Here is a 288358-nt window from a genome sequence, read left to right as displayed (position 1 = left end):
TGCCGGGGTCATGCTGGACTTCTTCCAGTTTATAGTGATTACCAGGTGCTGAGCTGTGAGAAGAGTGCAATCTAGGGCTTCTTCCAGTAGACGCTTGGTGGGGGTGGTAAGGAGCCAGTCGTCTCGGTATGGAAATGCCTGGAATCCTTGAAGTCGCAGGTGAGCGATAACCACTGCCATGCATTTGATGAACACCCTGGGGGCTGTAGAGAGAGCAAAGGGGAGTGCTTGAAATTGGTAGTGACTGGCTCCTATGTGGAAGCAGAGGTATCTTCTTGCGTGCTTGCCCACTTTTATATGGTAATACGCATCTTGAAGATCTAAAGAACACATTCAATCATTTTCTTCCAGAAAAGGAAGGATAGACTGAACCGTGACCATCCGGAATTTCTCTGTTTTTACAAATTTGTTTAGTGAGCTGAGATCCAGAATCGGTCTCCAGTCTCCTGTCTTTTTTGGGCACTAAAAAGAACCTTGAGTAAAAACCAAATCCTACTTGGTCTGGGGGGATCATTTGGATGACTCTTTTTTTGTAGCAGCTTTTGGATTTTGTGTGCTGTTGCTTCCCTTTGACTGGGTGGAACATCGGGTACGACTTTGGGTGAAGAGAGACACAGATGGAAGGGGATGCGGTAGCCTCTGGATATTATTGATTGTACCCAAGAATTGGTGGTTATGGTTCGCCAGGCAGTGGGGTACAAGGAAAAACAACCCTCGACTGCTTCCAGAGGTGAGCAGTCGGGCAACGCTTCAGGAGCGCTGGTAGGGTTGGCCAGAGAAAGAATCTCTGGAACCCCAGTTTCGCGGACCTCCCCTGCCCCAAAAGGGGCATCTTCTATTAGAGTTTCCCCCTCTGGCCCTAGGGAAGGACTCGGCACATGCATCACGGAAACCCCCTGTGATTTTCTGTGCCAAATCTTCCCACTCTTCTGATTTCCGGAGTAGAATCGTTGAGGGAGTGGAGTGTTGGACACCAATGGCAGACAAAGTCTTACCATGTTGTTCGCACCTTGCCAGTGTATCTTTAACCTTAGGGCCAAACAATGAAGCGGCCTCAATAGAGGTGTTCATGAAGGAAGTCTTAAAGGAGTCAGCAAAGCCACAAAGGCAAATCCAGGCATGACATCTCGTGACTATGTCTGCACCTGCTGCTCTAGCCACTCCTTCTGTTGCATGTGAAATGAGGCTCCTGGAAGAATTGGATATCGATTCTAGGGTCACTATCTGAGAAGCTACATTGTCACTAACCTAATCAGAAACAGCTCCTGCCAGGGTTTAAGAGAGTTGGTTGATAAGGTCCCTCTGGAGCTTCATAAACTGTGCCAAGTAGTTCAAGGACCTTACAGTGAAGGTCGATGAAGCAAACACATGGTTCCCGAGTCTGTCTATTGCTCAGGACTCCTTGTTGGGTGGATAGAGAGTCTGGCTCTCTTCTTCCAAGTCTTTTTTGGTTGCAGCCGCCACCACCATGGCATCTACTGGAAGATCTTGGGACCAATGGGGATGCTCAGCTGAGGGAGATAAAATCCTGTCAGGCCTCCGAAGTATAGCTTCCAAGGTGTCAGGAGCCTTCCATGCACACTGGACGATGAGATGGACAAGATCATCGGCCGGTGGGGTAACCGAGGAGGTAGGGGGCTGGGCACGAAAGGCCTGCAAGAATACGGATTCCTCTGAGGAAGGATTGGAGGACTTCCAGTCACCCCTCTGTCTTAGGATAAACTCAAAAAGGCAAGGATACCTGATGGTCAATGAAAGTCGGAGAAACTGTTTTTAGCGTACAAAACCTTTATTACACGCTTTCGTCAGTAAGACTTCATCAGAAAAAATTCATACAACCAGAAAACACCATTATATACCCCACAGTTAATTAACAAACAATTATTTAATGAAGAAAAATTTCCCAATCCATTAACCCATTACTTACTAATAAAAAAATATATATATATATATATATATATATATATATATATATATATTTATTTATTTATATATATATATATATATATATATATATATATATATATATACATACACCTAAGCAATCTCAAAGTAAACACATTTAGCAAATAAAAACAGTTAAAAACAATTAAGTCACTATTGTTTAATACATCTTAAATAATTTTATATCATTTGATAACCTTCAATTTCCTGTTTTTAAGAAAACATTTAATATTAATACTATCATTGAGACCAGGTTTTTGATCCACTTCTAGTTTCACTTGCCACAATGTCTCCCATTGCTCTAGTACATTTTTGTAATCACCTCCCCTCAAGTCACCTTGCACAACCTCTAATATTGAAAATCATTTTTTTTTTTAAATGAACACATTCGACCGAGTGTTTATATAACGCACTTCTTTCATTTTTGGTTCTAATATAATAAATGTGTTTTCTCATACGTTCAAAAAGTGTTCTGGTAGTCATTCCCACATAATAAGCGTCACACCCACTACACATACCAATATAAACAATACCTCTAGATTTACAAGTACAATACCGTGGAATTTCAAAAGTTCGTTGCAAGTGAGGGATCATAATATATGGTCCTTCAAAAATAAACCTACTCATATTGCAGTTTCCACACTTAAACATACCTTTCTTATGAACATTTTGTAATAAACTGACATTTCTTTTGGTGTCATCTCTTTCCAACAACTTTTTGATATTGTAAGTGTTACAATAAACAAAGCCTGGCTTGATCCCTGTAACTTCCAAAAGGTCTTTGTTCCCTTCCAAAATTCTCCAGTTGTTGTAAAGTATATCCCTAATAAGTGGACAATCAGTAGTCATTTCCATACTGAACATGGCCGAATGTTTGGCCCGTGTATCACTCAGTAAGAACTTATTTACTAAAGGTTTTTTAAGAATTGGTGGATAAATTTCATTTCTTTTAATAAAGATCTCTTCCTTCGTGGGCAATAAGTAGCCAGCTTCATAACCTCTAGCTAGAAATAAATCAGTGATGAATTAAATTGAATATTAACATCACTAACTTATAGAAAGACCAAAAGTAGGAGTGCTATTCGGCATCCCTAAAACACATAAAAATGTTACCAACCCCCCTTTTAGACCGATAGTGTCTTCTCCAAAAGCTATTACTGATGGCATTTCCCTGGCTATTGACGTAGTTTTGAAGCCAATAGTAGCAAAGATAAAGTCTTATTTGAAAGATTCCTGGGACTTTTTAGATAAAATAAGGAGCTTCTTCCAGGGTTTTGAACTTAATACAGACAAGCATTTAATGGTGACAATAGATGTAGTTTCGTTATTTACAAGTATTCCCCATTTAGAAGGGGTAGAAGCTGTAAGAATGTTTTTATGTAAAAACACAGCTCTCGGCCAGACCAAAATAAATTTATTATGTGAACTAATTGAGCTGATATTGGATAATAACTTTTTCTTGTTTAACAAATGTTATTATAAACAAGTAAAGGGAGTAGCGATGGGATCTCTGGCTGCCTCAGCTTATCCTAATATAGTAAAGGCCTTTTGGGAAACCACCAAATTGGTATATTTATATAATAAATACAAAATTTTATATAAAATTATCTAAGCTGTATTAAACAATAGTGACTTAATTGTTTTTAACTGTTTTTATTTACTAAATGTGTTTACTTTGTGATTGTTTAGGTATATATATATTTTTTATAAGTAAGTGATGGGTTAATGGATTGGGGAATTTTACTTAATTGAGTAATTGTTTGTTAATTAACTGTGGGCTACATAATGGTGTTTTCTGTATGAAATTTTTCTGATGAAGTCTTACTGACGAAAGCATGTATTAAAGATTTTGTACGCTAAAAACAGTTCCTCCGACTTTCATTAACCATCAGGTATCCATGCCTTTTTGAATTTGTGGTTGTTTTGGCTGGACACACTCTTTTTCCATTTCTGTCTTGGGATCTCCAGGATGTCACCAAAGAACACCTCATCAGAGGGTGACCATGGGGACCCTTCCTCGTCATCAAAGTCTGTAACTTTGGTCAAAGACTTCTCAGTGGAGTCCATGTGCTTCCTCTTGCATGAAGCCTTGCAAGGGACTTCCTCAGTGGGGAGCTCTGGGGAAGATTGCAAAGAAGGAATCTCCTGAGGGGGAGAAACCTGAGGCCCCAGGGTCCGAAAGTTGTGGCTTGCAACAGTTGCAGCACAGTGGGGGGCAAGAACTCCGACACGGAGGTTTTGCCAGCAGAAGCAAGTGCCCTCTCCATGGCCTGGAAGGCTGGACCACCCAAAGAGGGACGAGAGCCCGAACCCGAGCATGACAACCTCAGAACTGGGGTCACACCCCGCTCTGACGAACCAGCCCCCAGACCAGGAGTCTCAAGAGGACTGTGGAGAGTAAGGGGAGATAGATTCCTAGAGGGTGCCATAGAAAAAATTGGCGTGGAACTAGGAATGCCTACCCCCATGGCACAGTCACTGCCCTGAGAAGGGCCCGGTGCCCAGTGCACCGAGGGCTACAAGGACAACTCCAGCTCCAAAGTGAGGTCCACTGTTGGTGTCGAAGGAATGGAAGCTGCTGTCGGAGGAAGAGGCTTCAATGCTTCCCTGAAAGTCGAAGAAGGAGTGTAAGTTGGAGTCTGTGGAGAAGTATGGTCACCTGCAAGAAGAAACACAGCTTAAGATGGTTGAGAGAGTCTCCTGGCCACAAGCAACTGGTCAACAAGCCGCAACACATCCTGTTCTGAGAGGCTCCTGGTCAACCTCATAGAGAGACCTGATGGAGATTCTGGCCTGTCTAAAAAGGGGCTATACTGGCTTTCTGCAAACGGATCCAGGGAAGGAGAGTACTTGGTCCTTGCTAGTTCGTATGGTGCAGAACCTGGAAATGAGGGTGTCTGCACCGAGGAGAATGGTGTTGAGGTTATCTGCACTGACAAAGGCAGCACCATAGGAGTCGAGGGTGTCTACACCATAAAGGGCGGTATGGCAAATGTCTGCACCGATAAATACGGTGCTATCCAGGAAGGTGTCTGCACCGGTAACGACAGTGCCAAAAAGGACTGCACCAAACAGCATGTCAGTGCTGAAGGTGCCTGCACCATAGAGGACAGTATCCTGGAGATTGACAGCATTGGCAAGGATGGAGCCGAAGGAGTCTGCACCAACGGTGCCGAAAGAGACTGTATCTGTAGAGATGGTGCCAATAAAGGCTGCGATGAAACTGTCAGAGCTGTAAGTGTACCAGGAACTCCAGTGCCAGTAGCAATGAAGAGGACATAGCTGGAGTAAGAAAGGAAGAGAAGAAGGATTACCAATGATGGTAATGGAGAAATACCATAAAGATAAGAAAAAGGTAAGCAAAGGAAAATTACTATAGGGAGAGAGTCTCAAATTTGTGATAGGGTAGGAGGATAGAAGAAAGTAACTAATAGAAAACTTTCTAAACACAAAAAATAGAAAAACTTAAAAAAATTGTTCACTTAGCTGAGAGAGAATGGCCTGACAAGGCTGTACAGCAATGTGGCAAACGAGATCCGAGATAACAAGGAGCAGAGCATTGTGGGTAGGATCTTGGCTCGAGAGTTTTTGGCTGACACAAGCTTGGTATGAGGCCGGCTCGGTTCCGAGGACGGAACTGATAACCCATCAGTAAGGAATGAATGAAGATTAACAACATCAGATGAATTATTTTAGTAGAATGACTACTATATAGTGAAATAACTGTGTTGTGAAACCATTGTAATGTGTGCCTTTTCTGTAGTTTGGAAAGTACCGCTGACAGTTGTTTTTTTCTTTTCCTATAAAGTGATCCTGGTAGGGGTAAATGGGTTTTACTTTGGTTCAAATTACACATGTTCCTTATGTGGTGTTAGTTGTATTCTGCATTTAGCTTTTGTCTATTATTTACAGTCATTGTCACACTGCTTTTCTCACTTTTAAGCAATTCTTGCAACTTCCACTTTTTTTATCAAGTTGAACTCTGCTTTCAGAAATAATGGGTGGAACTTTCAAGCTGGATGTTTACTTAACATTGACGACATGATTTATTTAAACCTGTTGTATGCATTTTAAATATAGCACAGCATTTTATTAAGTAAATATTCAGAAAACATTCCTGCTTTAGATTTCTTTAGGAAAGCTTCTGATAACAAATACAGTGGTTTACAACATTTTCAGTTTGAATATGGCTGCTACATTTTTGTGGCTTGCTCAGAATTTACCCCAAGAACATTGGCTGATGCTGATAATGGGTTAGAATGTACACTGCAGGAAAAACTCCTTTCTCCGCTTTTGAATGTGTTGGATGAAGTCTAAGGAAGTGAGACCTGTTGATCAGTAAGTCCAGTGCAATCGCTTCCTAGAAATCCTTTATGGAGTTCTATAGAAGGCAGCAGAAAAAAAGAGTTTAGCTGCATCTGATGACTATCTTTTGAGCCTAGGCAGCCATAGTTTGCAATACCTGATGTAAGCAGTGTAGTAGCCACCCGTACTAATCTACGGAAGGATCTTCTCTTCCAGAACCAAGGCACCATTCTTTATCTAGCATTAGAATTCCCCATCCCTTCACCTCCAAAGTATTAAAAAAAAACATTTTTAAGAACAATAATTTTACAATCTTCAAAATAATTCAAAAACATCTACAATTTATGGTTAAGAATAGCTACAACTTATATGAGAATGATATAATATTTCGAGAAATTTTAGTCAGTTTGCAGAGAAATTGAAGGTTAGTATAATACAATACAAATATAACATAGATTTAATATAACAAATATAATACAAAAGGAATTGCAATATGGAGTGAAGGAAAAAACAGGGTTATGGCATATTTAGAAAGCGTGTAGGGGAGAGAAATTGAATGAAGTAAGGAAATGAGTGAAGAAGGGAGAGTAAGGATGTGTAAGGTATGAATAGGTATTTGTTGATATATAACAATATAATTTATCCTTGGTTGGAGCAATCACAGAGCCAAATTTTGGCTAGGAAGTCTTTCAGAATGGTTTTAAGGACTGAAGAGATGGCACTGACCTGACAGTTAGAAATAAGGAGTTCCAGGCCTTAGCAACATGGTATGAGTGCAGACCACACCCAGCAGATTCAATAGGTTTGTGGACATAGAGGAGCTTTTGGTCACTGGATCATAATGACCGATTGGGAACATAGTTGTGTACAATAGTATATGCACCATGAAAGTACTGTTAATGCCACATATCTTCACATTGTGTTATCTGACGCACTTAGGCAACTTCCTTATTTACAATTAGCTGGGACAATTTATTTTTCATTCTCCTTCAGGATTTGGTCAGACCTATTTATATTTGTAAAAGTTTGTTAGCCTTAGTGGCTTTATGGTTTCTGAACCGGGTATGTTATGTACAGGTCTGAGGCTTCATAATTTTACACATTACTGTTGATATAAAACTTTAACCTTGTTTGGATGCTTCACTAAGGGTTTTTAATAGCCACGTGTTTACTGTGAAGATAGATATTTCATAACTGCTCTTTCCTGGTCCTTCTTCAAACTAGTTACCATCATTAGAGAAAGAAAAGTGCACTCCTGAAAAATGCCAAATTATATCTAAACTTGCAGGACTCCACGGGGTTTAGACCACTGGTCTGAAGAAGCAAATAAGGGTATGAATGCATGACAGGAAGTAAACACCCAATGCAGACAGGTCATCTTGGACATCTGGAAATTGTGAATACTTGCACAGTATCGCAATCATACTTCAAGGAACTTCTCTAGTGGACAGACTGGCAAGAAGAATCCTGTCTAGTAACAGTACATGAAATTAAATGAACACAGAACAGATAAAAGCAACAAACAGGCTCATTTAATACAAAATGCATTACATCACCACAATACCAACAAAATCCTTTTCCAAAACTACAGTTTTAAAGTGTCACTTCTCAGATACCGGTCATTGACACATTTGTATGACATGTACTAGTGGTTAATGCTTCTCTAATGGAATGAATTCAAAGAATTAAAACGTTACCACTGGACCCACTGAAAAATGCATATAAGCCATTATGACCTGGTTTATTTGATGAGAGAAAACTTTATTTAGCCATAGGAAACCTTTTATACTAGGAATGAATACAGACCCATTGACTATGAAAGACCAAGTCAGGTTTCTTACATGTAAAAATCTGATGCTCAAATTCTTCCAGATGAGGATAGGAATGAATATAGACCTATTGATTATGAAAGGCCAAGTCAGGTTTCTTACATGGAAAAATCTGATACTCTAAAATTTTTCCAGATGAGGACAGTTGTACTAGAAAAAATGTCTACCACTATACTTGACGTCTAATGATATACTTATTTCAAATGGAGGATGCATATATTTGACAATCACAACATTCAGATTTTAAGACAAGGAAGGATTTCTTATGGGTAGAAATTTGCTTCAGAGAACTGCGTAACAATCTGATCATGGTTTTTCTTCTACACAGCCATGAAAGGCTGTAAAGGCCAATACAACAGAGCAGCCCCAGCTCAAAGAGATGTTTACAGTGTAACAGACGGCTTTAACATGTCACAGAGCGATGTGAAGAATTTAGCAGAGCGTAAGGAAAATGTTTCTGCACCACATGTTATAAGTATTCTTGGAGTACATTTTTCTGGCAGACCCTATGACTTTCAAAACATCTAATGGAAGAATTCAGATGAATAAAGGAAATAAGTAGAGTAACCATGCTTTCAACCAAAGGCTGCCCTTGCTCCAAAGTAACACAGCCCCATATGCCAAACTGAATATTTACTTATTTGTTGACCAAACTAGTCCCACTAGCGCAGTGGCCGCTTTTCAGGGGAGACCCGAGGTGGTATTCACATTGACTAAGGGAAATTTAGCTGGGATACCAAATAACTTCCTCTGCTCTTTTCACTAAGTGCCACGGGATCTTTTACATCCACCTAAGCTGCCACCAACTCAGCCAGATGGAGACCACAGTCTCATCCAAATGATGGCAAACTGATAAGTGCAGCATCCCCATTATGATTCACTGCAGTGTCAGTAGTGAAAAATTATTCAAGCACCTAAGTTGTAAACAGAACCCACAGCCTTCTGATTTTCCAGCACCAAAGGCAAGTTTGGGAATAAACAGCTATGAACAAAGCTCTCCAGGGCCCCAGTGTGGCTATCAGGATCACCTTAAGCCTGTCCTCTGAAAATTTTATTAGCCATTAGAGGAAAATGAGCAGTACATATATAAAAATCTCTACTAAGCTTATTAAAAAATGTTCTGATATCAAAGTAAAAAAAAATAATAAATTTATATTGAAATTGTAAAACCAGTCTTTGATCATTGTTATAAGCAGATGATAGTCCTTATACTTCTGCTTTTTAATTTGAAGTCTTGAAAGGAAATTTTTTAAAGAATTTTGTCTTCACTAGAATAGGAACTGTTACCAGAAATATGGCAAAAATACCCACTCCTTAATGGAAAGCTTCTTCATGCAAATGGATTAAGTTGGATTTCACCTTCTCATTCAGGTCCTCTAAATGTCAAAATATTGAGTGAGAAAACACTGAAGCCAAAAGGTCGAAAGTGAAAATGCCTAACTCCATCCAAATTTTTGTTTTAAATTTTGTTGTTACGGTAGACAAACCTCCCTGTCCCCCCACCCCATGTTTTATATATATATATATATATATATATATATATATATATATATTTATGTACTAACACTAAAGTGGGAAAAGGACCAATTCCATGATCACTGCTGTTCTGCAATTGCACACAGTTGCTTTTCTGTGTGTTCTTATGGTTTGTCATTTTCTCCTTTGACCTTTAAGGTTTGGTGTTTTGTCACTTCACATCTTGATATTTCAGAGAAATATCGAGTATAAGCTGTAGGAGAGTGACACTGAGCTATCTATCTCAAGAATCCAATAATCTTTGAATTTCAAAATAATCCTGGAGAACAGTCCCACTACCTTATGATGTATTCAAATAAAGTGTCTACGTGCAAAAATGACAATCAGCCTCAAAGTTCTGAGGATAACATTTGCTGCACCATGGACTAGTAACAATTACTTGCCATAAAATGGTGATATCATGAATAGGAAACTGTTAGCAATATATTGAACACTAGACAACTCTCATGTAGAGGCAGAAAAGTGGAATAGGGAAATATTAGCTACTATTAGTCTTAACAGAGAAAGACGAATTTTCAATAGAGTTATGCACTGACAAATGTCAGATTTCTGAGGTTCTGAGGCTACTTGACCCAAAGAAAGGTCTCACATTAAAAGGAGTCTAGGATGTCCCCTATGAATAGAACATTGTGCAGTGGAAATGCATGTGTTTTTTTTTCAGGTTGATGGAGATGCCTAGTGCTTTATACCAGTGCAGGGACATTGACAGCTGTGAAGTTATAGACACCAGGAGGAGTCCATAAGCAGCCAGCTGCCTAAGTATGGAAATACTAGAAGATTTTTTCACTGGACTGCATCCAACATCATTATCTTGTTCTCTGAAACAGTCTGGAGGTATTGCCAAAACTAAAGGGTAGAAGTTGATCATTGAAATAGTGATCCCAACATGTACTGAGGAACTCCTTATGTGGTTCCTATACCTTAATGTGCAAGTAGTAACTTTCATGTCTACTGATGTCATCCTATGCCTCTTCAACAACTGTAATGTTATGTAGAGGGTGATAAAATTACATTTTACATACACTATGTGATAATTGAAGCCTCTAAGGTCCAGTGTTGGATGGGACCCATCTAAATATTTGGGACATAGTAACACATAAGACTCATGTTCCACTGGAGAATTTGGCCACAACTTCCCAGATACCACCTGATGTAAAACAGAGGATGAAACAAAAGGGTACATACAAATTTCAGCTCGTGAACATTCATGATCACATATGAGATTTGTAAGTAAACTTACCATTACATTAGATGTTTGAATGATCACTGCTGCAGTAGCCTTAGCTACATGGGTTATATTCTGAAAAGGAAATAATAACCAGCCAGCTTCCAAAGCTTCAGGGTACCATCCACAGGCCCAAACTGTCAATCAGCTTGAGCTGAACTGACTAAAAAGGTAGGTTTGGGCTCCAAGCCCTTCAGAGCATTCATACCAACAGAAAGAGGGTGTCACTGCCCTGAAAGGACAATGCTATGAACAACAAAAAAATAAGTGTCCACACCCTGGTATAAACAACACACCGGAAAACAAGGGGGATAGAGGTAGGGAGCAGCTAATGCAACAGTGATCAGTCAAACATTTACTATTATAGTAAGTTTACTTAAACAATTGTACTATGTTCATCATATTGATTACTGCTGCAGTAGTCTTAGCTGTATGGGTAGATTACCCTAGTTTACTAAATCTGGGAGGCTGAAGGAGAAGGGAACAGGAACCCCTAGAGAATGGTCTTAACAAAACTTGATCTGGACAGGGAGAAGGAATCAAGTTTGTAATTCTTTGTAAACTTATGTACAGAAAACCAAGCTGCTGCTTCTAGAATACTTCTAGAATCCAACCCTTTCCAAAAAGCCATAGAGGAAGCCAAGGCCCTAGCAAAATGGGCCTTGACCCTGCCTATGATAGTTTTGTTGTGGTTTGTATAACAAAAGGTAACAGTTCTAGGCAACCATTTGGAAATAGTCTGTTTTGACACAGGTTGTCCCATCTTCTTACCGTCACAAAAAATGAACAATTGATCTGAAGATCTGAAAGATTTAGTTCTGTCAAGTTAGAACCTGAGTTGTCTGTGGACATCCAAGGTATGGAATATCCTTTCTCCCTCATTTTTAGTTTCACACAGTGGAAAGTCTAGTGTTGCTAGATTTTTCTTTTTGTGTTTTTAACCGGTTGGTTTTCCTGTGTGACCTTTATACTGATTTTTAGGTTCAGGAAAGAAAATGGGGAGACGGATAGTTTGGCTTAAAGTAAACTCAGATATCACTTTAGGCATAAAAGAAAAATTAGTTCTCAAAGAAACTGTCCCTATGGAAAATGAGATAAGGGTGACTCACCACAACAGCTTGCAACTCTGATACCTTCCTTGCAGAGTTCAGAGCAATGAATAAAACTGTTTTCCATGTTAAGATCCAAGGAGGGACCATTGGTTTTCTTGCAGGTCTCTTATGCAAAACTCCTTTTAAAAACATTTTGACATGAGAATGCATTGAAAGAGGAGGATCCATGGGCACACATGCTGACACGCCTGTAGAGTGAGATTGTGCTGTGAAGTGATAGCCCATGCTACCATGGCTAGTCTGCAATGGTGGTACAACCTAGTTCCTCCCCTTGCTTGCTGATATACCACATGATGGTGGTATTGTCTGTAACCACTTGAACAGGCCCCAGGGAACAAAGATTGTTCAGAGAGTTGATTGCCTTGGTCAGGGCAAGCAAATCCTTGACATTTATGTGCTTGGATCTGTCCTTAATGTCCCACACCCCCTGCCCTTTTATCCCTCTTGAAACTGCTCTCCAAGCAAAGTCTGAAGTATCTGTGGTGACTGACTACTTGGGAGCAGGAGGGAGAAGAGGCGATCTGGATTTAAGGTTAATCTGGATTTAAGGTTATCTATTGTTTCCACAAAAACATTTCCCTTCTGACAAACGCAAGCACTGGGATCTGAAAAGATAGGGGGTGTTGATTCTGGGACCAAAGAGATTTCGGATATCACTGTATCTTTCTTATGTGGACTCTTGCCAGGGGTATCATGAGATTCATGTGTCATGAGTCCCAAATCCAGAGGAATTCCTCATGCAGTGACCAAAGTCTGAGGGGAAAACCTTAAAAATGGATATAAATAAAGATCTATTTTTTCCATGGAAGAAAAGCTCTTTGAATGGAGGTGTCTATTTGAAATCACAGGAACACAATCCTGTGTGAGACACTCAAGAAAGACATTTGAATATTCTCCTGGAATTCCACTTTTTCAAAGAGATCTGTCACCCAAGTCATTTAAATATGGGAAAATGTGGATACTCTGTAGCCTACAATGAGCTATAATTGGAGCTAGACAGTTTGTGAACACTCTTGGTGCAGTCATAGTCCAAATGGTAAGCCAGAGAACTGATAAGATGATCCAGACATACAAAACCTTACAAAACATCTGAAGTCTAGAGGAATAGGGATGAGATGATAAGCATCTTTTAAGTCTAGTGTTACCAGGAAACTTGAAAGAGGTTGTGAAGTCACAACATTTTGACTGAGCACTATTACAAACAAGTTTAGGAAAGAAAGATCCAGAACTGATCTACAAACATTTTCTTTCTTTGGCACTAAAAACACCTTGAATAAAAACCCCTTTACCATATGAGGAGGAGGAACTGGGAGTATTAATCCTTGGGACAGCATTGTCTGAACAAGCAAATGAGGTCACTGGTGAAATCCTCTAATGCTAACTTCAAGTCAAAATTGGCCACATCCACCAAGGACAATCACAAGGCTTTCTTCACATATGTCCACAATCTCAAAGGCAACACCCAAATCTGCTCTGAACTGGTGGTCAATAACACCACATATATAAACACCATAGATATAGCCAACCTGCTGGCAGACAGGTTCAGTGAAAACTTCACCCCCCCCTGTCTCCCCATCAGTAAACATAGGACATCCCCAGCAACTGCCCCCCTCCCCTCATCACCAGGGAGCAGGTCCCCTCTCAAAGGCAAAAAATACAGTCTCCATGGGACACAATAACATCCCTGGCTGTATCCTACATGAACTCAGGCATCAGCTCTCAGCTCCATTAGACACCATATTCAACCAAAGCCTGAGCACCGGCTTCATCCCAGCTGAATGGAGGACAGCCACTGTCATCCCTCTACACAAAAGTGGAGGGTCCAGTGATCCAGGCAGTTAAAAGCCCATCAACCTAACTAGCCTGATCTGCAAGGCCAAGGAATGAATCATCACGGACCTTATAAACAAGGACACTGGCAACCTCAAAACGCTTGCCCACACAGTTTGTGTATGTCAAAGGGAGATCGTCCCTGTTAAACTTGGTCGACTTCTTCGAAGCAGTCACCAAAGCCATGGACGAGGTGAAGATAGTGCACACCACCTATCTTGACCTAGCCAAAGCCTTTGACACTATTCCCCACTCGGGCATAATAGATAAATTCTCCCAGCTAGGCATCAACCTGTATGCTACCAGATTTGTAGGTAACTGGCTCACTGACAGAACCCAATCAGTCAAAGTAGGGGAAGCTACCTCTAGTAGTAGACCCATAACAAGTGGTGTACCCCAAAGACTGGTCTTGGGGCCTCTACTGTTTGGGATATGCTTTTCTGGGGTGCATGCCAATACCAGTGGTCTGTGGCTGACCAAGTTTGCTGATGACTGCAAGCTAGGCGCCGTCTACAATTCCCCTAGTGATGTAAACATCCTCCAAGAGGGCCTTACCCAAACTAATGACTGGTGCCAGAAGCATGGCCTCAAACTGAATGCCAAGAAATGCATCATTATCCCCATTGGGAAAAATGCCATCCCCACTAATTATGACATTAACAGCATACTAAGCATGCAATCAGTCGTGAGGGACTTGGGCACCCAGGTTGATAGCAACCTGACTTTTGACCACCACATTGCCTCCATTGCATGGAAGGCTTTCTACATGGCCCACCTCATAAATAGGGGCATTTCATCCAGGAACAAGGAAGTCATAACATCCCTGTACTCCTCCCTTATCATACCCATTATCGAGTACAATGCCCCCTTTCGCATGTACCTTGCCAAGCACATGCAGCAGTTGAAGAGACTACAGAGGTTCCTGACCAGGAAAATCCAGGGTCACAAACACTTATCCTATACAAATAGGCTAAAAGCCCTGTTCATTTACTCATTCTCATACAGACTGCTCAGAGGTGACCTGTGTTTGGCATTCAAGGCCATTACAGACCCAGCCTTGATGGAGTTGCTGCATATCCGTAAGACAAACTCCAATTGCGCAACCCACATGCAAGGCCTAAACCTGGTCTGTAACATTAATAGAACATGTTGGTGGGATAGATTTGTGTCCCAAGGACTCACCCATCTGTGGAATAGATTCCCTCTCCATGTCAAGCAGAATACCTCTCTAGCCATCTTTAACAGGAACCTGGATGGGAAACAGAAAATACACCCCTGGGATCCCACCTGTGTCCCTGCTGGACAGGGGAAACAGGTTCTAACTTTGAGGGAACGTGAGATAAATTCTTGGCTAGGCTTATAAGGGCCTCTGGGCCAGTAGCCTAGTATCATCCTATGAACCTATGTTAAAGTGGAGTAGGGGGGATGGGAGGATAAGTAGGGTTATGTGTAAGAGAAAAGAGATTTAATCATGTAGGTTTGATATTAGTTTTTACATAGAAAGTAAGAGGCGTAGAAGTCAGGAAAGGAAAAAAGCTGTAGGATTTAACCAGGAGTGTAACAAGAACCTAACTAGTTTTTGCTCAAGTAGTTTTTGAGCTGTTTCTTGAAGTTAGATAGGTTAGCTGTTGATAGGACTTACCGAGGAAGGCTACTCCAGAGTTTGGAGATATAGTTTGAGTAAAGAGATTCATCAGCCTTATTGTTAGATTTGGTAATGTGTAGGAGGGATTTGTTTGAGGAACGGAGGACTTGGGTGTTAATGTGGGGTTGGAGCATTTGTTGAAGGGCAGGGATTTTGTCTTGCTGGTGACTGAGTTTGTGTATGATAGTAAGTTGGGTATATGTTAGGTATTGGGGAGGTTCTAGTCATTGTACTATAACAAATAAAATAAATACTGCTCCTTGATTATTGTTCAGATGGCTGGCTTTCCAGTTTATTACTATTGAAAACATATGTTCCCTGCTAAAGCCTTTGGCATGAGTAGCCATAGAGAAACAGAGTCTAAATTAGTTCACCAAAAGGTATTTTCAATGAACACCTTTCAGTCGACCCGTATTCAGCAAAAATCACTTCCGCGATTTGCTGAATTTTCAAATGGGAATGAAACAGTTGCCCCGTAGCACATCGGAACCCACAACTAAGTCAAACCCACCCAAGTGGAGGGTTTACCCCCACACCCCCTTAACTATATATATATATATATATATATATATATATACACACACACACACACACACACACACACACACACACACACACACACACACACACACACACACACACACACACACCAACTCTGAGATCGCACTACAGTGGGAACAAGGGAAAAGTTGTGTAGTTGGCCAACTACTTCCTTGCCCTTGGAAATTTCAGCGACTCACGGAAGTGATTTTCACTGAATACTGGTCGATGGAAAGATGTTCGCTGGAAATAACTTTCGGCGAACTAATATAGACCTAAGAAAACCATACAGACAGTGCCACAATGGGACAGTACTCCTTTGATACTGCAGCTAGTGGTATACATGCCTCAAGTGAGGCTTCATATGTCCTCTTTCCAAAAACATTTATTTATTTATCTGTTTATTTAGTTCTTCAGACTAGCTTGCTCAAACCTATCACACATACCTTATAAAAATAGCTAATAATATTAGTTTACCATATAGTACAAAAATATGTAGCATACAACATATTCTGCTAATAATGTTGCAGATATTTGCCATTCATAATGGATTATAGTTAACATTTTCCAGCTAGTATCCTTTACAAACAAAATTATTCCAAAACAGATGGAGAATGACTATCAGTAGTGTACAGAGTTGGGTACATGTAAGTATGTTCAAATAAGTATGTACATATATATATATAGCTAATATATATATATATATATATATATATATATATATAAAATAGCAAAATCCTACCACCAGGTTTCCAAATCATTTGCAACAACAGAGCCCACAAAAAAGGAGGTGGAGTAGCAATAATCTACCCCACCTCCCATACCATAACTCCCTACTCCAATAAAATACCAACCTTTGCAAATGCTGAAATTATAATAGGTTTACTAAAAATAAGCAACCACAAGTCCATATGTATTGCTGCCCTCTATATTCCCCCTGGTGATAATATCAAAACTCTTGAAAACATCCTGTCCTGGTTCTCCTCCAATATAAAAAATGATACCTATATACTCGTTGATACCAACATCAACTGAAATACTATTAACTCTGAAGCCCTGTCCCACACAATCAACCTGTACAACTTCTCCCAACAAATACAATCTCCAACTAGACCAAATAAAGATGGTACCTCTGGTACCATCATTGACTGGATCCTAACAACTCAAAAGCCAGAACATTACCTGATCCTCTCAGTGATCACCTACCAGCCTTCACCGACCGTCTCCCATCTACACTGCATAAACAACACCACTACATCCAAACCTGCAACCTCTCTTCTTTCAACCCTCTAACTTTCTCCGAATGCTTAAAGCATACTGACTGGTTCCCTCTAAAAACCCTTCCTCTAGATTATGCCGTTTCCTACTTTAACCACTCATTCCTAACCCTTCTTAATCAGCAAGCACCCCCCTTGAATCAAACACAACAAAACCAATCCCTGGCCATGGTTATAAAAGATACTAAACTAGTCTTGCACCAAAAGGACAAAAAATGGAAACAATATCAAAAACATAAAAGACCCTAACACCCTCCTAGAGTATAAGCAACTATGAAACTCCGCCACAAAAACTAATAATTAAAGACCGCAAAGTCCACTACTCCAAACTCTAGTCCTTGCACTCAACAAATCCCAAAAAAGTCTGGGACTCCATCTTATCCATGCTGCATCTTGGCAACAAAGAAAACCCCTGCCCAGACCCCAACCTCTCCAACCTTGAAACAGTCTGCCAGTTCAACTCATTCTTCATAGACTGCATAGCTAAACTATCAGCCTCCTTCCCACCCCCCTCATCCACCAGCACCCCCTCCTGCCCCAACCACCACCCCAATCACCAACCTTTTTCCACATTCTTCTGCCTCAAGCCCATCCCCACAAGCATTATAAAAAGACTTCTCCTCAAACTCAAATCCTGTTGCAATGCATCCAACAACCTTCCGCCCACCTTCCTCAAACAATCTGCAGACAGCACTGCCTATTCCATCTCTATTCTTATAAACAGATCCATACAAGAATCATATGTCCCTTCTATCTGGTGCCATGCTTACATTATCCCCCTCCACAAAGGTGGCAAAAATACTGATACCACCAACTTCAGCCCTATTGCCATCCCTTCCCCTCTTTCTAAAATACTAGAGAAAACGATACAGGCACACCTAATACTAAACAATCTCCTCTCCCTTACCAAACATGGTTTCCGCCCTGGCCACAGCACCATGACTGCCCTTCTTTCCCTTCTTGAAACCATAAACCTTGAACGCGACTCAGGCAAGTTCGTATCCACACTATTCCTAGATCTGTCAAAGGCCTTTGACACCATCTCACACATCCTACTTATACCCCAACTCTCCACCCTACACCTCTCTCCGACCACCATCCCCTGATTTTCCAGCTACTTGTCCAACCACTAACAAGCTGTCCAATGGAAAACTTCAACTTCCCACTTCCTTCCTTCCCACACCCACAGGTGTCCCGCAAGGTTCTGTTCTTGGCCCTCTTTTCTTCAACCTATTCATTAACAACTTTCACCAATCCATCCCAGACTCATCTATCATCCAATATGCAGATGACTCAACAATCACCTGCTCAACCTCCCCCCCCACCGAGCTCCTAGCAAAAACCCAACTAGCCTTCTCCAAAACAGAAACCTGGATGCAGTCTAACCATCTGGCACTAAATGCAAATAAAACCAAGCTAATATTTTTTCCCCTACCAAAAACTCCATTGACAAATCCACATTCACCACACAGAGCCAAAAGAACACCCTCATAGGTTCAAAGGTTCATAGGTAGGTACTAGGCTATCGGCCCAAGGGCCTACGTAAGCCTAGCCAACAAGGTTCCCTGGCCTACGCCACCCAAGAAAGTTATTTTCCTGTGCCACTGTCGAGCAGAGATATAGAAGTGAACCCCGAGGTGTATTTCCTATTTCCTATCCACTCATCAAGATTTTTCTTGAAGAGTGCTAATGAAGAACTTTGCTTGACATAGATGGGTAGCCTGTTCCAGAGTACGGGAAGTCTCTGGGGCAGGAATCTGTCCCTCCAGCATGTCCTGTTTATTGTGGTGACAAGGTTTAGGTCCCTAGAGCGTGCAGCTTGGAGGGATTTGGATTTCTTCAGGTGTAGCATGTCCAACAGCTCTGGGTTTGACATAGCTTTATATGTTAGGCAGAGATCACCTCGGAGTAGGTGATATGCTACGGAGTAAAGCTGGAGTTTTTTGAGGCGGTCAGTGTAGGGCATTTGTTTGAGGCCAGTAATCCTCTTTGTGAGGTACTTCTGTGGCCTTTCCAGCTGCTGCAGATGTCTTGTGAGGTACATTCCAAAAGTGACATTGTACTCTATAATGGGTCTAATGAATGTTGAGTAGAGGGTAACAATGACCTCTATTTTTCCTGGATGAGAGCCCTTTTATGATGAGGTATGCCACGTAGAAGGACTTCCTGACTACTGTGGCAATGTGACTATCAAAGGAGAGACTACTGTCCACCTGGGTCCAAGGTCTCTTATCACGCATTCGGTGTTAAGTAGATTGCTGCCAATGTGGTAGTTCATGGGTACAGAATTTTTACCAAAGGGGAGGACACTGCACTTTTTGGCACTGAGCTTGAGGCCATGGCTCTGACATCAGGCATCTGTCTCAGCGAGGCCCTTCTGTAGGATGTCAACATAATTTGGGGACTTGACTATGGCTCCTAGTTTGCAGTCATCTGTGAACTTCATTAGCCAGTGGCCTTCTGTGTTAGCCTGTACTTCAGAGAAGTAGATACCAAACAAGAGAGGTCACAAGACAGAACCCTGTGGTACTCCACTTGTCACTGCTTTGAGGTTAGATTTGGAGTCTGCAACTTTTACAGTGTGGGTTCTGTCAGTGAGCCAGTTGGCAACCCATCTTGTGACGTAGGGATTTATACCTAGTTTAGTGAGTTTAGCTATAATTCCAGAATGGGGGATGGTGTCGAAAGCCTTGGTGAGGTCAAGATAGGCTGTGTGAACCACCTTACCCTCATCTACGGTTTTGGTGACTGCCTCAAAGATCAGGTTCAGAAGGCATGATCTGCCTTTCACAAACCCGAACTGGGTGGGATCCAGAGTTTGGAGGTTACCAATGTCTTCGTTTATGAGTTCCATGATGATACGTTCCATGGTCCTGCAGACCAGGCTCGTCAGGCTAATAAGGTCGATAGTTCCCAGGATCAGTGGTGGCTCCCCCTTTGTGGAGTGGGATAATTGTTGCTGTGCGCCATTCATTGGGCACAAAGCCTGATGCAAGGCTATTATTGAACATGGTGCTTAAGTGAGGAGCCATTTTGTTCTGAAGTTTGTGTAAAACGCAGCCTGAGATGTTGTCCGGTCCCATGGATGCTGTGTTTTTGGTTTTAGAGAGTGCAACTTTTACCTGCGTAGTTGTGATTACAGGGACTCTGCATTCTTCATGTATATATATGAGCCCTTTAGGGGGTGAGAGGGGGTAAAGTTAGCACTGAACCTATTTGCCAGGATGTTGGCAATATCCGTTGGTTCTGTAGTTTTCTTGCCTTTGTGCTGTAACTCAGAGCAGATCTGGGTGTTGCTATCGAGATTCTTGACATAGCTATAGAATGCTTTGTGGTTGTCCTTGGAATTAGTGGTGATTTTATTTTTGTAGCTAGCTTTGGAGGATCTTATAAGGGATCTCAGCTTCTTACTGAGGCTGACCAGGGAGCTCCCCCACTCATGGGATTTTACTCTCTTTTGGAACAGTTTCTTCTTTCTGTTGTACAATTTGTTTATGGCAGGGGACCACCAGACTGGCTTCCTTTTTTTGGAGGATGGTGTCTTGGTTCTGTCTGGGATAGCACGATCCATGCACTCGTGTAAGTGCTTATAGAGTGCATTTGTGTAGGATTCAGCAGTTGTAACTGTATTGTCCATCTGCATGGGTGTCATGAACTTCACCACTTCTGTCTTAAGAAGCATGAAGTTGGCTTTGGAGACATTTTTTACTGTGGTTTCCTTAATGGGGGTGGGAGTGGGATGTGGATATCAAGGGTAATTAGCTTATGGTTGGATCAGACCAACAACCCCCCTCCTTGAAATCGTTCCCAACACCAACCTTCTTGGCATCATTACTGATGAAGAACTAAAATCTGACACCCACATCCGCTCTGCAATCAAGAAAACCCACCAAAAATTAGGTCTCCTCTACAGGCAAAACCACTTCCTAAGCCCCTCTACCCATCAAACTCTTGCATCCACCTTCCTATTCCCCTCCCTTATGTATGGGCCGCTCTTTTCACCAATCTCCATCTTGGCCTTCGATCCAAACTTGAATCCTGCTACCACCAGATCTCCAAATTTGCAACCAATTAAAAAAACTCATCCCACCACTGCCACTCTCTCCTTACCCTCAACTGGCTTGAACTACTCAACTACCTCAGTTACCTACAACTCACCATTGCCCACAAGCTCATCTTTAAACTTGCCAACTGCCCAGCTATCGCTATTTCCTTAAAACCTTACATTCCCAACCACTCACTCAGATCCAAAAAAACAAAATCTCCTTCAGGTCTACAAACCTGCACGACCTCCTGGCCATCTACAGCTCTCCCACTCCTTAGCTAAACAGTGGAACTCTCACCCCACACACCTACACAACCTACCTAACCATACAAATTTCAAATCTCAGCTACTCTCTCATCTTTCTTCCAAATGGGAATGCCCTTGCCACACTCCAACTTAACCCCCCCCCCATTCCACCTTGCACTGACTCATCCAACTACCTATACTATTACTTCATCCCACCCAAAACAATCCCTTCCCTACAAAAAACTAATTTTCTTATACTATACTCTACAATCTCAATTATACTATTTATTATTTATTTATTTTTATTTTATTTTACATTTGTTGACCGGGCTAGTCCAACTAGATACATGTCCATTTTCAGTGGAGGCCCGGGGAGAAAAGCTCCAGTTACACAGCATAATAAAAACATGCAAAAACATAAAATAACATTTTGATTTAACATTTATAGATTAAACATTTTAAAACAACATTTTGAGACATCTAAAGAAAAAGTTAGGTAAGGACATTAATATGGAATAATACCTCTTCAGTTAACAAAAATTGGAATAAGACAGAGGAAAAATGGGTAAAAGAGTTAAAGATAAGAAGTAGTACTCAGGAGAGAGAGTGCTATGAATAAGGAGGAGGGTTAATTTAAGGAATGGTTAGATGTAGAGATTATGGTTGAGAATGATATTTTGTGGTTGACAGATAGTTAGAGAAAAAAAATGGTTTGTCAGGGTTGGTACAGGAGCATAACCAGTGATTGGAGAAGAAAAGTTTTAGGTTAGTTTTAAATAGTGAGAGAGAGGTGAGGGTAGTGAAGTCATTTGGTAATTGATTCCATATTTTACCAACTGAGTTTGAGAATAAAGAATCACCTGCTAGGTTATTAGAGAAGGAAGTGTGTATCAACATTTTGTTGGCAGAGCGAAGATTCTTTAAGTTATTATATGGTCTTATAAGGGTAGAGAGAATTGGGGTGTTATCAGGTTGGTATAGGGCTTTGTGGGCGATTATAAGTTGGTTAAATTGTAGTAGGTGCGGTAATTCAAGCCACCCTAGCTGTTTTAGATTTGGACAGTTGTGGGTTCTGTAAGGAGAGTTGGTAGCAAATCCAGCAATATTATTGTATGATCTAGTAAGTTTGTTAAGATTGTTTTTAGAAAGGTTGGTATATATGGGGGAAGCATATAACAGGGTAGAGATTAAGTGGGTTCTAGCTATTGTGGCTCTGGCTACTGGTATCAGGAAAGGTTTGATACGATAAAGGGATCCAAGTTTTTTGTTTGTAGATTTAATTGTGGAATTTATGTGAGTGTCAAACTTTAGTTGATTGTCAATAGTAATTCCAAGGAGTTTGGTGGTGGGGTCAGGAGAGATAACGGTACCATTGTTAGATGTAAGTGTGAAATGAAGAGGGGGTGATAGATGAGAGGGAGTAAAGAGCAGTAATTTGTTTTTTTTTAGGGTTAAGGAGAAGACAGTGGTTGGAGAACCATTGTTCAATAGTTGAGAAGGCTTTTTGTGTGAGAGAATGAAGTTCAGTTTGGGATGAGGCAGAACAAATGATAGTAGAATCATCAGCATATTGGATACAGGTAGACAGTGGCATAGAGAGATGAAGGTCATTTATGAAAATGGAAAACAGTAGTGGACCTAAAATAGAGCCTTGTGGGACACCTAGAGAGGTAGGAAGAAGGTCGGAAAGATGGTTTTGCCAGAGAACTGCTTGTTTTCGGTTTTCAAGATAGGCTGTGAACCAGTTCATGGCAGGATAGTCAAAGGAAAGGGACTTCAGTAGGTGGAGGAGAAGTTGATGATTAACCATGTCGAAGGCTTTAGATAGGTCTACAAAGAAAGCAGAGGATAGAGTATTATTATTACGATTTTTGTTGATACAGTTGGTAAAGGATAGTAAGGCTGTGGTGGTACTATGAAATGGTCTAAAACCGTGTTGACAGTTAGCTAGGAGCTGGTGGCAGAGTAGGTGAGTTATAAGTTGTTTATGGATACATTTCTCCATGATTTTAGCAAGTGGGGAGAGGAGAGCAATGGGACAAAAGTTAGAGAACTCAGTAGAGTCACCACCTTTGTGAAGAGAAATAATGTATGAGATTTTCCAGATTGATGGGATTAAACCTTCTTTTAAGGTTCTGTTGATCAATATGGAGATTGGGTAGGCAATGGCTTTAGCTCCTATTTTGAGGTATTCGGCTGGTAGCTTGTCAGCTGAGGGGGTATTAGGTTTTAGTTTTTGAAGTAGGGAAGAGATATTGGAGGTGGGTATAGGCTCTAGGTGAAAAGGGGGAGGAGTAGAGCTTGGACTGGGCAAATTAGAGGTATCTGGGTTTTGCTGATTTGCTAGATTTAGTATGGTAGTAGTAAAGAAAGAATTAAAGGCATTAGCTGTTTGCATTGGACAGTCAGGGTTGGAGCCTAGTGGATTAGGTGATTCAACTCTGCCTGGGGATAGTAGTGTGTTAATAGTAGACCAGAATTTTTGTGGTTGTTGAAGAGATGATTATTGTAGCTGTATATAAAAGTTCTTTTTGTCTTGTAGGATAGCTTTTTTTGTTGTATTTCTTTGTTGTTTAAAGGTTTGGTGATCAGTTATGTTCTTTGTGGACCGCCATTTAGCCCAAGATTTGTTTCTACTAAGAATTAGTTTCCTAGTGTGATTAGAGAGCCATGGAGCTGGTTTATTTTTCATTCTTATGGAACGCATTGGGGCATGTTGGTCTAGGATTGCCAGGAAGGTAGTATTAAAGTAGTTAACTGCTTCATCTATAGGGAGAGACTTAAGAGGAGACCAGTTACATTGTTTTAGTTCGGTTAGAAACAGTTCATGGTCAAGGTGTTTTTTGCTACGGATTGTTCTGACTGAAGAGGGGATATTTAAATTCTATCACCCTCTCCATGCATAATATTTTCCTAACCTACTAATGGCTAGTAGCTATATATTTTGAAATGTTAAACCTACAATTGACTTTATAACAAAAATATTCACTTTATATAAATGTTGAAATTTCTGTATTGAATTACGTCTTTTCATTTTTGTAACATTGTGACAAGCCAATTGCAAATATCATGGAGCTCATCTGTAAATGTTTAATTAGCTGTATGAACTATGTCCTTTTGCAACATGTGAAATGTAACTTGCAATTATTGTGGAGCTTTTCTCCCTGGGCCTCCACTGAAAACGGGCTCTTCTTGGCCCAGTGGACTTCCCCGGTCAAACTTAAATAAAAAAATAAATCAATAAAAAGGTATATGTCAAGATATGGTACAACCAGATGAATTGTACAGTAAAACAGCTAACACGGTTAGCTAAAATTACCTTATGACACTGTTTGGGTGCTTAGCCACAGATGTAAGCATGTTAGCAAATTTTTGAAAATAATGATAATGTTTGCAGTAAGTTATCAAATGAATATATTTTAAAAATTAGCAAGGAATGCTTCAGTAATAAGAAGTCTGGAGGAAGAATGGTAAGATGTATCTCATTTCAAGGGGATGGAGAACAGGAAAAGTTGAGGTTTTCTACATTTCACATATTTTAGCTGAAGTAGGTGTGCAAGTATATGTACAGAAAGATGTGGAAGCAGATGATCCTGTGTGCTACACTTTGGGAGGAGTACCCCTTTGTTGACCAATCTTAGGTGGATGTTCTTTATCTTAATCACTGATGCAGCAGCCTTAGCTATATGGGTTATATCATGCCAAGGATATAACAGCCAGCCAGAGCATCCTCCATATACCCAACCTGTCAAGTAGCTTCAGATGAGCTGACTAAAAGACAAGTTTGGGTGCAAAGTCCTTCAGAGATTTGCATCCACCAAAAAGTACTCTCGTCTGAGGCATTTCAGTACTGACTGTCAGCTTATGCTTTTCTTTACTGGGCAGATAAGTTCCCTTTGGGGAAAAAACTTCCATTTTCTTAAATTTTGTGGATGTTTTATTGCTTTCCTCTTCAAAAAGTTATTTTAAAGCTATGAGTGCTATTTTTTAATTGACTGTGTCGAGACTGTATCATAGTGTAAAACAGAGCACTTGTTTCTTTCTCAGTTTAAAGGCAGTGTAAGCTAACTGAAATGTGGAAAATTTATGTCTATTTTTCCATTGTGGTTGCTTCCACAATGTTATAAATTGCTTTGTATAGTGCTTTTCTGTCAAAAAGTAGCTTTTGTGAATTGGTAGTTTTACCAGCATTTGTAGCTTGTCTTCAGTAGTAAAGAGACACAATTTTCTGCTTGACCATGAAACAGATTACTAGTTCCAGGGTTGGTCTTTCTTCCAACCATAAAAAAGAAAAACTTAAGCAAACAGTATTTGCCACCACAGCAGGCTAGCAATTAGCCTTAAGTACAGGTGGTTAATTCTGCTGTGACCATTTGTTACATCTCAGACAACTCATCTTTTTATCCTGGATCCCTCTGGTGTAGCACCTACAGCCACTGTGGACTGGGGGTTAGCCACTTCCTCTGTGGCTGTTGGAAACCCTCAAGGGGGAGTCATGCTTGTTGGTCCTGGGAGACAGAACAAAGGTGGTTTCCCTGTTGTGTCAGAATGCTGTGCCCATCTCTGGAGAAGTGGCTGGTGCCATTAGTATTACAGTTGGCCCCAGTCAAAAAGAAACAGAAAACCAAGCATGCATCTACTCCTCCTCGAATTTCTTTGGATAGGAGCAGGTTATTGGGACTGGCTCAGGATTAAATTCAGGTTATTGATCCTTCTTGTAAAGCAGTTGCTTGTAAAACAAAGGGAGATTGATCTTTTTTGAAGAGATTCAAGATTCTGAATTTGTACAGGATGATGCAGGGATGGATTCAGGGTTTTGTGATCTGATTTCTGATTCAGACTCAAAGGAGAGCTCAATTGCTGATTCTAACTGTGGGGCTTTCTCTTTCTCTGAGACTATTACTAGAAGGTCCCAGTGTTTTCAGTGGGAGAATACTAAGGTTTCTCAGTCACTCAGAAAATACTATGATTGGTTACAGAAGGATTTTCCAGAACCTACACCCATTCCTCCTGTCCTGTCAGCTTTACAGGATGTGTCTTACTGCCTTTAGTTTTCCTGATAGTCAGCCAGCTGTCCCTAAATGTATTTATTTATTTATTGACTAAAGCAGCAGATAGAATGTATAAAGCTCCTAAGTCTTTTAAATTTTTATACACTATTCCCAAACCTGACCCAGCAGCTACAGCCTTAGTTGACAGAACTGCTACCAAGCACTTAGTAAATTCCAGTCCTACTCTTTCTAATAAGGATGGGAAAATTACTGACAGGTATGGGAAATAGTCTATAGTTCTGCAACTTTGATTTTCAGAATTTTGATTTGTCAGGCTCATGTGTTAAAGTTTGTTCTGACAAATTGTTAAATTATGAAGAATGTTTTATCTACAGTTTCTTCTTGTGAAGAAAAATCTCCTTTAAATTAGTTTCTTCTATTGCACAGCTCACTACTCATTGTTTGCAGTGTGTGTATCACTCTGCTGATACTTCTTCATGGGCTATGGTCATTGGTGCTGCTTCAAGGATGTCTGCTTGGCTGCATTCAAGGTTTCTAGGATCTGCTGAAGGTCCTCCCTTATGATGGGGGATGACTGTCACAGTCTTCCATTAACATGGCCAAAGCTTGGTTTTAAGGCTATAGCTAAAGAATTACTCCAGGGGTCCTCATAAGTCATATTTTAGACTATTCAGGAAACATTCTGGGATGTTATTGGTGCTCACTGAGGCAGTGTTGTTGGCTTTAGGGGCTGCAGCCACTACATGCTCCCTATTTATAGTTGGAGGGGTTATGTTTGAAGGTATTACTGGGGGGATGGTTGGGGTGAGAGGGGGTAAACTTGGAACTGAATTTGCCCACTAATAGGTTCTCTATATTGGCAGGCTTGGTCAATGTGGCACCATTAAACATCAGTTCAGCACATTGCTGTGTGCTGGCCTTGAGGTTTTTTTGTGACATAATCTAAGGAAGAAGTAACAACTTAATTTGTCTTGGCACGTTTCCTTACAATGTCAACAACTAGCCTATAAAGTGGATCCCATTTCTTAGGAGAAGTCTACGGTCTGCCAAGGGCCACTGTAAGATTTGGAATTCTCCAGTGACTTTAGTCTTTCATGTGCATAAATACACCCGATTAACAGACAATAAACATCAAGAAGTAAAATCCTCCTATGCAAGAGATGTCATCTGCGCCATGACAGAGGAATTCAAAACTTTAGGGAGTATACACTTGTTGAGTTGCAGCACAGCTAGCAGCTAACTGGAGTGCTTAGATAGCCATGTGGTCTGACTTCAGAAATGTCACACAGGAAAGGAAAAAGGTCTACTAAATATTTCTCTCTCTCTCTCTCTCTCCAACTCCACCCTTCACAAGGTTTAGTGACAGTTTTGTTGAGTAAGTTCTTTCCCCCAGGGTTGGAGAGCTCATCTTCTCGGCAGCTCTATCAAACACCGGAGCCACTACCTAAACTTGGTTTGCCTGGATCACAGTCAGAGCTTTATCCATTTCTGCCACCACACACAGCAGGCTCATGTTTGTTTATTTTTTACTACAACAAGGTAGTTATTGAAAAGGGGCTCTGGTGGCCCAGTTCACTTATCTGCAGATAAACAAACAAATAAATAAATAATATTGTGCTTAATTAGCTATATAATGAAACATGTAATTTTATATAATGTTCCTACTGCGCTGCTATTGCCTCTCCTAAGCTAGGAAAGTAAAGGGAATGGAATTATAGTATATTAGTACCAAACATTCTTGCACATATTGTGCATGTTCATCCTGACAGCAGGAAGTAATGGATGAGTGCTTTGCAATTGTTTCTCAAAATGAATATCAAATTTTATCAGTATAACATAAAGATGTACAGATACATATTAGTGATCTCTAATTCATAATGTAAGGCATGGATCAGTGTTAGCAGCTCACAGTCTTAACTCACTGTGCTACTCCGCCAGGCCAAATATGCTGTGGGATTGTGCATACAATGTGTTTCATATTTTGAAGAAATGATTTCATAATAAAAAATAAGTCTTAGTGCATAAGTTCTAATGTTCAGCTAGTAGATGTAAGAAGATGTTTTTATTAAATTTTGAACCAATATCTTTGAACTCCTGGTACTGATACAGTTTCTCATTAAAAATTACTAGCCAGACTCTCTTCTTTAGAGCTTGATCACTCATCCCTGTTATGGCTTTAGAGTTACCTATCAAATAAGTAACAAGCTGTAAAAATACACATCATTTCTTCCTGTCTCTGTTGGTATTCCTCAAGGATCAATCCTAGGACCATTACTGTTTAACATTTCTATAAATGATCTCCACACTGGAACCAAGCATGCCAGCATAGTGCAATATGCAGATGAAGCTACCCTTATCTTCAGCAGGTCATTCAAGAGTCCTTCTCGTCTGCTGAGTCATGGCTATATAACTCCAACCTAATCCTAAATGCAAATAAAACCAAATTAATGCTATTCTTAGTAAAACAGAGCCAAGAACAAAAACAAACCTTTAGCATTACATGAAGAGACAATACTACAACAGACATAGTATCACAAACTAAAATGATGGGTGTTACTATAGATGAAAACATGAAATTTGAGCATTGCACTCCAAGCCATTAAAAAGAAACATACCAAAAACTTGGTGCACTTTATTGAGCTAGTCCATATCTCTCAGAATATGGTAGGAAAATCATAGCTTCATTCTGCCTTCTCAAATCACGTCTTTAGACAGCACCCTTTCTTTTCAACTTGCACTTCACATATATGAAGAAACTGGATGCATGCTATAGCAAGATAGCTAAATCTGCAAATAACTTTACACATGACTGTGTTGCCCTTAATCAATTAACAATTACACTAGACTGAGCTTTCTCAATCTCTCTCCCACACACAACACATCACTGAACAAAACCTAATTTATAAACCTGAATATGTCTTTCTTTAACCAACATTTCTCCGGCATTACTTATTTACATGGAACTGTGCTCAGGAAATAAATGTCACCTAACTTCCTGTAACTCTAAAACCATAGTTGGTGACTCACTTTACATAAGTTTTGTCACTAAACTGTCAAACAGCCTACCAACTGAGTTATGACAAGTAGAATAAATAAAATCCTTTAAAGCATACTCAAACAATACCTGTCCAACTCTTTGTTACTGCTCTACACCTGGATAACATTATCACTTCCAACCAGAAAACCTATCATCCTTTTCTGAAATAATCATATGCACTCATCACTAACTGCATATTATTATAACCATCTTTCTACTTGAATATAGCCAATATGTGAATTTCTGCCCCTGTTTTTATAAATATCATAAGGCTACTGCTTGTATCTTTCCCTCTGTTCATGCCTATGTACGTTTTTGGAAACCTTTTGTATTTTTCTGACCCACTTAGTAGTTAAAAAAATGTAATCACATGCTATGTCTGTGATGTTTTATTTTTTAATATGTAAACATGGGTGTTTTCTCCCCTGGCCTCCACTGAAAAGGGGTTTTGCCAAGTTGTACTATTCCAGGCAACAAACAGAAATTAATAAATAAATAAATACATACATAAATTATTAGAATAATATGTAATAATGACTGGTGAATGATCTTTTACTTAACTCATCATTGCCTATTTCTGAGAGATGCAAGTACCTAGACAAATTCAATGCCATACTCTCACAAAGAAACACATCAGGTGAGCATCCCCTACACCACACTCTTCACATACCAACACTAATTTATCATATTCTGAGGCATATAATAAATCCTTGTCCAAGCTGCAACAGACTAGTAGGTGCATGACCCAGTGTAAACTAAGCACTGCAACACTGTTTAGTGACAACACAGCTGGGAGTCCCCAGGAAACAGCAGATCCTAAACACATAACACCACAGCTCTCTTTAAACACAAATACAAATGTACAAGTGAGTGGTAACTCCATAGTTAGGCACACAAGATTCTTCACTGGCTGGACAAAAGCAGGGTGACACTGAGATGTTCATAGGTTCATAGGTTCATAGGTTCGTACTAGGCTATCTGCCCTAAGGCATTTATAAGCCTAGCCAGAGTGTATGTGGCTTACACCACCCCTTGGGATGAGAATACTACGCCCTTTTAGGGTTTAGTTTACTATGCCTCTGTCTAGTAGTGACACAGAGATGACCCCCGGGGTAAACCTACGATCTCCCATCCACTCGTCGAGATTTCTCTTGAATAGAGTAAGTGAGGGGCTCTGCCTAACATGGACTGGGATTCTGTTCCAGAGTGTAGGGAGCCTCTGGGTTATGAATCTGTCCCTCCAGCACGTCCTATTTATTTCTGTGTTGAGGTTTAAGTCACTTGTTCTCGTGGCTCTGATGGATTTGGATTTTCTGAGGTGGAGCATGTCCATTAATTCAGGATTGGACATGGCCTTGTACGTCAGGCACAGATCACCTCTGAGTAGGCGGTATGTGACTGAATAGAGCTGGAGTTTTTTCAGTCGGGCAGCATATGACATATGTTTAAGACCCTTTATCCTCTTGGTGAGGAACTTTTGGGGTCTTTCCAACTGCTGCAGGTGTCGGGTGAGATACATCCCAAATGGGGCATTGTACTCAATCATTGGCCTGATAATAGAAGAGTACAGGGGCACAATGACTTCTCTTGATCTAGATGTGAAACCCTTCATGATAAGGTGGGCAATATAGAAGGTCTTCCTAACCACTTTGGCAATGTGAGTGTCAAATGAGAGGTTACTGTCAACCTGGGTCCCTAGGTCCCTGATTACCTCTTCCGTACTTAATGGATTACCGCCTATGTGGTAATTTGTCAGTACCTTGTTTTTCCCAAAGGGTATGACTATACATGTTTTGGCGTTCAGCTTAAGGCCATGGCTCTGGCACCAATTATCCATTTCTATGAGGCCTCTCTGAAGGATGTTTGTGTCCGCTGGAGTATCAATTATGGCGCCCAGTTTGCAGTCATCTGCGAACTTTGTCAGCCACAATCGTCCTATGTTTGCCTGTACCTCGGAAAAATAAATGCCGAACAAGAGGGGTCCCAGGACTGAGCCCTGTGGGACACCGCTTGTGACTGGCTTAGAGTCTGACATAGCTCCAGCAACTCTGACCCTGTGGGTTCTGTCCTTGAGCCAGTTTGCAACCCATCTTGTGACATATGGGTTTACATTTAAGCTGGTGAGTTTGTCTATGATGCCCGAGTGGGGTATTGTGTCAAAGGCTTTTGCAAGGTCAAGGTAGGCTGTGTGAACTGCCTTACCCTCATCAATGGCCTTAGTGACTGTTTCAAAAAAGTCGACCAAGTTCAAAAGGCAGGATCTGCCCTTGACAAAGCCAAATTGGGTAGGATCCAATGTCTGTAGGTCCCCAATGTCTTTGTTTATGAGTTCCATAATGATCCTCTCCATAGCTTTGCAGACCAGGCTCATCAAGCTTATGGGGCGGTAATTTCCTGGGTCCGTAGAAGCACCGCCTTTGTGAAGTGGGACCACTGTTGCCGTACTCCACTCTTTGGGTACGTATCCTCTAGTAAGGCTAAGATTAAACAGCAGCCTTATGTGTGGGTTTAGTTCCTCTTGGAGTTCATGTAGCACACAGCCCGGGACACCATCCGGTCCCATTGATGCTGTGTTTTTAGCTTTAGAGAGGGCGGCTCTCACCTGGGCATCTGAGATGTTAGGGAGGCTACACTCTGCTGGGATAGTTATTTCTCCTTTTGGGGGAGGGAGGAGAAATTTGCACTGAACCTGTCTGCCAGAATGTTGGCAATGTCAGTGGGTTCAGTGTATTTTGTGTCATTTTGGACTAACTCTGAGCATATCTGGGAGTTTCCACCCAGGTTTCTAACATAGCTAAAGAAGGCCTTGTGATTGTCTTTTGTCTTTTGTGTCTTTTGCGATTTTTCTCTCAAAGTTGGCCTTGGATGATTTTATGAGTGATCGTAGTTTTTTGCTAGTACTGATCAGAGACGCCTTCCCTTTTAGGGATTTTGCTCTGTCATGTAGTAGCTTCCTCCTCCTGTTGTAAAGTTTGTTTATGGCTGGGGTCCACCAGACCGGGCGCCTGCCTTTGGGGGAATGGGTCTTGGTTTTATTTGGGATTGCATGATCCATGCATTCTTGAAGGTGCCCATAGAAGGCATTTGCAAAGGATTCAGCAGTGTGGGTTGTGGTTTCCACTGGCCCAGGGGCATTGAAGGATACCACTTCAGTCTTAAGAAGTGTGAAGTTTGCTTTTGAGAAGTTCTTCGCTGTGGTCTTTTGTGCAGGGGGTGGAGGCGGGATGTGGATTTCCAGTGAGATTAATTTATGGTCTGATCTTACCAAAGAGGGATATACTTCTGGTGTGGAGCATTTTGTCCCCATGTTTGTGATGATCAGGTCTAGTATATTGTCTCCTCTTGTGGGAATGGTGACTAGTTGTTCCATTGCATTTGAGTTTATGAATTCTAGGAACCTTTGGGCTAGGGTGTTGGGGCTTGAGTAATGTTCCCAGTCTATGTTTGGGTAGTTGAAGTCTCCCAAAATGATGGTATTTGGAGAGACATTCATACTCTCCAGTGTCTTCAGGAAGGCTGTGTGGGGTTCCTGAGTTTGAGAGGGTGGTCTGTAGCATGCTACAAACTGTAAGGCAGTTTTGCCTATGGTTAGTTGCACCTGGATAGTCTCCGATGCTTCGTGCGTTGCCACTAACCTGGAGGTGTGGGTATCTTTGATGAAAATGGATACTCCCCCTCCTTTTGTGGTTCGGTCCAAGTTTTGGGGCCAGAAAGCATGATATGAGGTAAAACCTGATAGTGCTGGGGTGCTCTCAGGAGCCTTGAACCAGGTTTCAGTCACTGCACAGACATCGATACTCTCCATACTGAGGAGGGCTTTGACGGCGTGCATCTTGAGGTTTAGACTTCTCTCAGGAGCCATGATTGCTGACATTACAAGGGCCCTGAGGACCCTTAATCCAGACAAATATGAATATGTCATGGTGGTGGCCTATATGACTTGGTATGTAAAAATGCTATGGGATATGGAGAGAGACATAACAGAGCTCTCCAGGCATGTTACATGCAGGAAAGACCCTAGTGTTGAGTAGTATCCTTCTATCACCAAAAATTATGCAAAACTAGAAAGAAAAGATTATTGACTTTAACAAGTGGATAAACATCTGATGTCATTCAAGGAGAATCCAGTATGGGTCAGCATGGGAATAAGATGCTTGACAACTGCACTTGCTTCATCAAGGATGGTTTGCACCTCTCATTCCAAGGCTTCTTTACATTGGTGAAAGCTTTTTCTGTCTCCATTGTTGTTTTTTTGTCAGAGTCCATCTGATGGACCTCCCAAATTAACTTCCAAAATAAATCAACCACTGGACCATATTGAGGCAGCTCTTTTCAACGCTAGAAGAATAAATAACAAACTGCCAGACTTTGAGGCCCTCCTGCAGTTGAAGCACATGCATTTATGTGTTGTTACAGAAACCTGGTTTATGTGCCCTCAGTAACTACAATTTCTGCTTATCACTCATCTTGCCCTGATGGAAATTGTGGTTGCATATGTTTGTTAGAGACCACATTACCTCAAGACAAATACCAAGATACCCTTGAGCAGAGCTTATAGAGATTCAAATTATGATAAATAAGATCAGCTATCAAATCTTATAAGACCTCCTTGATGTCTCCAGAAAATCACACAACATTCCTAAACATTCTTCATTAATTCCTCATAAGTGACAATGCTGTTGTCCTAGGATATTTTATCTACTCTGATTAACTGGGGGGCCTATACCACCAATGTAGGATATGCAGAAACATTCTTAGTCTTTATAAACAAAAACTGCCGATGTTAATGTATCCACTACAAAAGGGAAGAGATGAGAATATACTTGACCTGGTAATAACAAATGTAACATCTGTATATACTGTTCCCAAAGTATTCCTTTCACTGATCAAGTCAGGCCACAAATGAGTAGTCTTCTCCATCAAAGTATCCAAACCATCAGAAACAAATATTAAGAATTCAAGGACTTTAAAAGTACAAATCTACAGTTCTATGATGAAGTCTCTAAATTTGCATATAACCAAACTAGATTTGAGTATTACCCATAATGTTGATAATGCAAAGAGTTATGCAGACAAGTTCTACTCACACCTGAACAAATGTATTAAATTAGAAATCCCAGTCAGATCAAAGGGAAAGGGAAGTTTAAAAGAAAACCAGCATGGTGGTCCTCAAACAATATTAAAGTATATAATAAAAGGAAGAAACTCCTAAACCTATATAGCTCAGCGTAAGACCCCCATATTAAGGAGAACATCAAACAGCTACACAAGAAATGAAAAAAGGACATCAGAAAATTGAAGGCATCCCATGAACTCAGATGAGCTACAGAAACCAAAGACAACTACAAATCCTTCTTAGTTATGTCACAAAAATAAGAAATATTTGCTCAGAGCTTATTCATAATGGAACTACTAACTCTGATCCAGTGGATATTGCCAACATAAAGTCAAATAAATTTAATGCCAACTTCACCCGTGTCATCTATTCCAGGACCACTTATTCCTGTTGAAATCAAGCCAGCAACCATTACGAAAAAACATATACTGAAGGTACTCTGCAAAAAAAGAAGTTATGAACTCACCATAACATTCCATGTGAGTTGTAAATCTTGCCTTCATTTTTACTTACGGGTATGGAACTCGGCCAACTGCAAAAGCTCGAGGTCTTCAACTAGCTCGAGGCCCACTCCATATCCCATGATACACCTTGTGCTTCCCTCAGATCTTGTCTGCTGCCAACAGGCTACATGCTGCTAGTAATATGCTAATATTGGAAAATGGATAAGAGACAGTAACACCATGACATAAATAAATTCTCGGTCCTCAAGAAACCTGGATGGGGGTTGGAGGGTGGAACGTAAGAATGAAGGTGAGATGAACAACTCACATGAAACGTTATGGTGAGTACATAACGTCTTTATGTGAAGTTGTTCTTTCCCGCCGTACATTCTTACTGATGGGTAGCGTCCCAAGCACCATCTTTCTTGGGTGGCTCACGAGAGAATGTAAGACAGTGGAACCAAAGGAAGCCCTGTCCTGGGAGGCCTTATCTACTTTGTAATGAGTGATGAAGGTATGAGGCCTTGACCAAGTAGCTGCTGCACAAATAGTATCTAATAGTAATTTAGCCAAAAAGGCTAATGAAGTAGATACAGCTCTAGTAGAGTGGGCCTTTATTTTCTGTTGTAACAGTGTATTCACTGAACTGTAAGTGAAGGATATACAATCCGATAACCATTTTGATAAAGTGGTTTTCACCACTGGAGTGCCTTTTTTAGACTCTGAAAAGGAAACAAAGAGCTGATCTATTTTCCTGATATGTTTGGTCCTGTCTAAACAGAATCAAAGTTGTCTGTGAACATCACGTTTGTGCAGTATATGTTCCATCTCATTAACGTATTTAGGGAAAAATATGGGCAATTCAATAGGCTGGTTGAGATTTGTCTCTGAGCAAACTTTAGAATGAAGGAGTCATCCTGAGTGAGACTCTGTCATTATGGAAAATCAAATAAGGGGGTTTAATGGACAAGGCCTGTAACTCTGAAACCCTCCGAGCAGAAGTAATAGCTATTAAAAATATGGTTTTCCATGATAGGTATTTCAAGTCACAAGATGTGTCTGGTTCAAAGGGGGGGCAAGGTTATATAGGAAAGAACAAAATTTAGGTTCCACAGTATAACTGGAGCTTTGATGGGTGGTCTCAAATGGACAGTACCCTTGAGAAAGGCTTTGGAGAGTCTATGTGACATAATATTAGACCCCTGGTCACCTAGATGAAAGTTAGCAATTGCTGCAAACTGAACTCTAATGCTTGCTGCTGCTGCCCCTTCATTGAAAAGTTTAGTCAAAAACTCCAGGATGGATGAAATTGAAGCCAGGTACGGATCAATATTGTTCTGAAGCACCCATATAGAAAACCTCTTCCATTTACTACGATATAACTTCCTGGTAGACGATTTATGAGAGGATGTTAAAATATATTGAGCCGCAGCTGACAGATTGTGAATCCTGGCTATGTTTGGAATTGGAGCAGCCAAGCTGTCAGTTTGAGGGACTGAAGAGAAGGGTGGAGAGCCCCAAACGAATGAGTCAGGAGATCTGGCACTGGCTCCAGAATCCAAAGTTTTTCCAGTAGATGAGGCTGGAGGAAGGGGAACCAAATTTGATGAGGCCAGTAAGAGCCTATTAGAATGACGGTCCTTCCCAGAGCCTTGGCTTTCTGTAAAACATTGGGTATCAGAGGAAAAGGAGTGAAGGCATACAGGAGACTCAGGGGCCAATTATGTACAAGTGCATCCCCTGGGGCATCCGTGGGAGGGGGGATTAGGGCAAAGTAGCTGCTGCATTTCGTGTTTGTTGGAGTTGCAAAGAGATCACAGCAAGGCTGGCCCCATCTGCGGAATATCCTTTCTGCTACTTCTTCTTTTAGGGACCGCTCTGAGGCAGTAGAATCACCCTATTTAGCTTGTCTGCTATCACACTGGATCTCCCCGGGATGTGTGTGAAAAATTATATGACGTCATCTGTTGATTTCTTGTTGTTACTTGCATTTACATGCAGGCATACCAAAATATATTTAACTATTTATTGTGACCAACTAGTCTTATCACTGTATTGTACTAAGTACAATAATTACACCGAGACAACTGCTTCAGTTAATACGACTTTACTATTACATTTTCCTTTTGAATCTACAAGCATGCAACACAGATGCTGTCAGCTCTCTATGGCAAATTCCCAAAGCTTGTTTATACACACTCATATTTTTACCAAAAAGTCTGATATTTTTTTCTCAGTCTGATCTATTAAAATCTTTCTTTGTATAACACTTTTCTTTGTTCTTCTAATTTATAATTGTCCTTGATTCTTTCAAGTTTGATGGTCCAGGGAAACTCAGTCTTGCATTATCTGAAATGTGGTGTTCCAGCAGTCTTGCATTATCTGAAACGTGGTGTTCCAGCACTATCTGAAACTTGATGTTCTAACTTTATCTTGCTTGATGTTACATCTCCTTACTTCATTGATGTCCTTCCAGCTGCCATCTGCACAGTTACTTTTACAGACTTTGTTTCTCAATAACATACTCCTTTACATGGATGTTAATATCTAAGCTATGCCAGCACACTTACTACTTTCTATTTTTCAGTATTTTATACTATTTCTAAATTAACCCTTTATATTTTATATCATTCTTGCAGCTTTTTATTCAAGCTAATGATCATGCTAATGAAAAGACAGTGAACTATTATTCTTTCAGTCTGTTGCAATCAGAAAGCTCTGGGTGGAATTTGCCCATTGCCATACTCTCAGGGCTTCTCGACACAGGGGGTAAGATCTGGTTCCTCCTTGTTTGTTTATGTACCAGACCACTGACATATTGTCTGTCTGAATTGCAATAGTTTCCAGAGGGAGAGAGTCTTGAAAGGACTGTAAAGTTAGAAGTACCACTCTCATGTCCAGAACACTGATATGCAGGTGAGCCTCGTATCTGTTCCACGTGCCTTGGGCTGTTCTTCCCGGATAATGCCCCCCCACCCTATCAGGGAGGTATCCATGGTCACCACGGCTATGGGAGTGGGTAGAGCAAAAGGATGACCTAGAGTTACTTGATGAGATGTCAGCCACCACTGAAGGTCCTTCTTGCAGGAATTTGTTATCAGGATTTTGTGTGACATTGAGAGTTCTTGAAAGGACCATTGCATGAACAGGAGCCATTGTAGCACATGTATATGCATCTGACCCAAAGAAATCGCAATGATCGCTGCCATCATTGTCCCTAGCAATTTGCATACCATTGACTCAGGGGCTTTTTCTCTCGGAAGCAGGTCCAAAACCTGATTTCGTAGAACACAAACTCTTTCTGGAGGAAGTTGACTGCAGAGGTTCAAAGTTGTGTCCCTTGCTTGTATGAGTTGATGCCTGGTGATGGCTTTGATTACCCAGTCATCTAGGTATGGAAACACCTACAATCCCAATTGTCTCAGATGAGCCGTGACTACTGCCATGCATTTGGTGAACTCTCTGGGGGCTGTAGTGAGACCAAAGAGCAGAGCCCAAAATTGATAATGACTGGCTCCAAGCTAGAAGCGCAGATGAACTCTGGATGGCCTGTCCATTTTTATGTGGTAGTACGCATCCTGGAGCTCTATCACGCACATCCAATGGTCTTTTCCTAAAAAGGGAAGAATTGACTGTAGCGTGACCATCCGGAATTTTGTTTTTCTGACCGACTTGTTTAGTCTGCTGAGATCCAAAATGGGCTTGCAGTCCCCTGTTTTCTTTGGAACTAAAAAAGAACCTTGAGTAAGTTCTGGATCCTCTTTGGTCTGCTGGGACTGGTTGAATGACTCTTTTTTTCCAGCAACCTTTGAATCTCTGAGGCTGCCTATTCCTTGTGACTGGGTGGAATGTCCAGGATTTTCATTACAAGAGGGGGGGGATGGTAAAGGGAATTAAGTATCCTATGGATATGATAGTTTGTACCCAGCTGGCTTTTGTTATTTTTAGCCAGGCGTTTGGTTACAGAGAGAAGCATTCCTGGACTGCCTCCAGAGATGGACAAGTGGGCCTCATCTCAGGAGCAGTGATAGGGCTTGCCAAAGAACTGGTCTATATCACCCTGGTTCTGCGTACTCCCTCTGCCGCATGGGTGGCATCTTCCATTGTTACCCCCTCCTCTGCCTCTAGAGGGGGGTTCACCATGAGTGTCCTGGAAAGCTCCTTGAGTTTTACGGAACCACATCTTCGCTCCCTTCTGACCTTTGGGGAAAGGTCTGGTAGGGGTGGAAAAGCAGACTCCAATGGCAGACAGAGTCTTTCCATCCTGTTGACTCCTGGTAAGGGTTTCCTTCACTTTGGGTCCAAAAAGGGATGAGCCATCAAAAGGGGTGTTAATAAAGGATTACTTAAAGAGCTCAGCAAAGGAACATAAGCGTATCCAGGAATGTCTCCTAAGAGCAATTCCTGTCCCCGCTGCCCTACTCGTTCCATCAGCTGCATAGGAGACCAGGCGCATGGAAGAGTTTACAAGAGAATTTAGGGTAGTGATTTGGGAAGTTAGCTTCTCTGAGGCCCTGCAGCTACTGAACCCTGAAGAGTATCTCCTAGTTCTTTCAGGAGATCCCTTCGCAACGTTGTGAAGTGTGTTAGATAGTTCAGTGATTGGAGAGCAAAAGTTGCTGAACTAAACATGCGCTTACCATATCTGTCCATGATCCTAGAATCCTTGTTGTGAGGATGGACAGATGTAGAAGTTTCTGCCAGTTCCTTCTTAGTGGAACCACCACCATAGCATCAACAGGTGCTCCTTTGGTCAGGAAGGTCTTGTCTTGGGGGGAAAGTTATAAATTTATTAGGCCTCCTAGAGACAGGCTCCACGGTATCGGAGGACTCCCACGCCCTTTGAGAGATTAGCTCAATCAACTCATCAAAGGGTGGAGACACCCAAGAGGTGGGGAGTTGAGAACCAAAAGCCTTCAGAAGCACTGACTCATCATCAGTAGGGTTAAGGGACTTCCAGCCACCCCTCTGCTTAAGAATTTCCAGGATATCTGCGAAGGAGATATCCTCCAAAGGGGACCGTGGGGACCCTTCTGACTCATCTAAGTCAGTGTCCAAAGTGATAGATTCCTGTGGGAAGTCCAGATGCTTCTTCTTGCAAAGTCTCTTCCTGGAAAACTCTTCAGTGGGAGCTTCTGGAGAGGTCCCGGAAGAGGAGGGCTCACCCAGTGGGGCTTCCTGAGGTTCAGGGTCTCTATGCTTTAGATGAATGTGTGATGAAGAGGTAGACACTGGTGCTCTGGCGGAAGGAGCTACTGGTTCTGATGGTGTGGCTATTGGCGGGGATGACACCCTCCTCATAGCATCAAAGGGACCTTGGATCTGAGAATATGGAAGATTCCCTCAGTGCCAGAACAGAGGGCCCCAAGCCCGAGGTTGGAGCCAAGCTCACCTGAGCTGAGGCCCTGAGATGCAAAGTCGGAACCGAAAAATCGGTCCGACTATCCTCACCGGACCCAACCGGCGAGTGTCAGCTCCTAGACCCCTCAGTTGGCACCAAAGATGTCAGGATTGTCAGGACTGACAAGCCTGAAGTAGGCATCAGACTCGAAGGCTCCACAATCATCAGCTCCAAGCACTCTGGCTCCGAAACTTCAAGATGGATCACAGGAGGAACAGAAGACGGGGGGGGGGGGTTGTCAGTTCAGAAGTCCCAGGGATCAGCCTCAATAAATGTTTGGCAAGCGCCGGTGTCTGCAGAAGCCTCTACAGCACATGATCCACATCCTTATCCGAAAGTCTTGAGGACTGGGAAGAGGCTATGGATTCCTGACTGAAGGACTGGAGACTTTAAAGTAGGCGATACCGGCTCCAATATTGGGGAGCGGCTCCTACAAACATTAACAACCTCCGGTTCTGAAAGCAGTGGAGCCGAGTTAGGAGTCTCATTCAGTTTTGAGGTTGATGAACCCTTTTTTGGCTCCGACCCAGAAGAAGACTTAGAAGACAAGGTCTTTGAAGATTTTGATGTCTTGTTTGGTGATTTGTCCTTATCCAATGATTCCTGAAAGAAAGACTTCAGTAATCCCCTAGCTATCAGCTTACTCTTACGTTCATGAAGAACATGAGAGTTAAATGAATGACAGATACCTCAGTTCCCCTGTAGGCGAACTTCACCTAAACAATAAACACATTCTATGTGACCATCTGTTATTGACATTTTTTGTCCACATTTAGGGCATTTTTTAAATCCTGACTTAGCTTTTTCTTGCTGAGACATGGCAAAACTATCAGATATCAAACTACGATTGAAGTAAAGACACTACAGAACTCTTGAAAATTGTACTAATTAAAGAAGGAAACACACAGAATTATAGCTCTAACTTCTACAGTATATGCAAACACACACTAAGAAGAATATGGAACTACTGGCCCTAAAACTCAGGCCCAGGTTCAACTAGCCTTAAAATCTAGCAGGCTTAACACACACTACGGATAGGGAGAAAGAAATATCCAGACAACCCTCTAATTTAAACAGGTTGCTACTCTAAGGATAGATGTAAAAAACGGCCTAGAAAAAACACGGCCACCAACAAGTAGTAAAACACACACACAAACATACTACTCATTCCTAATTATCTATGTTCATAGTAAAAAAGAAAACTTAACTAACTACAAAAATTAACTATTCAATGTAAACTATCACTTTTTTAAAAGAAATATCAAAGTTTCACTGCCAGAGCTGTCAAAGCATGCCCGATCTGTTGTAGTGGCAAACGAGATCTGAGGGAAGCGCAAGGTGAATCATGGGATAGGGAGTGGGCCTCGAGCTAGTTGAAGACCTCGAGCTTTTGTAGTTGGCTCAGTCAGAGCCGAGGATCAGCTCCAAACCCATCATTAAGAATGTATGGTGAGACAGAACAACTTCACATCAAAGAATACCTTATCTACGGGGTCCAGCAGTATACCCAGTTATCTAATTAATAGCACTAAACAAGTACTGGTGGATCCACTCTTCAACCTGAGCCTAACAATTGGCTTTGTCCCAGGGGAGTGGCATATCTGTTGTGATGCTATTCCACAGGGATGGCCCCACCACTGCCATACAGAAATACAGACCTATCAGCCTAATGCGTCTTATATGCAAAACCACAGACTGTGTCGTAACTGATTGAATTAACTATGATATCAAAACTCTTAGCAGACTCAACCTCCGACAATTTGGCTGTGAAGGGTAGATCCTGTCTAGTGAATCTTGTGTACTGTTTTGATAGGGTTACACAAGTCACAGACAGTGGGCAAGCTGTCCACATAGCACATCTTAACATTACCAAAGTGTTTTAATATCATAGCACGTGTAAATATAATAAACACACTGAAGGAGATCCAAAATTGACCCATATGTGGTTATACAGATAGTCAAACGGCTTGGAGACAGGGCTCACACATAAGGGGAGGGGAGAGGATGCATCCTCTCAGAGCACAAAGGTGACTACTGGTGTTCCTCATCGATCTGTGCTGGGATATCCACTTATCAAATTAGGATCTGTGGTTAACAAAGTTCGCAGATGATTGTAAGCTAGGAGTTATCATCAAGTCCCCTTCTGACATACAGGCATTCCAACAGGGGTACAGGCATTCCAACAGGGGCTTACACTTGTCAATAACTGGTGTACTAATAAGATAGGAAGCTGCGCAAATTTCAGAGAGATATGGATGACTATGAGAGCGGCAGGCCCTTTGAGTCACAGAGGGGTGTTAGATTTAAAGAGAGTAATATGAACAGGCCCAATATTAGAAAGAAAAGGCCTCATTCCATACTTAAAAAATCCACACAAGGTTTTAGCACCTCGGGGGAAGAATCTTCTATGACTGACACAGAGGGCACATTTGTAAGTGAGTCTCCAGACCCCAAGAAAGTAAGGACCCAGGTCAGCCCTTTAGGGGTAAAAGACATAGAGGGGGGCGCAAACACAAAGGTAGTAACTTTAAGAGAATCTGTTGCAATCAATAATGAAGTAGTAACTAACACTTATAACATACATAACATTTCTAAGTATGTTTTATCTAAAGATGAACAGTCCTTACTTAATAAAGGTATGGGATTTGTACCTAGCTTTTTTGTGGAAGAACATGTTTTTGTGTCGGACTTGATTGCTTTTTGTAGAAAGTTAAATTTAAAATTGTTTTTTGGTACAACTGAGTCTTCCTCTAGTTCTACTGAATTTCGCTTTCACAAATCAAAATTTATGCCACCAATGAACAAGCATGTAGTCATTTTTCAGGAGGCTGTTTTGAAGGATTTACATCTTAACTATAATCTATCTCAAAGGTTTCGACATAACCTTTCAAAGGGGGAACAACAGACTCTTAAAGATTTATATGCCAACACTGATACTGTCATCCTTCCGGCAGATAAAGGTGGGGCGGTGGTAATTATGGATGCCAGTTATTACTGGAATGAGGAAATGGACAATTGTCTGACCCTCAGTATTATAGGAAAATGCCAACTGACCCCACACCAGAATTCAACAAGGAAACTGATGCATTTTTAGAGCTATCAGTAGAGGAGGGCATTATCAGTGTACATGTTAAACAGCAGCTCATAATCAGTGATCTGGCCCAACAGTACCTTTACCTTTTGCCCAAAATTCATAAAAAATTGAGTCAGCCTCCGGGTAGGCCTATTGTTTCAGGGAGAAGGTCCTTAACTGAGCCTATTTACATATTTCTGACTCAAAATTTACATCCGTTATTACCATATGTTAGGGAAAGGATAAAAGATACTACAGAGTTTCTAAAAATTATTTCAGATTCTCAATTGGAACCTCACTGGCTCATGTGCACGCTGGATGTCAAATCCCTTCATACTAGTATCCCCCATTGGGCAGGATTACAACTCTGGATTATTGGTTTAACAAAGTAAATTTGTATCCGCTGGGTTTTAATACCCTTATCATTTGTTTGACAGAACATATCCTAACAAAAAACGTCTTTTATTTTAAGGGAGAATGTTATGGGCAACAACAGGGAACAGCTATGGGGGCCTCATTTGCCCCCATATATGCGGACCTCTTTATGGGGTATATAGAAGATCAAATCATTTATGATGAAATGCATAACATTTTCCTTACCAAAATAGACATATGGAGGCATTTTTGGATGATTGTTGGCTTGTATGGCGTGTGGGTGTTGATTATCTTTTGGAGTTTCTTGAATATATTAATGGAAATCAGTGGGGGATTGAATTCACTGCTACTTATGAGATAAAGGAGATCAATTTTCTGGATGTCAAGATTTAAGGACAACAGGATGATACATTGAGCAGTTTAGTTTACAGAAAGTACCCACAATATAACAACTTATTATATGCATCTAGTCTTCACCCCAGGCAAACAATCAACAATATTCCAAAATCCCAATTTTTAAGAATGAGAAGGATATGTTCTACAGACAGTGATTATTTGGAGGCCAAGCAGGATCTTACAGATAGACTCCTAATGAGGGGTTACAGGGCACCGGATGTACATCGAGCCAGTGAATGGGCTACTAATTGTAACAGAGTGGATCTATTAGAGTATAAGAAAAAGAAAAAAAGGGGGGGAATCACAGACTATGAGGCTGGTTACCACATTTGGTAACAATATTGATTTGTTACAAAATACAGTTAACAAACATTGGAATATCCTTAAAGCTAATGAAGAATTGAGTTCCCATTTTTGGCTAGATGCTTATTTTCCTTTAGGAGAGGCAAAACTTTGAATTCTCATTTTGCCCATTATAAAAGGGCCCTTCAAAAAATTCCCATTTCAACCAACTTACTATTATGGGGGATAAGTTGGTGGGCTCTCACCCCTGTGGGCATTGCAGTTTTTGTAGATATATGTTTAAAACTACAGCTTTTAGCAGCAAGAATACTGGTCAATTATTTGATATTCATTTTTTTTTGGTAATTGTAGTTCTAACTGGGTAGTGTATTTGGTTATGTGTAAGTGCTCTGCTTTTTATGTGGGGTAAACCTCCAGACAACTGAAAAGTCGTATTTCTTAACATTTTCATGAAATTAGAAATAAAAAGTTAACTAATGCACTATACAGACATTGTCAGTCACACAAAACAGCTAGTTTTATGTTTGTTATTATAGATCAGGTCAAGGACAATAGATTATCTAAACAAGGTTGGCATTCCATACTTACTAGTTGTTGTTTGTCTTTCAGCTTTTCCCGGTTAGGGGTCGCCACAGCAGAACTCCGGTCCGCTAATGATTGGCAGTTGGTTTTTATGGTGTCAAGTTGCCAGCCCGACGCCCAGCCTTCAACGAAGGCACGCCCATTCAACACATGTCTTTCGAACGCCTACTCGACCGCAGGGAGGACATGCAGACTCCACACAGAAGGCACTCCCAACCCAAGCCGAGAATCGAACAGGAGAACCTCTTGCTGTGAGGCAACAATGCTACTGCTGCACCACGGCGGAATGACGCATTCCATACTTACTAGTAAGGAAAGGAAATGGATCATTAAATTGGGAGCTTTATTTCATCCAGGTCTCAATGATAAGTTATGAAGTAAATCTACTTATAAATAATCTAGTATCATATTTAGTTTATTTAATTATACTGATATTTATAATTGGCATATATATGATTAACATATACAGCCATATTCATAGATTTTTGTACTGTGTTTAATTTTGTATCTAGATTTTGTAATTAAGCAATTAGGGAAGTGATGTCATAATTGTTGTTCCTGATACTATAATAAGCAGTTTTGAAATTGGAAAGTTACCACTCACGAAGGCTTTTTGCCGAACCCGGTCTGCATGTGGAATTGGAAGATGAAATAAATATATTTTTTCAGTATGCAGTCCTCAGGTGCTGGCTGCATTTTTTGCTTTACTTTTGAATATGCGTGGTTGCCTTGCACCAGTTGTACCTGCTAGCTACATTTGGTGGGTGTACTAATAAAAGGCTCAGAATCAATGTCAAAAAGTGGCATTTAGTAAGCATACCTAGCTCTAGCTTATAGTACAGATAACATACTACTTAAAAATGAAAAGGTTGTGAGAAACCTACATAATTAGGTGGATAGCTCCCTCACGTTTGACCATCATCTTGCAACACTGGTTAGCAAATCTTTTGTCCTTGCTCAGCTCATAACAAAAGGTATTTCTTCCAGATCAAAATAAGTCTTCACATCCTTGTATTCTGCACTGATTGCACCCAACATTGAGTACAATGTTCCTTTGGGGTGTATCTTACTAAATAAGCACATCAAGCAATTGGAAAGATCCCAGATGTCTGTAAGTAAAAAAAGATCATGGGCTTAAAAGCTCTAACTACTAAGACAGACTGGAGCCTTTATCCCTGTACTCAGTTTCATATAGACTTCTTAGGGGTGACCTGTGTCTTGCTTATAGGGCTACAAGGTAAGATAAGTCCCAGAGAACTGGACATTAACTAAGTTAGTTCTTTCCTTTTTTCACAAATACCTATAGTCTGTTGTATGATATATACCACATAAATTCTAAGTGGGATATTTATTTATATCATCCCTATCAAGTACAACCTTAGACAACTTAGGCAATGTGCAATTTGTAATGTGCCTTTTATTTAAATGGGACAGTTATTATAACTTAAGGGAGGGTATACTTATTCTGTATTCAAGTGTTGGAAATTTTTCTGCTCTTTGTATGGGTACTGGGAGTAGGACTGTATATGTTAGTTGTGTACATTCTTTTACTTGTATGTGTTGTTTTACTTTCTGTTGGTAATCTCAAGAAGGAGCTAATGCGTGAACTTTCGTTTAGGCTACATGTGTGTGGGCCTAAATGACAATAAAGTTTACTTTGAATCTTTGAATGGTTCAGTTGCCTTGTAACTCTAATGATCCTACGAAATAAATCATTATCACAGTAAAGCAGGGACCAAAAAACAATCCTCAGAACTGTGAAAGACTAAGTACAATTAGGGGAAATATACATATTCCCTTCTCTCTTGGATGTACAGCACTCTCAGTACATATTAAGTAATGGAAGTATGTAGGGGTGTGTGCATCCTCTCATCATTTCCTGTGCAAAAAGTGCTTTTAAGATATAGCATCAAATTTTGCAGTTCACTGTTGTTTATTGGGGACTGCACTTATTTTTTGTAGCTTTAGGACTCCCACTATTGAGTCTTCAACTTCCAATTATTCACTGCAGTTAACAACTTCAAAGAAAGAACCAGTGAGACCTCTGCAGTAATATTCATGTTCATGATTAGAGGATATTTTGAGATTGATTTTGAAACTTTTGAACACCACCCCCCAAAAAAAATGAAGGAAACCGGTTCTTTGACAGCTACTCCTCTTTCCATTTCCTAACACTTGTCATCTGATGTCTTGAATCCAATCATTTATTCTGAGTTCCACAAAAATAATAATAATACCCCTTTGTTAACCAAGAAGGTCTACTGGACACAGTCCCTTTTCAGGGGGCAAACCAAGAGCAATGTCTGGCTAACTGACTTGCTCAAGGTCACACAGTAGACAAATAAGGGCTGAGGGAATCAAACCCTGTACCACAGACACTACAGCTCACAGCCTTGACACCCTGCACCAACTACCAGACTTATCAGTTCTACCAAGACATTCCTTCATTTCACCAGTTTTCTCCTTTTGAAAATTAAGCATCCACTTAGTGAAAATTGTAGTCCTGGTCTGCAAAAGGAGCAGGGCACACACAAGGCAGCTGTTTGCGAAGACTGGAGAACTGCAAGGCCTCATTAGCAGTGTTTTCCACAGCTGACACCTCAATTTTCTCCATAGACAGCTCTTCATTTTCAGCAGGAAATAGAGCAATGTGTCCCCCAGTCTCTCCATTTTCCTTTTTGGCAGGAAATAGTCTTCCTATTGCTAAGAAGGTATTTTGTGCATAATATTATATTGCATCATAGGCTCACAGATAATTTGTACCATCCAGGAAATATGGAATAGATATTTCTTGTACATTTTTTCAGTTGGCTTTGATAGGGGGTGGGATGAATGCCAACAAACATGGAGTCAGACTGCAGTACTGCTGTTTCCAGTAAATGACTATAATTTTGACAAGGATTTGAAGAGGTGTGTGTGTGTGTGTGTGTGTGTGTGTGTGTGTGTGTGTGTGTATGTGTGTGTGTGTGTATGTGTGTGTGTGTGCATGCGTGCTTGCATGTGTATGTGTATGTATGAGTGCATGCACGTGCATGTGTGTGCTCTCACATGAGCACAAGCTCATGTGTGTCTGTTTTGCAGGGCTGTCTACTGTTTTTGAGAAGTGCCAGTCATTTGTTTAACATCAGTTTAAATTGCCAACACAACAGACAGTTGAGGCCCTTAATTTAACATCTTATGTGAAAGATGTTGTTGTATTTTCTCTAAAGTGTCAGTACTGGTATTAACTACAGGTGTTCATAGAAAGTAGAGGAGCTTAAACAGTTTAGCCATGAAAGGCAGTTGTTTAATAAACACGGTATCTTACACTTACTGGTTATTACTGTTGATGCGATAGCAGTTATTTTTTATCATGAAGCCATTTCTTTAAAATATAAACTGCATTTCATGCACAATCCCACAACATATTTGGCCTGACAGTGTAAGACAAGAATTAAGACTATAAACTACTAGTGAATCTTGAGCCTGACTCTCTCTCTGTCTCTATTTGTCTACTCTATGACTGTAAGTAATCTGCTTAACCAGACAATGGTCTAGGGTTGCGAGAGTAACATGCATTTGTAACTGAAGGGTTTATGTGGTTAATAAGTGAATTAAAAAAAAAAAGATTCATAGCAGACATTTTCTACCTTTGCAGCTGTAATATTTTAGACTGCGTGCTGGCATGAAGTAGTTGCCAGCTAAAGTAATTAACAGTGTTTCTTTTCAGACTCTGCCGCACTGTCTTCCAAGAATTTTGATGATTATCATTTCTGCAGATTTTACTACTGCCAGTTGCAGCTTTGCACTAACTGAGCAGCTTAAAGAAGTTTCTACACATGCTCTAAATCCAAGCCTCTCTAATCCTCTGCAGGCAAGATCTTTGCTACCAAAGAAGCTTAATCTCTACCTTTTGCCCTGATTCACATTAGAGGGCGCAGTCTTGTCTAAGACATCCGTGCCCTTCTCGCCCTGTTCCTCATAAATTATGGTAGGCCCAGGAGCAGCAATCTGAATTCATTTTAGCTGCTTCACTGTTGTATATATGTATATGACTATATATTTTCAGTTTAAATTATGAATTTCTGCCAATTTTTTCTTTTTCTTTTCTCTCTTTAATGCTTTTGTTCCATTTAGTTACATATATATCTGCCACAGAAAACCAAGAACAGATGTTGCTTTAGTCAGTAACATTTAAAATACCACTTGACAACTAAGAACTGCATTCACCTATGTTTAATGGGTCTACTATGCCCTACTTCAAGTCTTTTCCTAATCTGACATAGAGGAGCCTTTCTCAGAACTGACTCTAGCAGACTGTGAATGGGCAGAAATTTATACTGTTCTATTTACTTTATTAGTGAATAAAAGGCTTATACGGCCGCGGTGGTGCAGTGGTAGCATTGTCGCCTCACAGCAACAGGTTCTCCCGTTCGATTCTCAGCTGGAGCGCCTTCTGTGTGGAGTCTGCATGTCCTCCCTGTGGTCGAGTGGCATTCGAAAGATGTGTGAATGGGCGTGTCTTCGTTGAAGGTTGGGCATCGGGCTGGCACCTCGGCACTGTAAAAATCTACTGCCAATCATTAGCGGACCGGAGTTCCGCTGTGGCGACCGCTAACCGGGAAAAGCCAAAAGAAGAACAACAACAAGTGAATAAAAGGCTTATAATATTGCGCACCTACTACTTTCTTGACACTCTTCATTATAAAACATGTGTCCTGTGTTAATCTACGAAAGGGTTTGGTTTAGTCTGTTCCATGGTAATCCTGGAGCATGTACAGAATTAAAGTTCCATGTTTCGACATAATAATGGTGGTATTCTGGTCACTGATGCTGCTGGTCATTTGACCAGCTACCCTGCATCTACACACACATACGCACGCGTGCGCTCGCACACACCCACAAACACACACACACACGTATGTGTGTGTGTGTGTGTGTGTGTGTGTGTGTGTGTGTGTGTGTGTGTGTATACATATGCATCTATTCATATGCATGCACAAACATGCATAAAGATATGTGCATCACAAATTAGTAGCATTCAGATGAGTGTATATATTTCTAATCTCTGTTTAGCAGTGGAATGCAGTGCATCAATGTGCTGACACTTTCCTCTCATAACCCCCTTACCATCATGCAATGCAGCCAAGAGTTTTGGAAATAAACACAAACTTCCTGATTGCTACCCCTACACATTTTCTATAAAGTCGATACATGAAATGTGGAATAACAAACACAGCACATACCCTAAAAATTATTGTATTCCAAGCCTTTATTTAGACAGGTGGATATACAGTAATCATGCATCATTCTGGGCACTTTAACTTTCTTTGCTGTCTCACTTGTATCATGTTGGTATTATTTCTATGCTGTTTATCTGTGACATTTGCTGCCCTTGTTCTACGCAAAATGCTATCCCCTTAAAAATGATTGATTACTTCACTTTACATGGTGTATTCCTGCCTACACCTGTGGATAGCTGCATCCAGGGAAGGGTAACTGTTTCAGGAATGATTCATCTATCTCTTCTACAAGTCTTTATAACTCTGTTATTGCTCCTGTGTCTACAGTGCCACCACTGCTGACAGAGTCCTTGTCCCTGCACTGGGTGAGGTCAATGTTAAGTACTCTTCCTTCTTCCTAGTTTACCAAACACATAATTTCATTTCAAAGTTTGCGGCACACTCATAAGTCCATTAAATAAATGTATAAACTCAAAGGCATTGTGTCACTTTATCCACTTAGCTGGATCACCAGGTAACATCTGTTAACTGGAAGCAACACTTTTCCAGGATTAGAATATGTCAAAATCTCATCCACTGTTTGCCTCGAAACCTGTTATGGGTTTAGTGCCATTATCTTTATTTAGGAGAATCTAATATAAAACAGTATAGCAAGTAAATATGCCTGTTCTTGAACTGTTTTGTCTTGTGGTATCACATAATCATGTTACAGAAATTACCTATTTGCTGTTTTGTGTTTAATCTGTCCAACAATGTGTGTAGTAACGCTATGAATGTTACTTGTTGAAACCTAACTAACTGACCCCTATCATAGTCATGGAGGAATTTGCTTGGAGATGAGCAGATTAATTTATGTATAATCTAAGACTGCTGCCAAGTGGTCATAAATAAAAAAAAAAAAAAATACAGGAACACTGACCTAAGTTTACTTCCTTTGTTGGTAAATTGTCTCAGAGTTGCATATCTAGACTAAAACGCTTAGGAAATGAAAGCAAAGTGAAGGGCTATTTGTCTCCCAGTGACCCGAAGAAAAAGAGAGGTTGTACATTTTTGGACTTTGTGGATTGCAGGATTTCGTACTGTGGTAGGTCTAAACGGGTTATACTTCAGTATAAGTCCTGCATTTCAGCAGTGAATACCACCAGGTTTATGAAACTTTTGGGGAGACTTTAAATGTCACAGGGTCATTGCCCAGCATAGGCTGCATCATTCAGGGTCAAGACCTGCCCTGTCAAACAGATTATATCAGTAAACTTATACACAAGTGATTAGCATGTGAAAAAACTTTTTATTTAATATACACTGCAGCAAGCTACCTTACCTGCAGACAGCAAAAAGTAAAGTGCTTCACTTCAGTGCGAGCTAGGCTCCTTACCATGGGAATCCCCTAAGATTCTCTGTGTGCTACCTCATTCTCTGCTTCAGTTAATTATATAAAAAAATGATAACATTACTCAATTATCCAGCATGCAATGATATTATACTAATGTATTCACTGAAGCTAAATCTGAGATGTAGAATCACTTTAAAGTGAGTAAATAAGCCTGAAACATGGTTGGATGAAAATGAGCAAACAGTGAATGTTCCCAAGACTAATACTGTCTTTAGTAGTTGTAAAATGCTAGGCAGACAGAATATTCTCTCATTAAAGCTTCTAATTATTCAGTAGAAAAATGAGGTTCTCACCTCCTTTACATAGCGTGCTTTTTCATCGTGACTAGCAGATGGATTGCCTTGCTTGTATTAACTATGAAGTGGGGAAGACCTACTAATGGTTTCTGAGCATATGATTAACGGCTCTCATTTCTGAAGCCAGGGATATTCTGCTCTTCACTTACTGGGTTTACTGTGATTTGCTCTCAGATTATTATATCACATATATTTGGAAATAATGAAAACATTACAACCAATCTGTCTGCAAGTGCTCTACCCGCCACTGTACAGTGCTAGAAGCCCTAAAGTAGCCAAACCTACTGCACCGTTCTTAATGCCTACAGACTCCTGTGGGTCCCAAACTGTTGCTCAAGACTCTAGGTACTATCTGAAAATACTCTGTTGTTTTTGTTGATTAAAGATGAGTGTAAAGTGGTTGCTGTGTGGCATAGAGATATATTATTCTCACTGCTACCCAGACAGCCTTCAATTGATCATTGTCCTGGGCACTGGAGGAGCTATAGAAGGTGGATGGGTAATGAGTGGCTAATGGCTCACCCAGACGGAAGGGCAAGAGTTAACTTGAGCCACGGCACTAAAGACAAATATATCAGCAGGAAAAATATTGGGGCTGAGGCATACCTGCTCATCAAACAGCATTACTGCACAATCTAGGTAGATATGAAGCACTTGTGGAAAGTCACGTGCTACTGGGCTAGTATTGTGGAAATACTCATCAGGCTGACTTGAGGTAAAATAGGGCAGGGCAAGTAACAGCCTTGAAGGCTGCATTGGTGTCAGCCTATCACAATTGTGTCTCAATCATATGGAATGAAAGGTCAGCCAGGTAATGGGGCTGAGGCATACCTGCTCATCAAACAGCATTACTTCACAATCTAGGTAGATATGAAGCACTTGTGGAAAGTCACGTGCTACTAGGCTAGTATTGTGGAAATACTCACACATCAGGCTGACTTGAGGTAAAATAGGGGAGGAAAAGTAACAGCCTTGATGGCTGCATTGGTGTCAGCCTACCACAATTGTGTCTCAATCATATGGAATGAAAGGTCAGCCAGGTAATGGTTAGGACGATGGTGCACAGATGTTATTAAAAATGTATAAAAAAATGAGTACAGTGCTCATACCATACAATATGGGAATGATGCAAGAAAAAGTCAGACAACCAGTAAATCAGTCTGTAAGCCCTGACATAATATGAAAGATCCCATGCTTCAGATTCACTACTGACAGTATTTTGACTTTCATTATAATTTATTCTCAATTTTTATGCAGTTAATGTGGTGAGCAGCCTTTTAATTATCAGCAGAATTAGTTCTCTACAGTGCAACCTTTATTAAAGAATACAGATTCAGACTCTGTGCATTCCCTTTTGGATTGTGCACTGACTACTAATAAGATATTTCATTTGTAAAAATAAAAAAGTTATAATTACTAGTACACAGGTTAACATTTTCCCTCCACAGGAGCTCTAGATGGCTGGCCTCCATCTTCTAATGGTTGCATTCTGAACCTTTGGATAAATCTATAACTGCTATTAAAGAAGTCTAACATCAAAATTGGTCAGTACAAAGACATCTTTGCAGTGGTAGGGTTCTTTAGATTCAAGGATTTAAAGAATATTTTATAAGTCACAAGAAATACAGTAAACTATCTGTACTCTTTAGTTCAGGTAATATTGGAGTTTAGTGTTCATCTGTGGGTATTGCTCTCATCATTCAACAATCTATGGATGCAACTCTGAACAGCTTGTCTCACTAGGTTCAATCTGGATTTCACTTCTGATACATTTAAACACTGCTGATCTTACTTCAGTGGTTACATATGCTACATTTCAAAGTTCACAGACAATAATGCGACACAGTGGTGGGTCACATCTGTTTTTTCTTGGAATAAGTTTCTTGATCATTGGTACAGACAGTGATATATATGTAAAAACACACAAATACATACACACACACACACACACACACACATATATATATATATATATATATATATATATATATATATATATGGTTTATCTTCATAAGGTCTGCAAAACCCGTATCACTGAAACTTCAGAAAGCCGGCAAAACATTGAAAGTCGAAATGTCCGACTGCACCACACCTACAAACAAGTGCTAACATGGGTCAAAAGGGGATGAGATTTTGCAGTTCGGAATATCAGCGTTCAAGGTTTTGTGAAGGCACAGTTTGGAGTTTGTGGAAGTGGGTTTGCCATTGTGGATATATATATATATATATATATATATATATATATATATATATATATATATATATATTTACTATTCATATCAAGACGACATGTGGTGCTGCAAATATGAAATCTACACAGTGAAACAAACAAACCTCAGTCAATGGCCTAATTAGAATCAAATCATTAACAACATAAATAACACCTTAATGCAACCAAACACAAGCTTACAAGGATCATAACAAAAGAGTCCATCTTATTGGCATCACTTCTGTTACCTAGCTCAGCTAGTCTTGTATAAGACATAGATCACAATTCCAAAAAACATAAAAGTACAGGACCTACCTAGTGATAACTCTGCACTTTAAGATCACAATCATGTGTAACATTAAACTACAGTATTATATCTTCAGGACTCAGAATATCTTTTAAAACAAAATGGAGCAACTAACTATATTCTGCAGTACTACATTGGGAACTTATGTCTGAACAAAATATTACTACCAAATAAGAAGCTGAGAATCAGGCAAAAGTACTACACAACATTTTTACAGGGGAGCAACACTGAAAAATTATATTAGCCACTCCATGCCAAATTTCTCCAGTGCCTTCAATGCCTCTAGCTAGATCTAATGCATACTTAAAGTCATACAGTAACTGAGCCCTCTAATCACCACAGTGATTTCAGCTAAAGGGATGGACTCCAACCCACTATGCTTTCAAGCACTGGTTTCTGACAGATGGCATATCCATCAGGCTAAAGTTTTCCTCAAATTACGGACCAGGTGGAGAAGATAAGCTAGAGCAGTAACTGCCAATGCATTCATTCTAAGGGGAGGAAGGCTACTAGGCACTGGTGATGCCTAGTGGTGGTGAGTGCATTCTCGTACCTGTAGTGGCTGAGTTGTTCCACACTGGATTGGGCATGGATTTCCCTGCTGAGATGAGGAACAGGAGGTGTGTATTGGAACATGCTTACCTCCTCCTCCATCTCTTCTGACCAGGCAGACATGGGTAGGCTACTCTGAAGGACCAACTTGCTGACCTGCTGCTTTTCACCTCTCTTTCACTACTGGGACAATGGATAAACCAAAATAGCTTCCTGGGTAGGAGCAAATGGGCTGCAGGGCTTTTGCCCAGCCTAGGGCTCCATTCACTGTAGAATGAATGGGTTGACTGAATGCAGGATGTGGAGCCATTGGGCAGGATTCCTTGGCCATGATGGAGGGAATAAAAAAGTGTTTGTTCTACTTTCTGTCAATCTCCCCAGTAGTACTCCACATTTCCTCTCACTTTCTTAGCACAGCCAAAATGAAGTATTTCCTTACTTCCAGATGTGCCAAACAGTTTGCAGAACCTCTACGAGGTTACCTTACAGAATTTTCTCCATGGTCTTTCCAAACTCTTCTCATGCCCGCATTTTAAGTTCAAAAACCTGTAGACTTCTTTGGCTGTTGGCATCTCCTTGCTGAATCAGAACAGCCCACTCTGAGTATTATTTGGAAGGCCTTTATTCCTGATGTCTACCATTAGATCCTATGCTTGTCATTGTAACAGGTACCACAAAACCCTTGCACACACATTGATCAGTACTGTTAGGAAACTTTCCTACCTGTTTTTCAATGAGTTTTAAGACTTCTTGGTGTGGTTCAGGTCACTTGTTTGTCTGTTTGCTAACTGGGAAAGTTGGACTGGGCATTCCCATTTTCAAAGTTGGACTGGGCATTCCCATTTTCAACAGAAGTCAGAAATGAAAGTTTCAAAGAACCAAAAGGTTATAAGGCAAAGTTAAACACTTATGAACTTACAACAAAATTCAGAATTACAGAATTCAATACATATTTACAATATTGATAAGCACTTTAAAAAGATAAAAAAAGGAATTGAACAGACAACTAATAATAAAAAATATGAAGTATATACATGTACTCTGTGAATGAAATTACAGTAGATTAAACAGCTGAAAGTACTGATTGTGTGCAGCTATGTAGCCCAAGAAAACAAAAAGGTATAAAAATAAAAATAGTAAGTTTCTGACTGACCTAGAATAGTGGAAATCTACATTCTTAGATAATGGGCTGCACGGCTGCTAGCAGTACCATACATTTTTACATAATTACTACTTTGCACTTTTATATTGCCAAAACATCTGAAGGTATGCTGCCACAATAGTGGAATATTGCCATAAAATAGGTACAGAGGGAACACAGGGTGATCCTACTTAAAGGATGATGACATAAGGTAAGAATGAACATGCAAAGAGGTAAATTAACAGAAAAAGGACATCTGCAGTAATAGTATCAGAGCTGGTGAAAACAGACAGGACAGAGTAATGAAACTATTAGAAAAGAGCCTGATATAGAGAGTGAAAATATATGTAAGAGATGGCAAAAATAATGGGAAGAAAGAGTGAAGAGATGATGTTGTGTGGACTACCATCTGGTCTGGTAATTGTAATGTAACAACAGCATTTACAGCTTTCATAGGTTCATAGGTAAGTACTAGCTGCCCATGCAGGCCATTTTAAGTCTGGCCATTTTCCCTTCTTGTGTTCAAAATAATGTATCCCATTTGGCTATATATTAGCCTTAACCATCCCATGTTCAATAATTATATTTTACCCCCTAATGAGAATAACTGGGATCATACCATAGGTGATTTGAGGGGACCCATGCATGGGTAAAATATCTAGGAGCTGCCTCCGTTTTTAGTAGTACATGGGGCAGTCCTGGGGTAAGTTTTCTCTTTCCTATCCATAGGTCAAAGTTGTGCTTGAAAATGGATAGGGATGAACTTTGTTTTATGTGGATGAGGAGTGCTTTCCACAGCAGCAGTATCCTCTGAAATATATACCTGTTTCTTTAAACCATTGTGTTGATATTGCACAAGAGGTTTATATCCCTAGACCGAGTGTTTCTGATGCCATCAATAATGGGTTGGAGAATGCCTTGTATGCCAGACAAGAGTCACCTCTTAGCTTGTAGGATTCTGAGTATAGTGACAGTTTCAGGCAAGTGAATCCTGAGATCCTTCTTAAAAACAAGCCTGAAGCATATTAAGTCAACTGCTACAGAATGCCCCTTCCACAGATTAAAAACATAGCTAAAGAATTTGGAATTGCCATGTCAATTTTGGGAAGCAGAGGTTATAGTCTGATGCAGTTTAGAAGAACTAAGAATCTGAGTGGGGATAATTATCATTATCTTCCTGTTCAGTCTTGACATTATAATAAATCACATTCACCGATCCCAGCTGTATTGCAATCTCACATTGTAAAAAAGCTGGTATGTGCGATCAGCTGATTGGAAAAAATTTATACTAGCTTTTTTAGACCTTGGCCACCTGAACTTCCAAACAAGTGTAAGCAATCTATATATAATATATATAGTTTTTTATATATACCATATATTTTGTATGTGTGTGTGTGTTTGTATTTTATATATATATATATATATATATATATATATATATATATATATACATACATATACAATTATATAGATGTATGTCATTTCATCTAAAACTCAAAATATCTAAACGCAACTGATTGACCACATCTGGTCTAATACAATTCATCTAACCCAGTATTGTAGTAGTCATTGTCATCAACCTCCTTTTTCCCATCCCCACATGGGGCTGGCGTGCCACACTAATGCCTGCCAATGAGATCAATTCACTCGGAGCCAATGTCTAACCCAGCATAACTACAATAATAATAATAATAATAACTAAAAAATAGAAAAAAAGTCATTTGTAGGGGGCAAACCCCCCCATCGTACACCCCCATGTGAGGGGGTTTGCACCCCTGAGCTCCCTAACTTATATATAACAAATACACTATCACACTACAGTAGAAGAAAATAAAAAACACTGGAAGTTCACCTCCAGCTCACACAATTCAAAACATTATGACAAAGCAAATTGCAATATTTCTTACAAATCAATAAGACAACTCATACTAGTGATCAAAAATCATAAACTTTCCTTATTATCAGAGTTATAACTGGTAAAATGCACTGAAGAATATAATTAGATCGGATGTGATTAGCGTTTTCAACCATTTGTAATTACATAAAATTATAGTTAGACCACTCTCTCTCTCTCTCGCTATACAAATAAGGGTGTTTTTAATACGGAACATTCCCAGATGTCGATGCCTGTTTTGTTGACCCCATTTGATTGATAAAATAGATGATTGATAGGTGTACAAGACTGACATTGTGTGTGTGTGTGTGTGTGTGTGTGTGTGTGTGTGTGTGTATATATATATATATATATATATATATATATATATATATATAGATATATATCTATATCTATGGTTCCCCTTCACAAAGTCGAATGTTCATAAACTCAAAATGCACATGGCCGACGCCATATGCTCGAATTTCTGAAGCTCGACTTCGTGAAAGGTAATTAACAAAAAAAGAACCTAACACAAAAAAGTGTTTCTGCAGGGGGGCAAGCTCCCCTGCACCCCCTACACCCCCCACTACTTATTTATTCCAACTCCGAGATTGCACTAAAGAGCAGCAAGGGAAATCTCCCATTCTGCGCTGTATGCCGTTCCCCATTCACAGAGTTGAGCTTCCACAGTTCCGAGCATATGGTCTCGACCATATGTATTTTGAGATTGTGGCCTTCGACTTTGTGAAGGGGAACCATACACACACACACACACACACACACACACACACACACACACACACACACACACACACACACACACACACACATCCATCTATCTACAACTCCCCTTTCCCATTTTTCACATGGGGTCTTGTTGTTACTTCATCAGTGACAGTCATCTACAGCCAAGGTTCACACTGCCAGGTGGCTAGCTCTGCTGCAGTTCTTCTTCCACAATACTAATGTGCAGGCATGCACACTCACACCTACAACCAATTTTGAGTGGCCAATCCACCCAATGCATGTCTTTGGAGTGTGGAAGGAAACTGGAGCACCTGGAGAAAAACCCATGTGAACACAGGGAGGGCATCCAGACTCCACACATAAGGCACCCTAGCTGAAAATTGAACTTTAGAACCTCTTGAAATGAGGTGACAACACCATCCACTGCACCACTGTGCTGCTCCTATATATATATATATATATATATATATATATATATATATATATATATATATATATATATATATAAATCTCTCTCTATATACAAATCTATCTATATATATATATATATATATATATGTATATATATATATATATATATATATATATATATATATATATATATATATATATACATATATATACATATATATATATATATATATATATATATATATATATATATATATATATATATATTCATGTGTGGGTCTACTTCGACCCATCGGATTTACATTTGTTTGAATTTCACTTACCCAAGTCCACTTCTTCGAATCTTCATTAATCCAAAAGCAGAGACTGTCGACATCCTTTCCCTGTGAAAGGAACCACTTGGCCACCATGGTGAACTTTGCCCTTTCTTCAACGTAGTGCGATCTCAGAGTTGATATAAAGCCCCCCCCCCCCCCACTTTAGTGGGTTTAGTTTTGGTACATTTAGGTATTTTCTCATGGTGATCAAGTGGTTCCTTTCACAGGTAAAGGATTTTGTCAGTCTGCGCTTTTGAATTAATGAAGATTTGAAGAAGTGGACTCGAGTAAGTTAAATTGTCCTGAGGTAAGGACATACCTTTGGAAGATTTTTTTTTTCTCAACTCTGGTTTTGATATGAGTACAGTTGCCCAGGATATCAGTCTGACTTGGCTACATCTCTTTCTCTCTCTTCGCATCAGTATCATTTATCTATCTATCTATCTATCTATCTATCTATCTATCTATCTATCTATCTATCTATCTGTCAATAAATAGATTGTGTGTGTGTGTGTGTGTGTGTGTGTGTGTGTGTGTGTGAAATGTATAAATACACATTGGCTTCTGGCTTCCTGCACCACATATCTGCTCTCTCCAGGTAATCTTATAGCTCCTTGCCAGACAATCCTGGACAAGTTCCTTTGTTAGATGGGTGCCTAAATTCTGAGACAAAGCAGCAGACACATGTGCAATGTAGCTATCATGCTCTGGTGGCCAGTCAATTACCCTACCATGGAGATTTATGTGTAATAAAGTCAGTGTGCTTAGAGATGGCCTGTATGTCCTCTGCAGTCCATCAGACATGCAGCATCCCCTTTATATCACTTCCCCATGGGAATGGAAAGCTGTCTGTTGACTGCCAAATCCTACCCCCCACCAAGATCTTTCCAGAGCCCCAAGTCTGTTCCTGAACTTCAGTCACTGATGATGAAGATGGATATCTTCCTCTGTGCCAAAGGTGCAGTAAGTGTCTAATAGTTTTGTGTAATAGTCAGACATGAGAACTGTCTGCCATGTAAAGATAATAATTTCTGGTAGTCTAAGCGATGTAGTGATACCATTTTGAAGATCTCAACAGGACAGCAATGAAATTACCCTGATATCAGAAAACAATTACAAATAATGAAACAACTATTATTTGTTTTTAATGTTCATAAGATATATAACATCAAAACGATTAGCTATGAAACTGAAAACAGGTTGTCATAACACTAGCTAGATATTTCACTTGAAAGACATCACCTCATGAGTGCAGCATTCTGTTAACAAAATGCCAGGCCACTAGAATGACTTCATATGAGCCAGGGATGAATGCTTGTTTGGAGGTACTAGCATTACCTTCTGAGTGTTCTGTGCTCACTGTAATCAGAAAGCAAATCAAAATGCATTCATCTGTGCTGCTGTTTGTTCACCAGTAAACGCCAACTATAACCTTTCATATCCTCTACAAAATGCATTTTTCCAACAGCATTAAGACACAGATTATATGGCAGTCAGCTACATGGTTATAATTCAGTGAGAGGGAAATGAAAGCTGAATGTCAAAGAGAATCAAATCAGTTTGGAGTTAAATGGATTTAGTATCGTTTGCGAAAGGCCTTAAATGTATCCTATACTACTGTGTGTCCTTTTTTCTTGCCCAAAAGGCAATGTCTGGCTAGGAATTCTTTATGTATTGCTCATCTACCTTGTGAAAATGATTTAAATAACTCTTGAAATAAAGGGCAGAGGTGACACCCTAGGAGGTCAAAGGTCACTTTTAGCAATAACAGCAGCTTTCATTAACTTTCAAGTAGCACTAATTACATTTCCATGTAAAATGAATGAATGCAAAACATAGAGTTTTATGCATGCCCATTGCAACAGCTTCAGCATTCAGTAATTCTTCGGACTTATCATAAATACATGTGAATTAAGGCATACATGTCATATTGATCTTTCTCATTGTCCTGTGTTATGTTATTAACACATACCCTGTCAAACATACAACTGTTTCTTCCTCCCCCACTCCCTTTTCAACACTTACAGGGGACAATTCTTCCAGGAGTCCACCCCTCTCCCTTGGATTAAGTACTTCCCAGAGGCTCTTGTGAATATAGCTCCTGCAGTTACAAGCTATTTTTATTGCTCTTGAGGCTGTTTGAAAAATGAAAAAAAAAAATAATTAAGCAAGAACACTAGATAAATAAAACAGAACATGACATATGACTATTATTTTTTATTTAGCCCATCCTTGTTCAATTTATGAATAAAATCTTCTGTTATACACATGCATTTTTATTGCATTTAATCATATTTTACTGTTTAGTCAGAGCACATCTTTCTATGAATGTTTCATCTGAACATATTTTATCTCCTATTTTCTTTTGAAGGAAACATTAACTGACATCTTTTTAATTTATCTACTTAAAGCTGTGATATACATGTTACTCAGATGCACATATGCTGCCTGCTCAAGCTGAATAATGAATCAAGTACTGCGTTGCATCTAACCCATTCATACTCTTTCAAGTAAAGTATACACTTACTAAAATGTGGTATCTAGAAATAGAGAAAGAATGCAGAACAGGGACTAGCCAATAATCTATGGCAAGTTAACACCACTTTTACCTTTTTGGTAACAACAACTTCTCCTCTGCTGTATCCTGATGATCCTATTGGTTGCCATGTTGTACTATGTAGCCATCTTTATCTTATTGGATAAGGCTTCTCCAATATTTCTTTTATGTTAGCACTCAGCTAGTTTACAGGCAGTCTGACAATGCGGTTATGCACTTAGTTGCAGACCTGGGTTTGATTCTCAGCCTCCCCTCACACATTTCTTGTGATGCTTAGCAAATTAATTTACTTCCTTATACACACAATGGAGTTCTTCTCAGAAAAAGGATTGATTGGTCTCAGGGGACTTACCTGGGTGCCATTAAGCAAACAATGAAGCAAACCCACAAGTAAACAATGTATTTCTTTATTACCCTGGCCAGAGTCGGTATACTTTAAATACATGACTTTCTGATAATCCACTGATGTACTGATTAGATACCTATGATGGTGGTAATCCAAATTAAAGAACACATAAGGGATACAGAGTGCTTACCGAGTAAAAGTAGGTTAGAACTGAATGCATACAGGACAATTCGCATTTCCCTTTGAGAAGAGTCTTGGTGGGTCCAGTGTACCAAACCTTAGTGTAAGCAGTGAGTGACAATACTGGACCCTCTCCTTCAATAAATAAATTACAGTGCCTTATAATTAAATATAATTTAATATTCCAGTAAACTGGACTCTTCGAGTCAGAATCAATGGAAGAGGACAGGGGTAACCTGATATGCTAGTAGACAAATATGCTGACGTACTGCTTTCACAGGTTCTCCAAAAGAAATTTGTCCTGAGCTGTGATAAACAGAACATTTCCAAAAGTAAGCAAAGTCTGTAAAAGGGCACTGCCACACTATGAAGGATCATCCTAAGAGTACAGCATACTTTGTTGATTTCAGTAGAGAGAAAATTAGTAACAAGGTCTGTGTGGGCTTGATTAAATGAACTAGCTGATGGAACCACTAGCTGATAACATACAAATGAAAGTAAAAATAGGTACACTCATTTTCTTGTTTTCTGAGGGAAACAGAAATGATTTATATAAATTATATGCCTTTAAATCTTCTGCTTCACCTATGGCTTCAGCTAACCTGTGATCTCTTATGGTATTTTTCTTTCATAGTAATGTACAAAACTGACTGTACTCTATTATGATGTACACACTGTATGTTGTTATTTTGTCTGCTTTCTCTGACATTTTTGTAGTTTGTACTATGTATGCTTAGTTTAGATACAACTTGCTCATTGTAATATTTTACCATGTTTTGTTACTTCTGTTTTCAGTACTATTGGAGCCTTTCTGCTTGGGTCTCTGCTGAAAAAGGGCTATTACTAAGTTGGACTAACCTGGTTAACAAATGTCAAATGAATAAATAATAAATGGTGCAATAACCTTGTTCACTCTTATATACCTTTATAAAGATTCTGAAAATGTTTATACATAAGCATGAACAGCGTTTTCCATATTTTATAAAATAACATTATTCTCATAGAAAAGAGTATGCAACATGTTTATTCCACACTTCTCACTTAGCCAGTTTGCAGTTTGTATAGATTTCCAAAGCATCCATAAAGGCAGACCTTCTCTTCATCAAAGTTTCTCCTCTGCTGTCTGCTATGAAGACAATAAAGGGGAACACCAGTTGATGTATCACACTGGTCATTCTTCCTTCCTTTGAAAAACCCTAGTCATTACCCTTTTGTTGCTTACTCTCTGCCAGTTCATTTTTCATTTTGTCAACTTTAAAAAGAAGAAGCTAGCCAATGTGATTACCACCTCTTAGTGTATATGAAGGAGCATGTAATGCATTTCAGAGACCTACTAAAAGCAGGAACTTAGTTCAGTCTTGATCCCACCAGTTAAAAACAACCATACTTCTCAACTGTCCAGCTTTTTCCCTCATATTTTTGGTATGTTCCTCATAAAATTTGTGGTTTTCTGTCAAATCACTGATAAATGAAGTCACTAAATAATGACAGGCATATGAGTTTTAGACTTCATATCTTTCAGAAAATATTCACAGCCAGCTTATTACGTACCTTCTAGATAATAAACTCCTAACCCCTATGCAGCATGGCTTCGGACCCCATCACAGTACATATACTGCCCTGCTGTCATTTACTCAAACCGTTGCCGAAGCCATATACAAAAATTTACTGGTTTCTTGCCTCTTTCTTAACCTTTCTAAAGCATTCAATACCATATCACACTCCAACCTTCTCAATAAACTATCACAACTCAACTTATCTCCCTCTACTATTAAATGATTCACTAGCTAACTCACTAATAGACAACAATCAGTAAGATGGCAGGCTACCCGCTCCCCTTACTTACCAATTCAAACTGGGTACCTCAAGGCTCAATTCTTGGCCCTCTTCTCTTTAATATTTTCACAAACCAACTGCATACTTCCTGTACAGCATCCTCCCTGACACAATATGCAGATACCTCTACTCTTATTACCTGTTCTGACAGTTTCTTTAACCTCCTCTCCACTACTCAACATAGCTTCCTATCTGTAGAAAAATGGCTAACCAACAACCAACTAATTCTAAATCCCAAAAAACAAAGCTACTACTCTTTCTTCCAAAAACCCTCTCTAACCTCAAAACACCCTTCACCATTTCCTCTCTCTACAATACCATCATACAACCTGACCCACATACTAAACTTCTTGGTGTTATTATCGATGACCAATTAAAATTCGATACTCATATTCAGCACTGTATCAAAAAGACAAATCAAAAACTCGGTCTACTCTGCATACATAACAAATACCTAGCCCCTGACTCTAGGCAGAAACTGGCTCAGGCCTTCCTCCTTCGGTGTCTACTTTATGCCTCCCCCATCTTTTCACATCTACAAACTACCCTTCTGTCTAAACTCTGTCAAGCGTACTATAGTGTTGCAAGATTTGCCAGTAACCAACCCTACAAATCTCATGACTGCAACACACTAAAACATCTCCAGTAGCTTGACTTCCCCCAGAGCCTGCTTTACTCCCGGCTGCAAATGACTCATACTCTACTCTTAAAACCCCTTTCCTGTCCTGCTCTGTCCTCACTAATATCACATTATACCCTTCCCAGAACTCTTTGCAGCTCTGAACAGCTCCTTGTGGACACATACAAATCAAACAAAAACACTGGTAAACTTCTTTACAGATATAGTAGTTCCCATGCATGGAACAAACTCCCCCTTAACATCCACATCATTTCTAACATAAATCTCTTTAAATATGAATGTAAACATTTTCTCCTAAACACCAATACCCATCACTGCAATGATTCCACTTAAATCCCACCTTACCACATTACTATCTCTCACACTTTTAACCCCCACCTATTGCAAATGTTCTATCTCATTTGTACCTCTTTCTCTTTTTGTTGATTTAAAAAAGAAAAAAAAATTCTAACTTTTGTACTGCATGTTATGTATATTATTGTAATGTTTACATAAACTTCATTCCCAGGCCTTTTGTAAATTTCTACTGTTCTCATGTAAAGCACATTATTGTAATATTTGCATAAAACTTCATTGTTAGATGTTTTTCTTTTTTGTAACTTTATAATAACTGTCTGGAGCTTTTCTCCTTGGGTTTCCACTGAAAACAGGCCACTAGCTCAGTTGGACTAACCAGGTTAACAAATGACAAATAAATAAATAATAAATAAATAAATAAATACATGTTACTGCAAAACTTGTTATTTTAGCAACTTTTTAAATTTATAACAGCAATATTTAAGATCTGTCCTATTTTCGTCCCTTATTTTTTGCTCTGTCCAGACTTCTTGTACTAAGAAGCTGAGCGGTATTAAGATAACTGTTAAACTTAATTAACGCCAGCCCCTTTTTATCACATTTACCTTTCTACCATCCACCTTTCATTTATCCATTCATGGTTCCATTATACTTCATATTATCAAGGTCAAGCAGTTATCACATTTATGACACAAAACTCTACATGCCTTCTACTCCACTTGAACTACTTTTGCTTTTAAACAATATTAAATATGAGTACCAGAGAAAGAGACAGAAACAGTCACTATTTCACTAACCCGCACAAATGCTTTCTTTGCCTTCAAGCCTGCTAATTGGTTCTGGACTTCCTACTCTGACTGATGCATTATTCCAGCTTCTGCTAGCCATTTGATTTTTTTCATTCTGAATGTGCATCACATATGGATAGTAAACTGAACCTCTGAGGCTGTGGGTGGAATACAGAAAACCTTGTGATTAGTTGCAAGCAGTAGTTGCAGCTAAGTACAAGGGACTTTGGTCAGCTGAGATTTAGAAAACTGGTTGACCTTGAGAACAGGTAGATGGTAACTAAGTACAAGTTGCTGATGCTCAAAACCTCCCAGTGGTCAAATGGAAAACTTTCAAGCAAATCTGAAACATTCCACTCTACGAATTCTACTTCACTAGGATGGAGAGCAAATACACTTTGATAACTCTAAGTTTGTTTGTGTCTTTCGGCTTTTCCCGGTTAGGGGTCGCCACAGTGGAACTCCGGTCCGCTAATGATTGGCAGTAGATTTTTACGTGCCCAGTTGCCAGCCCTGACACACAACCTTCAATGAAGGTACGCCCATTCATGCATGTCTCCACACAGAAGACGCTCTAGCTGAGAATCGAACAGGACAATGTCTTTCTGAGAGGCGACAACGCTACCGCAGCACCACCACCGCAGTTCTAAGTAATTCTCCTTATTTATGCCACTTAAAATAGGTATTAAGTACTAAGCCATACATGAAAACTTTCTGGAACTGTAACCTCAGCTAACAACACTGCAACATCAGGTTACTGGTAGTATCAGCAAGCTGCAAACAGTGTGGTAGTATTAGGCCATTTTATAACATTGCACAGCACACCAAAGTGCTGCCTAATTAATTAATCATCAGAGCTGCAGTCACAGCCCTATTTGTGAATGCTTACCATATGAATCATCTTTCTATAAGTAACATTTTGTCAGGTTTGTATAAATTAAATGAACTGTACCGTAAAAACATAAGCAGGGGCTTTGCCCCCCACCTGCCTTACCTAAATATATTAATTACATTTTTAAGAAACTGCAAGGATAATGGAAAACTCTAGCAGCACACAACTGTCTCATACAAATAGCAATCTGCTGTGCCTAACAAAATATTAAGACATACTGATAAAAAGAAAACAAAATTATGTTCAGTAAAACATTACTGATCAAATAAGCAAGCAATAGTGCCTGAAATGGTGGGCATTACAGAAAAAATAATGGAATATCCAGGGTAAGGCCATACAGCACAGTCTGATGACCTCCACACCCTTGGAAGCTCTATTGTCTTACTGTAAAGCCCACCCTGGAAGATATTATTGCAGTTATAAATGGGATAGCTGTTAAATTGTTTTGTATTTGTTTTATTATTTATGCATATAAATGTTACATTTTTTTACTTACATTTTTGATATAAAACAGTTATTCCACCTAATATTTCAAAGTTGGTACATGATATGTAATTATTGATGAAGGAAGTATTTTACCAAACTATAAGTTCTTTAAGTATTTAATGAGGTCTGCAAAAACACAGACACACACACACACACACACACACACACACACACACACACACACACACACACACGTGCCCAGCAAATGCAGACACTTCACTGAATGTGTGCACCACAGATGTTTTATTCTAAAGAAGTGAAGATAAATATATATTATATATACATACACATATATGTATACGGTTCCCATTCAGAAGCCTGAAACATCATAAGCCTGAAAATCAAAATCCTGAAACCAAAAGCCTGAAAATTCAGAATCCTGAAAACTCAAAATCCTGAAAGCCCAAAATCCTGAAAGACCAAAATCCTGAAACTCAAAATCCTGAAAACACAAAATAGACATACTGATGTCATTGTGGCTTTGCTATTGTTAGCCCTGTGGTGTTAGGTCATGCGTTGGGGTCAGGTAAGTGTGCGGTTGGTTTTATTTTAGGGTTAGGGGCGGTTTAAGTGAGTTAGGGTTAGGGCGCAGGTTAGGCATGCATGCAATAGTGACAAATATTGGGGTTAGGGGCGGTTTAAGTGAGTTAGGGTTAGGGCGCGGGTCAGGTGAGTGTGCGATAGCGACGGACCTTAGGGTTAGGGTTAGGGTCAGGGTCAGTTGGTAGATATTAGTGTCTTTATAGTGACATATTAGCATTATTTGTGTTTTCAGGATTTTGAGTTTCAGGATTTTGGTCTTTCAGGATTTTGGGCTTTCAGGATTTTGAGTTTTCAGGATTCTGAATTTTCAGGCTTTTGGTTTCAGGATTTTGATTTTCAGGCTTATGATGTTTCAGGCTTCTGAATGGGAACCATGTATACATATATACATACATGTATACATATGGATCTAGTTCATATAATCGAATTACCAAAATGTCAAACCTTAACATCAATAATAAATCATCGGAAGCTTATAAAAGTGAAACTGCAGAATATCGAAAGTTAAAATGTTGAAGCACCTTTTGTGCATCAGAAAGCACTCTTATGAATGCAGACCGAGATGCATTCATAAGAACAGATTCTGTAACTGAAACAATCAGACAAAATGATAGGTTTTAGTCATATAATCAAGGGGAAGAGATTCAGTTATTTCCACAGAATTCCAAACAAGGGTACAGGTTGTATTAATCAGGTATGTTTTAATTTGCAACTGGCTATGCCAAATTGCCTTCAGACTTCACTTGTGGGGACTTCCCTGAATCTTCCACAAAAAAAAAGATTATGAACTTTTCTGGCTGTAACCATTCATCTGAAGTATATTATGTGCTCCAAATGGGACTAAAGTTTTGTTTTAACTAATTTAGATCACTTGCTTATTTTCATAAGTGATATTTTTTAAAATAGAATGAAACTTCATTTAACTCAACATTCTAATGGTGACTATAACGAAAGGGAAGTGGAATTTTTATAGGGGATTTTAGCAATCCATTTATTACATATGATAGGTATTTTGATTTGGTAAATAAAAACAATCATTTAGATGAATTTATACATTACAGAAAGGGTCATTTTATACCACCGTTGGTAATAAATGTATTGATATGTTTCTCTGAGGTTGAATTTGAATGATTCTAAACGTTATAATGAATTCAAACATACAAAAAAAGTTTTTTTTTAATTTCATTAGTAATGAAGAGCAAGTTCTAAAATTAAGAAATGCTGTATTAGCCCACTAAAAGAAAATGCAAAGACAATGGAACAGTGATGTAGTATCTTTTATAGAACCAACAGAAGTTTTGGACTTGCTCCCACTTTCAGGCAAGCAGGAGACTCATTGTCAGTTACTAAGTTACTGATATTAGATACGATGCTTACATATTCACTTGCTTTTAGGAAGGGAAGCAGTACATAGTGATAGTTCTGGTAAATAACCTTTTTAAAGAAGTTTCTAGTATAGAACATTAATGTGATTGTCCTCTACTTGCCTATTCCTCTTAGTCAGTTTTCTTTCAGCGTTTTCTGTTTTTTATCACTAGCTATTGGACAGTCTACTGGCAACAGATAAATCTGTGTGAAACAGTTTTTTTTCTTGGTAATGAGTTGTCTTAGTATTTTACAATTAAGGAAATGCACTGCTGTTGCTGCTTTTTGTCTATGCTTCACCAAGCCATAGCCTGTTGTCTCTGTGTAGAGTGAGTGGACTTTGCCCAGAATGTACACGTTTGTGTTCTACTTACCATAACGGTAGATGTTCGAGTAGATCAATGTGGTACTACTAATCCTTGGGACTTTCTGCCATGTGGGAGCCTGTGACTGGTTTGATTTCCAGAGTCTTAGCATCATCCTAAGCAGATGGATGCTTTATGACTGACATCTGGATGTCAGGGTATAAGTGAGGTGTCTGCCAGCACCATCATCAGGTCTTTCTAACCAAGAAAACAGTTTGATGACTGAGGACAGCATGGCTTCCCCAACTGTCTGATCTTGGCTGTGAATGCAAAAGGGAAGAAACAAAGGGAGAAGGTTGGGTTGAGTGAAATGGACAATAAGAAGAAGAAGCAGAAGAAGGATAGGTCCCTATTTAGATGAGGGGTAGGAGGAAGGGAATATGTACTGCAACACTGATCTACTCGAACATCTACAGTTATGGTAAGTGGGACACACCTATACTATGCTCTTCATAGTCAATGCTGCAGTACTAATCTTTGGGAAGATTCCCAAATCTGCTCTGAGGGTTGAGGAGATAAAGCAGTGTTTTTAAAAAACAATATTTTGTAGAATGGCAGAGGTGAACCCAGCCCTGGCCCTGGACAACTGACCTAAGTTGTAAAGTTTTGTGAAGGTGTGAACACAACTCCAGGTAGCTGCTTCTAGGATTGTTTGAGTGGGCATTCCTCTGAGGAAGGCAGTGGCAGCTGCTCTATGCCTGGTGGTGTGGGTTCTAATGCAGCCAGGCAGAGGCTTTCCATGGTGTGTGCAACAGAACCGGATGCAGTTTGTAATCCATTTTGAGATGGTTTGCTTTGAGACAGGCCTGACCTGTTTTCCCTGTGTGAAGGATACTAACAACTGGTCTGCCCTGTCTGCAGTCTTTGTTCTGTCCAGGTAGTACTGGAACTGTCTATGGATTGATGTATTGAGATGGGTGAGATGGGCCAATCCTCCAGGCAGCTAGATTAACAGATGTCAGGTTGGGGTGGAAAACTAACACCCTGATTTCGCCGAGAAGGTCTGTGTCCCTTAAGAGCATGTGAAACCTCCCCTTGCTGAGGATGAGGAGTAGAGAGAACCAGTGTTTTCTGTGCCAGAAGGGGGCTACCACAATCGTGCTGAGTCTACCAGTTCTGGTCTTGCTGACTATCCTTGGAATCAAGGACAACAGTGGAAAGGCATGCAAGAATTTCTGGCTCCATGTGAAGAAGAAAGCATCAATCTTCCAGGCTCCCTTCTGTTGGGTTCTTGAGCAGAATCTCAGTAGTTGTTTGTTTTGGGGAGAGGCAAAGAGATCTATAGATGAGATTCCCCACAACATAGTGAAATCTAGGAAGCCTTCCCTTTTCATCAGCCATTCTCTTGGGTCTAGTAAGTCCCTGCTCAGGGATCTGCCAGAATATTGCTGTGGCCTGGAATGTATGATGCAATGAGAGTGATCTCCAAGTCCTGGGCCAACATCCAGATATGTCTGGTAAGGCTGCACAAGGGCTAAGACAAGAGCCCACCATTTGTTTATGTATCAAATGATTTTGGTATTGTTTGCCCAAATTTGCAAGGTTCCTGGACTCAACTGCTGTTGGAAGGCTTTCATGGCAAGAAAATATGATAGAATTTCCATAAGATTAATATGCAACTGTCTCTGTTTTGGGAAACAAATGGTCTGTACCCTCATTGGACCTAGTTGGGCTCCTCAAGCTATGCCTGATCTGTCTGTGGTTATGGAACTGTTGTAGAGTGAAGGTTGCTACTGGGTTGTTTTGTATGGTGGGTTTCCACCATAGAAGCTCCTTCTTGAAGCACGGGAGCAAGTAAAGAAGGGTTTCTAGGGGCTGTTCCCAGACATTTTTGAGAAACCATTGGATCCTCCTCATGTGAAGCTTTGCTAAAGGGACCATTTGGATACATGAAGCCATGTACCATAGGATCCTTAAGAACTCTCTTGTAAGCAAGTAGTTCAAATACTCTGTGAGGAAGACTATCTTGTTCTGAGGGAGAAATGCCTTCTGTTGGATGGAGTCTATCATGGCTCCCAAAAACAGGAAACATGTTTGGTGAGTTATCTGAAACTTTTGTATGTTCAGCATGTGACCCACCTTTTGGAAGCATGTCTGGAGGGCATCTAGGGTCTCTGAAGTGGACCTACGTAGGATGAGACAGTCATCTAGGTAGGGATAGGTGTGTGCCCCCAACATTCCGCAATGTGCTGTTAGGGTGCCAAGCATTTTGTGAACACTCTTGGAGGTGGTAGAAAGCCTAAATGGTACAGCAGAAAACTGGAAGTGGGAGGCTTTCTGTGGCAGAGAATTATAAGTATATGAAAGTAGGCATTCTTTAGGTGGATTGTAGCCATGAAGGCATCCTGAAAAAATTTATTTATTTACTTATCTGGCATTTGTTGAATGGGAAAGTCCGATTGGTTCATGAACCCATTTTCAGTGGAGGCCCGGGGAGAAAAGCTCAACAAAGTAACAAAATTCAACAAGCTTCACAAGTTAAAAATATACCATACAGATATAAAATATGGTGAAAATTAAAGATAAACATCTGCAGAGCACAAAATGTGACAATATCTGGGTACAGGGAACATTTTATTTATGTGTTAGTGTATAGCTTACAGTAAGAAAAGTAGCACTGTTGACTTTAGGGAGTTGCTGTTGATTCCTAGTACAGATTGCCATCCAGAAGTACACTAGTTTAATTCAGTTTATTTATCTATAATTACAGTTCCTGTGGTAGGCTGACAGTACAGATTATAATGCAAATTTCAGTATTTACAAAGGGTGTCTACAATGATCTTTTAGGTAGACTTGCAGGAGGGCTTTTGAGAAGGGGAAACACATAGATATTGTAGACATTCTCTGAAGTTTATAAATCAAACAAGGAGGAAGGTGGAAAGTGTAGTGAGTTAAAGGAGTGGAAGGTAGGGTGGGGTAGTTTGGTAAAGTAGGTTTGCTAAGTTTTTTTTTGGAACAGGGGCAGATGGTAGTGTTTTTTTAGTGTGAGTTTAAAATACTTATGGTTTGTTATTGATCTGATGTCTACTGGAAGGGCATTCCAAAGTTTAGCTACAGTGTTCGAAAATAAACACTGCCCGGGAAAAAGCTTTTACTGTTCATGGGAAAAAGCTTTTACAGAGTAAGCATCTTGAATTTTGGCATATGATGGAATTTGTTTAGCCTTGGGACAGGTTTCTTCTTTTCTTTGGACAGGGAAGTGTCTTGAATAAAAACCTTTCCCCACTTGACCTGGTGGAACCGGCTGTATAAACCCTTCCATCAGCAAATTGATAATCAGTGGCAAGAGGTTTTCTTGCTCCTTTGAGGTTTTAGCATGCCAAAAAAAAGGGGGAATTTGCCTGAAATGGATGAAGTATCCCTTTTCTATAATGCTGAGAAACAACTGATCCATTGTAATGGCCTTTCACTGGTTTAAGAAGCAGGAAAACCTGACTGCCAAGGTCCAGAAGAGAAGGGGGAGGAGGGTTAAAGGAGCAAGAATGAGAAGCCTTAGGATTTTTCTGGAGATGTTTGTGCGAGTCAAATACCCTATACAACAAATCTGGCTTCCTAGGAGCAGGTGGTAATGAATCCACGTGAAGGGCCATGTACTAAAACACATCATCTAGCACTGTGTGTACATGGGGAATAGTCAGTGGGCATTGGGAGGCTAAGCTTAGTGGTTCTGTGTAGTGTGTCTGAGCTTGGGAGAACTGATACTTTCCTAGTTAAACGCTTCTTTCATTTATGTAATGTGTTCCCGAAGGAAATGTCTTTGGGTGAGGAAAGAGGAGACAGTATTGTCCAAGTCCAAATCAGGGTAGGTTTATGGTTGCAAGTGACCTGAGTAGGCAATCTCGTCCTCATCATCAGAGGATGGGGAGTCTTCCTCCTCTTGAAAGGCTATATGCCTAATCATTTCAGTTGAAGCTGGGGAGAATTTGGAAGTCTGCGAAGGTTCTCAAGTTTTAATCAAGGCCATGAATTCCTCTGCTATCTTAACCAGGTTATGGACTTCGGCTTGCAGCCCGGGTGCCAAGAGCAAAGGCAAGGCCACAGATGGGGTATGTTTTGGTTTTAATGATTGTTTAATAGCTGTGGCCAAGGGATGCATTAGACTGAGCCCGTCTTTGGAAGGAAGGAAGGTCAAAAGTCAGCGGAGGGTTGATGAATCCTTGCAGAACCACTTCTTGGTTGTCAGAAGCCAATGCCTGCATAGCAGTGTCACACCCGACTGACGCATGAGTGGTGGCGGTAGCCATGGGAAAGCTGGAGACTGTGGCGGCCTCCTGAGGGGTTGTGCCAGAGGGTTCCAGCCTAGCAGTCACCATTTCTGGGGGCTGCAAAGGCTCTTCACCAAGGTCCTCTGTCGTCTTATTGGTAGATGCAATCACTTTTTCTGTGGACTCTGGATCCCAGGGAGTTTATCTTTTCACTTTTTTGGTATCACACTAGCGATCACTGGAACAGTAGCAGAACCTTCAGATGACAGTGGTTGCAATGCTACAGAAGAAGGTTCCACATATGCAGTGAATATCTTGGCCCTATGTTTTAGGGTTTTTGCACAGAATATAGCACAATCAGAGCATTTAGAGACGTCATGCTGAGGTCCCAAACAAAACAAACAATACAAGTGAAAATCTTTATGTGGGATTTGCTTCCTACAGGACAAACGTATTAATTTTTTGAATATTAATAGGAGAAGAAACTTCCTCAGTGGGGTACTTTTCCATCTGGAAGCAAAGGAATTCTAGAAACATGACCTGACTGACATACTGTTAGTGTAAAAAACACACGTGAAGTGTATTTGACTGCAAGGCTAGAAAGAATTGAAGATGACTCTGACAGATGCCTTTCTTATAGCCCAATTACTGGATGTTGGACATAAAATGTCTGTTGGCTTGGGATGATGCTAAGATTCTGGAAATCAGGTCAGTCACAGGCTTCTGCATGGCAAGAAGTCCCAAGGATTAGTACTGCAACATTGACTAAGAACATCATAGGTTCATAGCTTTTTGCAAATGTGCAAAAATGCTTCTCAAAGTAGCTAGTGTGACAGTTTTAATTTTATGCGTGTCCCTTTAAAGTAGTGCATAAAACTACATGTAATGTAATGCATATTTCATAGCATGGTTAATGAAATCAGCAACATCGTTTTCATGTCTATTAATACAAACAGTATAGTATGAAAACTGCATTTAATGTTACACCTGTTTTAAAATGTATTTTATTTATTTTATTTTACATTTGTTAACCAGGAAATTCCGACTGGACCAGGTCTATTTTCAGCGGAGGCACGGGGAGAAAAGCTCCAGCATCAAGTTATACAAATACAGTACATCCAGCATAATACACAAAATAGGTTACATCATGTATGCTGAGCATAGTAATATAACAAGAAATTAATAAAACACTCCAGGAAAAAGAAGATATAGAACATAGGTAAAAAGACAATGTCAGTTATACATTGGTAAGAGAAGAAAATATATCAAGTAAGATTCTACAGTTAAAAGTACCCTTTCAGATGACCAAGCCTACAGGGGATCAGAGATCAGAGAGGAGTTTAAGGAGTTAATAGTAGTATGGGTAGGGTTATGTGATACAAATGCATAACCAGGTACTAAGAAGGTGCGATTTGAGGGAGTTTTTGAATATGGATGTGGAGGGGGCAGTGGACACAGATAGGGGAAGAGAGTTCCAATTTCTGGCAACAGTGTGGGAGTAGAGCACTTTCCCTGCATTATTGTTAGCCTTGGTGATGGAGAGGAGAGATTTTTCACTGGATCTGATAAAATTGGATAAAAGCAGTTGATAAGGAAAGCTGAATGTGATTGCATTTTGCAGAAGTTCTGTTGACCACAGTATGTGATAATGCATTATGCTTGCATTTGTTTCACAATTGTGTCCTGTTAAGTGTGCATAATAATATGGAATAATTTATGTATATTTATATTTGTATTACTCAGAAAATACAACTTATTTTCAAACTGTTTTCTCTGTGTACACAGTGTGGTCAGTGAGAAGTGATTCCTAGTTACTGTGTCAACACATTTAATAATTTATATTCCTGTGTTAACTTACTGTTAAAGACTTCATATTGGTTGGACAATGAAAGCTGTGGTGCCTGTACAAGAAATTTAGATAAAGAACATATTAAAACACAGCAACTACTTCTCACCTTCCTACTGCCACTGATGGCTACTTCAGCTACATCTTTTTCCAAATGTGTAATTCGTCTCTGTGAAGAAGCAAGAGTGCAGACTCCAATGCTGCTCTCTCCCGTACACTACTTACTCCAACTTTCTTCTTCTTTTTATCTTCCTTTTTAGTATATCTTTACACAGAACCCTCTAAAGACTTCACTCACAAACACCCAACAGAGCTAAAAGAAGTGTGAGGGAAATGTTTCTATATATTCTTAGCTACATGCTGTACTCTGACAAAACTTATTTCTCTACCTTTAACATAGGTTCAGAGGTTAGTACTAGGTGAACTGCTCTTGTGGACCATTTTAACCTTAGCCAATTACTGCATTTTAGAATCAAACCCTATACCTTATGTTTATAAGGTAAACACCTTAACCATTACGCCAACCTCCCACCTTGTCAAACATGACAAACTTAGCACCCCTTCAGATCTCCCGTTTCCACTTCATCTCCTTTTCATTACTGCTCATACCTCTCAACCTGAAAACATCAAAAATCTGGACAAGGCCCATGAAAGATAAGTATAAATCTGTATGTGGATTAACATAAAATTTGCATAAATACTTGTGTAACCACGCCTGCTCCAATAGAATCGTGGAATATCAACTTTCAAACGCAAACTGAAGATCATACAACCAAAATATGGCCCCCTTGCCTAATAATATTCATCTCATTAGTCCCGTCATTAATATATGTAACAACGGTTCTCCAAGCCATGCCAACTGCACAAGTGCAACCATCATCAGCAACTAGAAGATTTATACTACTGTCATTACCTGCACATTACATTTGATTCTTTATGCAGCAAAAGCTAACAAAAGGAAACAACATTCTGCTCAATTAGAGAGGAGGGTACAAAAAATAGCAACTCAGACTGCATGAGTTTCCTACAGGTATTTAAAACTGTCAAGTTTCTTTAAACCAGAACAATGATTAAGTTGTCAAGATTATGCTAACAAGTCATCATCTACAAACTAGCAAAATAATATAATAATAACTTCATGCGTTAAGTGGCAGCAATGCAGCATTAGTGAACATAAGGATTTAGAGAGACGCCTTCTCAGATGACTAATTAAGTGCAGCAGGAAAAAAAGCTGAGGAAGATATATAAAAGTGTTCCTGATACAGACAATAAACCACTTATTATTTAACAGAGAAAATCCTTTTCTAAGCTCCATTTAAGCTAAAATACTCTATCGGCATAACTTAAATAGCAGTTGCTATTGTAGGTCATTTATTCAGCAGAAGCACCTAACTTTATAGCATAGGAGTTAATATTTATTGAATGTTATATATGTAGTTATGATTATGAATTAGTTCAGTTAAAATTATGTGTAACACTATCCACAATTTGAAAAACTCTTTGCATGCATACTGCAGTCATGTGAATGAGATGTTTATGTATGCAAGTGTGTCCTGGGCCATGCTTGGTTTTGTGTGCCTTCCACAGCTACAGAGCATGATTTCTCATAAACAAATAAGGAGAAAATGTAGCATGTGGGCTGCAAAACCTTTTGGATAAAGTTTAGATCCCATCAGCTCCTCATTGCATACTTTAACTGTAAGTTCCTTCTGCATGAGCCCCTGAAAACCATAATTCATGAGAACCATGTACAAGACAAAAGGTCATTGCAGATTGCACCTTGCATAGCATGAAAGTGGTCACCTGACTTTCAAATGACATAAAGGCAGTGTGACAAGATTCAGAGTGTTCAGTGTGAAAACAAAGCAAATGGCATGCATTCAGAGTAGGACTGTTCAGCAAATGGACTTATGCATAGCAGAAACTGTCTGACATGAGTTTTTGTACATCAGTGAAAAAGTAATAGCTCATCCAAGTTTTACCCCATATGGGTTTTAGATCACTAGCACTACATTCATCATATAACATGCAGAATACTGATTTGTGTGTGTGTTTTATATTTATATATACAAATACTGCACAAGATTAACCAAGTAAGTCATAACAAGGCTTACTCAAACTACACCACGTTTGCATTTATTAACAGCCACCAATGTATTTTTTTCATAGTAGTTTGATTAGCAATAGCATTATTCACTGTTTTACTTCAAACATCTCAAACATTGAAGACAAGTTTTTTTCAGGATTTTGACATTTCTGTGACAAGCAATGAATTTACAAACTACAAAGAAGAATCTACACACACACACACACACACACACACACACACACACACACACACACACACACACACCATAATTCCCTTGCAGCGTAAGGGGACTATCACTATCTAATAAAATAAATAATGAACCTGAAATGAATATCAATATAACCCCAAATTCCCTTGCAGCTTCATTCCCTAACCGAAGACAAACCTGATTCCCTTCCCTTGCTGCAGCGTCAGCTTGTAGTAATAAATTAATGAACCACTGTAAAGCAGAAACCAAGATATGCTCTGCTCTCTTGTCAGTTAAGAACCAACAGGCCTGCCTCTAGTCCAGTTAACAACTTATCATAGCTCTGTTCTTATCTGAAAGAATTCCTACCTTCATAATAGATCACACAGAAAAAGCTATACTTTTGGTATACAATTACTTCTAAAGTAAACATGTTGCATTATATGGTGACTGGTTTAGATGCTTTTACACAGTCTGACAATGAACACCTCACACAGTTTAACGGTTTTCCATTTATCCAGCATGCAGTTGCTAAATGGTTTACCAACTGTTATTAAACAAAGCTTCTGCAAGTTCTGCTAGCTTTTTGGTACTGAACTAACCTTGGTTTAATGCCAGTTAATGCTGAAGAGATACCATTATACTTAAACACCTCACACAGTTTAACAGTTTTCCATTTATCCAGCATGCAGTTGCTAAATGGTTTACTGACCGGCAACCGTTATTAAACAAAGCTTCTGCAAGTTCTGCTAGCTTTTTGGTGCTGAACTAACCTGGCTTAACGATGAAGAGACGCCATTATACCCTGCACAATATGATTTACTGAAGTTAGAATATGCTGCTGCTGCCCTCTTTGTCCTTTTGCATAGTTTAATGCGTACAACTATTTTATTTGCACCGTACGTCCATACATTGAATTACATTGCTCGCTCACATATGAAAATGTCCTGGAGCGGCCGGAAATGCTCGCATGTTACCCTAGGAGTCAAGCCCGATTCTGACAGGCTGTTCACAGTGCTGACATCATCATGCACGTGATGACATCAGGTGAAACTGCAAAAAAAAAAAAAAATTAAAAAAAAAAAGCTGGGAAAATCGGAAATTAAGGGGTGCCACTCAGGAATCATGGCACCCCATTATTTGGACCTTAAAACTGGTAAAAAACGAGAAATTCGGTACGGTTGAGAGGTATGTTACTACTAATTCTTCCACTGCCCACCTTTTGTTTCAAACAAATAGTTCCTCACATTTCTATCATATCTGATATCTTGTAATAACAATTTCAAAACCACACTCACCCATTTCTGTGGAAGTAAGCATGGACTGTCTCTGAAAAAAAGACATTGCCCTAGCTGGGTGGGGTTGGGTACAGTTTTACTTTTCTTCAAGTTGGTTCAATTGTTACACTGCATCCCCGGCCTTTCCTGCAGTGTTACTTGTACCACTGTGACAGTTCTGTGCAGGAATATAATTTTTAAACAAGTCGCTAGCAAAGCAGTTTCATGCAGATCTCTCAAGTGTACCTCATTATGAGGAATTTTCATAATTTTGAGTTTTAAAAAGCGCTCCCTATTGAACTGTTGGCACTTGAAATGCCGAGAGCTGAAAAGCTAAAAAAAAAGATCATAAACCAGGAGGAGAACAACGAATCTCGAAAATTATTATTTTCCTTAAAACTCCCCATAGTTACATATACTACTTCTGAGATTTCCATACCTCTGAGAAAAGGTAATATTCTAAGAAATGGCATTTCTGACTTAGTATATGTAAGTCTGTTCTTTTGGTCACTGAGTCTCCCCGTTTGGGACTTGCACTAGCGGGTCCAGACATTTCAATTGTTTATTCTTACAAAATCCATGCTCCTTGCAGTTCCACATTGAAAGAGTCAGTTACACATTCAATGCTGAGAATTTTATTTAACTGATCTTCTTCTTCTTCTTCTTTCGGCTTTTTCCCGGTTAGGGGTCGCCACAGTGGAACACCTGTCCACTCATGATTGGCAGTGGAGTTTTATGATAACCATACTAAATGGTAGTGAATCATATCAAGGCATCAAAATAACTTTTTGTAAGTCTAAAGTAACAACCATCCTGAGCTTCATAGCTGATAGTTAGCTGTTAGTAAGTGTTCCTCATTTTGCCCTTTTGTTCTACATTATGACATGTAGTGTTCCACATTTTACAGATGGAAGGTTCACTACTATGGTTCATGTGACTGTCCTATAGAAATTTAAAGGCAGAAGTTATCTCTAACTCACAGCTTTTGTCTCCTTCATACTGAGCACACCTGCAATAACTACCTCCCAATGACATGGAATTACCTTTATAGAAACTACTCTCCAACCACTACTCTGCCTCCTTCCTACCCCTTTTAAAGGCATAATTGTAGAAATACACACACACACACACACACACACACACACACACATATATATATATATATATATATATATATATATATATATATATATATTAACATATACATGGTTTACTATCAAAACCTCAAAAGTTTATACAAAATCCATTCGGAACCTCAAAAGGAAATGCTGAATCGCAAATTTCACTTAGGTAAAATGTCGAATCTGCTGAATGAATTCAGCAGATTTGACAGTTTCACCGAATAGTGAATGTGATGTCTGCATAGGAGCTCAGGTATGTGTAACTGCTACACTTTAGATCACGTTTTTGCAGGGGGGCAAGTCCCCCTGCACCCCTACACCCCTGCTAACTATAAATCCCAACTCTGTGATTGCACTACAGTGAAGAAAGGGATGAATGTTCCAAGCCACACTGTACCACAACCTCTAGTCCTTAGATCAAGTTCATATCAGCGAATGCACAGTGGCATGCACTGATATGAACCATCGATAGTCAGCAACACAACAATTGGCCATCCGATATCCCATCTGCAGGGATTTTGATAGTAAACCATATATACATATATATAGATATATATATATATATATATTGATATATACACACGCCGTGTGTGTGTGTATATATGTATGTATGTGTGTATATACATATATATATATATATATATATATATATATATATATATATATATATATACATACACACACACACACACATATGTCAACAAACTATGCCTGGATCTAATATATATACAGATGTATCAACAACCTGCCCTGAATATAACTCTCATCCCACTTTTACTCTATATGGTATTATACTGTTCAAGTATATCCCTCACAACTTACAAAAACAACTTCAGTTGGACTTCCTCCATTTCATTCACTAGATCAATAATAATAAACTTAAACTCAATTCATCCAAAAGAAAAGACATCCTCTTTGGAACAAAACAAAAACTAAGCAAAGCTAATTACATACTACAAATCATTGTCATTGACAACAGCATTACCACTATCAAAAACACTAAATCATTTACAAATCTGGGACTCTGGCTACACTCCTCTCAGCTTCTCTTTACACAACAGAGAACACAAGATAGTAAATAAGCCCACTACTCTTGTGGGCAATAAAAGTTCCCCCTTTCTCTCAAAACCACGCAGAATTGCAATAAGAAAAGGCATTACACTCTCCCATTGTGAATACGGCCTTCCTGTTGTAGTACATATTTCAAAACAAAACCACACTATCATTCCAGCACTCTCATAGGTTCATAGATTCATAGGTAGGTACTAGGCTATCGGCCCAAGGGCCTAAACAAGCCTAGCCAACAAGGTTCTCTGGCTTACACCACACAGGAAAGTTAATTTCCTGTGCCCCTGTCGAGCAGAGTCACAGAAGTGATCCCGGGGTGTATTTCCTATTTCCCATCCACTCATCAAGATTTTTCTTGAAGAGTGCTAATGAGGAACTTTGCTTGGCATAGATGGATAGCTTGTTCCAGAGTACAGGAAGTCTCTGAGACAGGAATCTATCCCTCCAGCATGTCTTGTTTATTGTGGTGACAGGGTTTAGGTCCCTAGAGCGTGTAGCTCGGAGGGATTGTGATTTCTTAAGGTGTAACATGTCCAACAGGTCTGGGTTTAACATAGCTTTATATGTTAGGCAGAGATCTCCTCGGAATAAGCGATATGCTACAGAGTAAAGCTGGAGTTTGTTGAGACGGTCAGTGTAAGGCATCTGTTTGAGGCCAGTAATCCTCTTTGTGAGGCATTTCTGTGGCCTTTCCAGCTGCTGCAGCTGTCTTGTGAGGTACGTTCCAAAAGGGGTGTTGTACTCTATAATGGGTCTAATGAGGGCCGAGTAGAGGGGAACAACGACCTCTTTTTTCCTGGATGAGAACCCTTTTGTGATGAGGTGTGCCACATAGAAGGATTTCCTGACTACTGTGGCAATGTGATTATCAAAGTAGAGACTATTGCCCACCGGGGTCCCAGGGTCTCTTATCACACATTCGGCATTAAGTAGACTGTCGTTTATGTGGGAGTTCATGGGTACAGAGTTTTTACCAAATTGGATGACAATGTACTTTTTGGCATTGAGCTTGAGGCCATGCCTCTGATACCAGGCATCTGTCTCAGTGAGGCCCTTCTGTAGGATGCCCACATCATTTGGGGACTCGACTACAGCTCCTAGTTTGCAGTCATCTGCAAACTTCATTAGCCAGAGGCCTTCTGTGTTAGCCTGTACTTCAGAGAAGTAGATACCAAACAGGAGAGGTCTCAGGACTGAACCCTGTGGTACTCCACTTGTCACTGGTTTGAAGTCAGATTTGGAGTCTGCAACTCTTACAGGGTGAGTTCTGTCAGTGAGCCAGTTGGCAACCCATCTTGTGACGTAGGGATTTGCACCTAGTTTAGTGAGTTTAGCTATAATTCCAGAATGGGGGATGGTGTCGAAAGCCTTGGCAAGGTCAAGATAGGCTGTGTGAACCACCTTAACCTCGTTTACAGCTTTGGTGACTGCCTCAAAGAAGTTGATCAGATTCAGAAGGCATGATCTTCCTTTCACAAACCCAAACTGGGTGGGGTCCAGAGTTTGGAGGTTATCAGTGTCTTTGTTAATGAGTTCCATGATAATACGTTCCATGGCCTTGCAGACCAGGCTCGTCAGGCTAATAGGGCGATAGTTCCCAGGATCAGTGGTGACTCCCCCTTTGTGGAGATGAAACTGTTGCTGTGCGCCACTCAGTGGGCACAAAGCCTGATGTGAGACTATGACTGAACATGGTGCTTAGGTGGGGAGCCGGTTCGTTCTGAAGTTCGTGTAAAACGCAGCCTGGGATGTTGTCCTGTCCCATGGATGCTGTGTTTTTTTGTTTTAGAGAGTGCAGCTTTTACCTGCATAGATGTGATTACAGGGATTGCATTCTTCCTGTATAGATATGGGCCCTTTAGGGGGTGAGAGGGGGGTAAATTTAGCACTGAACCTATCTGCCAGGATGTTGGCAATATCAGTTGGTTCTGTAATTTTCGTGCAATTGTGCTGAAACTCAGGGCAGATCTGGGTGTTGCCATTGAGATTCTTGACATAGCTATAGAATGCTTTGTGGTTGCCCTTAGAATCACTGGCGATTTTGTTTTCATAGCTAGCTTTGGAGGATCTTATAAGGGATCTCAGCTTCTTACTGAGGCTGACCAGGGAAGCTCCTCCACTCATGGAATTTTATTCTCTTTTGCAACAGTTTCTTCCTTCTGTTGTAGAGTTTGTTTATGGCAGGGGACCACTAGATTGGCTTCCTTTTTTGGAGGATAGTGTCTTGGTTCTGTTTGGGATAGCACAATCCAAGCACTCATGTAAGAGCTTATAGAGTGCATCTGTGTAGGATTCAGAAGTCGTAACTGTATTGTCAATCTGCATGGGTGTCATGAAGTTCACCACTTCTGTCTTAAGAAGCATGAAGTTGGCTTTGGAGAAATTTTTTACTGTGGTTTCCTTAATGGTGGGTGAGGGCAGGATGCAGATATCTAGGGTGATTAGCTTATGGTCAGATCTGACCAACGAGGAGATGATTTCAGGTGTGGAACACCGGTCACTCATGCTGGTAATGACTCGGTCTAGGATATTGTTGTCCCTGGTGGGCGTGTGGATAAGTTGATCCAGGGCATTGGAATTTATGAATTCCAGAAAGCGTTGAGCAAAGGAGTTGGTACATGAGTAGTTTTCCCAGTTAATGGTGGAGTAGTTGAAATCGCCCATTATTAGGGTGTTTGGTTGAACCCTAATATTTTCCAGTATATCAAGAAAAAAGGAGTGGGAATCCTGGGGCATGGCGGGGGATCTTTAACAAGCTACAATGTGGATTGCAGTTTTGCCCAGAGTTAGTTGCACTTGGATAACCTTGGATGCATTATGGTGTGCAACTAGCCTGGAAGTGTGGACATCCTTAATGAATATGGACACACCTCCGCCTTTGGTGTTCTGGTCCAGGTTAGATGGCCGAAAAGTGTGTTATGAGTTATAGCCTGGTAATGCAGGGGTGCTCTCTAGAGCCTTGAACCAGGTCTCAGTCACTGCACAGATATCGATGTTCTCCATTTTAAGGAGTGCCTTGAGTGAGTGCATTTTGAGATTTAGACTTCTAGCACTGAGTAGCATTACCCTCAGTTTTTGCTTGCCTGTTCCTGTTACGGTGGTGAATTTGTCATTTGAACCTTGCCTAAAAAAGGCACTATGGCAAAGCATCATGGTCTGTCGACCATGTCATCCCAGGCAGACAGATACTGGATCCCCTTAGAATGACACCAGAAGCTTAGCCAATTGTTGAAGTCAATCATTTTGTCCTTGTACTGCGGTATCTTTCTGGATGATGGTGGTATGCTACTCAGGGCTAGGGTCATACCTGCCTGGGCTACAAGATCGGAGCTCTTCCATGTCTCTTTACATCTAGTCCAGGGTGGTACGTCTCAGGTCATTCACACCAACATGGACAATGAACGAGTCATATTTGTACTTGTTGTGGAGTGACCTGAGTGCATGGGTTATGTGGCGGATCCTGGCACCTGACAGGCAGTTGACAGTAACCTTCTCCTTGTTTAGCCTGGTGAGTGAGACATCAGTGTGCCTGACTATAGAGTCACCTATGACTAGTGTGTTGGATACATTGGTTTTCCTTATGGGCTGTGGTTTATTGGCACACTGAGTCTGTGGGCTATGTGTCATTTGGGTTGTGTTGGGGGTGGAGGGAGGTTGCTTGCATTTCTGCTTTGGAGGTCTCTGTTGCTTGAGCAGATTATTATTGAGAGCCTCTGCAAATGTTTTTGTGTTTCTATTTGTGGATTTTGGTGGTATAGGTTTAGTGGGACTATGGGATGAGTGTGGTATGGTGCAAATGTTTACCTTCTCCTCTTGACTGTCAAGTTCAGTCTTGGTTGGAGACAGCTTTACCTCCAGTTTGGCTAGATAAGTGCATCTCTCACAGGTTGTGGTGTTGGGTGGTAGGAGGTGAGGGTTATCTGTGTACATGATGCAATTACTACATTGCCTCAAGATGCCCAGATTCATCAGATAGACAGGAGAGAACACTGGGAGCTGACCCTTGGACATGCCTGAATAAAAAAACTACTTTCCTCTAGACAAGTGAGGAAAGTGAGTATAAGAGCTGCTTTTCTCTAAGCAAGTGAGGAAAGTAAGTACAAAAACTGTTTTCCTCTAGGTAAAGAGGAAGGTTGAGTGTTGTAGTAATTTGTAGCTTATTTAGTGCTAACAACAAGCTCTGAACAGTGCTGAGCACGAAAAAGCTAATTCAAGTGCTAAAACTAAGAATCTGTGCCTGGATCTTGTGGTAGATAGGCTACCTAGTGCTTACCACTCCCACTGATAAGCTAGAATGCTTCCCTCCAACACAGAAAGACTTGGGGGCTCAGAAGCTTACAAACAGTCCTGGATACTGCAAATCTGTAGCTGGACTAGACTAGTTAGAGGAAAGGTGGGAAACGAGCGCAAACACAGGCTTTTAAACCAGAAAGTTGAAAGAGATGGAAAAACTGCCCAAACGGCCAATAAACTACAATTTCTGGGCCAGAAACCACTCTTGTGGTAGATAGGCTACCTAGTGCTTTCCACTCCCACTGATAAGCTAGAAGGCTTCTCTCCAACACAGAAAGCCTTGGGGGGGGGGGGGGGGGCTCAGAAGATTACAAGCAGTCCTGGATACAGCAAATCTGTATCTGGACTAGACTAGTTACAGGAAAGGTGGGAAATGAGCACAAATGCGGGCTTTTAAACCAGAAGGTTGAAAGAGATAGAAAAACTGCCTAAACGACCAATAAACTACAATTTCTGGGCCAGAAACTATGCAAATTCATCACACACTCTGCAAAAGAACAGCATTGCCAAGTCACAATGCAAGAGATCAGTAGAGAGATTAGTTAAATCCAGAGAAGGAAAACAGGAATTTATCATTTGTAATCTGTTAGTCTGCCTAAGCAAGCAATCTTTGTGAGACAGATGTTTTTGGTTAGCAGAAAAAACAAATTTGCAATCATGTCCAGTTCATGGTGCATGATGTATTATGACTACAAATAGAATAAGAAATTGGATTTGAATGAATGGATGTTATGTGCAGCTAGTATACCATACAGGCTGTGGTTTAGCTGACTGAAAGAAAGTGAGAAACAGAGACAGAGAAGATAAAAATCTGTTGACATGTCAGTTGAGGGTTCTTAACAGCTATCTGTGAAGAGTAGCAAAACTGGACAAAGTTCTATTATACTGTTAAAATGGTGTGAATGTAAAGGCCTTCTTGACGGTTAAACTTATGATTACTAGTATTCTGACAAGAATGCTACCTTGTGTGAAAATAACTATTCTCTTTTCATGAATAAAAGAAACAGGTGCCAAAACACAAACCCCAGAAACTGTACAGTCACTTTTAACTTTCTAAAATAATTAGCAGTCTGGATTCAGGGTAAAGTTATCATAAAATCATGTATTACTAGAAGAAAACATATTTGTTGCCCTTCTGTATACCTTATTTGTTTCCACTGTTGGTTACTCAGAGGAGAAAATTTTTAAGTGGTTGTTGTTGTGTCTTTCGGCTTTTCCCGGTTAGGGGTCGCCACTGCGGAACTCTGGTCCGCTAATGATTGGCAGTAGATTTTTACGTGCTGAGTTGCCAGCCCTGACGCACAACCTTCAATGAAGGTACGCCCATTCATGCATGTCTCCACACAGAAGACGCTCTAGCTGAGAATCGAACAGGACAACATCTTACTGTGAGGCGACAATGCTACCGCAGCATCACCACCGCAGTTTTAGTGTCTCATAACACCAATATCAAGGTTCAAACCACTGACTATCAGACTGAACAACTGAATTAGCTTAATTTCCATTGATTTTCCTTCCAAAGATTTCTTAAGTGCTAGTGTCTCATAACACCAGTATCAAGGTTCAAACCACTGACTATCAGACTGAACAACTGAATTAGCTTAATCTCCATTGGTTTTCCTTCCAAAGGTGTGTAGTTCTAAATGGCTGGCCTACCTCTCAGACATAATCTGTCCCTGAGAAACAATTAGGTTTTTAACACACTGACTCTTGAATGCACAGTGACACTTAAGTATTTGACATCACAGTCTGGCAAGACAGAGTCCACTAGCTATAGAGAGTTTTGCCCTTACTAAGGCTTAGAGCTGCAGCTGGCTCATCTACTGCCCAGTGTTGGTCACCAATCTGGTACTCCACCACCACCTCACTCTTAAGATGAAAAGCAAAAAAATACCTCTTGAGCTAAAAGCATAAGGGCTTTCTTATTTTAAAGAACTGTGACAAGCTGAACTGTCTGTATACTACTACAGAAACCAGTTCAGGAACTGCACTTCCTGATCAACTGACATCTCGTAATCTCGCCTGCAACAACTACCATTTGGGGCAGCTGCCCCCTTTATCCCACCCTTTCTATGGTTCTGGTGAGAGTTATCTATTTATCATTATTGAAAAATTTGCAAAACGTGTGCAAACCTACAAACTACCCCTTTATCAAGGCATACACTACTTATTTTCCATGTAATATATTGCCATACACACCTCACAGTAAGACGTTGTCCTGTTCGATTCTCAGCTAGAGTGTCTTCTGTGTGGAGATGTGTGTAAATGAGCGTACCTTCGTTGAAGGTTTTGCGTCAGGGCTGGCAACACGGCATGTAACAATCCACTGCCAATCATTAGCGGACCGGAGTTCCGCTGTGGCGACCCCTAACTGGGAAAAGCCGAAAGACACAACAACACAAACAGAAAATTAATCTATTTCTGCATAATGTGCAATCTCTTTCGCAATGGGATAAATATGTAAGATTTTTTCATTGAATAATCCTTACTCCTTGACTTCATTGGCTATGAAGGGTATATACGTTTTTTTTTTTTGCTAATTTGTGTTAAACATTCCCCATAACTGCCATTATGAATCCATTACATAATAGAGTGAATAAATGACCAAGAGGATGAATTTTATGAACATGGTACTTAAAAAGAGGCTGAAGCAAGGACATTCAGGTCTTCATTTCAAGCATTCATTCCAGTCTCTCTTAAGTCAGTGAAGTTTAGTACAAAATAATGGTCTTTACTGATATTGCTTGCAGTCAACAGATTTCTAACCTTCAATTCGACAGAAACAGTCAGTTGTCTCTACCTCCCAGAAAGCCTGCTAAGAGATTTCAAAGCAAGCTTCCTGACAGTCACCAGCTTTCATTTTCCCCAGTACTTCTATGCTCACGAGTGTGTGTTTGTGTGCATGTTTTTATTCCTTTCTTCAACTATTTGGCTGCTTTACACCTCCACACACCAATATGGTCTGATTTTATTCTAGTTTGTAGTTCTCACATGTGTATTCTTTATTATCTGAGGCAACTAATTAATGTGCATGACAAACCTGGCATTACCCTTGCTTGTAGTTCTTGAATTAATCCTGCCTTCCCTCCTTCACTGTTGCCATGTATCCTCCTTACTCTCACACTTTCTCTCTCCCTGTTTTTCTCTGTACTTGATAGGAAGCTTGTCAAGACTGCTGACTTGCTGCTGACCTCTCACCCACAGCTGCTAATTAAGGCTCCACAGTCATACTTCAAGTGCCTTACATCAACTCTGCGGAACCAAAGCATCTAATTGGTGCTGCTTTTCATTTTTCAATAGCACATACACAGATTTTCTAGAAAGAGGCAACAGTGTGTTTTCTTTTTACATTTTTTCTCCTTTTATTTATCAGGAAATGAAAATGAAAGACGGGGGAAAACACACTCTTTTTTCCCAAATACTTGCCAGCATTAATAACACTCCTACACAGGATACTTGGCCTCACACTGCCTGACATATCCCATTCCCAACAGTATACCTCTGCAGCATTTGACAACTTGCTGAAAACAAATGTACTTATATGGGTCAAAGGCAAGGAATAAAATAACATGCTTTTGTAAAGTCTGACATCTCTCTTTCTCTTCCACATTTAACTCCCCTCCTTCTATCTGCTCTTGCCTCCCATTCTATATGCCTATTAAATTCCTTTTTACAAAACTGTATGGTTACATCGTGTATATGTTTAGTTATATATCATAATTCAAATACATATATTTTTAAACAAGTGTCCCTTCCTCCTCAATAGCTATTTACAGCACTGTGTGGGCTATGATCTAAAAGGCATCTGCTGCACCATCAGATCTGGCTAGGCAATGCAGTTGGTGGTGGTCTCCTAAAGGATCCCTCTAATAGTGGACAAACAAGGGGGTAAAGGATAATGGGCATACTCTACCTTTCTCATTTTACAAAGATACAACCACAGTCATTACCAGGACTGTGAGTACAAATCTACAACACAATTTCCTGCTCATTTGTGCTTTAGTACAGACATTAACAATACATGTGGATGACAAAATAGTTGCACAGAGTAAAAATGTAACATTTGCTTGCCAGAAAATAAAATTCAAATGACAACGTATTAATATGAGGGTCTATATCATGAGATCGACACCTTAAAATGTCGACTATCAGTTGTTCGACACAAAAATGTCGAATTGCAACTTTCCCGAACGGCCAAATTACCGATTTCTTTCCAACGGAAAGAAATCGGTTGGCCGTTCTGTTACATCTGCCCTTTCCCTGACTGTAGTGCAGTCTCGGAGTTAGAATATTTAGTTGGGGGGGGAGCCCCCCCACTTAAATATGTTTGTTTTTGTTTGGTGTTGGTGTTTGGCCAACCAATTGATTTGGCCATTCGGGAAAGTTGGAGTTCGACATTTTCGTGTCGAACAACTGAGAGTCGACATTTTAAGATGTCAATTTCATGATATAGACCCTTAATATGCATGTGTTTTACAAAATATTTATATGATATAATTTTCTGTTACTGTCATGTAATTTGCCTAATAAGTATAGTTTAATGTTTGAGTCATGAAAACATCAGAAAAAAAAACATCACTTTTCTATCAAGTTTAAGTACTGCCCCATCCCTTCCATAATGACTTACTCTTCTCCACTTCTATGCACCTGTACTCCCTCTGTGGTTCCATGGTCTCGCATCTTGTCATGTCATAATGCATAAGTTCTAAAGCCCCTAGCACTGTTTTTGAGAAAACACTTCCTCATGCCAATTCTGAAATTTCTTACCTGCTTTTGTACTCACAACACATACAATTTTCTTCTTCTTCTTCTCCAGTTCTCTGAATTATTCAAATTAATATACTTCAATGACACCTCATATGTAGCTCACTTATCACTTACCAGTGTCAGTGGTGCAACAGGTATCAAACTGGATTTCATGAAAAGGTTGTGGGTTCTATTCCCACAACAGACAGATTGACTGCTAACACTGCAGTGCAGCATAAGTGGGATGCTGCAATTCTGCATGTATCATCCTTCAGATGAGACATTAAACTGAGGTCCCATCTGTTTGAGTTGTTGGCACCTCAGGTAGATGTAAAATATTTCAGTGCATGTATTTAAAAGAGTAAGGGACCTTTAATTAACACAACATAAAACATTTATAAATTTGCAAAATATACATATTTATGAGTATGTCTCCACATTCATATATACCATCATCACCAGTATTCTTCTATAACTGACCCCCAAGCCTTCTTCCACAACCATAATCTAATTTTTGCAATATATCAGCCAAAATACATTTCTCATTAAACAAAATTTTGTTCCAGGTAACCTATATTGCATAAAATAAGTTATTATTTACCCTCGTCACAAATTCTTTCTTCTTTTTATTATATTGTTACATAATATTCATATCTATATTACTTAAATCATTAATATTCTCATAAAAATGTCTTCACATAACTTTTTCCAGAGTTTAACCATACTTTTACATTTCAAAAACATGCTGTGTTGTCCCTTCCTCCTCACAGAATACACACACTCTTTCAGCTTTCTTTTTATATGGCATATTCCCCTATACTCGTAACTTATTATTGGTCTCCATAGGAAATCCTGACACTCTACAATCTTAATATACAACCTTTTCTTTACTTTCATAGCTATTATCACTTCTTGTGATAACATTTCCCATGAATTTGCATAATACTTTTGTTTCATCACATTATCATATTCCATCTTTCTGTTATTTTTCTATATCATCCATTATCATTTCCCATGTTAGCATTTTTCCTGATATTTTTTTAATTTTTTCATTTATATAATCTTTATCTCTGTTTCTTATTCTCATCATCTCTCAATTTTTTTTATATTTATATTTAAACATTTTTTTCACTATTAGTTTCTCATTCTCTTCATTTACCCACTTTAATACTCTATAGAATTTAAGGAAGAATAAAGAATTGAATTTAATAACCACAATCCCTTGTCATCTTCACCCATATATAGTACACCTATTTTCACTAGGTTTAATCTTAAACCCTAAATGAAAGAAAACACTAATTGGACAAGTTCCTTTTCATATTTTTCTTGGATCATATAACCACTTGACATATATTCTGTTTTCCCATTAAAAGAAATTTCACCAGATAAACCTTTTTCTTGAATGCTAATCTAAAAGTCCTCCACATAAGACATATATCTTTCATTTCTTTTATCAAATTCTCCTATTGCCTCATAACTACATAATTTTTCCTGTATCTTAAACCCAAACAAAGATACATCATTCACTGAAAAATATACCCTTACAATTTTTACAGCACCCAAACCCTTACTTATATCTTTATGGAAAATAAAACCTTCAAGGCGATTTTATTTTATTTTCCATATCTCTTGGTGCTACATCAGGATGTTTTATCCTTTGGCTGTTATTTGATATTGCCTTACTTATATCTTTATTCAAGGTCATTCCCACTTCCTTTAAACATTCATTTTGACATGGCATTCCCTCGTCCATATTTTCTTCTTAGCAACTGCAACTATATCATCTGCATATGTTAAAAACTACTGAACTCACTACTTTCTTTTGCATTACATATCTAGTATTTTTAATTTTATAAGCTACATCATACATTATCACAGTCATCACTAATGCAAACAATATCCCGCACATAGGACGTCCTTGCCTTATACCACGTTTCCTGCATATTTCTTTACTTATCCACCCATTCACTAATACTCTCACACTATTATTTTGATATGCTGGCATACACACTCTAATAATTCTATTGCCTATTTCATAATTTTCCATAACATCCGACAAAGCTTCATGTCCTACTGCATCAAATGTCTTGCTAATATCACCTACCATAAGTTTCATGTCTTCCTTTTTACATATATCATTCACAATTCTGCAAAATAATAATTTCTGGCATCCTTTCCCTTTTATACCACATGTTTTCTTCCATAATGTCCTTCATACTTCCTTCTAGTCTCCACTGTATTTTTCTAATAAAAAATGTACAATCTGTATTATTTAATGTGATAGGTCTCCAGTTTTTTTATTTCATTCTTTTCATCTTTTTCCATATAAATGTTAATATCCCACTTCATAACTCTTCATAAACAAACTCATATTTCAACCATTCATTCAGAACGTTTACAAAACACTCTCTTAGCCATTACCTTAATTTTTTGCAGACTTCATATCCTATACCATGTGAACCTTGTACTGAATCAACATTTACTTTCCTAAGTACTTCATCCAGTTCACTAATAGTAATTTCTTTTTCAAATTCTTCAATAACTCATTATTGATTTTTTTACCTTACATTCTCTCTTATCTTTCTTTTTATTCTTATACATATTTTCTACATGCAGTACTTCAATACTCGTAATTAGTTTCTGTGTTCTTTTCACTTCTCCTTCTACATTTTTCATTTCCCTCATTATACTAACATCCTCCTTTACTATTTCACCCAATTATGCAGGTACCTCCTCCCTTATCCATTGTAAAAACATATCTGTTTAAACAGTAATGTCTTAATTTTTTTCTCAATTTCTTTTATATATTTCCTTTTCCATATCATAACACTCTCTTGTAATCATTTCTGATTTCTCCAAAACATTTCTATACATCTTTCCATTCTTCACTTTATCATCCTTTCTTATATCATCCCGTCATTGAAAAAAAAAAACTTTTTATTCTTCTTTTTAAATTCAGTCCACCATTCAGACCAATTTTTTATAAAAGTCCTCCATGGTTATATGATCCCTCCATAACTGCATTGCTTCCCACTTTCCAAATTCATCTGATAATTTCTCATTTATTCTTTTTATTCCCTTTCTTATTTTAATATACTCTCTTTCTTCCATCACCTCACTCTATATTGCTAAATGATCGATGAACTTGTCTCTAGCTCTCTGCTGTATCTGACAATACAAAATAATCAGTTTCAGATCCAATTGTCCCTCTTCTACAAATCCACTTTCTTTTATTCCATACAGCTAACTTACCACATTCTATCACTTCTTGTATTTATTAACATCTTTTATATTTTCCCCTTAAATCCCAATTAAAGTCCCCTGCAATAATAATTTTCATGTTAACAGCCACATAATCTCTAATATTTGATAAAACAATTTTTCTTTTTCTTTGCTATTTGTGTATACATATAATGTTATAAACATATTCTCTCCTCCTCACAGCCACAACAGTTAGCCATTCCATTCTTACTAGCATTATTACATTTAATACTTTTACTGTTTTTCTTACACAATACAGTCACTCGAGAACAACATTTACATTCCATATTATTTTTCCGCCCCCAGAATTCTTCTGTTTGCATAATGGTTAAGGTCTTTGTCTTCCATGCATGAGGTACAGGATTTGATCCTGACCTCTGACCAATGCCTGTGTGGAGTCTGCATGTTCTCCCTGTACCTCTGTGGGGTTCTTTCTACATGCAAAAAAACATGCTGAGTGTTTTCATCTCAAACTCACCCAAGAATGAACAGTAGCACAAACTCTAGATGATGCCCTATGGGGGAACAGTTGTATAGGCCAACTGCTGGTGGAATCTAAACAATATCCTTAAGATAGGAGAAAATGGATCACAGACTGCATGCCATGGCAGGATTAGCCACTCAATGGTATAAAATATGTCTCTAGGTGATTTGGTCAAGTTAACTAATGTTGCCAAATGGGCATTTGCTCGTGATAAGTGGGCTGAGGTCCTGGCCTACTCTGACCTATATACCAGGGACCCATGCTAACGGTGGGAGGGGTGTATGTGTAGTGTGTGGGCCAATATGGTATTGGCTGGCCAGTGTCCAATTACCCAGCTTGGGTTACCTGGGATTGCTCTGTTGAGTGAAAGCTGGACATAAAACTAATCAACCTGCCAAACATGAACTAAGAACTGCTACACTCAATGCAGGTTCACTGACAGGACACAGCTTGGAAGTGGATGACATGGAGGTAAGGAGAAGGATGGACATCCTATGTTTCTAAGAGATGAGATGGAAGAGCAGTGCACTGCAGCAAAGCGATCTGGTATGGGAATTTTGGTGAGGGAGAGCTTCAGCAGGTAGTGAGGCATGTCATCAGAATTAGTGACAGACTCGTGGCAATCAGACTCCAGAGTAAGGACAGATAAGTGTTCTATACACTCAGCCTGTGCCCCACAGTGGAGCTGTGACAGTGAAGAAAAGAGTGCATTCAGGCAACAGCTGCAAGACCTACTACATAAAACAGGACAGCATGAAATGGTGCTGATGATAGGTGACTTGAATGCACATATATCCTTTTCTGTCTGTCCCAATGAGGACTGTCTGGGTCCACCTGGGTGGGGCAAGAGGAATACAGAAATAGAGGCCATTCTAGACTTCTGTCTGGCAAATGGCTTGCTGGTAGTCAATATATGGCTCAGCATGGGAGGTAGTCACAACAGCACATAAAAGAGTGACCACCATGCAACTCAGGTTGACTTCCTCCTAGTAAGGAAAGGGCACTGGGGTAGAATCAGAGATCGCAAAGTCAGTCAAAGTGAAACAGTCAGCCCACAGCATAAACCACTGGTTGCCACAATGAGTTGTAAGCAGTAGTCAGAGAAGGTTCTAAGGTCAACAGAGACCAGGCTGAAGACCTGGAAGCTGACTGGAGAGAAAGCACATGAATTCAAGGAATTACTCAGGGCTCTAGCATCTCAAGGAGGAAATAGATGGAGTTGAAGAAGAATGGCAGCACCTCAAAACAACATGTGTGAGGACTACAGAACAGATCTGTGGCTAAGCCAGACATGGGAATAAGCTACATAAGAAAAGTTGGTGGTGGAATGCAGAAGTCCAGGAAGTCAGCAAAAGAAAGGAGTGCAGGAAAAAGTGGGAAATAGAAAAGATAGTGGACAAGACAAAGAAGCAATACTGGTTATCTAACAAAGAGGCAAAGAGAAGAGATGCAAATGCAAAGAACAAGGGAGCAGAGGACTCTATCAGCTTCTGGAAAGTGACTCAGTAGATGGCACAAAGAAACTGTACAGGTTGTAAGGTGAAAACAGAAAGATAAAGAAGATAGTCAGACACCCTTCATAAAGGATGCAACCAACAACCTGCTCACCAGTCCACAGTACATCAGAGGTAGATGGAAGGTGCATTTCTTGCAGCTTCTGAGTGAGGAAAACCTCACAAAAGCTGTACTGCCCCAGAAACAGCCTACAATGAGAGTACAGGAGGATTCCACAATCGAAGAGCTAAGAACAGCACAAAGGAAAATAAAGTCAGGGAAAGCAACAGGCTCAGATGAGGTCACAGCAGATGTGATAAAGATGCTGGGTGAGATAGTGGAAAAATGGCTCTTGAGGGTACTCATAGCAGTGATGCAAGAAAGCTGTGTCCTATATGACTGGAGAAAAAGCATACTAGGGCCAGTGTTCAAGAACAAAGGGGACATTCACCAGTCTGGGCAGTACAGAGGTATCAAACTTCTTGTTATATTGCATGAAAGTTCCGGAGAGGGTGACCGATAAACAAATACACAGAGTAGTAGAAAGTAAAATGGGAAGTGAGCAGTTTGGATTCAGATCACTATGCAGCACAACTGACCAGATGTTTGCAGTGAGGCAGATAGTTGAGAAGAAGCTAGAGAAGAGGAAAGAGTCCAACTGGGCATTTCTAGCCTTTTAGAAAGCATATGGCAAGGTCCCACGAAAGCTGATTTGGGCTGTCCTGCAGTGGTATAAAGTCCCAGAAAAGTACAGTTTTGTACCTACCATAAATGTAGATGTTCGAGGATCCACATTGCTGCAGTCCTAACTATTGGGTAGTCCGCTGTCCAGTCGGCCCGAATACCAAAGTATATGGCTGACGTCGGTCACGGCGCATTAGACTGACGTCAGTACGTCAGGGTACTAATGCGCATGACCGACGTCATATCCTCAGTCTTTTCTTGCCCCAGATGTCAGAAGACCCTAAAAAGACAAGGCCAAAACCAAAACACACCAAACATACCTGCACCAAAAACATATACAATATATACAAAGGTACCAGAATATAATCTCACCTACACAACCACCCCTAAACACAGAGGGGAAGGAGGGAGGGTAAATTGGACTGCAGCAATGTGGATCCTCGAACATCTACATTTATGGTAGGTACAAAACTGTACTATGTTCTTCATTCCACATTGCTGCAGTCCTAACTATTGGGTAGAATCCCAAAGCAGAGGTAAGGGAGGCTGGCAAATCATAAGGAAGCAGGAGCTGATAACATGCCTTGCAAAATAGCTGTGGCAAAACCAGCCCTAGACTTAGAGTAGAGAGGAAGGTGGTAATGCTTAGAGAAAGTATGCACTGAACTCCAAGTAGCTGCCTCCAAAATATCCTTAGTTGCCACCCCCCTTAGAAATGCTGTTGAAGTGGCAGTAGCCCTAGTGGAATGAGGCCTAATCCCAGCTGGAATCTGTTTGCCATGATGGGAATAACAAAATGCAATGCAAAACCCAATCCACCTAGAAATAGTTTGTTTTGACACAGGCTTGCCCTGAACTCAAAGCAAAAGAAACAAACAACTGCTGAGACTTTCTAAAATCCTTAGTCCTGCTTAAATAATAACGCAATTGCCTGTGTACATCTAAAGTGTGCAAAATCTTTTCCCTTTATTTTGGGGATCTGCATAGAAAGTAGGCAAATGAATAGTTTGGTTTAAAGCCACACTAGAAACCACCTTAGGCATAAAGGAAGGATTAGTACGTAATGATACCCTAACCTTATGAAAATCAAAAAAGGCTCAACCGCCATAAGGGCCTGTAACTCAGAAACCCTTCTTGCAGAAGTAATGGCCAACAAAAAAGCAGTCTTCCATGACAAGTATTTCAGGTCAGCAGTAGCTGCAGGCTCAAAAGGTTGTAGAGTAAGTTTCTCCAACACAAAATTGAGATCCCAAGCAGGAGTAGGAGCTCTACATGGGGTCTTATATTCTTTGCCCCTAAGAAATTGCTTGAATAAAGGATGTGAAAACAATGGTGGGTCACAATCATAGTGAGCTGAAATTGCTGCAGCATGAATCTTAATGGAAGAGAAAGACAAACCTTTGTCCAATAACTCAGTAAGATATTGAAGAGCCACACTCAAATTAGGCTCCGAAATCTCCAAATTCTGTGCTGCAGTCCAAAATAAAAATCTCTTCCATTTTTCTGCATACACTTTCCTTGTACTAGGTCTTCTGGCTTCCATAATCACATTTAAAACCTGTTGAGGAAGTTGAGACCTGCTGTCTTTCAAAACAGAATATGCCAGGCTGTTAGATGAAGAGTTTGAAGCTTGACATTGAGCAGATGACCGTCCCTCTGAGACAATAGGTGTGGAATCAAGGGTAAAGGCCGTGGAGGCTTCCTTACCAGACTCCTCAGAAATGGGTACCAGTGCTGCCGAGGCCAATCTGGAGCTATTAAAATCATCCTTGGCTTGTCTTGTCTGACCTTTAGAAGCACCTTTGGGAGAAGAGGCAGAGGTGGAAAAGCATACACATGAAGATTTTTCCAACTGAAAGAAAGAGCATCCACTTTCCAAGCTGTGTGATGAAATCCCTTCGTGCAAAACTTTGGCAGCTGGTGGTTTAGTGGAGAAGCGAACAGATCTATGTCTGGAGTTCCCCATGACACTGTCAATTTTGAAATACATGAAGATCCAGTTTCCACTCGTGGGGATCCATGATTTGTCTGCTTAACACATCTGCTAAGGAGTTCTGTGCTCCGGCAGAAACCTTGCCTGAAGAGTTAGTTGCAAGCTGAGCGCAGTCTCCCATAAAATCATTGCTTGCCTGCACAATGGGTAAGAATGTGTTCCCCTTGTTTGTTGATGTACCACATGACAGTTGTGTTGTCTGTTAGAATCAACACCTGCCCTGGAAGAAGTAACTCCTTGAAAGCCATTAATGCAAACTGGACTGCTAACATCTCTTTCATGTTGATATGTAGATGCTGTAGTCTGGCAGGCCACTTGTCTTGTATCCACTTTCCATCTAGATGAGCTCCCAAGCAATGTCTGAGGCATCTGTCGTTAGAATCTGACTTGCCTCTGGCCGGGTCACAGAGAGTCCCTTGTTTAGGTGACATTCCTGAGCCCACCACAAAAATTCCTTTTGAATGCAAGGTATTATTTGAATGACAGTGTCCAAATCCTGGCAGTGCTGTGTCCATAGATTTTGAGATACCATTGTAGCTTCCTCATATGCAGTTTGGCATTGGGAAGCACCAGAATACAAGATGCCATGAACCCTAAGGCTTGAAGGACTGTCCTTGCAGTCAGACCGGACTGAAGAGATAATTGATGGAAGTAACTGGAAAGATTCTTTTGTTTGTCCGGGGTTAGAAAGGCCATCTGGGCTGCTGTATTCAGTCTCACACCCAGAAAGCACATGTCTTGAGAGGGTACTAGACTGGACTTTATTTCGTTCACAGAATACCCTAGGCATCTTAGCACTGCTATGACATATTCCAAATGCTGTAGAAGGTCTTCCTTTTCTTGAGCCAGAATCAGGCAGTCGTCCAAGTAAGGATAGATTTGAATTCCTTTTAGCCTGAAGTAAGCTATCACTGGAGCCAGAACCTTTGTGAATACTCTGGGCAGTAGATAAGCCAAAGGGCAATGCAGAGAACTGATAATGAGAATTTCCAGCTCGAAACGCAGATACTTTCTGCAACTTAGTCTTATAGGCACATGAAGGTAAGCTTCCTTGAGATCTAAAGTTACCATCCAGTGATCTTTGCCCAGTAGAGGTAAAAGCTGTTGTAACGTCAACATTTTGAACTTTGGAATGTCCAGATAAGTGTTGAGGATAGATAAATCCAAAATTGGTCTCCACGTGTTCCCCTTCTTTGGTACTAGGAACAGGCGAGAATAAAATCCTAGGCCCCTTTCTGGCACAGGAACTGACTGAATGGCTCCTATTTGGAGTAACAGAGAAATTTGTCTGCGAGCCTCTGTTCTTTGTAGAGGAGGAATGTCTGGCATGCCTTTGAAAGGAGGCAAGGTATGGAAATAAAACCTGTAACCGTGGTGAATGATATCCAGAACCCATTTGTCTTGGGTAATTAAATCCCAATTTTCTTTGAAAAGAGACAGTCTTCCTCCTAGAGGTGCCGCCAGGCGAGAAGGTACTGGCAGCTGAAAAGGCAGGTCATTGGGTCTGCTTACGAAAGGACTGACCCCTGCCCTCACCAGAAGTCTGAGCAGGTGAACTCCCTGTCCTAGGCCTAAAAGAACCTTGAGCCCTGCCCCTACCACGTCTAGACCTACCCCTAGACTGGGAATCATAAGCAGGATAAGTCCATCCCTTAGCAGGCCAATTTCTACTAAACTCGGAGGCTGCACCTGCAAAAAATCCTTAACAGTTTGCATAGACTTAGCCTTGTCCTCCATTTTCTTTAAAACTGCTTCCACAGGCGAACCAAACAACACATCAGACTGTAAAGGAGCATCCAAAATCCTTGTCTTAACATGCTCAGCTAAGTTCTGATCTCTCAACCAGGCGTGCCTACGAAGAACAGAACCAGTGGCAGCCACCCTGGAGGAGGCCTGCACAGCATCAAAACCACATTGCAAGGAATGTTTACCCACTTGTTCAGACACATGAACTAAATCCTGCAACTCTTTACACTCAATACCTTCCGCCAGAGCATCCACCTTAGATTTCAACTGTGAAAGAAGATAATTCTGATATTTTAACATGTGAAACTGACAATTCAACACCCTCATGGCTAAAGTGGAAGAAGTATACACTTTCTTTCCCCATCTATCCAAAGCCCTTGCCTCTTTATCAGGAGGGACAGGATTTTTAACAACTGAGGCCTTCACACCTTTAGGCCCCTGAGAGACAGTTTCGGGTCTGCCCTAGGACTCTTAAAAGATACTTATGAGCGTCAGGCACCCTATAGTACCTATCCGGTTTAACTGGGGCAGGAGGCAAAGAATCAGGATTCAGGGAAGCCTCTGCAAAACATCTTCCACCACATTCAAAACAGGAGGTATAGCTAAAGGCCTATGCTGGGGTAAACAAGAATTCCCTAAGCCTTTTCCTGGAATCAGAGAAATCTTGCCCTTCCCATTTAAAATGCTCCCTCATGGAATGCAGAGTCTCTGAAAATGAAAAATCCTCAGGAGGAGAAGCTGAAGGAGTAGAATCATCCACATCAGAATCAGAATAAGGAGGGTACTCCTGCAAGTCTTCAGGCGAAGACTCAGAAGCCTCCGAGCATTGCTCAAAACTCTCAAACTCAGGTTCCACCCTAGGCCTCTTATCAGGAGGGGGCATAGAACCCCTTATCATAGTAATCAAATCCTCTGCCATTTTAAGCATATGTTTCTTAGGCAAAGACCCTGAGGCACTAGGAGAAACCCCCACTGAAGCAAAACTTGGCCTGCCCCTCAAAGAAGCCTTGGAAACAGAAGGGGAGGCTCTAACCACCTTAGGAAGAGGAGGAAGAACAGCCACCTGAGAAGCCCCCTCAGCCTGGCCTACTTCCTGAGAGGATACATCCTGTAACAGTAAAGTCTCTCCCTGAGACTCCAAAGAAACACCTGGCAAAACCTCCGGCTCCACTGAGCCCTCTAAAGAACCGACGTCTGGGACTGTCGGTTCTTCCACTCTAGGCTTTGCTGCTTTGTCCTTGCGTTTTTTAGCTGAAGCCGGCGTCGGAGCATCCGACGGCATTTTATAATTACAACGCTTCCCAAACACTAACCTGGCACAGTCTAACCTTCTCTTAATAGTGCGTTTGTTAAATCTAGCACAAGAGCGGCATCCAACAACGTCGTGCTCAGGCCCTAAACAAGGTATACACAAAGTATGGTAATCCCTATGAGGTATCTGTTTCCCACAAGAAATACAGTTATTCACTTTTTCTGACATCCGGTTAAATACTGAGGCAAGAAAAACCAAAATATTCCCCAACGGGTACTTAGCCAACTTTGATTCGGTCTGAAACTCTGACTTCAGAAACTTTCAGAACGCCAACCTGCACTCGCAAAATTGCTTCTGCATCGGACCATGCGGCAAAAAAGACTGAGGATATGACGTCGGTCATGCGCATTAGTACCCTGACGTACTGACGTCAGTCTAATGCGCCGTGACCGACGTCAGCCATATACTTTGGTATTCGGGCCGACTGGACAGCGGACTACCCAATAGTTAGGACTGCAGCAATGTGGAATGAAGAACATCACTGGTAGAATTAGTAAAAAGCTATGCACATGGACCAAATTACTCACGTATAAATGGTGTTTGGTCTCATAGAGGAGTTCCCAGTAGGAGTGGGTGTGCATCAAGGTTCAGCTCTGACCCCACTATTGTTCATACTGGTGATGGACTACATAAGCAAACAGGTCAGAGGGGATAGATCAACAACGTTACTGTATGCAGACGAAGTGGCATTACAGGCAGACTCTAAGCAATGACTTCAGCAAAGAATAGGTGAATGGAATGTAAAACTGAAGGCACATGAGATGAGACTGAGTACAGATACAACAGTTGTCATGGCAGTAAATTGGGGAGAATAAGATGAAGCTAAGAATTCAGATAGAAGAGAAAATAGTGGAACAGGTTAACAGCTTCAAGTATCTGGGGAGTGTGATTGAGGAGAAGGGAAGTATTAATACAGAGGTTAAAGCTAGAATCAGAGGGGCTGCAGCCAACTGGCTTATAGAGTGACAGCTGCAGTGTATGGTAGAAGAATGCCAAAGCAGCTGAAAAGTTGGTGTACAAAACAGTGGTGCGACTAGTACTACTGTATGGTACAGAAACCTGGGCAGTAGAGGCAGAACAGTTTAGAAAGCTGGAGGTGATGGAGACGAAGTTCCTGACAGGAGTGGTAGGATGCACACTGTGGAGCAGATGAAGAAATGAGAACATAAGAGAAGCCAAAGTAGCTCCAATTGCAGAAAAGGACAAAAAGAACAGATTATGGTGGTTCTGCAACATGTGCAGAAAAGCCAAAGACAATCTGGTGAAGAAGGTTTGGGAAACGGGAAGAAGGCAGGAAGAAATGAGGGCATCCAGCAAAGAAGTGGATGGATTGTGTGAGATAAGATCTGCGACAGTTTGTCATTTGTGCTGAAGAACGCAGGAGAGTGGTATTAAATCGAGAGAACACAGTGGTGTTACTTTTCTTTATTTTTAAGTTAAAGAGAAGTATTTAGAATTTTTGTTTTCTTATTTTTCACTCTTTCCCCAGTTGAATATTTTTCTGAGTTTATTTATAACTATTCCTTGATACTCAGAATCAAAATTTTCACTATTTTTATTAATTGAAACACATCTAAAACTACTCCTTATTTTATTTTTAATTTTGGTGATGTACTTTTAAATCGTATCTTCATCACCCTACTCTAGCGTCTATCAGATTTATTTTCCTAACAACCTTTAGACTCCCTTCACAAGCATCTGACTTATCAATTTCTTCTTTATTTTTCACCATTTAATCTAAGACACCTTTTATTACTTCATCCTCTTTTTCATTAACACTTTTTCCCCTTTCCCCTACATCTTCATTACTTTCATACATTACAAAGTTTTCATCATCCTGCTCAACATTATATCACTTACTCTTTTTACAATCAAATCAAAACTACCCCTCTCTTTTGCATATTCTACATTCCTTTTTACACTTAATCATCACGAGACCTTCCCCCCATATTGATTACATCTTATTTTTGGGCACTCATTTATCAGATGATTGAAATCCTGACAAAAATGCAAGTTTTCAGCTGCCCCATACATTGAAATGTTCCTCTATTACCATTTACATATTTAACACCTGGTAAATACTTTATCACCTTTTTCATATTCTAAAACAACATCCACTTCCCACCTCCCACTCCAAATTCCCATCTCATCTTTAACTTTCACAAAATGAGAAACTGAATAACACACAAATGAAAAATAATTGTTAACATCTTTTAACTCAGTTTCATCAGTACAAAACTGAACAAATACTTTTTTAATTGAATACCTTGCCCGATATCATCATAAAAATAAATATAAATTAATTCCATGAGTAACAATCCTTTTTTTCTCAAGTTAATCAACAGTCTTCCACTAAGTCTTCAGTCTCAAATGTTAAGTCACCAAATGTCTCTTTCCCCAAATGAATCAATGATATTTTGCTTCAAGGGTAACACTAAATTATCCCACACAAAATATCTGCGTATTATTTCTTTTTTCTTATCCAAACAACAAACCTTTTTTTCCTTTTTAATAAAGTTTACAGTACCTTTTGTTTTCCAACTGCATCAGCACACAATTTTCCAGACTGTATCCCACCTGTAACCTTATGTCCATCCAACTCATGACTCATTTCATTTCTACCAAACTGACCGTCCATTCTGAAAACCTTTTCCATCACATCCAACCATGAATTCTCAGACTATTGTCCAGGATCACCTTTGTTCAATATGCCAACCTGTTTTTCATCAGAAAAGGCTCCAGAAGCAATCTGAGTTACAACTTCTTTAAAAACAAGTAGACACTGACTATTTGTACTATCCACTTGCTTTTCAACAGTTTTCTGTCACAGTGACAGAACCGCATTGCTATCACCAACAGAGCAACTCTCTTCTCCCTCATTACTGCACAGCCTCTCCTGGCTGCCTCTGTGCCAGGAACAAGAGCAGGAAGTGCAGCAGCAAAAACATTCCCCCTCACAAAGAAAAGACTAGGGTCCTTTATTAAAAAACTTATACACAATTTACTTTATTTGCAAAATGTTATACAGTATTTACATTTAATATACATATTCATTGTTTGTTTCTACAATCAAAAACATATTTTAGTTTTTCATTCGTTTTCATTTATTTATCCTGACTTCCACTCTTTCTTCCAAAACCAAAATCTTATTTTCTCTAAAATAATAGCCAAATCCTATTTGCCGTTATATATAACTTCTGATGTTCTCTGATTACATAACACCCACAATACAATAAACAATTTTCTATCATTTTTTCTACACATTTACTTTTGTTTGAATAAACAGCATATTCAATATTATTCATACATAAATGTTCTACTCCCTTTAAATCCTTAAAATAATGTATGTCCCCTAGCTTCTTCCATACTTTTATAACTCTTTGGCACTTTTTTTTATAAGCAATCCACCATTCTGATCAATTTTGATACAACTGTGTCATTTCTATATACTCATACCATAATTCATTTATTATATTCTTTCCCTTTTTCTCCATTCCTGTTCATTTATTATTGTATGCCTTTTTTTATTATCATACAGATATCTCCTTGTAATCCAATCCAAACAGCCAGATGATCTGAAAAACCCGTGTCTATAACTCCATCTTCTACTAAAGATATACCTAATGAAGTTACAAAGTAATTTATTTCCATCTTATACTTTCCTCAACTTTATGTCCATTCTTTTGTATCACAAATCTTGACCACATTTAATATCTAATACTTTTTATGTCTTTGTCTTTATTTCTTTTTCTCCTTAAATTACAGTTAAACTCTCCTACTATTATTATTTCCATATTAACTGTTATATAGTCTATTATTTGTTAAACATGTCTTCTCTTTCTCTAATTGTTACATATGCATATAACACAAATATTCTATACATTTCACTTTGCCATCTTATATCCAAAATAGTAACTCTGCCCATAACTAATAATGTCACATCCAATATTTTAATTGATTTTTTACATAAGATAACTATTCCCAAACATATATCTTTCCCCAAATTCCAAACCACATTATTTCCCCATAATTTCTCTCTTCTTCTGTTAAAAATCTTATATTTTCTACTATTATTACATCCACATATTTACATTTCTAATATACTTAGGTTCATAGGTAAGTACTAGGCTATTGGCCCTAGGGCCTATATAAGCCTAGTCAAAGGTACCCTGGCTTTCACCACCCAAGAAAATTATTTTCCTGTGCCACTGTCGAGCAGAGCCACAGAAGTGATCCCCGGGGTGAATTTCCTATCTCCCATCCAATCATCAAGATTTTTCTTGAACAGTGCTAATGAGGAGCTTTGTTTGATATAGATAGGTAGTTTGTTCCAGAGTATGGGAAGTCTCTGGGACAGGAATCTATCCCTCCAGCATGTTCTGTTTATTGTGGTGACGAGGTTTAGGTCCTTAGAGCATGTAGCTCATAGGGATTGGGATTTCTTCAAGTGGAGCATGTCTAAAAGCTCTGGGTTTGACATAGCTTTGTGTGTTAGTCAGAGATCGCCTCTGAGTAGGCGATATGCAACGGAGTAAAGCTGCAGTTTTTTTGAGACGGTCTGCATAGGGCATCTCTTTGAGGCCGGTAATCCTCTTTGTGAGGTATTTCTGTGTCCTTTCCAGTTGTTGTAGATGTCTTGTGAGGTACATACCAAAAGGGGCATTGTACTCTATAATGGGTCTAATGAGTGATGAGTAGAGGGGAACAATGACCTCTTTTTTCCTGGATGAGAAACCTTTTGTGATGAGGTGTGCCACATAGAAGGATTTCCTGACTACTGTGGCGATGTGATTATCAAAGGAGAGACGACTGTCCACCTGTGTCCCATGGTCTCTTATCACACTTTTAGTGTTAAGTAGACTACCACCTATGTGGTAGTTCATGGGTACTGAGTTTTTACCAAAAGGAATGACAATGCACTTTTTGGCATTGAGCTTGAGGCCATGGCTTTGACACCAGGCATCTGTCTCAGCAAGGCCCTTTTGTAGGATATCCACATCTTTTGGAGTTTTGATTATGGCTCCTAGTTTGCAGTCATCTGCGAACTTCGTTAGCCAAAGACCTTCTGTGTTGGCCTGTACTTCAGAGAAGTAGATACCAAACAGGAGAAGACCCAGGATTGAACCCTGTGGTACTCCACTTGTCACTGGTCTGAAGCTGGATTTGGAGTCTGCTACTTTCACAGTGTGAGTTCTGTCAGTGAGCCAGTTGGCAACCCATCTTGTGACATAGGGATTTATACCTAGTTTAGTAAGTTTATCTATAATTCCAGAGTGGGGGATAGTGTCAAAAGCCTTGGCGAGATCTAGATAGGCTGTGTGAACCACCTTACCCTCATCTACGGCTTTGGTGACTGCTTCAAAGAAGTCTATCAGGTTTAGGAGACATGATCTGCCTTTTACAAACCCGAACTGGGTGGGGTCCTGAGTTTGGAGATTACCAATGTCATTGTTTATAAGTTCCATGATGATATGCTCCATAGCCTTGCAGACCAGGCTCTTTAGGCTAATTGGGCGGTAGTTTCCGGGGTCTGTGGTGGCTCCCCCTTTATGGAGTGGGATAACTGTCACTGTGCACCATTCAGTGGGCACATAGCCTGAGGTGAGGCTATGATTGAACATGGTACTTAGGTGGGGTGCCAGTTTGTTCTGTAGTTCATGTAGAACACAGCCTGGGATGTCGTCAGGTCCCATGGATGCTGTGTTCTTGGCTTTGGATAGTGTGTTTTTTACCTGTGCAGCCGTGATTACAGGAACTTTGCATTCTTCTGGTATAGAGATGGGCCCTTCAGGGGATAACAGAGGGGTAAAGTTAGCACTGAACCTATCTGCCAGGATGTTGGCAATATCCGTTGGTTCTGTATATTTAGTGCAGTTGTGCTGTAACTCAGAGCAGATCTGAGTGTTGCCATTGAAATTCTTGACATAGCTATAGAATGTTTTGTGGTTGTCTTTAGAGTCAGTGGCGATTTTGTTTTCATAACTAGCTTTGGAGGATTTTATGAGGGATCTCAGCTTCTTACTGAAGCTGACCAGGGAGTTTCTCCAATCATCGGATTTTACTCTTTTTTGCAACAGTTTCTTTCTTCTGTTGTAGTTTGTTTATGGCAGGGGACCACCAGATTGGCTTCCTTTTTTTGGAAGTTAGCATCTTGGTTCTGTTAGGGATTGCATGATCCATGCACTCATGTAAGTGCTTATAAAGTGCATTTGTGTAGGATTCAGCAGTCATACCTATATTGTCCGTCAGCATGGGTGTCGTGAAGTTTGCCACTTCTGTCTTAAGAAGCATGAAGTTGGCTTTGGAGAAATTTTTTACTGTAGTTTCCCTAATGGGGTGGGGGAGGGATGTTGATGTCTAGGGTGATTAGCTTATGGTCGGATCTGACCAACGAGGAATTGACCTCTGGTGTGGAGCACCAGTTGCCCATGTTGGTAATAACCAGGTCTAGGATATTGCTGCCCCTGGTGGGGGTGTGGATAAGTTGATCCATGGCATTGGAATTTATGAATTCCAGAAAACGTTGAGCACAAGAGTTGGTACATGAATAGTTCTCCCAGTTAATGGTAGGGTAGTTGAAATCGCCCATTATTAGGGTGTTAGGTTGTACCCTAATATTTTCCAGTGTATTAAGAAATGAGGAGTGGGAATCCTGGGGCATGGTGGGGGATCTGTAGCAAGCTACAATTTGGATTGCGGTCTTGCCCAGAGTTAGTTGCACTTGGATAATCTCGGATGCATTATGCTGAGCAACTAGCCCTGGAGGTGTGGATATCCTTAATGAATATGGACACGCCTCCGCCTTTAGTGGTTCGGTCCAGGTTAGGTGGCCAAAAGGTGTGGTATGAATTATAGCCTGGTAATGCAGGGGTACTCTCTGGAGCCTTGAACCAGGTCTCTGTCACTGCACAGATGTCGATGTTCTCCATTTTAAGGAGTGCCTCGAGAGAGTGCATTTTGAGGTTTAGACTTCTAGCATTGAGTAGCAATACCCTCAGATTCTTCTTGCCTGTACCTGTTAGGGTGGTGAATTTGTCATTTGAACCTTGCCTAAAAAAGGCACTATAGGGGTGGCCTTAGCCAGTATCCGGAATCCCAGGGGCGACAGGTGCAGCCAATCTCTGGCAAAGCATCGTGGCTTGTCGATCATGTCATCCCAGGCAGACAGATACTGGATCCCCTTAGAATGACACCAGAAGCTTAGCCAATTGTTGAAGTCAATCATTTTGTCCTTGTACTGTGGTATCATTCTGGGTGATGGCAGGATGCTACTCAGGGCTAGGGTCATACCTGCCTGGGCTACAAGATCGGACAGCTCCTCCATGTTCCTTTTCATGTAGTCCAAGGAGGTACGTCTCAGGTCATTCACACCAACATGGACAATGACAGAGTCATATTTGTACTTGTTGTGGAGTGACCTGAGTGCATGTGTTATGTGGCGGATCCTGGCACCCGACAGGCAGCTGACAGTAACTTTCTCCTTGTTTAGCCTGGTGAGTGGAACATCAGTGTACCTGACTATAGAGTCACCTATGACTATAGTCTTCTTACTGAATTTTTAATGCTATTAATGTTTATTACTGCTCTTTTACAGTTATCATATCTTCTAGTACTAAATATACTTTTTTTTTTAAAAGATCTAAAATTCTTCAACCTTTTTTCTTTCTTTTTTCTTTTATATTAATCCCTGTAATCTTTATCTTTCTTTCCCTAACCCTATTACCAATAGTATTTTTTTTCTTTGCTTTTATTATATTCCAACTATCTTTATCATCACTTATTTCAGATTTATCTATATTATCCTTTTCTTTATCAATTTCTTCATCTTTCCTTCCTTTCTATTCATTTTCTTTTCTTACTTCCTTTTCTTGATGTATTTAAACTTGCTATTCTATTGTATTGCTTATCTTTGTCTCTATAGCCTGTACTTCTTCATTCCAATCCATCCATAAATGACCTACAGCACCACATACACAAAATTTCTTTTTACTACAATTTCTAATTAAATGATCTATTTTTCAATACAACAAACATGCCTTAGTTTGACCCCGATATTTAACAACACCCCTTTCCCCATCATTTATCACATTTTCAGTACCACATTACAATCCCAATCCCCCAGTCCATAGTCCTTAGTCATCCTAAACTTTTGATATGTCCATTATTTCTTTACATATTTCAGTTAAACATTTTTAGAGTCTCTTTTTCACTTCATCTCTAAACTGGATATTTATCTTTTTTTAGTCTCTCTACGAAATAGTTTCAACACATATAAGTTCTAAGGTGCACAGTCTCTTATTTTCATATTCCTCTGAAAGTTTCTCCATCATAGAACCAATTTAAAAAAATATCACAAAAAGTTTCTTTATTTATATGAACAAATGCTCTTACCTTGAAAGCTTTGGTTCCCAGAGGTGATACTGTTGTATCCCACATCTTATATCTGTCCATGTCCTTTTCTCCTTTAATGCTAATTCTAACTGTGAATCTTTTTTAAAACTACTGGAACTCATTTATTCTTCGTCTTTACTCTGTCTCCTTTTCACCCTATGTCTGCATACAATTTCTTTTTAACAAGAATTTCCCTTTCGAATATTCCTCACTTCTTCATGCTGTATTCTGTTCATAATGTCTCCACATGAGACATCTTTCCCATTCTCTGGTTCACTCGCATCTAAGTTGACCAAATAATCATCCTGTAACATTCCTGATTGGGGGTTGTAACAACACATCCCTTAGTGGTGTCCTGTGTTGCAGCAAAAAGATTCTGCTAACATAAATCTTCAGAATCTATACACAAATCAGCAACATTTTCACCCATAGTGAAAGGTAAGCTGCTAGAAGGCTCAGCAACCTTCTTGTCTATGCTCTGCTTCTCAAATGCATCACCATCCAAACTTGAAGGTATGAATGCCTTCCCTCCACTCCCCTCATTTTTCAAACTAAAACAATTCATTAATGGAAGGCTTGACTGCCTTGTCCTCTTTTTTCACTAATTTTCACTTACAGCTGCCCAAACAGCTTGCTATTATGCTTACTCACAATGGTCCCACTTACTCCCATTTACTTCCTCTATTTTACCCTCCCTGCTTCTCATGGCCATTACTGCACCTGGGATGGAAGCAGGATGTGCCTCAATGAAACAGGTCCCCTAGTCAATGAAAGAGTAGTGATCCTTTATTTATATACAGAAATAACTCTTATTTACAAAATATTTTCATATTTACAATTGTACAAGTATACACACACACACACACACACACACACACATATATATATATATATATATATATATATATATATATATATATATATATATATATTGGTCTACTTTTCATAGTATTGAAAACTCGCTTATGAGAAACACAGATCATCAAGGTGAAAACAGCGAAATGGCACTTCATCAACTCCACACATCATCAACAGGTTACCCAGGGAAAGAAGGCAGTCAGATGAAAATAAAAACAAACCACAGCAAAACACTACAAACCTATAAAAGTGGGGGGCTTCACCCCTACACCCCTCCAACAGGTCCTCCACACACCCCTAACTAAATATACCAACTCTGAGATCACACCATAGTGGACAAAGGAGCAAACTTATGACTGCTGGCCAACTACCTTTTTTTCCTCGGTAACCTGTCAATGAGGTGAGGAGTTGAAGTGCTGTTTTATTGTTGTCATCTCGATGATTTCTGTTTCAAGTAAGTTGGTTTTTGGTACTCTGAAGAAGACCCATATATATATATATATATATATATATATATATATATATATATATATATATATATATATGGATCTACTTTTCTTCGTTGAAATTTCATTACTTCAAAAAAGAAAAGTAGATGCCCACTTCAGTGAAAGTGCATTTCAACGAAAGTGCATTTTCACTGAAGTCTAGTTGCCAGATCGGTTGACTAAAAAAAAAAAACACAAAAAAAATCTTTTGCCGGGGGGAGCTCTCCTGCACCCCCCACACCCCCTCTACTTAAATATACCAACTCTGAGATTGCACTACAGTGAGGAAAAGGGAATAGTCCTATTCTGCACTGCATTGTGATCTCCGTACTCGGTTTTCGAAGTTTCAGTACTTCAAACAAGTGGTTTTGCACAAGTGGGTTTCGATCTACTGAAACTTCGACCAACCGAAGTAGACCCACATATATCAACACACAAATCTGTTTACACCTTCACACTAAATTTTCATCCCTGTTAGACCCCCATTCCTTTTACAATAATCACCATGTGATTTTACTTAATGTTGTTGCTGAAATCCATTTACCATTAAACAAAATTTAATTTATTCTTTCACTCCATATAACCCATACAACATAAAATAACTTTTTATCTGTTCTTTTCACATATTATTTACTTCTATTCTTATAATATCCATATTTAATAATATTCATGCTTATTTTATCCACCTTTTTATAGCTTCAAAAAATCTTCATTACATAGTTTCCCTACAACTTTTTTACTCTTTTGCATTTCAAAAACACATGTTCTGTAGTATCTTCACCATGACAATGTAAACATATTGTATCACATTTCTTCTTAAATGCATATTTCCTTTTAACGGCAATTTATCTGTTATCAGTCTCCACAAAAATCTTGACATTCTACTTTCTGATTACACCATTTGCTTCTTATTTTTATAGCTTTAATATTTTCATCTGTTAGATTTTCTCATGGTTTTACATAGTAATGTTTTATCATTGCATTCTTATATCATACTTTTCTTTTTTTTTTTCCGCAAACATAATTTTTCTTGGGGATATTTTATTTTCTTATTTATACACTCTTTTTTTTCTTTTACTCTTTTTTACCATACCCCAAAACATATCATACTTACATTTATGCAATTTTACTACTAGTCTCTCATCTTTTTCATTTACCCAATTCAACACTTTGTACAGATTTAATGAAGCAGCAAATACCACTTTTACTGGGTTTAATCTAGAACCCCATATATCTGAAAAAAAATCTGCAATAATTCAATTTCAAATACTGTTGCAACATAAATACACTTGCTGAGTATGCTATTTTTCCATTAGAACTGAATTTATCAAATAAGCCTTTTTCTGAATTATAATTCATATGTTTGTTTTATTCCTTCTATTGTTTTCACACTGAATTCTACATACCTAACACATACATTTCATTCATTGTAAAAATATATACCCCCAAGCTTTACTACATCAACTAAACCTTTACCCTTCTCTTACTTAAAGCCATCCCTATCATCTCTAGATTCTCATTTGTGCAAAGTATTACTTATTTTATCCAAATTTTGTTTTTGCAATTATTATAGTGTCATCTACATATGTTAATAGAAATGGAATTCTTATCCCTTCAGGTATTATACATCCCGCTTCCTTCATTTTGCAATTTATTTCACATACTATCACATTTATAACTAATGTAAAGAGTATATAACTCACTGGACATCCCTTGGCCTAACCAACCATTTATAAGTATTTTTATTTTATTATTACTATATGCTGACAAACATAATTTCCTAACATTCTCACCTATATTATATTATATTATATTCTTTCATTATTACCCATAAGATGTCATATCCAATTGTGTCAAATGATTATTAGTCTCTTATCATGATTTTCAATTATTCTTCTTTTCTGTTCATAATATCATCCACAATTTCTCTAACTATCATTAATTCTTGACAACCCTTCTCCTTTATTCTATATACACTTCTTTCATAATATTTTCCATTTAAGTTTCCAATCTCTTTTGTATTATTTTTATAAAGATCTTATAATTATTATTATTCAATACTATCCGTTTCCAGTTTTTTTGTTGTTTTCTTTCTTCTTCCATATGAATTTAAGTATTCTTCTATATAATGCTTTATACATACAGCCTTCATTTAAGCATTCATTCAAAATCTTAAAAAAATGTTTTTGGCAATCCCTTAAATTTTTATACATTTCATACCCTATTCTAACCGGTCCTGCAGCCAAATCTATATTTACTTGTCCTAATACTTTACCTGGCTCATTTAAAGAAATCTCCTTTTCCAACTCTGTATTCTCTTTTTCTGTTAACCTTTTTACTTTCTGTGTTTTTTCACTACCTTTTTTCTTTAAACATTTTTTGTACATATTGTATTACACTATTCATAATATTTTCCTGATTTCCTTCTTTTTCTCTTTTTACATTTTATTCATCTCATTATACTACCACCTTCCTTTACTAATCTGTTTAAGTAATATGATACATCTCTTTTTCCTTGTAAAAATATCTTTGCTTATATAACAACTTTTGTATATTTTTATTTCTTTCATATAATTCTTTTTGTCAAAGTACTTTCTAGCATTATGTTTTAAATCTTCCAAAGCATCATTATATGTTCTTTCCTATTTTCCTTTCTCTACGTTTCTCACATCATATTGCCACTGTAAAAACTGTTTTATACTTTTCCTTAAATATCAGCCACCTTTCAGAGCAATTGTTATAAAATGTTTCTCTACTAATCTGCTCTTTCAATAACTGTATCACTAATCTCTTTCCTTCTTTATTCAATACTTTCTTATTTATCCTTTTTACTCCTTTGCCTATTTTTATATATTCCTTATTTTGCTTTATCTGTAGTCATATTGCAAGATGATAAGAAAATATTTTTCAATGACTTCCCCTTCTCCTATAACTGAACCTTCTGATACAATAAAATAATATATTTCAGTTCTATACATACCCCTTTTGTAAGTACATGAATTTGTGTCCCAAAATTTTAACTTACCACATCTTATAACTTCTAACATTTCTCTTATATCATTTCCTTTGTTTTTATGCTTGCCTCTAAAATCACAATTAAATTATCCTGTTATTACAATATTTATATTTATCAATGCATAGTCTAAAACTGATGAAATAAGCTTTCCTTTCTTTACAGTTAGTATAAGCATATAGTGTTATAATTCTATATACCTGCTCTTTCCATTCTACATCTACAATTGTTAATCTTCACAATTTTGCTAAAGTTACATCTAACATCTTTACTGTATTTCTACAAAATATGGCTTTTCCAGAATATCTATCATTTCCCAAATTCCAGATGATCTTTCTTCCCATAGTTCTCTGTTTCTAATATTTCTTAATTTGTTAACAATCTTGTTTCTTCTAATATAATGACATCTACATCAAATATATTACACCATTCCAAAATTCCTACACATCTCACTATATTCTTAATACTATTCATGCTCATAGAAAGCACTGCAAAATTTTCATTTTCACTTTTCCTTAGATTCATGGTTTCACAAATTCATAGCTAATTACTAGGCTAGCATTCTTAATAAGCCATTCTAAGCCTAACCAGTTTCCTTCCCAAAAGTAAGAATCAAACACTGTACCTTGCATCTCTGAGTTAAATACCTTGACCATTATACCAAGCCCTAATCTTTAACTGCACATATTCTTTTCATCCATTTCCTTTATTTTTTTCTTTTGTACTTATCCCTTTAAATTTACTTTTTCTGTGTTTTACCCTTTTACCAATATAATTATTTTTCCCTTTTACTATGTCCCAATTTATGTCTTCATTGCTTATTTCAGAACTTTTTTCTATGTCTTCTATAATATTTTTTCTCAGCTAATTTTTCTTCTATTTCTACTACTAAAATTTCTTCTGTTTGTTCTTTTTCATCTCTTTCTTTTCTTTTTCCTTACTTTTATTTTCAGTTTTGAAATCCATCCATAAATGACCAATTTTGTTACATTTATAACAACTCAATTCATATTGTTTTGCATCATGTCCCATTTCCTCATAAATATAACATTTTCTTTTGTCACGGTTACTTATCAAATTAATTTTTTTCGCACACACACACACACACACAAAAACATGTTTTGGGCTGTCCCCAGTATTGTATGACACCCCTATTCCCCATTCACATTTATCATGGTTGGCATATGTATAATTTTTTCTCTTTCAATTTTTAACACAATATTACAATCCCAGCCACCAGTCCATAAACCCTTTTTGTCAAAAACATTTGCAATCACCAGTAGTTCTTTATAGGTTCATAGGTAGGTACTAGGCTATTGGCCCAAGGGTCTACGTAAGCCTAGCCAACACGGTTTCCTGGCTTACTCCACCCAAGAAAGTTAATTTCCTGTGCCCCTGTTGAGCAGAGCCACAGAAGTGATCCTCGGGGTATATTTCCTATTTCCCATCCACTCAACAAAATTTTTCTTGAAGCGTTCTAATGAGGAACTTTGCTTGGCATAGATGAGTAGCTTGTTCCAGAGTATAGTAAGTCTCTGGGACAGGAATCTCTTTCTCCAGCATGTCCTGTTTATTGCGGTGGCAAGTTTAGATCCCTAGAGTGTGTAGCTCAGAGGGATTCAGATTTCTTAAGGTGTAGCATGTCCAACAGCTCTGGGTTTAACATAGCTTTATATGTTAGGCAAAGATCTCCTCGGAGCAGGTGATATGCTACAGAGTAAAGCTGGAGTTTTTTGAAATGGTCAGTGTAGGGCATCTGTTGGAGGCCAGTAATCCTCTTTGTGAGGTACTTCTGTGGCCTTTCCAGCTGCTGCAGATGTCTTGTGAGATACATTCCAAAAGGGACAATGTACTCTATAATGGGTCTAATGAGCGCTGAGTAGAGGGGAACAATGAACTCTTTTTTCCTGGATGAGAACCCTTTTGTGATGAGGTGTGCCACATAGAAGGATTTCCTGACTACTATGGTAATGTGATTATCTAAGGAAAGACTTTTGTCCATCTGGGTCCCAAGGTCTCTTATCACACATTTGGCATTAAGTAGACTGCCGTTTATGTAGTAGTCCATGGGTACACTGTTTTTACCAAAGGGGATGACAATGCACTTTTTGGCATTGAGCTTGAGGCCATGCCTCTGACACCAGGCATCTGTCTCAGTGAGGCCCTTCTGTAGGAAGTCACCATAATTTGGGGACTCGACTATGGCTCCTAGTTGGCAGTCATGTGTGAACTTCGTTAGCCAGAGGCACTCTATGTTAGCCTGTACTTCAGAGAAGTAGATACCAAACAGGAGAGGTCTCAGGACTGAACCCTGTGACTGGTTTGAAGTCAGATTTGGAGTCTAACTTTTACAGTGTGGGTTCTGTCAGTGAGCCAGTTGGCAACCCATGTTGTGACATAGGGATTTATACCTAGTTTCGTGAGTTTAGCTATAATTCCAGAATGGGGGATGGTGTTGAAAGCCTTGGCGAGGTCAAGATGGGCTGTGTGAACCATCTTACCCTCGTCTACGGCTTTGGTGACTGCCTCAAAGAAGTCAATCAGGTTCAGAAGGCATGATCTGCTTTTCACAAACCCGAACTGGGTGGGATCCAGAGTTTGGAGGTTATCAATGTCTTTGTTTATGAGTTCCATAATGATACGTTTCATGGCCTTAAAGACCAGGCTCGTCAGGCTAATAGGGCGATAGTTCCCAAGATCAGTGGTGGCTCCCCCTTTGTGGAGTGGGATAACTGTTGCTGTGCACCATTCAGTGGACACAAAGCCTGACATGAGACTATAATTGAACATGGTGCTTAGGTGGAGAGCCAGTTTGTTCTGAAGTTCGTGTCAGGATGTTGGATGTTGTCCAGTCCCATGGATACTGTGTTTTTGGTTTTAGGGAGTGCAGCTTTTACCTGCATAGATGTGATTACAGGGACTCTGCATTCTTCCTGTATAGATATGGGCCCTTTAGGGGGTGAAAGGGGGGTAAAGTTAGCACTGAACCTATCTGCCAGGATCTTGGCAATATCAGTTGGTTCTGTAATTTTTGTGCCGTTGTGCTGTAACTCAGAGCAGATCTTGGTGTTGCCATTGAGATTCTTGACATAGCTATAGAATGCTTTGTGGCTGCCCTTAGAATCAGTGATGAACCCGTTTTTATAGCTAGCTTTGGAGGATCTTATAAGGGACCTCAGCTTCTTACTGAGGCTGATCAGGGAGCTCCTCCACTCATGGGATTTTACTCTCTTTTGCAACAGATTCTTCCTTTTGTTGTAGAGTTTGTTTATGGCATTGTGGCTTGCCGATCATGTCATCCCAGGCAGACAGATACTGGATCCCCTTAGAATGACACCAGAAGCTTAGCCAATTGTTGAAGTCAATCATTTTGTCCTTGTACTGTGGTATCATTCTGGGTGATGGCAGGATGCTACTCAGGGCTAGGGTCATACCTGCTTGGGCTACAAGATCGGACAGCTCCTCCATGTTCCTTTTCATGTAGTCCAAGGAGGTACGTCTGAGGTCATTCACACCAACATGGACAATGACAGAGTCATATTTGTACTTGTTGTGGAGTGACCTGAGTGCATGTGTTATGTGGCGGATCCTGGCACCCGACAGGCAGCTGACAGTAACTTTCTCCTTGTTTAGCCTGGTGAGTGGAACATCAGTGTACCTGACTATAGAGTCACCTATGACTAGAGTCTTCTTACTGAATTTTTAATGCTATTAATGTTTATTACTGCTCTTTTACAGTTATCATATCTTCTAGTACTAAATATACTTTTTTTTAAAAAGATCTAAAATTCTTCAACCTTTTTTCTTTCTTTTTTCTTTTATATTAATCCCTGTAATCTTTCTCTTTCTTTCCCTAACCCTATTACCAATAGTATTCTTTTTCTTTGCTTTTATTATATTCCAACTATCTTTATCATCACTTATTTCAGATTTATCTATATTATCCTTTTTTTTATCAATTTCTTCATCTTTCCTTCCTTTCTATTCATTTTCTTTTCTTACTTCCTTTTCTTGATGTATTTAAACTTGCTATTCTATTGTATTGCTTATCTTTGTCTCTATAGCCTGTACTTCTTCATTCCAATCCATCCATAAATGACCTACAACACCACATACACAAAATTTCTTTTTACTACAATTTCTAATTAAATGATCTATTTTTCAATACAACAAACATGCCTTAGTTTGACCCCGATATTTAACAACACCCCTTTCCCCATCATTTATCACATTTTCAGTACCACATTACAATCCCAATCCCCCAGTCCATAGTCCCTAGTCATCCTAAACTTTTGATATGTCCATTATTTCTTTACATATTTCAGTTAAACATTTTTAGAGTCTCTTTTTCACTTCATCTCTAAACTGGATATTTATCTTTTTTTAGTCTCTCCACGAAACAGTTTCAACACATATAAGTTCTAAGGTGCACAGTCTCTTATTTTCATATTCCTCTGAAAGTTTCTCCATCATAGAACCAATTTAAAAAAATATCACAAAAAGTTTCTTTATTTATATGAACAAATGCTCTTACCTTGAAAGCTTTGGTTCCCAGAGGTGACACTGTTGTTATCCCATATCTTATATCTGTCCATGTCCTTTTCTCCTTTAATGCTAATTCTAACTGTGAATCTTTTTTAAAACTACTGGAACTCATTTATTCTTCGTCTTTACTCTGTCTCCTTTTCACCCTATGTCTGCATACAATTTCTTTTTAACAAGAATTTCCCTTTCGAATATTCCTCACTTCTTCATGCTGTATTCTGTTCATAATGTCTCCACATGAGACATCTTTCCCATTCTCTGGTTCACTCGCATCTAAGTTGACCAAATAATCATCCTGCAACATTCCTGATTGGGGGTTGTAACAACACATCCCTTAGTGGTGTCCTGTGTTGCAGCAAAAAGATTCTGCTAACATAAATCTTCAGAATCTATACACAAATCAGCAACATTTTCACCCATAGTGAAAGGTAAGCTGCTAGAAGGCTCAGCAACCTTCTTGTCTATGCTCTGCTTCTCAAATGCATCACCATCCAGACTTGAAGGTATGAATGCCTTCCCTCCACTCCCCTCATTTTTCAAACTAAAACAATTCATTAATGGAAGGCTTGACTGCCTTGTCCTCTTGTTTCACTAATTTTCACTTACAGCTGCCCAAACAGCTTGCTATTATGCTCACTCACAATGCTCCCATTTACTTCCTCTATTTTACCCTCCCTGCTTCTCATGGCCATTACTGCACCTGGGATGGAAGCAGGATGTGCCTCAATGAAACAGGTCCCCCAGTCAATGAAAGAGTAGTGATCCTTTATTTATATACAGAAATAACTCTTATTTACAAAATATTTTCATATTTACAATTGTACAAATATATACACACACACACACACACATATATATATATATATATATATATATATATATATATATATATATATATATATGGGTCTACTTTTCATAGTATTGAAAACTCGCTTATGAGAAACACAGATCATCAAGGTGAAAACAGCGAAATGACACTTCATCAACTCCACACATCATCAACAGGTTACCCAGGGAAAGAAGGCAGTCAGATGAAAATAAAAACAACCCACAGCAAAATACTACAAACCTATAAAAGTGGGGGGCTTCACCCCTACACCCCTCCAACAGGTCCTCCACACACTCCTAACTAAATATACCAACTCTGAGATCACACCATAGTGGACAAAGGAGCAAACTTATGACTGCTGGCCAACTACCTTTTTTTCCTCGGTAACCTGTCAATGAGGTGAGGAGTTGAAGTGCTGTTTCACTGTTGTCATCTCGATGATTTCTGTTTCAAGTAAGTTGGTTTTTGGTACTCTGAAGAAGATCCATATATATATATATATATATATATATATATATATATATATATATATATATATATATATACATATATATATATATATATATTATATATACATGGTTCATTTTATGCATGGCATTTTTAGATAGATTCATGTTATACTTTTTCCAAGCACATACAGATAAAATATGCTTCATTGGTTTTGTTCTTGGAACCATGTAGTATCTAATTATAATAGATGCATATATTGCACATAATATACTGTTATATAATATGACTATTCATAAACATGATTTTGATTTTTCTTCCTTGATCCATACTTGGATGTTTAGGAATTATATATATTTCTATTTATATGCAATATATAATGGTTCTAATTTTAAATAACAATGTTTTAAAAAACAAGGAATTATTTTATCTAATTTAATTAGTTTCCCGCGCTTAGCGGAAGTATAAATGTGCAACAGCTGTTTAGTGATTATTATCTGAAGAAGCGTGGATGGACCACGCGAAAGCGCTCATTCTTTGTTAATAAAGCCTTTGGATTATATATGCTCTTGGAACCCTTTTATTTCGAGTGGTTTATTACTGAAGATTTTTGCATCTTTTCATCGTGGTTGGGATTTCACTTTATTTGCTGCTAATTGGAGGGTTGCAATTATATATCCATCCATAGGTTCATAGGTGTGTACTAGGCTAATGGCCCTGGAGCCTTTACAAGCCTAGCCCATAGGATTACCCTGGCATCGTGCCACCCACCCGTAGTTCCTAGTGCCTCTAATGAAAAATAAAAAAGGCAATGGACAAAAGATACTCCAAACAAAATCCAATTCAGTGATACTGTAGTTTAATATAATAAGATTAGCGCTTTCATACAAGTCAATGCCTTCTTCAGACAAACAACAACATTAACAAAATCAGTTAAATACCTTCCCCCAACAGATAACCACACCTACCAAAAATCACATGAGCAATTAATACATTTAAGAATTATCTGTTTAAAAATCTGTTTTAAAAAATTGTTTAAAAAAATGGTATGAGTGGAAAAATGACAGCAGGAATTTCACATAAAACAAACCTAAAATATGTTATAGATGTGTGTATATTCAAAAAATGTAATAATTAAAATCACATTCTATCCAAGCAAGAAATGTGCTGTTCCATACATTCATATAGGTATATATTAAAATATGTAAGAACATAAAATTTACCTATGAAAATACATATATATATATCTATCTATCTATATATATATATATATATATATATATATATATATATATATATATGTATATGTATATATACATACATATACATGTATCAAAAAACTTATCTAATTAAACTCCTTAGTTTTAAAATGCAGGCTATGGAGCACACATCATTGATGCCTGGATGTCTAAAGGCATCACATCGGAGTTGCCGTAGAAGCTCACACCTTTCTAACCATAGTGGGATGGGGCCACTCCTAATGGACCCATTAACCTGTTCTAAAACCAAATCTGTCGAGTAGAGCCACTGGAGTGATCCCCGGGGTGAATTTTCTATTTCCCATCCACTCATCAAGATTTTTCTTGAAGAGGGCCAGTGAGGTTCTCCGCTTGACATGTATGGGAAGTCTATTCCATAGCATGGGCAGTCTCTGGGTTATGAACCTGTCCCTCCAGCATGTTCTGTGGTAATGAGGTTGAGGTCTCTGGAGCGTGTGGTGCGAAGGGATTGGGATTTCTTTGGGTGTAGCATTTCTAACAGAGCTGGGTCAGACATGGCTTTGTAAGTTAAGCAGAGATTGCCTTTAAGTAGGCGATATGAGACAGAGAATAGTTGGAGTTTTTTGAGTCTGTCCATATAGGCCAAGTGTTTAAGGCCTAGGATCCCTCTTTGTGAGGTACTTTTGCAGCCTCTCCAGTTGTTGCAGCTGTCTAGTGAGGTAGATGCCAAACGGGGCATTGTACTCAATGATTGGCCTAATGAGGGAAGAGTAGAAGGAGACAATGACTTCTTTCTTCCTGGATGCAAAACCCATAGAAATGAGATGTGCCATCATTTGCTGACTCATCTCCATCAAACAGGTTTCTTTGAAACATTTCCTCAGAATCCAGCACACATTTTCTGGTCTCAATCTTTGCTTTCTCCTCTATTTCCTTCATGGCTCCATCATCTCCTTCTCTCTCACTCTGCCTCCTTGTGTCTCCAGGCCACCTTTGTGTCTGGAAATGGAAACAAGAAGTGCTTTTCCAAAATGGGACCCACTTGCAAAAATGACGAGTAAGGGGGGTCTTTATTAAAATCCATAATGTACATTATGTACAACATATATAAATTATTTACAATTATTTTCAAAATATTTATGGTTTTTGACTTGCAAATCTCCATTGTAATTCATTGTTTTGTTTTTATTCACCTTATTAATTCCCCCTCTTCTTCCATAACCAAAATCATTTTTTTTCAAAATTTCTGATAATATCCATTTTCCATTACATATTATCTCATTTATCCTTTCATTCCAAATAATCCACATTATACAAAACAATTTCTTGTCTAAACTATTAAAATCACTTTCTTTTCTATCACCATAATATGCATGTTCTATTATGTCTATATTTATATCTTGTATACTTTTCAAACCTTTTATATTTTCATTTTCACATATTTTTGCTAGAACTGCTTTAATCCTTCACATTAGAAAAAAAAAACATGTTCAGTAGTCTCTATCTGACAAGATTTAATACAAATTCTTTCTTTTGTCTTTTTATATGGCATATTTGCCTTTACTGGTAGCTTACTTATCACTAATCTCCACAAAATTTCTCTACATTCAACATATCTCTCACATTTCCCTAACCTTGCTTCTTTCTCCTAAATGTTTCCATGGAAAAACATTATAATATTTATTCATTATATTTACATACCATTCCCTTCTATTTTTTGTATATTATCTATATTGGTTTTCCATGGGAAATATTTGATTTTGAAAGTTAAATATCCTTTCCCTCTTTATAAATTAATAAGTCTATCCCAACTTTCTTTGTACTTTTCTTTCATTATCCTCTCTATCAATCTATTGTTTTTTCCTTTAACCATACTTACACTTTGTATAGCAACTGCATTCATAATTAATGCAAATAAAATACTACTTGCTGGACATCCTAACCATTTATAACTAATTTAACTTTACTCTTGTTATAAACTGAAACAAATATATTAATTATTTTATTACTTAAATTATATTTTTTTAAGTCTCCCACAATGTTTCAGGGTGCATCTTATCAAATGCTTTAGTTGAATCTCCTGTCAAAATGTTAAGCTCTGAATATCTATTTCTCGAATCATCTATCACATCCCTTATTATAATCAAAAGTTCTTGACTCCCTTCTGCCTTTATCCCTAAAACTAACTCATTCAATAACGTATTTACCTTACTCTATTCTCCTTTCTTTTATTGTCATAAATATCTTATAGTCCACAGTGTTCAAAACTACTGGTTCTATGAATTTTTCCATATATTGTCCTGATTCAAAAAATGTCAGAAAACAAATCTTTGTTAATATGAATAAATGCTCTTACTTCTCTGGTACAATAAAACAGTCCCATATTTCATACCTATCATGTTCCTTCTCATTCCTACTGCTTATCCTTACACAATACTTCCTTTTCACCTCTGTTTTCTTTTCTTATGATTTGTGCAGGTGACTTCTTCTTTTCTCTTCTTTTTATCTTCTACTTCTTCTTGTATTCTGTCCATTACTTCACCCCATGACACTTCCTTCTCACTTTCTGGTTCACTCTGATCTATTAAATCTTTTAAATAAACATCTCATAACTCTCCCAACTGGAGGGCTGTAACAATACATTCTGCCAGTGATTCGGTATCTCTCTCAAACAGCTTTTGTTGAAACAGCACATCAGTTATCCTGTGAAGGATCGAACACCTTCACTTGCACTTCCTCCTGCATTGCTGCAATCTTGACTATTTCCACCTTCCCCTCCTCCATATTTACTAAAAACGCCTCCAATTGCAATCTTTCTCAAAAAGGCTCGACTGCCTTCATCTTTACTCCGTTATTTGCTCTACTCTGATCAACATATTCATTCATGCCTTTGCTTTCCATACTTCTCCTTGCTTCCTGATAGGCTTGGACTTGAACCAGAAAGTGCTGCTGTGTTCAACATCTCCACAAATGAGTAGGGGTTCTTTATTGATGGTCACAACTTATACAAGTTATTTACATGTTATTTAAAATGTTCATGTTCAATATAATACAATCCTGTATACTTAAATCATCTCTGCCACCCTTTTTTCCAAAAACGAAAGCATATTTTCTTCAAAATTTCAGACAATACCCATTTACCATTAAATTTAGTTTCATTCAGTCTCTTATTTCATTTTGTCCACAAAACATAACATGTTTTTTATTAATCTCTTTCACCTCTTTTTGTTTTTTGTTGCCATAGTACCCATATTCTAGCATATTCATACTTATATCTTCAACGTTTTTGAGACCTTTCAATATCTTATATATATATACATACTTTTTCCCATAATTCCTTCACTCTTGAGCAATTCAGAAAACCATGTTCCATTGTCTCAACCTCCTAGCAATAATTACATACTCTCTCTTCTATTCTTTTGTAAGGTATATTGGCTTTAACAGGCAATTTACCTATTGTCAATCTCCACATAAAATCATTACATTTGTAATTTTTTTATACAAGGGAAGTCTTATGTTACTCGCATTTCTCTCTTCATTTCCTAAATGCTTCCATGGTTATATATAATAATGTTCATTCACTATATTTGAATACTATTCTTTTCTGTTTTTCCTCATTTTTATATATTCAATCTCCATAAAAATATTTTATTCTGATAATCTTTCATATCTTCATTTACAGAATCTTTCCATCTTTTTCCTAAACTTATTCCTCCCAAAAAAATCTTCTTTATTTTCTTTCATTATAACATTTATTAAATTCTTATGTTTTTCTTCTAATCCTACCAAAACTTTATAAAGATTCGGCTAAGCTGCATGAACAATTAGTTAACTCATTCACTCCAATGGAGCTCAGGAAGTTTGCACTCTAACTTCCAATGGGTAGAGCCTAAACCTTTTGACAGAATCAAATGATGCTGTCACATTTCAAACAAATGTTCATATCTGTGGAACCATAGGGGTTATGAAAGAAGTATAAATGGCAAACTCTTCAGCACAAACTATTTTACAGTGGTCATATTTTTTAGGTTCTAGGTCTTACACTGAATTTTATAAGTCACAGTAAACACATTATCTATTACATTTGTAATATTTTGTAAAGAACTTACAATATCTCAGCAACCACTTAAGTTACACACATACTGTCAGTAACATTTTATTCATCTACCTGAGAGCTTTCATATGAGGCTAATGAGATCTGTCTGTGTTACTTGGTTGTTGAAATATTTAGAAAAATGTGAAAATTATATCTATATAAATTTATATCATAAACACAAAAGTTAATATCTCTTTACCTGCACTAGACAGAGGTCAAATATTAATGCAGTTGATTTTGCCACTGTGTAAACTTTAAGATGAAATCTTTTGTTACCTTGAACAGTACATCAATAATTCCAAAACTATGCTAATATGAACAAGCAATATTTGATGCCTAGAGGCGTCAGTAGGAGTTAAACACAGATACATCTGGAGGCATTAATTAGATGTAATTAAACCTGGTCCTCCTTCCTCTTCTTTAACTTACAAAATCCCTCTTCTAATGGGATTTAATTTGGATCACCATAAAAATGAGAGTACAATAGATACATTTTTACATACTTAGATGGTATCATATAAACACCTGCTAAATAATCAATTTTACCTAAAAGAATAGAATTTAAGTACATTTTTTCTTACACAACAGTTTATATGACTTCCAAAGCATACATGCTTCTCTTAATTTCTGTATTATTTTCTCCCATTGTTTTTCTCAATGCATATTTGTCACAAATCACATCCCCAATATATCTATAACCTCATCATTAAATAGAATCTCTTCTATGTTATCTGTTGACCCAGTTATACTACTTTTGTCTTTATTTATACATAAACCAAGCATTTTTAAATAATTATTAAATTTTCTGATTCCTTCTTCCACCCATTACTTATTCTTCATAACTAAAACTATATTATCTGCATAAGTAAGAATAATTGGAATTTGTATTTCTTCTATTATTTTATATCTTGCCATTATCATCACTGTATTCATTTTACTAACAACTACATTCATAACTAATACAAATAAAATGATGCTTGTTGGACATCTCTGACTTATCCCACACTCTATATTTATTTCTTCACTTAACCACCCATTTAATATTACTCTCTCATTATTATTCTCATACACTAGCATAAATATTTTTCCCTAACCAACTGCTTTACTTATGTCTCCTACTATAACTTTAGTTTCCACTCCTTTATTCATAACATCATCTATCACCTCACTCAATATCCATAATAAATCTTGACTTCCTTTCCCTTTCTTACCGAAAATCATACCATCAAGTAATTTATCCGCACTATTTCCTAATCTTTTCTCTTTTATTCTCATAAATATCTTATAATCTTTATTATTAAATACTATCAGTCTCCAATTACTTATACCATCCTTTTCTCCATTTTTCTATATCAATTTCATAACCCCTATGCATATTTCTTTTTCTACTATTCCTTTTTCTAACCATTCAATACTTCCATGAAATACATTTTTTGCCATTGTTCCATGTTATAATACATGTAATATTCAATACCATATCTTCCTGTGGCTTTTTCCATATTTAATTTCTTTAACATTTCATTAAGTTCTCCTACATTTACATTTTTTCCATATTCCTATTATCCACTTTACTTTTTTTTAACTTTCCATGCCTGCCTTTCTTCTATATCCTTCTTTTTAAAATGTATTCTCTATATAACTCCTTATTACTTCAAATATTTTTCTTGCATATTCCCTCTCTCTCCTTCATTATTCTTCAATGCCATTATTATTCTCTCATTTTCTCTCATAATCTTAGTTAAGTATGGTGCCACCTCTTCTTTTTTTCCCATGTAAAAGATATATTTGCTTTCTATAGCATTTTAATAATCTCCTGATTCATTTCATATATCTTCTTCTCCTTTTCAAAAAAATGATCTTATTTTCTAATACTTCTTTAGACAGTTCCTGACAAAGTTGTCTACATTTTTTCTTTCCTTTTCCTCTTTACTTGACATTCTATAAAACAATTTTTATATTTTCTTTAAAACTTATCCACCAATTTGTCTGATTTTCATAAAATATTCTATCTAGATGATTTTTCCATAACTGATTAATCGCTTTTTTATCTTCCTCATATACATCTTTTTCATTAAGTCTCTTAATGCCTCTACCTAGTCTTATGTAGCCTTCCTATTCTTAAACTTCTACCCATATAGAAGGGACCAGACAGTGTCCCGGGCTGCGTCCTACATGAACTCCAAGAAGAGCTAAACCCAAACACAAAACTACTGTTCAATCTCAGCCTTACTACAGGATATGTGCCCAAAGAGTGGCGTACAGCAACAGTGGTCCCTCTCCATAAAGGTGGTGCCTCAACGGATACTGGAAACTATCGCCCCATAAGCCTGACTAGCTTGGTCTGCAAAGCTATGGAAAGGATCATCATGGACCTCATAAATAAAGATATTGGGGACCTACAGACACTGGATCCTACCCAGTTCGGCTTTGTTAAGGGCAGATCCTGCCTCTTAAACCTGGTTGATTTCTTTGAAACAGTCACCAAGGCCATTGACAAGGGGAAGGTGGTCCACACAGCCTACCTGGACCTCGATACAATACCCCACTCGGGCATTATAGATAAGCTCACCAGCTTAAATATAAACTCCTATGTCACTAGATGGATTGCAAACTGGCTCAAGGACAGAACCCACATGGTTAGAATTGCTGGAGCCATGTCAGACTCCAAACCAAGTACAAGTGGTGTCCCACAAGGCTCAGTCCTGGGACCTCTCTTGTTCGGTATATATTTCTCGGAGGTACAGGCCAACACGGAAGGACTGTGGCTGACCAAGTTCGCAGATGACTGCAAACTGGGTGCCATAGTTGACTCTCCAGCCAACACAAGCATCCTCCAAAAGGGCCTCATAGAAACAGACAACTGGTGCCAGAGCCATGGCCTCAAGCTAAATGCCAAAAAGTGTATAGTCATCCCCTTTGGCAAAAACAAAGTGCCCACAAATTACCACATAGGTGGTAATCCATTAAGTACAGAAGAAGTAATTAGGGACCTGGGGACCCAAGTTGATAGCAATCTCTCATTTGACAACCACATGGCCAAAGTGGTTAGAAAAACATTTTATATAGCCCACCTAATCATGAAGGGATTCAAATCTAGATCAGGGGAGGTCATCGTGCCTCTTTACTCATCCCTCATCAGGCCCATAGTTGAGTACAATAGCCTTTTGGGATGTACCTTACTAGACACCTGCAGCAACTGGAAAGACCCCAAAAGTACCTCACCAAGAGGATCAAAGGGCTCAAACAGATGCCATATGCTGCCCGGTTAAAGAAACTCCAGCTCTACTCAGTGGCATACCGCCTGTTCAGAGGCGATCTGTGCCTGACGTATAAAGCCATGTCCAACCCGGAATTAATGGACATGCTGCACCTCAGAAAATCCAAATCCCATCGAGCTACGCTCGAGAGACTTGAACCTCAGCACTGAAATAAATAGGACATGCTGGAGGGACAGATTCATAACCCAGAGGCTCCCTTCACTCTGGAATAAAATCCCAGTCCAGGTTAGGCAGAGTCCCTCATTGATTCTCTTCAAGAGGAATCTTGATGAGTGGATGGGAGATCGTAGGTTTACCCCGGGTATCACTTCTGTGTCACTGTTAGACAAAGGCACAGTATACTAACCTCGAAAAAGGGCATAGCAAAATAAATTTAAAATGGGTGGCGAAAGCCAAACATATTCTGGCTAGGCTTATAAATGCCCTAGGGCAGATAGCCTAGTATGAACCTATGAACCTATATAGCTAAATGATCCAAAAGGCCTCTTTCCTTTATTCCTGCCTGTACTATTTTCAGGTTATCAGATATTACAAAATAATCAATTTCCATTTTTTTGCATGTCTTTTATAAGTCCAGCGTTTATTATCCCATATATATAATTTTCCAATTTTCAGTATTTTGTATACCTTCCTAACATCACATCCTTTTCTTATTTTTTAAATCACAGTTAAAATCTCCCGCTGATATTATTTTCATATTCACTCCTACACAGTTTAGAATTTTTTAAACATTATTTCTGTTTCTTTCATCATGACATAGGCATAGATTGCAATAATTCTATAAACGTCTTTCTCCATCTTATGTCTATCACTGCTGTTCTACCTACTTTTGTTATAATGTAATCTAAAACATTTACTGTGCTATTAAACAACACTGCAATACCTGAACATGTATCTTTTCCCATATTCCAGATAATGTTTCCACCCCATAATTCTTCTGTTTGTAACCTGTCTTCTTCTGTTAAAATGTTCATGTCTTCTAGTATAATTATATGCATATCAAGCAATGCACACCATTCTAAAGCACTTAGTCTTCTTCTAATATTTTTTATACTATTAACATTTATAGTGAAGATTTCCAGCTTCCTTATAATATAATTCTATTACCTCCTTTCACCTTTACCTTTTTTATTTTATTTTAGATACACTCTTAAACTTTCTTTTTCTATATTTCAACCTTTTCCATATAGAATTATTTTGACCTGTTACCACTCTCCAATTTACATATACATCTTCACTTTCCTGTACCAATTCTTCCTCCATTATTTTCATTTTTCATCTACTGTTTTTCATTATTTTCTTGTATATCAATCTGCTATTCATACTATTCTTCTATACTCCTACCTAAATTATATACATATTCCCGTGTTTGCTCTTGTTCTTGAGCTTTTATATGTTCTTCACAATCCACCCATGCATGTCCTGCTCTCCCACATTTTTACATATTGTATCACACTTAGCTTCATGCCTTGGCTTTCTACAAATAAAACATTTTCCTTTATCACAATTACTAATCAGATGATCATCTTTTCCACAAAAAAAAGCATTATTTTGGTTATCCCCTGTATTTAACATAACCTCTGTTTCTTTCTACATTTATCACAATTGGAATATGCACATTTTTTTTTTCATTTTCCATTTTCAAAATCACTCCACAATCCCATCCCCTAGTCCATAAACCTCTATCATTGTAAATATTTGTAGAGTCCATCACTTCTCTACATACAGTCTTTAAATAATCCTTTAACACTTTTTTCTTAAATTCAGTTCGAAATTGCACAGCAATCCCTTTTTTGTCTCTCTATGAAGTGTTTGTACTACATAAAAATTCCAAAGATTGAGTCTTTCTTACTCCAAAATTTCTCTAAAAATCTTTCCCTATACTGTCTTGCCTCAATCAAAATGCCACAATATGTCTCTTTATTAATATGTATAAAGGCTCTTACCTCTTTCGGTGAAGTACCACTGTGTCCCAAACTCATACCTTTTAAGCTCTTTTTATTCTTTACTGCTCAGTCTTACCACATATTCTCTTCTTGCCATTACCTTTTGATCACATTACTTTTTCTTTGTTTCTACTCCTTTTACCTCCTGCTCCTGCATTTAGTCCATACCTTCACCCCACAAAGCTGCCATCTCACTCTCCTGTTCAATCTGGCTCATCATTTATAGGTTCACAGGTTGGTACTGGGCTATCTGCCCGAAGGCATATGTTAGCCCAGCCACGTTGTGCGGTATTCACCACCCCTTTAGTAGTTCCCTAGACCCTTGTACTAGCAGCTAGCTTTCTTTTAAGTAGACATCCTATAACTCTCCAGGGTTGTAATAATAAATCCTTGTCATGCTCCACTACCTCCCTTGAACAATGTTTCTTGGAACAAACAATCTGAATCTTGCAAAGGTCCAACAACCTTCCTTTCCTTCTCCTCTTTTGCTTCTCCCTTCTCAAATGATATGAACATCTTCTCCACTCTGCTATTTTTTCCTTTACTAGCGATGTTGTTTGTAAAGGATCTGCTACCTCCACACTTACACCTTCCTTCTTTCTCTCCATTCTGACTTCTTCTATGTTGCACTACTCGCCATATTCCTTACTGCTTCTCTGAGCTGCCTACACACCCAGACTGGAAGCAGGAAGCTGGAAGCATGATCATCAACAGTGTCCCCATATCAAATAAGTATGGGAAGTTCCCCGATGCCCTGGCCAAAATTCACATAGTAGTATAAATACCACCTCTAGTATCCCTCGAAAAAGAGGTCAACAAACTAGTGGAACTAACCCAGAAAAATAAATAAATAAATAATCAACATTTCGGGCCCTTCACTGGATTCTTCCACCGTATTCATAAGCACAATGTGTTCTGCTTGGCAAGACATGTCTTGCAACATGCCATGGACATGGGCTGAACTACACATTCTAGCCACTTAGCAGAGGGCAGAATAAATGAAAGCAAATAAAGGTTTAAAAACTACTACTCTCTCAGATTCTACAATATACTGTTGAGCAGCAAACTGTTGACCTAGCCATATCAATAACTTCACTTCTTAAATGTATCCGCATATACTCAACACCAGCAGAAATTTTTTTAATGAAAAAAAGAATGAAAATATTATCTGAGTATCTTTGTTGTATAATATTAACACATACACACACACACACACACACACACACACACACACACACACACACACACACACACACACATACTTTTTTTACAGTAAGGTGCATCAAAAACTGGGTTTGAAACACTTTCTGAAGAACTTGACATGAAGAAGAAGTTCCTGTCCTTCTCTTCCACATTGCAGTATTCTTACATGGGGGATTCCCTGCCACACATGATCTCGACGTCTGGCCAGTATACAAAAGCCTTTTACCACTGCTACATATGTGGGACATTGCATGTAGGCCCAAGGCAGGCATCAGCCATAAAAGTGACAAATTCCCCAGGAAGAACATCAGCCTAAGGTACCAAGGAGGAAAAACACATATCCAAAGAAAGAACAAGAACCAGGGGGAAGGTGGGAGGGATAGAATACTGCAACATGGAAGAGAAGGACAGCTATGGTTATGGTAAGATTTTACAGGTTATGGCAAGATTTTATACAGCTATTCTATGTCCTTCTATTCCTTTGTTGCAGTATTCATTACATGAGTGAGAGACCCACAGCTCATGAAGAAGAAAGGGTGGAAGATGCCGAGGCGGTCTCTACAAAGCCATGGAGAATGGCTCTAGCAAAACCTGCTCTGGACCTGGAAATGCCATCCAGAAGACCAAGTGGCTGCTTCTAAAATGGAGGAAGTATCCAAACCTTTGAAAAAAGCACCAAATTAAGCTATAGCCTTAGTAGAGTGAGCCTTAACAGCAGAAGAAAGACTCTTACCATGAAAAACATAACAAAAGGAAATTGCTTTAGAAATCCAAGTAGAAATACTCTACTTGGAAGCAGGCTTTCCCAGAGCCATGGGACGAAAAAAGATGATCAGATTTCCTGATAGCTTTAGTTTTATCCAAATAAAATCTGAGTTGTCTGTGCACATCCAAGGAGTGTAGAATCCTCTCACTGGAAGACTGTGGACGGGGAAAAAGGTTGGCAAGTTAATCAACTGATTAAGTGACAACTCATTCACAACCTTGGGCATAAGGGAAGGGTTGGTATGCAAATAAACCCTATCCTTATGGAAAATCAGGAAAAGTGGAAATGCCATCAAGGCTTGTAATTCAGACACCCTTCTGGTTGAAGTAATAGCATGTAGAAGCACAGTCTTTCAAATACAATATTGAGGGAGCTGTTGCTGCAGGTTCAAAGGGATCCAGAGTGAAATTTTCCAAAACAAAGTTAAGATCACAGGGAGGGGGAACACGTTTCCTGGGAGGTCTAATGTGAAGGACACCTTTAAGGAAAAAATTAACCTCCAATCTGGAGACCAAAGTGGGAGACAGAGGCAGAATGCAGAAATAGCTGAAAGGTGAGCTTTCACAGAAGAATAAGCCAACCCAGCCTTCAAAAGTTCACACAAATAACTTAGAATCAAAACAATGTCCACATTTAGTGGGTCTAGATTATGAGAAAGACATCAGATGGAAAACCATTTCTATTTGGATAAGTAGGATTTCCTAGTATTGTGTTTCCTAGCTTCCTGCAGCACCCTAAGCACATCCTTAGAGAAAAGGTGTCTAAACGGAATCAGAAGTTTATCACCCACAGTGTGAGTTGCAGAGTTGACAATGGAGGGTGAATGAGGGATCCCTTGTCTTGTGTGAGGAGATCCACCCTGTGAGGAAACTTGTAATGATTGCCCTTTTTCTAAATGCAGAAGAGGGAAACAATGTTTTCTTGGCCAAAAGGGAGTCACCAGCAAGATTTTTGATTTGTCCTGTTGAATCTTCAACATAACTTTCTGAATGAGAGAGAAAGGGGGTGGGGAATGCACAGAGAAACACTCTCTTCCAAGACATTTTAGGGAGTTCACCTTCCATACCAGAGGACCTAGAACTCTGGTACAAAACTTTGGAAGTTGTTTATTCAAAGGGGAGGCAAAAATATCTATTTGAGGTGTACCCCACTGGTGGAGAATGTTCAGAAACACATCCCTGTTAAGCATCCATTCATGGGATTAAGTCACAGACGTGCTCAGAGTGTCTGCCACAACATTTTGGTTGGAAGAGATTTACCCTGCCTGCACAGTGACTTGGTATTGAGTTGCCAATTTCCATTCCAAAAGAGATAGCCTGCACAGAAGGTATGATTTTGCCCTCCCCCCACCCGTTTCTTCACATGCCATAGAACTGTGGTGTTGTCTATAAACAATTTTAGAGGTCCTAGATGAAGAAGAGTATGAAATGCCCAAACAGCCAGCAGAAGTGCTCTCATCTCTTTTATGTTTATATGTTTTCTTTTCGAAGGAGACCACAAGCTTTACCTTAATGGATGCAAAGGCTGCCCCTCAACCCAAGTCTGAGGAGTCTCTCAACAATTCTTGAACAGGTAGGAAAGGATGTAAAGGTACGCCTGGATTCTGGGTAATCTGCTGAATCCACCAATGAAGCTCCCTTTTTAGGCAAGGAAGTACGGGGCAACATACTCCAGTGGCTGAGCATGCTGCATCCAAACTGATTTCAGGTACCATTGAAACTTTCTCATGTGGAGTTTGGCATGGGATAGCATGGAAACAGTAGAAGCCATGAAGCCTAGAAGCTTAAGAAACTCCCTGATTGTCAAAGAATGCAGAGGGAGAAGGTCTTGAAAGTAACTGACTAGAGACAGATTTTATTGTGGAGGAAGAGAGGCCAACATGAGATCTGTCTGAATCCTGCAGCCCAGGAAGATGTGGTCCTCTGAAGGGGTGAACATGGATTTTTTTAAATTGACAGTGAATCCCAATATTTGCAGAACAGCAGTCGTAAACAGGAGATTGTGAATCAAGGTCTCAGGGAGGGGTGCCTGTACAACAGGTCATCCAGATAAAGGAAGACCTGTATGCCCTGGAGTCTGCAGAAAGCAATCACATGAGCTAAACATTTTGTAAATACCCTCGGTGCAGTAGAGGGACCAAAGAGCAAAGCATGGAACTGAAAATGTGAGGAAGCAACAGAAAAATGTAAACATTTTCTCTAAAGGGGATAAACTGGAACATGTACGTAGGCATCCTTGATACCCAGGGAGGCCAAATAGGCCTGTGGAGGAATGAGAGGAAACAGGGTTTGCAGGGAAAGCATATGAAAAGTTGGGACCTTTAGGAAGGTGTCAAGGTGAGAAAAGTCCAGAATGGGTCTCCATGGGCCATCATTTCTGGAAATCAGGAACATCCTTGAGTAGAACCCTCTTCCTCTTTGTGACAATGGAACTTCTTGGATAGTTCCCTGGGATATCAACTCTTAGAACACATCTGGGAAGAAAATGAGTTGTTCTCAAGGTGATTGAGGAATTCTCATGAAATGAGAGTGATCTTTCCAAGCCATGAAATATCCTTTGTGGATAACAGACAGAACTCATGAATCGTGAGTGATGTGTTCCCAGAGTGGAAGGGAGAGGAAGGGAGACAGTAAGGCACTGAGAGAGGGGAATGAGACCAGAGGGTGCCAGGTAGTCACAGCTTTTGAGAAGAAGAAGGCTGAGAGGGTTTGGAAGGAGGAGTTCAAGATTGTTTCCTTACAATGCAATGTTAACTGGGTAGTTCCTTTGGAATTTGAGAACTGAAGACACAAAGATATGTTTTAAATCCTGCAACTCTTTACCTTTCCCCTCCAGAGACTTGAACAGGGTAGCGGATTCAGTACCAAACACGGCATTATTATCTAATGGTGCATCCACTAGCTTGTCCTTGAAGTCTTCAAGAAGACATTGGAGCCTTAATCAGGAGTATCTTCTTAATACAGAACCAGAGGCAGCATCCTTGGCAAATGCCTCAGCAGCATCATAACTGCATCTAATGGAGTGGTGTACCACTTGGGAAGATGCCCTCAAAACAGGGGAAAGCTGAGACTGAATCTGGAAGATCAGAAAGAAGCTGAGATACCTAAGAAAGAAGGGCCAAAGCATACTTATTCAGATGGGTTTGATGGCTAATTACCCTAAAGGCAAGAGTAGCTGAAATGTACACTTTTTTTCCACAGCCTTTCCATGGTTTTATTCTCCTTGTCTGAAGGGAGAAGAGAAGTGGAAGGCAAAAGTCTGGATGGCTTATCAGTAGCTACAGAAACAGCCACTGGGTCTGCAGCAGGGCATTTATAAAGGAACTTGCAGTTCTCTGGAACTTTATAGAACCTATCTGGCCATTTGAGGGCCATTTGAGGAGAGTCTGGACTCTTAGAAACAGATGGGAAAGCATCCAGAAAGGCTGGCAGAACTGGTGGCAGAGCAGAGAGACAAAGTGAATCCATTTGGAGTAAATCATAGTATCTCCTCTTCACATCAGAAACCTGTGAGCAGTCCCAGTTGAAAAACTCCCTCATATGGGCAATAGTCTCCCTAAAGGTGAAGTCTTTACCAGGAGACTCAGTTCTATTGGACTCCTCCTCAGGTGATGCATACTCCATAGGGGAAGAAATTTGGGCATATTATGCCAAAGATTCATCCTGTGAGGAATCCTCATCCCCAGATAAAACTTGCTCCCTAAACCTTTTCTGAGCAGCAGAAGTAGAAGGTGGGCTAGGAAGGGAAACATCAGTGGTAGGTTTTAAAGCCATAACGCTATTAAATAATCCCTGTGTAAAGGTTTGCCAGTCAGGCGGAGGTTCCTGAGAAGCTGGAAGAGGTTGATTTTTTGTTTCTTTTTAAGGGGCACCACAGCCTTTTGGAAGGTGGAGGGACCTGACCCGAACCAAGATCTGAGGAATACCTTGAGGGTCTTCCTAAATTATGAACCTAGGTTCCCCCTGCTTATCCAAAATGGATATCTGCAATGCCTCCAAGGATGTACCAGTGGCAGACTTCCTGATGGCTTCTGCTCCAGTTCCTGCTGAGGAATTCAAGCCAAATTCCAAACGGGCCTGTAGGCCTTCACTGGCCTCTATAGGGACATCTGGAATGGGAGGTGCATGTAAAACTTCAGGCTGGAGCTTCTTGGCCTTCTTTTCAGGCTCAGCAGAAGGGCCCAACACATCATCCATAACATTGCGGGCTAACCTCTGAAGTCTTTGATTCTCTAGGAAAACATTTAGAGAGTGAAGGTGGCTATGCAGAGTTTTGGGAAAAAACAACTAACATATAGACTTATGGTCATGATTAGGGCCTAAACAAAACAGATATTAGTTGTGGGAATCTTTACATGGAATTTGTCTTCCACAATGGCACTTGCCTTTCCTGGATGAATGTAATCTTAGACAGAAAAGCAGTTGTAAAAGTAAATAGAAAAAAAACAACAGGAGACTTATCTGAACATGCTTGTACAGAACCAAAAATCCAGGTGAGTAGACCAATGGTTGAAAATGGTGTTCGGACTGGTGGCAGAGAAGTTTGGAGGATGGAATGTGTGGACATCACTTTTATGGCTGACCCTTGCTTTGGGCCTATGTGCAACCTCCCACTCACCTAGCAGTGGTAAACGGCTTTTCTATACTGGCCGGACATTGGGATCATTTATGGCAGGGAATCCCTCATGTAATGGATACTGCAACATAGGAATAGAAGAGCATTCACTGTTCTTTAAGAAAATAAAGGACTAAGGTGGAAGAGAAATGACTTTATTAATTTTCCCAAATTTGATTATTTTCTTTCTAAAACTGACAAAATTAAAAAACACACTGCACTTACTTTAGAGGACCTACTATAGATTGTTTCTGGTGACTCATGTCTGAAGGGGTTGGAACCTGTTATACTCAGGTTTACTCTGCTGCCCTGCCCCCAATTCCCACATACCCCTCCTTCTCTACATTTATACCACCTTAAACCCCATCCTTCTAGTTCTAGGCCAATCAACAGTTTCAGTTATCATCATGAGTTCACATTATCTCGGTTTTACCATCTACCTACCACACTCATTTACCTTACAACCTCTCATCCTAACAATAGTTAACTCTTTTCCTGAACATTCTACTCCTTTTTCCAATTCTACCACTTCCAAAGTTCTAACTGTATTCAATTTCTCCAAATTCAATACCCTTATATGACTGAAGCAATATACCTATTCATCTTTTTTATCATTAGCTTGTACTGGTAATATCTTACCCAAATTACATGCTTCTGCCCAAAACAACTTTATGTGTACTACTACTTCCTACCTACTTCACCCGTTAACCAGAGTCTCAAAATTACAATACTGTCTTACCAACTAAATTTCTACAAGCCAACCACGATCCTATCTACAAATACTCTCACTATAGTTGCTAGCCTTTACTATAATGCTCCATATCTCTATCCAAATTTCAGGGCACTTATCTTACCCTTAAATCAATTAAATAGAAGCTTTTAAGTAAAATATTTTTGAAAAAAATATCTAGAAATGTAATGTTTCTTATATTAATCCTACTTGATTCATCCTAACCTAGGAACAAACACCCACTATGTAGACCAATCCAACAAGACAAAACACACTGTCCAAACCCCGTCATCTCCATCCCTTACAAGCCAACTAACTCTCATTACTGTAAATACCAGAAGTATAAGAAATAAAATCATGGAACTGCATGCATGGATTGTCCTTCATAGCCATTAACTTGGTTAAAATCAAACATAAGCCATACTGAAATATGGCTATAACATAATTCTCAATGATCACCAAAAAGAAAAAGTGGCGGGGTTGCAACAATATACCCTAACCAGTATTACTTAATCCTATACAATGCTCCCATATTTCCTGAAACTAAACAAACATAAGCAAAAATGTATTGCAACATTGTATATTTCCCCTGGCAACAACATTGGTACATTAGAGGAAATTCTACACTGGACATCAGCTCCTATCCCCAATGGTACAATATTAGGGGATGTCAACATAAACTGGCTTGACCTCATACCAAATCCCCCAAATGTAGTATAAATTTGTTTGTTTTTAAACAACTCTGAGATAGTCCAACATACAACAGCAAAAATTTATGTTCTCCATTGGACTTGGTCCTAGTGTCAGACCCTAGTAAATTTATCTCCTTTGGTTCTCTATTAAACTTTTACTTAATGATAATCTCCCTTCCAATACCAAGCTATACAGTCAAAACTTCCTAAAACAACAAATCTTATTTAAAACTATTCATAACCTAACTTCAACCCTTATACATTCAATGCCATCCTTTCCGCTATCAACTTTAATATACTAAAATATGTCTCTCTGGATGATGAAGTAATACATTTTAACTCAATCTTTCTTAAAATCCTAAACAAATTAGCACCTCCCAGAGATAAGAGAATAAAAACAAATTATATAACCTGGTTAACCAATACAAGTCAAATGACAGTCTACACTCTCTCCCTATTTCCCTGTCAATACTGGTGTCCCACAGGGATGTATCCTTGGTCTTCTCCTCTTTAATATTCTTACCAACTCACTCCAGACGCTCACATATCACCCTTCTCTCATACAGTACACTGATGACTCAGCACTAATATGTTCATTTAATGACCGGGCACAACTTCAACAAAGTATTCAAGAACCTTCTATTGTTACTGAAAGATGGCTGCATAACTTTCAACTTATAATTAACCCTAAAAAAAAAAATTATTACTCTTCTTTCATAAATCTCTCTCTCATGAAAAAAATAGCTTTAAAATACATTCCCTTAACAACACTGACACAGAACTGGCCTCTCACATTTAACTATTGGGTATAATAATAGATGATAACCTCAAATTCAATTTGCATATGTAAATTGCCATAAAAATACATCAAAAACTAGGTACCCTTTACACAGCCAAAAGCTTCATGACCCTTCCATCTAGAATCACCCTAGCCAGTACTTATTTCCTGCCTTCTCTTCTTTATGGAGTTCACTAACATAAAAACCTGAACAATGCTATAATAAAGTTGAAAGTTTTGCAGACAGCAATGTATTGTGCTAAAGACCCTCAACTAGCTTGAAATATCTTACTATCTAAAATACACACAATTACTCGCTGCAGAGAGAATCATTCATTATCTCACTGCCTGTCCTGCCTTTATAGTAACCCTACAAATTTGGTCCCCAAGAGCCACTGCAATCCCATGACTAAACTTAACTTACTGTTTAGAATGCATCCAGATCTGCAGGATATTGTTTATATTCCTGCTTTATCACAAACGCTTGAAATACTATCCCTATAGCTATCAAGACAGATCCTTCCCTTCGGGTCTATATTAAAACAACGAAAATCCATTACATTGAATACCAAAACAGCGACACGTATTACTCGAACCGCAAAAATACCAAACGCACTAAATCGTGAAATTTAAAATATCGAACGTTCATAGTCAGCCAACGCCATTACCCGCTACATACTACCTACCCAAACAAAATAAATAAACCACATGCATACACTAACCAAACCCTACTCCTAACCCTAAAGTAAAGCACCAAAACTCAACTTCTAACCCTACACTAAACCCCACATACACAACTATCTATGCACTACCCTTAACCCCTCCCTAACCCTAAGGTCCGTAACTACCGCACACTTCCCCTACGGAGATATACCCAAACAAAATAAATAATACACATAAATACATTTAACAAATCCCTACTTCTAACACTACACTAAATCTTACACACATTACCTATCTATACACTTACCTTAACCCGCACCCTAACCCTAAGTTACGTAACTATCGCACACTTACCTTACGGAGCTATACCGCAGATGGGGCAATCAAAACACTTCGACATTTCGAATTTTGCGGTTTTGCACGTTCGACAATTACTTATTTCGCACAATGCATGTCGATGAGTTCGTATTCATGTAAACGGAGTTTCGACAATCTAATAGGAACCCCCTCCCTTCAATCCTTCAAACTCTCTCTAAGAGTTATTATCTGAGATATGGCTTTGCTACTGTTCCACACTAGGGTATTTTAGACAATTAATTCTACTTTCTCATCTTCTAATTACCTCCCAGTATCCTTCCTTCCAGCATTACTCCATCCCCACCACCTAGCCTCTCACTCTACTACTTAACACACCCCATAGTATTGCTAATTCAACCTCTACCTCTCACTCTACTACTTAAATATCAAGTGAAAAGGTGTTTCTTACCATTTCTTTTTGTTACAATTATGCCCTCATCTTGAAATATGGAGTATCTTATCCTAAAATGTGCAGTTTTTACTTTAAATACTTCAGTGGACCTATATTTATTAAGTTTAATAAACTGGTGTTTCTGTTTACTGTATGCTGAGCAAAGAATAGTTGTGTAAGAACTTACCATAACCTTAGAAGTTCTTCTCTTCCATGTTGCAGTATTCATTACTGTGGGGAGGTTGCTGCCTGCAGCACTGGACATCTGGCCAGTATGCCAAAGTCTTAGGAGCAGGGGTACGTGTGACATTTGATGTCAGAGCCATAAACTGACGTTGGCTATAAAGGTGACATCTGCATGTACCCACTTCAGAATGGACTGCCACATACAGTAGTACCTCTGGAAGCAATGAAGAGGAAGGAGGAAGCTTTTCAGACCTACATGTAATACCAGGCCAAATAGTGCCTCCTAGAGGCATACGCCTGATGTTGAGGTTTGGTAGATGGAGAGAAATCTGTCCCCTCAGGTGCCTAAACAGATAAATAGGGGGTAGGAGGGATGGACTGAATACTGCAACATGGAAGAGAAGGGAAGGTGTAGTCTACCCCCTTGAAGAAAGCAGATGAGGAGGCAGCTGCCCTAGTGGAATGAGCCCTCACTCCTTCAGGTAGGGTTTTGCAATGAAAGGAGTAGCATGCAGAGATAGCCTTAAATATCCATGAAGAGATAGTCTGTTTAGAAACTGGCTTCCCCAAGGCCCTTAGGTGAAAAAAATAGCTGGTCAGATAATCTAATGGGTTTGGTCTTGTACAGATAATACCTGAGTTGTCTGTGGACATCTAGGGAATGTAGATTTCTTTCAGAGGAATTCTGAGGTTGAGGGAAGAAAACAGGAAGGTTAATGGTCTGATTCAAGGATAGTTCATTAACCACATTAGGCATGAAGGAAGAGTTAGTCCTGAGGGAGACCCTGTCTTTATGGAAGATGAGGTAAGGAGGGATGGCCATCAGGGCTTGGATTTCAGATACCCTCCTGGTGGATGTGAGGGCCACTGTTTTCCAGGTACACAGCTTCAGTGAAGCAGAGTGGGCTGGCTCAAAAGAAGGTAAAGTGAGTTTTTCCAGCACAAAATTCACATCCCGTGTAGGAGGTATTGGTTTGCCAGGGGTCTGATATGGAGGACCCATTTTAAAAAGAGCTTATCCTCTAATCTGGATGCCAGAGTAGGTACCAAAAGAAGATAAGCGGAAATGGCAGACAAGTGGAACTTAAGAGAAGAGTATGTTAGTCCTGAAAGGAGAAGCCCACACAAGTAAGAAAGGACTAGGGGTACAGGGGTGAGTAAAGGGTCCTGTTTTTTCTTATGACACCACCTGGAGAATCTTTTCCATTTTGCCACATAATTCCTCCTGGTACTGGGTTTTCTGGCCTCCTGCAGGACATTGAGTATGTCCTCTAAGTATAGGTGCCTGAAGGTGATCAGAAGCCTATTGCCTATAAGGTGAGCCTGCGATTGCTCACCCGAGGGTCTATTAGGGACCCCCTGTCTTGTGTGAGTAAGTCTAGAGGGTGTGGTAACCTGTGGTGACTGCCCTTGGCTAGTAGATAAAGAAGGGGGAACCAATGCTGTCTTGGCCAGAAGGGAGTCACCAGCAGGATTTTAGGTTTGTCTGTCTGAATCTTCAGGATGACCTTCTGAATCAGTGTAAAGTGGGGAAGGCATAAAGATACATCCCCGCCCAAGAGTAAGAAAAGGTGTCCACTTTCCAGGCTTGGGGATATGGATCCCTTGTACAAAACAGAGGCATCTGCCTGTTCTGGGAGGGGACAAACAGATCTGCCTGAGGAATATCCCACTTGTGTATAAGATCTAGGAACACCTCTCTGTGAAGCATCCATTTGTGAGACGATGCAGAAGTTCTGCAGAAAGGGTCTGCCATAGCATTCTCTGCTGAAGGAATGTAAACTGTTTGAAGGAGGATCTACACAGATGAGGCAAGAGACCAAATCAGTATGGCTAGGCTGTAAAGAGGGTAAGACCTTGCCCCCCCAGCTTGTTTCTGTACCACAAGACAGTCTTACTGTATGTGACTACCTTCAAGGTGCCTTGTAGAAAGGCTGGTTGGAAGACCTATAGTGCTAAGAAAAGGGCTCTCATCTCTTTGATGTTGATATGATTCCTTTGCCTCAGCAGAGACCATTCTCACTGCACTTTGCTTAGTTTTTGCTGGTGTTGTAAACTGCCCCCAACCCAGGTCTGAAGCATCTGTGAAGATTTGCTGTGAGGGTGGCGGCAACTACAAGAGCATGCCCAGGTTGAGATTGATGGCTGTAATCCACCATTCCAACTCCTTCTTCAGGCATGGTAGTAAGGGGAGGGAGATATCCAGAGGATGAGAATGTTGGTTCCAACAAGTCTTTAGTACCCACTGGATCTTCCTCATATGCAGCCTTGCCAGAGGAAGCACTGGTATCAAGGGTGCCATGTGTCCCAGGACTCTCAGGAATTCTCTGGCTGAAAGTGTTTGAAGAGAGAGAAGCTTTTGAAGGTAAAGAGTGAGGTCTTTTACCTGCTGGCAGAGGATGAAGGCTGCCATCTTGTCCGTTCTTATCCTGCACCCTAGAAAGACAAGGTCTTTTGCAGGCGTCAGGTGGGACATCTCGTGGTTCACAGTAAACCCTAGGTCTGCCAGGGTTCTGGTCACTAGGAGTAGGTGATGTTGCAGGGTGTGAAGGCCCTGGTGAAGTATTAACAGGTTGTCTAGATATGGGTATATTTGAATGCCCTGTGTTCTGGAGTGGGAAATCACTGGTGCTAGATACTTTGTGAACACTCTGGGGGCTGTGGACAGCCCAAAAGGTAATACAGAAAACTGAAAATATAATTAACTTACTGAGAAATGTAGGAATTTCCTGTAGCAGGATGAATTGGAATGTGAAGGTAAGCATCCTTCAGATTCAGGGATACCATAGAGGCCTGGTGGGGGATAAGGGACAACAGCAGCTGCAAGGTAAGCATTCTGAGGATGGGAACCTTGAGATAAAGGTTGAGTATGGACATCTTTTCTTGGGACCAAAAACGTCCTTGAGTAAAATCCCTTGTTTGGCTGGTGTGGTGGGACCCTTTCTATGGTGCCCTGGGCTTGAAGTTTATTTATTTATTTATTTATTTATTTACCGGGATAGTCCGACTGGATACATGTCCATTTTCAGCGGAGGCCCGGGGAGAAAAGCTTGACAAAGACAAACTTACATAGATTACACAGAAGTTAGCAAACAATTATAAAAACAAAGTGATTATATACAATGGGTTAGTAGTGATTCCCTAGTAGGGACTCACAATTGTCATGGACAGAGAATTAAAAGTAAGAGAGATCAGATTGGAAGCACAGCTTGGTGATGTAGTTACAAGTTATGATAATTGCAGAATATGCTTTTAGTTTATAACATAATCAGGGTTGGTACATGGGCATAGCCAATTCACTTTGAGATACTGTTTGAGGTTTTTTTTTTTAAGAGACTTTTGGAGGATTGTAGGGTTATATAGTTTGGCAATGAATTCCAGGTTTTGCCAATGAGGTTGGTAAACAGGGATTCACCAGCAGAGTTATTAGCTTTGTGGGTTTGGACCAGCAGTTTATCGCCTGACCGTAGGGATCTTAGATTGCTATATGGCTTAATAATATTTTTAAGTGAGGGGGTATCCTCAGGGTGGTACAACATTTTGTGCGCTATTAAGAGTTGATTGAATTGAATTAAGCTGGGCAGTTCCAGCCACTCTAGTTGTTTAAGGTTCTGGCAGTGGTGGGTTTTATATGTGGCGAATCTGGCAATATGATTGTAGCTATGGGACAGCTTACCTAGTTCGGATTTGTTGAGGTTTGAGAGTACAGGCGAGGCATATAAGAAAGTAGAGAGTAGGTGTGATTGGGCGACTGCAGTCCTAGCCAGTGGGGTTAAAAATGTCTTGTTTCTATACAGTGATCCAAGCTTCTTATTGATGGTCTGTATGGTTTTGTTGACCTGTAGGTCAAATTTGAGATTATTGTCTATGATAACCCCTAGCAGTTTGGTGTGATTATCTGGGGAAATAGTGGTACCATTGTTAGATGTGACACAGAATGAAAGTGTGGTGGATCTAGTAGCGGGAGAGAAGAGTAGAAGTTTAGTTTTATTGGGGTTCAGAAGTAGGCATTGATTAGTGAGCCAGTTCTCGATAGTGTTAAATGTATTTTGGGTTAAGATTTGCAAGTCGGATGGGGAGGTGGCTGAGCAGATGAGAGTGGAATCATCTGCGTATTGGATGCAGGTGGCTTTAGGGATAGCAGTGTGGAGGTTGTTGATAAAAATAGAGAAAAGTAGTGGACCTAGTATGGACCCTTGAGGGGCACCAAGTGTGAGAGGTAACTGGCTGGAGAGTTTGCCCTGCCATAGTACTGCTTGCTGTCTACCAGTCAGGTAGGACTGGAACCACTGGATAGCAGGCTTGTTGAGAGAAATAGATTTTAGTGAAAGAATGAGAAGTTCATGGTTGACCATGTCAAATGCTTTTGATAGGTCAAGAAAGAGGGCAGAGGTTAGCCTATTGTCATTCCTGTTTTGGTTTATGGCAATAGTAAAGGAAAGGAGGGCTGAGGTGGTGCTGTGGTATGGCCTGAAACCATGCTGGGAGTCGGATAGTAAGTTATTCTGTGAAAGGTATTGCATTAGTTGCTTGTGTACACATTTCTCCATTATTTTGGCTAGTGGGGAAAGAATGGCAATGGGTCTATAGTTGGATATGTTTGAGGAGCTACCACCTTTATGGAGTGGGATGATGTGAGATATTTTCCAGAGGGAGGGGATAGCATTTTCGGATAAGGTTCTGTTGATGAGGATAGATATGGGATACGCAATGGCATCTGCAGCTATTTGCAGGTACTCTGCAGGGAGGAGATCAGCAACGAGGGTGGTAGGTTTTAGATTTTTTAGAAGTGTTTTGATAAAACTAGTGGATATTGGTTGGAAGCTAAATTCCGGGTGATTATTAGGTAGATTAGGCATGTTGTTTAAGTTAGAGGGGGTTAGTTGATTTGCTAGGGATTGGATTGTTTCAGTGAAAAAATTATTAAAGGCGCTAGCTACTGTCTCTGGGGAACTATGGGTGTAGTTAGCCGGGGCTGGGGTGGTGGGAGTGACCTGGACAAAGTATTTGATTTAAGCCTGCCCAGAACTTTCGAGGGTTGTTGTGGTGTTTTTGTAGGAGATTTTGGTAGAAGCTTTTTTTATCCAGTAAAATACATTTTTTTGTATCATTCCTGAGTTGACGATATTTTAGATGATCATGTGAGGCTTTGGTTGTTCTCCAGCTGGCCCAGGCTCTGTTTCTAGTTTTGATTTTTGCTTTGGTATCTTTTGTGAGCCATGGTGCTGTATTTGATCTAGTTTTTATTGTACGTGCTGGAGCTGGGAATCAAGGACACTTAGGAATTTAGTGTTAAAGTGATCTATGGCCTCCTCTAATGTTAGATTTTTTAGTTTTGACCAGTCAACTGCTTTTAGTTGATCCAGAATAGAGGGGAAAAGATGGAGCTGACTTAAGGGGGGGGGGGCTGGTGTATCCCCTGGAAGGGGGGGGGGTAGAGCAAAACAAGTAATAAAATAACCTTTTTGAATTATGGAGAGGACCCAGGCCTCTGAGGTGATCTTCTGCCAGGAGAGTAGGGAAAGGGTGAGATGAAGGGACAGGGGGTGTAGAGAGGTAGTGGGTTTGAGTCACAGTTGAGAGGTTCTGTCCTGGTCAGGATCCCTCCGAAAGGGAGTATTATTACCAGGGTAAAGGGGCCTAGAAGTGAAATGTTTCCTAGACTGCCTCCGTCCTTTAGCCTGTGGTGGAGCAAATGAGAAGACTGTCTCTAAAAAAGGTAGTCCATTGAGGGTAGTTTCTATGGTACCTAGGGATAGGTGAAAAGTACAGTTTTGTACCTACCATAAATGTAGATGTTCGAGTGCTAATACAGCTGCAGTCATAACAGATGGATTATCCTGCCGTCAGGCAGGTCCTCGGTCGGCCGAATTCCAAAGTCTAGGTCTGGCGTCGGTTGTCGTCGCTTCTTCCCTGACGTCAGTGCAGCAGGGATATAAAACAACCAGCCGACGCCATTTTCTTCAGTTTTTCTTGCCCCAGATGTCAGGTTCCCCCAGAAGGAAGGCAAAACATAAACTTATGTAATATTGCAATGTAATATAATCAAAAAACAGTAGTTTGCAAGCAAATACACCATAAAAGAATACCTCAATCAGGTTGTATGAGGAGGTGTTTGTCATAAGGCCTGTCCCAAGAGGGGATGGAGGGAGGGAAACCTGGACTGCAGCTGTATTAGCACTCGAACATCTACATTTATGGTAGGTACAAAACTGTACTATGTTCATCGTGCATACAGCTGCAGTCATAACAGATGGGTAGAATCCCAAAGCTAAAAAGGGGTGGCAGGCCCTAAGTGGAACTAGGAGGAGCAAGGATGCCCTGCAAGACTGCTGTGGCAAAGCCCGCTCTAGATTTAGAGTATAGTGGAAGGTGATAGTGCTTGGAGAAAGTGTGCACAGAACTCCAAGTGGCTGCTTCCAAAATATCCTTGGTAGGAACCCCCCTGAGGAAAGCTGCAGAGGTAGCTGTGGCCCTTGTGGAGTGAGATCTGATGCTTGTAGGTACAGTTTTTCCATGAAATGAGTAACAAAAGCGTATGCAGTGGGCTATCCATTTTGAGATTGTCTGTTCTTTCCTTGAGCACCTGTAGCATAGGACACAAAGAGTTGCTCTGATTTTCTGAATGGCTTTGTCCTGTCCAAATAATAACGAAGTTGTCTGTGAATGTCCAAGGAATGTAGTAGTCTTTCCCCTTTGTTTTGTGGGTTAGGATAAAAGGTAGGTAAGTGGATAGTCTGATTCAAGGCTACACTGGATACTACCTTTGGCATAAAGGAAGGGTTGGTTCGTAAGGAAACTCTGTCCTGATGGAAAATGATGAAAGGTTGCACAGCCATGAGGGCTTGTAGTTCCGAAACCCTGCATGCTGAGGTAATAGCCAGAAGGAAGGCTGTTTTCCATGACAAATATTGCAGTTCTGTTGAAGCAGCTGGCTCAAATGGAGGCAGGGTCAGTTTTTCTAAAATGAAGTTGAGGTCCCAAGCAGGTACTGGTGGTTTCCTTGGGGGTTTTATATTCTTAGCCCCTCTGAGGAACTGTCTTAAGAGAGGATGAGAGAATAAAGGAGGATCAGTGTTGTATTGTGCAGAAATGGCTGAAGCATGGATCTTGATGGAGGAGAAGGAAAGTCCACTGTTTAAGATCTCAGCTAGGTACTGTAATATTTGAGGTAAATTTAGTACCCAAGGATTCTGGCCCTTTTTCTGATTCCAGGCACAAAACTGTTTCCATTTGGCGGAGTAGGCTTTTCTAGTAGAAGGTCTTCTGGCCTCCAAGATGACATCCTGCACCTCCTTGGAGAGGAGGGTCTGTTGGGAAATCAAGGTATCCTCCATGTGGCTAGATTGAGGGTTTTCAGCTGACTGTGAAGAGTTTTGAAGTTGTGCTGGGTCAACAGAAGAGGCACTAGAGGCAGGATCCATGGTGGGGAATGCGTCAGGCTCTTCAGGAGTGGATACCACTGTTGTCTTGGCCAGTCTGGAGCAATGAGAATCATCGTTGGCCTCTCTCCTCTGGCTTTTAATAGAACTTTGGGCAGCAGAGGAAGAGGTGGAAAGGCATAGACTGTCAATGTTGTTCAATTGAAAGAAAGTGCGGCCACTTTCCAGGCCTGTGGATGATAGGTCCTTGAGCAAAATTTTTTCAGTTGGTAATTTCTGTGGGTAGCAAAGAGATCTATGTCTGTCTGTCCCCATGCCTGAATTATCTTTGCGAAAACTTGAGGATGCAACTTCCATTCGTGTGGATCTGTCATATTTCTGCTTAGGTTGTCTGCCAGCGTGTTTTCCTTCCCTGGCAGGAATTGTGCTTGAAGTTGGATTTGCAATTCCAGAGCCGTGTTCCAAAGGGACATGGCTAGTCTGCACAGGGGGTATGAAGGAGTTCCTCCCTGTTTGTTTATGTACCACATCACTGTGGTGTTGTCTGTCCTTATCAATAGCTGGCCTGGATGCAATAGGTCTTTGAAGGCCATAATAGCATTTTGTACTGCTAGCATTTCCTTTTGATTGATGTGTAGGTGCTTCTCTTTTTGGGACCATTTGCCCTGAATGCACTGATCTGTCATGTGCACCCCCCCAGGCGTAGTCCGAGGCATCTGTTGTGATGATTTGATTTGCTTGAGGCATGCAGAAGGGGAGACCTATGTTTCTTTGGCATGCTTGAGCCCACCACAGAAATTCCTTTTGAAGACATGGAATGAGTGGTATAATTGTTTCCAAACTGTGGCTGTGTTGAGACCATAAGATTTTAGGTACCATTGAAGTTTCCTCATATGCAGCTTTGCACATGGGATCAGCAGGATGCAAGATGCCATGAATCCCAGAGCCCGCAGGACTTTCCTTGCAGTCAGCCTGGTGAAGGTTGCCATTTTTCTGAAGTATTGAGATAGTTGCCCTCGCTTCTCTGGCGTGAGGTAGGCCATCTGGGTGTTTGTATTCAAGCTGGCACCCAGGAAAATTATTGCTTGAGAGGGTATCAGTTTTGATTTCTTTTTGTTGACTGTGTATCCCAGAAAGTTCAACAATTTTATTACAAACGCCAGGTGTTTCAGAAGTATGTGCTTGCTGTCCGCTTGGATCAGGCAGTCGTCCAGATATGGGTATATTTGTATCCCTTGAAGTCTGCAGAAGGCAATTACTGATGCCAGGCATTTCGTAAACACTCTGGGCGCAGTAGATAAACCAAAGGGCAATGTAGAGAATTGATAATGGGTTGAACCTGCAAGAAATCTGAGGTATCTTCTGCAATCTTGTCTGATAGGGACATGCAGGTATGCCTCCTTGAGGTCCAATGTTACCAGCCAAGATTCCTTGCCCAGCATGGGAAGAAGCTGCTGTAGTGTGAGCATATTGAATTTTGGTACGAGTAAATATGTGTTTAGGATGGATAGGTCCAAAATAGGTCTCCAATCTTTGTCCTTCCTTGGTACCAGGAATAGTCTGGAATAAAAACCTTGACCCTGTTCTTTTGCAGGTACCTCTTGAATAGCTTTCATGTCCATGAGAGCTGAAGTTTGTTTTTGTGCCTCTGCCCTTTGATTTTGTGGCAGGTTTGGCATGCCTCTCATTTTTGGAAGGGTGTGAAAGTGGAATCTGTAGCCTCTGTCTATAATGTCCAGGATCCGTTTGTCTTTTGTGACAATATGCCAATTTTTCGAAAATAATGCCAGTTTTCCGCCTAAAGGTGCTGCCATTAAAGCTTTGCTTGGCATGCAAAGGGGAAAGTCATTGTGTCTGCTTTCTGAATGACTGTGATCTATCCTCTCCACCTCTTGGTGTAGGTGCTTGCCATTGTCTGGCTCTAAATGATCCTTGAGATTGCCCTCTACCCCTTGGGCGCCTGTATCTACCTCTTTGAGGTCTGTCCGTGGCTGGAAAGGACCAATTTTTTTAAGGCCAGTTTCTGCTGAAACGTGGAGGTTGTACCTGTAGGAAATCTTTCACTGTTTGCATTGATCTTGCCTTTTCCTCCATTTTCTTTAGTACCTCCTCAGCTTTAACACCAAACAATACATCTTTTTGAAGAGGTGCATCTAGTAATTTAGCTTTGACATGATCTGGTAAGGTTTGCTCTTTGAGCCAAGCATGTCTACGTATGACAGACCCTGTAACAGCAGCTCTACATGAGGCCTCTAAAGCATCAAAACCACATTGCAAGGTATGTTTACTGACTTGCTCTGCACTATGCAACAAATCCTGCAACTCCTTTAAATCTGGTTGTTCAGGTTGTGTCATTTTGCTTTTCAACTGAGATAACAAAAACTGTTGATACTTTAACATATGGAACTGACAGTTTAATGCCCTCATGGTTAAAGTGGCCGAGGTGTATACCTTTTTCCCCCACCTTTCTAAAGCTCTGGAATCTCTCTCTGAAGGTAATGGGTTTTTGGCAGTAGAGGCCTTAATTCCATTGGGACCCTGTGAAATAGTTTCTGGGCCAGCAGCATGGCTTTTGTATAGGAATTGGTGTGAATCAGGAACCCGGTAATACCTGTCAGGTTTAACAGGAGCTGGAGGTAAAGAATCTGGGTTGAGGCTGGCACATCATCTAATATATCCAAGACAGGAGGGATAGCCAGAGGCCTGTGCTGAGGAAGCAAGAGAAAATCCCTGAGCCTTTTCTTGGAATCTGAGTAATCTTGGCCTTCCCAGTGAAAGTGTTCCATCAAGGTATGTAAGGTTTCCCCAAAAGAATAGTCCTCAGTGGGGGAGACCGAGGGAATGGACTCCTCAGCATCAGAATCTTCAAAAGGGGAATATGAATATTCCTGGTCCTCAGAATGTTCTGAGGTAATAGAAGCTTGGTCTGAGGAAGGGTAGTCTTCCTCCAATCTGGGCCTTTTGTCCGAGGGGGGTTGAGAACCCCTGATAAGAGTAATCAAATCTTCAGCCATTTTGAGCATCTGTTTTTTAGGCATGGGGCCTTGAGAGGGGCTCTGTGGAGCTTGTTTTTTAGTTTTCATGGCTGCTTTAGATTTTGTGAAAGCCTTAATGGAAAAAGAGGAAGACCTGAAGACACCTTGAGAGGTGGCAGGCCTGTCTAAACTCTGAGTTTCCCCGCCAAGACTGGCGTCGGTATCTGTAGTCGGAGTGGGGGCCGAGGAGCATGCGACCTCGGGCACAGAAGACACTGCTAAAGAAGCGTCATCGGTACTCAGGGGCTGCGTAGGTGCCTCGCTGAGAACCGGAGCACCTGTAGCCGGCTTTAGCGTGGTATCGGTAGAAGTCGCGGACCTCGTATGTCGGTCCTTATCTTTGCGTCTTTTACTCAAAACTGGAGTCAGAGTATCTGACGACATAATGTAATTAAATTTTTTTACCAAAATAGTGTTGGGCGAACTCCGCCCGACACTTAATAGTGCGTTTGTTGAATCTAGCACAAAAACGACAGGCCGAGACGTCGTGGTCTGGGCCTAAGCAAGGAATGCAGAAGGAATGGAAATCCTTATATGGTATTTTCTTCCCACATGAAATGCAATTATTAACTTTGTCTGACATCGGTCTGAGGCAAGAAAAGTTTCCCCAATGGGGCACTTAGCTTTCAAGAAGACTTCGGCTGAAAAATTTTCGTAAATCTCAGGAGCGGGCCGACCGGCACTTGCGATCTGCTTCTGCTTCGGGCACCGCGCGGCAAGAAAGACTGAAGAAAATGGCGTTGGCTGGATCTTTTATACCCCTGCCGCACTGATGTCAGGGAAGAAGCGACGACAACCAACGCCGGACCTAGACTTTGGAATTCGGCCGACCGAGGACCCGCCTGACGGCAGGATAACCCATCTGTTATGACTGCAGCTGTATGCACGATGAACATCCAGTAAATGTTTTAAATTTTGCAACTCCTTTCCCTTTTCTTGCAGGGATTTGAGGAGTTCTACAGATGCTTCACTGAAAAGGGCCTTATTATCTAGTGAGGCATCCCGCAACTTGGATTGTACATCTATAAGGAGAGGTTGTAGCCTCGCCCAAGAATATCTTCGCAATACAGAGCCTGAAGCTGCAGATTTAGAAAAGGCCTCCATTGCATCATAGCTGTACTTAATGGAGTAACTTGTCACCTGTGAGGCAGTGGAGAGAATGGAGTTGGGGCTTGGCAGGTGAGTCTGAGCAAGAGGGTTGCAACCTTAGAAAGGGTGTCTAGAACAACCTGGCCATGTGGGTTTGATAGTTTAGGGCTCTGAGGGCAAGAGTGGAAGAAGTACTGACCTTCTTCCCTAGCCTATCCATAAACTTGCTGTCCTTGTCAGTAGGGAATAAAGAGGTAGAAGGCAGCTGCCTGGAGGATCTGTCAGCTGAGACTGCTATGACTGCAGGGTCTGCAGAGGGGTTCTTAAACAGGTACTGGGAATCCTGAGGAACTTTACAGAACCTGTCAGGGTGCTTAGAAGCTGAGGGTTGAAGAATCAGGGGCCTGTGAAGCAGCCCAAAAGGCATCTTGAAAGGCTGGAAGCAAGGGAGGGACTGTGGATGGTGACGGTTGATCCAGCTGAAGGAATTCAAAATACCTGTTTTTGGTTTCTGAGACATCTGACATCTGTCATTTGAAGTGTTCTCTCATGAGAGAGATGGTATCTCCAAAAGAATATTCTTCCTCTGGAGATTCAGGACTGATACAGTCCTCTTCCTCAGAAGTAATGAAGTCCTTAGGGGATTCAACTTGAGAGCAATAAGTAAGGGAGTCTTCAGAGGAGGACTATTCTTCCTCAAACCCTTCTAAGCCTGCACAGAAGTAAGTGCAGGTGGAGGTACCTGTGACTGTAGGGCCTGTTCTATATGCTTTAATTTTTGTTTTCTCTTCAAGGGAGTTGAAGGATGGGTGGATTTAGAAGCCGACATCTGGGAGGATTGCAGAGTTCCCCCTCACCATCATGGACAGATGGCTGATCAACTTCATCGGACATACTCAGCATTTCCATTAGGCTGGCTTCCATTATGGTTACTGGTTCCAACTCAGAAACATGCGTCCAATGGGACCTTGGGCTAACATCTGCCTCGAGAGTCTCACTGGACTCCTGAGGTGCAGCATGGGCATTGGGTCTACCTTTTTTGGCCTTCTTCCTAGGTGGCATGTCAGAAGTACCTACCCCGTCCTCCATATCTAATGCTAGATGCAGGAGCCTCTGGTTTTCTAGACAGAGTTTGAGAGCAGTCAAACAGCTGCGAAGAGTTTTATGCACAAACAATTTACAAATGTCGCAAGACGTATGGTTGTAGGCCTCCCCTAGACAAAACAAGCACTTATTGCATGTCTTTATGTGGAGTTTGTCTTCCACAAGCACACTTCCCCTTTCTAGTTGACATGTGCATCTGAAAAGCTAAGGAAAAGATAACAAAAGAAACCCAAAGGGTACTTATCTGAAGCGGACGGCCATCAAACGAGCAAAGAAGCTGGTGATCAGAAGTCCGAAGATTACTGCGGCATAAAAGTTCTGAAGTGGGTATGTGCAGACATCACCTTTATAGCCAATGTCAGTTTACAGCTCTGACATCAAACGTCACACATACCCCTGCTCCTAAGACTTTGGTATACTGGCCAGATGTCTGGGGCTGCAGGCAGCAACCTCCCTACAGTAATGAATACTGCAACATGAGAATAGAAGGACATCTATCCAATTGCTTCCTGATTCCATGTCATCCAGCCCAGCCTTCTGATGATGAAGGGAGAAAGTTCTCTAGTGGGTTGGCATACTGTCTGTAATCTACTGCAGATTTTATTATTAAGTAACCAGAATGCAGCACAATCAGTTACTCCATCAGACAATAATTCAATAAATAAATATAGTTATATTTACATGGAAGGTAACAAAAGTCCAGTGAAGTAACTAACGTAAAAACTACACATTTTAGAATAAGAAATCTCATTTTACAAGTTGATGGCATAATTATAACAAAAAGAAATGGTAAAAAAAAGCTTTGCACTTGATCTTTAATAGCATCCTTTATTAATTCCACTTCAACGTCTCCTATTAGCTACGACCCTTAAATATTTTCTGCTGTAATACTAATAATACAAAGCTTATAAGCTATGTTTTTCTCCATTTGCTTGTTTAATGTTGCTTTTGTCTCAAGTCCAGTCTACACATTGAAAACTTGTAGAAGCATCTTATAAAGTACATAGTATAGTAGCTGTGTTTTTACTTGTTTCAGATAGTCTATAAGACTTGAATTTTCCTGCTTTGTTCTGCTTCTGTAAGTACACAAGTATCATTATAATTATTGCATAAGGATGTGTCTTCTAATACTTGTGGTACATAGTTTAAAAGACTCAAAACTTTCCCTTGTCCAGTGGTCCTTTTGTAAGCACTTCTACTGTATTTTATAACTCTTGAATATAGAATAAGACCTGAATTTTTGTTTTAAACTCAAGTATTGTAAAAAATATGACAGAGGTTTCCTCCCCTGGCCTCTGGTGAAAATGGGCACTAACCTCATCAGACGTTTCTGCTAAACAAATGTCAAACAAAATTAAATAACAAATCAAGTACACTTGTCACAGAGCAATTTTTAGGTATAGCCATTATAATACACATTCATAGGCTACTATAATTATAGTAAAAAAAAAACTTAAACAGAAAAATTACACAATATGCAGGAACAAGAAAATGTTTTTTTTCTTCAGGAGGTCAAGGCCTGCTACAACCAACATCCTCAAACTTATACATAAAACCCCCATGTTAGCACCAACTTAAGGAGGGAAACTCCACAAATCAATGGAATCGAAAAACTGACAGTGGATGCTTAAAATTTGAACCAACAGTGACTTCCCATAGAAAACAGTGATTACATTTCTGTACACCATCAGTACTTACTGACAGAAGAATTATCTAATATTCAACAAAGGACAGGCAGCTGAAGACTTTTGTATCTGTGCAGCTCACTTTGCCTGTGTCAGAAACTGTTGGGAGTCTTCCATTCCTGTGGAATTCTTGCTAATCATGCTATGAAGGTACTTAATGGAAATATCTGTTTGCTTCTGACATTTCAGGGTCAACTTTGACACTTTTCCACAAAGTTGTAAGTACTGTTTTTCTTCTATCTGTTTTGGCAAACAGGAGAATGCTCACCTTTCTTGTAAATAAACTCATGGTGAGTCTTGAAAAACTGATGGCTAACCATGTTTCTGTGGCTATGATTCAGACTGAAGTATGCCATTTTGTGGACAAATGCAATGGTTTATCCTTTGTCGGCCCAGTTAGTCCAACTAGGCTAGTGGCCTCTTTTCAGGGGAGACACGAGATGGAGGAAATTTGGCTTCTCAACATACATAAACATATCAAAATTACAGAGTATACCATAAAGTTGTATAAAAAGAGCAGCATGCCAAAGTAATCCATCTCTAACAAATGTATCTGTTCTGGAAGTCAAGAGAACTGTAACACATCAGGTTAATAAACAACCACAGGAAGATGAATGGAGACTGCTAAAGTAATAATAATAAAGTATTCTTAACACACTCAGCATGTTATAGGCTCATTGCTTCCCTGGGAAACTACAGACTTTTACAGTGTCATGCTATAATCAGTGACCATTTGACCAATTCCTACAAACTTCTTCTTCAGTGTGCCACTTTTATTTTTGGTATGCTTTCTCATTTAATATACTGCTGTTTTAAGGAGATATGTATTTAACTGTACAAGGTACAAACTATAAAAACATTCTTTTCCCCTTCCATTATCCATTTACATAATCACCATACTTTTTCTTTGTATATAAAAAAGAAAAGTAGTAAGGTGGAAATGCGATTCTGAAGAATGGTGCTGCCTAGCATGCCATCTTATCATTGACACAATGACAAAGTGTGTCACCCTCACCCTAACTGGATCCTTTTGTAGGAAGCCACATTAGTTAGTTATTTACAGAGAGAAAAAGAAGTAAGCTTTACAAACCAACTACTCACAATAACTTTCACATATAAAGATTATTATAAGGTGCCACATCTCCCATGCTGTTGTGCAAGAAGGAACAGAACCATATTGCAGCATCCTGATCTCTATATCTTGCTTTTCCTGTTGATGCTTATAACAGAAAGATGGTTACTTGGCAAGTACCTGACTTGAGGACTGGCTAGAGTTTCATACAGAACCACACAACTCCTTAAAACAATTTCTTCTTCTTAGGTTTTGAACAAAAGACTGAGCCATGGCCAGGTGAGATATAAATTCCTAACCTCCAAGCAGCTTCTAAAAAAATAAAGTTAATACATCTGAGGACAGAGCAACTATTAGACTTTTTAAATTTTAATGCAGAGGAAATATTGATTGATTTAGACATTATTCTGTACACTGGCATAATATTAATAATACCTGTTGCTCTCTCTTAAAGTTGTAAGATTGTAATATTCAAGCTCTTATTACAGCTTAACAACTGTAACTAATATTAACAATATTACTAGACTGTAATTAGTCTTCTCATATATATATATATATATATATATATATATATATATATATATATGTTACAATTTACTCATAACTTTGATTTGGTTCTATATCACCAAACTTAATGGTGAAGCTTGAACGCCAAAATGCCGAATGCATAACACAGAAAGTTCATAACACTGGGAATGACAGGCTCTTTAAAACAATGCCAGCTGATAACACAGGGTAATGTACTGTAGTAGAAGCAGTAGTTACAGTATACACGTTAACACAGAAATATATGAGTAATGTTTATTTAAAAAGTCTTCTCAAGAACTTGTTTCACCATCTGACAATGCTAAAGTCTGACACTTTGATTGACTGGATTACAGTGTTCTTCACTGCATATATAATCTGCTAAAGCGTGCAATGCAAACATATTTTAAAATATGCTACTATGATGGATACTTTAAGAAAGTGGCTGAGTTAATATATTAACCAGAATGGATGTTTAATATAGATTCAGTGTATTCATTTCAGACATACCTGAAGGAATACAGAAAAGAGCTGGGATTCATAGTCAAGATGCATACTTCACAAAGTGTGACTGCATAGCACATGGGATATGCAGCTTAGTAGAAATTCATAGCACCATGTTGCTCTGCCATGCAGTGAGTAGAAGACTGCTACAGAGAATATATGAAAAGGACACCATAATGACACACAAGTGGAGTCAGGTAGGGAAATGAAGCCATGATGACATGTAATTATATACCAGGTTAACAGCACCCTGAACAATAGTTTAACCAGGGGAAATGTTGGACAAATATGCACCAAACTATTAAGGAGCAAAGGATGCTGAAAATATCAGAAATGCAGACAGAAACAAATGCTAAGCAGTTACATAGCAGCATCTAGTAGCTATCAGACCAGTAGTAGGAGGTTGGCATAGTAGTTAAGGTATATAACTTACAGATACAAGGTGCAGAGTTTAATTCTCATATTGGGTAACTGGTTGGCTAGACTTAAAATGGCCCAAAAAGGGCAGTTAGCCTACTACTAATCTATGAATTAAACATTGAGACATACCTCCCTGGACTATATGAAAAGGGACATGATTGAGCTCGCTGAATATGTGTCCCGGGCAGGTATGTCCCTAGTCTTAAGCAGCATTCTACCATCACCCAGAATGATGCCTCAATACAAATAGAAAATTATTGACTTTAAAAATTGGCTTAGTTTCTGGTGTCACTCCAGGGGGATCTAGTACCTGACAGCCTGGGAAGATATGATCGACAGACCACGATGCTTTGCTAGAGATGGTCTGCAAATGTCTCACTTGGGCTTCAGGCTTTTGGCAAAGGCCCTTGCCTCCCCCATTGTGTCTTTTTAGGAAGAGTCATGAGGTTGATACTACCAACATAAAAATTTCAAAAAAATGCAAATTAAAGGTCATGCTGCTAAATGCTAGGAGTCTAAACATGAAACTGCACTCATTGCAAGCATTCTTAACCCTAGAAGATTCTGACATTTGTTCAGTCACAGAAACCTGGTTCAAAGCTGTGGAAAGCACCCCAGTCTTACCTGGTTTCTCATCCTTTCATACATTCAGACCCCAAACTGTGGGCAACAAAGCCAAAGGAGGTGGAGTTTCAATATACATTAAAGACACACACAGCTCCAGGCTGGTCAAACAGTATGACACACAGGAGACACTCCAGGTGAAGTTAACCACTGACAAGACCCCTATTCAAATCATAGCTAGCTACAGCCCCCAAATTTGACTCAAGATGCCCACTCCACCTATCTGGACCTCTTCGAATCTATCAAGATTCAACCCTTTACCCTGATCCTAGGTGACTTTAACTACCCAACCATAGACTGGAAAAACTACTCATGCCAGAACACAAATGCCCAGAGACTCCTCGATTTTATCAATGCAAATGCCTTGGGACAGCTAGTTGATACCCCCACAAGAGGTAATAATATCCTGGACTTGGTATTAACCAGCATGAGTAACCACTGCAGCACCCCTACAGTATCATCCTCCCTGGTAAGATCCGACCATAAAGTGGTCACTTTCAAAGTCACCATCTCCCCTGACCGACCTCTAGCTTGGGTCAAAGAAAAAAACTTCTCCAAAGCTGATTACAACCTCCTGAGGGATGGTATAAACAGCTTCACAGTCCCCTCCCCCTCTGTAGGAACTTGCACCAATGTACAAATCTACACCAAAGTACTAAACAAGCATTTATATAGATACATGGAATCAGGAATACCCGACAGGACAAAATAATCCTCTGCAAGGAAGAGTAAACCTGTCTGGTGGACATCTGTAATAAATACACTATATAACAAAAGGAAAAAATTGCTGTCCAGGACCAAGAAAGAGCAGGAGCCCAGTTGGAAGCAACCTCTCCTTAGCCTGAACAAGCAAATAAGAGCACTAGTGAAATCCTCTAAAGCCAACTTCAAGTCCAAATTGGCCACATCTACCAGTGACAATCATAAGGCCTTCACATATGTCTGCAATCTCGCAGGAAGCACCCAGATCTATTTTGAACTGGTGGTCAATGACACCACATACATAAATGCTGTATATATAGCCAACCTACTGTCTGACAGATTCAATGAAAACTTCACCCCTCTGTCCCTCCCATCAGTAAATCAGGACATCCCCAGTACCTGCCCCCATCCCCTTATTTCTAGGGAACAGGTCATCACTGCCCTCTCAAAGGCAGAAAATAGAGCCTCCATGTGACCCGGTAACATTCCAGGCTGCATCCTACATGAACGCAGACATTAACTTGCAGCACCATTAGGCACTGTATTCAACCAAAGCCTGAGCACTGGCTTTGTCCCAGCCGAGTGGAGGACAGTCAGTGTCATCCCTTTACACAAAGGTGGAGCATCCACCGATCTGGGAAATTATAGACCCATCATCCTAACTAGCCTGATCTGCAAGGCCATGGGATGGATTATCATGGACCTTATTAAAAAGGACATTGGCAGCCTCCAAACACTCGACCCCACACAGTTTGGCTTTGTCAAGAGGAGGTCGTGTCTGTTAAATCTTTGAGAGCCAAAGTCTTTGACACTATTCCCCACTCGGCCATAGTAGATAAACTCTCTCAACTAGGCATCAATCCATATGTTACCAGATGGGTATCAAACTGGCTCACTAATAGAACCCACCTAATCAAAATAAAGAAAGTCATCTCAAGCAGTAGACCTGTAATGAGCGGGGTACCCCAGGGATTGGTCTTGGGCCCTCTGTTATTCGGGATATACTTCTCTGAGGTGCAGGCCAAAACCAGCGGGTATGGCTGATGATGATTGCAGGCTGGGCAGTCATCAAGTCCCCAAGTGATGTGGACTTCCTCCAAGAGGGTCTCGCCCAAACAAATGACTTTTGGGGAGAGTGACGCCCCCACATATTATCACTTTAATAACAACATCCTAAGCACGCAATCAGTTGTGAGGGATTTGGGCACCCAGGTTGATAGCAACCTGACTTTTGACCACCATGTTGCTTCCATTGTATGGAAAGCTTTCTACATGGCCCACCTCATAAGTAAGGGTATCTCATCCAGGGACAAGGAGGTCATAATATGCCTGTATTCTTCCCTTATAAGGCCAATTACTGGGTATAATGCCCTCTTCAGCATGTACCTTGCAAAGCACATGCATCAGCTGGACAGACCACAGAGGTTCCTCAAAAGGAGAATCGAGGGCCTCAAACATCTACCCCACACAGATAAGCTAAAAGCCCTGTCCCTCTATTCACTTTCATACAGACTCATCAGGGGTGACCTCTGTCTGGCATAAAAAGCAATCTCAGACCCCGCCTTGATGGAACTGCTGCATATCCGCAAGTCAAACTCCACTCGAGTAACCCACACACGTGACCTCAGCCTGGTCTGTGACATCAATAGACTTGTTGGCAGGACAGATTTGTGTCCCAGAGACTCCCCCATCTGTTTAATAGGCTCTCTCTCCACGTCTAGCAGAGTACCTCATTATCCCTTTTTAAGTGTAATCTGGATAACTGGATGGGAAACAAAAAATACACCCCTGGGATTTGACCTGTGTCCCTGCTGGACAAAGGCTTTGGGTGCTGACTTGTCTAAACATAGGTTAAATTCTTGGCTAGGCTTATAAGGGCCTCAGGGCCAATAGCCTAGTAACTTCCTATGATCCTAGGATCAGAACCACCACCACCTCCTGCCGAAATGTGTAAGATGGTACAAGGAACTAGCAGTGGGTAATATTTCACAATTTCAGTAACCAAAAGATTACGAAGTATTATTGTATAGACTGGAATATTGTACAGAACTTGGTTGACATATATTACCCACATTTAGAATCTAAAGGAATGCATGGCTGTACAATCCCCACTTACTATCCTAGTTACGGGAACCTTTCAGTGACCAGTAGGGGAATGTTAGGTATTTCATAGGTCTCTGCTTTTACAATATTGAACATGTTCATCAAAGTTTACTTCTACAGGTGGATGAACATATTTGGTTTCTTAGCACAACACAGGAGACAGACATTTTTATGCCTGATTCTAAGACTACGACTTTCCTCTTCATGAATGTGCCACCATTTTTTGAAGATATTCCTGTTACAGTGTCTACCTCTGCTATAGCCCAACTGATAGCATCTGCCTGAAGCATGGATTCATAGATTCATAGATTAGTACTAAGCTAACTGCCCTTGCGAGCCATTGTAAGCCTAGCCAATTATCCCTTGTGAGACTCAAACCCTGCACCTTGTGATTGTAAGGCAAACACCTTAACCATTAGGCCACCCTCCCATCCCTGATTGGAGGGAACAAGATCATGCGTTATCTCCTTCACATTCAGTTCATGATGTGGCTACTGGGTCCCTATGATACTATTCTCCACCCAGGCATTATTGATAGATTTGTAAATCTGAATATACAGTAAATTCTTATATCATGCGGAGGACAGCCAACTGGTTATCTGACAGAACCCATGTGATTACAGTCGCAGGTATCACTTCTGAAAGTAAAAAATGTGCCAGTTGTGTAACACAGAGATTATTCTCAGAACTTCAGGCCAGCACTCCTGGCCTATGGTTAACTATGTTTACAGACAATTGTAAATAGGGAGTTATTTGATCTTTAACAGACTCACAGTTGCTCCAGCATGGATTAGACCATATTAACGACTACTGCAGGGACAATGGTCTCAAACTAAATGTAAAAACTGTAGCATGGTTCATTCTGGTAAACAAAACAGTTTCATTTTCCATATAGGTGATGCACCCCTCCAATCAGGCACTGTTATAAGGGATCTAGGCACTGTTGTTTATAATTCCTTATCATTTGATCATCATGTCTCCACAGTAGTTCAGAAACCCCCTTTATCTGGCTCATCTCATTTCCAAAGGCACCTTCACTAGATCCAAAGAAGTCTTAATTCCCGCTTTGCTCGTTTCTTATCAAACTCATTAAATATAATGAACCTTCTGGCATGTACTTGTCAAAACATATCACAAAGTTTGAGAGACCCCAGTGATTCATAGCTAAAAAAAGATCAACAGTCTTAAAAACTTAGTTATCAGGTGAGACTGGTAGCCCTTTCTCTGTACTGAGTCTCGTAACAGACCCCCCTGTGGAAATCTGCATTTGGCCATTTGAGTTATGAAAGATTCAGTCTACTTGACCTCTTATTCCTTTGTAGAACTAATGGTACCTCAAATACTCAGTTAAAGGAACTAAACCTTTGCCGACAGACAAATAAGACACACTGGGGTGGCAGATTCATATCCCAATGTATCCATCAACTCAACTCTAGAGCAAACTAGAGGTCAGGCACAGCAGCACCCTTGCCACCTTCAAGGTAAACTTAGATAATTGGACAGCCTCAAAATTTTCTCCCAGTCTATATTGTCTTGCCCTCCTTTAGACTACAGGGAACTTTTGAATAGGGATTTTTGGCTAGGCTTGTAATGGTCTGTAGACGGTCTACTATTTACCTATGAAACTATGACGGCCCCCCACAGGAAAGCTCATAGCTGATATGACCAGGCTGAGGTGCTGATTACAGACACTGTCATTACTAGGGCAGGGATGCAATGCAAGCATTTTTGCTGACATTTACTGCTGTCACCTTGATTATCTCCATGTGTGGGGGGTGGAGGTAAGGCACCAATGCCCTGAATGGTATTGTAACTGTCTCTTACTTTAATTTTTTTAACATTTGGGGAACTGTTCTTGCTACTTGCAGGTCTTTCTCTAAAAGATCATAGAAAATGTGGCTGCGCTATTATGTGGGGTCTATATTACCTCATTGAAATGACTATTTACTGAATACCAGTCCATCAACAGCTATACAACAAAACCCAAATCAGTGAACATCGAAATTTTTCCCAGGGCAAGGAAACACTTGCCCCTACCACATCGGAACACACACCATACTAAATCAAGCCCACCCAAGTGGTGGGCTTCACCCTCCCTCAACTATATATACCAACTCAAAGATCGCACTACAGTGTGGAAAAGGGTAAAGTTGTGCTGTTGGCCGAGTGGTTCCTTACCCTGGGAAAACTTTCACAGTTCACAGAACTGAATTTCGTTGTATAGGTGTCAAAGGATTGGTATTTGGTAAACAGTAATTTTAATAAGGTAATATAGACCCATTATGTGTTGCTTACATGTCAGATGTACGTGGTGGTGACAAGTAGTGTAATATGCCAATTGTATTTATTATTAGGTCTTGCAGGCATCTGTTATATAGCAGGATTTGGCCAGACAATGTCAGGGTGCTGTATGCTGCCTGGTGTGTTCTCCATGTATATGAGAGTCACATATGTGTTAGGGGATAGTGGCAGCAGTCAACAGAATTCTCAGGACCGTATACTCTGGAAGTAAAGAGATACTGATACCAATCTATCAAGAGTGGTCAGGCTAGACCTTAAGTAATGTGTGAAGTTCCAGGGTCATAGACATAAAGAGACATCACACTGCTGGAAGAAGTTCAAAGAAAAGAAGGGTGCATGGCATAGAGGGTAAAAGGCACAAAAACAGTTTTCAATGTGAACTAGAAGAGATGGGTGGATATGACATGAGTACACAAGATCATGTCCGGCAGTTTTCCAAGATGGCTGCAAACTGGTCTCCCAGCATGAAAAAAAAAACTGAAGGACAGGGGACAATTTCAGTAAATTTAGTTTAGTTAGTAAGTACACTGTCTGCATGCCAGCAAAAAAGAAGAAACTAAGAGAATCTGACAGAAAAGCAGCTAGGAAAGGTGAGGAGAAAATACTGACTGGGAAGAATCCTGCAGCTGTTTAGTAAAAAAAAGCAGTTGAAACTCCAACTTTGGTGTAAGACATGGCTTCCAGTAATCTAGAGGAAAAATAAGTCAAATGTACTTAGAGCTGATTAAAAATAAACATAATACTGAAACAGTATATTTACTCAAATAACGAAAGACTAGAAAAAAGGGAAGAAGCTTTAAACAGATATTCAGATGAGCTGATAAATGCCAAATCTCAGAGGATGAAATGAAGAAAAGTCTTGCTAAATATGAGACTGCTCAAGAAGAGATGTTTCAAAAAATGGTAAAATAAGACGGCAGAGCACATATGGAAAATCTGACATTTTCTGCTGTTTCAGAGAAACTAGAAGTAACAGTTTGTACTAGTTTTCTGAAGGCAAAAATAAGCAACTGGACTGGTATTTCAGCAGGAATTGTTAATTGAAAGGACACACTATAGACATGCTCCACACATGGCCATAAGAAAGCAGCCAATACCCGCATTATTAAGTATGCAAACCTATCAGCAGAAAGAGTTGATCCTGACAAAATTGTGACAAGAGGCAGCAAAAAGAGTTGATCCTGACAAAATGAGGCAAAAGGCAAAGTATTAAAAGTAGGAGACAGTAAGTATTTGTGGAAAATTATTATTCACTGTACAATAGGGAGAAGATAAACACATTTATTCCAGCAATCATGGACTGTTGAGACACAGGTGTAAATTTAAGCTGCTATATCCAGCTGTCTTCAGAATGTTTTTCTTGGAGGATCAAAGCCTGTTTTTGATGCAGAACAGGCTAAGGAGAAAATACAAAACTTTATCTAATAAAATGAGCCATCAAGCAGAAGGGGACTCTGCTTCTCATTCTTCTGATAATAAAGCACATGGAGAGACTTTTTCAATGAATCCTTTTCCATTGTTCCAAAGAAAATGCTTGAGTGAGACAGTGAGAGAGAAAAAAACAGAAGTTGACTACAAGAATTAGGAGTACATTGGAACTGAACTAGAGTCTCGAGTTGGGAGATAGAGATGAACATGAAGAAGACCAACAACAGAAATTAGTGAATAAATATAAGACTGCAAACCATCAATTGCATTTGTGAAACACAGCTGTATAAGACCAAGTTGAAAAAGTGGACTGTTGTTGACTTTGTTGAACTTGAGGGGAACTGAAAGGGATTTGATCATTTTATGGCATTAATGCTTGGAGGGATACTGACAGGAAGAGAAGAGGAAGGAAAACATAACTGTAAGTAAAACAATTTCTGTTCTTAAAGTATTTCTTATGAAACTTTCATGATACAAATTGCATGTTTTATATTAAATCATTTTAGTTCATGTATGTGATAAGAAAACTAAAGTTAACAGATGATTTTTTTCATTTCTTGTTTTTCTAGTATAAAGAAATGTTGGCATTGCAATGCAAAATGAGAAAAAAGGTTAGACAAATCATATTTAAGTTAACAGGTTGTAGCTTTGGGTTGTTGAGGTGGGGGATGGGGTGCAGAAATACACAGATCATAACACATGTAGAGCTGATATGTTTTCTCTTTCTTTTGCATAGGTGAATTCTGGATTGAGACCATTGGCTTAATCTAATAAGTCTTAAGTGGAAACAAGCAAATAAGAAAACGCTGAATATAATGAAACGTTGTCCTTTAGCAATACATGGTTCAGCTTGTCTTAAGAAGCCTACAACTGAGGACTACATATGTTTCCATGAAGACAAGCTGATTATAAGGCAATAAAAAAGACAAAGCACTGATTCTTCAAGGCTAAACATTAATGTTTTATGAAAGCAGGTAAGTTGTTTAGGATAAAAAACAATATACACCAATTAGTGTAAGTAGAAGCACAAGGAATAGCATGCTTCTTATCACTGATAACCTCAACTTTAGGTTAGTTATGGCCTGTGTTTGCAGCTTTCTATTTGGGACAATTGTTCCTAATTGGAGGGCTAAACTTCATTAGTTGAAGATATAGATACTTTTTTGTGTTTGTATTATGTTAACACATTGTGGGGGTGTCCTGGGGAGTGTTTGTTTTTTGTCTGATAATTTTTATTTAAACAAAAAAGTCTTCTAAAATGTGACACAGGTTCCAGTGTTGATGATAGGAAAAAAAACTGTATAAAGGATCAACCTGCCAAACATTAGTGGCTGCATGTATCACAAAAACTGGAAATAGACATTTAAAAAAACTGTCATATATAATAGGTGGGAATAATGACTTATTACCATGATGACAACACTATCAATACTATCTTGGAATGTGAATGGCCTCACAGGTATAGACAAAAAGGAAATAATATTTAACTATATGATGAAATGCAGAGTGCAAATAGCTATGCTACAAGAGACAAATGTGGAATGACTTGAGCATATGAATTTGATACAGTAAAAATTTCAGGATGGATACTCAGAAGAATATCAGTGACAAAGGAAAACAGGATATTTATATAAATTGTTAGAGGAGCTACAATACTGATAGATGAAGAAACAATGCATAATAATGGCAAATTTGTGGTAATAGGGGGCTATTGGTAAGGGATGAGGATTCCATAGGCATGTATGCATATTCCACATAAAACTGGTATTATGGAACTTTAACAATTTGGAAAAAATAATAACCTTTCAGTAAGGAATATTATTGTACATGAGGACTGGAATTAGCTAGAAGGGAAAATATGACAAAAGGGGGTAGATGTCTGAAGAAATTTATGAAAATATTTGGCATGGAAGACGTGAATTCAGTAGTAGGAACTTGGAGAGCATTTACATATTATTTTCGAAGGTTTGATAGCTAGGCTAGACTAGACAGAAATTATATTTCACAGGAACATGTACATTTAATTGAGAACACTGGCACACTTCCAGTAACTATTTCAGATTATGTGTCAATAATTAATAAGATAAAAATGTAGGGTGATGAAGTAACGAGACACTGGCACTTCCCTACCTACAGGTGAAAAAGAGAGGAATTTAAGAAATGGGTAGTAGAAATTACTTGGGAGTTATTATGGAAGATAGAAATAAAAGAAAAAGAGATATGGTTAAGAAGTAACAAGAATTATTTAGAGAAACTGACAAAGGTAAGTATTATAGAATAAGGGGAATCTCACAGAACAAGAAGAGGTGCAATTGCAGACTGCTAAATAGAAAGTAAGGGAGTATGTAGATAATACGCATGAGTTTAGAAAGATTATTGTTATGCAACTGCTTTTTGATAATAATCCAATGCACAAAAATATTTGGCACAATGACTTAGGCAACAGAAAATAGAAAGGGTTGTTAAGGAGCTGATAACAAGAAAAATAACCAGAAATCATGTAGAGGTATTAGAGATATTTCAGAAATTTTATGAACATTTGTGTCTAGCAGAGAAGTGAGGAAATAAAGAAAAAGCACAAATGGAAGTATTTATAAAAGACTTAAAGATGCCAAGTCGTAGACGAGGCTCAACAATTAACAGTTCAAATAGGAGAAGATGACCTAAAAATTGCAGTGTATAACCAATCTGAAGGAAAGACTCCATGAATAGATGGTATTCTGATGGATACTATATAACCAATCTGAAAGAAAGTTTCCAGGAATAGATGGTATTCTAGTGAAAGTTAGGAGGACAGAAAGTGCTAAAGATCTGGAAGGTTTGTTTAACAATATTTTAAAAGGGGAAAGACCAACATCCTTGAGAAAAGCTGTGGTGGCTGTTAATACCGAAAGATGGTAAAGACCCATTAGATCCCGCTTCATATAAGCCCATATCAATTTTAAACCATGATTACAAAGTGTTTGTGTCTATAATGGCTAAAAGAATGGCAAAGCCAAAATTGAAAAATATGAATTAATATGGCTTTATGGAGGAAAAGATTTAACAACATTAACAGAACAATGATTACTCACAGGGACGTAGAATGTAAGGAAATATTGCTGCTGTTGGTGGGTCTTGATGCAAAGAAAGCAATCAACAGAGCAAACTGGGAATTTATAAGTAGGGTAATGGAAGCATTTGCATTTCCTTATAGAATAATAAGGTTAATTAGGGTGATATATATAAAAATCAAAGTATCTGAACAAAGAACCCACTTTCCCCTTTGTTACATATGTTACATTTAGAACAACTGACAAAGAAAATAAGGGACTCAGAAATTCAATGATATAATACGTATGGTATTTAAGAAAAGTTGGTTTTATTTGCAGATGATATTATTTTGCACCTGATGGAACCAGAAAAGGACATCTCAGTGTTGAGTAGCATTCTGACACAGTTCCAGACTTTTTTGGGATATAAAATTTATGAAGACAAAACAAAGGATATAATATTAAAAGATGTACCCACACTTGAACTGGTTCAACACTACTCATATTTATGGGACCACAGTAAAATGAAGTATTTAGGATGTGGGAACAAAGTAAGCAAAAGATAATACAAAAACTGCTGCTTTAAATTTTTCCAAATTCTGGAAGCTCTTACCTATGGATATGGATAGTGATATACAAGCAGTAAAATGTTTTTAGAGCCTTTAGTTTTATACACAGATTAGGAATATTTTTATCAATCAGATGAGGTCAGAAAAGATTGGGAAGACAGATTAGATAATTCACAAATAAACAATGGGAGGACATATATATGTCTCCTAAATATGCAACAAAGTCTAAAACATTTAGGATTTTTGCCTGGAAGTGTTTGGATAGGTACCTTTATACCCCAAGCAGACTAAAAATAATTTTTCCTCAGGTAGAAGGCAAATGATGGAATTATAATGGGGAAGAAAGAGATACCTGGGAGCATATGTTTTTAGAGTGTAATGACATTAAAAAATCCCTGCTGAGAACTCTATCAGGAATACTGGGTGAGCAAATGAGTGTAACTAAAGAAATTGTTTTTTGAGCTGGGATACAGGATCTGAATTGGCTAGACATAGCAAAGCCTTATTAAGTTTAATTCTGGTGGCTGCCAAAAAAAAAAAAAAAAAACAATTACTAGAAAATAGAAATCAGAGACTAAACCAACCACACTTGAAGTAGTGAATACTGTAACAAAGATAGAAGAACAGGAAGTGGGATTTTTAGAAAAAGGGTAGGAATAAATTATATAGAAAAAATGGAAATTGAAGAATACATGAAGAAAATGTTTTGGAGGAGAAATGAGGTTTAAGAGAAGGGAGAAATTGAATAATTTATGTAATTTTGGATTGATTATATTATATACAACAATATATGTGATGTATAATGTTTATAACTGTGCAATTGTTAATATGGTTTAATTACTTTTATGTAATATAAGTTTGCCTATGTCACAAGTAATTTAATAAAGTTAAAAAAAAAATCATGTTATGCAGATGTGAAAACTTTGTCATGAATACGAAGGATAGAGAGGAAGGAACAGGTATGTAAAGCAGATTGTAGGTCCGACTTCTCCTTGGATTTGAGAAGCACTTCTTTACAAAGCAGCATGTGAACCCAGAAAACTGATTACCACAATGGGTAGCAAAGAAAAGCCACTTAAGCATTTAAAAGGGTATGGTGTAGGTGGAGAAGATGTGAGAGGCAGACTAGATAAACTTATTGTTTCATTTTATCATCAAACAAATACATACCACATGCAGTAAATATAATCTTTATGCTTTTATGTTTGAAAATATTAAACTAGGCAGTTCAAGCACATCATTCGGCTGCAGTATTGTGGCATGTAGTAGCCTTGTTATAATCTAACCTCATCAATTTTGGTCTTTTGCAATGTTCCATGAATTCAGTATCTTGAAGTGGTAAATGTGGTATTTCAGTTTTAGTATTCTCAAAGGTGGCATAAAATATTTTGATTTTATGCTTGGGCTTGGAAAATGGGTAAGACAAATTCATAACTCAAGTACTGTGAAATTTTAGGATGAGAATGCTTTCTGTTATAATTATAAATAAGGTACATTTTATAGTTATTCCCACCTAGCCTAAATCATGTTTTCATTTATTTATTTATTTGCTAAAATATGAAATGCTATATTATTTAATTGTTTTAACTTGTTGATTATAACCTCTATGTATGAATTCTGAAGCAGTCCTTTCAAGTTGCTGTTTCATTAGTGAATCATTTGTATTTAATTTAGCTATCCTAACAAGTTGATTTTCAACAATGTTTGGATAGCTATGTGATGGGTGTAAGCTGGTTCTATGTACACATATATTTTTCGTATTCACTTTATAATCTTGAAATACTGAAATCTCGAATTTCAGTATCTTGAGACTATAAAGCCGAAAATTCAAAATACCGAAACTCCAAATGCGTGAAATTCAAAATCGCGACTTTTGATTGTAAACCGGACCATATAAAACCAGACTAGGTGGGGGGGGGGGCTACAGACTCCACACCCCCAGTGTGGGGGTCTGTCCCCCCTACACCCTCCTAACTATATATACTAACTCCAGGATTGCACTACAGTGGGGAAAAGGGCATATACCTTTCACTTACCTTACAGTAGTTTACATGCTGACACTACTATGCCATTTTCCCCACTGTAGTGCGATCCTGGAGTTAGTATATAGAGTTAGGGAGGTGTGGGGGTTGGGGGTGTGAGGGGCATAGTCCCCCACCTAGTCTGGTTTTATATGGTCCAGTTTAAAATTTAGTATGTTGAAATTCAATATTATGGGTTTCAGTCAAGTGACTTTTCAGTCTTTTGAAATTTCATTCTTATGGTCTCTGTCAAGGTTTCTATCATATGACAGGGGGATATATATGTGTATATATATATATATATATATATATATATATATATATATATATATATATATATATATATATATATGTAGGTTCATAGGTAGGTACTGGGCTATTGGCCCAAGGGCCTATGTAAGCCTAGCCAGCAAAGTTCCATGGCTTACGCCACCCAAGAAAGTTATTTTCCTGTGCCACTGTCGAGCAGAGACACAGAAGTGATCCCCGGGGTGTATTTCCTTTTTCCCATCCACTCATCAAGATTTTTCTTGAAGAGTGCTAATGAAGAACTTTGCTTGATATAGATGGGTAGCTTGTTTCACAGTATAGGAAGTCTCTGGGACAGGAATCTATCCCTCCAGCGTGTCCTGTTTATTGTGGTGAAAAGGTTTAGGTCCCTAGAGCGTGTAGCTCGGAGGGATTGGGATTTCTTTAGGTGTAGCATTTCGAAAAGCTCTGGATTTGACATAGCTTTATATGTTAGGCAGAGATCACCTCGGAGTAGGCGATATACTACGGAGTAAAACTGGAGTTTTTTGAGGCGTCAGTGTAGAGCATTTGTTTGAGGCCAGTAATCCTCTTTGTGAGGTACTTCTGTGGCCTTTCCATCTGCTGCAGATGTCTTGTGAGGTACATTCCAAAAGGGGTATTGTACTCTATAATTGGTCTAATGAGTGTCGAGTAGAGGGGAACAATTACCTCTTTTTTCCTGGATGAGAACCCTTTTATGATGAGGTTGTGCCACGTAGAAGGACTTCCTCACCACTGTGGCGATGTGGCTATCAAAGGAGAGACTACTGTCCACCTGGGTCCCAAGGTCTCTTATCACACATTTGGTGTTAAGTAGATTTCTGCCTATGTGGTAGTTCATGGGTATAAAATTTTTACCAAAGGGGATGACACTGTACTTTTTGGCATTGAGCTTGAGGCCATGGCTCTGACACCAGGTATCTGTCTCAGTGAGGCCCTTCTGTAGGATGTCCACATCATTTGGGGACTTGACTATGGCTCCTAGTTTGCAGTCATCTGCGAACTTCGTTAGCCAGAGGCCTTCTGTGTTAACCTGTACTTCAGAGAAGTAGATACCAAACAGGAGAGGTCCCAGGACGGAACCCTGTGGTACGCCACTTGTCACTGCTTTGAGGTTAGATTTGGAGTCTGCAACTTTTACAGTGTGGGTTCTGTCAGTGAGTCAGTTGACAACCCATCTTGTGACGTAGGGATTTATAACTAGTTTAGTGAGGTTAGCTATAATTCCAGAATGGGGGATGGTGTCGAAAGCCTTGGCGAGGTCAAGATAGGCTGTGTGAACCACCTTACCCTCATCCACTGCTTTGGTGACTGCCTCAAAGAAGTCGATCAGGTTCAGGAGGCATGATCTGCCTTTCACAAACCCGAACTTGGTGGGATCCAGAGTTTGGAGGTTACCAATGTCTTTGTTTATGAGTTCCATGATGATGATATATATATATATATATATATATATATATATATATATATATATATATATATATATAGTGAGATAGTTGGGGAGTTCAAGCCAGTTTAATGAATGCAGTGATATGCAGTGATGGGTAAAAAGTCGAGCATTTGTTGCAAACTTGGCAATTTTATTGTAACATGCTTCTAGTTTTATTTTTAGAGAAGACTGGATGTTGGTTAGCAAAGGAGCACCATAGATAAGGGAAGGGATTAGATAAGTTGTGGCTAGTACTAGTTTGGTGGGGGCAGAAAGTAATTGTTTGTGCCAGTACAGAATGGCTAGTTTTTGGTGTGTTTTGCTGATATTGTGTTGTATGTGTAAGTTCAGTTTTAGGCTTTCATCAGTTATTACTACTTACTAGTAGCTTAGTGTGGTTCACTTTTTTGTGTTGGTGTGGGAAAGTATGGTAAGTTGAGATTTGTTTATGTTGGCACTTTTTTTTAGGAGTAAATATAATAAGTTTGGTTTTGCTAGGATTAAGTGATAGATGGTTGTTGCAGAGCCAGGTTTATACATAGATATATATATATATATATATATATATATATATATATATATATATACATTGTGTGTGTGTGTGTGTTTGTGTATATATATATATATATATATATATATATATATATATATATATATATTTATTTATTCCAGTTTGATGACCAGGGAGGTCCAATGGGCCTGGGGAGCCCGTTTTCAGTGGAGGCCCAGGGAGAAAAGCTCCACAATACAAAGTTTAATTACATGATTAATTACAAAGAAAATTACATGATTAATTACAAAGAAAGTTAGGATTACAAACAACAGGTAGCATTCTAAAGAAAAGAGAAAAAAAAATAATATTTACAATTTAGTTCACTGGGCTTAGGGAGCCTACTTTAGTGGAGGCTCTGGGAGAAAAGCTAACATATACACATATATCATTCACTAATTTGAATTTTCAGTGTTTTGGGATTCAGCCTTTTGGTTTTTCAGTCTTCTGAAGTAGACTGATATGTGTGCCCATATATATATATATATATATATATATACATATATATATATATATATATATATATATATATATATATATATATATATATATATAGACACACACACACACACACACACACACACAGACACACACACACACACACACACACACACACACACACACACACACACACACCTATATACACCCTTGTAAAAACTTATGGCATATAAACCTGTCCAGTACATTTTGGTAGCATAGATAGGCTTAAAAAGGCCCTTCTCGGTCATTAGTCTAGTAATCACCCATGAACCTATGAGCCTATTGGCTACCTTACATGCCTTTTTGCAAGCTGGAAAGGAAAGAGAGTTTTGTAGTCATAGAAGTCATAAGAAAATGTAGAATGCTTTCCTGTTTAGAGTAATAAAAAGAAACAGCAGAATTCTTCAATTACTTTCTGCCAGCTTCCCCCTCACCTTAACTGGCGGTGACAGGGAAGGAAACTGCAAGACTGTAGAAAATGCCAGTGTCTGGGAAGGCTAGTGGTACATCAGATCAGAACAGCATATGTGTTTGAAGCTGTAGCAAATATAGATTTTACTGTATGTTCATACAGTTGTTGGATTTTTTTTTCCTTGTTGCTATATCAGATCTGTCTTAGTATGATTAATCACAGGCCATGACTTCTGTTAAGACACCAGTCTGGCCTTGGTCATGTGGGAGTAGGGAAGGCAGAAATAAAATACATTTGATAGAACAGACTATACAATAGGGCTTTAGAGGTTGAATTCTGGCCGGGTAAAACAAAAAAAAAATGCATGCAGACAGTTGCAAAAGATTTACTTTGTGTGGTCTTAACAAGGTCTAAGTATCCGTATAACTTTCCCCCCTGCGGGCTGCCTGACTTATGCATCTACTCCACCATAAAATGTTAAGTGGTTTCCCCATCTCAATTTAATGTGTTGTCATGGTTGTTCTCTGTTCATGCATGCATTTTAATAACTAAAGTATGACATGCATTATAATAACTAACTAAAGTATGACTATATATTACTTTTCTATTTTCCTGCAATATACCACTTACTGTTTTATGTACATATGTCATCAACAGGGAAAAAGGCTTACGTATGTATGTGTACTGTATAAATTTATATACACACTCGGATTCACTTCATAATCTCGAAATACTGAAATCTCGAATTTCAGTTTTTCAAGACCATGAAATTGAATCCACACAACCCCGAAACACCAAAACCACAAAGCCCAAAACCATGAAATTCAAAACACCTAAAACACAGCACACACCAGACTACACATATACCACAACACCCGCATCACAACATAAACAAACCGAAACAACACACATCCACAAACCTACATCATAACCCCCCTACTTATACATACTAACTCTGAGATCGCACAAACAGTAAACAAAAGCAAACACACACACACATTCTACAGTCCCTCACACACACATCACACATATCAGCACACTCACATATACTCAAACTCCCACCCAAAACCCTTACAAAACACTCACTCATCTGATATAACACCTAAATCCACACATAGCACCGCACACCATCCACATACAATCCCAGACATTACGTAGCATAAAGCCATAACCGCAAATTCGCGATTATGCACTTTCGCTATTTTCAAACTTCAACTTTATAGTCTCGAGATACTGAAATTCGGCATTTCAGTATTTCGAGATTATGAAGTGTTTCCACACCTCATATAGACAAATATTCTCAGAATTCTGTCAAGTTACTATTTCTAATAACCTCAGATGTAGTCAAAACAGTACACAAAGGCGAAACGGTGACTGCCTAGTTTGATTTTACAGCAAAAACAGCTGCCCTCTCTCCCTATTTAAATAAAAATATGGCAAGAATGTTAAGCTGATAAAAAATGGGTCATGTCTTGCTGGAAAGAACGTCCTCTTTCTCATTTCTTTCTGCCAGTAGCTTGACAGATCTATTGTGCTGTCAGTTGGAACACGCATTTTATCACTGAGCACTAGACAGTGAGAACTGCTGACCTGACCTTAGTAATCAGTCTGAGGGGAAACAGAAGAGAACTTGTATTGCCCTCATGGGTTAAAGGTCAGAGAAAGTCAGCCATTACCCTGGAGCTGTGCCAGATTCCAGGGACTCACTCCCAGAAAGGCAGCTGCTGACCTCTCACTATAGCTAGACAAATATCAACATCCTAACTCAGCAGCCGGGTATCCTTGAATTTACTTTCAGTTTTTCTTCATCCTGCCATAATTACAAATAGAAGTATTTATATGGTTCACAATATAGTCGTCCTGTTAAACAGTCATCTGTACTTACTTAGGGAACAAAGACTCATAGAGGCAAGACATCGTTTTTAATGAAAGTGTTGTGTTTCCACCTGTTATCCCACTCTGCAGACATAGAACAAGAGAGGCAGGACTGCTAAATGTGCTCTTTCTACCTGCAGATTTTCATGGTCCAGCAACTAAATCAGCATTTTTAAGGTTATAATTTGTAACTGTTCCATAGCAGACTACTGATACCCTGATAACTGTACATTTCTACCAGCTGGTACGTAGCTGACTGGTGACTTTCAGGACTTGAATTACCTTTCTTCCTAGTATTTTGCAATGCTGTGAAATTAGTAGTGGTTTGGTTTTTTGACAGTATAAAAAATAAGTACATATACCCTTATATTGGCTATTCTTTACTTTCATTTTTATTTAATTAGGCACATAGCAAGTGTCCTTGCTTATTTAATTATTTCTTTATTATACTTGCAATCCATATGGAAAATTTCAGGTCCTCCCAAGCATACAGCATACGATTCCTGTAATTTGTGGACCCCAGGGACTTAATGTCATCAACAGAAACCAGCTAATTGGCTTGGCTGTGGATGGAACCTGACACGTTAGAATTAAACACCTGTTGACAGTCTGCTCTCAATGTACCAAGCAGTCTATTTTCACTTTTGTAGTAGTGCAATTTTACTTCCTGTGTAGTAAAAAACATACGTTAAAAGAAAAGCCACAATCTTTGCTGTATGAACAGCCAACTGTGTTGCCAAAAGTAAATTCCAGCAATCAAAGCACATACTACATGAACGAGCTTCTTCCCAGTTCATCCCAGACTTTGCCCATGGCTGAGAGACAGTTTAATATTGATTATCAGTGTTGCAGATTAATATGTACTATGCATAATGAAATATAACATATAGTCACACTCCTAGAGACCCAGGTTTGAATTTCACCCTAACCTCTTATCCACTGCTGTAATTTTGGAAATCTTTATCCTTGTCTAGCCTCTCAGCCCTTTTTTCCCATTTCCTTCACTATTTTCTTTAATATATCTTATTTTAACTGCTTTCAACTCTCTGTGGTTTATAGGATTATGACCCCGGTCACCCATAATAACCTGCTGTGTTTAAGAAATGGATGCCAAGAAATTCACCTCGAGAGTGAAGCTTGAAAGGTGAACCTTGGCATACATGTCGAGAACACTAATATAGGGTTATGAATGGTGATTCAATCATAATTCTTTGTAGTGCATGGAGCTTTACCTGCTTCATGTACTATTATTTACAATTAAAAAATTTGCTAAGTGTTTTGCTGACTTTGAAAACAATAAAACACTTAGAAGATGTTGTCAGAAAGGCAGTATAACACTGTCTGTCACATTTATAATTACCTTTAGCTCCTCTCTACTCTCCGCATTTTCATAGAGCATCCAGATTATTGCTTCATAGTTTTGTTTTTTTCTTCTAAAAAAATCTGTGTTTTTTGAACAAACCACTGAGGATTGAAGTCACTAAATAATGACATACATTTGAGTTTAAAAGTTTGTATCCTTTAGATTACAAAGGCAAACACATCATTTTATTCTAGCAACTTTCTAAGTTTTTTTTTTTTTTTTTTACAAAAAGAAGGGACACGTTAAGGGTACAGTCAGCAGGCAGAAACAAATGTTTTGTTTTGCTGCTGCTGTGATTTGCTGGACAATATACGCATATTTTACTGCTGAGCACTAGACCCAACCTTAACAGCATAAGCAGAGGATGTTTAACATTTGTTGTGTTAAACTCAGGTCACGCACCACTCTGGCACTTACCTGGCTTGTATTTTTTCAAATATCAGAGCATAATCACCGTGCAGCATGCACTACAATATAATTATTGATTTAGTCATAGAGTAAGACTGTTATTTTACTTGTTTCTTCCAGCTATTATCCCATTACGTGGTTTAGGTTGATTCATGTGTAATACATGTAATGTGAATCGATGATTTTACTAATGTCCTCTAGATTATGGCATTTTCTCTTCATGCATAAAGTACTCTTCCAATCACTTCCAAATATACAACTGATTTACACACACACACACACACACATATATATATATATATATATATATGTATATGTATATATATATATATATATATATATATATATATATATATATGGGAGCCGTACAGATGCTCGACTGCATCTTTCACCGAATTCCAATTTGCTGAGCATACTTGCGCGAAAGTGCTGTTCACAGAAGCAGCACATTTGCGTAAGTATGTTTGTTGTTCCGGTCGTACTACGGTGCGGTAAGGGAAAATTCCCTTTTCCCCACTGTAGTGCGGCCTCGGAGTGAGAATATTAAAGTAGGGGGTGTGGGGGGTGCAGCCCCCACATTGGGGGGTGCAGGGGGGCTTGCTGCCCTGCATTCAAGTAGATTTTCTGTTTTTTTTTTAACATACTTTAACAAAAGCACTTTTTCGATGAAAGCTCTTTCGTTAAAGTGTGTTCAGTGGTAATGGATTCGGGTCTGTGACAAATCTTCAAACACTCACAATTTCGAATGTTACATGGTCAAGACCAAAGGGGAAAGGCTAAAACATGGAACACCCAGAAGCGCGAAGTTCAAAATCGTGACTTCTATACCACACATACACCACACACATACACATACACACACCTTCTTCCCCACAAACAAACACACAACCCAATCCTATGTACAAGCAGGAGGGCTCTGCCCCCCCTGCACCCCCCATGTAGGGGCTGCTCCCCCCCACTTAAATATACTAACTCCAAGATCACACTACACACACACATGAAACACCACTTCACAAGCTAAATCCCCCTCGCACACACACACCAAAGTAACAAAACACACAAATACACACTACAGCCCCAACCCAAAAACCCATAAAACAAACACTTACCTGAATCCATGCACACAGCACAACACCAGAAAGTGCAGTTGTGTACACTTACCATAAATGTAGATGTTCGAGTGTATTCAATGTTCAGTCATCACACTTCGGTTATCTGCCTGCAGGCAGCCCTTAGTTGGCCCGAATACCAGAGTCTTGGGATTTCTGCGTCGTTTGCTGTAGCTTCTTCCATGACGTCAGATTGTCAGGGGTATAAAACATGCAGTCGATGCCATTACATCAGTTTTTCTTGCCCCAGATGTCAGGAGCCCCCAACATAGGAAGCAATTACATGGTGTGGAACACCCCAGTAAAAAGTAAATACCATTGTTATAAGATATGGCCTAAAAAAGGATAGGTAGAAAGTATAGAAAAGTCAGGGGGCTGGAGGGAGGGTAACCAAGACTGCAACCGTGAATACACTCAACATCTACATTTATGGTAAGTGTACACAACTATACTATGTTCTTCATGTTTCACTGTTGCAGCCATCACACTTGCGTTGATTCCCAACGCTGAGGAAGGGTGGAGGCAGTCAAGAAGCATTAGGGCTGGCTAGCAGGCCTTGTAAGACTGCTGTGGCAAATCCAGCTCTGGATTTAGAAAAGATAGGTAAGTGGTAATGCTTGGTGAAGGTGTGTACAGAACTCCACGTTGCAGCTTCCAGGATGTCCCTGGTAGGGACTCCCCTGAGAAATGCTATAGAGGTTGAGGTAGCCCTAGTGGAATGAGTTCTGATCCCCTGTGGGGTAGGTTTTCCATGGTGTCTGTAGCAGAAATGGATGCAGTGTGCTATCCATTTGGAAATGGTTTGCTTCGAAATGGCCTTACTCTCTGCCCCTGTAACAAAGCTGACTAGCAGCTGGTCAGATTTTCTGAAAGGTTTAGTCCTGTCCAGGTAGAACCTAAGCTGCCTGTGCACATCCAGGGAGTGCAGGATCCTTTCCTCTTTATTCTGAGGATTAGGGAAAAAGGTTGGCAAATTAATGGATTGGTTTAAAGCCACACTAAAAAGCACCTTGGGCATAAATGATGGTTTAGTCCTGTGGGAAACCCTGTCTGGATAGAAGATAATGAAGGGTTCCACGGCCATAAGGGACATTCTTCTTGCTGAAGTAATGGCTAGAAGTAAGGCTGTTTTCCAAGAGAGGAATTTTAACTCTGTTGTAGCAGCAAGTTCAAAGGGAGGAAGCGTGAGCTTCTCCAGTACAAAGTTAAGGTCCCAGGCTGGAGTGGGAGCTCTCCTGGGGGGGGGGGGGGGGGTCTTAAGTTTTTGGCTCCTCTCAGGAACTGTTTGACCAGAGGGTGAGAGAAGAGGGGTGGCTCAGTATTGTAATGAGCTGAGATGACAGAGGCATGAATCTTAATTGAAGAGAAGGATAGGCCTTTGTGGAGCAGTTCTGTTAGGTAATTTAGGATTTGAGGTAAATTGGGCATGGTTGTGTCCATTCCCTTAGACTGGCTCCAAGAACAGTATATTTTCCACTTTTCTGAAAAGGATTTCCTAGTACTAGGCCTCCTTGCCTCAAGGATGACATCCAGCACCTGTTTACTGAGGTTGCTGGTGAAGTGTTCAGGGGATGAACCAGGCTGCTATGTTCAGGGTTTGCAGCTGAGGATGCAAAATCTGGCCCTCCTGCTGGGGCAGCAGGGAAGGGGTCTGAGGCAGGTGCCATCGTGGCACTACTGTCAGACTGCACAAAAGTGGGTACCAGTCTGGTGCAATCAGGATTGTCCTTGGCTTGTCCTGTTTGATCTTTAGTAGAACCTTCGAGAGGAGGGGCAGAGTGGGAAAGGCATAGATTGAGAGGTTTTCCCATGTAAAGGACAGGGCATCCACTTTCCATTCATGGCTGTGGGGAGTTCTGGTGCAATAGTTGCTCAATTGATAGTTCTGCGGGGAAGCAAAGAGGTCCACCACTGGTGCCCCCCACCTATGGATCAGAAGCTTGAATGATTTGGGTTCCAGTTTCCACTCGTGTGGGTCCATTAGATTTCTGCTTAAGTTGTCTGCCAGTGAATTTAGTTTGCCTGGCAGGAATTGAGCTTGCAGGTGCACTTGATTGCTCAAGACTGTGTTCCACAGAGCCATGGCTAACCTGCCGAGTGGGTAGAATTGGGTTCCCCCCTGCTTGTTTATGTACCACATAACTGTGGTGTTGTCTGTCTTTATCAATAGTTGCCCAGGAAGAATAAGGTATTTGAAGGCTGTTAGTGCATTCTGTACAGCTAACATTTCTTTCTGATTGATATGCAGGAGCATTTGTTTTGGGCTCCATTTGCCTTGAATGCATTTTCCTGCCATATGAGCCCCCCCATGCATAGACTGATGCGTCTGTTGTAAGGGTTTGGGCGGCGGGGGGTTGAGTGAAAAGGAGGCCCTTGTTGTGGTAGCAGGCCTCTGCCCACCAAAGGAACTCTGTCCTTAGGCAAGGAATGATAGGAATCATTGTTTCCAGGTCCTGAGAATGTTGACACCAGAGACTTTTTAAGTACCATTGAAGTTTCCTCATATGCAGTCTTGCATATAGAATTAGTAGAATGCAACAGGCCATGAACCCTAGGGCTTGCAGTATTTTTCTTGCAGATAGCTGGGTTTGGGTGGCCAGTAGATTGAAGTAGTTTGTCAAATAAATCTGTTTTTCTGGAGTGAGGAATGCCATCTGGGAAGTTGTGTTCAAGCTTGCTCCCAGGAATACAATCTTTTGGCTGGGTACCAGATGTGATTTATTTTCGTTGATGTTATACCCCAGTGAAGTTAGAAGTCTCTTTACAAATGTCAGGTACTGAAGCAGCAATTCCTGACTGTCTGCCTGAATCAGGCAATCGTCCAAGTAAGGGCAAATTTGAATTTTTCTCTGCTTGCAATATGCAATGGCTGGAGCTAGGCATTTTGTGAATACCCTGGGATTAGCAGATAAGCCAAAGGGAAGTGCAGAGAACTGATAGTGCATAGAGGCTGCTCTGAAACGTAGATATTTCCTGCAAGATTCCCTTATGGGGATGTGCAGATAAGCTTCTTTTAAGTCTTGGGAGTCCTTGGCTAGCATAGGAAGCAGCTGTTGGAGCGTAAGCATTTTGAATCTTGGAACTACCAGGAAGGTGTTGAGAATAGACAGATTCAGGATAGGGCGCCAAGAGTTTTCTTTTCTGGGTACCAGAAACAGTCTGGAGTTAAAACCTTGTCCCCTTTGCTCTGCTGGGACAGGTTGAATAGCCTTGATACTGAGAAGAGAAAGTACTTGCTTTTGGGCCTCTGCCCACTGGTTTGGGGGGAGGTCTGGCCATCTGCTTGGGGTTGGCAGTGAGAGGAAGTAGAATCTGTATCCCTGGGATACAATGTTCAAGACCCATCTGTCCTGGATAATGTACTCCCAGTTTTGTGCGTGCAGGGCTAGGTTTCCTCCTAAGGGTGCAAGTACTTGGGCAAGGCTTGGAAGGATGAAGGACAAGTAATTGTGAACTTTTTCCATAGGATGGTGGCTTACTACTCCCTGTTTTTGAGGTAGGAGCACTCCATTGTTTAGATCTATGCATACCCTGAGACTGTAGCCTTGGTGATCTGATGCCCCTGGGTTTGGACTGAGAAGGTCTGGGAGGGACTGGGAAAGACCAATTTTAGAAGACAAATGCCTACTGAATCTAGGTGGCTGTACCTGTAGGAAATCTTTAACAATTTGCATAGGTTTAGCTTTTTCCTCCATCTTTTTGAGGACTTCTTCTGCTTTAGTGCCAAACAGACGTTCTTGGTTTAATGGAGCATCTAGTAATTTTGCTTTAAAATGGTCTGGCAAGATTTGTTCCCTAAGCCAAGCATGCTTTCTAAGAACAGACCCAGTGACAGCAGCCCTGCAAGATGCTTGTAAGGCATCAAAACCACATTGCAAAGTATGTTTTACAACTTGGTTAGCAGAATGCATTAACTGTTGTAAATCTTTATGTTCTGCACAATCAGGAATCAACATCATTTTTTGTTTAATTAGTTCCATAATATGTTGCTGATACTTTAACATGTTTATCTGGCAATTTAAAGCCCTGATGGCAAGAGTAGCACAGGTGTATACATTCTTACCCCATCTGTCTAAGACCCTAGAATCCCTGTCTGACGGGGTAGGGTTTTTGGCTGTAGTAGCCTTAATGCCTTTAGGTCCCTAGGAAATGGTCTCTGGATCTGCAGTAGGATTCTTAAATAGGAATTTGTGAGAGTCAGGTACTCTGTAGTACCTGTCAAGTTTCCTCGGAGCTGGTGGCAAAGTATCAGGGTAAGAATGGATTCCATGAAGACATCATCTACAATTTCCAGAACAGGAGGGATAGCTAGAGGCCTGTGCTGAGGCAAGTTTAAAAATTCTCTGAGTCTCTATTTGGACTGTGGGTAGTCCTGGCACTCCCAGCGGAAATGCTCTCTGAGTGTATGCAGGGTTTCACCGAAAGAAAAATCCTCTGGTGGGGAAGCAGAGGGAATGAAATCCTCTGCATCAGAATCCTCATAGGTAGATAAAGGTATATACTGGTAATCAGAAGGGTCAGAGTCATCAAACTTATGATCTGAAGAATCAGAAGGAAAATCAGTTCTTGGTCTTTAGGGGGGAAGGCTGGCTTCTCCTAATTAAAGTAATAAGGTCTTCAGCCATTCTAAGCATTTGTTTCTGTGGCATGGGGGCCATGCCTGAGAATGCGCTTTGGTTGTCGGTTTCCTAGGCGTAGTGTGAATCTGGGCCTGAGAAATTTAGTATTTTTGGTTTGAAACGAAGTAGTCGGTTTAATATGAATAGTGGAAGGCTTGAATACACCGTCAGAAGCCGATGCCTGCACAGCAGCTCGGGACCCATCCAAGGTAAAGACATCTGCAGGTTCCATAGTCGAAGAAGCATCTCGCGGTATACCAGACTCCGAATGGGTCTTAGAGGCCTGCGAATCTGTAGAAGTGGGTATCAGTGGCTGCGAAAGCACCCCACTGAGTACAGGCGGACTGCGACTAGCTTAACGGAAGCATCATCGGCAGTTCTGGACCTATGCGGTCTGTCTCTGTCTTTATCCTTACGTTTTTTTGGAAGATCGGTAGTCGGATGGCTTATCGAAGCCATTTCGGAATATGGAGAACAAGAGCAGAAGAATTTAGCAACAAAAATAGCCTGACGACAAATAGTTTGGGCGTTGAACAGGGCACAAAACCGACAGCGAGGAACTTCATGGTCTGGGCCTAAACAGGTGACGCAGTAAGAATGAAAATCTCTGTGAGGTATTCGCATTCCACAGGCAAGACAATTATTAATTTTTTCTAACATCGGTTAGAGCAAGAAAAAAGATCCCTAACGGGGTACTTATCTTTTAGAAAACTTCAGGTCTGAAACTCAAAAAACGAAAATTTCAGGAGGTGGCCGACTGGCACTTGCGAACTGCTTCTGCTTTGGGCTCCGCTCGGCAAGAAAGGCTGATGTAATGGCATCGGCTGCATGTTTTATACCCCTGATGACCTGACGTCATGGAAGAAGCGACAGTATCTGACGCAGAAATCCCAAGACTCTGGTATTCGAGCCGACTGAGGGCTACCTGCAGGCAGATAACCCAAGTGTGATGACTGCAACAGTGAGACACGAAGAACATCTGCTAATTCAACATCTTCGGAATGCGAGATTTTGAATTTCACGCTTCTGGGTGTTTGATGTTTTAGCCTTTCCACTTTATGGGGTAGAGATTCTGAAATTCGATATTTCAGGATTTCAAGCATATAAAGTGTTTCTATATATATATATATATATATATATATATATATATAAATAATAAAATATAAATTGTACCTAGGTAATTTGGAGCCCTGGGTATTGCCCCTTTTTGTGCCCTCACCCTAAAACTGAAAAATGCAGCTAATTCTGCAACAAGCACATAACTATTTGTTACAACTATTGTCACACAACTCATTTCAGGGATAAACTCCAATACTAAGACTAACAGCTATATATAATTGCTGCTTGCTACTTTTACCATCATGTGCATTACCTTACAAAGCTGCCAACTTTGACATAGTGTTAGAAGCAGCTATATACATTTTAGTTCCCTGCTACAGCTTCTCATACACCCTTTCATTTAGACAAAGTTGACTGCATGACTGTGACTGTTTAAATGCTTTCTGAGAATGAATTCTGTTCAGCTGGTGTAATTGATTGGTGCCTCCTTGCATTTAGTCACACCCTGCAAAAGTTTACATCCAGGGCTGTCATCTCCTTTGCCTAGCCCTAGCTGTCTGTTCTTCACTGTGTAGTACTGCAGGTTATTACCAGTGACATTGCTGACATCATGATTGTATGTGCAGTGCTGCTGTAGTATTTGTGACTGTGTCTGTACCTCCTCCTTTGCCCATGACTTTCTCCTGAAAAAGACAACTCAACAAGCCTGTCAGTGATGACTGTTAATTAATAAATAAAAGTATGTGAGCTTAAAATATTGCTTGACTTCATACTAGCATATATCACTTATCTTCAGCACTGAAAACGAGAAATCTGGTAGAAAACACAGTAACACTGTACAGCAAAATAAATAATTTGTTGAGCACAAAGGCTGATGAGCTTTCATATAAGGAGCTAATTTAAAATCTATGATTTATAGATTAGCAACAAAACACATAGCAGTTCTACAGAAATGTCTTGTTCATCACCACTAAGCTACTTTCCTTCCATCCTATAATGCTTAAAAGCAGCTACATATTTAAAGAAAAAAGTCATAGGCATTCACAGAATATAACGCCAAATAAGAGACTACTGCCAATAGTTCAACACCACTGTATAAGTTAGGACATCTGCTATGCTTAACTGTACTTAAGTAGACACAGTACGGGATTTTGCAAAAACAGAGATGCAGATGATCTCTGCTGTGTTAAAACACGTAAAGCATGCTCTTGGCACCTATAAATGATCAATTAGGCTCACTACCGCAATGGAATAACTTCAAAGAATGACATGCTGACCTCAAAGAAACATTACTGCTGACACTTTTAAGAGGTTTGACTTTGTAGCTGCAGCATTAGCAATACAACACTATAAACTAATAGGTAATTTACTACATGGAAGGCACACAGATACCTTTGTGTGTGCGCGTGTGTGTGTGTGTGTGTGTGTGTGTGTGTGTGTGTGTGTGTGTGTGTGTGAATATATATATATATATATATATATATATATATATATATATATATATATATATATATATATACATATATATATATATTATATATATGGGTGCACTGAGTTATATCTAGATTAACTTAGTCGACAGGTATGTGATATCACACAATTCTTATGGTTGGGGAACATGAATTTTCCCCAATATTGTGTGATCTCAGACTTAGTACATATAATTAGCAAGAGGAGTGAGGGCTGGCTATAAATTTTAATTTTGCATGCGTTGAGGTTGTGGCTCGGCACATGTGCAGAATCATGTCGACGTTTGCTTTGTTGACATTTTGCGGTTGACGTTTGGATGGTTTGATTACACACACACACAGAAACACACACTCACAAATATATATAATCCAAACACGGTAAAGAGTCACAGCTTTGTAAAAATAAAGTAAAAGAGAAAACGAAGCAAAGCAGCTGCATGCAAACTTTTAATACGGTATCATTTTCACTGGATTTCTTTAGACAATAAACATATAATAAAACGTCATTTAAATTTGTTAAAAATGTGACATTCAAATCAAACAACTAGTCCAAAATACTATCTAATTTCTTGTTTCTCAGTTCTGGTTTAATTGAACCTAATTAATTCATTTATATACATACCAAATCAAATATAAACCAAAAAAACAGTCTAATCAAACCAGTACCAGGCCAAACTGAGGACTGCCCTGTTTCAGGAAGTCAGGGGTAGAAAAATTAAGTAACAAAGAGCTACTACCATTGGGGGTGCATACTGAACAGTGCTGCGTGGTTTCCTGGAAAAATGGTCCGGGTCTGTGGGTGTCCATGGAGTGTCCCAGTCTTCTAGGAGGTTCCCCAGTGTCTTGCATCCATAGTTCCTTTTCTTTGAGCTGTATGGACCCGTAGTATTAATCCAGGTAGACAGAGCCGACCTGTTAAAAAATTAATTGATAACCAAGGAGCAATCTGGAGGCTGCTAATTGTGGCTCAGTCCCTTTATTGTATTTAGGCAGATAAGCATGTATTGACCTAAGCAAATGGTCAAATGTTTCTACTACATGCTTTAGCATAAAATCTATATATTTCGCTAACGGCTGCATCCCAGATCTATCCACATTTACAATGAGTCTCAATGGAGGGTCCATTAAACATTTCTGTATTTTACTATACCAAATATACATGATACAATAGGAAAAAGGACCTTTAAATAACAGTAAATTCCTTTAGTAATTTGTCCCTTGGTACTGGCACTAGATTAGCAACAATTAAAAAGCAATACATATCTATATATTCTGATGATGTATGTTTTTGATTGCCCTTAGCACATGCCTGTTGGCATCAAAGATAGATGATGGTCAGAAATCCCTGAGTTAGATGCATTCATTGCCCACATTATAATATATTTCCTACCTTGACAGACTCACACTCAGAAAAAATGTGCTTAACCCTGATGCTGGATACACAGGGCCACATTCTAAATTATTTGCTCTTGGTATAAATGACTTACACTAATGTAAGCCTGCCCTGATTCCAAAAGATTTGTTCTCAATGTTAATGACTTACTCTGGTTAAGACCTATCTGTAAGACAGGCTTACACTGGAGTATGTCACTTACACCAAGAGCAAGTCTTTTTGGCTATTTCATTATAGCATTGCTCTAGTTTAGTTGTCAGGGTGGACTGGAGGATGGTGAAAACAGGATGGGCATAAAGAAGTGCAGGCAGCAGGTATGGAGATGCTAATGTTATCCAGCTGTTTTCACTCAGATAGTTTGGCTCTCTATATCAGACCTAACTTTTGATGTGTTTTTTAATTTCTTGTTGGATGTGGAGGTTGAATGTCATGGTATCATCTACTATAACACCTAGTAATTTAGTACTGTAATTTAATACGGCTACCTCAGTATTTGTGTTATTTTCAGAGGTTATCTGAAAGTTAGCTTTGCATTTGGTACTAGACTTAGGAGTGAAAAGAAGAAGAGTTGTCTTTTTTGGGTTTAGTATTACGTTGTATTTTGCTAGCCAGTTTTCTATGGAGGAAAATGATTCTTGTGTGAACTTTTAGGGAAGAATGGGATTTTGGGCAGAATAGATAAGAGATGCATCACCTGTGTATTGGACTAGTCTGGTGTGTTCTGAGGCAGTTTGTAAATTATTGAAAAATATATCAAACAGTAGTACTCCTAGAGTGAAGTCTTGAGGAGCACTGGCAGAGACTGGATAAAGGTAGTGATGCTAGATTGCCATTTAACAGCTTGGGACCAGTCAGTCTGGTAGCTGAGGAACCAGAAAAGACTGAAGTAGGACAGATCAATCAGTACAATACAGTACAGTACCGTAGAATATTCCATACAAAAATAAATGTTAAACTTACCTCTTTTTAAACTTCACTTTACATTTCTGTACTACGGGCATCACCCATGAATGTTTTCCACTCTTTCCTAAACTTTCAGACTTCTGCCAGACCTCCTACTGTCACCTAGACCCTAGTCAGCCACAATGTAATTTGCCCATTCTACTCTACAGTACAGTAACTGCTTCAATACTGTGTACTGTACAAGCCAGCAGTCTTGACCAATCAGATCGCCAACACAGTGATCTCTTAACCAATTGGATCTCTTGTATTTGAAGGCAGAAGTAACTGCTCTAACAAGATGTGCAAGCAGCTTCACGAACAGGGAAAACAGGGAAAAGGAAAGTACAACTGAATTCTTCATTTTAAGGTTTAGATTTGGGCAACTTTAAAGATTTTTATTTATTTTCACGTTATTTCTGACATTTCAGCAGCCCATTCTTATCTGTGGGTTGTCCATAAGTCGGATATCTGGAACTCAGGGAATGCCTATACTGAGGTAGGGTAGGCAATGGCATCTGCTGCGATTTTCAGGTATATCTGATGCTAGTGTAGGAGATTTTAGCATTAAGTGCTTTTTAGATAGAGGTTAGGACAGAGTTGATGGAGAAAGTGTTATGGTTGCCACTATCTTGGAAGTTAAGTTGGGGTGAAGGGATAGTGTCAATGTTAAATAGTGATTTTATGGAGTTGATGAAGTGAAAGTTAAAAAATGAAGCGATATTCTGGGGTTCATGTCTGGATATTGATTGGGCTGCTGTATTCTACACAGTGATAAAAGTTTTTTGACGGAGCTCCAAAAAGTAAAAGTATTTTTTGGTGATTGTTTTGTAAATTATGATAGTGATTTATTTTATCATTTTTAACTTTTATTTTAGTTTTATTGTGAAGGTGTCTGAAGCTTTGGAGATTTTTCTGTGTTTTGTTAACTTGCCATGTTTCCCATGCCTTATCCTATTCACCAAGTTCACAGACGACTGAAAATTGGAGTTGCCACACATTCCTCCCAAGACACTGGCATCCTGCAAGAGGGCCTAACAGAAACAAATGACTAATGACAAAGCCACAAATTAATATTCAACATAAAGAAATGCATTACAGTGTCCTTTGGGAAACTGCCCACCCAACAACTTATTCCATTGATAAAACCCCAAGAGTTGGCTTGATAGTTAGGGATCTGGAAACATATGTTGATAACAATCTGGCCTTTGAACAACATGTAGCCAGGATAGTAAGAAAATCATTCTATGTCATCCATCTCATAAGCCAGGGTATGGCTTCCAGGTGCAAGGAATTTATAGTACCACTCTACACAGCTCTTATCACACCCACCATTGAGTACAATGTCCCATTTGACATGTACCTAATGCAACAGTTGGAACGCTGTCAAAGGTTTCTCACTAGGAGAATCCAGGGTACAAATATCTTGTACTACACAGATGGCCTTAAGGCCATATCTCTGTACTCAGTCGCTTGCAGGTTACTGATGGGTGATCAATGCCTGGCATGTAAAGCATCCTCAGATCTACTTCTGATTGCACAGCTGCAAAATAAACAGCATCAGAATCACTACAGAATATCTCTGATGGATCTCTTACACAGCTGCAAAACAAACAGCATCAGAATCACTAGAATGAAGGACCTGAACTTTGCCTATGACATAAATAGAATATGTCAGAGAGACCAATATGTGTCTTGATGGATCCCCACACTATGGAATAAGCTCCCCATCCACATGAAGCAGAATTTATCCCTGGCCCTATTCAAATGACACCTTGTTCATTGGATGGGAAAATGCAAATTGACTTCCCGTCTGGTCTCCATGTCAACAGTAAGTAAATTAATCTCTAACTAACATACCCCCATAACCCGTAACTACCTCCTTTCTAACACACCCCACAATATTGGTGTCCAAGGTACTTGGGAACAAAACTGGGTTAGGTTTCCCAGCTAGGCATATAAAGACCCAGGTAGTCATTAGCCTAGTATAAACCTATGGACCTATGAATCTATAAATTGAGAGGCAAGGGTCCCTGGTGCAAAAGAACAGAACTGTTTGTTACTTTTTGAAACCCACGGTAAATGGACCTAGTCCAGTCTATATAATAAAAAAATAAAATAAATAAAAATAAAAAAGGTTTTCTGAGGAGTTACCCAATGGTGAAGGATGGCCTGGAAAACCTGCCTGTTCAGTGTCCATTTGTGAGGGTCCTCCAAGGACCTGCTTAAAGAATCTGCCAACGCAATGTCCTGTGATGGGATGCATGTGGCTGTGAATGACATGTTTTTCTGGAGGGCAAGGACCTAGGCTTTCTGTGCCAGTCTGCACAATTGGTATGATCTGGTCCCTCCTAGCTTATTTATATATCATGAATTGTGAACACTCATTGGGTACCTGGTTTCCTTCATGTTGATGTGTTCCTTTAGTACCTTTGGCTGTTGACTGCCCTGTATTCAATGGGTGCCTGTCAGGCCCCCCATTCTTCATCCAAGGTATCTGTGTGCATTTCCTGAAAAGGGGCTGGATGAGGAAAGGGAAGCTCTGGGTTGAATTCTACCTGATCCTTCCACCATAAGAGTTCTTATCTGAGACTTGTAAAAGGAGAATCGCTGTATCCAGACAGTGTAAGTGCTGAGATGAAACTGCTTTAAGGTACCACTGGATTTTCAAATGCAGTCTGTCTAGGGGAAGCATTGGGATAGTAGCTGTCATGAACTCCAGAGCCTTTAGGATTTTCCTGGCAGAGCATTGGCTGGGGGAGGAAAATATGTGGAAGTAGTATATAAGGCTCTACACCTTCTCTTTAGGTAAGTAAACCTGCATTCCATTTTGTGTCTATAGGTTCTGAGATGGCTGCAGGGAGGATTTTTTGTAGTTGATCATGAAAACCAACTGAGATAAGAGGAGGGTGAACCAGAGGTGCTGTAGGAGTATTTGTGGTGAAGTAGCTTGGATTAAAAGGTTGTCTAAGTAAGGAAAAATCAGAATTCCCTGGGTTTGGCAGAAGGTGATCACTGATATCAGATACTTTGTGAAATTTCTTGGTGCTGTGGAAAGCTCAAAAGGCAAAGCGGTAAACTGATAATGAGATGACCCAGTGCAAAACTTGAGGAATCTTATACAACAGGTCCAAATTGGTATATGGAGGTAAGCATCATTTAAGCTTAGGGATACTAAAAAAGCCTGGGGCAGAATGAAAGGTAGAAGAGTGTGCAGTGAGAGTATTTTCAAAGCTGGCACTTTTAAGAATTTTTTTTTATTAAGGAGAGATCCAATATGGGTCTCCACTGCCCTTCTTTCCTTAGTACTAGGAAAAATTTGGAGTAAAACCCCTCTCCCACAAATTCTTTTGGCACTGGTTCTATTGCATCTTGCTACTACAGTGACTGTAAAATGGGTGGAAGCAGAAGAATATGATTGTATGGAAGTGAGGGTATGCCATTTAGAAGGGGAATCTGTATCCAAGACAAGGCACAACTATTGTTTTATGATAGATACCACCTATTTGTCTATGGTAATTTTTTCTCAAGTGAAAAAAGACTCTGTCAGCCTCTTTGAGAGGAACAGTGTAGGGCTGGGGGCCAGAGGGAAAATAGATTGTATATAGTCACAGAGATTTGTTCTCAGAGGAGGCATCCCTCTGTAGTTTATCTGAGAACATCTTTCTGGGAGCTTTCCTGTGTTTCTGGCTAGGCACAGGGTCCCTTCTGACAAAAGAAGTAGATTTGTTTTGGTAATTCCTCTGGTACCTAGGTGCATACATTAATTGAAGTTGTCTGGAGTCCTTCCTGGTTTTACCCTACTCTTGAAGAGTATTGAAAAGGTTGACTTGATTGGGGGCCAAGCGAGAGATTTGTGTGTAAAGGGGAATCCAATATTTTTGCTTTCATGTCCTCAGGAATAGGTTGGCTACTTAACCATGCAGACCTGAGGACTAAAGAGTCTGTAGCAGCTGCTCTGGGCAAGGCCTCTACAGCACCATAACTACATTTAATACTGTGTCTGACCATCTGTGTAACCTGATTAAGGATAATATTTGCTTAAAATCAGTATCCTGCAAATCCACCACTACCTTATTTAAAGAATTGAGAATGTACATCAAGTATTTTGTCATTTGGATTTGGTAATTAGTAGTCCTGAAAGACAAAGTAGAAGGTATAAACCTTTTTTACCCCACATATCCATAGCCCTGCCATCCTTGTCTGAAGGGAGGGTATTGGCATTGGGAAGGGGTTTATATGTCTTATCAGATGAGAGCAAAACTGAATAAACTTCCATCACAGGATTTTCAAACAAAATCTTAAGATTATCAGGACTTAATAAAATCTTTCTGGTCTTTTGGAAACCAGAGGCTGGGAGTCAGGGGTAAGAGAAGTGGACTGAAAAGCATCCAAAAATGTCTCAAGAACAGAACGGAAAGGGGAAATTGTGGTACAAACTTCAGATTTTGCAGGCCAAAACATACCCAAGGCAAGTACAAGGGACAGAACTTCACTTTTTTGTCTAAATAAAAGCTTATTCTTGTAGCATTTTAGTTGCTTATTCTGTTTCTTATAACATTTAGGTGTTTCAGATACAGAATAACTGTTTTATGCAACTATTACATAAAACACAGGAAATACTTTTGCCCTAATATCTCAGGACATTTGCTATTTTTACAATTTTTTTGCAGGACACAACTGCCCAAAGAGGGACTGTCCCTTGCAAAGTGGGCCAGGTGGTAACTACTTCACAGCCAAAAGTGCCTTAAACAAGCTTTGAAAAAATGTATCAATTCCTTCCCCCTAGAAGAGGAAGGAGGAGATTGAGAGGAAGCAATATGTTTAGTTTTCTGATTGTTCTTTTTTGGTGTGATGTCCATCTATACTTAATGCTGGCTCATTTCCCTGATGTACCTTGATTAGTTTACTTAGAATCTCTTCCCTAACCACAATCTGAGGGAAGCCCTCTGGGCCTGCCAATATAATAATCTGTGGTTCACCTCTGTCTGCAGAATCCTCAGGCATCAAGACCTCTGACATCATGCCTGCATCCAGCAGGATCTTGGTAGAGAGGAATTGGACACACTGCAGGTACTGAAACTTCAGTGGGTACATCAGAGTCAGAAAGAGCCAAATGAGTCCCTGTCCTAGGCCGTTTAAGCTTTTGCTTAAGATGTGGAGTTACATCTGGGGAAGCAGAATCTGCCATTTTGGAGTGGGCCAAGTGTTTGAGACATTGGGTCTCCAAGAAAGTGAGGAGAAACAGGACCACAAGGTCTTAAGTACAAAAGATTAGCAGATGGAATGGGCTTTGTAGTCATGTTTTGCTCCTAGGCAAAAAAGACACGGAGTATGCAAGTCTGTGTGCAGAATTCTGTACGGAATTTGCCTACTACACTCACACTTATCCCTTCTAGCTGACATCTAATACCAGTAATAAAAACAGTTAAGAAACATAAAAGAAGGTTCTTCATGGGTTACTTATATGAATATTCAAAGCAATGGTACCAATGACTAAACAACTATCAGTCCCGATGGATACACAACCTGTGTTCGGCCTGCAGTGAGACAGTCTGAGAAATTATGCTCGTATGTCCACCTATATAACCCTACACTTACGAGTTGTGGGCACACATTGGATGTAAAATACTGGGAAGGTAAAGCTTTGGTACTCTGGCCGGACAACAGCAGTGATAACCTATATGTTAGGAATATGGCAACAGTGATTTCAGCCAGGACATCTACTGTTACCTCTGCAAGCCAAACACTGTCACCTCACCTAAAGAGGACAGCACCAAAATATTGCTGTTCTGTAATACCTTACCTGTAAAAACTCCCTTAAGCAATGAGACAAAGCCTGAAAAAAAAAAAAACATAACATCACAGGCATAAAGTGTAGCTGCAAGGAATACCTACTTTCAAACCCTTAAATGCTGACCATTTTCAGAAGGTTTGTCCCAGAATACTGACTCTTTTTGGCTATTTTTGCTCTTTCTATTAAAAAGTCTATATCTCCAAAATAGTTTAAAGTTTATTCATGACATTTTCAGGAAAGGAGCAGCTGCATCTTGAATTTTAATAAAAAATATAATTTTTTATACCTCGACATATAAAAGGAAATTGAAGATCATGTTTATACAGAAACACATACTGCTTTTAGGTTTGATATCATACCAACATTATATGTCATGCGTTTTATAGGTTTTGTTTATTTACTCTGAAGAAAATGCAAAGCTACACTTTTTTCAGCCAGTTTTAAAAAGTTGCACTCATTTTACAAAGGAAATTCTGACCTGACTTCCACACCAGCTTCAAATGACAGAATGTCTCCAATGCTTCAAGATGTTCTTATGACATTTTCAGGACAATACCCTTTTATAATCCCACTGTAGCATAGAGAATAGAATCTCAGATATGGACATGACTCTCAAGAGTCTGTAAAATAATGCCTATTTTGCTGCACCACATAAAAATGATAGAAAATGTTATTTTTCCCAGAAAATACCATTATTTTGGTTTAATAAAACATAGACTCTACTGATGCCAGGTGCGTACACTAAAAGCAAATAATGTATTCTTATTATTTTTTTGTTTGATCATTTGAAACATGTTACTTCTATAGATAGCATTGACAAGTCATGTTGGTGACTCTCCAAAATTATGAAAGGCATAATATAGCTAAAAAAGCTTAAGTAAATACTACTGTATCAGTCAGTGCACGCGCACACACACACACACACACACACACACACACACACACACACACACACACACACACACACACACACACACTCTCAAAACAATTGCAAATGTAACTTTTTAAGATCATTTTAGTTAGATTATTTTACCTGGAAATAAATATCTCTTATGAGACTGTTCAGTGTTTTACTTTACATCATTCTCATCGGCAATAATTCAGTATATACTCATATTATGCACACACAGAAATACAAAATTATAAAAAATTATAAATAAAAACATTCAAAAAAGCAAACTGACAGTTGCATAAGTAGGAAATATAAACAGAAATACAAGCTATTCTGGTCTAAAATTCCACATTCCATGAAATATCATGACCTTCTATATTCACAATAAGCAATAAAAAGCACACACACACACACACACACACACACACACACACACACGCACACACGCACACATGCACGGGCGCGCGCACACACACACACAGACACACACACATGCACACACACACACACACACACACACACACACACACACACACACACACACACACACACACACACACACACAGAAACATGACTGAATAAACAACCACTACATAAAAATGAACGTATTTAACAGTAAAATTGGTAAGTGCTTTTGCTATATAAAACAGCTTCTTCAGACTGGAAAAAGCTGGTCTGAAGAAGCTATTTTATATTGAAAAAGTGCTTACCAGTTTTAGTAATAAATACATTCATTTTTACTTGGTGGTTGTTTTATTCAGTTGTGTTCTGTGTCTGTGCACATTTTTATCGCTTATTTTGGATTTATTTCACATCACACCATTAATTCTTTGGGCTTTCTTTGCTTGCGTTGTTATCTTCTATATTCATGTTGATTTGTTGAATGATATTCTACTGAAGATCTTTTGTGTGAATACTGAAAACTACTTAAAATGAAAAACAAGCAATGACTTGCAAAGTCCATGTGGCGAGACCCCCCCCCCACAACCCCAACTTATATATACCAAGTCAATGTACAAAAGTGGGGAAAAATGCACACTTTTTACTTATACACATGGCATGGACTTGAATATTGTTTAGCAAATCACCTAGCTTCCAATTTTCCATTACTCAACAGTATACATTTTGGAATTTTTGTATTTTTCCCAGAAAAATGAAAATCCTTGACACTGATTATGCCACTATACCCACTATGATAGAAATAGAAAGAGCAATCTGAGGACAGTGATGATTAATGGGACTCAAAATACACAGGATCACTAGTGGCCACGTGGATTCAGGGTTGGGCATCTGGGTAGGATTTAAATTAAATACAATGCAAGGTAAGTAATTTACCTGAAATATTTAGTTATTTCCATTTGTTAACCAGGGCTGGGCTGGCCTTCACACCCTTTTCATCCATGAAGGAGGGCGGGAGGGATAGAATACTGCAACACAGAAGACAAGGACATCTATGGTTATGCTAAGATTTTACACAACTATTCTATGTCCTTCTATTCAATGTTGCAGTATTCTTTACATATGCAACAGTACCAAAGCTTAGTAGGAACCTTGGGAGGTGGAACGAGCTAAGCAAGTATGCACTAAAGAATTTTCAACAAAGCCATGGAGAATGGCTCTAGCAAATCCAGCTCTACACCTAGAAATGGTGTTCAGCTTGTAATGTTTCGTGAAAGTGTGAACAGAAGACCATGTAGCAGACACCAGAATAGAATTAGTATCTGAGCCTTTAAATAAAGCCCCTGAAGAAGCAAAAGATCTAGTGGAATGGACTCTAACAAAAGCAGCCAGAGACTTACCATGAAAGTCATAACAAAACACAATAGCCTTAGAAATCCAAGAGGAAATTGTTTGTTTAGAAACAGGTCACCCCAGAGCCCTGGGATGAAAAGACACAAAAAGCTGATCTATTTTCCTAATAGCTTTAGTCTTATCTAAGTAAAATCTAAGTTGCCTATATACATCCAATGTATGCAAAATCCTTTCACTACAGGATTGAAGAGAAGGGAAAAAGTGCGCAATTGGATAGCATGATTAAGATATGTTTTGTTCACCATCTTAGGCATAAAGGAAGAGTTGGTATGCAAAGAAACTGTACTTGTGAAAACCTGAGAATGGTGGGGATGACATCAAAGCCTGAATCTCAGAAACCCTCCTAGCAGAAGTCAAGGCTACCAGAAGCACAGTTTTCCAAGTACAAAACTTTAGAGAAGATGAAACTGCAAGCTCGAAAGGGGCTACAGGTAGCTTCTCTAGGACATAGCTAAAACCCCAAAGAGGTGGAACTGGTTTCCTGGAAGGTTTCACATGTAGGACACCTTTAAGAAGAAGTTTTACCTCCAATATGGAAGCTAAAGGAGGTGATAACGGCAGACAAGCAGAAAGAGTAGAACAGTGGACTTTCACTGAGGAATATGACAAGCTACTGTTAAGTAATTCACCCAAGTAATAAAGTACTACTGGAATATCCATGGAAAGTGAATCTAGACTTCTAGAAAGATGCCAGATAAAAAATCTCCTTCATTTGGAAATGTAAGATTTTTCTAGTATTGGGTTTCCTGGCCGTCTACAAAACCCGAAGCACATCCTGAGAAAAAAGGTGCCTGAAAGGGGTCAGAAGTTGATCACCCACAGGGTAATTTGTAATGTTGACAGATGTGGATGAAGCAAGGATCCCTTGTCCTGTGTGAGCAGGTCCACCCAATGAGATAACTTGTGGTGATGGCCCTTGGCTAGATGCAGAAGAAGAGGGAACCAATGCTTTCTTGGCCAAAAGGGAGTCACCAACAAGACTGTTAGCTTGTCCTGCTGAATTTTCAGCAAGACTTTCTGAATGAGAAGGAAGGGGGGAATGCATAAAGAAACATAGAGGAAGTTGTCTGTTTAGAACGGAGGCAAAGACGTCCAGATGAGGAGTACCCTACAGGTGAACCAGATCCAGAAACATATCTCTGTGAAGCATCCATTCATGGGAGTGTGTCATGAACCTGCTTAAAGTGTCCGCCACAGAGTTCTGAGTAGACGGTATGTAGACAGAGTGAAGGGTTAACTTGCACTGAACTGCCAGTTCCCATGCTTGAGAACTAACCTGAAAAGAAGGTAAGATTTGGTGCCCCACTGTTTGTTTATGTACCAGAGAACAGTAGTGTTGTCTGTAAAAATTTTCAGAGGACCTGGTTGAAAGAGAGGATGAAAAGTCTGCAAAGCCAGAATCAGAGCCCTCATTTCTCTGATGTTGATATGTTCCCTCTTTTGAGATGGACACCAAAGACCCTGTACTTTACTCGAAGCAAAGGTTGCCCCCCAGCCTGTGTCTTAGGTTTCTTTGAAAAGTTGTTGTGAAGGCTGTGTCAAAAGAAGATGAAAGCCTGGATTTAGAGAAAGCTGCTGAATCCACCAGAGGAGATCTGTTTTCAGGCAGGGGAGTAGATAAATCAGAACCTCTAGAGGGTGGACATGCTGAGACCAGGTTGTCTTTAGAAACCACTGAAATTTCCTTAGGTGAAGCTTTATAAAGGGAAACATGGAAATTGTGGAAGCCATGAACCCAAGAAGTATTAGGAACTCCCTGGCTGAGATGGAAAGAAGAGGCAGAAGGCTTTCCATGAAGGTAGCAAAAGTCTGAACCTTGTCTGTTGGTAGGAAAACCATCATCAGGTCCATTCTGAACCTGCACCCTAGGAATATGTGATCCTGTGAAGGAGTCAGAGAGAATTTCTTGAAATTTATTGTGAACCCCAAGCTTTGAACGAGGTGAATGGCCTCCAGAAGGTTTGAGACAACTGTTCTGAGTGGGGAGCTAGAAAATCATCCAGATACAGATATACCTGAACCCTGGACCCTCAGGAAAGCAATGACAGGGGCCAAGCACTTTGCAAATACCCTTGGGGCAGTGGAAAAAGCAAAGGGCAAGGCAGAGTACTGAAAGTGCAAAGAACCCTAAGAGAAACGTAAAAATGTTCTATATTGAAGATGAATGGGAATATGTAGATAAGTATCTTTGAGGTCCAAAGAAGCCATGAAAGACTAAGGAGAAATGAGAGGAAAGAGCATCTGTAGGGACAGCATCCAGAAAGATGGAACTTCCTGGAAAGTGTTCAAGTAGGAGAGGTCTTGAATTGGTCTCCAAGGGCCATCCTTTCTTGGAACTAGAAACATTCTTGAATAAAAACCTCTGCTTTTCTGATCCAGTGGAACACTTTGCATAGCGTCTTGAGAAAGAAGCTTATATAGAAGATCTGGGAACAAATCCAGCTGAATGGAAGGGGGCTGTGGAATTCCCATGAAAGGAGGAAGATTCTTCCAAGTCATAAAGTTTCCTTTTTGGATGATAGATAGAACCCAGGAATCCTTAGTGATCCTTGCTCAGGCTTGGAAAGAAAGAGAAGTGAAGAGATAGAGGAGTATGACTTGGAAGAGGCTGCCGGCAGTCACAGAGAACTGGGGCTGGCCTGAATGGGCTGCTGTGTTGGAGGAGCCGAAGCAGAAGTTTTGGTGTGAGGAGGTCTCCTAGCTGATTTCTTAGACCTAGGAGCAGATGTAGATACAGAAGGAGAACAAACTGGTCTCCTCACAAAAGATGTTTTGACAGGGACGTCACGTTTCTATGAAATTTAGGAACTAGAGAAACAAACAGATGTTTTAAATCTTGAAGCTCCTTCCCTTTTTCTTGCAGAGTTTTTAAATAAGTCCACAGCTGCAGATCCAAAAAGAGCAGACTTGTCCAAAGGAGCATCAAGTAATTTTGCCTTTATATCATCAGGTAATGGTTGAGGTCTCAGCCATGAATGTCACCTAATCAAAGAGGCAGATGCAGCAGCTCTGGAAGATGCCTCAACAGCATCATAGCTGGACTTAAGCTACTTGAAATGAGTTTTAACTTCAGAGTCTAGTAAATGAGCAAGAGCTTGTGAAGCCTGAGAAAGCAAGGCCAAAGATTACCTAGACATATGAGTCTGGTAATTAATAGCTCTGACAGCTAAAGTGGGGAAGGTATAAACCTTCTTACCCAATTTCTCTAGAATTGTACTCTCCTTATCAAATGGTAAAAGTTTGGCTGAAGGAGACAAGCATGAAGACTTATCAGAGGCTATAGAGACAACAGCCAGATCAGCAGAGGGACACTTGTAGAGAAACTTGCAGTCATCCAGCACGTCTGTATCATGTTATCAAATTTTTACTACATTGAATCAATAAAGGTCAAACTTTATTGATTGAAGTAGTAAAATTTTGAATAACGTAAAAAAAAAATCAATAAAAAAAAACCTAACTAGCGTAGGCAGGGGGGCAAGCCCCCTGCACCCCCCACACCCCCGCTACTTAAATATACCAACTCTGAGACCGCACTACATTGGGGTAAATGGAAATCTCCCCCTTACGAAGATTTCCATTTACCTGCGCGATGTTCTGGACTTTCGACATTGTCATGCCGACAATTTCGTATTCGATATTGTCAGCTTACGACAACGTGAACTAGACCCCATCCGGCACTTTGCAAAATCTATCTGGTCTCTTACGGGCAGCAGCCTGGAATCTGCAGACTTAGAGGAGGTGTGCAGGAAAGCTGGAAGGACAGGAGGCATTGCAGAGGGTGAAGCAGCCTCCATTTGCAGATGGTCATAATACCGTTTTTGTTCATCAGAAATCTGGTCACAATCCCATTTGAAAAATGTTCTCATTTTATTAATGGTCTCTTTGAAAGAAATTTCTTCAACCGGGGAAGCCCTCCCCCATTAGATTCTTCCTCTGGTGATGCATACTCTAGAGGAGAGATAATTTGGGTAGAATAAGCAAGAGAGTCTTCATCAGAGGAAGAGTCCTCAGCATCAGAAGAAAGAGCCTGAGTCCCAAAAGCCTGTACAGGGGAAGAAGTGAAAGATGTTTGTTTTTTTGTTTTTTCTTGATATGTCCTTGTGGATGAGGAGATGAAGAAGAACCCAACATAGGCCTAATGTCTGGAGTAGTCAGAGAAGGGTCCCTAGTCAAAATGGCACGACTGTCCCTCGAGTCCTTAAGCACAGCTAGCTGCAGTTCCACCATTCTTCCCAAAATGGACATTTGCATTGCCTTGGATGTACTGGGATCCAATTCGTTGTTAGCTTCCAAAGAGGTACCCACTGAAAAACTAGACCCAATCTCCGACCATACCACCGGGTTTTCACTGACCTCAAGGGATGCATTGGAGGTAAGAGGCGCAGCCGAAGAGGATTCAGGTCTTTGTTTACTCACCTTCCTCTTCAAACTTGGTTTGGCCGAAGGACCTCCCGGAACTCTCCATAATGTCTTTAGCCAGATGTTTAAGCCACTGATTCTCCAGGTAGAGATTTAAAGCTGAAAGTTGGCTATGCAAATTCTTAGGCACAAAAGCCTGACAAATGGAACAGGATCAATAGTCATAACTAGGCCCTAAACAGACAAGACAGAGTTTGTGGCTATCTTTATGTGGAATCTGCCTTCCACACCTATACTTGCCCTTCTTGGATGACATGGACAATAACAAAAGACAGTAGCAAGAAAATAAATCCCCAACAGGGCACTTATCTGAAGCTGGCAGCAACACATGGAATCTGACTGCAGATCGTACGTAGGAGTCAACCTTCCAAATGGTAGCAGAAAAGTTCTGAGGATGGTACGTGCAGATGTCCTTTTATGACTGACATTGTCAGAGCATACGTGTGACATCCCACATACTGGCAGTGTCTAACAGCTGTTGTATACTGGCCGGACGTTGGGTTGTAGGGTGGAAGACAACCCATATGTAAAGAATACTGCAACATTGAATAGAAGGATATCAAATGTGTACTAAGGCATTAGCTAAGATGCATGCAAATAATTGAGACAATTTGGATAACACAGACATACACAATTTAATATGCAAGTAATGAAGGTAGTCTTTGTCAACTAGTTTGCTGTTCACCTTCTGAGCAACTACCAACAAGTAAGAAACAAAATTTTATATGTGTAGATTTAAGCCACTTAATATAACAAAATTAATTATTAGACTCTAAGAAGAGGGGTGGAAGATGGTCAGTTTATACTCATTTTTACCAGTCTGTTAGTTCCACTAACACTTTTTGTCATTATGACCACTTGAAGGCAGATCTGAGAGCCAGTAGCACTAGAGACTTGGTTGCATTCTTATGGGCCTGTAATGATTCCCTAATGTGAACTACACAGAGATCCAATGTATCGGATGAAACCTCCATCAAAATTACCGTGACTCACTGAACTCATAGATTGTACAAAAAGATATTAAAAAAGCTGTTTCTGGAGGAGAAACACCCGCAGACTCCTGCAACTTTAAATATACTAACTTTTAAATTGCACATCAATAGGGTAAAGGACTAAATCCAGTACCATTACTCTCCAAAGCTCAGCAAACACACACAAAAAAACACAGCTGAGTAAACTAAACTTACCTTAGCAGTAGTTGTTTGAATATATCACTGTTGAAGTATATTAAGTGACATGGGATGTATCCTGCCAGGCTTTGATGTCCAACTAGTAATCAAGGATTTGGGACATTTTTCATGTGCACTGTACATCCAAGGAGGTATGAGGGCATGCCAGTATAAAAGCAGGTGTATGGGTGCCAGAATTCACAGCTGTCTTGCCTCACAAGAAAGGGAGGCTTGAGCCCAAATACAATTAGTTATGTGCTAAGAGAAAAGGGAAAGTCAGGAGTAAGGTGAACCCTAAGAGCAAAAAAACAGGGGAAGGAAGGAGGGTGTTAGTACTGAACAATGATCTATTTAAACATCTACTGTTATTATACATTTATTTACATAACTGCATTATGTTCATTATTAGATCACTGTTGCAATAACTTAAGCTATAAGGGATGATTGCCAAAACATAGATAGCTAGGGAGGAGGAAGAAAGGTCAGAGTCTAGGAGCCCTTGGAGAATAGTCTTTGCACACCCTGCTCTTGGTCTACAGAAGGAGTCAATCTTAAAATGTTTAGTGAAGGTGTATATAGATGACCAAATTGCCACATCAAAAATACTTCTAGAGTCCTGCCCTTTCCAAAAATCCTACGAGTAGCCAAAGCAATGGTAGACTGAGCTTTGAATTTAAAAAGAGGGACTTTTCTGTAGTGAGAATAACAAAAGTGGATTGCCTGGAATAACCATTTGGAAATCATCTGCTTTGATAATGGTTGTCCCTTTCTATTAAATTCATAAGAAATGAAAAGTTGATTGGAGACTCTAAAGTCCTTTGTGCTGTCAATGTAGTATCTTGTTTGCCTGTGGACATCTAAGGTATGAAGAATTCTCTCTCACTTACTTTTCAGTAGAGAGCACAGAGAGATAAATAGGTTGATTTAAAGTGAATTCTGATACTACATTTGGCATGACTGAAGGACTGTTTCGCAAGGACACCCTATCCTTACAAAATAATAGATAAGGCTGAATTACCATAAGAACTTACAAATCAGAACCTCTTCTAACTGATGTTAGATCAGTAAGTAACACTGTTGCCCTTGTTAAGAACTCAACTGCATTAATATTTGACCTATGTCAACTGCAGGTAAATAGATATTAACTGTTGATTTTATTATGTTAATTTATACAGATATAATTTACACATTTTTATAAGTATCTCAACAACCAAGTAACACAGACAGAACCCCTTAGCCTCATATGGAAGCTCTCAGCTAGATGAATAAAATGCTGCTGACAGTATGTGTGTAACTTGAGTAGTTGCTGAGATATTGTAAGTAGTTTACAAAATATTACAAATGTAACAGTTACCGTGTTTACTGTGACTTTTAAAATTCAGTTAAATACTTAGAACCTAGAGAATACTACTACTATAAAAATAGTTTGTGCCGAAGAGTTTGCCATTAATACTTCATTCATAACCCCTATGGTTCCAGAAATATGAACATTTGTTTGAAATGTGGGGACATAATTTGATTCTGCCAAAAGGCTTAGCCTCCGCCCATTGTAAGTTACAGTGCAAACTTCCTGAGCTCAATTGGAGTGAATGAGTTAAGAAACTGTTTTACCTGACATAAGGAGGAATGGGGTAGATAAGGCCAGACAAACAGAAATGGCTGAAAGATAAGTCTTAACAAATGAATAGGAAAGGCCATATTTGAGTAATTCACACAGATATTGAAGAACCAGAGGAGCTTCAGCCTTAAAAGGGTCCTGGTTACTTTTCTAGTACCCACCAAAACATATCTTCCACTTAGCCAAACACGATGTTCTACTAGCAGGTTTCTTAGCCTCCTTCAAACCCTGTTTCACATCCTCAGAAAAAAAAAAGATGCCTGAGGGGATGAAAACTCGATCATCCAGGTTGTCAGATGTAGAATTTGAAGACTGAAGTATATCACAGACTGTAAAACATGAGTGAGCAAGTCCATACTGTTGGGAAGTTTCATAGGTTCATACTAGGCTATCTGCCCTAGGGCATTTATAAGCCTAGCCAGAGTGTGTTTGGTTTTCGCCACCCATTTTAAATGAATTTTGCTATGCCCTTTTTCGAGGTTAGTATACTGTGCCTCTGTCTAACAGTGACACAGAAGTGATACCCGGGGTAAACCTACTATCTCCCATCCACTCATCAAGATTCCTCTTGAAGAGAGTCAATGAGGGACTCTGCCTAACCTGGACTGGGATTTTATTCCAGAGTGAAGGGAGCCTCTGGGTTATGAATCTGTCCCTCCAGCATGTCCTATTTATTTCAGTGCTGAGGTTCAAGTCTCTCGAGCGCGTAAGCTCGATGGGATTTGGATTTTCTGAGGTGCAGCATGTCCATTAATTCCGGGTTGGACATGGCTTTATACGTCAGGCACAGATCGCCTCTGAGCAGGCAGTATGCCACTGAGTAGAGCTGGAGTTTATTTAACTGGGCAGCATATGGCATCTGTTCGAGCCCTTTGATCCTCTTGGTGAGGTACTTTTGGGGTCTTTCCAGTTGCTGCAGGTGTCTGGTAAGGTACATCCCAAAAGGGGCATTGTACTCAATTATGGGCCTGATGAGGGATGAGTAAAGAGGCACGATGACCTCCCCTGATCTAGATGTGAATCCCTTTATGATTAGGTGGGCTACATAAAATGTTTTTCTAACCACTTTGGCCACGTGGTTGTCAAATGAGAGATTGCTATCAACTTGGGTCCCCAGGTCCCTAATTACTTCTTCCGTACTTAATGGATTACCACCTATGTGGTAATTTGTAGGCACTTTGTTTTTGCCAAAGGGGATGACTATACACTTTTTGGCGTTTAGCTTGAGGCCATGGCTCTGGCACCAGTTGTCTGTTTCTATGAGGCCCTTTTGTAGGATGCTTGTGTCGGCTGGAGAGTCTATTATGGCGCCCAGTTTGCAGTCATCTGCGAACTTGGTCAGCCACAGTCCTTCCGTGTTAGCCTGTACCTCCGAGAAATATATACTGAACAAGAGAGGTCCCAGGACTGAGCCTTGTGGGACGCCACTTCTAACCGGTTTGGAGTCTGACATGGCTCCAGCAATTCTAACCATGTGGGTTCTGTCCTTGAGCCAGTTTGCAACCCATCTAGTGACATAGGGGTTTATATTTAAGCTGGTGAGCTTATCGATAATGCCCTAGTGGGGTATTGTATCGAAGGCTTTTGCAGGGTCCAGGTAGGCTGTGTGGACCGCCTTCCCCTTGTCAATGGCCTTGGTGACTGTTTCAAAGAAATCGACCAGGTTTAAGAGGCAGGATCTGCCCTTAACAAAGCTGAACTGGGTAGGATCCAGTGTCTGTAGGTCCCCAATATCTTTATTTATGAGGTCCATGATGATCCTTTCCATAGCTTTGCAGACCAAGCTAGTCAAGCTTATGGGGCGATAGTTTCCAGGATCGTTGAGGCACCACCTTTGTGGAGAGGGACCACTGTTGCTGTACGCCACTCTTTGGGTACATATCCTGTAGTAAGGCTGAGATTGAACAGTAGTTTTATGTTTGGGTTTAGTTCTTCTTGGAGTTCATGTAGGGCAGCCGGGACACCATCTGGTCCCATTGATGCTGTGTTTTTGCTTTGGAGAGGCGGCTCTTACCTGAGCATCTGAGATGTCAGGGGCAGCACTCTGCTGGGATAGATATTTGCCCTTTTGGTGGGGAAGGGAGTTTGCTGAACCTGTCAGCTAGGATGTTGGCAATGTCTGTGGGTTTGGTGTATTTTTGTCATTTTGGACTAATTCTGAGCATATCTGGGAATTCCACCCAGGTTCCTAACATAACTAAAGAAAGCCTTGTGATTATCCTTAGTGTCCTGTGCAATTTTTCTCTCGAAGCTGACCTTAGACGATTTTATGAGTGCCCGTAGTTTTTTGCTAATACTGATCAGAGATGCCTTCCCTTTTTGGGATTTTGCTCTATCATGTAGTAGCTTCCTCCTTCTATTGTATAGTTTGTTTATGGCTGGGGTCCACCAGACAGGACGCCTAACTTTGGAGGATTGGGTCTTGGTTTTGTTTGGGATTGCATGATCCATGCATTCCTGAAGGTGTTCATAGAATGCGTTTATAAAGGATTCTGCGTTCTGGGCCGTATTTTTCACAGGCCCGGGGGGCTTTGAAGGATTCCACCTCAGTTTTGAGGAGTGTGAAATTTGCTTTAGAGAAGTTTTTCACTGTGGTTTTCTGGGCAGGGGCTGCGGTCGGGATGTGAATATCTAGTGAGATTAGTTTATGGTCTGATCTTACCAGTGAGGGATACACTTCTGGTCTGGAGCATAGAGTCCCCATGTTGGTGATCATCAGGTCCAGTATGTTTTCCCCTCTTGTGGGAGTGGCAACAAGTTGTTCCATAGCATTTGAGTTTATAAATTCTAGGAACCTTTGGGCTAGGGTGTTGGAGCTAGAGTAATGCTCCCAGTCTATGTTAGGGTAGTTGAAGTCGCCCAATATAATGGTGTTTGGAGAGACCTTCATATTTTCCAGTGTTCTCAGGAAGGCTGAGTGGGGTTCCTGGGTTTGGGAGTGTGGTCTGTAGCAGGCTATAAACTGGAAGGCAGTTTTACCCACTGTTAGTTGCACATGGATAGTCTCTGATGCTTCGTGCTGTGCCACCAACCTGGAGGTGTGGGTATCTTTGTGAATATTGATACTCCCCTCCTTCTGTGGTTCGGTCCAAGTTTTGGGGCGAAAAACATGGTATGAGGTATAACCTGGTAGTGCTGGGGTGCTCTCGGAGCCTTGAACCAGGTTTCTGTTACTGCACAGATATCGATGTTCTCCATGCTAAGGAGAGTTTCGAGTGCGTGCATCTTGAGGTTTCGACTTCTGGCATTGAGTAGCATTACTCTTAGTTTCTTATCCCTTGTGATACCTATGGAGGTGGGTTTGTCTTTTGAGCCTTGCCTAAAAAAGGCACTATGGGGGTGGCAAGAGCATTTGCCAATATCCGAAAGCCCAGGGGTGACAGGTGCAAGCCGTCCCTAGCGAAGCATCGTGGCTTGTCGAGCATGTCATCCCAGGCAGACAGGCATTGGATCCCCTTTGAATGACACCAATACTTAAGCCAATTGTTGAAATTGATCATCTTGTCTTCATATTGTGGCATCATTCTTCGTGAGGGTAAGATGCTACTCAAGGTCAGGGTCATACCGGCCTGGGCTACATGCTCAGAGAGCTCCTCTATGTCTCTTTCCATGTAGTCCAGGGAGGTACGTCTCAGGTCATTCACACCAGCATGGACAATGACTGAGTCATATTTGTACTTGCCTTGGAGTGACCTGAGTGCTTGTGTTATGTGGCGGATCCTAGCGCCCGACAGGCACCTCACCGTGACCTTCTCCTTGTTCAGACTGGTGAGCGGGACGTCAGTGTGCCTGACGATAGAGTTACCTATTACAAGTGTATCAGGTGTGTTGTTTAGCCTTAAGGGCTGTGACTGTTCGGCACACTGGCTTTGTGAGCTATGTGTTGCACATGTTTTGTTTTGGGGTAGCTGTTGCTTGAGTGTCTGCTTTGGAGGTCTCTGCTGCTTCGGCAGATTTTTATTTAGAGCCTCTGAGTATGTTTTTGTGTGTTTATGTGTTTGGTTTGCTGTCGTGGTAGGTCTATGTGAGACGGGAATTGTAGTGAGTGTGGTTTCCTTCTCCTCCTGACTGGTTACGCCAGTATTGAGTTGAGAGAGCTTAGCCTCCAGTTTGGCTATATGGTTGCATCTCTCACATGTGTTGGAATTTGTTGGGAGGAGGAGAGGGTTGTCTGTGTACATGAGGCAGTTGTAACATTGCCTCAAGATTCCCAGATTCACCAGCTGGACCGGAGAGGAGATTGACAACTGACCTTTGGACATGCTAGAATAGTATTGGGAATTCCTTTATAATTGAAAAAAGGGCCAATGGGGAACAAAGTACTCAAGGGGAGTTTGTGAGGGTGTAGTGCTTTTAATTTTTAGTGCTGACTTATATAATTGCTTTAGTGAGCAAGTGCCAGGCTTTACAGTGGGAATAGGGTGTTTATTATGAGAACTAGATCAGTTATAAGGGAAAAAGTGAAGAGCAGACTTTGTGGAGCCGAGAATGGTTTAAACCCAATTAAGCGGCGCTGCCCGATGCTGCGCTATGCGCAAAATTGCACAAAGCTGCGCTAAAGCGGGTTTTATACAGGGGGACTTGAAAGAGCTAGAAATTGGCCCAAAATGGCCAATAGACTACCAGATTCTTGTGCTGGGAACACTCCTCCAGGGATAGATAGGCTGCTCCAAGCTCCCCACTGCCACTGGTGAACACAGAAGCCTCCCTTTATCCAAGAAAGGAAATGGGCAACACAGGAACTTTCCAAAAGTCCAGAATACAGCAAAGCCTGTATTTGGACTACTCTAGGTCAGGAAAGACGGGAAACAAGGATAATTTTTTTTTTTGCAACAAACAGCAGGAAAATGCAATAAATATGTAACACAGGCTAGCGCACTTGAGTGTGTAGCCTCAACAGGTAAAAGCAACAAACAGGGCAAACTTAAGTGCAGGTGCAAAAACAACTTTAAACAGTTTAAAACAGTTCAAGAAGCAGAAATACTTGCAGTTTAGCTAGATCGGACAGTCGCCCAGGTAGCAGCAGGAAAACAAACACTTTTATCAGGTTAGCAGTCGCTCTTTTAGCCTCTCTGCTGCTAGCACCACTCTGCAGGACCACAAGGAGCTTGGCTGAGTAGTAACAAGCGCAAAAACAGCGCCAAAGTGGGTTTTATACAGGGGACTTGAAAGAGCTAAAAATTGGCCCAAAACGGCCAATAGACTACCAGATTCTTGTGCTGGGAACACTCCTCCAGGGATAGATAGGCTGCTCCAAGCTTCCCACTACCACTGGTGAACAAAGAAGCCTCCCTTTATCCAAGAAAGGAAATGGGCAACACAGGAACTTTCCAAAAGTCCAGAATACAGCAAAGCCTGTATTTGGACTACTCTAGGTCAGGAAAGATGGGAAACAAGTTTGTGGTAATGCCTTTGGCCATTTTCATGAGAAAGGAGAATTACTGTTATATAGGCCAAAAGGGAACAAATAGAAGCATTCCTGTCCATGGGAAGGGAAAGGCATCTGTCTCCTATGCCTTTCTTCACTGCGTCTTGGAGAATAATTATTTCAACTATCTGTTGTGTATAGAGGGAAATAGATCTAATGGAATGTTCTCCACAGTGTATTATCTCATTAAAGACCCCTGCATGTAACTTCAATTTATGGGGTAGTCTGGAGGGCAGGATTGCATTTAAATGCAATTCCCCAGGTTGTCATGTCCAGTCTGTATAGATGGGAGGGGAGATCTGGTTGTCCCATTTATTTATGTACCACATTACAGTGGTGGTGTCTCTGAATTAGAAAAGAGGTCCCAAAGTCTACAAATGATTCAGAGTCTTTAAGGCATTTATCAGTACCATATCTTCTTTGATGTTTATGCGTTTTCTGTTAAAAAGACAATCACAAAGACCATTTAACTTGAATCCTTTGGATACAGCTTCCCAAGCAATGTCTGAGGCATCCATAATCACAGATTGTGAAGGGGTTGATAGGAAAATTAGAAAACCTACATTCAGAAGCATATGTCTGTGAAGTTTTTTTTTTTTTTTGATAAAGTTCACAACAGGGATTTGAAAAGACATGGGGTACTGATGCTGGGTCCATACAATTGAATTTTTCTCATGTGTAACCTGGTGGTGGGATCATCATAGCAGTTGAGGCCATATATGCCAAAATCCTGAGGTATTCCTTCAATGCAGTTACAGGCTGAGAAAACTGGAGAAACTGTTCTTGGTAAAAGGATACTTTTTATTGAGGCAGGTAAGCCATCATTTGCGAAGTGTTCAGCAGGCATCCTAGAAATATTACTCTTTGGGAAGGAATGAGAAAATATTTCTCCAGACTGAGGAGAAAACCTAGATTTTGAAAGAGGCAAGATTATTGGAAGTTCTGAATACAGTCTACAAAAATAAGACAGATGTCCAGGTAAGGGAAGAACTGAATACTTTGTGTCCAACAAAAAGCAATCACTGGTGCTACACACTTTGCAAAAACCTTTTGGGACAATAGACACACCAAAGGGTAAAGAAAAGAACTAAAAATGTGAACCATAAACAGAAAACCGTAAAAAATATCTGAAATTTCAGTGAACAGGAATTTGCTGAGAAGCATCTTTTAGGTCTAGAATCAACAAAAACATAGAGGGGGAAATCAGAGGAAAAAAGAAATGCAAGGTGAGCATTTTGAACTTTGGAATCCCGATGTCAAAATTTAAGAAGGACAAGTCTAGAATAGGCTTTTAGGGTCTCCCTGTTTTGAGGCGTTGGAAATATTCCTGAATAGAATCCTTTTCCTTTTTGACCCTCTGGAACAGGTTCTATTATTTCTTGGGACAGCATATGGGAACTGATGGGAAGAACGAGGTGGGTTTGATTTGAAGAGTGAGGGGGAAATTTCTACATATGGAGGGAAAAAGTCTCATGGCCTCTTGTACCTGTTTTGAATGATTTCTGGTACCAATAAATTTGTTATGACCTGGTTGCTCAGATGAAAATAAAGAGAAATATTCTTGAAAGGTTTAAAGAGATGCCAATGTGGGAAATGGAAGCAGAATTAGTCAAGTCATTTTTTACATGATATTTGGGCTAAAGTACTTCTTTTTTTTAGAGCTGCCCTGCCATTGTTTCTTGAATTTTTGTTTCTTGATTTTCTGTTGTTTAAATGGGTTCCTAAAATGGACCAAGGCTGTATATGTTGTTTCTGTTGTATTTGAGGATAGTGGGTTGTCCGTTTCTCCTTTCATCATTTTTTCAGAATTTGAGCAGATGAGGTACAAAATAATACATTCTTGGACTTCCCAAGATAGCTGCACACTGATTAACACTTTAACTTCAGTTCTCTCTTTTGTGAAAAAAAACTGAAAGACAAAGGCCAGGCACTATGTCACTTTTAGTAAATTCAGTTATTGGCTAGTCGGTACACTGCCTGCATGCAAACAAACAAAAAACCAAGACAGCCTGCAAGAAAATCAACTAGAAAATGTGAAGAGAAAACATTCAAGTAATCTAGAAGGAAAAATAAGTCAAATGCGCTCAGAGCTGGTTAAAATAAATGGAACACTTAAGGAATATATCAACTCAAATAACAAAAGGCTGGAAAATGGAAGCAGCTTTGAACAGATATTCAGGTGAGCTAATAAAACTCCAAAAATCAGTGGCTGAAATGAAGAAAAGGCTGTCTGAGTATGAAACTGATCAAGAAGAGGTATTTAAAAGAATGGTAGAATTAGAGGACAGTGCAGGTAGGGAAAATCTGAGATTTTCTACTGTACCAGAGAAATTAGAAGGAACAGGCTGTATTACTTTTATGAAGTCACAAATAAGCAACTGGACTGATATTCCACAGCAAAATGTATTAATTAAAAGGGCACATCTCATGTATGCTCCAAACATGGCCAGGAGTAAATAGCCAAGATGCTATCCTACTAGCAGAAAGAGGTAATCCTGACAAAACTGTGGCAGAAGGGAAAAGTATTAAAAGTTGGAGACAGTAGAGTGTTTGTGGAAATGATGTTCACTGTACACTAGGCAGATGAGAAACAAATTTAATCCAGCAATCAGGGAATGTAGAGAGGTAAGTGTGAGATTCAAGCTGCAGTTTCCATCTGTCTTCAGAATATTTTCCCTGGGGGATGAAATTCATTTTTTGATGCAGAACAGGCTAAGGAGGAAATACAAAAGTTTGTCCAACAAAAAGTGAGCCATCAAGCAAAAAAGGAGTCTGTTTCAGATTCTTCTGACAATAAAGCACATGGAGAGACTTTGGCAGTGAAACCTTTTCCAAAGTTCCAAAAGAAAAAGCTTGAGACAGAAAAAAAAAAGTACAGGACTTGAATAGAAGAATCAGGAGTGCCTTAGAATTTAACTGGAGTCTGGAGTTGGTAGATGTAGATCAGTGGGAAGAAAAACAGCAAAGTGAAAACTAATGAATAAATGTGAGATTACAAAGCATCATTCACAGTTGTGAAATACAGCTGTACAAGAAAAAGTGGAAAGAATGGACTTTTGTCAACTTTGTTAAACTTGTGGGGAACTGAAAGGCATTTGCTTCACTTCATGTCATTAATGTTTGAAAGGATACTAATGGCAAGGGAAGAGAAAGGTAAAAGATAACTATAACAGTTAACAGTATTTCTATAAAACTAGTAAAGCATTTTTACTTATCGTTATGTGAGATAAAAATACAAAGGTAAGCAGATGCCTTTTTTTCTTTCTTCTTTTTTAGTATTAAGAAATGTAGGAATTACAGTGCAAAAAGGGCTAGACAAAAGCATGTTTTACTTAATAGGCTGTCATTCTGGGTTGTTGAGGTGGGGGATGGGGTGCAGATGTACACAGATCTTAATATATGTATAGCTGATATGTTTTCTCTTACATTTGCATTGGTGAATGCCTGGATTAAGATCCTTGGTTTAATCTAATTACAACTTTTAAGTAGAAACAAGTAAATAAGAAAACTCCGACTGTAATGAAAAGTTTTCCGTTAGCAATAAATGTTTCAGCTTGTCTTTGAAAGCCTGCAGCTGAGGGCTACAATTTTTCCTTATGTTTCCATGGAGACAAACTGATTATGGGGCAATAAAAGGTCAAAACACTGGTTTCTTCAAAGCTAAAAGTTAATGTTTTCTGAAAGCATGAGAGTTGTTTTTTCAGGAAGGGGGATTAAGACAAAAAATAACAGACACCAATTAGTGTAAGTAGGAGTACAGTCTGTAACATGCGTCTTAGCATGTATAACATCAATTTTAGGTTAGATAAGGTCTATGTTTACTGCTGTCTATTTGGGACAATTGTTGCTATTAGGAGAATTAAATTCCATTATAAGAAGATGTACATAGTTTTCTGTGTTTGCATTAAGATAACAGGTTAGGTGGGTGTTTTTTTTTTGTTTCGGGGTTTTCCATAAAACAAAAAGTCTTGTAAAGTGTGATATAGGTTCAAATGGAGAAGATAAGAAAAAATTATATAAAGGATCATCCTGCCAAACATTAGTGTGTGCATGTATCACAAAAACTGGAAATAGACATTTAAAAAAGCTGTCACATAAAATAGGTGGGAATAATGACTTGTTATCATAATGCTGATACTTTCCATATTATCTTGGAATGTGAATGGTCTTTTAGGTATAGACAATTGTTGTTGTGTCTTTCGGTTTTTCCCGGTTAGGGATCACCACAGTGGAACTCCGGTCCGCTAATTATTGGCAGCTGATTTTTACACGCCGAGTTGCCAGCCCTGATGCACAACCTTCAACGAAGGTACGCCCATTTACGCATGTCTCCACGCAGAAGACGCTCGACCTGAGAATCGAGCTGGACAGTGTCTTACTGTGAGGCGACAACGCTACCACAGCACCACCACCGCGGATTTTAGGTATAGACAATAAGGAAAGAATATTTAATTATATTAAGAGATGCAGAGTGCAATGCTACAGGAGACATGTTTGGAAAGAACTGAGCATATGAATTTAAAAAAGAAAGAATTTCTGGATGGATATTCAACAGAATATCAGAGACAAAGGGAAAGAGGGATAATAGTAATAACTATAGATATGTGGTAGTAAGGGGCTACTGGCAAGCGATAAAGATTACTCTGGAATATTTTTATATTCCACCTAAAACTACTATTATGGACATTAAGAAATTTTTGGGAGAAATTATCAGCTTTCCACAGGGAATATTACTTATAGGTGGGGACTAGAATTTGTTTTTACAATGAGGATGTATCTGTGGGTCTAGTAGGGAAATATAAACAAAATGGGATAGATATTTGAAAAAAGTTTATGAAAATATTTTGTATGGACGATGTGAATTTACACACTATTTCCCAAGGTACAACAACTGGGCTAGACTAGACAGAAATTATATTTCACAGGAACATGTGCATTTAATTGAGAGCTTTGACACATATCCCATAAATATTTCAGATCATGCATCAGTAATAACTAAGATAAAAATGCAGGGTAATGAAATAAAAGTGAGACACTGGTGCTTCCCTACCTACCTGTTAAAAAGAGGAATTTAAGGAATGGGTAGTAGAGATTACTTGAGAGTTATTAAGGAAGATATAAAGTGCTCCAGAAGTTATAACTAGTGAGTGGGACAAAATGAAAGTGGAGTTTAAAAATTGGATAGGACACAATAAAAGAAATATGGTTAAGAAGTAACAAGAATTATTTAGAGAGGCTGTCAAAGGTTAAAGTATTGCAGAATAAGGGAATCTCACTAAACAAGAAGAGGTGCAAGTGCAGATTGCTAAAGAGAAAATAAGGGACTGCATGAACAATATGCATGAGTTTATAAAGACAGCTGTTAATCAACTGTTTTTTGATAATAACTCCTGACCACAAAAACTTTTAGCAAAACAACTTAGGAATCAGAAAGTAAAAAGGGCTGTTGCCAAACGTAGGGAGCCTATAACAAGAAGAATAACTAGAGATGCTGTCAAGGTATTTGAGATATTTTGGAAATATAACAAAAATTTGCTTAAAGTAGACAAGTGAGGAAATCAAGAAAAAGCACAAATGGAAATATTTATGGAAAACTTATATATGCGGTTCAATAATTAACAACTAAGATAAGATGAGATGAAATAAAAATGGTGATATATAATTAATTTGTGGGAAAGTTTCCAGAAATAGAAGGTATTTTGGTGGAAGTTTGGATGTTAGGAGGGAAGAAAGTGATGATGATTTTTGCCATGGACTTCTTCATCAAACACCACCATATATATATATATATATATATATATATATATATATATATATATATATAAAGCTAAATCTATACACGTATCTAATAAACACAATAGCACACTGATCATATTTTAAGTAATAATTAACAAAGGTGTTGCCAAAATTGATAGATATGGATCAAAATGATTTTGTGGAGGGAAGGCAAACATTTGACAACATAAACAGAAAAATGATGATGCAAAGGGAAGCAGAATGTAAGAAAATACTGCAGTTGTTGGTCGGTTTTGATGCGGAGAAAGCATTCAACAGAGTATGCTGGGATTTTATAAGTACTCAATGGAAGCATTTGCATTCCAATATATGAATAAGGTTAATTAGGTGGACATATGACAGATCAGAGACAAAAATCAAAGTGGGAGGGCTCCTCCCTAATAAGTTGTGTCTGAACAGAAGAAATAGGCGGGGATGTCCTCTTTTCCCTTTGTTATTTGCATTACATTTAGAACCATTGGCAAAGAAAATAAGGGACTCAGAAATTGAAGGATATAATTCATATGATAATCAAGAAAAATTGTCTTTATTTGCAGACAATATTATTTTGTACCTGATAAAACCAAAAAAAGGACATCTCAATGTTGTTGAAAATTCTGAGACAGTTCCAAGTTTTTTTCAGGATATAAAATTAATGAAGATAAAACAAAGGTTATAGCTATAAACTATGCACCCACACATGAATTGGTTCATACACATTTTATGGGGACAGGATAAAATTAAGTATTTATGAGTATGATATAAAAAAAAAGGATTTTGTTATGGTAGCTAAGGATATGTGGGGGGGGGGGGTAAACAAAAGACAATATAAAAACTGAGAAACTGGAAGCTCTTGCCTATGGATATAGATTGCAAGACAAAATCAGTAAAGATGTTTTTAGTCCCTTTAGTTTTACGTATAGGTCCGGCATATTTTTAGCAAGCAGAGAAGTTGTGGATAGTAATTAATGAACAGTTGAAGGATTTTATCTGGGAGGGGAAGACAGCAAGTGTCAAGTGTGATAACTTGATCCTTCCAGTAGAATAAGGTGGTTTAGGATTATCTGATTTGAAGGGATATTTTGGGCTTTTACATATAACACAAGCAGAAAGCTACAATTCAAAGTGGAAAAATGATGATGATGAAGCAGGGGGTGAGAGATTCAAGAAATAAGGAGATAGAGGGATTTTGGATGCAGATCCTTAGGAAGAATAAGAACAGTTATACAGAATATTATATCCATAAAGTAGCGGAAAGTATACTCAGATCTCATGCAATATAGGAATGAAGAAAGGATATTCTGTTGATAGGGGTGACTGCAACTTTGGGTACAGAAATAGGCAAGAGGGGGGCTAGAATTTACTGGAGGAAGCTGTCAAAGAAAAGTACAGTTTTGTACCTACCATAAATGTAGATGTTCGAAGATCCACATTGCTGCAGTCCTTACTTATGGGTAGTCCGCTGTCCTCGGTCGGCCCGAATACCAAAGTATTAGGCTGACGTCGGTCATGGGTGCCTAGATCTGACATCAGAGCGTCAGGGTATAAAGGCGCATGACCGACGTCATATCCTCAGTCTTTTCTTGCCCCAGATGTCAGAAAGCCAAACCAGAAAGGCCACAGCCAAAAACAGAATACCTCCCAAAAACATGCCCAACAACAACCATCACCTAAAGCATAACACCAAGTCTAACTACAGTGGGGAAGGAGGGAGGGTAAATTGGACTGCAGCAATGTGGATCTTCGAACATCTACATTTATGGTAGGTACAAAACTGTACTATGTTCTTCATCTCACATTGCTGCAGTCCTTACTTATGGGTAGAATCCCAAAGCAATGGGAAAGGGAGGATGGTAAAAATCATAAAGCATTAGGGGCCGCTAAAATGCCCTGTAAAATTGCAGTGGCAAATCCAGCCCTAGACTTAGAGTAAAGAGGAAGGTGGTAATGTTTAGAAAAGGTATGCACTGAACTCCAAGTAGCTGCCTCCAAAATGTCTTTTGTAGCTACCCCCTTAGAAAGGCCGTAGAAGTAGCAGTAGCCCTAGTGGAATGAGGCCTGATTCCAGCAGGAATCTCCTTACCATGATGGGAATAACAGAAAGAAATACAAAACCCAATCCATTTAGAAATAGTTTGTTTTGAAACAGGTTTACCCTGTGAACCCAAAGCAAAAGAAACAAACAATTGCTGAGACTGTCTGAACTCTTTGGTTCTGCTCAAATAATAACGCAACTGCCTGTGAATATCCAAAGTATGCAAAATTTTCTCCCCTTTATTTTGGGGTTTGCATAAAAAGTAGGCAAATGAATAGTTTGATTTAAGGCCACACTAGAAATCACCTTAGGCATAAAGGAAGGATTAGTACGCAAAGATACCCTATCCTTATGAAAAATCAGGAAAGGCTCCACTGCCATGAGGGCCTGTAATTCAGAAACCCTTCTTGCAGAGGTAATGGCCAACAAAAAGCAGTTTTCCATGACAAATACTTTAAGGCGGCAGTAGCTGCAGGCTCAAAGGTTGTAGAGTAAGTTTTTCCAACACAAAATTGAGATCCCAAGCAGGAGTAGGAGCTCTACGTGGGGGTCTTATATTCTTTGCCCCTCTAAGAAATTGCTTAAACCAAGGATGAGAGAATAAAGGAGGGTCACAATCATAGTGAGCAGAAATGGCTGCAGCATGGACCTTTATTGAGGAGAAAGACAATCCCTTGTCCAACAACTCAGTAAGATATTGAAGAGCAACACTTAAATCAGGTTTGGAGACATCAAAGTCCTTTCCTTTGCTCCAAATAAAAATCTCCTCCATTTATCAGCGTAAACTTTCCTGGTACTAGGCCTCCTGGCCTCCAAAATAACATTCAAAACTTGTTGTGGAAGCTGAGACCCTCCAGAGTCTAAAACAGAATATGCCAGGCTGTTAGATGTAGAGACTGAATCTTGACATTGAGGAAGTGACTGTCCTCTTGTGACAAAAGGTGCGGAATCAAAGGCAGAGGCCATGGAGGTTCTCGTACTAAGCTCCTCAGTAGTGGGTACCAGTGTTGTCGAGGCCAATCAGGTGCTATCAAAATCATGGTTGGCTTGTCTTGTCTGGCCTTCAAGAGTACCTTGGGAAGAAGAGGTAGAGGTGGAAAGGCATATACATGCAGATTGTTCCAACTGAATGATAGAGCGTCCACCTTCCAAGCTGTGTGATGAAACATTTTTGTGCAAAACTTTGGCAACTGGTAATTTAGTGGAGAAGCGAACAGATCTATGTCTGGAGTTCCCCATAACACTGTCAACTGTTGAAATACATGAGGATCCAATTTCCATTCGTGAGGATCCACTATTTGTCTGCTCAATACATCTGCTAAGGAGTTCTGTGCTCCTGGTAGAAACCTTGCCTGAAGATTGAGGTGTAGATTGAGAGCAGTTTCCCACAGAATCATCGCTTGCCTGCAAAGAGGGTAAGAATGGGTTCCCCCTGCTTGTTGATGTACCACATGACAGTAGTGTTGTCTGTTTGAATCAACACCTGCCCTGGGTGAAGTAAATCTTTGAAAGCCATCAATGCAAACTGGACTGCTAACATTTCCTTCAAGTTGATATGCAAATGTTGGAGTTTGACAGGCCACGTGTTTTGCACCCATTTTCCATTGAGGTGTGCTCCCCAAGCCTTGTCCGAGGCATCTGTCGTTAGAATCTGACTCGCCTCTGGCCGGGTCACAGAGAGTCCCTTGTTTAGGTGACATTCCTGAGCCCACCACAAAAACTCCTTCCGAATGCAAGGTATTATCTGAATGACAGTGTCTAGATCTTGGCAGTGCTGTGTCCATACATTTTGAGATACCATTGAAGCTTCCTCATATGCAATTTGGCATTGGGAAGCACCAGAATACAAGATGCCATGAACCCCAAGGCTTGAAGGACTGTCCTTGCAGTCAGCCTGGACCGTAGAGACATTTGATGGAAATAAAGAGAAAGGCTTCTTTGTTTGTCCGCGGTCAAAAGGCCATCTGGGAAGCTGTATTCAGTCTCACACCCAGAAAGCACATGTCCTGAGAGGGTACTAGACTGGACTTTGTTTCGTTCACAGAATACCCTAGGCATCTTAACACTGCCATCACATACTGTAGATGATGAAGAAGTTCGTCCTTTTCTTGTGCAATAATCAGGCAATCGTCCAAATAAGGATAAATCTGTATTCCTCTTAGTCTGAAAAATGCTATCACTGGAGCCAGAACCTTTGTGAACACTCTGGGTGCAGTAGATAAGCCAAAGGGCAATGCAGAGAACTGATAATGTAAATTTCCAGCCAAAACGCAGGTACCTCCTGCAACTGGGCCTGATAGGAACATGAAGGTAAGCCTCTTTGAGGTCCAGAGTAACCATCCAGTGATCTTTTCCCAACAGAGGTAAAAGTTGTTGTAAAGTCAGCATCTTGAACTTTGGAATGTCCAGGTAAGTGTTGAGGATAGATAAATCCAAAATTGGTCTCCACGTGTTCCCTTTCTTTGGAACTAGAAACAGGCGAGAATAAAATCCTAGGCCCACTTCTGACAGGAACTGGCTGTATAGCTCCTATTTGAAGAAGTAAAGAAATTTGTCTGCGAGCCTCTATCCTTTGCCGAGGAGGGACGTCTGGCATGCCTTTGAAAGGAGGCATGGTATGGAAATAGAACTTGTAACCTCGGTTTATAATGTCCAATACCCATTTGTCCTGGGTGACTAAATGCCAATTTTGCTTGAAAAGAGCCAACTTTCCTCCCAAAGGAGCTGCCAGGCAAGAAGAATCTGGCAGCTGAAAATGTAGGTCATTGGGCCTGTTTACGAAAGGACTGGCCCCTGCCCTCACCAGCAGATTGAGCAGGCGAACTCCATTGTCTCGGCCTGAAGGTACTCTGAGCTCTGCCCCTACCACGCCTAGATCTACCCCTAGACTGAGAATCAGAAGAAGGGTACGTCCACCCTTTAGTAGGCCAATTTCTATTAAACTTTGGAGGTTGTACCTGCAAAAAATCTTTAACAGTCTGCATAGACTTAGCCTTGTCTTCCATTTTCTTTAAGACTGACTCCACAGGAGGACCAAACAAAACTTCAGACTGTAAAGGGGCATCCAGAATTCTAGACTTAACATGCTCAGACAAATTCTGATCCTTAAGCCAGGCGTGCCTACGAATAACTGAACCAGTGGCAGCCACCCTGGAAGAAGCCTGTAAAGCATCAAAACCACATTGCAAAGAGTGCTTACCCACCTGTTCAGAAACATGCACTAAATCCTGCAATTCTTTACACTCTATGCCCTCTGCCAAAGCATCCATTTTAGACCTTAGCTGAGAAAGGAGGAAATTCTGATACTTCAACATATGAAACTGGCAGTTCAAAGCTCTCATTGCTAAAGTAGAAGAGGTATACACCTTCTTACCCCATCTATCCAAAGCTCTAGCTTCCTTATCCAGAGGAACCGGATTCTTAACAACAGAGGCTCTAACACCCTTAGGCCCCTGACTAATAGTTTCTGGGTCCGCCCTAGGACTCTTATACAGATATTTATGAGCCTCAGGCACCCTGTAATACCTGTCCGGTTTAAGTGGGGCAGGAGGCACAGAATCTGGATTAAGGGAAGCTTCCGAGAACATCTGAAACAACATCCAAAACCGGAGGTATAGCTAAGGGTCTATGCTGTGGTAAAACAAGAACTCCCTAAGTCTCTTCCGTGAATCAGAGTAATCCTGTCCCTCCCACTGAAAATGCTCCCTCATGGAATGCAGAGTTTCTGAAAATGAAAAATCCTCTGGAGGAGAAGCAGAAGGAGTGGAATCCTCTGCATCAGAATCAGAATAAGGAGGGAAATCTTGAATGTCTTCAGCAGAAGACTCTGAATCATCTGAGGCCTGTCCCAAACTTTCCAACTCTGGCTCCATCCTGGGCCTTTTATCAGGAGGGGGAATAGAACCTCTAATTAAAGTAATCAAATCCTCTGCCATTTTAAGCATGTGCTTTTTAGGCACAGACCCTGAAGAACCAGAACTGACACCAGAGGAAGGCAAGACAGACCTGCCCTTAGAAGGAGCCTTAGAAACAGTAGCAGAAGGCCTAACCACCTTAGGCATAGAAGGGAGAATAGTAACCTGAGAGGCCCCTTCAGCCTGACCTGCCTCCTGAGAGGCCACATCCTGTAAAATCAAAGTTTCCCCTGGGACTCAACAGAAACTTCAGCCGGATCCACCTGTTCAGCTGTAGCTTCTAAAGGTCCGGCGTCGAAACGGACAAATCATCCTGCCTAGGCTTTAAAGATTTGTCTTTGCGCTTCTTAGTAGAAGCAGGCGTCGGAACATCCGACGGCATATTATAATTACACCTCTTGCCAAAGACTAACCTAGCGCAATCTAACCTCCGTTTTATAGTGCGCTTATTAAACCTAGCACAAAACCGACACCCGACTACGCCGTGCTCCGGTCCCAAACAAGGAATACAAAGCGAGTGGTAATCCCTATGCGGTATCTGTTTCCCACAAGAAATGCAATTATTCACTTTTTCTGACATCTGGTAAGTAACTGAGGCAAGAAAAAACAAAAATATTCCCCAACGGGGTACTTAGCCCAACTTGGTATCGGTCTGAAACTCCGAAAATGAAAATTTTCAGAACGCCGAACGGCACTTGCAACGCTGCTTCTGCATCGGACCATGCGGCAAAAAAGACTGAGGATATGACGTCGGTCATGCGCCTTTATACCCTGACGCTCTGATGTCAGATCTAGGCGCCCATGACCGACGTCAGCCTAATACTTTGGTATTCGGGCCGACCGAGGACAGCGGACTACCCATAAGTAAGGACTGCAGCAATGTGAGATGAAGAACATCAAAGATATTGTAGGTAAATAATTAGAGAGATAAAGGTAATAGAATAGGAAGAGGCCAAGAAGATGACTGCAGGCTAGAGACTGCCTTCCCTATCGGACTATAGGCAAAGAGAAAGGGATAGTAGACTCCTAAGTGAAAGATCTGCACTGGTTGAGAACACAAGCTGCTGTTAAAAAAGGGATAATTAGTAGGGCATATAAAAGATTGCATGCTAAATATGGGAATCAGTCAGATGGGGTCAAAAAGATTGGGAGCAGAGATTAAATAAGCAATTCATTACAAAACAATGGGAGAACACCTGTATGACTCCCAAATATGCAAAGTCTAGAAGATTTAGGATCTTTGCTTGGAAGTGCTTGCATAGATACTTTTATACCCAAGCAAAATCTAAAGAATTTCACCACTGGTAGATGGCAAATGTTTGAGGTATAATGGGGAAGAAAGAGGTACCTAGGAATATGTTTTCAGCAGGTAATGAGTTGGCAGACTTTAAAAATTGTCTACAGAGTACTCTGCCAGGAATACTGTGCAAGCAAATAAGTTTAACTAAGAAAATGATTTTTTTTTAGCTGGGATATAGGATTTGCATTACCTAGATATAGTAAGGCCTCAATAAGTTTAGTTCTGGTGGTTGCCAAAAAAGCAATTACTACAAAATGGAAATCAAAGTCTACACCAACCATTGCTGAATTAGTGAATATTCTAACAGAAATATAAAACAGGAAGTGGGATCTTTGGAGAAAGAAAGGAGCAAATTACATAGAAAAAAATGGAAATTGTGAAAACAAACACAGATAAATGTTTTGGAGGAGGAATGAGGTTTAACAGAAGGCCAGAACTGAACAATGTATGTAATTTGGGATCTTAATTGCACATAATTGTATATCACTGATCTAATTGCTGCAGCTCTAGTAAATGCATCCACAGTATTGTAGGTGCATCTTAAAAATGTTTAGTAACTTCTGTGATTCAGGAGATTATATAAAGTAATGATGACAGATGTAGGTAACTCTGCAACTGCCTTATTCATGTCAGCAAAGGTTGCCAAAAAACACTTAGCAGTCTGAGCTTGACAAGTGACTGTTTGGAAGGCTATGGTGGAAGATGTATAATTCTTCTTCCTGTACCTGTCAAAGGCTTGGCCATCTTTGTATGAGTACAGGAATAGAGGCAGTACAATGGTTAGAACCAGTGCTTTTTGTTAAAGAAATAAACAGGTCAGCTAAAGGATTATGGAAAAGAAATCTACATTTCTGGGGAAACTTGTAACGCCTGTCTGACTTCTTAGGTGCAGGGGCCTGATTGCCAGATGAAGTGCAGGCAACATTAAAGGCATTCCCTAATGCCTCTATGAGAGGAGGAACTGCCAAAGGCTTAAGTGTTTTCTCCAGTAAAAGGTTGTAATATTTCCAATGTGTATCAGAAAATTCTTTTTGCTCCCACTGAAATAGGTCTTTCATCCTGCCTATAGTATATAAAAATAATTTTTTTTCCACTAGAGAGAGTCTGAAGAAATATTTTCTCATATTCTGATTCCAGGAACTTGAAGACAATTGGGAAGTAAAATCCAACTCAACTAATATGTCAGAATCATTGTCTGAAGGAGAAGTAGATCTTTTCCTTTTTTAAATGAGAAGACGCTAGACTAGCAGCCAGAAGTGACTGAAAGGTCTTAAAAATACCTTTTGCAATGGAAAACCTTTATTTCCTAGATTTGTTAGAAGAACAGATTGTAGGAGGAAAAACATGTTTAACTTCATAAATCTTTTTCTTAGGAGTATCCAAACAGAAACACCTGGTGGACTCTGATGTATGGACTTTAAACATGGACCTCTTCCCTAACTAATATCTGTGGGGAGTCATCTAGCCTTTCCAATCACAGCTTCCTTTCTCAGAAGCAGGCAGACTTCTGGTCCTGGAGGATGTGATGGGCTCCTGACGATTATCTGCTTCCAAAGAAGCATCACCAGAGGGTCCAGAAGAAGAAATGAAAGGTACAAGGACTCCAGTATGACCACAGCAGAGTCATCAATCAAGAAACAGGGAAGACAGGCTGCAGTAAAAGCCATTTATTGGATTACTGTTATAGTTTTCTTGTTCTTGGCAGCTGGATGGAGGACATCCATGGTACCATTACTTGAATCCAACTATGGTTGTATAAGAGTCTTAAGCTGAAGATTCTGTAAGTAAACCTTCAGGCAACTAAGCCAACTCCCAATCACTTTGGGGTAAATGATAAACATATAGTATACAACCAGACACTGTGCTCATCCCTTAAGCAAAAAAGACATGTGGGAATTTCTATATGGAATCTGCAGTCTGTATAAACACATTCCCTGTCTTCTAGACATAAACAAAAACACCAGAACTTTTCACAGAAATATGAAAGGAAAATCTCCAGTTGTATTCTTATAAAAATATTGAACAAGCCGACCACTGAAACACTGCAGAGTGACTCTGATTACTACCTTCAGCAAGAAAGCCTGACTAGTATCTTCAACAAGAAAGTTCTGAATTTAGGCACTATTACATTTGCTTTTTTTAACAGTTTGCCCTCGTGCCTCCTCAGATATACAGTGATGATGGAAGGTGCCTTAAAGCTTTGAATACTGGTTGGATGTTTTTACCTACCTGAGATACATTCTGTATAATTTATGCTCCTGCAACACTGATCTAATGATGAATATCATGCCATTCATTTCATGGCTCCCAGTAAAAATTTCAGCAATTGTAATGCCAAGTGATGGCACACCGAAAAAAAAGACCAAAATCCAGGAGAAGAGTGAATCTCAAGCATTGCTCTTCTCTTTTAAACTTCTTTCTTCTCCACACCTGCTGAACACACAGACACACACACACTTATATATATATATATATATATATATATGTGTGTGTGTATACATGTATATATACATACACATACCAACTCTGAGATAACCATGCCTCAAAGAAAAGGGAATATTCAAAGAAATGCAAATGTTGGAGTTGGTATATATAAGTCCATTTTATCGGCCATCCAGTCTCCATTCTCCATATTACAGGACTCGCTAAAGTGGTTTGTGACATTTCAAATGGTTATCTCAATTTATATATAAGTGCATGAAATGCAACTATCCCTTGACATTCATTTAAACAGCTACAAAGCACCAATATGCACTCACTGATTTAATAAACTCTGATTAAACAAAAAGTTAGTACAAATCAAGGAACTGCATATTTATTACTGTCTCATTTTTAAATATGGGTAACAATTGCATACTCAGGACTCTAAATGTCGAGTTGAGCTGTACAAAACCCTGAACACCAATGCTTGGAATGTTGAACACTAACATTACCAAATGTCTGAACCTTCCCCCATTCAGTACCCATGTAACTGTTTGATCCTCTGTCTGGTGCAGTAGGGAGTTTGGGCATGTGGTTAATTTTTTGGCCATGCCAATATTCTGACTTTTGGGATAGGGTTTCAGTTATTGCTTGACAACATTCAGAGTCAAACAGACAGGATTACTGTAGTATAGCAATCACCAAATTTTAGGTGATTTTGACGTTACAGATATTGATCAGCTGGCATTACAGATATCAATCAGTTCAAAAATAACAGGTGGCATGACTCTTACAGTACTTATGTAATGGCTTTTGTTAGAAAAGTACAACTTCCCATAACAGTAGATGTCCAAATGGATCACTTTTCTAGTATTGTTGACTTGGATATTCAGCCATTATAAAAGAGCTTTGGGACCTTTATTATGTCTGACTTTCATCCTATACATGAGACTATATGCTGGGCATAAGGGGCATAAGGCCACAAAAATTGTCACAGTTTTCTTGCCCAAGGAAAAAAGATTGAGACTATACAGGATGGAAAAAAACTAAGGGAAAGGTCCACCATGGCTATGGATAAAAACTAGACGTGAGAAAGAAATTTGGGGGAAGGAGGGTGGCTGCATATACTGCATCAGTGATCTCATCGAACATCTACTATTATAGTAAGTTCTTTAACAACTGTACTATGTTTAATAAATCACTGTTGTAGTATTGCTGACTTACCAAAGCTTTTATACTGAAAATGTGAAGATATGATGAACAAAGCTGGAGTCCAGCCACTCTTAAATCTACTCTGGCTGCAGAAAAGGCATCTCTCTGATAATGATTAGTGAGAGTGTGAATGGACGACTAGGTAGCTACCTCTAGAACAAATTTAGAGTCAAGACCCTTGAGAAAAGTAACAGAAGAGACCATAGCTCTAGTAGAATGTGCCTTGACCTGCCTCAGATTGTTAGAAAGTTTTTGTCTTCTCCAAGTAAATCCAAACTGCCTCTGGGCATCAAGCCAATGAAGAGTTCTTTCTTCTTTATTTTTCTAAATTGAGAAAATGCATACATTTCAGTGACAACGTCAGTTGCAAAGGAATTTCTTTTCCTGAGGTCAACCCTGTCTTTATGAAAAACTTGGAAAGGAGGAGTACACATAAGAACTTGTAATTCAGAGACCCTTTTTGACAGATGTTATGGCCACCAATAATAGTTTTCCAAGTAAACAATTGTAAAGATGCAGAAGAAACCAGTTCAGATTGCTTCTCAAAAACATAATTTAGGTCCCATAGAGGAGGAGGAGGAATAAATTTTCTGGGAGGCTTGATGTGAAGCATGCCTTTTGACTTCATAGTATGAAGAAGTAGAAGAATCATTTAGTTGGTAGGCAAGCTGAGATGGCTGGTAAATGCACTTTAATAGAAGTGTATACTGGACTTCAGTTGACCTGCTCATACAAACTTCTGAGGATAATGGGAACCCCCAGTTGTTATGGTCATGTCCTCTTTTATGGTAAGGAATAGAAACTATTTTTCATTTAGAAATATGAGATGTTCTTTTTGCAGGTTTTCTTGCCTGCCTTACTACCTGCACTACCTGTTGCATGTCCTCAGAGTAGACATGACTAAAGGATTAAGAAGTCTATCGTACAAGCCATGAGGTTCATTATCTTTAAGTTTGAATGAGAGATAGATGTTTTGTTTTGTTATGTAAGCCAATCATATTATGTAACTTCTGGTGATTACCCTTAGAAGGGTGAAAAGATAAGGAAGAATCAATGTTGCCTGAGTCAAAAAGGAGTCAACATTAACATCTTTGGATTGTCCTTCTGAATCTTTGGAATAAGATGAAAGGGAGGGAAAGCATTCTGGAATTTCCCTTTTGATGGAATTAGTCAACACCTTGGGGTCTGTGGTGAAACCAAGGGGCAGAGCTCTGAACTGGTAATCACTGGCTCCAAGCTGGAAGTGTAAGAACCTTCTGGACTGCCTGTTCATTTTTATGTGATACTAAGCATCTTGAAGGTCAATCGAGCACATCCAATTGTCTTCTCCTAGAAAAGACAGTGTGGACTAAACTGTAACAATCTGAAACTTTGAATGTCTAACTGATTTCTGAAATCCAGAATTGGTCTCCAGTACTGTTTTATTTGACACTAAAATGAATCTTGAGTAAGTTCCATATCCTTTCTGGTCTGGTGGGACTTCTTGAATGACTCTTTTCTTTAACAGCTTTTGCATCTCTAGTACTGCTGCTTTCCTCTGACTGGATGGAACATCAGGAAACTTTTGAGAGGATGGAGGTGGAAGTGGAAAAGGGAATTATATAACCTCTGGAAATAATTCTCTGCACCCAAGTTTCTTTTGTAATATCCAGCCAGGCGCTCGGCTGCAGGCATTAATTGACCTCTGATTGCCTCCAGATGAGAAGAACTGGACCTCCTTTCAGGTGCACTGGTAGGGTCTGTCAGAAAAAGAATCTCTAGACCCTTGATTTTGCGGACCACCTCTGCCATGTGGATGGCATCTTCCACTAGTGTCCCCCCATCTCTGGGGGAACCATCTCCACATAGACCTTGGAAAGGACCCTGAGAGTTTTTGAACCACATCTTTCATCCCCTGCATTAGTTCCTAGAAAAGGTTCTTGGGGGGGGGGGGGGTCATGAAATCATTCTCCTACAACTGAGACAGTCTTTCCATCCTTCTCACACCTAGAGGGTGTCCTTCACTTTTGGACCAAACAAGGAAGATCTGTCAAAAGAAGCATTGATGAAAGAAGACTTGAAGGGCTCCACAAAATCACACAAGTGCATCCAGGTATATCTCCTTATTGAGATGCCGGAACCGCCACCCTTGATGTACTCTCAGCTACATGATAGATAAGTCTCATGGATGGGTTTGAGATGGATTAAAGGGTTGCCAAATTTGATGCTACCATAGCTTCAGCCTCTGCAGTAGTGGACCCTGAAAGAGTATTTGAGAACTCCTTAATCAAATCTCTTTGTAACCTTGTAAAATGTGCCAGTTAATTCAGTGACCTATGAGCAAAGGTCACTAAGCATAGACACGATTCCTGAACATGTCCAAAGCCCTGGACTCTCTATTAGGGGGATGGACCATGGAACGTTGCTCGGCAAGTTCCTTCTTCATGGCTGTCACCATAACCACGGCATTCACCATAACCACGGCATCTACAGGCACTTCCTTGCGCCAGTGTTCCCTTCCTGTTAGAGGTGCCAGAATTCTGGTCTCTTGGGGATGGGTTCAACCGAATCAAGTTCCTTCCACACTCACTGAGAGATCAAATCAATTAGCTCATCAGTGGGCAGAGTTACCCAGGAGGTAGATGGGCCAGATCCAAATGCCTCCAGAAACATTGATTCCTCTGGGGAAGGATTTTGGGAGGATCAACAACTCTGTTCCTTTAGGATCTCCAGAATATCTCCAAATAAAACATCTTTGGGTGGTGATCTGGAGGACCCTCCCCCCTCATCGAAATCTATGTCTTCCGTGATAGATTCCTGAGGGGAATCTAAGTACCTCCTTTTACACTTTCTTTTCCAGGGTATTTATTCAGTGGGATGTTCCAGAGAAATGTTGGAAGACAGGGTAAGTCCCTGCTGGGTAGTCTGGTGGGTTTGGAGTGGCTGTCCCTGTGGAATTGAATGTCGAGGCTCTTGGCACAAATACACATGGGACTTAGAAGGCAGATCTAAGGGAGGAAAGACCCTCTGTCCTCCCAAAGCAGAGAACACTCTCTCCACTACCTCAAAGGCAGAATGTCCCAAGAAGAAGAAAGCCAATGGAACTTAGAAGTCATGCTTCTGTCCCACTGGCTCTGTCTGCCCTGAAGGCAACTGACTCAAGGCAGAGGCTGTAGCCAGAGCTGAGACTCGAAGGGGCAGCGACAGCTCTGAAAACTTCAGAGTTGACTCCAACCCCTCGGATCCAACCGGGATGCTACGGCTCTGACAGCCACTCAGCTCAGAACTCATCAGAGCTGGTGCACTCAGAGAAACCTTCGGATCTGAGGATACCAGTACTCTCAGATCTGAACCAGACAGTGTCAGCAAACTCAGATTCAAAAACTCCGAAAAGAAGTGTCGGATCAGAAAAAGAGCTGTTACTGGAGTGGTAGACCTAGCTAAGACTTTCTGATCTAAAGGGGTGGGAGCCAGGAGAATCCCCATCTGTATTTGCACCAAAAGGAAATTCCTCATCAGTCTATCCATGTTGACTTCCATAGGACTCAGAGAAGAATGAGATGAAGCAATGCATGGCAACCTGGACTTCTGTCTCTCAAGGAAAGGAGACAGAAGTCATAAAGGAACTGCTTCAGTTTTTGGGAAGTATTGGACCCAAGGAAGAATCTTCGGAGCCGAAGAACTCTGATCAGATGGCATCATAAGAGGCATAGAAGACATCTTGGAGCTAGATGGCATCAGATCTCTCCCAGATTTTTTGAGAGGATGCTCCTTAAAAGATGGAGTGTGTAGATCAGAGAGCACATGCCATGTGCTGTATCTTTAAGAAGCACGTCAAAGACTGAGAGTGCACATATAAATATCAAGCACGTGCCATTCCTAGTGCCATTTTGAAAGTGCAGCCAGGGAGGAAGCATGTACGATTACAGCAGTTAGTTTGTATATAAGTTGCTTAAGTTAAAGTCAGTAAACTTCAATTGTTTTGTGATTTTTTTTGGTTTTGGTTATATTTTTTGTTTCACTTTTTCTATTGTGATGTGTTTGTATAAACTAAAGCTGCTTAAGCAGAAACCACAAAGAATCTTCTATTGTGTCCAAAGTAGGAGAGTGCCATGGTGGGATTGCAGAGAATAGGATTCAGAGCCATGAGGTGCAGAGATGACAGTGAAGGTAAACTAAGAGAAACAAGCACGAAAAAGAACCAGAAAAGAAGCAAAGGTAATGAGAAGAAGCACAAACTACTTGTTTTATAAAAAGGACAAAATGGGGCACTACAAGGGCACAAAATGCATTATTAAACAAGTGGGAGGCACAAAAGGTTTATTAACCAAGGGAAATGTTTAAAGTAAAGGTTTCTGATGAAACAATTAACAGAAAAGTAAAATGAGTATCTTTAAAAGTAAAATGAGTATGTTTAAGGCAAACTGGGCATGTTTACAGTAAAACGAGCACAAGAAAAGTACAATGGGCATGAACAGAGATTAAACGAGCAAAACAAATATAATAAGGGCAACAAAGGGGTACATTAATCGTAAATAAAGCAAGGCATCTGGATGTTTTTTGGCAAAGTGCTGTGTTTTGGTATAACTATGACTTTGTATTGTATTAAGGGCACAACTAAAGTTATTAGAAGTATCTCAAAGTGTGTAAAAGTGCTTACAGTATGTGCTTATTACTGTGCATGTATTTCCAAGAGTTATTCTGTGCAAAGTACAACTATTTCATGAAGTGCAGTCAAAGTATAGCCGTTTCAAAAAGTTTCTTATGCTGGGTGTGTCTGTTCGCAAAGTGCTGCCATTACAGAGTGTTCCTTGCACTGCAGAGAATTGCCTAGAAAGGTACCACCATTTTGCGGAAGTTTCAGTGTGTTGTGTACAGTTTATTTGCAAAGTGCCATTACTTCAAAATGTTATTGACTCTGAGCTTCTCCTGCCCAGCTCATTTGCATTGTGCAGTTACTTGATATGTTTCTTATACTGCTAAGAGGTGATTTTGTGCAATACAGTAATTTCAAGAGTATTACAGTGCCCAAGAGAAACTTATTTTACAACATTCAGTTATACAGAGGCTCTTTGTGCTTTTGAGCAAAGTTGCAAGTACTGGCATAAATTTTTGGCATATGTGTATGTGTAAGTGTTCATGCTTATTTGTGAAACCCTTCAATGGTATGTGTTAATAGGGCAGACAGATTTCGAAAGCCCTTACCACTTGTATTTGATTAGAATGCTACAGAGAACTGGAGAACATTTGAGCAAGAGTATGATATTTTTATACAAGCAGCTTATTCAGATAAAGATGCATGCACCAAGGCATTAATTTTGCTAAACTTAGCTGGGTCAGAGGCCATAGAAGGAAAGTGTTAATTTGTGTATGCACCGGCAGTATATGAAGGAGAAGGTGAAAACCATCGTATTGTTGTACAGGCTGAGTCAAGGGAAGACACTGAGTGTTTGAAGTGCAAGTTCAGAGAAATGTGCAACCCCCAGACAAATATTACATTAGAGAGGCATTTGTTGTACACGAGAGATCAGAAACCAGGGGAAACTTTTGCAGCTTATATAACTGATCTGAGAAACAAGGCTAAAACATGTTGGTTTGGTGACTTAAAAGATGACTTAAAAAGGACAGGCTTGTGTGTGTTACTAATATTGCTGCTGTGAGAAAGACCTTGCTTCATGATGTGATTTAACATTGAGTAAATCCAGAGAGATTTGCTAAATCCATTAATTGACAGAAAAACACACAATTATACTTGCAAGTGACAAGAACATGGTTTCAGCAGGCTCCAGAACAAATATAGACAGCATGCAACATGTGGCAAACAGAAGTAGGCCTACTAAGCACATGGCACAGAAATAGGCCTACTAAGCACATGGCAGCCACAACCCCTGCTGGCTCATCAAGGAAACTATGTAGTTTTCCAGCAAGTTCTAAGACCAGTGTAGTTAGAGGGGCATGTACCTCAGTACAGTACAAGCATGAATCAGCAAAACCCAAGTCTAGCTTTATTGTTAACTGTCACAATTGTGGTGCAAAGCATGAGTCTAAAAAAGAGAAATGCTTAACATTTGGTCAGCAATGTCACAAGTGTAAAAAATGGAACCATTTCCGAAACTTTGCAAGTCAGGTAAAACCTCTTTGTAAAGAAAGGTAACACAGAAAGGCAGGTTGATCAAGTAGAGATGCAGCAGTCAGCTTTGTATGTGGATGGTGTATCAGTAAATGGTGAAAGAGTTGATGCACTGAATTTACTGGCAAAAAGCAAAGTGTTCTGCACAGTCCAGATCAAGGCAAATCCACAGAGCTTAAAGCAGGCACTGGTTCAAAGTGTAATGTTATATCAGCAGACATATTTGCTAAAGTGATAACTAATGAGCAACTCAATGTGGCCAGTAATACGAAACTTGTTGCTTATGGAGGTCAAGAGTTTCAAAATGAAGGCTCACTGATGCTTTCATGTTATTTGGCCAAGAACTGTTACACCTTAGTATTCTAGGGTCTATATTAGAACACCGAACATTTGAAATGTCGAGTGTTCTAATATCGACCCATTTTCAGCGAACGCTAAAAATATCGAAGAAACAGAAAACTGAATTCATTCCTAGAGAAAGAATTCGGTTGTCCGTTTCTGTTGCTTCGGTATTTTCAGCGCTCTGGTGGAAAGTTACGGGTCAGGTTCAGGTAAGTGTGTGATTGTGTGGACGTGTGGGTTAGGGCGAGTTAGGTGAGTTAGGGTTAGGGCGCGGGTCAGGTAAGTGTGCGACTGTGTGGATATGAGGATTAGGGCGGGGTAGGCGAGTTAGGGTTAGGGCGCTGGTGAGGTGACTGTGCGATAGTGACAAACCTTAGGGTTAGAGTTTGGATTAAGGTAAGTGGACAGTTAATGGTGTATGTATAGTTAAGTGTAGGGTTAGGTGTATGAGTTTAGGTGTATGTGTGTGGATTGCTGTTTGTTTGGTGTGCTTATGTGTTTTGGAACAGCACATTTTTTCCCTAGGAAAAAATTTGTTGTTCCGAATGTTCGATATTTTGTATTTTCGATTGCTAGGGTTCGATATTAGAACACTCGACATTTCAAATGTTCGTTCTAATATAGACCCGTATTCTATGTATTCAGAAAACCAGTACAGTCTTTGTTGTGTATCAGAGATAGTTTGAAAATAAATCTGCTTTCTTTTACCAAAGAAATTCATCACATAAGTGCATCTCCTAGTTCTAATTGTCTAAAGTCATTTTCTCAGAGTATGCTGATGTTTTCATTGACAGGTTGGGCAAACTTCCAGTAGTGTTCTTCTTTTGGTTTCTCCCGGTTAGGGGTCGCCACAGCGGAACTCCGGTCTGCTAATGATTGGCAGTAGTTTTTTACGGTGCCGAGGTGCCAGCTCAATGCCCAACCTTCAACAAAGGCATGTCCATTCTACGCATGTCTTTTGAATGCCACTCAACCATGGGGAAGACATGCAGACTCCACACAGAAGGTGCTCCAGCCGAGAATCGAACGGGAGAACCTCTTGCTGTGAGGCGACAATGCTACCACTGCACCACCGTGGCTGTACTCCATGAAATTAGACTCAGAGGTCACTCCAGCAGTCAGACCATCAAGAAGAGTTCTGATAGCTATGCAAGATAAAGATAAGGCTAAGCTGGATAAAAAGGTGTAATTTGTTCAGTTACAGAACCTACTGAATGGGTATCATCTATGGCAGCAGCTCACAAAAAAGGCTCAGACGAAATCAGAATATGCATTGACCAAAGAGATTTGAACAAAGCATTGAAAAGACCATATCATTCACTGCTCACAGTTGAAGAGGTTGCAGCTCTAATACCAAATGCCACTGTTTTTTTCTGTCTTGGATGCAAAGAGTTAATTTTGGCAAGTGATGCTTGATCACAAATCCTCATTACTAACCACTTTTGGTACTCCGTTTGGCAGATACAGATTTCTAAGGATACCATTTGGAATAAATTGTGCAAGTGAAGTCTTCCAGCCTGCAATGGAGCAAATTTTTTCAGCAAAGTATTGTGCCAAAAATTGTGCCATAATAGTAGATGATTTATTGGTTGGAGGCAATGGTGACGCAGAGCATGACAGAAACCTAAAGAAAGTTCTACACAGAGCATGTGAAGTAAACTTGAAGTTTAATTCTCTGAAGTGCAAATTCAGACTTCCAGAAGTTATATATGTAGGTCATTTATTTACCAGTACTGGCTTGAGACCAGACCTGACCAAGCAAGCAGCTATTCTTGAGATGTTAGCACCAGATAATGTTCAAGCTCTACAGCACTTCTTAGACAAGGTCAACTATTTAGGCAAGTTTACACCAGACTTCAGTGAGCTGACAGCTCCTTTAAGAAAGTTAACATGAAAAAATGTTGCATGGTCATGGTTAGAATGGCACAAGAAGGTGTTTGATGACCTCAAGCAGAAAATTGGCACCCCACCTACATTGAAATTATGATGTGAACAAACCAGTTACTCTTTCCTGTGATGCTTCAAAATTTGGCCTAGGCGTAGTTATACTTTAAGAGGGCAGGCCAGTAGCCTATGCATCTAGAACACTTACCCAAACTGAGATACAGTATACTCAAATTGAGAAAGAACTTTTAGCAATTGAATTGGCATGTTCCAGGTTTCATGATTATATTTATGATCGAGCTATTCAGATTGAGACTGACCACCAACCTCTAGTTACCATTATAAAGAAGCCTATGCATTTAACTCCAGCAAGATTACAAAGAATGATGCTCAAATTGCCAAAGTACTACTTCAAAATGGTCTACACGAAAGGCAAACTACTCTTTCTAGCTGATGACTTATCCAGATTGCCCAGGATTACAACAGAACAGCTTGATGCAGAGAATTTTGACTTTGATGTGATGGCAATACATAAGTTTTCTACCACTAGACTTGATGAGTTGAGAAATCACACAAAGACTGATCTGATATTTGCAAAAGCTCAGTCACTACCTTAATGTTGGATGGTCGTCAAAGCAATCTAGTGTACCACTTGAAGTGCTAACCTATTTTCCCTACAGAGATGAAATGCTGATGGAAGATGGCATTATTTTCAAAGGTCCTAAAATTGTTGTTCCTGCTTCCTTACAACATGAGTACATCCAGATTTTGCATCGTGGTCACCCAGCGACAGAATGAGTATTTTGGCCTTCATTACCGAAAGACAATGATAAAGTACTTTCTTCTTGTTCAGTATGCAATAGTGCTAGACCACACTTGCAAAGAGAACGGCTTCGGCTACATCCAGTTCCTGAACTACCTTGGTCAACAGTAGCCAATAATATCTTTCAGTGGAAGAATCAACGCTACTTGGTATTGGTAGACACTTATTTGAATAGTATTGTATGTTCATATTTACAATATTATCTCTTTAAGAGTTTTACTAGGACGTCGTGTGATTTTTTCATTTTGTTATTTAATGGGCATTGAATTAGACAGATTTTATGCATCTGATGAAGCAGCTGTAATACTGTGAAAGTGCTTATGCCTTTGCCTGTGACTGTTTCCTGAATAAACTGTTGCTGGTTTTTTGATAGCCTGGTGTTGCTTCATCTTACTTCTGCTTGTTGGACTTATTTTTTGGTTCAAGAAGCATTTATTCAGTACACACTGGTATTGTTGGAATTTTGTACTTATCTGAATTGGTTTGAGATTGATCTACTACCTAATCTAACATCTACTACTGTTATTACTAAGCTGAAACATCATTTCTCAGTCCATGGTAATCTGCACAAAGTTATTTCTGACAATGGCACTCAATTTACTAGCCAGTTGTTTCAGAAATTTGCAAGAGAATGGGGCTTTCTATATATTACTAGCAGTCCTGAGTATTCTCAGTCAACTGGCCTAGCTGAGCGAGCTGTGCAGAGTGTGAAACAGTTACTTGAAAGGTCAAGACGTGACAATTCAGACGTTTTCTTAAATTTGCTTAACCTTAGGAAAGTACCTCGTGATGATGTTCTCGGATCTCCACCTATTACTACCAATCTACTAACGCCTAAAGCCAAGAATAATAAGAACATCAAAGCTCGTTTATTTAAGAACCATTCTATCCAGACGTCATCGTACGACAAGTCGAGCAAAATTCTTTCTCCATTAAGGGAAGGACAAACGGTCAGACTTCAAACAGAAAAAGGTTTTGACTGCATAGGGCAAGTTATTGCAAATGTCCTGAACGGAGATCCTACCTTATAGACTCAGAAGGTATGCACTACAGGCAAAACTGTAAACATCTGTTACCTGTACCAGAATTATCATTACAACATTGTTATAGCAACACAGACTCTAAATCTCAGTGAGTCAAATGCTGTTTCCACCCCAGAGGGTGTTCCTACATCTGATTCCGTTCCTGAAGATGTTCCAAGTAAATCAAAGATCGAACATTTTTCAGAGACAGCTCCAACAGTTAAGCCCAATTCCCAATTTTATGTCACAAGTTATGGACGAGTATCTAAGCCCAGTGTGAAATATGTAGGAACATGGACTTAACTGTGTATATATGTGTCATATCTTGTATAAATGCATGACTGATAATTGTTTGTGATATCTGCATGCCAAAAAGATTCATAACATTACATGTTTTGTTTTTCCAAGAGGGGGGCTGTAGATTAGAGAGCACGTGCTATGTGCTGTATCTTTAAGAAGCACATGAAAGACTGAGAGTGCACGTATAAATATCAAGGATGTGCCTTTCGTAGTGCCATTTTGAGAGTGCAGCCAGGGAGTAAGCATGTATGAATACAGCAGTTAGTTTGTAAATAAGTTACTTAAGTTAAAGTCAGTAAACTATCATGATGTGTTTGTATAAAATAAAGCTGTTTAAACAGAACCCACAAAGACTCTTCTATTGTGTCCAAAGTAGGAGAGTGACAGAGTGGAAGAATCTGACTTATTCAGGGACTTTTTAGGAACATCCTTAGAAGATGTTTTGGGGTTGAGCTCCAGATATGGCTTCTGAAAAAGAAGTTGGAATAACCCTTTTAATGTTAATTTGTTTCTCCTGTCCGCTAAAGCATGCAGATTAAAACTTTTACATATCTCACAATCAATATTAAGATGATCTGGGCTGAAACAGTTGACGCAAAGGTCATGGGGGTCAGTATAAGGCAGCTTATGGCTGCATTTTTTTTACATTTTTCAAATCCTTTTTCAGACAGCTTGCAAAAGATTGAACGAACAGACAAAGAAAAAGATATATATGTATATATGTATATATGTATAATATATATATATATATATATATATATATATATATATATATATATATATTTTTTTTTTTTTAAGGTAAGGAGGAAAAAGAGAAAAAGGGTAAATGAGTACCAACAAAGGTACTGAAGAATACACAAAAGTGTAAAAGTGAAAGTTAGTCTAATAAGAAGGCTTTACAGTTATTGGAAAAAAATCCCATCAATGGTAAAGAAGAATACTCAAGTATATATATATATATATATATATATATATAGAGAGAGAGAGAGAGAGAGAGATTTGGGGAGAAAAAGTTTTAAGAATGAATTTTACTTATTTCTAGAATTGCTTAAGAGCAAAGCTGACCATGTCCATATGCAAAAGAGGCAAACAAGATCTAAGGTATGTTAGGGGTTGGTGTATTATGGGTAGGGAGGAGATCCAGAGTTTCAGTTGGCCACGAGTTATAGTATCAGCTGAGTTGGATCCAAGGATCAGATCCAAACCCAATGGTTGAAGAATGAATAAAACTGACAACATCAGATCTTCTTTTTAAACTTAATCTACTATTCTAGGTTTATGAAGTGGGATATTAAAATGTATATGGAAGAAAGATGAGAAGAATGAAATAAAAAAATGGAGACCTGTCATATTAAATAACACAGATTATACATTTTTTATGAGAATAATACAGTGGAGAATGGAAGGTAGGATAAGAGATATTATGGAAGATATTATGGAAGAAAGTATATATGGTATAAAAGGGAAGGGATGTCAAGAATTCTTACTGGTTGCAACAGAAATTGTGGATGATATTAAAAGTAAATTCTACTGTAGTAAAACGTATTGCTTAATATCCCTTCATTATTGTCTTCTCTTCTACTCAGTCGCCATCTTCCTTCACAGTACAGGTATATATTATTACATTTATATTTGTTTTAAGACTGTGCAGAACAATGAAACAACCATGGCAATGTGTTGTATTTGTATGAATTTCATTCATATTGGATAATCTTTATGCATGTTGAGCCTGTGCCTTTTAACAAGTATGTATGTCATGTCAGTTGCAGGTGTTTTGGTATATATATATATATATATATATATATATATATATATATATATATATATAAAATACAATAATAAAACACTCTCGACATGCTGGATAATCCCACTGTTTACCACCTGATGGCTTTATGTTGTGCTTATCATTGTAGTGCTCTATTATGACAATTTATTCTATACAGCTCTATCTGTGGTTCTCTATCATTGTATCTCCTGCAAAACCTACTTTCATCTTACATCATAAACTTTCTTACCATCTCTCTTCTCTTATAACTTCTCCATATTCTCTTGCTGTGACTTTCTGTGGTCCTTCCTCCACCTCTTTTTATAATAAGTATTAACGTATTGTTGCAGTATAATAAGTTCAGTAGAGTTTTCTCTTTTCTTTCCTTTCAGAGCCTGTGGTTACTACATCTGATCCTGATACTGCAGGACCTCTACCAGAAGACCCAACTCATAAACATTTTCACTGAAAAATTTGTCATTGCACAATGTAAGCAAATTTGATATGAAATTTAATATGAAGAACCTTGCTGTATATTAATTTCAACATGTCAAATACATTCTGCCATTTGCTGGAAAGTGGCAGCAAAATCCCACCCCTAAAGGAGTAGCTCTTGCACTCTAGGGATCACTAGTAAGTTTACCACTGTTCTTTCTCTTGACCAGTAGATTACACAGTAAATGTCAATTACTTAGTCTCCCTAGCTATCAGGTTAATGCATTCAGGAAATGAAAGAAAACCTGTTTTATTTTGTGCCTATGTTAACTGCTTTGTACTGGCTATAAACTGATTACTCTCTGTTATAACATAACTTGAGGGTGGAAAGCCCTCTTTGCTCATCTTTGCTCCCCTACCCTACCCTCAATTCACACCCACCCCCTCTTACTGTGCTATTATACCTCCCACGTACATATTTCACTTGTGACTCTTATTCCCTAACCATACCTAAATAACCTTACTATCATACAAACACTCCTGCTTCTTTTTACCTAATTCTCAACTTCCATTTAATCTTTTAGTACCATAGCAAACAACCTTTCTCTCTCCCATACTGCTTTGCACTATATCCATTCATACTCATATCCCTCCCTAACAGTAACTATCTATTCTACATTGTATTGTCTACCTTTTTCCTGATAAATCCTCACTTCTTCCTATTTTAACTACATCCTCATACTCTAGCCTTTTAAACCCCTCTATTCCTTTCATTTCAGAGAAGATACCACAACAACCTAACTCTACTTCATCAAATAAAATACTTCCTTCCTACCTACCCTCTACCAGTTTTCAGACTGTACCAGCACTAAATATCCTATTGCCCTACAACTTCTTGTTTCCTTCTTGATTCCTACTTCCCTACTACCTACTTTCAATAAAATCCAGATCCCTTTACTTAATCATGCTGCCCTTCAGCTTATCCTCTATTCCTTTTCTCCTAATAGACCAGCTCTCATCCTGTTTGAAATTATAACTGCCAGCTTTAATATCATCCATAAAGACCATATAACTAGGAAAAGTTGCGGTATTGCTTTAATATTTCCCATGAACTACCACATTTCTCCTTACAACAAATCAATATCAAAATTCAGTAGAGTTCATTACTTTCCTGAAAATAAACAATTATAATCAAATATGTATTACTATCTTTTACATCTCTTCCCTTAGATGATACTGCAGATGAATTCAATACAATTTTCCTGAATATCCTAAATAGCTTTGCACCTTCTAGAAAGCAGATACTAAAAACAAATAATGCAATTTGGCTATCCAAGAAAAAAGTAAAATGCTAATGCAGGATACAGAAAAAGCATGGAAATAATCCATCCATCCTTTTCCCATTTTGCACATGGGGTCAGGGTGTCACTTGCACAGTGACAATCATCTCAAGCCAAGGTTTACACCGCTGGATGGCTAGCCCTACCGCGGTAGTTCATTCGCACCACTCACACACACACACACACACACACACACACACACACACACACACACACACACACACACACACACACACACACTCTCTCACCTATGGCCAGTTTAGAATGTCCAATCCACGTACTGCATGTCTTTGGAATGTGGGAGAAAAACGGAGTACCAGGAGGAAACCAACATGATCGTACGGAGGACATGCAGAAGGCACCTCAGCCAAGAAACGAACTGGAAAATACTGGCAAAAATCTAAAACACCACAATATCTTCAAAATTTCAGAGTGCTTTGCTATTGTACTAAAAAGCAAATACATGAAGACAAAGAACTACACTATAATAACTTTCAGAATACTAGTAAAATAACCCTAAAAAATTCTGGACAGCCAATAAAGAAATCTTGCATCATGGCTAAAAATTCAGCCCTAACTCCTCTGCCAAAAACTCACCATTCAAAACCATAATACAATTCAACTCTTATTTCACTGATAGTATAGCACGTCTAATCAAAGATTCCTCAACATTTAATCCCAACCCTTCCCAAAAGACATATATCATCACATTCACCTTCACCTTCAAACCTCTGCCCACTCCTATGTAAAACTACTCTTAAACAAACTCAAACCATGCTCTACTTCAATGCATAGCCCTACAAGTGACAACCTTAAAATATCCTTCAATAGCATTGGCTATCTTGTCTTATTCTTTATAAATAGGTCAGTCTAGGGGTCCCAGTTTCCCTCTCTCTTTCTGGCAAAAGTCACACATTATCTCTCTGCACAAAATAGGAATTTCAACAGACATTACTAACTTTAGACTCTTAAAAATACTTGAAAAATGTATTAGGAAACAATTGCTAAACTACTTCCTGCAAAAAGAACTCCTATCCCCCAAAGTGTATGACTTCTGTCCTTCCCACAGTACTAATACTGCACTTCTAACCTATATAGATACTGAAAACTAAGCTAGTGATAACGGCAAAGTACTCTCCTCCTCCTTACCTCTAGACGTGTCTAGAGCCATTCAGCACAGTTTCTCACAGCAAACTTCTACATCAAATGTCCTCAATAGGTCTCTCTCAGGCCTCCTCACTTCTATGGTTCAATAGATACCTGCCCAATAGATATCAGTCAGAAAAATGTCACTCCACCCTCTCTCCATACCTCCCTGTCACTACTGGTGTACCACAAGGCTCTGTCCTTGGTCCATTCCTCTGTAGCATTCTCAACACTCTTCACACATCCACGCAACAGGCTTCGCTAATACAGTACCCAGATGACTCCACACTCATTTGAACATCTGACAACATGGCATACCTCCAAAAAATTACTCAGGAAGCTTTAACAGCCATTGAAACATGGGTGTGTAACTCACAACTCATGTTCAAACCTCCCCCCCCCCAAGAAAAACATACTATTTTCCCAAAATTCCCTCTCTCACAAAAAAAACAAAATTTAAAGTCTTCTCTCAATGGTACAACCATCGAGGTTACACCTCATAGCATATTATTAGGAATGACAGTGGACAATAGCCTTAAATTCAGCCTGTATATAGATATATATATATACATATATACATATATATATATATATATATATATATATATATATATATATATTCTTTACAGAGCCAAAAACTTTCTCACTAATGCAACTAGAACTGCACTTGCCACTACATGTCTCCTCCACAGACTCCTTTATGGCACTCCATCCTTACTTTCTCTCTCCTGTCTTTCTCTATAAATATACCATAAGCCTACTTTTCTTCTCACTTGACATTGCAATTCCTGTTTACCTTTAATTTCTTTATAAACTGGCTAAAATGTCTCTAAATTTTAACTTGTATCTATTATTAACCAGTTTTCCATATTATGCTTTATTTGGTATAGTTATTTAAACTGTAGATGTTTTTGTATTATTTTTGAAAATTGTAAAATTATTGTTCTTAAAATGTTTTACAATGTTTTGGAGATTTTCTCCTCAGGCCTCCACTAAAAATGAGCTCCTATCTAGATGGACTTTCCCAGTAATCAAATGTCAATAAATAAATAAAGTTAATGGGGCTTGTGAAACGTGTGGTAGGTGATATAAGCAAGGCATTTGATACAGAAGGACATGATGCTCTGTGGAATGTTATATAGAAGTATGGAATAGGTAACAGAATTAGGAGAGTGTGAATATCTGCAAATCAAAATGAGAGTGATAGTGAATGAGTAGATGAGTAAAGAAATATGCATGAAGTGTGGTATAAGACATTTATGTCTCATGAGTGGAATATTGTTTGCACTGGTAATTAATGTGCTAGTGAGTGAAGTAATTTATAAAATGAAAGATATGTGATGCAAAAAGAGGAGGCGATGATTCCAATAGTTTTGACATCTGCATATGATATACTGATAGCTGCCAAGAACAAAATATGGATGAGGAAGTTTAAGTTTGTCTGAATGGATATTTAAAGGAAATGGGAATGATCTTGAATAAAGACAAAAGTAAGGGTTTGGGTGATGTGAAAATGAAAGTGAAAATTTGGGGGGGGTGCATATTTTTCAATGAATGAGGTATCTATTACATCTGTAAAAAATTATGTAGTTATGACATAATGGAAGGGTTTAATAAAAGAAATAAGTCTTCTGTGGAGGACATACAGATTAGCATCCAGGAAAAAGGCTTATCTGTTGGATTCTGTATTAAAGGGAAAATATATAAGTCAAATGTTTATATGATCCCAGAAAAATATGAAAAGGAAATTATGCAATTGATGTTTTCTTTCATATGGGGTTCAAGGTTAAAGCCAATGAAAACAGTACATGACTGAAGATGAAGGATTGGGGATCCAGTTGTTTACTCTGCTTTAAACTTGTATAGGGTATTAAAGAGGGTAAAGGAAGAGAATGAGAAATTAGTAGTGAGAATGTTTAAATATAAGTACAAAAGGTTCTGGGAGATTATGAGAATAAGAAAAAGAGAAAACAATAGGTAAATGAAGAAATGAAAAACTAACAAGAAAAAATACAGACAGGGAAAATAAAAAAATGATGATGCAGAAAAAAAGGATATGGTATATAATATTGTGAAGAAGCAATATTATTATATAAGCCCAAGGGAAGATTTACCAGAAGATTAAAGCTTTTAAAGTAAGGAAAAAGTGATGTAACAAGATAGTAGTGTCAGGATTTCCTATGGAGACTGGCGATAAGCTGCTAGTAAAGGGGAATACACCATATAAAAAGAAACATGAAATAGTGTTTTTATTTTGTGTAGAGGAATTGACAACAGAGCATTTTTTTTAAATGCAAAAGAGTGGTAAAATTCTGGAAAAAGATGTGTGAAGAAACTTTTTTTGAGAATATTAATGATGTAATACAGATATGAATATGTTTATATATAGATATAAGAACGAGAAAAAAGAATATGTGAGTAGGGTAGATAAATTATTTTATGTAATATGGGTTATTTAGATTAAAAGACAAAATGAAATTTTGTTTAATGGGAAATGGATTTTGTCAGATATGCTGGGAAAAATGAGACTATGGTTGTGGAAGAAGGAGCGGGGTCAGTTAAGGAAGAATAACAATGAGGATGTTATAACATAAAATAATAAACAGTAAAAAAAACAATAGAAATATGTATTTATGTGCCTGTAAATATGTACATTTTGTAAATAATGTAAATATTTATATTTTTATGTTGTGTTAAATAAAAGACCCCTAATCATTTCGATAGTTGCCTTGGGATGTTTTACATCTACCCATGCTGCCACCAACTCAAGCAGATGGGACCTTGGTTTAAAATCTCATCTGAAGGACAGCATAATTAGGAGTGGAACATTCCCCTTATGCCGCATTGCAGTCAGCAATTAACCTTCCTTGTTTGGGAATAGAACCCCACAGCCTTCTGCAGCAAGAATGAGCTACCAACACTTTCTTTGTAGTTTCCAAGGAAATGTTATCAGGTGGAGGAGAGACCTGCATAAGTGTCCATGGTATGTCTTCCTGGAAAAGAATTTAAGGAATCCCCCTAGTTCCCTCAGAGAGAATCAGCCTTGACTCTCCCTTCATGGCTGACATGGTTGTCCTGACAGTTAGTATGGAAATGTCAACACTTTGTGCCTTGTTGGCCTCCTAAAGCAGTCATGACAATGGGAGCAGGTGTTGTAAGCTGATGGTCAGCTGACTGATCGACTGCCTTACTGGACATATCCAACTCTGACTGAATGAAATATCAAGAGATTTCAATTAATTTTGTTTGTTCTTGTAACTTCTTACCTTTCTTTCTAGACTGATGGTGGATGTCTGAAGCATATGACTCAGAGGCTATCCTGGCATACTACCTTTGCTGCAGTTTGAAGCTGCTGTCATTGGAGACATTTGTTTTAAATGTTTAAAGAGAAGGCAGATGATTTGGGGTCAAGGAACTGGTAAGTGGATCACTTCTTATAATTATGCTCAGGGTCTAAGAAGAAAAGACACTTTGAATGCTTATCTTGGTGAGAGATTTGTCAATCATAGTCATATTTCCCTTTTCTAGATGATATGAAAATAGCAGTGTTTAAAAAAAAAAAAACAAATAAAAAGAGGAAGGGTCACGAACAAGGTACTTAACTGCCAAAATGGTCATTGCTGGAACAGGCTATACAACCAACAAACTGTGATACAGATAACCTCTTTCTTCCTGGGCTGGCAGCAAGAATGTTCTGAGGATTTTCATGTTTATACAACCCTTAAGTACCAGCACATAGATCCCTTAAGTATCAGCATGTTCTCTCATGCAGAAGTCCTAGGTTGGGCATTCGCCATGAGAGAAAAGTGCCTAAACTTTTGTAGACTAGCTGGATGTACAGTATTCTTGGCAAAATATATCCCATAAGTCAGCAGAACTGCAACAGTGATCTAGTGATGAAATCTTTGTATGTTTTTTAGGCCTATAACTTTTGGTGAGACTCTATTCCAGATATGGCTGATAACTATTTGAATAAGGCATTACCACAGGAGTTATGAGCTATGCAAGATTTTATTATGTTGGGGTGAGCATAAAATATGGGTAGGGTGATTCTGTTCTAGCTACTGAGGTGAAGGGTGTTTAGGAGTTAGGTTTAGAAATGCATTGGCATCGTATAGAATAAAGCAGCTGATCTATTTAAAAAGGATGTTTCTTATGGTTTAATATGTGTACAATGGTTATTATTTTTGGGGCAACCATGGATAAACTTCACTGACTTGTGATATGTCTGCTCTAGTTCTGCAAGCAGGGTATCAGAGATGCCAGTATATAGCACATGGAGGCTAAGCATAGTCATGCTTTGTTGTAGTTTTGATTTCCAACTTAAGAGTGTTAAGGGTGTGCACACTTTTGTTTTAATTGCCATCTGGCAATTGTATTTATTTATTTATTGACTCACTTTGTTAACTGGATTGGTAGGCTCGTCCAGGGACTCTTTTAAGCCACAGATAGGACCAGTGTGGCAGTTATATTGATAGTTTCATATGCTAATACAACTTTACAAAGACATACAACTGTAAAAAGATTATTACACAGAGGGGAAAAACAAATACCATCACCAAAATCTGTTTTCAGATAAATTTTAGAGATTGTTTTAGTTTAACAGACGGGACTACTTAGGTATAAATAATACTGAAACAGATATAAATGCAGATAGGAATAATTTTCCTACTTTTACATCTAAGCAAAAATAAATGTAGTCTGAAACTGTTTTTTGGCAGAAATATGGTGTTGAACTGAACAGAGGAGAGCCGTATCATTGGTACATTGCACTATACTACTTTCAGCAGGCCACTGCAGTCGAAATTGTAATAGAATTAACAGGGTCTATAATACCATGTCGAGAGGGCTGTTCATCGAATGCCCTTATGTCGACACATGGGATCTAGTTCACATTGTCGTAAGCTGACAATATCGAATACGATATTGTCGGCAGGACAATGTTGAAAGTTCAGAACATCGTGCAGGTAAACGGAAATCTTCGTAAGGGGGAGATTTCTGTTTACCTCAATGTAGTGCGGTCTCGGAGTTGGCATATTTAAGTAGGGGTTTGCGGGGGGTGCAGGGGTTTTTGCCCCCTGCCTACGCTAGTTAGGTTTTTTTTTTTTACGTTATTCAATATTTTACTATTTTGATCAATAAAGTTCGACCTTTATTGATTCAATGTAGCAAAAATTCGATAACGTGATACAGACACGACACATGTGCACTGAAATACCTAAATGTCAAATGGCCCCAAAAGCGCTGGGCCAACAAAAAACAAAACAAACTGACAGACACAATGTGCCTCCCACATCCCCCCTACTTAAGTATACCAACTCCTAGATCGCACTACAGTGGAGGAAATGGCAAATTCCCGGCAATGACCCAGCAATTTTTTTCCTTGTATTAAACATTAATACAGTTTTTTATATGTATACAGTTCTTTACTTTTTATTCAGCCCTTTTTATGTTAGAAAAAATATTTTAGTGGTATGTTTTTAAACTTCATTCCAGGTGCTTTATTTGTCATAATTAAACTTGATTAAAATTATCAGGTGATTAGTGCACACACACACACACACACACATATATATATATATATATATATATATATATATATACATATATATATATATATATATATATATATGTATATATATATATATATATATATATATATATATATATATATATGGAGAGAGAGAGAAAGAGAGGAACTGATTCAGTGTGTTTATTGTATTCTGAAGAAGTCTTACTGACAAAAAGCTGATTTTATTTACTTAAAGCTTAAATAAACGTTTCATCTTTGGTTTGGTACTCCTGAATAGTCTGTTTCACCTGCGAATATTTTTTGGTTACATGGCACAAATATGTCTCTGAGGCAGTGTGAATGGTGAATATTCTCATTTCTCACAAACCTAAAAATATAAACCTAGAATGTTAGGGGATGTTGATGTTACGACCATGCTGACTTTAGGTACCATTGAATTTTTGTGATTTCTTGCTACAGGAATCATGAGAATCATGAATGCCATGAATCCTAGTATACTGAAAAATTCCCTTGCTGTGGTCTTGGCTTGAGTGGAAAAACTTAGAGATAGATATAAATACAGATCTTCTTTTCCTGTGAAAGAAAAGCTCTTTGAAGTGAGGTTTCTAGGAGACACCCCAGAAAAACAATCGTGAAAAAAAGTTAAACAAGACTTTTGGATATTTTCCCAGTATAATCCCAGTAAGAGATTCCTGACACTTTGAAAAAGACTCTGCAAAGAAAAAAGTAATCTAAATAAGGAAAAATGTGAATACTTTGCAGTTTGCAGTAGGCTATCACTGGGGCTACACACTTTATAAATACCCTTCTAAGTGGAGATAACCCAAAGGGTAATGCAGAGGACTGAAAGTATGATCCAGACACAGAAAACCTAAATCTGGAACTATAAGAATGTGATGATGCATGTTTTAAATCTAAAGTCAACAAAAAAATTAGGAATGACAGGTAACAGTTTGGGAAGCAATATCATTTTGAACTTGGGCATCTTCATAAACTGGCTTAAAAAAGAAATATCCAGAACTAGTCTCCATGGGTCTTCTTTCTCTAGCACCAGAAAGATTCTTCAATAAAAACCTTCTCCTGTCTGACAAAGAGGAGAGATTGATTCACCCCCCCCTCCCTTAGCAGCCCATATGCTGAATGATAGGAGGGAAAAGAATAGTCTGGTCTGATGGGAGAGGAAGGCTCTCCCCAAAAGGAGGAAGAAAGAATCCCACTGGCATCTGTAACCTTGACGGATTACTTTCAGAACCCATCTGTCTGAAACTATCTGTAACCAAAGAGAAAAGCAGAGGTGCAGACATTATGGAACCATCAAAGTACTGCCAGAGAGATGGTGATGATGGTGGAGGAGTTGGAAAACATCATATAGCCATTCAAAATGCATTCTGGGGGTTCCTGCTTTCTTTTTTGGAACCTCTCTGCCACTGCTTTTTAAACATTTGCTTACCAGCAGCTTGTTTTGGACTGGTTATAACCCATATAGCTTAGGCTAGTACAACAGTGATCCTTATGAAACTAATCTGATAATGTGAGCCAGACACAGAAAATCTTAAAAAAATATGAAGTGCTTGCTAATGGGATTGTGATGAGAATCATCTTTTAAATCTTGCTTTATCTTGAAAGCCTGTAAAGAAACAAGGGTCTAAAGGGACAACATTTTGAATTTTCAAACCTTTACAAAAATTGAGAACAGGGAGGTCTTGCAATGGCCTCAGAGTCCCTTCTCTCTCTAACACCAGAAAAATTCTTAAATAAAATAATTTGTCCCTCTAGTCTACAGGAACTGGTGCTATGTATCCCTGCAATATAACATTTGTTCCAGAAGACTAGGACACTAGAATGTTTGGGTTACTGAGCAAAGAGGCAGTCTTTAGAAAGGAGATAGAGAAAATCTACTGCCAAGTGTAGCCCGGTTGAATGATTTTCAGAACCCGACTGTCTGCGACAATGTGGTGCCAAATGGGAAGATGAAGACACAGAGACAAGAAGAAGTTGCTGGGATGGGTGGGCTGAAAAGGCCAATAGTCATTTTGAGTTTTTGACTGCCCTTTCATTTGAGAAGCCTTTCTTTTCCTTTTGGAGTCTCCTTGCCATTGCCTTTTAAAATGCTGTTTGTAGTCACCTTGCTGCTTAAATTCCTTATTGAAAAAGGTGACTGAGGAGGAAGGAACATTTTTATTTGACTTAAAAAAGAAAGGCTGGATGATTTGAATTATCCCTTGAATCAACTTTCCTCTGCTATCAAACCTCTTAAACACCTCAGCTTCAGAAGGGACAAACATAATCTTCTTGTACAGGGGATAGTTTAAAATTTCAGTTTTAACATCTTCAGGAAGATGGCAACTTTCTATTTTCCTCTAACTCATTAATTCGACTAACCGTTGTTCAAGACTCTGAAAGGTGTGAGATACAAGCTTTTCATCAAAGAGGAAGAAAAAAGTTATTTAAATTCTGCTTAAATGTTTTAAGTTGCACTTATACTGACCTATATAGTGATACTTTTTGTACTTCTCTACTTTTTGTCCATATTTTAACCATAAATGTTATGTTTGCATTTTTTTTGGTTTGTTCTATGACCTTAGTTTTGTACCTCAATTTGCAGTTGTGTGAAGATTGTGTATTACTGCAATATTTTAGGATTGTTTACACATTATATTGCACTTCTATTTCCTTAAGTAGAATTACATGTAAAAGGTAGGTTTTTGCATGTTTAACCCAGTCTAGGGCCTCAAACAGCCATGCAGTTTCTTTCACAGTTATGGCAGGACTGTGATCTACTGCCAGATTTGAGCCTCATTTAGTCATTTATTACAGCATTACTGGTAAATTTCTACACAGTTTAGTGCCTTAGTCTCTGGTGAGACTGCAGTACTGGCAGTTGTTTGAATTCTGCTCCAGGATTTGTGCTTCAATAATTTTTATAGCTGTATATACCTGCTTAAAGTTGCATTCCAGTAGTCTGAAGCCCAAGTTTGATGTAGTATTGCATTAGTGGCAGTGCTGTGAATTTTGCTCCAGAATTTGTGCTTCGGTACTTTTTACAGGTGTATATACCAGCTTAAAGTTGCATTCCAGTAGTCTGGAGACTTAGCCTTTAGTGAGATTGCAATAGTGCCTGTATTGTGAATTCCGCTCCAAGATTTTGGGTCTTCAGTACTTTTTATAGCTGTACACATCTTCTTAAAGTTGCATTCCAGTGCCTTTGTGTTTACTTTATTACTAGTATTTCCCCCTGATCATCGAGTCCATCCCACCTCCACTGAGACATTATGCTAAAAGGTTCTGAAATTCTAACCATAGGACTGGAGCTCTGGTTTAAAGGTTGTGTCTCTGGCTACGGACCTTATGGTAATCTGAACTCCAAAGTCCTTCCCTCCTCTTTTTCATTGTTATTGCCTGTTGTGTAACCTATTTAATTACTTTCCAACCATTGTTTTCCATATATCCATAAAATTACATCCCCACCCAGCAAACCAGTACAGCACTTGAATAAACCTCCCTTACTATAAATTGTCTCCTGCTCATTTTCCCAGAGCTTCCATCTGCTTGGTACCCTCTCCTGTCTTTCAGGCAGGGGGTCCTGCATTAATTCTGCTCCATCCTTGGAGATAAGAGATTTATTTTGTTTTGCAGTTCATTTAACTCTTTAGAGTGCTACTGCTTTATTTTGGCTTTATTTGTTGATTTTTGCCTTTAAGTCATTCTAAGGGTTGATGATACTTGAAATTGCATTGTCAAGATGGATTAAGTTGTTCTGTTGGAGCATTACATTTACAAGTGATCTTTCTTGGTGTTATTATGTCAAGAGGCTAGCAGTGCCCTGTACAGACACATTCACCCAGAAAGCAAATTTTTTCTATAAAACTTCCTTTAGACTGAAACCTGTAACTCAGTGTGGCTAAACCAAAGCCATTGTGACGAGAAAAGCTTAGAGAAGCTAATTTGCACATTAAACAGCACTACTGTCAAGTCTTAACACAAAGTAATCTAGTCTAGTACCAAACCTCAGAGACTACCTAAGAAGATGTCTGAATAACCCAGTACACAACCTACAGTAGCCCATCCAAATACAGGTCCTGGCACCATGGATATGCAATTTCCAAGCATCTCAGTAGCCAGCATGCTCACAGACAACCATTTAATCTAGAAGCACACAAAGTATGTGAGAGATGCACATACACAATGTCAGTGGAGGCAAAAGTCTTGCATGAAAACAAGGTTGTCAAGAACACACACACACACACACACACACACACACACACACACACACACACACACACACACACACACACACATTACATCTGCCACACACAGTGTTCACCATACACAAAGAACAGCTTATGATAAGGCACTAAAAAGCAATCTTCCCAAACTTCAAAGACCTCCTAAGACTATAAATGGAAATGCCTATCTTCAACAATCTCTAAAGCTCTCACCAAAAGCAACATCCAACATCACACATGTGCATACACCCAGTGGAGACTCAACAGCAAAGCCCTTAAGGCAAGCCAACACATTACCCGGTACTCTTGTCATAGGGGACTCCACCGTATGACACACAGATATGCCTCACTTGCCAGAATGAACAAGGACAAGATAATGGATATTTGATTATTTGGATACAGGATCTACCAAGTTATGCATGCCCTCAAGTCACTACACAACAGGTACCAGTATGATTCAATTATAGTCTATGTGGGCATTAATGACCTGAGATGTACTTTCCTGGACTATATGAAGAGAGACATTGTTGAACTCTCTGAATATGTGTCTCCTGCAGGTACGTGCCTTGCATTGAGCAGCATTATACCTTCAGCAAGCATGATCCCCAAGTACAAACAAAAGATGACTGACTTCATTAATTGGCTTAGTACCCGCACAAAAACAAATGCTACAAAGATGCTGGAATGAAAAAAAATCAATTAACTTTAATAAACTTAGGCAGCTTCTTCAGAGATACACAATCAAGTGAAAATATCATTAAACAGCTGCCAACAATTAATTCCCACAACATAAAAACATAACATCATAACAAACAGACATTCTTAAAACAAACACTTCTAAAAAATAGAAGTTATGTTCTTACCATAACGTTCCATGTTAGTTGTCTTCTTCTCGCCTTCTTCTTGCTGGATGGGTTCGGAGCCGACCTCGGCTCCGACTCGGCCACTCTAAAGCTCGAGAGTTGGTTCCACCGGCTCGAGGCTCCCCTTATATCCCACAATGCTAGGCGAGAGTTACCTCAGATCTCATTTGTAAGCTAACCCCAGCTTATAATAGTAACAGTATAACTGTAAACAGAGTCCACCTCTAACAACAGGAAGAAAGAAGGGTGACCTACATCATGAACCAGGAAATATGCATAATAGCATATGTCTAAGAAAGAGGTGGTAGAAAGAGAGGTCACAATCACAACTCCTCTAGGTCTGTCCAGGCCAGGGGAAGGAGGGTGGGACGCAAGAAGAAGGCGAGAAGAAGACAACTAACATGGAACGTTATGGTAAGAACATAACTTCTATATGTTAAGTTGTCTATCTTGCCTTCATTCTTGCTGGATGGGACCGCGTCCCTAGCACCTTGTCCCGGGTGGCCTAACGGAACAGACTCCTGAGAACAGTGGAACCAAAGTTAGCTCTATGCCTAGAAGCTAAATCCAACTTATAATGAGAAATGAAAGTGTGAGGAGTAGCCCAAGTAGCCGCTGCACAAATGGTGCCAATAGGCAGTCTGTCTTGGAAGGCTAAAGAAGTAGCCAAAGCTCTGGTGGAATGGGCCTTAGGTTTATCAGGCAGCTTTTGATGTCTAATTTCATATACAAGGGAAATCAAAGATGTTAGCCATCTGGATAATGATACCTTTGAAACTGAAAGTCCCTTTCTGCTTTCCGCATAGGAGACAAACAGCTGATCAGATTTTCTGAACTGTTTTGTTCTATCCAAGTAGTACCTCAATTGACGGTGAACATCCAGGCAGTGTAATTTTGTTCAGACCTATTGGAGTATTCTGGAAAAAGACAGGTAGATCAATGCTTTGATTTAGATTTGACGTCGAGACCACCTTAGGCAAAAAGGACGGGTTAGTTCAGAAGATACTCTGTCCTTATGAAACAAAAGATAAGGAGGACGACAGCTGAGAGCTTGAAGCTCTGAAACTCTTCTAGCTGATGTAATAGCTACCAGAAAAAGAGTCTTCCATGATAATAATTTTAAAGAACAGGAGACTGCAGGTTCGAAGGGGAGAATCAAAGAAGCAAGAACTAAATTTAGGTCCCAAGGAGAAGGAGGATTTCTTATAGGAGGTCTGAGAAGAAAAACTCCTTTCAAAAGGCTTTGCAAAGCTTGTGGGACATTACGGCAGATTCAGAAATACCCACATGAAAGTTAGAAATAGCTGCCAATTGAACTTTTAAGTGTAGAGGGAGATGAACCTGCATGGAAGAGTTCAGCTAGAAAATCAAGGACTAATTGGATGGAAGCAGTGAAAGGATCTATGTCCTTTCCTTGAGCCCAATATGTGAAGCGTTTCCACTTACTCAAATAAATCTTCCGAGTGGAAGATTTATGGGAAGCTATCAAAATATCTCTAACAGAGTGAGATAATTGAGGAAGCCTGACTAAGGTTGGAACTGGAGGAACCAAGCAGTGAGGTTCAGAGAGGGGAGGGAGCGATGAAACTGACCCGACTGATGGATCAAAAGATCTGGAACTAGGTCCAGATTCCACGGTCGCTCAAAAGAAAACGATGTAGAAAGGGGAACCACACTTGTCGAGGCCAGTAAGGAGCAATGAGGATCAATGAGGCCTTCTGAGCGATAGCTTTCTGTATCACTTGAGAGATTAGTGGGAAGAGAGGAAATGCATACAGAAGTCCCCGGGCCAAACTTGGACTAGAGCGTCTCTGCTGGGTTGGCCTGGTAAAGGGAATAGAGTGAAATATTCTCTGCACTTGCTGTTTTGGGGAGTAGCAAAAAGATCGCAGCAAGGCTGACCCCACTTGTGAAAAATTTCTCTCACTACAGAGTCTTTCAGAGACCACTCGTGAGGCATGAGTATAGCTCTGCTCAACTTGTCCGCAATTTGATTGGACTTTCCGGGGATGTGCGTTGCTATCAGAAACCGCTGAGAAGAAATCGCCCATTTCCACAGTCTGAGTGCTTCTCGACACAGGGGGTATGACCTGGTTCCGCCTTGTTTGTTGATGTACCACACTACAGACATATTGTCTGTTTGGATTGCAATCGTTCCCAAGGGAAGAGAGTCCTGAAGGGCTTGCAACGCTAAAAGCACTGCTCTCATCTCCAGAACATTTATGTGCAAGTGGCATTCGTTTGGTTGCCATGTGCCCTGGACCGTCCTGCCCTGATAATGCCCCCCCCACCCGATCAGGGAGGCATCCGTTGTCAGAGTAGCAACCGGAGGAGGTGGAACAAAGGGTCTTCCCAACAAGAGCTGAGGGGAAGACATCCACCACATGAGATGATTTTTGCACGCTTGCGTGATCATAATGGTGTGAGACATTGGAAGTTGCTGGTATGACCATTGAGTAAAGAGCATCCATTGAAGGATCCGCATGTGGAATCTGGCTAATGGAAGCAGAGGTATGGCCGCTGCCATAATTCCCAACACTTTCAGAACTAATCTGGCTTTGATTCTGTTGTTGTTGAAAAGGAGTGATACCAGTTTGTGAATGTCTGTTATTCTCTGATGTGTTAGTCTCGCAGACATGTTTACTGTATCTAGATTTGCGCCTATGTAGGTAATAGTACGACAAGGCGACAAAACAGACTTTTCGCAATTTATTGAAATACCCAGCTTTTGACAAACGCGAAAAGTGTAATCCCTGTTCATCAGAAGGAGATGCTTGGTGGGAGCTGTGAGGAGCCAGTCGTCCAAATATGGAAACACCTGGAATCCTTGTCGTCTCAGGTGAGAAGCTACCACTGCCATGCATTTGGTAAACACCCGGGGGGCAGTGGTGAGACCAAAGGGCAGGGCCCTGAACTGAAAATGACTGGTTCCCAGCCTGAAGCGGAGGAATCTTCTGGAGCGTCTGTTCATTTTTATGTGATAGTACGCATCCTGAAGGTCTATAGAGCACATCCAGTTTCCTTTGCCCAAAAGGGGAAGGATGGATTGCAGCGTGACCATCCGAAATCTTGTTTTCTTGACTGATCTGTTCAAGACACTGAGATCCAAAATTGGTCTCCAGTCCCCTGTTTTCTTTGGAACTAAAAAGAACCTTGAGTAGATTCCGGATTCTTGCTGGTCTGCTGGAACTGGCTGAATTGCTCTTTTGCAAGCAGTTTTGAAATCTCCAAAACCGCTAGATCCCTTTGAGCGGGTGGAACATCTGGAAGGGATTTTTGACTGATTTGGAATGCGAAGAAAGGGGATAGAATAGCCTTCGAAATGATGGACTGTACCCATTTGTCTTGAGTCAGGGATAGCCAGGCTTCTGGGTACAGTGACAATCTTCCCTGACTGCCTCGAAGATGGGCAGTCGGGCAACACCTCAGGGATGCTGAAAGGGCTTGTCAGGAAGGCTTCCCGATTGCCCTGGTTCTGGACCCCCTGCCCCTAGGGCGGCGCCTACCATTGTTATTCCCGCCTCTGCCTCTGGCAGGAAACGACTCTGTCGTCAGGCTAAGTCCCTTGAGATTGTTTACGGAACCACATCTTTCCACCTTTCTGGCCTTTGGGGTAAGGTCTAGAAGGAGTAGAAAAACGGACTCCGACGGCAGAAAGGGTCTTGCCATCAGTTTCGCACCTAGTCAAGGTTTCTTTCACTTGAGGACCAAAGAGGGATGATCCATCAAACGGGGAGTTAGTGAAAGACGCCTTGAAGGGGTCCAAAATTGCATAGCCGCATCCAGGCATGCCTACGTAAGGCCACACCTGTCCCTGCGGCTCTACTCGCTCCATCAGCCGCGTAAGAAAGAAGGCGCATGGAGGAGTTGGTTATGGAGTTAAGGGTAGCCAGCTGCATGTTCATCTTATCTTGGAAACCCGCAGCTGTAGGGTCCTTTAACATTTCACTCGCTTCCTTGATCAAGTCCCTTTGAAGACGAGTAAAATGGCACAGGTAGTTCAGCTTAACGCATGGTAAATGTCGCTGACGAGAACATCCGCTTCCCGCACCTGTCCATGGACCTAGATTCCTTGTTAGGTGGATGGACAGGTACTGAAGGATCAGCTAGCTCCTTCTTAGTGGCAGCAGCTACCACCATAGCATCCACAGAAACTCCTTTTGTTAAGAACTGTTTGTCTGCTGGTGCCGTTATGAACTTGGAGGGTCTCCTGGGAGTGGGGTCCACTGAATCAGGAGCCGTCCATGCCTTCTTAGCAACCACCTGCATGAGGGGGTCAAAGGGGGGGGACACCCAGGAGGTGGAAGGACGAGAGCCAAACGCCTCAAGATACACAGATTCGTCCTCCGAAGGGTTGAGGGCTGGCCAATTTCCCCTCTGTTTCAGGATCTCCAGAATGTCTGCAAATGAGACATCTTCAGAAGGGGAACGGGGGGAACCCTCAGAATCATCCAAATCTGTGTCTGACGTGATGGACTCAGGTGAGTCAATGTGTTTCCTCTTACACTTCCTCTTCTGAGGGGGCTCTTCTGCCAAATCAGGAGAGGCCTCGGAAGAGGATGAAATCCCCACAGGGAGTTCCTGAGGAGCTGGCTCTCTGCGGTCCGGGATGAGGGAGTGAGTCGACTTAACCTGAGGCACTGTAGAGGGAGGGGCGGACGGAGCCGACTGTGGAGTAGAGCCAGGCTCTAACACACTCCGCATGACCTCGAATGCACCCCTGTCAGGCAGAGCCAGAGGTCCCCGCTCCGAGAAGCTAAGAACCCCCCTCGGCACCGACAGTGATGGCTCCCAGGCCGATGTCGGAGCCGAACTCACCAGCGCCGAAGCACCGAGAGGGAGAGGGGGGTCAGACAAGGGTCCGATGCCACTCACCCCCTTGGAGCCGACGAGGGAAGTCCGGCGCCAAGATTCTTCCAAGGAAGAAAACGGAGCCGACGACGGAGCCGAAGACAATTGTATCGGCTCCGACGCTATCACAGTCTCAGTTCCGACGCGACCCGGCTCCGAGCTCAAGAGAGTTGAAGGAGGAATATGTTGATGGACCGGGGCAGGCATCGACTGATGAGTCGGGCTCTGAAGCATCTGGGCCAGTGCCTCGGACTTAAGAAGTCGACTCACTACCCTCTGAAGGTCATGATCCGACAGCCTCGATGACCTAGAGGAGTGAGATCTTTGGCTCCATTCAGACAGCAGGGGAGATCCTGGAGCCGAATGAACGGAGCCAAGAGATGGTGACCTGGACCTCTTCCTAGTTGTCGGCTCCGAAGGTCTGGTCGGAGCCGACACGGGAACTTCTACTACCTCGGCTCCAGCCGGAGCCGAGAGAGCCACAGAAACTGTGGACTGAGACATATCGGCTCCAGCCGGAGCCGATGAAGGCAGAGGTTGAGAAACCTTAGGTCTCGGCTCAGTTGTCGGAGCCAAAGACCTAGATGCCTTAGAGGGCTTCCCTGTTGAAACAGATAGGGAATCCTCTGGCTTGAGTAAGCCTCTTAATATCAATTTATTTTTTCTTTCCTGCAGGACCCTGGGGCTGAAGCCATGGCACACAGCACAGGAGTCCTGCAGGTGCAAAGGCCCCAGACAGTAGACACAAGAAGTGTGAGCGTCTGTCAGAGACATTTTCTGACAGCACGCATCACACTTCTTGAATCCGGAGACCTTTGCTTCCTTAGACATTTTTTAACAGGTGTAAACAAACACACACACAAACACACTAATTACACCCTGTCAAGTTTAAATTATAATAAAACCACTAACTAGGATTTTAAAATAATACACACACTCCACTAGGGAAGAGAAAAGGCCTGTAGGCCCAAGCGAAGAACCTAAAGTTCTTGACCGAAAAACGGGAATTTTTAGAAGGGATAAAAATTTCTCTAAACTAAGGGAAATAAGTAAAAATATTAAAATTAAAGGGGTTTTGATAGACTAAATTACACAAGAAAAAGTCACTTACCAAGAACCGGTAGAAAACCAACCTCGATAGCTTAGCGGCAAACGAGATCTGAGGTAACTCTCGCCTAGCATTGTGGGATATAAGGGGAGCCTCGAGCCGGTGGAACCAACTCTCGAGCTTTAGAGTGGCCGAGTCGGAGCCGAGGTCGGCTCCGAACCCATCCAGCAAGAATGAAGGCGAGATAGACAACTTAACATTGTACCTTTAAAAATCACTAAAAATAATCCTTTAAACAAAACAACACACTAAAATAAAATGTCAGTTGTCTGTTTCATATGTTTAAAACTTCTGTTATAAGGTATGTGCAAATATCTAAAGCATATTCATTATAAAATATTAACAATTCATCAAACTATAAAACTACAAAATACAGGCTCATTGCTTAAGTACACTAGAAACTGATAACGCATCATTAAGCCCTGATCTCTTACAAGCTTTCAGTTTTAACTGCCAAACTAACTCCTTGAAGTATAAATGATTTAACCAGACACCACCTCTTTCAAAAATACACCCTCGGTGGGCCCCAACAATAGTCTGAAATATGACCTATCAGAACCACTTGAGTCACTTTTCAATGATTGCCTCAAAACAAGCTTTGCACCATGGGAATGGAAGGCTGCAGTGGTTATTAAACTTTACAAGAAATGAACATCAAATGACCCCAGAAACTACAGACCTATTAGTCTGACTAGTCTAATAAGTAAAGCCATGGTATGAAATATCACGGAAATGATCAACTAAGACATAGACAACCTTCAGACATTGGACTCAATCCAGTATGGCTTTGTCAAACGAAGGTCATGCCTACTAAACCTGGTGGACTCCTTTGACAAGATCACCAAAACAATGGATGAGGGTATAACAGTGCAGAAAACCTACCTGGACCTGGTAAGGTGTTTATACAATATCCCACTCGAGTATAGTTGAAAAACTCACCAAATTGGGCATAAACCCCTATATAACTCGTTAGATTGCTGGCTGGCTGGCTCACAGACAGGAACCAGGAAGTCAGGATTGGTGATACCACCTCCACAAAAGAAACCAGTCACCAGCAAGGTATCACAGGGCTCCATGCTGGGACTGCTATTATTTGGCATCTGTTTCTTGGAGGTAAAGGCTAACATCAAGGGCCTTTGGTTGACCACGTTTGCAGATGACTGCAAATTGGATCCCCCATGACACAAACATCTTACAAGGGTTTCTAACATAGACAAATGAATGGTGCCAAATTCACAGATTAAAACTCAATGCCAAGAAATACATTATAGTGCTTTATGGGAAAACTGCCACCCAGGCTAATTACTCCATCAATATGACCTATAAAGGTTGAGCCAGTAGTTAGAGATCTGGAAATGTACATACACAATAAACTGTCCTTTGACCAACAAGTGACCAGGGTAGTAAGACAATGATTCTATATCATCTAACTTATAAGTAACAGCATGGCATCCAGGTCCAAGGAAGTCATAGTGACAATTTATTTGGCCCTTATCAGACCCATATTTAAGTATAATGCACCCTTCTGCATGCACCTGTCCAGACATATGTAACAGCTGGAATGCCCACAAAGGTTTCTTACCAGGAGAATCTAGGGTATAAACATGTTGTCCTATATGGATCACCTTAAATCTCTATTTCTATATTCTGTCTCCTACAGGTTACTGAGGGGTGATTTATGTCTGGCATGCAAGGCATCCTCAGATCCAGGTTTGATGGACATTTTGCACATACACAAAATTAACAGCATCAGAACCACTAGATCCAAGGATTTAAATTTTGCTTGTGACATAAATAAGTCATGACGGCAAGACAGATGTGTCTCAGAAGATCCCCATGCTCTGTAACAGGCTCCAATCCAGGTGAAGCAGACTCCATCTCTAACACTATTTAAGCGTAAGCTTGACAATGGATGAGAAATCGGAAACTCACCTTGGGTCTGGCCCCCATGTCTTTGGTAGACTGTGGCAGACAGTAATGCCCAAACTAGCATCCCTCCCTACATAACCTGTAGAAACTTCATAACATATCTCCTCCTAATAAACACCCATGACACACAGGGATACAATTACGTTAGATTGCACAGCTTGGCTTATGAAGACCCAGGCGGTCATTAGCCTAGTGTATACCTATGAACCTAAAACACTCTCAAGATAATTGCAATCATGGGCGTATACATATATATCAATATACACACACATATATATATATATATATATATACATACACACACACACACACATATATATATATATATATATATATATATATATATATATATATATATATATATATATATATATATATATATATATATATATATATATATATATACATAATATATATATGGGTCCCCTTCAAAACATCTAAAACTCATAACATCTAATTTCATAACATTGAGACCAGAACATCTAAAACCCAAAACATCTAAAACCCAACATCACTGCAGTCTGGTAAGAAAATTTACAACTTTTCATCAATACACAACATCTCCTTAACTAGGAGTTACTAAAGACTATCCCCTTAGGTAATGATGTCTCTGAACTCAATAAACGTTTTCTAGGTGTTCTAAACACAGTAGCCCTCATCAGAACAAAAACAGTCCTATTTATGTATAACTTATGGTTATTCAGAATTAGACCACTTTGTATATTGTACATTTTTGTTATAAATATCTACAGGAGCACTTGAATCAATTGGTAAAGACTTTTTCTTTATTTGCCAGGCAAGTAGAATGAAGACAAAATGGTTAGTTTCAAACAGAACTAAACAGACAGGACTGACCTTAGATACAACACGTCAACAGTCAGCAAGTAAGGACATTCAAACCAAAAAATTGTAAACATTTAAACAAGTAGTCAGAAACATGGAAGAATATAAAATTAATGGTCTGAAATACATTTTATAATGTAAATATAATGAAAAGCTAAAAAGATCAAATGAGAAACAGACAACAGGGTGCTATCATAACGATAATTATAATCATAAGGGAACATATCATAATGGTCACAAATGGGAACAATACTGGTTATATGCAGCAGGAAGTTCAATTAGGCAGGAGTAAGGATTAATGAACAGAATAAATGAGGAAAAGAGGTAAAAACAAATAAAGGATTACAAGTGTAGTTCAATAAAAAAACAATAGTGGCATTTGTGGATAAAAAGAAGGTAACTATACAGTGCACAGATAAAACAGACATAAAGCAGGAGAGTTCAGCAGAAACAAACTTTAAAAAAGAAGACTGAAAGTTGTAAATAAAGGAACACATTTTAGCATGAATCCTAGATATAGACAGCAGATCAGTGTCACTAGATACTTGGGATTGCTTGGAGGATTACAGACGAGCAGCCCGACTACAGACAAGTACAGTTTTTCACAGGAATAAGAATCAAGTTTGTTAGCAGGTAGCTAGCCTAAACAGGAATAAGGACATATTACTGAGCAAGCTGGAAGTTGGTAAAGCAAATCTGAAAATGCTGTTACAATGTTCTCTCATTTCAAGAGCTGATGTGTTTGCTTTCCTCAACTCCTGGTAAACATACAAGAATACCTGTCCAAAACCTATTAAGTTGACTGAATTTTTCTTGCAATTTGGCCTTCATTTTTCTGTAAACACTTTCTTGTCCTCCATTTAAAGTTTCTTTTTATACCTTACTTCATGAAATAAACTATGACAAATATTTTCTTAATCTTACTGCATTTTCCTCTTATTTGTCATACCACTTTTCCGATATGCCTTGTGGCAGACAACTGACGGATTAGGGTATGACAACAGTAAAATTCTAGGGTAGGCATACCAAATTCCATTTCATTTCTAACATTAAATTTGTCATCTGCTCTGGCATAACAAACATTACACCGTTTTACAATGTCTCTGGAAAACTATAGTTTCTGCAAAACATTCTGAATATTTTACGGCCTGTACTGCTTTTATTGTCTTACTTAATCAATATTGATTCAATAAACAACTACCTCTAGCTAATTTCTAAACATGCAAATAACTATGTATTATAACAGAGAGGCTGCAAATGATCAAAATCATTAAAAGTAAAGGGTATATGGCATTTTCATTTAGAGTCTTCAAACCAAAATGTACATTCACAATGCACATTAAGGGCAACTTTTTCGTAATGGCTGTCTGATTTAAAGATCTTCTAATTTCATGTACTTATAAAACAAAAACATAGAAAATCGGGGTTATAGTAAATCCACAAAACATCCATTATTATTGATACTCAGGGACAGCATTTGATATTAAGGTTTGAAACGGTAACAGGGTAAAAACACTAAAGTCACATCTTCCGATGTACAGCATTTAAAATGTACTCATTAGTAGTATTACATTTATAGTATAAAAACTGATTTTTTTCATTGACCTTTTATTTACTTTTTTGGGGGGGGGGGGCAGAGATGAAGAATTCAGCTTTGTGCTCAACAAATTCAATTTTTTATACTTTCCAAAAATAAACTGGCAATGCCAATAACTGGCCATCTGACATACATTGACCAAAGGTCAGCTTGGTATACCAGCCAAACAGTATCCATTTTACTAGTGCATGTGAGACACTGAAGCCCATGAAATTAGAGGTAGTGGAAATAAAGTGCCTGAGATGGGTGGTAGAATGCACAATGTGAGACAAATGAAGAAATGATGACATTTCCCTGATTTGAGGTGATTAAGTGCTGATGGTTATGAGAGGTAGGGGGTTTGCTCATTACTTGAAGCAGCATTTTCAACTCAGTATGTGTTATTCAGTATTTCCCTACATACAACAAGAAAAACATAAATAAGATAGTGTCTTATTGTTTGATAATGGCAAAGATTTATAAGCAATAAGCTAGTACATAAAGCAAACAAGATTTAATAATCACAAGAAAAGTTGAAGTATTCCAGACTATTTCCAGTTACACTTTGAAAGAAGATGACTACCCACTCTGCCTTCCTGTTTGGTTATTGCACCCAACAAACAGAAAGAGCAAATTACTGGATTAGAGCAGTTCTTGGAAAAATGTAATTTAATTTTATCACATGTAAACAATTTATTAAGTCTTGAGATGCATTTATCAGCTTTGGGACTAGCTGGCTGTATTCAGGTTTTTTCTATTACTTGATCAGGCCATAATGGCTGTTGTTTCTTTAAAGTCACTGGCAAGTCAAAGCTGAAATATTCATAGTAAAAATTAGTCCCTTGTAAGGTATTTATTTATACCTTACACTGACTCTGCATCCAATAGAATCATGCTCTACATTTGCTACACTTTATTATATCCAAACTATAATATTCTTTGAAGGTGAAGTGCTTGTGTATAAAAGACATGACAGTATTCGCTTGAGAATGCAATTTCTAATATCCAGAATGAGTAAAACACCAAACTGACTACATTAATTTGAAAAACACACACACGCGCGCACACCCCCCCCCCACACACACAAAATGCATAACGTAAAGTGCATTTTCCATTCACTTGTTTTCCCTTTCATTGCAATCTTATTCTGTAGACTACCACATTTGGCTAGTTAGAGGAAACAGTATTCAGATTTAAGACACCTGAGCAAATACAAGCTGAAAAATAGATGCAAACGTAACAGATTTCAAGGACTTGTGTCATGAAAACTTAAGGGAAATGGCAAACTCATTTAGTCAAGATCTGTTCCCAACATGCCATAATTGGGACAACTACTCCAGGCACCAACACATATTCTGTTAATGAATTTGAGAGTAAATTAGCCATTAAATTTTATTTTAATCCTCTCTAATTTCAAATGAGGCATGGGAGTTGTCTGATAGATGACTGACACTTATGTTACTTCTTCTGAATCAGCTATAAACCAGTAAATATATTTGTGTGTTTTATTTGAATATGCTCAGTGACATATACCATTTACACCTTTAAACATGTTATTTATATTTTCATTTCTGTTTTCCAACTGGACAGTTTATTTTTCCACTTTCCATTTCACATACCAGTAATTACAACTTTCTGCAAATGAAAAAGGTAAAAGTATGCATCCTTACCTAGGCACAGCTGTGCTTATAAATTAACCAATCTCTTTAATATGCCTTCATCAAAAAAATCTGATAATTTGAATCCATGTATATCTGAGATAATAAACTGCTCTCATGGATGAAGATGAGTATGGATATTAATGACAAGTTGCCACAAAGTTGTCTAGAAATTTGCCAAACCTTAATAGACGGTCCACTGGTACAGTGATTCAGACTTGTTTTTGTTTCACTAGTTTTACCTGGGTAAACCCATTATTTTCAAGCCCCTTTTCAGCAGTGCCATGAAAGTAATGTCTAGATAACTTATGCAGAGATGCACAACTGGGAAATTTCACCCTATCAGGAAATGAACCCTATTTTATGCATAAATAAATAAATAACGTGGACAATAGAGGGAAGCTTGTTAACAACATTAACCAGTAAGTGGTGTGCAGTAATATGAAAAAAGGCTTCTACATTTATATTGGTTTGGATTCAGAGAGGTTTAATGTGAAGGGTAAGCTTTAACACTGCAATTTCCCCATTGTGGTAACCCTTTTTGATTCTTAGACCACCTACCTTTCAGGTTTTCCCCTGGTGGAGGTCTCAGCATAGAGGATGACATCACAGGCAGAGCTGAATGATAATGCGGCAGTCCAGAAGAGTGGTTAATATTAATTATTCATGTGCTCTCCCATGGAAATGTAAGTGGCCCTGATTTGTATGGCTGACCAATTCAGAGTTTCACCTGGCCACAAAAAATGACACTGTTGGAAGAAAAAGTTACTGCTGTAAAAACAGGGCAGTCACCCATTTACTCCTATAGGAGTAGCAGAATTAAGGGATTCATAGAGTCCCCCAAACATTTCCCAAGACATTTTTTGTGTGCCACTTGAGAAATTCTTTATAAGGGTCTACAAAGTTTGTCTTCAATTGGGCTTGGAATCTCAGTGATTGTAACTGTAATAACATTTTTTATATTTACTTCTTCAAAGCACTGCCGTATCTCAGGTATTCCCAGCCCTCCTCACTCTTTTATCAAGACCTGACTCTCCCAGGTGACTATCAGTTTTGCATCTTCCCATATAAAATCTAACACACAAAACATTTTTTATTATTTTAATGAACGTTTGAGGTTGAAAGTGATGAAAGGACTGAAATGCATATAACATTAGTGTTAAAGCTACATATTGAATTGCAAGTATCTTCTGTTCACTGTTTAACTGTATCATCAACTAATTTCCAGTCATAGTCAGTCTAGAAACACAATAAACATCTTTTCTGTTAATGTGTCTGCTGATTGACAAATCCATACCCACAGGTATTTAACTCTATTGGATTTCCATAATTTAAGATGGTAAAATGAAGTCATTAATCATTATTTTATTCTTGATTTATCAACATTTACTCTATAGCCGGATACTCTCCTGAAATTTTCCAAGGCAATAAATAATTTTTCCAGTTCCACAGAGGGCTCATGTAGGTACACATGACTGTCACCTGCATATATCTACAACTCATGTATGCTCTGACCTAGCCAATATCCATCAATATCTGATTTTCTAACTGACTCTGACAATGGTTTCAAATAATAATAGGGATAGAAGACACACATTTTGAGTATCCCTGGAAACCAAAAACAGCATTTTAGCTTCTGTATTGTGTCTTGATTCTAGCCTCCAAGCAGTCAAATATTGAAACAATAAATTTGTCCTCAATCCCAAATTCTCTTTGGACTCTCTCAAGAAAATTCCACCCACTCTATCAAATACTTTAACAGCATCTTTAGTGTCAATTTCAAACTCACTGTGGTGGCATGCTGTACTAGCAATGATGTTCAAAGAATACTATCAAATGTCTGTCATCCACCCATAAATTCTGTTTGAGCCAGGATTATCAGTTAAGGGATTAAATTAATCAGTTTATTGGCCAATACTGCCATGAAAAGTTTATAATTATGATATAGGATGGAGACTGGCATATATTTATTTATTATTTTATTTTACATTTGTTTACCAGCGAGGTCCAACTGGACAGAGCTGTCCGTTTTCAGGGGAGGCCTGGGGAGAAAAGCTCCAAAACAATTGCTATCATACTATACATAAGATATTTACATGAGCATTGTGGTTTACACACGTGTAGGTAGACACGACTGTCATCTGCATACATCTATAACTCATGTGCATCCCGACCTAGCCAATATCCATCAGTATTTGATTTTCTAATTGAATCTGACAATTGTTCCAAATAAAGCACAAACAGTACTGGGGATACCAGATATTTTCCCACCCTTCTTCTTAAAATAGTCTTCAGTTCTTCCATTGTGATTGAGTTCATCAATTTTTGAGCTTCCTTAGGTGTTATGTGTGGCAGACGTAAGGACTGCAAAACGGATTCTTATTTTGTTTATCTAAGAGGGTTACATTTTCAGAAGTATACAGCTCTGAACAGTATCTCCTAAATTCCACTAATATATCTAGACAATTTTCTAAATTCATCCCAGAGTGGTACCCATATAAAATTATTTTTTTTCAATGCATTCTGTTGGAGAAACCTAATGGCCAAAGCTTTTTATGTTATGAGGAGTCACAAAACCACCTGTCATTGATGCTTTCTCTCAAAAATTCCAATTAAATATCTAACAATCTGATCAGTTCACTTTTCTTCTCTTTGAAATATTGTCCAATTATCTCCTCTATCGCCAGTATTTTTTGACTTCCAAGCCTTTAAGATCAACCTTCAGTTATGCTATTTTTGTTCTACTGCATCTTTCAAGTGTATAAAGTTTTGTATTGTTTGAAATTCAAATTTGTATCTTATTCCAATTTTCTAATAGACTTATTCCACTTCCTTCAAGTCTTAAGCAGGTGGTTGTAACTGATATAATGGAAATCTTCAGTGTTTATCTGATGGGTGTAAATTTTTATTGCACAATTGGATTATCAATGGGGCATGATCCAAAAGTACTGCATGAAGAACTTCTAACTCTTTCATTAAGTATCCCTGCTCTGCTGTAATATAACCTGTAGCTAATACTGCTGTTGTTTGGGTTTTCAAAGAAATAAATATGAAAGCTTTACCATTTCTAGTTTTCATTGCCAAATCCATCAGGCCCAAAGTTTTGAAGTAACTATTTAAATATCTCCCTAACCTTGTAATAAATATCACCTTAGAACTTTATTCACATTTCCTTTAGAGGTGATCACATTCCAGTCATCAAGGCACAGTAACAAAATCTCACAAAAACATAGTATGCTGACCATCAACTCTGCACTCAAGAGACTGTAAACTCTGGGGAAAAATATATAAAACTATTCTACTTCTGTCCTTCAAAATAATCTCTTCACTGTCAGAAACCTTCTTTGATCATCCACTAGCTCTTCCTCCCAGCTAAAGGGACAAGTATTTGCTAGCAGTACCGCCTTTCTTTTTTTTTTTTTTTTTGGCATCCCTTACTACTACAGAGTAGATTCTGCTGCTCCACCATTCCCCTAATTAAGTCTTTATGCTTTTCTTGTATTAGCACAATATTAACATTTTCCAGTCCTACATATTGAAAAATTCTCCTTCTTCTGCTTAGCTGAGAGAAGCTATCTATATTCCATGATAATACTTTTAACCATCAGCCCATTATCTATAATTAAAGTCTGGTTACAGTCCATTTTTTTCTGCTGCTCCCTTCTGAATTTTATTTGTCAATTTAACTATCTGATATCTAAGAGTCACTGAATGTCACCTGAAATAAATGAATCAAACCAAAAAGCTGTAGGTCTTAACACTACTGAGAACGAATATCAGAAGTATCAGTGTAAATAAAATATTAATAAACATATTAACCAAACAAAAATTAAACGTTAAGTATTCAAGTACACGGTTATAGATGTTTCTCAACTTCGCAATAATTTTTGCCTGCGTTATTATTTCTTTAAATAGCAGCTGAGAACACATTTAAATGTGTTAAGGTAAAGCAGCCATAGGACTTCCAATATTATTTAAAGGCATAGGCAACAGCATCCAGCTTAACACATTTATAATTCTTATAAAGGGAGAAGTGTATTATTATTATTACAAACTAATTTTAGACTTCCTTTTTTTTTAAGGAATGAAAGTAATGTAACCCAGTTTTAGCATAATCATAAATATCAAATGCTGGATAATACAATTTTGGAAAGGCTTACTTTGTACAATAGTGACTATATTCACAGAGATGCTTTTCAATAAAAAACTGTTAAGTAAATGAAGTTTTTGTCTCAGCAATGGATGGACGTGGTCATATGATCTATAGCATCCAACTGCAGTGAAGTTATGTAAATATATGAGTGTCAATGTAAGATGCTTAATATTGGAATGCTTAATACTAAGTCTTGAAGGGTGATCACCCTTTTTAGTACCATGCCTTATATGTGCTCAAATTATTCTCAAATTTTGCCTCAACAGATTGTAATTCGGAGATCAGTTCTACACTGTAACCTGAGTATCCTTGAGCAAATCTCAGCATTCAGAGCCCTCATAAATTTCAGACTTGTCTTTCTTATAACTGACTAAAAATCAAGTAATGAGGCACAATTTGAGAATAATTCTAAATCACGCAGTATAAAATGATAAAAAAGTAAATTCACTACAGAAAACTGTAAGGTCAGTATGAATATTTTCTTATTTAGAAACGCAAATTTCAGGCCAGGATGTTATCTAAATACCTGTAAAACATGTTTAAAGGAACTCACATCAGTTTAAACAGAGCACATCCTCAACCACATAACCACAGACACTAAAGCAGTAAATGAAAAAATGAAACATAAGTAAAAACGTAGAACATATAGCTTAGGAACGTATTCCACCTCTTAAGATGTGCCTCAAGATTTTATAGAACTACCAGTTGTTTCCAATTTACTCTAATAACCTTTGTACATTCTCTTCCTTTCATTTTGTCCCTGCTTATGTAAACTATATCTCTCTCATTTAATCTACCCTATGTATGAACTCCATTTAACTGTCTGCCCTGTATTACTTTACTCTTATTCTATTTACTAGCCTCTCTACAGTTAATTTTCATTCCAGAGTTGAGGAGATAAGCACCACAAACAGCACATAACAAGCATTTCTATTACATAAAAAAATTAACTTATGTTGTATGATTAGCTACCTTTAATAACCTCTGTATACTAAGATCTCCTCAAAAGAATAGTTTCTAAAAAATCATGGTTTACATTTACTGGACAGTGCTCAACTCTTTACTTTTCCCAAACTGCCAAATCTGCCATAGAACATTTTCATTTTTTTGTGTTGTACCACATAACAAATTGCACCAAATCACCTTAGGAAATCCACTAGTATGTTCAGTAAGAGTAAATTGCACTTAATAAGCTTAATACAGACCATTTGAAAATAATTCTAAACAGATTTATTTCATATTTCAGAATGCCTCTATTTTAATGTCAGGCTAGTGTCATATTATTCTTAGAAAAATTTACAACTTTCATTCTTGGTGCCTTCTACCTGCTGGGCATTACACTGAAAACATGGACAGAAGTGGATATAATTCATGCATGACTACATCTAATGCTGTTACAGCATCTTTTTTAACCAAATTCTCAATGCACTTTTTTTTTCAATCTGCCTATGTGGTGTGGAGGGATTGAGCCTTGACTATACCCAGATGATCTGATATCAAATATTGGTTCAGGGATTGATGGAGCACTCAGGGAGTATGGCTAAATGTGCTCAGATGTTCCTTTGAGGTTGATCCATGGCAGAGGTCAGGAAAAGGTGGAGGGGGTTGTCCATGGGTTAGTGATCTCCCAAATAACACACAGAGTCGTGGACAGTATGGCAGAATAGTCCATTGCACACCTTACTCTGAGATGGGATAAGCGCATGTGCGGGGGGGGGGGGTCAGCACATTTTATCTGTAGTGTATTTGCAAAGCTAATACCTGGTTGCAGCTGTTGGGACGAACAGACACAAATGTATCAGTGTATGGTAACTTGAAAATGTGTATTGCACAGTCAATTCTCAGTCTTTCTGGACTGATTTACTTATTTTTAATTGTTTTATGACTGCATATAGTACAGAAGGTACTGTAATGACAAACAGCTTTTCATTTGTCAGTTTGTGGAGCTGCTTCACTGCTGTTATGTATTTAATTAGCTCTCACTTAAAGTAATTTTTAAACAAGCACAAATAATAAGCAGCGATCTATAGTTGGATTTTTTTTTTCATTTCCTTTTCTTCCTACACAGGGACTTTAAGGAATGCCTGTTTGGCCATTATGATGGCCCTTTGAAGAAGTTGGATGATATGATATGAGATGGCATAGATGCCACGGGTGTCTCTCAGTCTGGTAAGCAGTGTAACCATCATTTTGATGACCGGAGATGGCACTACCACTGCCTGATCTGACTATGAGAGGCAGAGGTTCAAGCTAGTAAGCCAGAGATGTTCTGTAAGCATCTATTTTGGAGTAGCAGCATTGTCTTGTACTGTGTAATGTTGAACAGGGATGCTGAGAAGCATTGTCTTAACATGATTGGGTGCCATAGAAGCCAGGAGCACCACTCTGGACATTGAGATGTGTTTCTTTTCTGCACCTGTCCCCTGTATCATATGTGTGTGTGTGTGTGTGTGTGTGTGTGTGTGTGTGTGTGTGTGTGTGTGTGTGTGTGTGTGTGTGTGTGTGTGTGTGTGTGATAATTTCTTCCCATTGTATCATCTGTAGGTCCAGTTGTGGAAGAGGGGGAGAAGGAGGAAGACAGGCCACACTCACCTCAGTCTCTGCCAGCTGCTACATCTGGCAATGGGCCACCAGTGCCCACCTGGTCTGTCACTCAGGAGGGAAACACTAGTTCCTCTGCTGGAGCTGATTTTGGAGAGGTCAGTGGTGTTCTTTGTGCCTTCAATTTCTTGGGGGGGTGTATCCAATGGTATCCTAGTGAGTTGCAGAGGCTAGTCATTCTGAGATGCTCTGGCAACTGGATTCCTGCCTTTGCAACATTGAGCACTTATGGAATGACTGGTGGTATGGCTTGACCTGCAGGTCCTACCATTCAGACTTCCAGAGATCAGAGCTGGTCCAAAACACTGACCACTTAGATGAGTGATGTCTGGGTTTGTTGCTTGCCCTATTCCTTTTTCCTTTCATGTCATTCCCTATTTTTTTTTGTTATCCATCCTTCTCCTTCACCAGCATTCCACCCTTGGTTGGCATGTGCCCATCCACTGTCCTCACCAACTTTTGTCTATATCCCACTCTTGTCTGTATCTCTGTCCAGTTTTATCTGTCTGGCTCTACTACCTGCCGATTTCCCCCATACCACCTGCTGACATTTCTCTATACCTCCACTCTTATATTTCTTTTGTAAAAGTTTCAAGATGGACTCTGTATCCAAAAAGTACCCTTCTTTCCCCCCACCACTGATACCCTGTTATTATCCTTCTATATTTCACTTGTTGTTCTTATTTTCCTACCTTCTTATCTACTCCATCCATCCTCATTTATATAATGAATTGGGTTACTACTTTTGCTGTGGACATATTAGTCAATCTGTTGGCTGCTGTGCTAGGCTGTACTGCCCTTCTTGCAGCTTGCCACTAATGATAGCTACATGCCACAGCACTGCATGTATGGGCATGTACCCACTTGCGCCTGTTATCATGCCTCAGCTTTGACATTCTTCATGTTGGCTATGAGCACTGTTTTAGTCCTGGCCTATGGTAGTACAGTACTTTGTTCCAGTTACTGGTGTTCCTCTGTTTCCTTATGTGGTCTCCTGCTCGGCATGCAGGCACTGACTTTACCTGGTACATTTCTAATTAGCTCACCTGTGCATTGTATGGGGACCTCTACAGACATTGCACTACATTTCTCTATGACCCTCATCCAATGTACTCAAGTTAAAAAAAGATTTTTGGAAAAACAGAATGGTGGACTGAATGCTCCTATTTCTCATCTTTGATAATATATGTGTACATAAACATATATCTATCTATCTATATACATATATACATATATATATATATATATATATATATATATATATATATATATATATATATGTGTGTGTGTGTGTGTGTGTGTGTATGTGTGTATATACATATAAATATATATATATGTGTGTGTGTGTGTGTGTGTGTGTGTGTGTGTGTGTGTGTGTGTGTGTGTATGCCTTACAGAATGAGTGATTACATTTTTATGTGCTATGTGTTTTATCACAATACAGTATAATTACATTATATTTCAGTGTGACCTAACATAAATCCTTGTTCTACTGAAATGAGATCTAAGCCCCTCACATTCCCCATTCAATGGGTTCTGCCCCCCATTGCCCTTATATAACATAACCTACTCTAGGGTTACCCTTGGTTCAACTCATGTATTTTCACTGACAAGAGACTTCACTTAAGCAAATTTTATGGGATGTATGAGTATCAGATTAATCAAGTCTTATTTTACGTTTTCATTCTGTTATCTTTCTTTTTGTAGCTGTAGTATTTCTCAATTTGTAATCAGATGTGTTCTGTCTCCATCATATAGCTAATTGAAATAATACTACATTATTTTTAGCCTTCACATGTCTATTCCTAGAAGTTCACCCTGTTGGCTTCTAAATGCTGGCCTAAATGGCTTGTGAGCTGTTATTAAACTCTTTTACAATAAAAAATATATATTAATTATTTAGAAATGCATAATATAGTGGACATCACATGCTGTGCTTAAGCATCAGCTTTACAGGTTCATAGGTAAGTACAGGTTAGCTGCCCTTGTGGGCCATTTTAAGCCATGCCAGTTTCCCCTTTTGTGTTCAAAATAACTTTGTTTCAGTTGTTCAGGTGATTGCTGGCATAAATCTGTACATAACGATGCAGAGAATTTTCCCATTGATGCCTCAGAGAGATGAAGTTATAATTTGACAAGTAAATTGCCATGTGTACCAGAAGGCAGCTATCTCAGATATAGGCATCATATGGCTCTGAGCTTTCAACTTCTTTGCTCAATAATTTAAACAGTGAAAAGGCGGTGTTACACTACCCACAATATTTTCTCCTTCTCAGTGCACATTCTGAAAACTAAATCCAGTTATGTTCAGTTTTTTTTTCAGAAATGCATTTTAATCCAATCTAAACAATATGAATAATGAGTCAGACACTTACCTTAATTTAAAGTTAAAAATGGAAGTTATATACTTACCATAACGTTCTATGTGAGTTGTTTATCTCGCCTTTATTCTCACTGATGGGTTCGGAGCTGATCCTCGGCTCCGAAACGGCCGATAGCAAGCTCAAGGTTTGCCAGTAGCTCAAGACCAAGCCCCTTAACCCACAATGCACTGCTGGAATTACCTCAGATCTTGTTTGCTGCGAATAACAGTATATACATATATATACATATATACAAACATATACATACCCTCTTATATATATATATATCTACAAAGAACTCTTCCCAAAGGGAAAGAAGAAATATTGAATAACCAGGATGGTACTAGCCTCTAAGTCAACAGTCAGCCAGGAGGGGGAAGGAGGGAGGGACGTGAGAATAAAGGCGAGATAAACAACTCACATGGAATGTTATGGTAAGTACATAACTTCTATATGTGAAGTTGTTAAATCTCGCCGTTTATTCTCACTGATGGGTAGCGTCCCTAGCACCCTCAACCCTGGGTGGCTCATGGGAGTATGTTCTTCAGTACCGTAGAACCAAAGGAAGACCTGTCCCTTGAAGACTTATCTACTTTGTAATGAGTGATAAAGGAATGAGGCTTAGACCAAGTGGCTGCAGCGCAAATATTGTCAAGGGGCAATTTAGCTTGAAAAGCAGAAGAGGTACAGACAGCTCTGGTAGAATGAGCTTTTGGTTTGTGCGTTAAAGGCATGCTCGCATTTTCATAAACAAAGGATATACAATAGGATTACCATTTAGATAAGGTTTATTTAGCCACTGGATTGCCTTTTCTTGCTTCTGAGAAGGATACAAACAGTTGGTCTGATTTCCTAATATCCTTAGTTTTGTCAAGATAAAATCTGAGCTGTCTGTGAACATCAAGTTTGTGCAGCATATATTCCAATTTGCTAGAGTGGTTGGGGAAAAAGACTGGCAGTTCAATGACCTGATTGATATTTGACTCAGAACAGACTTTAGGTAAAAATGAGGGATTTGTTCTGAGAGGTACTCTACCAGCATGGAAAATCATGTAGGGTGGTCTGATAGATAACGCTTGAAGTTCTGACACTCTGCGGGCAGACGTAATGGCTACAAGAAATATTGTTTTCCAAGATAAAAATTTTAGATCACAAGAAGATGCTGGTTCAAAAGGAGAAAGAATAATTTGAGACAGCATAAGGTTTAAATTCCAGGGAGAAAAGGGAGTTTTGATCGGGGGTCTCATATGAAGAACGCCTTTAAGGAAAGTTTTAGATAATTTATGGCTCATAATATTTGAGCCACCAAAACCAAGGTGAAAATTAGAGTCTGCTGAGGTCCAAGATAGGTCTCCAGTCCCCTGTTTTCTTTGGTACCAAAAAGAATCTTGAGTAAGTTCCGAATCTGACTTGATCTGTTGGGACTGGTTGGATGACTCTTTTTTCTAGAAATCTGTCTTTTTTCTAGCAATCTGCAGACCTCTACGATTGCTTGTTTCCTGAGATTGGGTGGAACATCTGGGATTCTCTTTATAGGAATGGGAGGGGAAAAGAACGGTATAAAATATCCTCTGGAAATGATGCTTTGTACCCAAGTATTCGATGTTATGTTTAGCCAGGCTTCTGGGTACACAGACAAGCGACCCCCGACTGCCTCCAGAGCCGAACAGTCGGGCCCCCTTTCAGGGACGCTGGTAGGACTGACCGGAAAACTGACCCCTGTCACCCTGTTGTTGCGGACCCCCTCTGCCACGAGGACGGTGTCTTCCGTTATAACCCCCTCCTCTGCCTCTAGAGGGGGTTTCTCCACGTGTGTCCTAAAAGGCTGCCTGAGCTTTTCAGAACCACATTTTCCCTCCCCTAGGGCCCTTGGGGTAGGGCTGAGTAGGGGTCGAAAAATGGACTCCAATGGCAGATAAGGTCTTGCCTTCCTGCTCAAACCTGGTTAAAGTTTCCTTTACTTTGGGCCCAAACAGTGATGAGCCATCGAATGGGGTATTAATAAAGGAAGACTTAAAGGGTTCCGCAAAGGAACAGAGACGCATCCAGGCTTGTCTTTGAAGAGCAATGCCTGAACTAGCGGCTCTACTCAAACCATCAGCTGCATAGGATATCAGACGCATGGACGAGTTTACCACTGAGTTTAGGGTAGCGAGCTGGGCGTTGACTTTGTCGGCCACTCCTGCAGCTACCGTATCCTGGAGACTATCTCCTAGCTCTTTCAGGAGGTCTCTCTGTAGTCTTGTAAAATGGGTTAAGTAGTTCAGTGATCGCAGAGAAAAAGTCGCTGAACTAAACATGTGCTTCCCATATCTATCCATAACCCTAGAATCTCTGTTAGGGGGATGGATAGAAGAGGATGTCTCAGATACTTCCTTTTTGGTGGCTGCAGCTACCACCATGGCATCAACAGGCACTCCCTTTGTCAAAAATGGCTTGTCCACTGGGGCAGATATGAATTTATTGGGTCTACAAGGGACAGGTTCCATGGCCTCCGGCGACTCCCACACCTTATGAGAGATCAGTTCCATGAGCTCGTCGTAAGCCGGAGACACCCAAGAAGTGGAAGGTTGAGACCCAAAAGCCTTCAAGAGCATGGACTCATCGTCAGTAGGGGTCTTGGACTGCCAATCGCCCCTCTGACTAAGGATCTCTAGTATCTCTGCAAAGGAGATATCCTCAGAGGGGGATCGAGGGGACCCTTCTGACTCATCTAAGTCTGTGTCAGATGTCAAAGACTCCTGTGGGGAGTCTAAGTGCCTCCTCTTGCACAGTCTCTTCCTAGGCACCTCCTCAGTGGGGGGATCTGGGGAGGTCTCAGAAGAGCAGGGGACGCCCTCTGGGGGTACTTGAGGCTCGGGGTCTCTACGTTTAGAGGGACCGGTAGATGAAAAGCAGACAGAGAAGCTTGAGGGGAGAGGGAAAGCTAAACCGATGCTGATGACATCTTTGGAGACAAAACTCTCCTCATAGCACCGAAGGCACCATGGCTCCAACGAGAAGGACAGGATGGACCCGAGAGTACCGTCCGATCCTCCCGCACCGAAACCCTAGGCTCCGAGCCCGAGGTAGGAGCCGAGCTCATCTGAGCCGAAGCCCCGAGAGGAAGAGTCGGCACCGAGTCAGTTCGACTATACTCCCCGGACCCGATGGAAGAGCGTCGGCTCCGAGAGCCCTCGGTCGGTGCCGAGGACATCCGAGTAGATGGAGCCGATAACACTGGTGTGGGTATCGGCTCCAAGGGTTCGACCAGCATTGGTTCAATTTCCTTCATCTTCGAGAGTCCAGTGCGGCTCGGAGGAGGAGTAGACAAGTCCAGTTCTATGGTCTTCGGTACCAACAACAATTTGGCAAGTCCTGGTGCCTGTAAAAGCTTCTGCACTAGCCGATCCATGTCCAAATCTGAAAGGCTGACTGAGGACTTAGCTGAGTGCACTGAAGGTGCTGACTGGAGCAGAGGTGAAGAAGGAACTTCAGAGACCGGCTCCAATACCGAGAGCTGGCTCCGAATCAAAGGTACAGTCAGTTCCGATGACTGTGGAACCGATGACCCTCCTTCTGAAATCTTAGCCTTTTTTGAGACCTTATCTGAAGACTTGGATTTTGAGAATTTGGAGGATGTACTAGCACCCTCATGGCTACTCAAAACTTCAGAAAAAGATTGCTGTAGCAATCCCCTGTCTATAAGTTTCCTCCTTCTCTCCAAGAGGACTCTTGAAGAAAAGGAGTGGCAAATGCTGCAGGTGTCTTGGAGGTGTTTAGCCCCCAGACATTAGGCACATTGAATGTGTCAGTGACGGACATTTTCTGCCCACAATCTGGGCATTTTTTTGAATCCCGATTTAGGATGGGATTTCTCCTTATCATCCGACATCTTTAAAAGTAACAACAGTAAACTGCAAAAAGGTCAATTAGTAAAGTCCTTAGTGACTGAAAGATCCACAAGCAACTAAACACAATCCGGGCACTATCTATAACAGTATTATATACATATAAATATAGGGCTAAGAAGCCTACAGAAAAAGCCTGACTATTATAAAGATTAATAGTAGAAAAAAAGGGCTAAAGGCCCACACAACAAAGAAGCCAACAAGGCCCTAACTTTTAAACTATTTATAAGTATTTAACTATAGAGTAAATATAAAAAGACCTAATGCTAACACACATTATATTTTATAAACAAAAAAGAAAACTTTTTATAGACTTGCTGTTAATTTTTCCCAGAAAATGGTCCGAGCTAGCTGGATCACCGAGATCTCTCTTACCACGGCAAATTAGATCTGAGGTCATTCCAGCATTGCATTTTGGGTTAAGGGGCTTGGTCTCAAACTATTAGCAAACCTTGAGCTTGCTATCGGCCGTGTCGGAGCCGAGGATCATCTCCGAACCGAGATTTAACAACTTCACATTAAATGATATGACTGTCCGTCTACGTCTGTCACTGTCTGCACAACACGAACTAAGTTAGGAATCAATCAACTCTTTTCTTTTCTCTGACTCTGAGAAGAGAACTCTCCGTAAAGCAACTGCAAGCCAAAAAGCAAAGTTGTTTTACTTCAGCAACAGTAAAATACTGTGCTACTACTACTGATTGTTTCTCACACTCTTTGTCGGGAAGAGAGCAAGAACCAATCAGTAGCCATCCAGCCATCCACGCCACGTACGTGACTGTGGACATGGCAGTCTTTTCCCCTTCCACTTTACTGTGCAGTTAAACCACATAGACTTCTGGGCATCACACTGATGCCTTCTTTCCTTAATCTGGACTGCTTTTACAGTAGTCCAGATTTACAGAAACTAATTAAAATAAAGAAAAAAAAAAAACGGAAATTGCCAAGCATGTGCCGTTTGAGTTCCAGGACTTTGCAAGTCAGTCGGACTCACTTAAAGCACTGCAGCCAGCTGGTACATTTGAATTTAAATAATTATTTATTATATTTTATTTTTAAAAATGTTCTTTTCTTTTCTTCATAGCTGGGGGGGGGGGGGGGGTTGCAGTCCTGTAGTCTAATGGCATGAGCTGCCACTGAATAATTCCCAGTTAGCAACCATCCACAAACTTAGTTAGCCAGGTTCTTGGTTTTTAGCCTCAAGGTCAGAAAATTAAATACGAAACAAAAAAGGTCCTAAGAGCCTTGTAGAATGGCATTAGTCAGCTTTAAACGGTGATGAAGCACTTGTACTTGTTCTGTATGGATTCTATCCCTTAGCCAATTTGCAATTCATCTTACCACATAAGCATCTATTTGCAATACGTTTAACTTACTAACTGTACTAGTATGGAGTATAGTGTTAAAGGCCTTGGCCAGATCAAGGTATGCTGGGTGTACAGCATAGCCTCTGTTAACAATTTGTGTTAAGTTTTTACAGACGTTAACCATATTCATCAGACAGGATCTACCGTTAATAAAGCCAAACTGCTGTGGGTTTAGTCTAATGAGATCTTTTATGTCATCAAGTCAAGCTGCCACAAACACCAAGAGACCGCAGGATAAACCACCAAAGGATTTATTAAAACTGAGTGCTTTTGTCTACAATTTATCCAGACTTCTTCAGAGTATTAACAACACTTAAATGAAGACTTCTTTATATAAACATGTAACATATCACATGACCCAACATACCCCCATATAAAACAATTGACAATTTCCTTGAGAAAATGTCATACTAAATATTATTTGCAAATACATCTTCCATCCATTAAAAACTTCACAAACATATAGAAAATGAAAAAATAAATAACATTTTTTGTTTAAACTTTAAACCTGATATGATTTCAATTCAACACTCCCAATAGAAATCTGCTCAATGAGCCCAGGAAGTACACAAGCATTAAGTTTTTATGTCATAGTTAATCAGGCCAGTTATAATGTACTCCATGGCTTTGCATATGAGGCCCATCAGGCTAATGTGCCTGCAGTTCCTGGGGTCAGTGGTGGGACCACACATACAGAGTGGCATCACCACTTCTGTGCGTCAGACTTCAGAAATAAAACTAAAGGACAAATTCAGGTTGAACAGTTTAAGTAGTGGCTCTGCCAGGCTTGCTTGGTAGTATTTATTATACAGTCAGGTACACCATCAGGTCCCATGGAGGAAGAATTTTTGGCATTTAAGAGCACCGTTAGGACATGATCTTTGGTGAAGATGGGTTGGTCGGTCTGAGAACTTAGGGATAGGTGGACTTTTAAACAGTCATGTTCTTGGTGAACTTGGCACTGAATTTGTTAGCTAGTATGCTGGCAATGTCTACCAGGGCACAGTAGGTAGTGCCATCTTGAATGAGTTCTGGGCAATTCTGGATGTTATTTTTTTAGTTTCTTAAAGTAACTAAAGAAGGATTTTAGTTGTCCTTAGCTTCAGATACCAACATTAGTTCATGAAATTCCTTAGTATTCCTAATAGTTCTTTGGAAGTTTTTAGCCAACTTTCTCATGTTATATGAGGGTCCTTCTATCTGACGAACAGTTTAAGGAGAGTTTTTTTTTTTCTTTTATTGTAAAGTTTATTTATATTAATTCACAACCAGGGTGGTTTGATTTTAAACTTCTCATTATATTTAGATAGAATAATTGTGTAAAATCTTACCATAACCATAGATGTCCTTCTCTTCCATGTTACAGTATTCATACTGTGGAATTTCCCACCTCAAAAAACCTGACGTCGGCTCCTATACAAAACTTAAACCTGGCTGCTGTAGGTGCGTGGGATGTCACATGCACGGCCATAAACCAGGGACCATAAATGTGATGTCTGCATGCACAGACCTCAGAACCTGAAGCCCAGGATAAGGTGTACAAAATAACAAGTTGAGGCTAAGGAGCAAATGTCCCTGAAGGGCTGTACAGATTAGCCTGTAGGGAATGGATACAGAGGTCAAAAGACCAACCATTCAGCAGAGATAGAAAAAAGGGGGTATGGAGGGTGGGAAGGAATACTGCAACATGGAAGAGAAGGACATCTATGGTTATGGTAAGATTTTTACACAACTATTCTATGTCCTTCTTTTCCTATGTTGCAGTATTCATACTGTGGGAGAGTACCACATCTTAGAAGGAGTGAATGGAGGGAGCGGACTCCAAGAATCCCTGCAGGACTGCCCTGGCAAATCCTGCTCTGGCCCTGTAGACCTGGTCTAACTTGTAGTGTTTTGTGAAAGTGTGAACTGTAGACCAGGTAGCTGCTTCCATGATGGAGGCTGTGTCCAGCCCTCTAAGAAAGGCTTTGAAGGTAGCCATGCCTCTAGTCTAATGAGCCCTAACTGCTTGAGGCAATTGTTTACCATGATGTGAGTAGCAGAAGAGAATGTATTTCTTGATCCAACAGGAAATAGTTTGGAGACTGCTTTACCCAGAGCCCTGGGGTAGAAGGAGATGAAGAGTTGGTCAGATTTTCTGAAGGACTTAGTTTTGTCTAAGTAGAATCTCAATTGTCTGTGCACATCTTGCGAATGAAGGATCCTCTCTGTGGTATCAGGTGGAGAGGAGAAGAAGGTAGATAAATGAATGCACTGGTTTAAAGATAGTTCGTTCACCATTTCAGGCATGAAGGAAGTGTAAGGTGGTGTAAGGAGGACAGCCATGAGGGTCTGTAGCTCAGACACTCTTCTAACGGAGGCAATGCCCACTAAAAGAATGGTTTTCCATGTGCACATTTGTAGAGCAACTGTGCTGGCTGGCTGAAAAAGATATAAGGTGAGTTTTTCCAGCACGAACTTGAGGTCCCAGGGAGGAGGAATGGGTTTTCTTGGTGGTCTGATATGCAAGACTCCTCTCAGGAAAAGTTTAACATCCAGTCTGGAAAGCAGTGGTGGCTGTAAAGGCAAGCATGCTGAAATGGCAAAAAGGTGGACTTTCACTGAAGAATATCCTAGTCCTTTCTTAATGAGCTTGCATATATAGCTAAAGACAAGCGAGGGATCCACCTGAAAAGGGTCCCTGTCCTTAAGGGAATACCATTTTGAGAATCTCTGCCATTTAGACAAATAGTTTTTCCTATAGTAGTTGGTTTCCTGGCCTCCCTCAGGACTGAGAGCATGTCCTCTGAGTAATGTTGTCTGAAAGGCATCAGAAGTTGATCGCCCAAAGAGTTAGATCCAGCAAAAGCAGCTTGGGGTGAATGAGAAATCCCTTTTGTTGTGTGAGTAGGTCCACCTTTTGTGGTATCGTGGTGATTGCCCTTGGCTAGGGAGTGAAGAAGGGAGAACCAGTGTTGTTTTGGCCAATAGGGAGTCACCAGCAAGATTTTTGGTTGGTCCTTCTTGATATTCAGTAGGACCTTTTGTATTAGACTGAAGGGAGGAAAGGCATACAGGAACATTCCCTTCCATTGAAAGCTGAAGGCATTTACCCTCCAGGCTAGTAGAGTGTGATCCCTGGTGCATAATTTGTTTGGTTGTCTGTTCTGGGGGGAGGCAAACAGATCCACTTAAGGTGTGCTCCTCTGGTGGATGATGTCTAAAAAGGTTTCCCTGTGCAACATCCATTCGTGTTGTTGAGAGGACGTTCTGCTGAGTAAGTCCGCTTGTTTGTTTTCCTGAGAGGGGATGTAAGAGGCCTGGAAAAGGTTGTAATTGGCTGCTAGATCCCAGATTTGTAGGGTTATCTGGCAAAACTGGTATGCCTTTGTCCCTCCTTGTTTGTTGAAGTACCACATGACAGTTGTGTTGTTTGTCACAATATGGAGCAGCCCTGGTTGCAAGATGGGAAGGAAAACTTTTAGGGCCAGCAAGACAGCAGTCATTTCACTAACACTGATGTGTTGCTTTTGCAGGGCAGGGGTCCAACACTGTTGTACCCTGAAGTCCTTTAACATTGCCACCGACCCTAGGTCTGATTCATCTGTGTGCATGGATTGAGTGGTGGGGGGAGTTGAAGAGGAATGCCCTAGTTATGTATGATTTGCTGAATCCACCACTTCAGTTCTGTTTTTAAGCATGGCAGAAGGGGAATAAGTTTGTCTAGTGGATGTTGACTCTGAGATCACACATTCTTTAGGTACGATTGGAATTTTCTCATGTGCATCCTGGCTAATGGGAGCATGGGAATAGTAGCTGCCATGAGACCTAGGATTTGCAGAAATTGTCTTGCAGAGAGATGTGATTCTGAAAGTAGGCTTTGAAAATGGGTGTAGAGAGACTGCACTTTGTATAGTGGGAGAAAAGACCTCATCAGGTCTGTTCTGATCCTGCAGCCTAGGAAAACTTTGTCCTGCTGAGGAAGAAGACAGGATTTCTGTAGGTTGAAGGTGAAGCCCAGGTTGTGAAGGAGAGTCATGGTGAACTTGAGATGGGTTTGTACGGTAGACTCTGATTCTGCCAGAATGAGAATGTCATCCGGGTAAGGGTAGATTTGGACTCCCTTGGTTCTGCAATAGGCAATGGCTGGGGCCAAGCACTTTGTAAATACTCTGGGAGCTGTAGACAAGCCAAAGGGCAAGGCTGTAAACTGAAAGTGTGAAGAGTGGCCAGTGAAGCGCAGAAACTTCCTGTGGGAGGGCCTGATAGGAATGTGCAGGTAAGCATCCTTTAGGTCCAGAGTGACCATGAAGGCTTGGGGTGGAATGAGAGATAGAAGAGTTTGAAGGGCGAGCATCCTGAAGGAGGGAACCTTTAGGAATAGGTTCAGATAGGATAAATCCAGAATTGGCCTCCAAGGGCTATCCTTTTTGTGGACTAAGAATAGACTAAGAATAGACGGGAATAGAAGCCTTGTCCTTCCTGTCCTGAGGGAACTGGTTCTATAGTTCCTAGAGTCAGGAATTCTTTCAATATGAGAGGGAACAGATGAAGTTGATTTTTTGGAGGAAAAGGAATGCTTTTTGATTTTGTTTTTTCTTTCCAGGACAGAAACTATCCTTTTTGGATGATGGAAAGATGGTGATACTTTTCCAGAAGGGGAGGGAGTGGGTAACATGTGCGGACAGAGACAGGTGAGCAAGACAGTCATGCTGAAGTGGGGCCCCTTCTGTCTGGAAAGGGCTGCTTAGCAGGGCGCTGAGATTTGGGGGTCTGGAGTAGGGCAGTCTCCTGGATCCCCTGTGAGGTCTAGAGGAGGAAGGATGTGACGCTGGGGGAGTCCTTCTGACAAAGGATGTTTTAGCTGGATAGTTCCTGTAATATCTAGGAAAGGGGGATACCACCAGATGCTTAATGTCCTGCAGCTCTTTGCTTTTCTTTTGTAAGTTTTTGAAAATTTCTGCTGAATCTTTCCCAAATAAAAGGTTGTGGTCCAGTGGAGCATCCATGATTTTGGATTTAAAATCCTCTGGTAGAGGTTGTAGGCGAAGCCAGGAATATCTGCACAAAGCAGATGGAGAGGCAGCAGACATGGCTAAGGCCTCTGCTGCATCATAAATGCACCTAATAGAGTGTCTGGCTACTTGTGTAGCTAGAGACAGTTTTGATGCAATGTCAGATTTGGTTGGACAATCTGGGGTGGAAGCCAGCAAGGTGGAAGCCTGGAAGACCAGGTCCAGGGTATATTTAACTATGTGGGTTTGGCAATTGATAGCCCTGAAGGCCAGGGTAGAGGAAGTGTATAACTTCTTACCCATTCTGTCCATGGTTTTGCTGTCCTTATCTGTGGGCAAAAGTGAAGCAGAAGGCAATTGCCTAGACAGTCTGTCTGGAGACACAGCAATAACTGCTGGGACTGCCAGGGGAGGTTTCACCAGAAACTCCTGGTCATCAGGCACTTTGTAAAACCTATCTGGCCATTTAGGGAAAGGAGGTTGAGATTCTGGATTCTTAGAGACTGCGTTAAAGGCATCCAGGAAGGCTGGAAACACTGGAGGAATAGCTGAAGGCGAAGGAGACTCAAGCTGCAAAAGTTCAAAATATCTTTTCTGGGTATTTGTCATCAAGGCAGTATCCCACTTGAAGTACTCTTTCATTTTTTTAAATAGTTTCCCCAAAGGTAACTTCCTCTGGTGGGGAACCTCCCTCAATGGAGTCTTCGTCTGGGGAATAATAATCCACAGGAGAAGCAATTTGGGACACATAAGAAACGGATTCCTCAGAAGACTAGTAGTACTGATCTGGTGGTTCTTCTTCTCCCTGTTGAGTAGTGGGTAAAGGGAGGGAGGAAGCAGAGGCTGGCCTAGGGCTCAGCACAGGAACATTGGTAGGTGCAGGGCCTGTGGGCCTAAGGGCCATAAAGGCCTGCATTAAAGAATTGGTAAACGACTGCCAATCTGGAGTTCCTTGAGGAGCAGGGCTCAAGTGTTTTGTCTTTTGTTTTTTCTTTGTTGGCTTTGGCTTAGGGATAGGCCTAGGGACAGAGGCCTGGGCTGCAGCAGGACAGGTCTCAGTCAGCCGACCAGCTAATGGTTCCGCTCGATGTTAGCTGTGGCCGGCGTCAAGATTGACTCCATGGATGTGCTATTCATGGCTGCAGTAATGGCCTCTTTCAGAGGAATCGTTGAATCTGACGGAGTAATCAGGTGTCCCTTGGCCCCTATATCGGTAGTCAGTGGGATGTCCAATGGCTAAGTGGCATTGGGAGTAGGCCTGGAAACCTTGTCCTTCTTCCTCAGTTGTTTGGATTGGGCGACTGACTCGGAATCCATCCTGAGAGTTGTTTGTTTTTACAGCTTTTCCTGGTTAGGGGTTGCCACAGCGGAACTCCAGTCCGCTAATGATTGGCAGTCGATTTTTATGGTGCCGAGTTGCCAGCCCGGCGCCCAAACTTCAGCGAAGGCACGCCCATTCACACATGTCTTTCGGAGGCCACTCGACCACGAGGAGGATATGCAGACTCCACACAGAAGGCACTCTAGCTGAGAATCAAACAGGAGAACCTCTTGCTGTGAGGCAACAATGCTACAGCTGTACCACCGCAGAACTCATCCTGAGAGTAAGGTGTTTTAATCATTGATGCTCTAAATACAAATTTATTGTGGCCAGATGGCTGCGCAGGATTTTTGAAATGAAAGACTGACAAATGGAGCAGGCCGTATGGTCATGGTCCTTACCTAAGCAAAACACATACTGGTCGTGAGAATCTTTGTGCAGTATCTGAAGCTTGCAATTACATTTGCTCTTTTTCTCAGACATTGGCTAAAAAAAGAAACCTACAGCAACCAATCTCAAGTATACGTAAGGGAGAAAAACCCCAATGGGGTACTTATCTTTGAAGTCTTCAGTCATAGGCGTGGAATGGTCGAAGCTAACGTCATCTGCAGCTAAAAAGTTCTGGGGTCTATGTGTGCAGACATGGTCATGGTCCCTGGTTTATGCCTCTGAGTGTGATGGTTCATAGTTGAGTGCCTTGATCAGGGCAAGCATCTCCTTGATATTTATGTGCCTGCATCTGTCTTTGGTGTCCCACACCCCCTGTACTTTTATCTCACCTGAAATTCCTTCCCAAGCAAAGTCTAAGTCATCTGTGGTGACTGACTGACCCATTGCTTTGCAGCAGGGAGGGAGAAGGGGAAACCTGGATTTAAAGATATTTGTTGTCACCACCAAATTATTTTTTTTCTAACAAACCCCAGCACTTGGATTTGAAAAGATAAAGTGTGTTGATGCTGGGACCAAAGGTATCTTTATCATGTAGGTTACTGCCAGGGTTACTATGAGAATCATAGATGCCATGAGTGACAAAATCCTGAGGAATGCCCTTGCAGTGACCAAAGTCTGAGTGGAAAGCCACAGAAATAGATCTAGATAAAGATCTATTTTTTTGTGTGGAAGAAAAGCTATTTGAACTGAGGTGTCTTGTCAACACCCCATGAACACAATCCTGTGTGAAGGAGTCTAGAAAGACTTTTGAATGTTCTCTTGGAATCCCAGCTAGTGGAAGCGCTCTCTCACCCGAGAGAGAGACATTCCTGACACGTTGAAAAAGCCTCCATAAAGATAAGCAAGTCATCTAAATATGGAAACATGTAGATATCCTGTAGCTATAGCAGTGAGCTGCTTCTTCTTCTTTTGGCTGCTCCCGTTAGGGGTCGCCACAGCAGATCAACTGTTTCCATTTCTTCCTGTCCTCTGCATCTTGCACTGTCACACCAACCACCTGCATGTCCTCTCTCACCACATCCATAAACCTTATCTTAGGCCTCCCTCTTTTCCTGTTACCTGGCAGGTTCATCCTTAGCATCTTTTTCCCAATATGCTCTGCATCCCTCCTCAGCACGTCCAAACCAACGTAATCTTGCCTCTCTGGCTTTGTCTCCAAACCTTCCAACCTGGGATGACCCCCTAATATACTTATTCCTAATCCTGTCCATCCTTGTCACACCCAGTGCAAATCTTAACATCTTCAACTTTGCCACGTCAAGCTCTGACTCCTGCCTTTTTGTCAATGCCACTGTCTCCAACCCATATAACACAGCTGGTCTCACTACCCTCTTGTAGACCTTCCCTTTCACTCTTACTTGTCTGTCACAAATCACTCCTGACACTCTTCACCACCCACTCCATCCTGCCTGTACTCTCTTCTTCACCTCTCTTCCACACTCACCATTACTCTGAACTGCTGATCCCAAGTACTTAAACTCATCCACCTTTGCCACCTCTACTCCCTGCATACTCACCATTCCTCTATCCTCCCTCTCATTCACACACATATATTCTGTCTTAGTCCTGCTGACATTCATTCCTCTTCTCTCTAGAGCATATCTCCACCTCTCCAGGGTCTCCTCTACCTTTTCCCTACTCTCACTACAGATCACAATGTCATCTGCAAACATCACAGTCCATGGGGACTCCTGTCTGATCTTGTCTGTCAACCATTCCATCACCACTGCAAATAAGAAAGGGCTCAGAGCTGATCCTTGATGTAATCCCACCTCCACCTTAAACGCATCCGTTACTCCCACCGCAGACCTCACCGATGTGGTACTACCCTCGTACATATCTTGTACCACTCTTACATACTTCTCTGACACTCCTGACTTCCTCATACAATACCACAACTCCTCTCTAGGCACCCTGTTATATGCTTTCTCTAAATCCACAAAGACACAATGCAACTCCTTCTGATATTCTCTGTACTTCTCCATCAACACTCTCAGAGCAAACATCGCATCTGTAGTTCTCTTTCCTGGCATGAAACCATACTGCTAATCACTAATCATCACCTCCCTTCTTAACCTAGCTTCCACTACTCTTTCCCATAACTTCATGCTGTGACTGATCAGTTTAATCCCTCTGTAGTTACTACAGCTCTGCACATCACCCTTATTCTTAAAAATCGGTACCAAAACACTTTTTCTCCATTCCTCAGGCATCCTCTCACTTTCCAAGATTTCATTAAACAATCTAGTTAAAAACTCCACTGCCATTTCACCTAAACACCTCCATGCTTCCACAGGTATGTCATCTGGACCAACAGCCTTTCCTTTCTTCATCCTCTTCATAGCTATCCTTACTTCCTCCTTGCTAATCCACTGCACTTCATGATTCACTATCCGCATATCATCCAACCTTCTCTCTTTCTCGTTCTCTTCATTCATCAGCCCCTCAAAGTACTCTTTCCATCTGCTCAACACACTCTCCTAGCTTGTGAGTATGTTTCCCTCATTATCCTTTATCACCCTTACCTGCTGCACATCTTTACTAGCTCGGTCCCTCTGTCTAGCCAATCGGTACAGGTCCTTTTCTCCCTCCTTAGTGTCCAACCTTTTATACAACTCTTCATATGCCTTATCCTTAGCCTTCACCACCTCTCTCTTTGCCATGCACTTCATCTCCTTATACTCTTGTCTACTTTCTTCATCTCTCTGACAATCCCACTTCTTCTTCGCCAACCTCTTTCTCTGTATACTCTCCTGTACTTCTTCATTCCACCACCAGGTCTCATTGTCCTCCTTCCTCTTTCCAGATGTCACACCAAGCACCTTTCTAGCCATCTCTCTTACTAGCTCTGCTGTAGTTACCCAGCTATTCGGTAACTCTTCACTGCCACCCAGTGCCTGTCTTAACTCTTCCCTGAACATCACCTTACAATTACCCTTTTTCAATTTCCACCATTTGATCCTTGGTGCTGCCCTCACACTCATCCTCCTCCTCTTCTTGATCACCAATGTCATCCTACAAACCACCATCCTATGCTGCCTAACTACACTTTCCACTGCCACCACTTTACAGTCTCCAATCTCCTTCAGACTGGCCCTTCTACATAAGATATAATCCACCTGTGTGCATCTTCCTCCACTCTTGTATGTCACCCTATGCTCCTCCCTCTTGTTAAAATACATATTCATCACAGCCATGTCCATCCTTTTTGCAAAATCCACTACCATCTGACCTTCTGCATTCCTTTGTTTAACACCATACCTACCCATCACTTCCTCATCCCCTCTGTTCCCTTCAACAACATGCCCATTGAAATCTGCTCCAATCAGCACTCTCTCACCCTTGGG

This window comes from Protopterus annectens, chromosome 8.part1 (genome assembly GCF_019279795.1).
Source record: "Protopterus annectens isolate FY-2018-M chromosome 8.part1, PAN1.0, whole genome shotgun sequence".
In the NCBI taxonomy this organism is placed as follows: domain Eukaryota; kingdom Metazoa; phylum Chordata; order Ceratodontiformes; family Protopteridae; genus Protopterus; species Protopterus annectens.
The sequence above is the reverse complement of the archived record's forward strand: the minus strand, read 5'-3'. Positions refer to the sequence as shown.